We start from the raw sequence: 286,973 nt of genomic DNA, 5'->3' as shown, positions 1-286,973 counted from the left end.
TTAAGTGTGCCATAGCATTATGTCTAAAAATACAATTTTTTGTATTTGTTGCCTGGGTGGCTCAGTCGTTAAGCGTCTACCTTCAGCTCACTGGGATCGATCCCCACATCGGGCTCCCTGCTCGGCGGGAAGACTGCTTCTCCTTCCCCCGCTCCTGCTTGTGTTCCCTCTCTCGCTGTTTCTCTCTGTCAAATAAATAAAATCTTAAAAAAAAATAAAAATACAATGTAAATACCTTAATTAAAAGATATGCTATCGCTAAAAAATGCTAACTATTGTTGCCCTTGGGTGGTGCAGTCGATTAAGCATCCGTCTCTTGGTTTCAGCTCAGGTCATGTTCTCAGGGTTGTGAGGTGGAGCCCTGCATCAGGCTTTGCTCTCAGCGCAGAGTCTGCTTAAGACCCTCTCTACTACTTCCTCTTTTCCTACACCCTGCACGCTTGGGTGTGTGCTCCCACTCTCTCTCAAATAGATAAATCTTTAAGAAAAATGCTAACCATCATTTGAGCTTTCAGTAAGTCCTAATCTTTTTGCTGGTGGAGGGTCTTGCTTCAATGTCAATTACTGAGGTAGTGGTTACTGAAGGTTGATGTGGCTGTGGCAATATCTTAAAATAAGACAACAGTGAAGTTTGCCTCATGTATGGACTCTTTCACAAATGGTTTCTCTGTAGCGTGCAATGAGTAATAATAATATTTTGAAATATTACCAAGCAGTAGATCTCAACAATGGGCTTAAAATATTCAGTAAAGCGTCTTGTAAACAAATGTGCTGTTATCCAGGCTTTGTTGATCCATTTATAGAATAGAGCACAGGCAGAGTAGATTTAGAATAATTCTTAAGTGCCCTGGGATTTTAAGAATGGTAAATGAGCAGTGGCTTCAACAAAGTCACCAGCTCCATTAGTCCCTGACAAGAGAAGAGTCAGCCTGTTCTTTGAAGACTTTTTTTTTTTAATTTAAATTCAAGTTAGTTAACATATAGTATTGTATTGGTTTCAGGAGTAGAATTTAGTGATTCATCACTTACATATAACACCCAGTGCTCATCCCAACAAGTGCCCTCCTTAATGCCTATCACCCATTAAGCTCATCCCCCAAGCCGCCTCCCCTCCTGCAACCCTCAGTTTGTTCTCTATAGTTAAGAGTCTCTTATGATTTGCCTCCCTCTCTGTTTTTATGTTATTTTTCCTTCCCTTTCTCTATGTTCATCTGTTTTGTTTCTTAAATTTCACATATGATTATAATCATATATTTGTCTTTCTCTGACTGACTTATTTCTCTTAGCATAATAACCTCTAATTCCGTCCACATTGTTGCAAATGGCAAGATTTCATTCTTTTGATGGCTGTGTAATGTTCCATTGTACATATATATACTACACCTTCTTTATCCATTCATCAGGTCGCTGGACATTTGGGCTCTTTCCATAAATTGGCTATTGTTGATAGTGCTGCTATAAACATCGGGGTGCATGTACCCCTTTGAATCTGTATTTTTATATCCTTTGGGTAAATATCTAGTAGTGTAATTGTTGAGTCATAGGGTAGTATTATTTTTAACTTTTTGAGGAACCTCCATACTGTCTCACAGAGTGGCTGCACCAGTTTTCATTCCCACCAATAGTGTAAGAGCGTTCCCCTTTCTCCACATCCTAACTAACGTCTGTCATTTCCTGTGCTGATAATTTTAACCATCCTGATTGGTGTGAGGTGGTATCTTATTATGATTTTGATTCGTATTTCCCTGATGAGTGATGTTGAGCATCTTTTCATGTCTGTTAGCCATCTGGATGTCCTCTTTGGAAAAATGTCTATTCATGTCTTCTTCATATTGCTTAACTGGATTATTTGGTTTTTGTGTGTTGAATGTGATAAATTCTTTATAGATTTTGGATACTAACCATTTATCAAACATGTCATTTGCAAATATCCTCTCCTTTTCCACTGGTTGCCTTATAGTTTTGTTGATTGTTTCCTTCCCCGTGCAAAAGCTTTTTATCTTGATGAAGTCCCAGTACATTTTTGCTTTTGTTTCCCTTGCCTCTGGAGACATGTCTGGCAAGAAGTTGCTAGGGCCAAGGTCAAAGAGGTGCTGCCTGTGTTCTCCCCCAGGATTTTGATGGTTTCCTGTCTCACATTTAGGTCTTTCATCCATTTTGATTTTATTTTTGTGTTGGTGTAAGAAAGTTGTCCCTTTTTTTTTTTAAGATTTTGTTTATTGGAGAGAGAGAACGAGTGGGGGGAGGGACTGAGGGAGAGGGAGAAGCAGACTCCCTGCTGAGTAGGGAGCCCCAATGTGGGCTTAATCCCAGGACCCTGAAATCATGACCAAGCTGAAGGCAGCCACTTAACCAGTTGAGCCACCCAGGTGCCCCCAAAGTGGTCCAGTTTCATCCTGCATATTGCTGCCCAGTTATCCCAACACCATTTGTTGAAGAGACTCTCTTTTTTTCCATTGGATATTCTTTCCTGCTTTGTTGAAGATTAGTTGACGATATAGTTGTGGGTCCATTTCTGTGTCCTCTATTCTGTTCCATTGATCTGTGTGTATGTTTTTGTGCCAGTACCATACTGTCTTGATGATTAAAGCTTTGTAATGCAGCTTGAAGTTTGGGATTTTGATGCGTCCCACTTTGCTTTTCTTTATCAACATTACTTTGGCTATTCAGGGTCTTTTCTGGTTCTATACAAATTTTAGGATTGTTTGGTCTAGTTCTGTGAAAAATGCTGGTGTTATTTTGATCAGGATTGCATTGAATGTGTAAATTGCTTTGGGGTAGTATAGACATTTTAACAATATTTGTTCTTCCAATCCATAAGCATGGAATGTTTTTCTATTTCTTTATGTCTTCAATTTCTTTCATAAGTGTTCTATAGTTTTCAGCATACAGATCTTTTACCTTTTTGTTTAGGTTTATTCCTAGGTATCTTATGATTTTTGATGCAATTGTAAATGGGATTGATTCCCTGATTTCTCTTTCTGCTGCTTCATTATTGGTATATAGAAATACAACAGATTTCTGTACGTTGATTTTATATCCTGCAACTTTGCTGAACTCATGTATTAATTGTAGCAATTTTTTGGTGGAGTTTCAGTTTTTCTACATAGAGTATCATGTCATCTGTGAAGAGGGAAAGTTTGACTTCTTCCTTGCTTCCTTCCTTGCTGAATAAAAGGATGCCTTTTATTTCTTTTTTTGTCTGTTTGCTGAGGCTAGGACTTCTGGTACTATGCTGAACAACAGTGGTGAGAGTTGACATCTCTGTTGTGTTCCTCACCTTAGGGGCAAAGCTCTCACTGTTTCCCCATTGAGGATGATATTAGCTGTGGATCTTTCATATATGGCCTTTATGATGTTGAGGTATGTTCCTTCTATCCCTACTTTCTTGAGGGTTTTTATCAAGAAGGGATGTTGTATTTGGTCAAATGCTTTTTCTGCATCTGTTGAGAGGATCATATGGTTCTTACCCTCTTATTAATGTGATGTATCACATTACATTGTATCACATTACATCACATTCAATCACATTGATTGATTTATTCCTGGGCTGTGAATAAATGCAGCCCAGGAATAAATCCCGCTTGATCATCTTGAATAATACTGTTGAATTTGATTAGCTAGTATCTTGTTGAGACATCCATGTTCATCAGGGATATTGGTCCATAATTCTCCTTTTTAGTGGGGTTTTGTCTGGTTTTGGAATCAAGATAATGGTGGCCTTGTAAAATGAGTTTTGAAGTTTTCCTTCTATTTCTGTTTTTTGGAACAGCTTCAGAAGAATAGGTATTTTTTTTTAAAGATTTATTTTTTTTATTTGAGAGAGAGAGTGTACACACACAGGGGGAAGGGGCAGAGGGAGAGGGAGAGAAATCCTCAAGCAGATTCACCACTGAGCTCAGAGCCTGATGTAGGGCTTGATCCCAGGACCCTGACATCATGACCTGAGCCGAAATCAAGAGTTGGATGCTCAACCGACTGAGCCACCCAGGGGCCCTGATATTAATTCTGCTTTAAATGTTTGATAGAATTCCCCTGGGAAGCCATCCGGCCCTGGACTCCTTTTGTTGGGAGATTTTTGATTACTGATTAATTTTCTTTCCTTGTTATAGGTCTGTTCACATTTTCTATCTCTTCCTGTTTCAGATTTGGTAGTTTATGTGTTTGTAGGAATTTATCCATTTCTTCCAGATTGCCCAATTTGTTGGCATATAACTGCTCATAATATTCTCTTAAAATTGTTTGTATTTCTCTGGTGTTGGTTGTGATCTCCCCTCTTTCAGTCGTGATTTTATTTATTTGGGTACTTTCTTTTTTTTTTGATAAGTCTGGCTAGGGGTTTATCAATTTTGTTAATTCTTTCAAAGAACTAGCTCCTAGTTTTCGTTGATCTGTTCTACAGTTTTTTGATTTCTATATCATTTACTTCTGCTCTAATCTTATTTCCCTTCCTCTGCAGGTTTTAGGCTTTATTTATTGTTCTTTTTCTAGCTCCATTAGGTGTAAGGTTAGGTTGTGTAATTGAGACTTTTCTTGCTTCTTGAGGAAAACCTGTATTGCTATATACTCCCCTTTTATGACTGCCTTTGTTGCATCTGAAAAGTTCAGAACTGTTGTGTTTTCATTTTCATTTGTTTCCATGTATTTTTTAATTTCTTCTTTAATTTTTGGTTAATTCATTGTTTAGTAGGGTGTTCTTTAACCTCCATGTATTTGTGGTCTTTCCAAATTTTTTCTTGTGGTTGTCTTCAAGTTTCATAGTGTTGTGTTCTGAAAATCTGCATGGTATGATCTCAGTCTTTTTTTTTTTTAATTTTACTTATTTATTTGACAGAGAGAGACACAGTGAGAGAGGGAACACAAGCAGGGGGAGCAAGAGAGGGAGAAGCAGGCTTCCCGCGGAGCAGGGAGCTGGATGCGGGGCTCGATCCCAGAACCCTGGGATCATGACCTGAGCCGAAGGCAGACGCTTAATGACTGAGCCACCCAGGTGCCCCTGATCTCAATCTTTTGGTCCTGGTTGAGGCCTGATTTGTGACCCAGGATGTGATCTCTTCTGGAGAATGTTCCATGTGTACTTGAAAAGAATGTGTAGTCTGCTGCTTTAGGATGAAATACTCTGAATTTATCTGTTAAGTCCGTGTGGTCCAGTGTGTCATTCAAAGCCATTGTTTCCTTGTTGATCTGCTTAGATGATCTGTCCATTGCTGTGAAAGGGGTGTTAAAGTCCCCTACTATTACGGTATTATTATCATGAGTTTCTTTAAGTTTGTTATTAATTGATTTATATATTTGGCTGCTGCCAAGTTGGGGGCATAAATATTTACAATTGTTAGATCTTCTTGTTGGATAGACTGCTTATTTATGATATAGTGCCCTTCTTCATCTCTTATTAGTATTTGGTTTAAAATCTAGTTTGTCTGATATAAGTATGGCCACTCCAGCTTTCTTTTGATGCCCATTAACATGATAGATAGTTCTCTACCCCCTCACTTTCAATCTGGAGGTGTCTTTGGGTCTAAAATGAATCTCTTGTAAGCAGCAGATTGATGGGTCTTTTTTTTAACCCATTCTGATACCCCTATCTTTTGATTAGAGCATTTAGTCCATTTCCATTGAGAGTAATTGTCGATAGATATGAATTTAGTTCCATTGTATTACCTATAAAGTCACTGTTCCTGTAGATCATCTCTGTTCCTTTCTAGTCTTTGTTGCTTTTGGTCTCTCTTTCCCACTCAAAGTGTCCCCTTTAATAATTATTGCAGAGCTGGTTTAGTGTTCATGAACTCCTTTAGTTTTTGCTTGTTTTGGAAACTCTTTATTTCTCCTATTCTGAATGACAGTCTTGCTGAATATAGTATTCTTGGCTGCATATTTTTCCTATTCAGCATGTTGAATATATCATAATACTTTCTTCTGACCTGCCAAGTTTCTGTGGACAGGTCTGCTGCTAAGCTTATGTGTCTACCCTTGTAGGTTAAGGACCTTTTGTCCCTAGCTGCTTTCAGGATTCTCTCTTTATCTTTGTATTTTGCCAAGTTTCACTATATGATATGTCTTGGTGTTGACCTGTTTTATTGATTTTGAGGGGTGTTCTCTGTGCCTCTTGGGCTTGAATGCCTGTTTCCTTCCCCAGATTAGGGAAGTTCTCAGCTAAAATTTGTTCAAATAAACCTTTTGCCCCTTTTTTCCTGCTCTTCTTCTGGGACTGCTATGATATGGGTATTATTGTGCTTTGTGGAATCACTGAGTTCCCTAAGTCTATATTCGTGATCTAATAGTCTTTCCCTCTTCTTTTTGGCTTATTTTCCATAATTTTATCTTCTACATCATCTGTTAGATCCTCTGATTCTTCCATCCTTGTTGTGATTACATCTAGTTGGTTTTGCACCTTGATTATACCATTTTTTATATTGGTCTGACTAGTTTTTAGGTCTTTTATCTCTGCAGCCAGGGTTTCTCTGGTGTCTTCTATGTTTCTTTCAAGCACAGCTAGTATTCTCATGACTGTTGTTCTAAATTCTTTTTCATATATATTGCTTATATTTGTTTTGAGTAAATCCCTAGCTGTGATTTCTTCTTGATCTTACCTTTGGGGAGATTTCCTCTGTTTTGTCATTGTGTCTAAGTTTCTGTCTCTTGCATGTTTTGAAAGGTTGCTATATTGCCTGCTTCTGAGAGTAATAATATAACTATATTAAGAAAGGGTCATATATTGTCCAGGGCCTCATGCTTTAGGAAGTGTTTCTGGTGTGTGCTGTGTGCACTCTGTTATGTTTTGGCTACTCTTTACCACAAGTCAGTCCTCTGCAGAGTTCCTCTTTGCTTGCAGTGGGGAGTGTTTGGACCTTTCCCTAGGTGTGCTTCTATTTGTTTAAGATAAGTCTGATTAAAAAAAAAAAAAAAAAGCCTGATCCAAGAAAAAAGAGACAAAAAAAGCAAAGAAACAAACAACAGAACCACTGTAAGCCTGATGACAAAGAAAAAGAAGGGGGGGGGAAGCCTGATTTAAAAAATGATAAAAGAAAGCAAACAAACCAAGCAACAAACAAAAAACTATAAGCCTGATTCCAAAACAAGAGAAAAATAATTTAATTTAATAAAATGAAACAAAATAAAAAAAAAAAGAAAGCCAGGTCCTATTCCCACCAGAACAGAAGCTGACACTTTGCAGCACTCTGTGATCAGTAGACTTGGTACATGCCGGGGGCCTGTGTTGGTCTTCTGAGGGAGAGAGGCCTGCTGCACTGGTTCACAGTCAGACTGCCCTTGTAAAGATGCTCCTGTGGGGTGTCGGGGGGCGGGGTTTGGTGTAAGTGACTCCAGCTGCTCCTGGAGGCTCTGTGTTTCTCTCTGAAGTCCAACTGTGCTTGTGGGCAGGGGTTGGAAGATGGCATCACCTTGTCCTCTTATTCTCAGGGAGGGAAACTTGCCACCACCACTGTTCAGGAGGCCCTCACAGAAAAGAACAATCTCCCCTACTGTGTCCCAGGGTTTCATCAGATCCCTACCTTCAACCTGTCTATGCCTGGGCCATCAGCATGCCCAGTGCCACAGTTCTGTGTTTTATCTCTGGCCAGTGGCTGGAGTTCAAAACTCCGAATCTTAAAGGACCCGGCAATGTATGGACCCACTCCCCAACCCTGGAGGAGAGCTTTGCAGTACTGTACCCAGTACTGTTTTGTCCCAGAAAAGCAGTCACATGCCTGCACAGGTGCCAGGAGTCTATAGTGAAGCACAGTGAAAAGCTGTGACCAGGTTATCTGCCCTCTGCATGTGCTTCTGTTCCCTGCTTTGAATGGACACTCAATGGAGACCAGCGTGCCTTTTGTTCTTGGAGAGGCAATATACCCTCTTCCAGATGTCCTCCAGGAAGGGTAACATTTTCTACAGGATGACCCAAGGGATCCCCACCCCATGGCATCTTGCACAAACCCTACACACTGCTCTCTCTCCCACTCTCTCCCTGACTTCTCTCTGTGAAAAGGGCTCTGCAGTGGCACAGCTTTTCTCTCCCCTAATTCATGTCTCCAAACCTCGCATCTGCCACGTTTTCTCCCTCCATTTGTGCAGATTGTTTTCTTAATCCTCAGATTGATTTCCTAGTTGTTCAAAATAATTTGATGTTGGTCTAGTGTGTTTGAGGGACAAGGCAAGCACAGGGTCTCTCTACTACTCTGCCATCTTAACTCCTCCCCTGTCCTTTGAAGCTTTGGAAGCTATGAAAGTTCTAGATGGCATCTTCTCCAATAGAAGGCTGTTTAGTTTACCTTGAAAATCTTGTTTAGGGGAGCCACCTTCATAAATTATCTTAGCTAGATCTTTGGGAGAACTTGCTGCAGCTTCTCTATCAGCATTTGTTACTTCACCTTGCACTTCGGTGTTATGGAGACAGTTTCTTTTCTTAAACTTCATGAACCAACTGCTGCTCGTTTCAAACTTTTTTCCTGCAGCTTCCTCACCTCTCTCAGCCTTTATAGAATTGAAGAGAGTTAGGGCCTTGCTTTGGATTTGGCTTTGGCTTAAAGGAATGTCGTGGCTGCTTTGATGTTCTATCCAGACCACTAAAACTTTCTCCATATCAGCAATAAGGCTGTTTTACTTTCTCATCTTTCGTGTATTTATTGAAGTAGCACTTTTAATTTTCTTCAAAAACTTTTCCTTTGCATTTGTAACTTTGCTAACTGGCACAAGAGGACTAGCTTTGGTCTTTCTCAGCTTTCAACATGCCTTCCATGCTAAGCTTAATAATTTCTAGCTTTTGATATGAAGTGAAAGATGTGTAACTCTTCCTTTCACTTGAACACTTAGAACCCATTGTAGGGTTATTAATTGCCCAATTTAAATATTGTTGTATGTCAGAAAATAGACCCATGTGGAGGAGGACAAATGAGGGGAACAGCCCATCAGTGGTCATACACACACATTTATCGATTAAGTTTGCCATCTTGTATGGGTATGGTTCATGGTACCCCCAAACAATTTCAAGAGTAGCATCAAAGATCACTGATCACAGATGACCATAGCAAATGGAGTAATCATGAAAAAGTTTGAAATATTGTGAGAATTACCAAAATGTGACACAGAGACATGAAGTGAAAAATCTATTGGAACAATGATGCTGATAGACTTGCTTGATGCAGGGTTGCTGCAAATCTCCACTTTGTAAAAAGCACAGTCTCTGTGAAAGCATAGTAACTCGAAGTACAATAAAATGAGGTATGCCTGTAATCTCTTCAATGGTATCATATACTTAGATATCACACACTTTAGTTACCTCCCATTAATTTGATTGTTCTTTTTTTAATTGAAATATAATAGACATTATATTAGTTTTAGGTGTACAACATGATTTGATATTTGGAAACATGACATCATCACTACAGTAAGTCTTGTTGCCATCCGTCACCATACAGAGTCTTAACATTTTTTTTCTTATGATGAGAACTTTGAAGGTCTACTTTCTTAGCAACTTTCAAATATGCAACAATACAATATTATTGACTATGGTTGCCATACTATACATTATATCCCCAAGAGTATTTATAACTGGAATTTTGTACCTCTTTTTTTTTTAAATCTAATCAGTTAAAAACTTATTTTCCCTATCTTTAAAAGTGTTGTTTCATTACCTTCAAAGATTGTTACAATAAGAGATCTGATTCTTTGTAGATGCCTTTTTTTTTTTTCAGTTTGAAAGCTTTATAGAAAACTCTCTTTATCCTTTCTTTGTCTTCTCAGATTTCACCATAATATATTTAGGTGTAAGCATTTCATAATTTATTCTACTTGCACTTGGTGCATTGTTGTAATGTGAAGATTTTGTCCTTTCAAGCTCTGGGAAAATTTTCTTCTTTGATTCCTTTATTTCCTCCCTTCCATTTTCTCTATTCTATCTGGAATTCCTATCAGACAGATACTGAATTCCTGAATCTATATTCCATGTGCTTTTTTTCTTGCCATTTCTAATCCCATGACCTTTCCTCTATGTTCTCAAAGAATTTCACAGCTTGCTCTTACTGCTATTTTGTACTTTGTGTCACTCTGCTGTTTAGCCCAGATATTGTTCTTCATCTTAACAATCACAGGTTTAATATCCAGGATCTGTTTCATAGTCAAGGATGCAACATTCTCAAATCTATAAGAATACAGTTGTTCTAAAATCTTTCTCTGCTTGCTGTATTAACTGAGTTTTTCAGTATTAGTTTTTCTATTTCTTAAAGTTGGTAATTCTTTTTCATGGTGTTGATTTTTCTCAAGTATTTGGTGAAACTTGGTGGCCTGATCACTTCTCTATTTGAAAATTTCTATGCTTTTTTTCCCCTCCCACTCCTTGTATATGTTGAAACTGAACCTGGAATTCCCTACTACAAAAACATCCATCTAGGGCGCCTGGGTGGCTCAGTTGGTTAAGCGACTGCCTCCGGCTCAGGCATGATCCTGGAGTCCCAGGATCAAGTCCCGCATCAGGCTCCCTGCTCAGCAGGGAGTCTGCTTCTCCCTCTCCCTCTGCTTGACACTCTCCTTGCTCGCTCCCTCTCTGTCAAATAAATAAAATCTTAAAAAAAAAATCCATCTATTGTGATTACTGAGCTGTGTTTTTCTACAGATTTATTTGCAGTTGGAACATACGTGCCTAGTCCACCTTCTTTATCTAATCTTCTTCCACCTACAATAAATCTATTAAGATAAAGCCTAAGTGACAACATGGATAAATTTTATATACATAACACTGAGTTAATGAAGACAGAGGTAATATAGTGTGTTCTGTATTATTCCATTTATATAAAGTTCAAACAGACAAAACTAATTTATGCTATTAGACGTTGGGATAGGCGTTATCTTTAGGAGCCTAATGATTGGAAGGGGGAACAAAAATGGCTTCTTGGAACTTGGTGATCTGTTTCTCTGTCTGAGTGCTGGTTACATGGCTATATTAACTTTGTGAAATTCACTGAGGTATATACTTACAACTTTTACATTAGGTGTTATACCTCAATTAAAACTTTCAAAAAACTGAATTTAGATAATTTTGAACTCCCCATTCTCTTTATATAGAGAGCACTTTCACTTACTCTAACCGGAGTTTTAAAAACAGATTAATAAATATGTCAAAATCTGGAAAATTAGATCACATAGTTATATACTGAAAAAATACATGCTAGGGCCTCTACTTCTGGAAATGGCAGCATAGGTTAAATCAGACCAATATTTCTGCTGAGCAACTAGACAAATGGAACAAAAAATTTGAAGATATTGAAGACTCTGAAGACGTAGCAAGCCCCAAACTGAGAAATACAGAAGTTAAGAGAGGTAAGCCCTGCATTTGCCAATTCGGGAAGAAGTGCTTTTGACAGCCTCTCAGGAGTAGGGAGATAGAAACTAGAATCCAGAATCAACCAAGGTAGAGAGAAGAAGAGGAAGGGGGGCACAGAGGAAGCACAAAGGAAAGGAGGGAATCAAGCATATGGGTGAACCTCCCTTGATTTGGGTTGGGCCCTCAAAGAACTGCAACCTACAAGAAAGAGTGGGCCAGAAGTAAACAGGTTCTTGAACAGACTACACCTGTTTTAAGAGTAAGCTGAGGATGTCATAGGAACATGGAGGCTGGACAAGTTTCCCAAAGGGCATATTAAATTTGAGACTTGTGAGAGGAATATAAGTGAGTAATTTTCTAAGCCAAAGTGGGAATTGGACAGGTAAAGAGTAGAAGAAGGAAGAAAGCATTCTAGAGATAGTAGTTATCTGTGTCAAGACTGGAGGCAATCTGAAAACTCATGTATTGGTAGGGTAGAGGCATGAAAACATAAGTATTTGAATATAACTACAGCACAGTTTAGGAGGACAGTTAAGAGATGTTAAGAGGGGAAGCTGAAGCTGGGTGAAAAGAAGTGGTCCGTGTAAGATAAGCTAAAAATGTAGACTCAGTAAGACATTATGAGACTACGGCTATAGTAAGAAAAAGACCATCAAGGACAGTTCCTATATTTATTTCCGGTATAGGCTCCTGAAATAAAAACCATGGTATCTTACTTTTGAGATTCAAGGCAAACATGATTCATGTCTCATTACATTAACTTTAATAAGCTTAAATTACTTGCTCTATATTCCTAAAACCAGATCCTATCACTTCCGTGTTCAAAACCCTTAAAAAGTTCTCTTGTACATATAATAAAAATGTTAAAATCTATAATATGATCCATAAGGCCAGCTATGATTTGGCTCCCACCTACCCCAAATCATCTTCTCACAAACACTTTGTGTTTGTGAGAAGCCTTTGTACTTACCTACAACACTTAGTTATATAGCTTTCTTTAGTTCTATAAAATGTCAAGATCTCGGCCACATAGGGTCTCCTTTATGATGTTCCTTCTGTATAAAATTATAATTTCCTCTCCACCTCTTTATCTTTTAGGTCTCAAATTATATATCATTCTAGCAAACATATCTTCAATGACTCCCCCTCCCCCAACTTCTTTTAGATCTCCTAGTTATTCTTCATATCTTATTTGTGATTATATATTTAAATTTACATGCTTCTCTGTATCCCCCTCTAAACTAAATTAAGGCAATGATGTTCTCTATTTCATTCCTAGTATATATCCAGTACTTAGTACAGTGTACAGTGGTATACAGGAGTTGTTCAAATACTTAATAAATGAATGAATGCATACAGGAAGAGCAGATGTGAGGGGAGAAAGATTTCAGGTTGAATATTTTTAATGTGAAATATCTATGCAATATCCAAGAGGAAATGCTGGGCCAAAAAATGTAACTCTGGATTTCAGGAGAAAGATCTAGGATAGAAAGATTGATTTGGGAGTAATCAACAAGTAGATAGTAATTAAGTCACCAAAGGGATGAGAATATATAGACAGAAGAAAATTTAAACAGAAAGGAAGGGAGGCTAAGACTAACAGAACAATCAAACTTTTATTTGACATAATATTGGAAGTCCTAATCAGAACAATTAGGCAAGGAAAAAATATGAGGCATTCAAAATTGAAAAGAAAAAGTAAAGCTGTTTCTATTTGCAGACACATGATTTTATGTATTGAAAACCCTTAAGGTTCCACACACAAAAAACTATTAGAATAAATGTATTCAGTAAAGTTACAGGGTACAAAATCAACATAAAAAATCTGTTGTATTTGTACATACTAACAACGAACTATTAGAAAGAGAAATTAAGAATAATCCCATTCATAACTGCATTAAAAAGAATAAAGTACCTAGGAATCAATTTAACAAAGGAGGCAAAAGACCTGTACACTGAAAACTGTGAGACATTGATGAAAGAAACTGAAGACATAAATAAATGGAAAGATATTCCTTTCCTATGGATTGGAAGAATTAATATCAAAATGCCCATTCTACCCAAAGCAATCTCTAGTTTCAGTGCAGTCCCTATCAAAATTCCAATGGCACTTTCTACAGAAATAGAACAATCCTAAAATTTGGATTGAGCCAGAAGAGATCTCAAATAGTCAAAGCAATCTTAAAAAAGGATAACAAAGTTAGAGGCATCATGTTCCCTGATTTCAAACTTTATTATAAAGCTTTGGTAATCAAAACACTGTTATTGGCATAAGAACAAACATATAGATCAATGGAACAGAATAGAGATCCCAGAAATAAATCCATGCATATATGACCAATTAACTAAAGACAAAGGAAGCAAGAATATACAATGGAGAAAGGAGTTTTTTTCAATAAATGGTATTGGGAAAACTGGACTGCCACACACAAAAGAATGAAATTAGACCACTACCTTAGAGCAAAAATCAACTCAAAATGGATTAGATTTTAATGTAAGACCTGAAACCATAAAACTCCTAAACTGTTAAAGAAAATATAGGCAGTGAACTCCTTAACATTGGTCTTGGTGATGACTTTTTGGACATGACTCCAAAGACAAGTCAGCAAAAGCAAAAACAAACAAGTGGGACTCTATCAAACTAAAAAGCTTCTGCACAAAGCAAACCATCAGGAAAATGAAAAGCCTACCTACCAAATGGGAGAAGATATTTCAAACAATATGTCCAATAAAGGGTTAATATCCAAAATATATAAAGAACTCATATAACTCAATAACAACAAAAAATCTAATTTAAACAATGGGTGGGGAACCTGAATGAACATTTTTCCAAAGAAGACATACAGGTGGCCAACAGGTACATGAAAGGATTCCTAACATCACTCATCATCAGGGAGAAGCAAATCAAAGCCACAATGAGAAGCAAATCGAAGCCACAATGAGCTCTCTCCTCATACCTGTCAGAATAGCTATGATCAAAAAGACAAGAAGTAGAAGGTGTTGGTGAGGATGTGGAGAAAAGGGAACACTCACGCACTATTGGTGGTATGTAAATTGATGTAGCCACTATGGAAAACAGCATGGAGGTTCCTCAAAAAGTTAAAAATAGAACTATCAGGGCACCTGGGTGACTCCATCGGTTAAGCAACTGACTCTTCATTTCGGTTCAGGTCATGATCTCAGAGTTGTGAGATTGAGCCCCACATGGGGCTCCATGCTCAGTGGGGAGTCTGTTTGGGATACTCTATCCCTCTCCTTCTGCACCGCCCCCTGCTCATGCATGCAGTCTCTCTAAATAAATAAAATCTTTTTTTTTTAAGATTTCATTTATTTACGCTTAATGACTGAGCCACCCAGGTGCCCCATAAATAAGATCTTTTTAATTTTTTTAAATAAAAAATAAATAAAAATAGAAATACCATATGATCCAGCAATTCCACTTGTGGGCACTTATCTGAGGAAAAGGAAAACACTACTTCAAGACATGCAATGGTAAATTTGCACCCCTATGTTTATTACAGCATTATTTACAATGGCTGCATAGATAGGGAAACAACATAAGTGCTGATGGATGAATAAGGAAGATGTAATATATATATATATGAGATGTGGTATACGTACATATATATATGTATATATATATATATATATAAAATGCAATACTACTCAGTCATTAAAAAACAATGAAATTGCCATTTCTGTGTGACAACATGGATGGACTTTGAGGGTTTGAAGGTATTATGATAAGTGAAATAAGTCAGACAAAACCAAATACTGTTTGATTTCACTTATTATGTGGATTATAAAAACAAATAAAACAAGATTCACAAATACAGAAAACAGATTGGTGGTTCCAGGGATGTATGAAGGGGACCAAGAGGTACAAAATTCCAGGTGCCCCTAGGTGGCTCAGTCGGTTAAGTGTCTGCCTTCGGCTCAGGTCATGATCCCGGAGTCCTAGGACCGAGCCCACCATCAGGCTCCCTGCTTAGCAGGGAGTCTGCTTCTCCCTTTCCCTCTGCCCCTCCCCACCTCCACTTGTGCTCTCTCTCAAATAAATAAATAAATAAATAAATAAATAAATAAATAAATAAATAAAATCTTGAATACTATATCTTGTCCTCAAAGCATTTAAGTGGGAGGGAAAAATAAAGAAATTTTTTAGATGTACAAGGCCTCAAAGTTTACCACTTGGGGTATTTCAGTTGGGTTGTGGGTTGTAGAAAATGATCCTTCCCTTTCTTGCTCATGCAAAGATCTTTTTTTAAGTTTCAAATTTAATTAATTAAGGATACACATGATGTTACGAGTGAGGTTGTATAGAGCAGATCAGACGGAATATATCTTAGTGCATCATTTCATGGCCCTCAGCTTCTTAATGGGATGTGCAGCTGTTGGGAGATGATATCCAGGCAGAGAAACGTTCTGTTGGATCTGGGAAAACTCAAGCCTTCGTATATTTTTGACCATTTATTCTTGAGGTTGAGGTCACCCGTCAGAAATAATGTATGTGCTTCCATTAGTGGGAACAAATATTTGGCTGTCTTGATTTTTAACCAAAAGACAGTATTACCAACACACATCCTCCTCTGGGAAAAGGGAGTAGTGGTGTCTATCCAATGTTCCTGAGCCTCTTATCTCATAGAAATTTTCTTTTTTCACAGCCCTGTCCTCTTGACTCTTACTTGGTGGCTTTCATACTGATTTTGATTTGAAGACTATCATAAATCCATTTCTCTACCTTTCTCCTGCAAATGAATCCAAGGAAAAGGAAGAGATGGGTAGATGAAATAGTGTTGAAAAAGACCAAACAAAATAGTTAAGTCTAAGTCATAGTTGATTTGTAAAGAATTTAGTAATCTGGAACTGGATCTCAGATGATTCCCTCAGATAGTAGGGTATGTATTGGAGTAATGGTGGTTGGTGACCAGTGGAGAAGCCTATAGATATTGATAGAGATATGTTGGCCATGGGGCTGATATTTAAATGAAAATGTATTTCTTCAAAATTTAAGGATAGTTATAATAAGAATAAAAATAGTTTATGTTTCAAATTTCTAGAGGAAAAAATGGAAAAGAAAATCTGAATAAAGGCAGGAAAGTGAAAACAGCAAAAATAAAGAATTGTAAATTAGAAAAATGACATAAGAGGGCAGGAATAACTTACAAAATGTTAGTAGTTTCAAGTGTGTTGACTCCCTGTGTTAGTTCCTGGGCAGTGGTAAGGGCAGGCAGACCAATCTAAGCAACAGGCTACACAGTTTGTCCTGGTCAGCTCTTATTCAGGGCAGCAGGAGAGTGACCATTTGTCTTTCTCTAGTCCATGATTTCTCCTAGGGATGGGAATAATGAAAATAGAGAAGTCAGTATGAACATAATAGCTACAATGTAGTCTCACAATGACTCCTGATCAGAGTAAATGTGAGAAGCAGTAGGGACATAGCATCCCTGTGAAACAGGCTTAGATTTACATATTTATGCAAAATCCAAAACTCCTTCCTTCCTTCCTTTCTTCCTGTTTAATACTTTCTCAGAGTGATTCTACTGCACCGCATGCTCTGGAACCACTTTAGGCCCATTTTTCAGTTTTGTTCATTGTGCAGTCATAAATGAGTTAGATATTGCTTTTTCATTATATCTGCATTTTTCTTTGATTATTTTTTATTTGTATTTGGGTTTGGCTCAAGGATAAGTATTTCTGATACACTGAGACTCTTAATTTTACTAGCAATCAAAAATTTAATCAATTTTTTCTATTAGATTCATATTGGTTTTTTTTTTTAAGAAATAATTTATTTATTTATTTATTTGACAGAGAGAGACACAGAGAGGGAACACAAACAGGGGGTGTGGGAGAGGGAGAAGCCAGCTCTCCACTGAGCAGGGAGCCTGATGCAGGGCTTGATCCCAGGACCCTGGGATCATGACCTGAGCCGAAGGCAGACTCTTAACGAGTGAGCCACTCAGGCGCCCCCATATTGTTTTTTTTTTTTAAATCCACCTGTATTACTAGAGACACAACCCCCCAAAAATTGAAAGTAAAGGGCTTGTTCTTATGTGAAAGACAAGAATGCCTACTCTGCTTTTCTTCAACATTGTACTAGAAATGCTTGTCAGTGCAAGAAGCTAAGAAAAGGAATACATATTAAAATGAAGAAATAAACTGTCAGTATTTGCAGATAGTTGTGTACAGGAATATCCAAAAGCATGTACAAGTAAATTATTAGCATTAATAAATAAGCTGAGCAAGGTGTGGGATAGAAGGTCATTAAGCAAAAATCAATCAATTGTAATTCTGTGTATCAGCCAGAAAAGTTGTAAAATGAAGTAAAAAAGCAACCATTTACAGTAGTATAAAAAATGAATACACTGGGAATAGATCAATGAAAAGATGTATAATGTCTTTACACAGAAAAGTATACATTCTTTATTTTATTTATTTTTTAATAAAAGTATACATCCTTTAAAGAAATTAAAGAAGACCTAAATAGAGAGATATACCTTGTTCATAGATTGGAAGACACAATATCCTAAGGATGTCAGATTATCTTCAAATTATCTTCTCAAATTATCTGTAGATTCAAAACAATTCCAAACAGAATCTCAAAAGTGTGTGTGTATGTGTATGTGTACTTGACCAGCTGATTCCAAAGTTTATATGGAAGTACAAAGATGAAGAACAGCTGAAACACTCTTGAAGAAAAGCAGCAAGATGGGATGACTCAAGATATCAAAATATTTTTTTTGTAAAGCCACAGTAATTGTGACTGTGTTATGTGCACAAGACTGTGTTATTTGCACAAGCAGAGTTCAGAAATAGAGCCATCGATGGGGCGCCTGGGTGGCTCAGTTGGTTAAGCGGCTGCCATCGGCTCAGGTCATGATCCTAGGGTCCTGGGATTGAGCCCCACGTTGGGCTCCCTGCTCAGCGGAGAGCCTGTTTCTCCCTCTCCCTCTGCCTGCAGTGCTGCCTACTTGTGCTCTCTATCTCTCTGTCAAATAAGTAAATAAAAATCTTAAAAATAAAAAGAAATAGAGCCATTAATATATAGACACTTGATTAGGCAAAGGTGCCACTACATTGCAGTGCATAGCAGTGGATTAAGGATAGTCTCTTTAGGGGCACCTGGGTGGCTCAGTCGTTGGGTGTCTGCCTTCGGCTCAGGTCATGATCCCGGGGTCCTGGGATCAAGCCCTGCATCAGGCTCCCTGCTCAGCAGGAAGCCTGCTTCTCCCTCTCCCACTCCCCCTGCTTGTGTTCCCTCTCTCGCTGTGTCTCTCTCTGTCAAATAAATAAATAAAATCTTAAAAAAAAAAGGATAGTCTCTGTAATAATTTCTGTGGACAGGTATACACCCATATATATATGTACGAAAGAAACTTCTACTTCGTACCACAGCCAAAAATCAATTCCATATGGATCATAGATATGACTATGCATAGCAAAACAACAAAGCTTATAAGATAAAATAGAAGAATATCATAATGACTCTGAGGTACAGAACAATTTTTTTTATTTTAGAGAGAGAGCATGCATGAGAGAACACATGAGTCGGGGGAGGGGCAGAGGGAGAGAATATCCAAGGCGACTCCCACAGAGCGTGGAGCCCAACCCGGGCTTGATCTCATGACCCTGAGATCATGACCTGAGCTGAAACTAAGAGTAGGACACTTAACCGGTTGAGTCACCCTGAGATAGAGAAAAATTTTAAAAAACAGAATTAAGGGGTGCCTGGGTGGCTCAGTCGGTTAAGCGTCTGCCTTGGGCTCAGGTCATGATCCCAGGGTCCTGGGATCAAGCCCTTCATTGGGCTCCCTGATCAGCGTGAGTCTGCTTCTCCCTCTCCCTCTCCCTCTGTGTGCACGACCTCTCTCTCCCTTTCTCTCAAGTAAATACATAAATCTTAAAAAAAACCCAAAAAACACTAGCAGTATATGAAAAGGTTGACAAATTTGACACTAAAATGAAAATCTTCTCTTCATTAAAAGACAAACTGAAGAGAGTGCAAAAGTAAGCCACAAAATGGTAGAAACTATTTGCAACATGTATAAACAACAAAGGGCTTGCGTGTGATGATATTAATACCCCTACACATTGACAGGAAAAGAAAATCTATAAAAAATGATCAAGGATTTGCATAGGAACTTCACAGAGAGGACATCGAAATGTCCAACAAACATGAAGAAATGTTCAGTGTGCAACTCGTTAGTGACTAGAGAATTGCAAATTAAAAGAGAAACTGCTACACGATTACTTGAATGGCTTAAATTTTAAAAATACTTCACTTCTAGGAAGAGCAAGGACATGGAACCACAAGAGTGGGTGGAAGTAAATTGGTACAACCATTTGGAAAACAGTTTAGTGTGTAGTAAAGATGAAGATGAGGCAGTCCTGTGACCAGCAATTTCCCATTTAGGTATGTACCCAACTGAAATATATCTACATCTATACTGGGAGACCTGAGTTTTAATGTACATAGTATCATTATTTATGTTAGTTTCAAATGTAAATAACTCAAACATCTATCACCAAAAATTGAGAAATAAGGTTTTAGTGTATTTGCACACTGGAATACTATACAGTGATGAAAATTAACAAAAGACAGTTACATTCAGCATTTCAGAAACAATGTTGAGGGATAGAGGCAAGACCAAAAGAATATGTACTTTATGCATTTATATAAGGTTAAAATTCAAGCAAAATGAAAATATCATGTTTAGGGATACATACTTAATGGGAAAGGTACAGGGTGATTAAAAAAGAATTGAATATTTTCAAAACTTATTACACAATAACTATATTATGTATATGGATATGCAACATGCACCAAACTGTAGATTTTTTTCTCCTATGTCTAAATATACACATAATGAGTCTTGAATCCATTCTTTTTTACAGAGAACATAGTGACAGGGATCCCGTATTCAAACAAGGTAAAGAAGTTATTTTTTCCCCCATAGGCACAAGAAGTCTCTAAAAACCTAATTTTTCACCTCATTTCCATCACATGGTCTAGTGGTTTCTTAATAATCATCTTCTGTGAGAAAATGAATAAATAAAAAAATATTAATCATCTTCCATGTATCAGGATTGAGTGTTCTATTTGAAACATTGAATGTGGATGAGTGGCCACTCAAATTTCTCAGGATACACCGAGAACATTGTGTTTGTATCACCTAATACTGACATCCTTGAAGAAAGGAAGCACTGCATCATGGCCACCATTTCATCATTGGTGATAGGCTACAGAGAGTTTGGGCTAAATTGGACCTCAGAATTGATATGTATCATGGGAATAATTTTGAAGATTAGTAAAAGTATAAAGATACTGTGATGATTCTTTAAAATTTAGTTTTGACTTTATGTTCAGATATTTTTATTTAGTGACTAAATAAATTTTTGATAAATTTCTGTTATTTTAAAATCATCCTTATATCTTCTTACAAGGAGAAACATGAAGGTAATTACTCCAAAAGTTAGGTAATTGTGATTTTTGAGGCTAAGGGAGGGTTCTAATTGGGAAGGGCCTGTTAGATGCTTTTGTAAGGTTGACAATATGCTGTTTCTTGACCTGGTTGGTGATTACGTGGGTGTTTGCTTATGTAACAACTCATTAAGCTGCACACTGTGTTTTACATACTTTTCTGTATGTGCAAAAAAAAAATTATTTATTTGTTTGTTTATTTATTTATTTATTTGACAGAGAGAGCACAAGCTGTGGGAGCGGCAGAGGGAGAGGGAGAAGCAAACTCTCCACTAAGCAGGGAGCCCGATGTACGGCTCAATCCCGGGACCCTGGGATCATGACCTGAGCTGAAGGCAGATGTTTAACTGACTGAGCGACCCAAGTGTCCCTGTATGTGCGTTTTTTTCACAATATAAATGGCATTAAAGAACTTGGGAGGAGGGATGCCTGGGTGGCTCATTCGTTAAGCGTCTGCCTTCTGCTCGGGTCATGATCCCAGAGTCCTGGGATCGAGTCCCACATCGGGCTCCTTGCTCAGTGAGGAGCCTGCTTCTCCCTCTCGCTCTGCTGCTCCCCCTGCTTGTGCTCTCTCTCTCTCTCTGACAAATAAATAAATAAAAATCTTAAAAAAAAAAGAACTTGGGAGGAAATAATTATTGTTTATGTGTTTTATAAGTATCTTCTTAAAGATGACAATGTTAGAATGATCCTCTAGACCTTTGGTGAATTTGATTTATTAGAATTCGTTTCATCAAAGATAAAGAGATAGTATGGTTGGTATTCTTGAAATATGAGCATTCTTTGAAGAAAGATAGATAGTAAGTAGCATACCAGTTTGTGATCAGATACCTACATATCCAGTAGCAGATAGAGACTTCGATATTCCAGAGAATGAGGAGCAGAACCTGTTTCACATAGTAAGATTCAGTAAATGTTTCTTGGGCTACCCCTAGGACTCAGTCATTAAATAGGACTCCTTTCAGGAACTGGTCCTTACACTTGATGACTTCAGTTAACATTTTGAGAATAAAGGTTACAGTTCTGCATAATTAACATAGGGAATAAGATTCCCTTCTTTATCAAAGTAAGCCAAATGACATGGGTTTATTTCCAGAATTTTTACCTGTCAAGAATAATTTTGAGATAAAGACATTAAAGTATTACTTAAATGTGCTTGCCATTTTTCTAGGTGAAATTACATTTCAGGAGACTTCAGAGAATCTTTTATTTTAACATTTTCTTTAGAATCTTATTACAGAAACAAATTGAACCAATTTTTAAAAGCCACATCATTATTAGAAATTCAAGAATTCTTTTTCTTTTGGTTGTGTGATTGGTTTATACTAGAAAATGTTTATCCTTTGCCTGGCTTTCCCCCCATTCTTCAGTTTTCTTTAAAGTTCAATTCCTTTTCAAGGACTCTCTTTAATATTTCTTTTTGGGATGATCTGCTAGTGATGAATTCTCTAGGTTTTAATTTATTTTTTAATATCTTCATTTCACTTTCATTTTTTAAAAAAGATTGTATTTATTTGGGGCACGTGGGCCTCAGTCAGTTAAGCATCTGCCTGCATCTCAGGTCATGATCTCAGGGTCCTGGGATTGAGCCCTGTGTCTGCTCAGCAGGGAGCCTGCTTCTCCCTCTCTCTCTGCCCCTCCCCCTGCTTGTACACACACTCTCTCTCTCAAATAAATAAATACAATCTTGAGAGAGAGAGAGAGAGAGTGAGCATAAGCCAGGGGAGGGGCAGAGGTAGAAGGATAAACAGACTTCCCACCACAGGGCTCCATCCCAGGACCTTGAGATTATAACCTGAGCCAAAGTCAGAAGCTTAATTGACTGAGTCACCAAGGCACCCCTTGCCTTCATTTTTGAAGATAGCTTTTCTGGATATAGACTTTTGGTTGACAGGGCTTTTTTTTTTTTTTCTTTCAGTACTTTGAATATATCATCCCACCGTTTCTGGTATACATGGTTTCTGATGAGAAATCAGCTGTTGATATTATTGGGGCTCACATATAAATGATGAGTTGCTTTTCTCTTGCTACTTTCAAGATTCTGTTAATCTTTGGCTTTTGATAGTGTGACTGTGAGGTATATGTTTACGTGTGGATCTTTCTGAATTTATCCCACTAGGCATTTGTTGAATTTCTTGGATGTGCAGATTCATATTTTACATCCTATTTGGGAAGTTTTCAGCCATTATTTTTTCAAATATTTCTGTATCTTTCTCTATTCTCTCTTTGAGACTTCCATTATGCATATTTTGGTATGCTCAATGATATCCCACATGTCTCTGAGGCAGTGTTCAATTTTTAAAATTCCTTTTTTTGTTGTTCCCCATAATGGACACTCTTAATTGAGCTGTCTTCAACCTACCTGATGTTTTTCTTCTGTCTGTTTAAATCTTTTCTTGAGACTGTCTAGTGAATTTTTCATTTGTTACTGTCATTTTCTTTTTTTAAAAAAAGATTTTAGTTATTTATTTAGAGAGAGCACATGAGCAGGGTGAGGGGCAGTGGGAGAGGGAGAGAAAAAAAATCTCAAACAGACTCCCTGCTAATAGTGGAGGCTGACGGGGTGGAGGTGGGGGTGGGGGTCAGGGGTGGGTAGGATGCTAGATCTCACGACCCTGAGATCAGGACCTGAGCTGAAATCAAGAGTCAGACACAACCAAATGAGCCACCCAGGCACCCCTGTTACTCTCATTTTTAACTCCAGAATTTCTCTTTGGCTCTTTAAAAGTTTTTCTTTTTATTGCTATTTTCTAATTAGTGAGATATTGTTCTTATACTTTCCTTTAGTCCTGTAGATGTGGTTTCCTTAGTTCTTTGAACATATTTAAAATAGCTGACTTAAGTCTTTGTCCAGACATTGGGCTTCTCAGGGCCAGTTTCTATTGGTTGCTTTTTTTTTCTTGTGTATAGGTCATACATTCTTGTTTCTTGGCCTGTGTCATAGTTAGTTTGTTGTTGAAAACTGGACATTTAAAATAACATAATGTAGTAACTCTGGAAATCAGATTTTTCTTCTTTTCCAAGGTTTGTTTTTGTTATTGTTTGTTATAGCTTGTTTAGCTAATGAGTTTTCTTGGTTAATTATGTAAAGTCTGTATTCTTTGTTGTGTGTCACCACTGAAGTCTCTGGTTAGCTTCGTGGTCAGCTAATTATTGGATGGAGATTTAACTGTTTGGAACCAATGAATCTCCCAATCTTTGCTGGGATGTGTGTGTGTGTGTGTGTGTGTGTGTGTGTGTGTGTGTGTGTGTGTGTGTGTGTGTGTGTGTGTGTGTGTGTGTGTGTGTGTCAGGGGTATACTTTTAACTCTCAGCCAGGCAGTTGAAAACTCTTTCTTAGCCTTCACTTCTTATATAATGTCTTATGGTCAGCCAGAGATTAGAGATTAGGGCCTTTTCAGGTATTTCCTGAGCATGTGCACACCTGTGAGTATATGCACAGACCTATATGTATGGATGGTGTTCTAGATTCTTAGGAATAGGTTGGAGCTTTTCAAAGCCCCTACAACACTTCATTCTCCATCTTTTCCTTTTAAGCTTTTTGGGTAGTCTGTTGTTTACCCCAAATCCTATACACCCCTTCAGGCAGCTGTGAAGTTAAACAATTGCCAGAGATTGTTTTTGATGAATGCCTCAGGAAAAGTCTTTTTGAATTTGCACTTGGGTAAGCTCCAAGTCAGGTCAGACAACCTTGTAAGTGAGGAGACCATCAGGATAAAATAATGAAAATCAAAATCCTCTTTGAATTGGGCTTTGAAGAAACCCCAAGCTGATTCTGCCCCACCCAGTGGCTGCCAGCTGCTATTTTCATGGCAATTGCAGTCTGTAGTTTTCAAGGCAAGTGGAAGATGGGACCAGGGGAAGTTAAGATGCCATAAAGCTCTGTTCTTACTGAGACTCAGGCTTTTTTGTTTATTTTGTTTTTGTTTTTAAATGCTGCCTGGATTTAGGTAATTTCCAGAGTTTAGAAAATGATCCCGACCATTTTTGCTAGTTTTCTTCTTCTTTTCATGGAGAAGAATTTTCAGAAGTCCTTACTCCCTCTTTTCACTGATGTCTTCTCTATAACTATGAAGAATTTAACTGCTCTGTTTTATATGATGTGGGTATATAGAAGCATAAGATACATATGTTTTCTTTTTTTTTTAAATGTATCAACTTTTTTTTTTTTTAAAGATTTTATTTATTTATTTGACAGAGAGAGACACAGCAAGAGAGGGAACACAAGCAGGGGGAGTGGGAGAGGGAGAAGCAGGCTTCCTGCCGAGCAGGGAGCCCCATGTGGGGCTCGATCCCAGGACCCTGGGATCATGACCTGAGCCGAAGGCAGACGCTTAACGACTGAGCCACCCAGGCGCCCCAAGATACATATGTTTTCATGCCATGGGAATCTTGTGATTTGATCCTATCTACCGGATTGGGATAAATGAGTTAGGTGGGATGTTGCCCCAGGAACAAGATTGAGTGTAACCAGGGGGCTTTAGTAAGCCAAGGGAATTCAAGGTGAGGCATTCAGGATAGTGAAGCAGCAACATTATGGGGAAGAGCCAAAGTTGGGGCCTAGATTATAATAGTGCACATAAATTTTGAAGGGCACATAAGTTTTACACATAAACTTGGAAATGTGGGCAGAAGTAGAAGAACATCTCCTGTAATTGGTAGTGCCTAATCACATAAGCAGGCTCAGTGATTAGTTTAAGTCTGAGACGTTGAGTAGCAGACTGGATTGGAGAGCTCTATGTACCTGATGTCCATTGCAAGTTCCTGGGGCAGTTTCGTACAAGTATTGTGGCTTATAGGAGTTGCACCAGGTTGGTAGTTCAATTTCAAAGCAAAACCATAACAAAGCATCGAATAATGCCAAGACAGCTTAGGATTTCCTGAATTTTTTAGTCTATAAATGTTGAAGGGTTTTAGAGGAGAGGGAAATCAATAATAGCTGCAGTAGTCAGGAGGGTCTTCATGTAGGAGTGAAAACTGCTCTTTGAATAACAGGGTTTAAATAGGCAAGAAGTTAAAGAATTGCTTCATGTACCCACAGACATAAAGGTAGAAATGAATAGGAAATGGAAGGTGCATGTTGGGGTAAACATGGGACTCATTTTGGGTTACATCAAATTTCTTAGTGAAATAGTATTGGAGAATAAGAAAATTTTAAAATGGAAAATTGTCCAGAACAGAACGATGAAAGGCTACTAGGGAATCAAAAAGGAATATGTGAAATGATTGCTAGGCCCTATTCAAATTAGAAAATGTGAATTAATGGTAGGTCTGTTCTGTACAGTAATTTTTTTGCTATTTTTTTCTATTCATCTCTTATAATTTTTGAGGAAAAAAGAGCCCTAATTTTATTAGACACTTAATATATGCCAAGCACCATGCTAAGCACTTTACATGTGTATTTCATTTAATCCTCACATCTTACCTTTTGAGGTAGTCATCATTACCCATTTTATTTTATTTTTATTTTTTAAAGGTTTTATTTATTTATTTGAGAGAGAGAGAGAATGAGAGAGAGAGAGAGAGCATGAGAGCGGGGAGGGTCAGAGGAAGAAGCAGACTTCCCACCCGAGCAGGGATCCCAACGTGGAACTCGATCCTAGGACTCCAGGATCATGACCTGAGCCAAAGGCAGCTGCTTAACCAACTGAGCCACTCAAGCGCCCCACCCATTTTGTAGATATAAGGAATTTGGTGTGTTAGTGTGGCCCCTTTGCTTCATGGAGCCAAGATTTATCACAAGTAGTGGAAGTGTTATTGTGGGGGCAATCCAGATGTTGGTTGGGGTCTTTCTTTGCAGTAGAGATCTGGTTAAATTGGCCAAATTAACCTTTTTTTGGTACTTACTTGTCCTTTTTTTTCATGTTTTATCATGCTTCTCTCAGCTTCTACCCCTACAGCTCTGACATTACATTAGTTTTACCTCATATTATCCTGAACACAAAGCCCAGACTCTTCTTTCCACAAAATATCTGCTGGCACCAAGACTTTTACTTTTTAGCTAACTTTATTGAAGATTCAGGGGAGCACAGAAAGGAGTCAGATCAAGCACAGGACTGACTTTTCTTTTGGACAGACTTCTATCATTTTTCTGTCTCCACCTTTTCCTTCTCTTTATCATGAATAACATAAAAATTCCTTTATCCATGGCAGAATAGTTCTCTCCACACCAAATCTATAAGACTTTCTTTTCCCAAGCACTTGTCAGAGTATTTAGACTAGAGTAATAAAATTGACCTCCTAAGGGGAATTGTAGCTCCACTTTTTAGTATAAAATATAATAATATGTCATGTTAATCGTTTAGTGTAATAATATAATAATATTTGCACACCTATAAGAAGATATGCAAATATTATTATATTAAATAAAGGAAATGTGTGTGTGTGTGTGTGTGTGTGTGTGTGTGTGTGTGTGTGTAGGAAACAGGAATCTTAGTTAATGATGGTCTGGGAAAAGCTAAATTACTAGGCCTCGGGAAGAATGGGAACCATGACAAGCTGAGATGGAGCCTGGAATGAGATGGTCATTCATAATTCTTGGGAGTTTTAGGGGCCTTAGAAGCAGAGTCTGAGGGTCTTTGTGTGGTGGTCTCTCACTGACCTATCTCAGGGATCCCTACTTGCCTATGTTTGTATCTGTGCTTTTTACTTTCCATGACTTACTTGCTGATCTTTTAAACTTTTTTGTTTACCTTTCTGTGAGGGGGTATCTTTTTGAAAACTTTTTTTTTTTTAAGATTTTATTTATTTATTTGACAGAGAGAGAGACAGCGAGAGAGGGAACACAAACAGGAGGAGTGGGAGGGGGAGAAGCAGGCTTCCTGCCGAGCAGGGAGCCTGATGCGGGGCTCGATGTGGGGCTCGATCCCAGGACCCTGGGATCATGACCTGAGCCGAAGGCAGACGCTTAACGACTGAGCCACCCAGGCACCCCGAGGGGGTATCTTTTTGGAAGGAATGTCTTAAACTCTTTCAGCAGAGGCTCTTTTGGGTCAATATACCTAAGAAGCTTCTGGTGTATCAGGCATGGTATTTGACAGATTTAGTACTTAGAGAAATTTAATATGCCCAAGGTCAAGCAGTGGCAGAGCCAGCATTTGAATGATAATTTATCTCAAAAGTTATATTTTTTTTTACTGTTCTTGTGGGTAAGCCTTTTTTCAGGTTTGATTTGGGTATGTAAATGACCCATCCCTGGAACTAACAGTAGGTAGATGGTATAAGTATTTAGAATAAGTTAGCTGATAAGTGCCATATGAATAGCACAGGCAGAGCATTCTGGGAGTTCAGATGAAAGAGAATTTTTTTCTGAGTGAATGCTGAGGATTTATGGCTAAAATAAGCAATTGAACAGTAGAGTTAGGCTTTTAATATGTAAGAATGTACAGAAAAGAACTCCAGGCAAAGGGAATGACATAAATAAGGTCTTAATGACAAGAAGTCAAAAGGATAAATTTGACTGTAGGATAGGGTACTGGAATCTATGGTACATATTACTTTAAGATGATTAGTCTGGGAGCAGCATGAAGAATGGATTAGAGTGCAGTGAGATTAACATTAAGGGAACTACTAAGGAAGAAGTTTCAATGATTCAGATGTGAGATCAAGAAGAAATAGATTAGTGTTATGGCAAAAAATATGGCAAGAAAGAATTGAACTCAGGGATGATTCTGAAGGAGAAATTATGTGACTTAAAGCCTGTATTAGTCTGCTAATAGTATAGAATACCATAGACTGGATGGCTTAAACAATAGGAATTTATTTCTTATAGTTCTGGAGGCTGGAAAATCCAAGATCAAGGTGCTGGGAAACTTAGTTCCCTGATGAAGGTGGCTGGAAATAGTCACTTTCTCATTGTGTCCTCACATGTGAGAGAGAGAAAGAGAGAGTGAAAGAGAGCAAGCTCTGGTCTGTCTCTTCCTGTTATTATAAGAACACTAATATTATCATGAAAGCCCCACCCACATGGCTTCATCTAATCCTAATTACCTCCCAGAGGCTCCACTTCCCAGTGCCATCACATTGGGGGTTATTCGTTTAACATATGAATTTTGGTGGAGACATCATTCAGTCCATAGCAAAACCTGATTAGAGTATATGGATGAGGTATAGTAGAGAATAAGATAACTTGAAAGAGATTTCAAGTCTAGACAACAGTGAGAATAATGGCCCCATTATGATAAATAAAATCTGGAAGAGGTATTGATGGGGGTAGAAAAATAATGCGTGGTTTATGTATTTTGAATTTAAGGTACTAATGGTACATCCAGATATAAATATCTATGAAATAGTTAGAAATATGAGCTTGAATCTTGGCAGACTGGCTGGGGAAAAAGAAAGAGATTTGAGAATATTCACTAGTTGTAGTTGAAGCATGAGAGAAATGATGCAGCCGAAGGAGGGAGAGATTTAGAGGAAAGGTAAGAATTCCAAGGCCGATGATTTGAGAAATGACTCCCATGGGCGGCGGAGGGGGGGCAGGGGGCAGGATGCAGAAGATGAAGGAGTGAATGGAGAAGTAGTCAGATTCTACTTGGCCAACATGGTAGTTTATTTATTAATTGGGCCTTAACTTAGAGTAATAATAGATAAAACATGGCTGAGCTCAAAACAAGATGAATAACAGTTTGTACTGGAAACAACTGAAATACAAATTTGTGAGTAGAGTTGATTTCACAAGCCTGCTGGACTCCAGGCTGAAAGTAGGCAATGGTACATTGCCTGCTCTTGCAGGGTAATGGGAGTTAAAGTGTTTCATGTAAGACAGGAACTAGAACACACTGCTTGAAGTCTCCTGATTTTCCTGGCCATACTCCACTTCAAGAAGAGTCTGGGAAAACAGTTGGCTCCTGCTTGGGATACATACAGCTTAGAGCACACTGTAAGCATAGAGATTCAGGAAGATACTGATATAGCCTTGAGACTTGGACTGAATCAAAACTGCCCAATCACTTGTTGCTGGATTTGTGATACCTCTATTTAATAATCTTATCTGCTGGTATAAGAGCTGGTTCAGGACTGGCTGTCCAGGGAGTCCAGGTAGAAACAAAGTACATATTGCTAGATAGGAAGGGTTGAACACAGAGGAAAAGAGAAAGAAAAATAAAAATAAGAACAAAAGCCTCTTGTATAAGATGCATTGAAACAAAGATTCCACAAATAAATCTAATGGCAGGAAACATGGCCAAGAAAAAGATTATAAGATGAATTCAATATAAATAAAATTATTTTTTATGGAACAAGCTGTCAAAAACCTTAAAACAAGTGTGTGTAGGATTAAATGAAGTACTAAAATTCATAGAAAGGAAAAAATTATAAACAAAAATCAAACATACACGAAATGAGAACAGGTGGATATGAATAATACAATAAATGAATGAAAATGAAAGTTTACATCATTGAAATTAAAATCTCAATTGTTGGGACACACACCAGATTGGACACAAAGAGAATCAGTGAATTAAAAGATAATTCTGAGGAATTCACTCAGAATGCACCATGAGGGGTAAAAACATAAGGAATATGAACCAACAATTAGGTGATATGGATAGAATGAGAGGTTATGAAACATCCCATAGAAGTTCCCCAACAAGGAGGTGCCTGGATGGCTCAGTTGGTTGAGTGTCCAGTGCTTGGTTTCGGCTCAGGTCATGATCTCGGGGTTCTGGGATTGAGCCCTGTGTTGGGCTCCATCCTCAGCAGGGAATCTACTTGAGGATTCTATCCCTCTCCCTCTGCTCCTCCCCCTGTTCACTCTCTCTCTCTCTAAAATGGGTAAATAAATCTTAAAAAAAAAAGTTCCACAAGAAAAGGGAAGAGGCAGTAGAGAAGAAATATTTAAGAGAAAATGGCTGACAGTTTTCCAGAATTAAAAAATCTCATGACTTCTCAAATAGAAAGTGTACTCTCAATACCAAACAGAATGAAATAAATTTGCATGCAGATATATCATAAAGGATCTGCAGAACACTGATGACCAAAATAATGTCTTAAATGCTGCCAAGAGGGAAAAATAGATTATTTAATAAAAGGCAATTAGAGTGACAGCAAATTTCTCATCAATAGAGGATCCCAGAAAGCAATGTAATAATATCTTCAAAACATTGAGAGGAAAATGAATCTTATACCCAGCTAAATACACATGAGAGTGTGGGTCAAAAGAGAAATACTTCAGTCTATGGAAATTCTCTAGCTACATACTTAAAAAAAATAAAGACTGTATGTCGGTGGGGTGCCTGGGTGGTTCAGGCCGTTAAGCATCTGATTCTTTTTTTTTTTTTTTTAATTTTATTTATTTATTTGACAGAGAGAGAGATAGCAAGAGCAGGAACACAAGCAGGGGGAGCCAGAGAGGGAGAAGCAGGCTTCCTGCTGAGCAGGGAGCCCAATGTGGGGCTCGATCCCAGGACCCTGGGATCATGACCTGAGCCCAAGGCAGATGCCCAACGACTGAGCCACCCAGGCGCCCCATAAGCATCTGATTCTTGATTTCAGTTCAGGACACGATCTCAGGGGACTCATGAGATCGAGTCCCCTGTTGGGTGTTAGGCTCCGTGCTCAGCCCAGAGTCTGCTTGGCCCCCCCACCCCTCTTCCTGTTCTCTCTCTCTCATGCTCTTTTTCTCTTTCTCTCTCAAATAAATAATTTTATTATTTTTTAAAAGATTATTTATTTATTTATTTGACAGACAGTGAGAAAGGGAACACAACAGGCTTCCCGCTGAGCAGGGAGCCCATTATGGGACTCAATTCCAGGACCCTGGGATCATGACCTGAGCCAAAGGCAGATGCTTCACCAACTGAGCCACCTAGGCATCCCAAATAAATAAATAAATCTTAAAAAAAAATGTACTTCAGTAAGGAAGAAAAGTGAGGGGCATCTGGGTAGCTCAGTCAGTTAAGCATTCTGCTTTGTGTTCGTTTTGAAGGATATTTCTGTTGGATATAGAATACTGCACTGAGAGTTTACTTTTTCCTTTCAGTACTTTAAAAACGTGATTCATTATTTTCTGATTTCCGTAATTTCTAATTAGAAATCAGTGGCTAATAGAATTGATATTTTCCTGTATGCAATTGTCATTTTTCTCTGGTTGCTTCCAACATTTCATTTTTATCTTTGGTTTTTGTCAGTTGGAATCTGATGTGCCTAGATATGATTTTCTTTGTATTTCTCCTGCTTAGATGTTCAAAAGGCTTCCTGAATCTGTAAACTTTATTTCACTGAATTGGGGATTTTTTGTCAGCCATTCTTATTTTTTTTAATTAAAGATTTTATTTATTTATTTGAGAAAGTGAGAGAGAGAGAGAGAGCATGCGTGCGAGTGAGCAGGGGGAGGGGCAGAGGGAGAAGCAGACTCCCTGTTGAGCAGGGAGCCTGACATTGAACTCCATCCCAGGACCCTGAGATCATGATCTGAGCTGAAGGCAGATACTTAACCAACTGAGCCACACAGGGGCCTCCAGCCATTATTTCTTTAAGTGGTTTTTTTTTTTCCTGCCTGTCCTCTATCCTTTCCTTCTATGACTAATATCACATATATGACTATGACTAATATCACACATATGTTAGACATTTTGCCATTGACTCAAAGGTTCCAAGGCTCTGTTTTGTTCCATCTTTCTCCTCTCTCTGTTCTTCATACTGGATAATTTCCAGAGATTTATATTCAAGTTTACTGACTATTGCATCTATTTTCTGCCATCAAGCCCACCCAGTGAAATTTTAGTTTGAAATACCATATTTTTATGTTCTAAAATTTCCAGCTCGCTCTTAATAAAAAAACAAAACAAACAACTTTCTATTTCTCTGCTGGCATTCCTATCTTTTCACTCATTATGAGCATATTTTCTTTTACCTCACTGAGCAGAATTAGGCTTTCAAAGCTTTGTTTGCTAATTCCAACTCTGGATCTTGTTTTTTTCTGTTGTCTTTTTTTCTTAAGAAAATATCCTATTTCTTTATGTATCAAATAAGTTTGAATTATATTCTGGACACTGTGAATGTTATGTTGTGAAGACTCTGTATTTTGTTATTTTCCTCTAAAAGTTGTTTTTTTGTTTTAGCAGATAATTTAAATAGACTTAAACAACAAACTAACTCTTGGGTTGCAGCTTAAATCTGAATGTAGTTCTTTCATCCCCAGCTGTACTGTTGTTGTGTGCACACAGTCCTGCACATGTATGGTTCAGGGATAAGCTGGAGATTTGGACAGAGAGACATAATTTACATTTCCTCCTCTCTGGCTCTCTCTTTCTAGCGGTTCCCCTTTCCATTTCCACTAGTTATGGTTGTTTTAAACTATGTGCTTTGGTAATTCAGACCAAAAAAATCTGTGAGCAAGCTATTGGAATTTTAACCACACTGTGTTGCACAAACTAAAGCCATCATCCCTCAGGCTAAAAGCCATAAAGTATGGAAACCCATATTCTTGTGCCATTCACTTCTTCCAAGTGTTAACATCTCTCCAGAATCTACCTGCTTTTGGTTAGTCCCCAATTGCTCCAGGTAGATTATGTTTTATTTTGTTTGTTTTTGTATATTATTCAGTTTGTGTAGTTGTTACCTTTGAGAGGAGTCCAGGAATCATTTATTTGACCATACTGGAAGTGGAACAAGGAGGGTGTATATATTGACACATCATTTTAGTAAGCAATTTGGCAATATTGAGTAAAAGCTGAGGTTGAGAATATCCTAGAACAATTTTTGCACATATACAAGAATGATCACTGCAATTTTTTTGGTAATAGGAAAAAATTGCAAATAACCCACATGTTCATCAATAAGACAGGCGGTAAATAAATTGTGGGATACTTATAAAATGAAATGCTATACAGTAGTAAAGATGAATAAATTAGTGTTGTATGTACCAAAGAGATTAAGTAAAAATGTGATGTTGACTAAAAAGTTTAAGAATCAAAAAGATATGTATGGTATAGTATTTATTATATAAAGTTAAAAAATATGTGAAATAATACATATTGTTTGGAATATATATATATATATATATATATATATATATATAGTGTGTGTGTGTGTGTGTGTGTGTGTGTGTGTAGTTACCCTATGCAAAATTTTACCCTATCCAAAATTCCAGTCTCTTTCCACATTTCCTATCTCTTTTCCCTGGTTTAGTATTTTTTTCTTTTATGTAATTATCAGTATTTAATGTACTATATGTTTTACTCATTTAATTTTTTTTGTTTGTCTTCTCTACTAGACTATTAGCTCCATAAAGTCAGAGATTGGTGTTTCTTTGTTCACTATAGTATCCCCAGGGATATATATAATAGGTACTCAATAAGTATTTGCTGAATGAATAAATGAATAGAATAAATATATGAAGGTATGATTAACCACAAATTTAGATAAATTTTATGGGGGCTTCTCATGATTCTAAAATGTTTTATTTCTTAAAAATAAAATATCTAATGAAAATACAACAAAATATTAAGATCTGATGCCACTGGGTGGTGGCAAAATTAGTGGTTATGATATTATTTTTTTATATTTTTATGTGGGAAATACTTCATTAAACAAAAGAACACTAAAAGGTTTGGGGAAGATTTTTCAGAGTCTTGTAGCATAGAACTTAAGGGAAGAGGGAGTTTTAAAAGTGAATAGGGAGATATTTGAAAAGCTGGAATTAGTCACCAAGACATAAGGTAATTGTAATAGACTATTAGGAAATTATTAGTGACTATTGAGAGAAACTGTTTCAGCAAGAATTTGCTAATAGGTGGGATGTTGAGGACATAGAGGCAGTAGGTAGAGAAATGGAGATCACTTATTAAGTATTAAGACAAGTACAGCTTTTCCAGGATTCATGTTTGTGAGCAGAATGGAAGAATCCGTTGAAAAGACAGAGACTTAAAAAGCTGGAAAGAAAGGACATTCATGGGAACACTTTTAATTATAGGTACAGTTTTAGAAGAAAAGGGCATTTCACCTGGTAATGACTCCTTTTGTAATAGAATAAAAGAAAGAAAGGTTGACACAGGTATTTCCTCCCAAGTTCTTTTTTAAAGATTTTATTTATTTATTTGACAGACAGACAGAGACTGGGGGAGAGGGAACACAAGCAGGGGGAGTGGGAGAGGGAGAGAGAAGCAGGCTCCCACTGAGCAGGGAGCCTGATGCAGGGCTCAATCCCAGGACCCTGGGGTCATGACCCGAGCCGAAGGCAGATGCTTAATGACTGAGCCACCCAACCGCCCCAGATTTATTTATTTATTTGAGAGAGAGAGAAGGAGAATAGAGGTGGGGGGCAGAGGGAGAGGGAGAGAGAGAATCCCAAGCAGAGCCCCCCCCCCCCCCCCCCCGCCCATGATCAAGGAGCCCATGTGGGTCTTGATCTCAGGACCAGAGCTGAAATCAAGAGTCAAATGCTCAATTGACTGAGCTATCCAGGCACCCCTGAGCTTTCTTTTAATCACACAGAATATTTGACATCTTCAGAGATTTATGTTATATTCATATTTTCTTTGAGAATGATTCCAACTTTTTGCCCCAAATTAACTCTTCAGCATCATTCTTTACATCATCCCTTATCTTTGACTGAAGAATGAACATTCTCTTTTGGGAATGAACAATGGTATAGGATGATCAGCCTGGTTAGGCAGACCAACCTGTCAATCAGTGAGGTGACTTAATCCAGTTGTGTATACACCCTAAAGAGCTAATTCACTAACATTTTATGAACATTTTTGCCAATATTATGAAGCTTGGCCACTTTGTGTATCATAATGGGCAGTTTCCTTGCTGTCTGAGACTTTTTTAGGTCACTCAGAAACATCTTTTCTTGATATGTGGTCACATATTTTTTTAATTGTCAAAGATTTCTTTTGAATGTGTTGTACATATCATATACAATTTAACATCCTTTCCCTAAAATAAAGATCATTCTTTATTTTATTTTTTTTAAGTTTTATTTATTTAAGTCACCTCTACACCCACTATGGGACTTGAACTCAGGACTGCCAGATTAAGAGTCACATGCTCTTCCTGACTGAGCTAGCCAGGCGCCCCAAGGATTATTATTTTTTTTGGTGAGATGGAAAAACATTGATTTAGTCACCACAGTTTTTAGTAATAAAAACAATTGGTCAACTCTTACAGTATTATTTCCATAGCTTTTGCAAAATCAACTTGCTTTGATCATTGCTCATTAGCTTTCACAAACTATTTAGGTTATTTGAATTAAGAGTGGTCATAACGGTTGGCGAATGTACAGGACTTTAGTTTTAAAAGGACTTTTGCACCCACGATACCATTTGATCTGTCCAATAATTCTTTAAGTGACAAAGCAGGTTTTATTATCATTTTACAGATGAAGAACCCGAGGCTCAGGGAGATTAAAAAGATTGGTCCTAAAATGAGTAAGTAGTAGAACTGGCTCTTGAATCTGGTTCTTCCTGACTCCCAAGTCCAGGCTCAGAACGTCCCTCCACTCTGTAGTTGATTCTTTTAAGCATCTTCCTATTAATATGCATGATGCCCCTTTCCATTGGCTTCATTTTTTTTTTTCAACAGAGGGGCTTCCTAACGTTTCTGTTTCCATCCTGGGTGGTTGCAAGGGAGCATAGCTGGCTTCCTTCTTGTCTCCAATCTTTCATTTTTCTTTTCTGTGGCCCCCTCCAGCTTCACCAGCCGTGGAAATCTCCTCCTTCGCTAGCCCTAACTTCTAAAGTCTTCTCCCAGCCCCCAGGCAGTGGGACCTCCCATTCTAATCATCTGCAGGAGAGCCCATCAGAGAGGGGAGGTGGAGGGCACGGACCGCAGCACGCCGGGAAGCCATGCTGAGGGTTACTTCTGCATTTCCTTCCTCGCGGTCCTCAGTAGCGTCCTCGCCGCCCTCCGGCCCAGGCTGTCTCCAGCCCGCCCCGGATCCGCCTCCCCCTCCTTCCTCCGGGAGGTTGAGACCAAGCGTGGGACGCACCTGTGTCCCTCTCCGGTCGCCCCGTTGAGGCACCGGGGCCTGCTCCCGGAGCAGGATTTACAGCCCCGGAGAACGCCAATGGGAGATCCAAATGGTCGGGGACTCCGGCACTTTAAGAGGCTTTTCTCTGGGAAACACCCGTCCCCTCCGAGCGCCTTATGAATGGAAATACTCCTCCCTCGGTCGAGCCCATTTTCCCATTTCACCAGGAGCCGCAGCTTGCTCTCTCCTTTCGGTCTCCCCGCCCACATCAACGCGGGCAGCTCCAGGAGGGGACGGACAGGAAGCCTTTGGCCGCCTATTAAATCCCACCCATTTCTCCGGGGGCGATTTCCTAACCTTCCGGGACCGAATTCTGCAATTTGATGTGCGTTTTGTCCGAATGGTAGCGACACGGGCCTAAGGGAGGGGGAAAGCGAGGGGGTGGGGGGTGGGGGGTATGCGCTCTTTTCCTCGCAACATCGCTGGCGGAGCGAGGGAGCTCACACGACACAGATTTTGGGGCAAAGCCTTTCCATCTGGACAGCACCATGTCCACCAAAGCGGAGCAGTGTAAGTAGCAGCCGGCCCGGCGTTCCGGCCCGGCCTCCGGCTGGGAGCTATTGCAGTTGCGGCGTTTGCGGCTGCCGGGAGACCTTGGCATCGTGCTGGTGCGGGGGTGGGGGCTGAGGTTGGGGCGGGTGGGGGGTGGGGGGCAGAAGAGAAGGTGGGGGAGGGTGGACGTTAATGGCAACGTGGCGCTGTCCCCGGTGCTGAAAAATAATGCGGTCTTCCTCGAGCTTGTGGTGGGGTTTCGCAAGACTGAAAGACCCTGCGAAATCAAATTAAAATGGGGTCATTCTCGGGAAAAAGAGGCCTCATATCTTTCAGATAAACATTTCAGTAGCTCTTGTTGGAGTGGGGGAAGGGGGGCAGCGGCAAATCAGGGGCGGGGAACTGTCAGTGCAACCAAAGCTGCCTGGCCTTCTGAGCATGCCCAGTTCTAGGTGCTGGAGCCATAGGGGAGTTTGAGTCTGCAGTTTCCACTTCGGGTTGGAGAGGCAAGAAAGGAGAGAAGGGGGAGGGAGCCGGGAGTCAGGCAGAATTCTGGACCAGTGTGAGGAAAATCAACTCCGGAATACCTACACTAATGCAAAAACTAAACACAACCTTAGGTTAAAGCAAGAGTTGGTGCTTTGCATGAAGGTGAAAGGGGCTCTGGGAAAATGATCTAATTATTTTTCCAAAGAGGTTTCCTTTGTAGGGCAGCTCACACAAACAAATAGCGGGAGGATTTTAGTTATCCTAGGAATGATTGCGTGGTTGGAAACAACCTGCTAACTCTTTGTGGACAGAGGAAGTTTCTAATATGCTTCCTATAGCCTCTCTTATTGTAGTGCGCATTTGTAGGCCGTTGGTATGTACTTGGTAGGTTGATTAATGTGAGACCTTTTCCTGAGTGCTCTTGAGGGATTCAGGAACTTAAACTTATGTTTGTAAATAAAAGATGTTTTTATTAAGCAATGAGTTTGAATTTTTAACAAAGATGCCAGAACTTTTCATCTAATTGACTCTTGTTTCTTTCAAAGAAGTACAGTTATGTTGATAATGCTGTCCTGTCACTACTTAAAAGTCTTTGTAATTCTTCTTTGGAATGGCTATTAAAGCCATTTTGTGAGACACCCAAAACAGTAGTCTCATTATTTGGGGCAGTATGTTGTATATGATATGTATAAGCAGTGTGTGTCACTTATTCACCAGATAGGGGAAATGAACTGAAGGCTCATATAATTTCCAGATTGATGGTTCATTAGAGATTGTCTGTGCCCACCTACCATCCAGTGCTTGTGCCTCCTTACAATGTTATTTTTGGAATCTGGAACACCTGAGTTTGAATCCTAGTTCTGCCATTTACTGTTTGACCTTGAGCAAGATAATTGACTTCTCTAAACTTTATTTCCTCATCTGTAAACCTGGGTAATAGTGCAGATGGGGTTGTTGTGATTATAAAGGAGGGAATACACACAAAAGATTGAGTAGTGAGCCTAGCCCATAGCAAGTGTTCAATAAATGATAGTTATTTCCCTCTTAATACTCTATCTCTTCTAAATAGTTAGAAAGTTCTTTTGTGATTTTTTTTGGCCTTTTTCAAAAGTTAAATCTGAACCTCAAAGATAGATTTTGCTTCTACAGAGCTTTCAAAAAAAATTGAATGCATTATATTCTGAGTAATGGTAACATAGTTGGAATCAGTGTGAAGTTCCCACTTGAGGATATCACACCCTTGAAGGTTTTATTATAGTGTGTTGTTAAAAAAAACCCCTACCTGTCATTTAATTTTATAATTATATATTATGTAACTTCAGGTTAAAACCAGTGAGTATTACTGTATTCATTCTGTGTTTTCTCTTCCTTGTTGTATTTTGAGGTACACTGGATGTTTTGTCTTGTCTCTTTCCTGGGCAGTTATTGCCAGGATGAATAAAATCTACAAGTGGATTTGGTTGTGTAGTGCAGGTAATGTGTAGTGAAGAAACTATTTTAGAATTGTTTGTAAAACAGATTTTTTTTTTCCTCTGTAGATGATGGAAAGGACACCAGATTTGAAGCTAAAACATGTGGATTTGAGTTTTGTATGCCTTTCTGATTAATTGTGTGACACTGGGCAATTAACTTAATATTTTTGTGCTTCAGAGTGTCCATCTATGAAATAAGGAATAATAATACTAGCTGTCTTTGTTTAATCCTAAGTGTTGCGGAGGGCAAAGGAGGTAAATGGGAGTAGGCTGTGAAAAGGATAAAGATCCTTTGAGTGTTTTTAGGTGTCTTTATTTAGAGTGAGGGGAAGTTAAGAATTTCTTTTTTTCCCTCTCTTACATGCACTAACATGAATGGATTGTCACTCTAGTGCACATTATATAACTGAAAATAGAGCAAAGACATGAAAAGATGCATGGTTGATGTTCATGAAGGGTGAATGCTTTTTAATAAAGAGAAGTTGCAGATCTGTGATATTTTGTCTTTGGACTTGGTAGGAATATGATTAGGAAGAAGAAGAAAGAGAAGGGAAGGCCACGAGATTTTTCTCCTACTGGATGTGAAGACCACCAAACGGGAGAGAACTAGAGAGTTCATTTATCCTCTGCATTCAGGAGTATGCACAATACCACTTCCCTAAGGACCAAGGGGGGAGAATTAGGTTTAATATAATGTCAAAATATTATTTCTATTATACTTCTTCTTGAGGCCTCTTGATGTAGGTAAAGGTTTCACTGGTGCAGGAAGTGGACATAGTTTGGTTGAACCAGCAAGAGGAAGCACTTGGATTTCAACCCAAACAGATTACGTGATTTACCTTTGAAATGTCAAGTAGCACAGATATGTGAAAAATGATTTTATTTTTATGTAGTGGTATTTTCTTGTATGAAATAAGTAGTCATGATGAAAGAGAGGCTAGTTTTAGCTAAGATATAGTTTGGAGCTGTTTTTATACATTCAATCTGTTTCCTCTGTTAGGTGCAGAACATCATAACAGAAGGTGAAAGCTTCCTAGCAATTTCTTAGGCGATTGCACAGAGATAAAACTTTTCCTCCAAATGTTACAAAGTTCACTGTAGTGAAAATGTTTTTATAGCTGATAAAGAATCTGAAATGATAAGAATAAGAATTTGTCATTCTTTTATTTGGGGTTTTAAGGAGTCCACCTCCTCTCCCTTCCTCTGTCTTCTAAGAGTTAAAATTGAATAACCCGGAGTACTTTCGATGTGCTCTTTCAAAAGAAGCTTGCTTTTAATAACAGCAGAAATTAAGAGTTGGGGTTCTAGAATCAGACTGCTGCTGCCTAGGTATGAATCCTGGCTCTGCTTCTTGCAATTTCTGTGACCTTGGACAAGTTAACTCAACCTCTCTAAGCCTTGACTGCATTATCTATAAAATGGGGATAGTCCTAGCTGTGAAGATTAAATGAGACGATCCATGAAAAGTGCTTCGCACAGAATTCTGGCACATAATGGCGAGTTAATAAATGTTAGCTATTATTATCATCATTATCAAGTATAAAATCTTGTGCTTGCTGCTAAAATGAGAATAATTATAAATTTGGATCTAGCCCCCCAGAGTGTAGCAGAAAAAAAAAGTAACCATGATATTACTTAAATGGGACATGGGCCATTGGACTATTTTTTATTCTCCTTTCCTTGTCTCTGAGTCTCCTCTATAGCAATCAGCCTAACCCATTTTAGGTACAAAGGAATTTCTGCGTGGCAATTCCTTGACTTGGTATATCTAGCAAGGCAAAGGCTAATCACCCAAACAGAACATTTCTAAATCATGACGAGCCTATCCATCACCTTTTGTATTATGATAACACCTCTATGTGGATGGTACCCAAATACAATTTTCTAGTCTAAACATGTCTCTTGAACCAAAGCCTCTATCTCTATCCAGGTATCCTGTAGGCATCTCAAACCTAAACTCGTTGTCTCCCGCCCCAAGCTTGTACTCCTTTATATATTACTCATTTTAATGAATAGCACCACCACCTACCCATTCACCCAAGTCAAAAAATTGGGAGTCTTCTTAAACTTCTCCTACTGTTATTACTATTCAACATATCACTAACCCTTGTTGATTCTAGCCCATGCAACTAAATTGCTGCCCAACTCCTTGATCTAGTTACATTGGATTTTTTTCCTTAGTTCCTCCAATGTATCATGTGTTTTTTGCCTGAAATGCTTTCTTTTCCTCCATGCCCTCTTCTTTGCCTTTCTTTTGTTCAGTATTTAGCTTGGAAGCCCTGCCTGATTGCCAGTCTTCCCTTGTGTGCTCCACTCATGTGCTCACACTGTATTGAATAATTTGTTTTCTTGTCCGGTGTCCTCATTTACTTTGTGTTTAGACTGTATTATGTTCATCTTTGTGTGTCCAGTGTGCAAACACCATCGTCTAGTGCACAGTGTATGTGCAAAAAAACTGTTTCTTGAAAGTAAAAATGATTGAGGGTGAATTAAATGTCTTTTATAAAGAAGGATTACATATCCAGTTTTTGGATATCATTAATTTGAAGATTTCACATTTTTGTTAATGTGAAATTCTGCATTAATACAATATGAACGTAAACTGTATAGAACGCATGCTTTCCAAATGGATTTATGAGTAAATAAAAATACACTTCAAAAGTATATAAAACATTTGCTAAATCAAATTTTATAGTATTCATATAACAAGTTACCCTTTTTCTGAACATTAATTGTGTTTTGTTTCTCAGCTAAAATTTTCTGTTACTATATTCAGAATAATAATTATGATTCCTAATTTGTAGACAATCTTGGCACACAGCCAACTATTTTTCTTATGAAAAAGTGACATTTGAAGTGAGTGACTCTTTATGCTGTGATTTGATGTGGATCCTTTGATAATACATCTGTTCAAGTTTTATGTATTGATTACTCAACCAATAAGTAGGCTTTAAGTTGGGATTTTCATTTTGTAGTATTGTGTTACAAACTCACATTTACTGCTTATATTCTGAAAAGATATGGATAACTGTGCGTAAATGGGCACATATATTGGCTTAGAAATGAAATGTTTATTGCACCAAGAAGTACATTAAGCCAAATGTATTCTTATCAATAAGTTTGCTTTCTATAGTGGAAAACTCAACCATTTTATTTAGAATTTTTAGCTTTTTTCAATTCATATGTTATATTTCTGTCTTGTTTTTCTCTTCTTTTGTGGTACCAAGCAATCTATATTTCATCAACTTGTCCATTCACTTATTCAGCAAATATTTATTGGGTGTTTACAATGTGTCAGGCTCTGTAGTAGGCTCTGGAGGAGCTGACGTTTAAGTACTGAGATGTAGATACTCTATTATCAGCTTTCCTTTGATATGCTGTCTAGGTTCCTAAAGACAATAGGAAATTGAAGTGAATTTGGTATGACTTATTCATAGAAAGCCAATACTTGCTCCTTGTGACCATTAGCTTTTTTTTTTCCTTACTGAAGGTTAAAATTTTTGTAGAGAATCTTGTTAGAATCGCCCTCCCCCAATCAACATTGTTCTTCTTTTCCAGGTTTTTCTGGTTATTCTTTTCATTCTTCCAAATTAATTTTATATTCAAGTTATAAATCTCCATTAAAAAGTCTGATGGCATTTTTACGAGTATCACATTAAAATTAAAAAATAACTTACTTAGGGAGAACTAAAATCTTTAGGATATTGAATCTTACTAGCTAAGAACATGGTATGTTTCCATTTGTTCAAGTCTTTTCATGCCTTTTCAGGGGTACTTTTAGAATTTTTTGTTAAGCTTATATTTAGTATTTTATCTTTTTTTCCTATCATAATTGGGGTCTATCTTCCATCTTTTTATTTTTTTACATGAAAGCTACTGACTTTTGTATGCCAGTTTTATAACCTTACTTTACTAAATTTCTTTCTGTAGTGGTTTACCATTTATTTTTGGGGTTTTCAAGATATATAATTATATAATCTGCAAATAAGAAATAATTTTATCCTTCCTTTTTATCCAATTCTTCCATCTCAGATTGCTTTCTCTTTTCTAATTGCATTGGTGAATATCTCCAACATCATGTTAAATATGGCAAAGTGAGTATTCTTGCTTTGTTTTTCATTTTAGTAGGAGAGTCTCTAGTACTTCTCTATTAAGTAAGGTATTATTTGGGGCTGAGGTAATATTTTAAGGAAGTATCCATCAATTCTGTGTTATTGTGTCTTTAAAAAAATCCGACTGGTGGGGGTGCCTGGGTGGCTGAGTCAGTTAAGTGGCTGCCTTTGGCTCAGGTCATGATCTCAGGGTCCTGGGATCAAGCCCCACATCAAGCTCCCTGCTCAGTGGGGAGTCTCTTTCTCCCTCTCCCTCTGCTTCATGCTCTCTTTCTCTCTCTGTGTCAAATAAATAAAATCTTTAAAAAGAAATAAAAATAAAAAAATCCAACTGGTGCTGAATTTTCTATATCTATGGAAACCATATGATTTCTCTTAATTTTATTAATATGCTGGGTTGGATTTTGTCATATTTAATAATTTTTGCATTGATATTCATGAGTTAGATTGGTCCACAGGTTTTTTTTTTAAATTATCTATCTATCTATCTATCTATCTATCTATCTATCTATCTATCTATCTATCTATCTATCTATCTATGTAGGGGGCAGGGGTTGAGTGTAGTTCTAGTCAGGACCCAAGAACAATGTTATATTCACTATGGAAAATGAGTTTGGAAGTTTTCCTTCTTTTTTATGCTCTGGAGCGATTAAAGTAACACTGTGGTTGTTTGATCTTTAGGTTTGCTTGAGTTCCCCTGTGAAACTGTCTGGCATGGTACTCTTTTGTAGTGGAACTCTTTAACTTCTTTCTGTATTTCTTCTATGACCCTTGTTCTGTTTAGAATGTCTGTTTCTACCGGGGTCAATTTTGGTAAGTTATATTTCTCTAAAACATTATTCATTTGATTTAAGTTTTCAAATTGTTTATATAGAATTATGCAAGAGTCTTTTAGAACCTTAAACATTTTCTCTATTTTGACTTTCTTGTCATTGCTAATATTGTACTTTTAATGCTGTGTATTTATGTTTTCTCACCCCCCGCCCACCCCCACCTCCTTTTTTCTTGATTGAGTTAGCAGTTTGTTTATTGTTGATTTCTTTTCTAAGTAACTAGTTTTTGGATTTATGTATTGATTCTCGGTTTTTTTGGTTTCTTGATGAATTTCTGCCACTTATGATTAATTCTCCTTTTTCTTGATTTCTTTGTTTTATTTTGGTGTTCCCTAGACAGCTTTTGAGTTGGGTGTTTATTTATTTTAATATTTTTGATATAGGCATTTTATGCAATCTATTTTTCTTTGACACTTCCTTTAGCTGTAGCCTACGGATTCTGATAATGTTAGGTGTTTTTTATTATTGTCAAGAAATTCTGCAGTTTAATTTTGTATTTTGCCTTTGATCCAAGGGTTGTTTAAAAGTGGAAGGAAATTTTTGTTTTTTCTTTTTAATTTTGTTATTGATTTCTGTTTTTATTGCATTATAATCTGAGGATGACATTTGCATTATTTCTATTCTTTGGAACACACTGAGGTTTTCTCTGTGGCCTAAGATTTCGTCAGGTTTTGTGAGTGTTCTATGTGTACTTGAAAAGAAGTTGTAATCTCTATTTCTGGGATTCAGAGTTTGATATGGATCTATAAGATCTACATTATTTATGTTGTTTAGGTCTTCTGTACCTTTATTAATTTTTAGTCTGCCTGATCTTGGATTGTGAGAGATTGTTAAAGTCTATTATTAATGTGTTTTTGTCTGTTTCTTCTTGCGTCTCCTGTAGGTTACTGGTTAATGGAGGCTATTGCTGTGTTATTGGGTACATAAATATCAATAACTTTAATATCTTCATTGTGAATTATAGGCTTAAGCGTTATGAAGTGTCCTTCTTTATATATTTTAATGCTCTTGGGTCTCAGTTCCACCGTGTCAGATATCAAGATTATGAACCCTGTTTCCTTTTTATTTGTGTTTGCCTGATATATCTTTCTCCATCCTTTTATTTTTAACTCTTTTGAATCTCTTTGTTTTAGGTGTGTCTCTTGTGTTCTGCATAGTGTTGGATTTTGCTTTATTAGCCAATCTGAAAATCCTTTTCTTTCAGTAGGTGAGTTAAGCCCATTTACATCTATTGATATTATTAATATGTTTGGCCTCAGTTCTATCATATTGTTTTATTTTTATGTCTTTTGTATTTATGCTTTTTCATCATGCAGTGGGTTTTATCTGCTTGTTTCATTGGTTAACTTTTTACTAATAACCTTTATATACCATTAGTCCATTTTTTGGTGGGGGGTGCTTATTGGTTACCTACATTAAACAACTCTAAAGTTATCTGGTAACTTCTTCTTCTCCCTTACTCTTTCTACCCCACGATCTGATCTAAAGTAATATTCTTTTATTTCCAATTAATGTCTATTAGACAATCATATCCATTTGCATTCCTTATTTCCCCACCCCCACTCTTGATAATTATACTATATCTATCTACTATATTCTCTCCTTTATAACCATAGTTTAGCTTTGTTCTACAGGTTTATTTATATCTAATGACCACCACTGATTATTATGTTACTCTCAGTCTTTTTAATTGTCTGCATGTCCTTTTCTAATAGACTCTTTAGGAAGGGCTCACGGAATCAATGTACCCCAAAGTTTGGCAAGTTTATAGTAGTTTGTTTGCAGCTTTGTACTTAGAGATCAGTTTGGTTAGATATAAAATCATTGACTCATATTTCCCTGCTTTGACTATTTTAAATTTGTTACACTGTTTTTTTGGGGGGGAGGTGGGCATTAAGAATTGTTGAAAAGTCTGGTGACAGTCTTGTTTTCTTTCCCTTATGAGTACCTTAGCCTTTTTGCCTGGTTGCCCAAGGTTTTTTTTATTTTCCTTTAAAGTAGGTGTAACTTTAATATGATTCAGTGTTGGCCATGCTGAAATGATTGTGGTGTATTTTTTCAATATGTAATTTCAAGATTTTTTTTGAATTTTAGGAAAGTGTTCTGGTATAGTTTTAGTATTTAGTTTGTTATATTGTTTGACATTTTTTTTTTTTTTTTGCTTATCTTCTATATGGATCACTTTCTGTGGGGTATTTTTAAAATCTCTTTCTTCATTTCTTTTGAGTTTTTTAAGAGTCACCCATACAGTACACTTTCATTACTCTATAAGTGAACCAGCCCATTCATGGTGATTCTGCAGGTATATAGAAATATATTTATTTAACCCTTAATTTGAAATGTCAAATATAAATAAAAAAATGAAACTATTCAGTTGAGTATTCTCTTATTTCTCATAAATTCAAACTTACTCATTATAAGTAAGTACAGGCATCTGACTATGTCAGATGTATATAGTACCCTGTATATAGTACTCTAGTGTAAACATGCCCAAGTACCTGCATATTGGAATACATGTTATTTTGTTCTTTTTGTTTTTCATGGAAATAATTATATGTAAAAATATTCACCCATTTTCAAGGCATAGTTTAATGAATTTTGCTAAGTATATACAATAGTGTAACCACCACCCTAACCAGGATAAACAACAGTCCCCTTATCTTAAAAAGATTCCTTATGTGCCTTTGCTCTTTTTTTTTTTTGAAATTGAATTTTAGTTGACACACAATGTTACATTAGTTTCAGGTATACAACATAGTGATTTCACAAGTTTCTCATTTTGCTCATCTCCCGCATTCCCCTCCCTTCCGGCAACCAACAGTTTGTTCTCTGTATCAATGGTCTATTTGTGCTTTTTCTTTGTTTATTCGTTTTGATTTAAAAATTCCATATATTAGTGAAATAATATGGTATTTTTCTTTCCCAGTCTGACTTATTTCATTTAGCATAATACCCTCTAGGTCCATCCATGATGTCACAGATGGCAGGACCTCATCCTTTTATATGGCTGAGTAATATTCCATTGCATATATATACCACGTCTTCTTTATCCATTCTTCTGTTGATGGACACTTGGGCTGCTTCCATATATTGGCTATTGTAAATAACGCTGCAAAAATATAGGGGTGAATGTATCTTTTTGAATTAGTGTTTTTGTTTTCTTTGGGTAAATACTCAGTAGTGGAATTACTGGATTGTATGATATTTCTATTTTTGATTTTTGAGGAATTTCCGGTATTGTTCTCCACAGTGGCTGCACCAATTTATCTGAACCTTTGCTTTTGATCCCCTTCCTCTATGCCTGGTCCCAGGCAGACACTGATCTACTTTCTCTTGCTGTGGTGCTGGGTTTTCTAGAATGTATATAAATGGAATAATTCAGAACATAGTCTTCTGTTTGACTTATTTTATTTAGCATAATGTTTTTGAGGTTAATTCCTGTATATGTTAATATTTTGCTCCTTTTATTGCTCTGTGGTAGTCCATGGTATGCATATAATATTTGAGTTGTTTTGGCCATTACAAATTATGCTGCTAAAGTACTTGCATACTTATATTCACAGGGGCATATTTTTTTATTTCTCTAGAGTGAATATGTAGGAGTAGAAATTCTTGACAGTATGGTAAATGAATATTTAATGTTATAAGATATTGCCATATTGTTTTTCAAAGTGGCTATAACATTTTGCTTTCCCACCAGTAAAGTAGGTGGGAGTTCCAGTTGTCCCACATCCTCACCAACACTTCGTATTGATTTGGTATTAACTTCAGTTGTTTTAGTGGGTGAAGGTAGTGGTATCTTACTGTGGTCTTAATTAGCATTTATCTGAGGACTAGTGATATTGAATATCTTTTTATGGGCTTTTGGCCATTTGTATATCTTCTCTTTCAGCCTTTTGTCACCTTTTATTAGATTTTTGTCTTTTTATTGAGTTGTAGGAGTTGTTTATATATTCTGTGTACAAGCTCTTTGTCTTGAAAAATTTTGCTTCCAGTTTGTGCCTTACCTTTGTGTGTTCCTAACTATGACTTTTGAGAAGAGAAACTTTCAAATCATGAAGTCCATTTTATCAGGTTTTTTTTCTTTTATGATTTGTGCTTTTGATATCCTGTTTAAGAAATGTTGGCCTCACCTAATGACACAAAGGTTTTCTCCTAAAAATATAATAGTTTAATTTCTAACATTTAGGTCTGTGAACATTTTGAGTCAATCCTTATGTTTGGAAAGAGGTAAGGTTTGAGGTTCATTATTTCCATATACAATATCCAGTTCTAGCACCTCTGTTGTAAAAAACTATCTTGTCTCCATTGAATTATGTTGGTACCTTTGTTGAAAATCAACCAATCATATATGATTGGCTGTATTTCTAGACTTTATTCTGTTTATTCATTTATATGTCTGTCATTATGCCAGTGGCATGCTCTTTATTACTGTAAGTTTATAGCAAGGCTTCAAGTCAAGTAGTATAAGTCTTCTAACTTTATTCTTATTTTTGCAAAGTATTTTAGTTATTTTAGGTCCTTTTCTTTCTATATAACTCTAAAAACCAACATGTCATATTTTTCTAAAGAAACTTGTTTGGATTTTGGCCTGTAGATCAGTTTGAGGGGGATTACTATTTTAGCAACACTGGGTTTTCTGATCCTTGGAATGATATGTATGTGCACTTATTTAGGTGTTGTTTAATTTCCCTTTGTAATGTCTTGGCAATTGTTACATTATTCATTAAATTTATTCCTCAGTATTTTTGTGGAGTTGTTTCATTTTCTAATTATTTGGTGTTAGTACAGAGAAACACAGTTGATTTTTCTATGTTGATCTTATATTCTGCACCGCTGCAATGCTTATTACTTGTAAGTCTAGTAGCTTTTTGGGAGGGTTACTTAAGATTTTCAACACACACCATTATGCTTTTTATTTCTTCTTATTGCCTTATTGCACTGGCTAGGACCTCCAGAATAAATGTAAATGAAAGTTATGTGAGTAGACATCTTTGCTTTGTTATTGGTCTTAGGTAGAAAGCTTTGAGCCTTTCACAATATTAAACCAACCTTGCATTCCTGAAATAAATCACATCTGGTCATCATGTATATCTTTAAAAAATGTTGTATTCCATTTGCTAATATTTTGTTAAGGGTTTTTCTATCTATGTTCATGATAGATACCGGTCTATAGTTTTCTTTTCTTGTAGTATCTTTGTCTGGTTTTGAAATCAGATTAAAATTGTCCTCATAAAATGAATTGGGAAGTGTTCACCTTTTCCGTATATTTTGAAAGAGTTTGTATAGAATTGATATTCATTTTTCCTTAAATTTTTGACAAAATCCACGACTGAAGCCACTGGGCCTGAAAGGTGTTTTTCTTTCCTCTTTTTGTGGGAAAGTTTCAATTTTAAATTCAATTTAATTGATTTGGAGGTGTTCAAGTTTTTTGTAATTGTTGTTTTAATTTCTTCTTTACAGTTTTGTTCTTTGTGTCTCTCAAGGAATATGTCTATCTTGTCCATTTGTCAGATTTGTCCAGTGGTCCGTTTATTGGCATAATGTTATTTGCCTTTCCCAATTGCCTTTGCCAATCCCTTTTATCCCTTTATCCTTTTTTATATCTGTCTTTCATTTCTGATATTGGCAATTTATATGTTTTTTTTTCTTGACTTGTGTGATTAGAGGCTTATCAGTTTTATTGATCTTTTCAAAGAGCCAGCATTCAGCTTTATTTTCTCTAATGTTTTTCTATTTTCTATTTTATTGATTTCTGCACTTATCTATATAGTTTCTTTCCTTTGGTTTGCTTTGGATTTAATTTGCTCTTTTTCTAGTTTCTTAGAATGAAAGCTTATTGATTTGAGACCTTTCTGCTGTTCCTACATAGGCATGTAAAGCCACAGATGTCCTTGTATACCTTACTTTAGCTGCATTCCACAAATTATGAGAGGTTGTATTTTCATAATTGCTGGTTCAGAATATTCTCTAATTTATATTGTAACTTTTCTTTGACCCCCTCCAAGTTTCTTTAGTATTGTGTTAATTTCCAAATATTTGGGCTTTTTCCTGGTTATCTTATTTATTGCTTTTGAGTTCTAAATTCCATTTTTGTCAGAGAACATAATCTATATGATTTCCATCTTTTGGCATTAATTGAGACTTGCTTTTTATGGTCCAAAATGTGGTCTATACTGTAAATAGTCCATGTGTACTTGAGAAGAATGAATATTCTGCAATTGTTGAGTGATGTGTTCAAATCTTTGCCCTTGCAGTTTGTCTGCTTTTTGGCAGTTGCTGATAAAAGCATATTACAGTTTTTAACTATGATTATGAAATTGTCTATTTTTCCCCTTTAAATTTGTCAATTTTTGCTTCATGTATTTTGAAGCTCTATTAATTGGGTTTGTACTTATTTATGATTGTTATATTTTCTGGTTGAATCTTCTATTTTATCATTATGAAGTGTCTTCTTTATTCTTGTTAAGATGTTTTGTTTTGAAATCTATTTATCTGATCTTAATAATGCTACTCCAGCCTACTTTTGTTTACTGTTTGTGTGGCATATATTTCCCATTCCTTTCCTTACAGTATTTAAAAATTTTCCATTAGCTTCTTAGGTATTGTCTTTCACATTTTTAAGTAAAAGTTGCCCTAGCAATTAGAATGCACATCCTGGGGGTGCCTGGCCAGCTCAGTGGGTGGAGCGTGTGACTCTTGATCTCCAGGTTGTAAGTTTAAGCCCCATGTTGTGTGTAGAGATTACTTAAAAATAAAATCTTAAAAAAAAAGTTTAAATGTACGTCCTTAATTTTTCACAGTTAACATACAGTTACGTACAACATTACTTAATATACAGAAATCTTGCAACCTTAGAGGCCTATTATATCATTATTTTATAGTGTATATGTAATACATCTACATATGTTATATACCCCACAAGGCAATGTTATGATTTTATTTTTAAAGTTCTTTGGTTAATAAAGAAATTAAGAAGAAAAAGAACACTTTTGTATTTACCACAGATTTGCTATGTCCAATGCTCTTCATTGTTTTCTGAAGATTCAGATTTCTATTTGGTATCATTTCTCTTCAGCCCCAAAACTTCCTGTAGCCTTTTCTGTAGTACAAGTTTGCTTGTGGCCAAATTTCTCAGATTTTTTTCATCTGAAAATGTCTTTATTTTGCCTTCATTTTTGTATATTATTTTTACTGAATATAAAATTCTGATTTGACAGTTTTTTTTCTTTAAGTGCTTTAAGGATAATATTTCATCTGGCTTTCATGTTTCAGAGGGGAATTTAGCCATCCATCCCAACAGGTTTATATTATATATGTAATATATTGTTTTTCTCTTGCTGCTTTCAAGATACATTGTTTATCTTTGGCTTTCAAAAGTTTGAATATCATATGGGTTTCTACTGGCAAGGGAAATCTTTGGCTGTTATTTCTTCATGTATTTTTTCTGCTGCATTCTTTCTGTCCTCTCCTTCCAATTACACATCCATAATTTCCCTGGGTAATATTATCTAATAGATCTCTGAGGCTCTGTTCATTTTTCCCCCTAGTCTTTTATTTTTCTTTTATTTTCTCTGTTCTTTAACCTTGCGGACTGTCTGTTGGTCTGTTTTCAAGTTCACGTACTCTCCTTTGTCATGTCCATTTGGCTGTGAAGTCTAGCCAGTGAATTTTTTTATTTCAGAAATTGTATTTTTCAGTTCTAGGATTTCCATCTTGTTCTTTTTTTTTTATTATTTTTATATTTCTGCTGAGACTTCTTATTTCTCTGATGAGAGTTTCATGCACTGAAAGCATGTTTTGTTTTACTTTATCTAGGATAGTTATAAAGCAGTTGCATATACCTTGCCTGTTAGTTCCAACATCTGTTTCATTTCATGATGAAGCTAGACTGATTTTCTTCTCAGAATGTGTTTCATTTTCTTGGTTCTTCGTACATTGGATAATTTTGGATTGTATCCTGGACATTACAAATGTTCAGTTGTGGGTACTTTGGATTCTGTCATTTCCCACTGATGAATGGTGTTTTCTTTATTTTAGTGGGTCATTTTCTTGGCTGGGCTTTGACTGCAGACTCTGTTGCGTATGCGTAACTTCTTACTCTGTTCAGGTCTTTTGCCTTTGAGTAGGCTGCTTTGAGTCTGCTTTGTATTTGTGTGGTTCAGGTGTCCGTCAGGGAGGTGAATATTCAGAGTTTGCAGGTCCCCTGTCCAGCTCTTTGTCTGGTGGGGCTCCCCTTCTTGCTTCACCACGATGCACGGTTTACCAGCATTTCTTTTCTTCTCTAGTTCCCCAGGCCAGAAAGATTGTGGGTTTTCTGTGTCTGCTTTCACCACTGTGCATGCTGCGTGGACTGCACTTAGCCCCAGGCTAAAAGCCATGGCGATGGGAACTTACTGGTTTAGCTGCCTGTCTTCTCTTCTTGGCAGCTGGTAATCCCTAGCAGACTGTCTGAGTCTGTCCGTTCTCCTGTACTTTCAGGCAATTTTCTTTTTTCTTTTTTGTCATTATGTCTAAGCTTTGTAGTTGTTTTCTGTGAGAGGAAGAAGGATTGTTGGTAGAGGTTTATTTTATCATAACCCAAAGCCGCTTCATTTCTTTTTACTTTTTAAGAATCTCTCCTTTCCGTGTTTTATTTTTTATGCATTATCCATTGTGCTTAATTATTCCTATGTTTCTACTGGTGTAGTCTTCATTTTAAAACTTTTTTGGGGAGTGCCTGGGTAGCTCAGTCAGTTAAGCATCCAACTCTTGATTTCGGCTCAGGTCATGATCTCAGGGTCGAGAGATTGAGCCCCTCGTGGGACTCCATGCTCAGCGGGGTGTCTGCTTCTCTCCCTCTCTTTCCCTCTGCCCCTATCCCAGATTGTGCGCACGCGCTCTCTCTCTTTAATATAAATAACTAAATCTTAAAAAAAACACACATAAAAAATCTTTTCTTTTATTTCTCTCCAGAGCTCTTTCACATTTTTCAAAATCTCTCTTTTCTCTAATCACCTAATTTCAGTGTGTTCAATAACACAGTTCAATTTCCTTTAGCTTATTTTGAAATATTAGGTTTTAGTTTTCATCTCTTCATGCATATGTCTCTGGTCCTTACTCTCTTTTCCTATGATAAATTCATATGGGATTTTCTGTTGCTCATTTTTTAAGCAAAGTGAGTTTTCCTATAATTTCAGGAGGGAGAGGAGGGGTCAGGATAAATTTAGAGCTCCTCTTCTTTATTTTTGTTTTGTTTTTGCAAAGTTATTAGAAAATATCCTCATGTACTTTCTGGAAACTGTTTTGCTTGGTTCCCATCCCCATGTTTATTTGGACTTTCTTTCTCTTTTGCATCTCTGCATCTCATATCCTTACACTGTTCAGTTGGAGTTCTATTCCCAGCAGTTTCTTCTGAGCATAGGGCTTTATCTTGAAGATAGCCTTAGTTTGTTAGTTTTTAGAGCTGAGACTCTGCTCCATCATCACCATCAGATCTTATTACCTGAAGAACACCCTTGACTTCGGTTTTCAGATTGCGCCACCACAATTTCTAGTGAGTATCTGTGGACAATTTGGGAGTTCTCTTGTCCCGAGGACCATCAGAGTTTCCACTGGGGTCTTCCAGCATGGATGCTGATACCATATGGGCATGTAGCTGTCAGAATTGGTTCATGGGGCCACCTTGCCACCTAATTTTGTTGTAGATATTGTTAGCCAGTCTGTGGGTTTGTCATCCTCATTGATCTGCTTGTTTTTTTTTTTAAAGATTTTATTTATTTGACAGATAGCACAAGCAGGCAGAGCAGATCATTGATCTGCCTGTTTTTAATGGAGAGACTTAGGTTGATTCAAAAACAGTGGACTGTCATTGCACTCTTCCCAGAATCCTCCTCTTTTAGCATACTTAGCCTGATTTTTTTTTTAAAGATTTTATTTATTAATTTGACAGAGAGAGACACAGTGAGAGAAGGAACACAAGCAGGGGGAGTGGGAGAGGGAGAAGCAGGCTTCCTGCGGAGCAGGGAGCCCGACGGGGGGCTCGATCCCAGGACCCTAGGATCATGACCTGAGCCGAAGGCAGACGCTTAATGACTGAACCACGCAGGCGCCCCCTTAGCCTGACTTTTTTAAAAAGATTTTATTTATTTATTTTGAGAGAGAGAGAGAGAGAGCATGCACACAAGTGGGGGGAGGGGCAGAGGCCAAGGGAAAGAGAGGATCTCAAGCAGATGACACACCCAGCACGGAGCCTGATGTGGGGCTCAATCCCTCATCCAAGAGTTGGACACTTAACCGACTGAGCCACCCAGGTGCCCCAACTGACTTTTTTTTTTTAAACCCTATTTTCTGGTATTTAAAATTCCTTGAATAAATGATTGCTGCTTTTAAGAACCAGGCTGTGACTGTTCATCCACTCTCTATGCCTATGTCAAAATGAAGTTTCAAGAGCCCCTTTACTCTTTCTTTTTTCTTGTTGCCATTAAGAGACGACCAAAAACTGTAAATATGGGAATGTCCAAATCAATGGCAATATTGTGCTTTCCTTTTACCACTGGGTTTGTGTTTGCTCTTCAATTTTTTGAAATTAAATAATATAGTGTTTATATACACTATACACATGTTCAGGGGATAAAATTATAACGAAAGCCAAGAGACTGACTAACAGAAGAGTTAGAAAAGTATTGACCTCTATGATGAGTGAGGGGGATGAGATTAGAGCTGGATCAGGTGAGATACAGGGAATGTACTGCCTTTTAATATGGGTGGTAGGTACATGGGTAGGTATTAACTCATTTGAAATTGTATGCAGAACTCTGCACCCTCTCTCATATCATGAAGATAAACCAAGCAGAGTGTGTGGGACACAGTGTAAATTCGGTACCCTTGAGAGCCCCTCATGGGGACATCACTGAGCAAGGTCAGGAGAGAGTCCAAGGAAAGCAAGGCTCCAACCACAGTTGAAGCTTCTGGTGGATATGGCAGTGTATGCCCAGTACTGGACTTTTGGTAAAAATACGGTGAGGGAGTGGGTTACTCTGTATTTTTTACTTAAGCTCAACATGATCTCTCTCTAGCTCTTAGAAGTAGGTTGAGGAAGAACATGTCTTTGGGAGCAAAAGGAGTGTCCTTAGCTGTTTCAGGAGATTGTGGAAGAGAATAGGAACTTTATTGACTGAAGAACAAAGAGAATCTGGGCTCTAGTTCCTCAGACATTCTACTTTGGGTCAAAAATCCAGTATATTGGCTGTGGGGCTCTTGGTGATGACATCTTTCAGCAGTCTGTCTCTTGAACGACATATAGTGCTTTCATACTGACTGATGGCCCTCTGGGCTCATGCACAACCGGGTCTTTCCCAGGAGAAAAGATGCATGGGAAATACATATTTTGAAACCATGAATGTCTAAACATGCTTTATTGTTGATTTATAGTTTGCCTGAGTGTAGAATTCTACTTTTCGAATATTTTTTTCAGAGTTTTAAAGGTACTGCTTCATTATTTGTCTTGCTTCCAGTATTGCTTTTGAGAAATCCAAAACCCTTCTGATTTCTGATGCAAATTAAAAAAAAAAATCTTTAAAAGTCTGTAGAATATTTCCTGTCACCAGTTTCTGACATTTCACTATGATATGCCTTGTTATGAGTCTATTTTTATTTATTGTGATGGGTCTTTTTAATCTGCCGTTTTCTAAAATTTTAACTAATTTTGTTAATGATTTTAAACCCATCTGGTTTTGCTATTGCCTTTTTCTGGAACTCCTTTATTCTGATGTTGGACCTCCTGGATTGATCATTTTTCTCTTAATTTGTCACTTTCTGCTGCACTTTGGGAAAATTTTCTCAACTCTGTCTTTTAGCCCTCTGTTAATTATTATTAATTTCCTAGATCGTGTTTTTTAATTTATGAGAACTCTGTTTTGTTCTGTTCTGTGTATGTTTTTTTTTTTTTTTTTATAACACCTCAACATTCATTCATGGGTATAGTCTCTCATCTTTCTGATAGTAATAGCAGTTTTTTTTTTTTTTTTTAAGTTTTTCTTCTTTGAGCCACCTGGGTAGCTTCAGTGGGTTAAGCATCTGCCTTTGGCTCAGGTCATGATTCCAGGGTCCTGGGATTGAGCCCCACATCTGCCTCCATGCACAGCAGGGAGTCTGCTTCTCCCTTTCCCTCTGGTTCCCATCCCTGCTTGTGCTCTCTCTCTCTTCCTCAAATCAATCAATCAATCAATCCTTAAAAAATAGTCTTTTTTTAAAGAATTTTATTTTTTATTTTTTTTTAAGATTTTATTTATTTCTTTGAGAGAGAGAGAGAATGAGAGACAGAGAGCATGAGAGGGAGGAGTGTCAGAGGGAGAAGCAGACTCCCCGCCGAGCAGGGAGCCCGATGTGGGGCTTGATCCCGGGACTCCAGGATCATGACCTCAGCCAAAGGCAGTCGCTTAACCAACTGAGCCACCCAGGTGCCCCTTAAAAAATAGTCTTAAAGCTTTTCTTCTCTACATAGACTCTTTTTCTGCAAGTTGATTTTCTGTTCCTTCTGGCCTGTCTTCCATGTTAGATGCTTGGGCATTCTTTGCTATTTGCTCATGGTTAAGAGTTGGGGCTACGAAGCTAACCTGTGCATGTCAGTGAGCCATTTATTGGGGAGCCCCTCCTATCACAGTCTATCTTCAGGTCTTTCCTCTTTGATTGGTCAGATTCACAGAAGGAAGGAGAAAAAAAAAGAGGTGAGGGTCTGACTGCTAGGTGTTGGAGGACAGGGGTTGGTTTGGTTCCGTATTCTGTATTCACACTTCATATAGCCACCACACTTCCTTGGTATAGGTCAGTTACTCAGTCTTCAACCGGGTTTAGTTTCTTCCATTCCAGAGGCCCTCTGGTGTAAATTCTTTTTAGACAATACACTTCAGATCCACTGAGCTGGGGAGAGGTACTCTCTCAGAGATGAGGTAGGGGAGAAAATGTAGGGACCCAAGTACTTCTTAAATAGCCTTCAGCCAATCCCTCTTGTTACAGCTCGTACTCCTGCCCCACACCTCTAGCACCTGAGCCATCTGGTACTGCCAGTTCTGTGCCTTTTGGGAATTCTGAGATGCATATCATTGGTTCTCAGCTTTCCCTGCTGCTGGCCTGGGATTCTGCTAAGTCAATTGTTATTTGTCTATTGGCTTTCAAGCTTCCAGAATTATGTTGCTGTGTGTCTTGTTGCCTATTGTTCATTTCTTCTTGTCTTTAAAAAATCCTTTTAGGGGCACTTGGATGATACAGTTGATTAAGCGTCTGACTCTTGGTTTCAGCTCAGGTTATGCATAATCTCAGGGTGGTGAGATTAAGCCCTGTGTCAGGCTCTGTGCTCAGTGCCAAGTCTGCCTCAGGATTCTCTCTCTCCCTCTGCCGCCCCCCCCCCCCGCTTGCTCTCTCTCTCTCTCTCTCATAAATAAATAAATCTTTAAAAAAATCCTTTTACTATAGTTTGGTGGCATTCCAGGTGTTATGAGTGGGATGTTGTGTTCACTTTGTGGTCTTAACCCAGAAACTTTCTCCCACTTTTTCATGTCCAGCATTTTCTTATTCTTATGTCTTAACTTACGTATAATCTCTTCTGAGAAGAGGCCTTCCCAAACCACCCTACATAAAAAAAGAATTCCTGTCGCCTTATTTGTTTTCTATTGTAGCTCCTTGTATTTTTTTTTCTCTTCTTGTGTGTTTCCTTCTAGATGTTTGGAACAATTTTTTGCCCTCCTGATTTATCTTTCATACTTTACCATAAGATTTATGAGATTAGGGGCTGTAGCTGTCTCATGTACTGTTAGATCCCCAGTATTTGCCACATCATTGACTCCCCAAGGAATATTTGCTGAATGAGTGAAGGAACAAATTATATATAGACTGCATGATTTAAAAAAATTGATAATAAATTCTTCATTTTTTTCATATGTAGAAGAAAGAAGGGCAGGGGGAATAAAGTAGCACCTACCTTATAGACTGGCGAGGTTTACAAGAGTTAAAAGGCTAAGATGCTTGAACAGTGCCTGGCACCTAGTAAATACTAAAGAAATGTTATAATTTTAAGAGTTTTAAAAAGAGTCCCTGAAGAGTTATGATTTTGTATTTAACTGTTGCTCAGTTTTAGTCAAGTTAGAGAAAATGTTGTGTGATGGACTGAATTATTCTTGAGTATTGTGTCGTATATTCTGAGTCATAGCATGTCTGGATTTTAACTCCCGATCGGTCATGAATCTCAGCTTGGACTTTGGCGCTGTCACGGAAGACAATGTACTTTAACAGGAAAGCAGGATCCCAGATATTTCCGAGTTTGCCCCACATAACCAGACATTTACATTTCAAGACAGTGCTGTGTATAATTCATCATCTTATTTAGGCAATTCTGAGATATCTGTATCTTCTTAGGCAGTATAATTTATTTTCAGTGTAATCATTTTCTTTTGAAATGGAGCCACATTGATTGGAGAGATGGTTGATAATTCAGATATGTCTTGAGTATTGCACTTAGATGTAGAAACTTAAAGTATGATTCATAGTCATCAGCCTCTGTATATCTCTGAAATTATTTAATTTCTACCAAATAGCTCCTCAGTTCCTGAAAAATATATGATTATAGAGAGCTCAGTACAGTTTAGCAGTGAGAGATTAAAACATTCTCTAGTTTTCATCTGCTAAATCTATGTTTGGATTTATACTTCCTTGAACAAATCGGTAATACTCCTGATCCTACCCACCCTCATCCTGGCAGTTTCAAGTACAGTCTTCGGATGTCTTGTCACACCAGAAGGAAGGTACAAGTTTGTGAGTCACTCTTTGGATCGGGTGGGAGGTACTTAAAATTTGGCCTCTTAGGTTCTTCAGCTTTGAAATCTTGATCTGAGGAGGTTGTCCAATAAACTTTTAAGAACAAACTTTTGTAACCTAACTTGATTGCGTTAAAATAAAATAGAGCTCCATATTCCATGTCAAACCATTGCTAACAGCCACGGAACACTCAATATGAAGAAACTTCACTGCCCTTATCATTTTCCCCATCACACCATGAAATTGGACTTTCATAGTTTCTAGAACAAGCTCTCTTGACAGTAGAAACTGGAACAGCAATATTCTCTTTTGACTCAAATAAATTATTTTCCCCCTTTTCTTTACTACAAATGTCCCATTTCTGGCAAATGAAATATTTTCATGTTAGACTTTTTCCAGATGGGGAAAAAAAAAAAGACTTTCTCCAGTTGGCAAGTGGTTAGGTCTCACTAACTCGTGCATGAAAGCATTAGATGATTTTATGTATCTATTTTTTTTTAAATGTGCTAGAAAATATATGGTGGGCCACAACTAGTTCAGTTGTTTCTCTTTATAGGTGACATGTCAGAAAGTGGCTTTATCATTTATCTCCTATGTGACCTTGGGCAAGTTATTTAACCTCTCCAAAGCCTTGGTTTTCTCATCAGTAATGTGGGAATAATAATAATAATATAACTATTATTTTTGTGTTTATGTCACAAAGTAAACACTCAGAATTTAGAATTATTATTGAGATTATTGTGACCCATGGGATGGGGATTATATCTTTTTTATTTTTTATTTATCCACACCTCAAAGTGCCTGGCACATAGTGAGTGTTAAATCAATATCTGATAAACAAGTGAGAATACTGATACCTTTTCCTTCCCCTTTGCTGCTTAACTTTTACTTGATGTCTGAAATTCCCTACAACTCCTGACATACTGTTTCTTACAAGTTAGCTGCTCAAAAATGTAACTGAATAATGTCTGTGGAAATGCTCTGAAAAATGTAAATGGCTATGCTAAAGGTAATTGATGATGATAATGTGATGATCTACAATGTAATGATGTTGATGGTGTTGGCATCACTTGCCAAAGAATGGGAGTATTCTTCACTGATCTCCCCTGACTGCTGAAAGGTCCAGGTAAAGTTTGCCACCTGGAACCAAAACCGACTAAAGTACATATATGTAAGTATATGAATACTTGGACAAATAGACAATGAAATTTGTGACATCTGACATCTTTTTGCTTTTGAGGGGATATTTGACTGTTTTAGCTCTCTAAATAGGTATATCCTTTCCATCACCCTTCGTTTGTATCTTTATGACGTTTTGCTTTCAGTTGAAGAGGATGACCTTCCTCAAAGAAGAAAGATCATTCTTTTATCAAGGATTTGTGAAGAACTCTGGTTTCTCACTAGACCTCTCAAACAGTTGTTCTGCCCACATCTCCGTTTTGGAATGTCTTTATTATTAGCTAGATTTATTTTTTATTCTTTACAAAATATAAGTCTCTGAATATAAAATTGGATTTTAATACCAAATGTAGTAATAGGTTTTGTGTGTGTGTATGTGTGTGTGTGTGTGTGATTATGCTTGATTTTGTTGATGAAAGATCACTGCTGTGTTTTCTTTACTCCACTGGTTATTCCATTTTAAGGTTCACAGTATTGGTTGGACTGGGAAAGGGAGAGGAGAAGGATCACACATGTAACTGCTAATTACAGTAGCGCTTTATTGTCTGTTATGTGCCAGTCATTGTGATAAGTAGTTTATTTATGTAATATTTAAAAATCCTTATAGCAACCCTGCGAGATAGATATCATTATCCCCATTTTATAGGTTAGGAAATTGAGGCTCAGAGAAGTTCATTACTTTACCTGAGTTTTCATAGGTAGTAAGTAGAAGAGCCCAAATTAAAATGACAGCTGGGTTTTAGTTTTAGTTGACCCTAATTTTCTATATGTTTTAAACCCTTGGTTCCTCCATCTTTCTATATGTAAAATAGAACTTTTTTTCTGTGTGGAAAAACCCCAGTTGTTGGGGGTGAAGTGAGGAAGAGGGTTGAGTTGACTTTTGTAGCTGCAGAAAATTACAGATGTATAATGAATTAATTAATGAAAGGCTTGGAGGAGCTGGGATGTGGGACAGAAATGGAATACAGAGACCACAGGCCCATATTCTCTGTGTTCTCAAGCCTTTCTTAGGAGGCTGGTGACTGCACATTGAAGTTGTGATACCAGAAGCGAATGAGGAAGGGATGCAGATGCAATTTGTGAAATGTCCTTCGCAAATCTTGTTTGGCTTCTGATATTAAGGGATTTATTTGTTAATTTTATTGGATGTGATAGTAATACTGTGATTATAAGTATCTTTTTAATTGGAGATTATACTTAAGTATTTATAAGTGGAATGATCTGATGAATAAACAATTGTGATAGTGAAGTTTAGTGTTGGGTGCATGGCTTCATTTTATTTTTCTCTCTACTTGTATGTGTTTAAAATTTTGGTAGTAAAAAGTAAAGAAATAAAAAGACCAAAACCAAACCCCAACCTCCAACAGCTCCATGTAAAAATAAAGGATAGACAGAAGTTAGATACTAATGAGGACTTTTAAACGTGATGGGCTAAATTTAGGCTCAGTGGGCAGTAGACAAGACTCCAAATTCTAGTATGTTGGTATAGCCTTATCTTACAACCAAAGTTCTCTCAGTTTGAATTCTTTACTAGTATCAGAGGTTCAAATTATGTCTTCAAATGGGGTAGCCTGGGCACCGCTGCCCTTGGGAGTTCTCTGTGGTCCTTATGCAGCAGAGGAAGGGAATCTAACTCATTCTGAATAGAATGGGTCCAATTTTAGCTGTGCTAGGCCCTGTATATTTTCCAGTTCTCCTCCTAAAGTAATTTTTCCCAATTATCCTTCCTAAGGGTGTGCCTGTGTGAAGGGTGTTTCACTTTCTTGCACCTAGAGGTACATAGTTCTAATCTTCAGTTGAAAATGACTCAAAGGTTGAGAACTATTTATATTTCTCGGCCCTGACTCTGTTCCCTGAGCTGGTCAGGTGAGAGCAGGGCATGTTTGTCCCATGATTGTAAGGTCATGCCTGGATTTTCATGCAGTTAATTCTTTAGAGTGGGGCTCTCTGTCTATCCTTCTCACTCTTGGAATAATTATTCTTTTATGCTCTGTCTTTGTAGACACAAGCCCATCCTCAGTCCTTCAGTCAGCTTTCTTTTTTTAAAATTTGTTTTATTTTTATTTAATTTTATTTATTTATTTGACAGAGAGAGACACAGTGAGAGAGGGAACACAAGCAGGGGGAGTGGGAGAGGGAGAAGCAGGCTTCCTGCGGAGCAGGGAGCCCGACGTGGGGCTCGATCCCAGGACCCTGGGATCATGACCTGAGCCGAAGGCAGACACTTAACGACTGAGCCACACAGGCAGCCCCTTCAGTCACCTTTCAACCAGACCCCCAAGTGGCTAGTGGTGGAATTGGGGACTTTGGAAGAAAGTGATACAGTAGTTCTTGAGATACAAATTGTCCTTTTTACAAGAAAAGAAATAGGAAGAAGAGGGGGAGGGAATTACTGTCATAACCAAGATCTAAAACTAGTCTATGAAAGGAGTATAAATTCTAAACAGCTTTGCTGTACCAAGAGTCATGTGATATATGCATTCATTCATTCATTCTCATTCATCAGACATTTATTTAGAACCAGACACTTACTAAATTCTGGATATGTAAAAATAAAAGAGACAGTTTCTGATCCCCAGGACCTGACAGCCTAGTGGAGGAGACGTGAGTGAGTTAATGACTATAGCATATAGTGGTGAGTGCTATGATAGAGGGAAGCCCTGTGTTTTAGGAAAGCACAAAGGAGATGCATCTTGTGGTAGGGTGGGTTAGTTATCTACGGTGGAAATGGTTATAGCTGAACTCTGAAGAATTATTAGGAGTTGGCCAAGCAGTCAAGTATGGATTGCATTCTTGTAGAGAGAATAGTGTGCAAAACCATGGAAGGGTAAGGGCATTATGAATTGGGGTTTTTGCAAGTCATTATGGCTGAAGTGTGATACATATGGAAAAGACAGATGAAGCTTGACAGATGAGCAGGGATCTGTTCATGTTGGACTCTTCTAGCTAATTGTTTGGATTTCAACCAGCAGGAAATGAGGAAGATTTGCATTTTAGAAAGATGACTCTGGAAGATCATGTGAAAAAGGGACCGTAAGGATTTCAGTCTGGATGTCAGAGCAATAATCTAGGAGATTTTGCTGGCTTAAATTAAGGTGATGTCAGCGTAGTTGGAGCAGAGAGTAGATTTTATTTAGGGATGATTTATAGATAGAACCATATGGACCAACAAGTAGAATCTTCTGGACCTGGGAGACAGAAAAATGGTGAAAAAGACATGCAAGATGAATAAGAAGGATATCTGATTCCTTACTGATACTCTAATCAAGAGAAGAAATGAAAAAGGCACAGGCATAATTTTTTACTTTGACCATTGCAGTGGTTTTTTGTAAATTTGTAAAGTATGTCCAGGCCTCTTTATATATGTCTGTCATTTCTCAGTGAAGGCTTAGCTGAAAAGAAGATGAATTGTTTCAAAGGGAGCAATGACAGCAAACCCATAAAGTCTTGCACTTTATGCAGTGGAAGAAGAAATCAATAAAAAATAAGATGGGATTAGGGGGCCTGCTTTCAAATCTAGGATAGTAATCACCAGCTTTTGTAACGAATGTGGGGGAAGTATTATTTTAATTTCTTGTTTGGCAAAACCAGAACAGAACAAATCAAAACAAACAAACAAGAACCCCTGAGGCTCAGAGATATTAAATGATTTGCTTGAGGTCACACCTAGGTATAGGTGAGAACTGACGCTGTGTCCCAGAGCTCTCGGCAGGACATTGTGATAGCTGCATGACAGGTACCCACAGTGTTTAGGGTCCAAGTGAAAAGGAAAATAAGTGGCCTGTTTGAAGAAAAAAATGAGTCAATTCTGCAAATGATAATGAAGAACCTTTAAAAAATTTTGGAATATATCGAGGGAAATGATTATTTGGAGTCCTACTGAATGAGAGACGGGAGGAAAAAGAAATGAGGGGTGCCTGGGTGGCTCAGTTGGCTGGGCGACTGCCTTTAGCTCAGGTCATGATCCTGGAGTCCCGGGATCGAGTCTCGCTTTCGGGCTCCCTGCTCAGCCGGGAGTCTGCTTCTCCCTCTGCCCCTCCCCCTCTCATGTGTGCTCTCTCTCATTCTCTTTCTCTCAAATAAATAAATCTTTTCAAAAAAAATCATGAAAAATTTTCTGCATTATTTACATTCATTTTACACAAACACATTCTATCTAGAAATGACTTATTTGTAGTTGACATTTAAACATGGTTGACATTTAAACTTTTAATCCATTTTAACCACTGTGTTAGGGTTGACCATCTGCTATGCACCTAGCATTGTGACAAATTCTAAGGGAATTTGAAATGATATTTAACACAGTTGTATCCTCAAAGTTCTTTTTTTCTTTTGTATCCTCAAAGTTCTTAAGGTATTGTTAGGGTTACTAAGTTTGCAGACATGAAACTGATTTAGAACCATCTGGAACAGTTTATTATCAGTGACAAATTTATATAATGAAGTGACAGAATTTTTGAGGCAGATAGTGAGTGCTCTGAGCACTCAGAAAAGGGAGTGGTGATAATGGCTGGAGTCAAGCAGAAGGCTTCATGAATGGTGTGACTCTGACGATGGGCCTTGAAGGATTATAGAGATATGATTTTTCAAGGAGAAAACTGTGGGACCAGAGAAGTTAACAAGTTCTGTTTTGTGTGTTTTTTTTAAAAACACATTTAGGTTAATATTTCATCTGTTCACTGTAGTGTTCCTTAATGAAATACTAGGCATAGCACAGTCATCAAACAGTGAAATAGGGGCAGTATTAATATTTCATGCTATACCATAAAATTAAATAATTAAGCTAGTAAAAGTAATTAAAGAAGACCAGGGCCCAGTGGAGAAGCCTGGCTTACAGCCAGTGAAACTAACTGGTCTACCACTTACTAGCTTGTGCCTTCGGTCGAGTCAATTACTCTTAAGCTTTGGTTTATGCAGTGATAAAAACCACTCCAAAAGGTTATTGTGAAGATCAAAAATAATGTGTATGGAGCACTTGATGAATAGTGGACATTCAGCAAACGTTGTTCATTATTATTCATATGTACACAACTGGTGTATAAAAAGAAACAGTCTTTCTGAAGGAAAGTGTCTCTGTTACTACCAACAGCTTTTTAAAATTATTTATTTATTTTTAAAAAGATTTTATTTATTTATTTGAGAGAGAGCAAAAGTGAGAGAGATCACAGAGGGAGAGGGAGAAGCAGGCTCACCTCTGAGTGGAGAGCCTGATGTGGGGCCTGATCCCAGGACCCCGGGATCATGACCTAAGCCGAAGGCAAACACTCAACCGACTGAGCCACCCAGGCGCCCCCAAACAGCTTTAAAAAAATTATTTGAGAGAGAGTGAATGACAGAGGGAGAGAGAATCTCAAGCGGACTCTGTGCTGCTGAACATGGAGCCTGATTCAGGGCTTGATCTCACCACCCTGAGAACAGGACTTGAGCTGAAACCAAGAGTTGGGTGCTTAACCGACTGCGCCACCCAGGGAACCCCCCTATCAAACACTTTACAATGAGTATTTCTTGTTTGACTCAGCAACTCTGTGACTAAAAATGTATTCTGAGGAAATAGCTAAAGATTTGTACATGTGTTTGAAAGGATATTCTGTGCAACATTGACTAGAAGAGTGAAAATAACCCCAAATCTCACAGATAGATGATCAGTGAAAAAAATTACAATTTACTTACATAAATAAAATATACGGACATTAAAACGATCATGTAGCAATGTATTTCTGATATAGAAAGCAAGGAAAGCAGATTCTATAACTATATAGTCTAATCCCAATTTTGTAAATGTGTATTTATGCAGAGAAAATTTCCTAGAAGGATAAACACCAAAATGTTAACTATAGTTCTGAGTAGTGGGTCTTTAGATAATTTTTATTTTTTTTCATTGGACTTACCTGAGTTTTTTACTTTTATGATAATAAGCATAGACTGATACAAATTTAAAAATAGGAATGTCGCTATTAAAAATAGTGACATAGGAAAATGCTTAAGATTTAAAGAAAAAATGATTTAAAACTAATATATGATCCCAGTTTTGTTAAAGTATTTTTATATCCCTGCCCAAAATGAATGACCAAATTTTGCTTTTGTGGCTCTTTCTCTCAACATGTAGCAAAGCTTCTAGGAAATGGAGGGGATGGGATGTAGTGAAGCAGCAGAGCAGAGATTAGATGCATGTATGCCTGGATAAATTTCATCACTTTCTCAGTCTCCTTTTCATGTTTTCTTTATTTTCATCACAGCTTTAACATTTGGTTTTTTGGCTATTTTCATAAAGAAATAAAGTTTGATCACTGGGAAAAGCCACTGTCCCCCTCCTTCCCTTCTTTCCTTTCTAGGACCTAGCGACTTCAACATCCACTGGGCGCTTGGGGGTATATAATGCAGAACAAGAGACATAGTTCTTGGAGCCTACTATCCACTTGGGAGAGACAGTAAAACATCACCCAAATGAGTATTAAAAGTTGTGCTAACTACTGTGGAAGAAAAAAGAATAGGGTGTTACGACAGAACAAAATGAGGTGGAGGAAAGGGAATCCACTTAGGGAAGTCAGCGAAGACCTCCATGAGGAAGCGATATTTTAAGTCAGCCTTGAAGTAGAAGTAGGAGTTAGCCAGATAAACGTAGAGGGAAAAGCATTCTAGGAAGAGGGACAAGCACATATAAAGGTTTTTAGGCAAAAAAGTAGCTTTGACCAGTTCAGAAAACTGGAGCAAGAATCAATGTGTCTGGCTCTTAAGGTATGACATGAAGTTGGAAAGTAGGCAGGGACCTGGTATAATATGTTAAGGATTTTGGATTTTGTTCTGCGGGCAATGGGCAGCCATTGAAGGATTTGCATGCAATAGCTTATATTTTGGAAAGGTCTCTTTGACTGCTCTGAGGAGAAAGAACTGGAGAGAGGCAAGAGAGAACTAGGGAGATGAGTAAGGAGGCTTTCACAATTGATCGGGAGATGACGGTGCCCAATAATAGTGAAGATAAAGAACAGAAAACAGGAGGTTTATTCTGGTGGTAGCATTGACAGGACTTAGTGACAGGTTGGGTTGAGGGTGTCAGGAGAGGGAAGAGGAGCTGTCAGGGATGATTTTCAGAATACTTTGTTGGAGTGACTTGGTAGATTGCATAGATGGTGGGGTAGGTTTTTTGAGGGGTAAGGGATGAGGTAAGAGTTCAGTGTGGAGCATGTTTACCTTGTAATATCTGTAAGATTACTAAGGGGAGACATTGAATAGATGAGGTCTGTTACTCAGAAGAGCTACCTGTCTGGGATGGAGATACACATTTAGGAGTCATTGGCACGGGTCGTGCTGCAGGCACTATGGATGGATGAGATTGGCTGTGGAGAGAATCTGGAAAGAGAGAGGAACAGAGAGTCTAGGACTGAGCCTTGAGGAATTCTGACATTAAACATCAAGCAATGCTCCCTGAGAGGATGCAGTGGAGCAATGAGGGGGAAGACTAGGAGAATGTGGGGTTGCTGGGAAGCCAGTGGGGGTGAGTGTCAAGGAGGAAGGGATTGGCTGTATGGAATGTGCTGAAATGCCTAGTAAAATGATGACTGGAAAGTGCCCATTGGATTTGGCAACATGGAGGCTCCATATGATGGTGGGAGAAGGGGATTCAGTGCAATGGTGGAGGTGCATGACTGCCTGGAGTGAGTAGAAGAATTGGAAGGGATGGAGAATGAGAGTGTACACAACTCATTATAATCTTGGCTCTGAAGAGAGGGGCCAGTGCTGGAGGGGAATGTCAAGTCAAGGGAGAGGTTTTTGTTTCCTTTTAACAAGGGACATTCTAGAGTTTATTTGAATGCTTACGGACATGACTTAGTAGGAGGGAGAGCTCTAGTGGTCCCATTGATGATGTTTGATTGAAAAAGGGAAAAAAGAAAGAAGGAGAGGCGGGTAGGCTTTGCTGTTTGCTCTGTGTTGAGTATGTACTAGGTATTATGCTAAGTGGTTGGCACAGGGACTTAATATTCACAATATTCAACACTGCGAGTTGGTTGGTATGATTATCCCTATTTTACAGATGAGGAAACGGGGGTTAAGTAGAGGTAGAGCCAAAGTCTTGATCCAGAACTGTTTGATTTCAGAGCTTGGACTCAGCTCTGACTTACACTCTTGGAGGATTTCCTTTGTGGTGGTGTATTAGTCAGTTTGCTAGGGCTGCCATCACAGAGCCCCACAAGCTAGGTGGCATAAACAACAGGAATTAATTTTCTCACTGTCCTGGAGGCCAGAAGTCCAAGACCAAGGTGTCGGCAGGTTTGGTTGCTCCTGAGGCCTGTCTCCTTGACCTGCAGATGGCCACCTTCTCCTTGCCCTCACATGGCCTTTTCTCTGTGTACACAGATCCCTGGTGTCTCTCCTGTATCCTCATGTCCTCTTCTTATAAGGGCACCAGTCACACTGGATTAGAGCCTACTCTAAGGGTCTTAATTTTGACTTAATCACCACTTTAAAGGCCTTAGCTTTTGACATTAAGCCTTCAACATATGATTTTGGGGGTGGAGGCCACAACGCAGTCCCTAACAGAGGGCTTCTGTTTTCTTAAGAGTGTAAGGAAAATAGTGGGTGTGGGGGAGTTAGAAGAAGGAGCTTACTAGAGAAATGTAGTCTGGGGGTCAGTTGAGCTTGGAGATCGTTTGCTTATATCTCAATTATCTGAGCTTCTGAAGCAATATTCAGGTATATTGTTGAGTAAAGAATAAGGCCTCTGTGCTGCAGTGAGGCTGCTGGTTGCTCACATGAGCTTAGCAACCAGCCAAATGGCCATTTTGTGTGTGTGTGTGTGTGTGTGTGTGTGTGTGTGTGTGTGTGTGTACAAAGTTGAAAGGTAAATGAGTTCTATTCACATCCTCAGCACAATTACAAATTAGTGTATGTCAGGGACCTTTCTGGATGTTCTCCAATAGTTGAAAACATGAAAGTTAAAGAAATCTACCTAAGATTTTGTTGCATTCGCCAATGTAAAAATTAGCTTGAGCATTTTTCCAACTGGTTCTAGAAGTTTTCTTTCATGATTACTCATCATGATCTTTTTTCTTCTTTCTCTCTTCCCTGTTTCCATCTTCACTCGTCAGTTATTTATTGGCCATCTAGATATCTGGCATAGGAATAAAAAAAGTCAGCAATCTAGTGTGGGAGACAGAAATGTATATAGGCAGAACCCCCTCTCCCCCCCAGCGATAAGGGGTATTATCAAAGTGATAATTCATTTGTTCATTTATCCTGCAAATATATCAAGTACCTACCAAGTGCCAGGCAGTGTGTTAGGCTTGGGATAGAGACAGGAGTCAGATATAGTTTCCGCCTTCAAGAAACTGACAACCTGGTATAGCAAACAAACAGGTAAGTAAATAAGACAATGCAATGTGACATTTGTGAAATATTAAGAGGTCTCAAAGTAGGAAGTGATTCTTATCTCTGCTCTCCCTTGCATGTTTGGATACCTGTTGAAAGGAGCCACTGCTGCATTTTAACAAAAGGAACTTTAAAAAGAACATTCATTTCACACACAGTTTTGAATGCTTGTCGTTGTTGTGTCGTGACAGTTTTGTACCTCTTGAATTATGAGCAAGCATTGAGTTTGGGATCTATGGCTTTTTTCTTCACATGAGTTTATTGTCCACAGCCTGTACCATCGACACCTTTTTTAGGTGGTGGAATGATTAATGGTATTCCTGAAATACTTGACAGAAATCTGCTGAATATTAAAGCTGGAGGAAAGTCATAGTAACAAAGCATTACTGTGATGGTGGGTGAGCAGAAAGCCTATGCTGCTTAGCGCAGATCTCAAATATCTGGGACTTGGAACTATGTATTTTAATATGGGGGTTCCCTGTAATATGATTTTTAAAAAGGTGGTGAACAGCACTGAGATAAAAAACACTGAGAAGAAAATGGGTTTTTATAAATTATGTAATTGAAACAGTTTCAAGTATCACTTCTTTTTACCTTATCTCAGGAAAAAAGTTATTTACAACCAAATACTTTTGGGGTTCGTTGAGACAATGGATATAAACTTGTTGCTTTCTTCAGAGGTGATGTGCTATACAAACTTAAGGTATTATTATCTGGAATCTAGACTTATTTTTGTGGGGAAGTGCTAACCATATTATGGAAATAGTGCAGGTAGTAGGAGGGAGAAAAGGCAGATTTGATCAATGGTATATGTGGGATATAGAATCAATGATTAACTAGTAACAGCTGGGAATTGAGTTGCTTTGATATCAAGCAGCGAACACCCACTATCTGCATATTGACTTCATCTGAGAGTCGTATTCTAGAGTATGTCACAGTGGAAAGAGCACAGGATGGGGGCGAGGGGTATAATTTCTGACCTAGCTCTGCCATTGACAACCTGTGTGCCTCATTTTCCCCATCTTTAAAATGAAATGGTTTTGGGAAAAGGCCCCTAAGTTCCCTCTAGTTCTGATATTTCATCATTCTGTGATTCTACGTCCCACACCTGTCAAAAGCATGTGACTTTTCTTAAGTTGCTTACGCCAGCATTTCAGTTAGAATGCATCCAGGAGCTTGTTTCCATGGGCTGTTGGGAACAGCAAGATCTTGCTTCTCCAGGACTTGATATGTCTTCTGTTAACTGCTGACAGTGAGCCATACCACCTAAAAGGCTCCCTTGGTAGCCGTAAAGATTGAAAGGACAAAATGGACAGTGTTGAGAGCTCTGTGGAAGAGGAGACCTGAGAGACGGTGATCATCATGGCCCCTTGGGATTTGCAAAGAGGAATGACTAGAACTGGGCCATTCACTGCAGCCAGGTCAAAGGTCAGGTCAGGAATGTGGACAATGCTGGTGACTCCAGGTAGGTCTAGGAGGGTAAACAAGCCCATTTAGTCCCTCCTGAATCTTGAAGATCTGAGCAGCCATGCTCAGAAAAGCTATTAGGAAGTCTCCTAATTTATGAAACTCTTGGAAGAAAAATGTGACATGCATTTTTTATATTTTTATTACCACCCAATCATTATATTCTTATTTAATGCTCACCAAGTTACTCTCCTCTTAACATATTCTCACAGTTCAAACATTCATTAAACACGTTACATGCTTTTATGATCACTGATTGAGTTAAAAATCTGGTTTTGACTGATGCCATTGTGCAAGAGATTCTCTATATTTTAGGATTTTTGGAGTGTTGTTGAAAGACCTTTGAGTTTCCACCTTCAGTTTTAGTTCAGCAATCTTAAATATAATTCTCTGGTGGCAGAGATTTATATCTATTATTATTTTGCTAATAATAAGCTAGCTGGGGGGTGATTATAAAATGATTTGGAGTACTGCCTTTCTTAGTGATAAAAAAAGTAATAGATAATTTGTGAATAGGATATTAAGCCAGATAACTCAAAAAGTTTTGTGTGCTTAATACAATGATAAGAAATTAAAGTTCTTTTAAATGGTTTCTATCATGGAATTCCAGTAAAAATTTAACATATTTTCCATAAAATATTAATTAAATTCCTGTATCTAATCATTAAAAAAAAATCAACAAACTGTGTACCTAATACATATTACAAGATGATTTTCCTTTCTTTTTTTTTTTTTGTTTTGTTTTGTTTTGCTTTTATCTAGTTGCTTCCAAGATCCGGTACTTACAGGAATATCATAACCGGGTTCTTCACAACATTTATCCTGTACCTTCAGGGACAGATATTGCAAACACCCTGAAATACTTTTCTCAGACCTTGTTAAGGTAAGCTTTAAAATATCCTCTACTTCGAAAGAATTATTAGGTAGTACTGCTGAATTGATTGGGACCTAAACTTTTATCGAACTCAAAGTTTTGAAGGGCCTTCTGTTTTCTTGTGCTCTGCCAGAAGAGTCTGGACTCAGGTTCTCTGGGTGTATATAGCAGATCAGATCACAGGCCTAACTGGAAAAAAAAACATTGGTTTCATGGCTACAGTCTGCTTTCCCTCATTTTACATCCTCTCAAGAGATTTGTACAGTGATAAAAGGTTCATGTCATGCACTAACGTAGAGTGGGGTGGGAAGGAGAATTTATGTTGCTAAAATTAAGAATAGGAGACAGTCTTCAAGAAAATCAGAATTAAGTAGCGTTTTAGGTTCATCTGTAGTATTGTAGTATTTCCTATTTCTTGAAGTACGATCTATGGGAATAACCATCTGTGCCACTTCAAGTGTTCAACATGCTTGACAATTGATGTGGACACTCTGTGTGGGACAAGGATAGGAAAACACATCCTGGCCGCTTTGACTGTGACACAGAGATGGGAGGCAACTATCTCCTTCACAGTTCTCATTAGGAATAACAAGTGGATGGAGGGGAGCCACTCAGGTGTTTGGGAAATCACAGCGAAGAAGGGAGGGGAGCACTTCCCTTTCCATTAAATTCTAAGGCTCGATCTCTCCATTAGTGACCATGATCTTCGCGCTCCAGATCTGATTTTTGGAAACACAAAAATTGACTTGCTTCTGTTTCTTTTAGCAACATTTTTGTGAGATAGGGATTCAGGACAGAACACCAGTGGGGAATGAGGGGCATGGCCCTGGTGGTCCTGGAGGTCCCAGCGGACTGAGGCTCAGCCTTGGGCTTTGCAGAAAGAAGCTTCATACCATCAAGTCAGCTACTGATCTTCTGCAGCCCTGCTCTTTGTTCTTCTTCTTCTTTGGAATACCTTATATTCTTTAGAACCCTTGGTGTTCCTGTTCTCTTTCAAAGGGATTCTGTTTATCAGATTCATGGATTTCATACTTGCCCACTAAGTCGAGGACCTTGTTAGGGACGATTTCCCTTCTTTTCAAATTGCAGGGGAAAGCATTTGTTCAGTTTTCATAGTGATAATCTGCTTAAGTATATACACCAAGCGTCTGACTCTGCTCTTTTGAATTCTCCTTTTTGTCATTGAGGTCAGGGTTCTCAATGGCAGGTGCTTTCTTTTATCACAAATTCTGGGAGTTTGCAAAGTGAGAGCCATTTTTTAGTAGGAAGCAAAGTCTGACTTCACTTTGCAAAGAAATTGAGGTTCCCATTGGCACTTTGAAGCCTACTGCTTAAGTCTTTGTCATTGTGTCAGAAGGTTGGGAAATTTGGGATACTGAAGTCATGTTTGCAGGACATGAAGTTTCCATTTTCTTGAGTGATGGATCATTAGGATATGATCATGGGTGATAACATTTTAATGGTAACACTGATGTTAAGGTAGTTTGTTCAAGTAGCTGTTGGAGAAGATTCTATGCAATTGAGCCGAGTCTATTTTCAAAGGGAGACCGCATCAGCAGCTACTCCTAATGGTAATAGTAACAAAATAGCTGCCATTATCATCATTGTCATAGCCATAGTGTGTGATAATACCAGTAATTATAGGTGTTAAGCACTGTTCTAAGTGCTTTACATGTCATCTCATATAATCCTTTATAATAATTCTATGAAATGAGTGTAGTCTTACGCCCACTTTACAAATAACGAAACTAAAGCATAGAGTGGTTTAATAAACTGCTCAAAGGTACATATCTAGTAAGTGTTGGAACCAGCATTGGACCCTGGTGGTCCTCATCCACAGAACACACACTCAATAATTACACGACACTGCCTCTCCCTAGTACTACTAGTTATCATGGTTTAGAGACACTTCTCTTCATAAAAACTTGGGTTTGGCCTTTGGGAATACCAGCATCCATTCTGAGTCCATAGCCTAGTTTCGGCTGTCCTTGAGATTGAGGGAGGAAAGGAAGTGCTTCCTGCAAAGACTTGCCAACTTTTTGGAAGTTAAACTGAGCTATACTTGAAGTGATGTGGACAGTATTTCAATTCCCAGATGTTTTAGCTCTTTCTCTCACTTAGCAATTTGTTGTGGATAGCAGCAGGTCAGAGCAGAGTTGACAGCCTATAGGACACACTCACATGTAGTGGGAGGAAGAGTGAAAACCCTAAGCAGGGTAACTTGTCATGGGTTGGACTTTAGTACCTATAGGTTCAACTCTTGGGCTGAACCCAATGCAGTTTCTTTCTTCTCTTTGCCTACCTCAGCATTAACAACAACAACAACAACAACAACAACAACAACAAAAAGCAACTCAAAACTCTTTCGTTTCTTTTGCTTACTGGAAATAATAGAACTTAAAACTCTTGTCCCACATATTGGACCAAGTTATGATAGACTACCTTCACTGGTGGTATATATATCCATACCAGTCATATTTATATTTCTTCATTTTATTTACATTATTAGTTCAAGACAAATGAGATGGTTTGGGTATTTGGTGTAGTAAGATTTTCTACTCACTAACAAGATGGTTCCCTTTGCATTTTTGACGATTTTTACATTCGGAAACACTTCTAGCCTTCAGAATCCAGATTCTTGGAAAGAAACACGAAGAAAGAATTAGAGATGAATTCTCACAGAGTAACTCTGTCTTTCTGTTTGGATAGTCTCAGGGAAGTCAGAATTATTATTATTTTGATTAAAATCTGCAACCCGAAGTACCAGCTGCTTCATTTGAGTCAGGATTGCATTTTTAGAGTAATAGTCCTGTGGTTTTCATGCATGGCACGTAACTCTCACTGATTTCAATAGAGTTTTGTACATATTCCCAAAGGCAGAGATTAGCCTAGGTGTTTAACTTCAATTAATTTAATGCACAGGAGAGGAGAGATTATGTTACCATAATTGATTGTGTCAGCATTGAATAGTCCACATATGTCCACTTAGCTCTTAATTAGACTCATATTAAAGTTCATGGGGTTTAGTTAGGAGAAGGTAAGTCCTGTGCTTTATTCATCTTACTAGCAGAGTTTGGTCCTCAGAAGAGGATCAACAAATGTTTGTTGAACTGAGTTGACTTTGGTCCAAATTTCGTCCATTGTAGCTATCCCTCTAGAGCATTTACTTCACCTACCAGTGACCTGGCCTACAGGGTAAAATTCTGTCTGAGTGCTGAGTTGTACTCATGTTCATTTAGCAGGGACCTAAGTATGGGAACAGACACACACTTTACACACAACTTCAGAGTTTAGTTTTTTGTTTGCTTTTATTATTAGAAGGACCTATGAAGATCGTCTGCTTTAATCCCCCCTCACTACAGAGGAGTCTGTCCATTTTACATTGGAAACATTCTGGGGCCATATTTAAAATCTAAGGTTTTTTTTAAGGATCTTGTCTCTTACCTGGCAGAATATTTGAAGGTTTCCAGTCTTTCTATGTCATACGGTCTTTTGGAATTCCTTCCCCCAGATCTCTCTGCTGCTGCCATTCAAGCTGCTAGCACATAAAATCTTTTTAAAAATCATTAAGTTTGGGGAAAGCTACTTGCCGCTAACTCTTTAGAAAATGTTTCATATGTTTTGAAAAGGGATTCTGGTCTCAGTTCAAAAAATCTTATTGAATGTAATTTTTAATTGCTTAGGAAGAAAACATAGACCTTCCAATTATTGATTTGAGGTCCACAGAGTAGCTTTAGAGCATAGCATGGTCAAGTAAATTTTGCTGACGGTAGAGAGATTCAACTCAAATGTCAAAATTCATAATCTTATAGAAAGTTTATTTGATATATTAATTTTCTGTGCTATAAATACCTCAGGGCAACTTCTCATCTTTCTCCATACCCACAGGGGTCTTCTTCTCTTGGTTCCTCTTGATGTTGGAAGTAAATGTTTGATATAAAGAGGATCTCAGGAGGGAAAAGGAAAGATGAAAAGTTGGTTGCTGGGTCAAACTCTTCTGAGCAGGGCATTCTTCATATTCTTTTTGGTTGGGTGTACAGACCTCTGGGGAAGAACTTTAGTTGGGGTAGATGGTTTTATCATTCCCAAGTTAGACAGTTTGGTTGGGGAAATAAGTTTTTTTTTTTCTGAATAAACTTCACAAAACATCATAAAATCACAATGCATTGTACATTAATTCATGAGCCCTTCTTTAGTTTTTCCACAAATGAAAACATTTCCTTACATTGAAACATGAATGGTAATTTAAAACTGGTTTCATGGATAACTCATCTTCAGCCATTTTTTTCTCAACTTCACCTACTTATTAAATCTAGAGCAGTGAGAGAAGTTTTACTGTTTCAATGCTGACATTCTCCCTCCCTGCATGTATGAACTTGTGCTGCTATCATTTGGGAACCCCACGTATACAGGAAGGGAAAAATACCAAAACAGAGTCTCTGAAGTTTATTTGACGAGTGTCTGTTAAATTATATCAAACTTTGGAACAATACTAAAGTATACTTGAAAAAAAAATAATGTGCTATATTTCCCCCACCAAGGAAAAATCTGATGACAGAACTGTACTTAATTTAAAGGACAGCATTAATATATGATATATAGCTGATTTTATTCTTTAAGGCAAATGTTGTTTTTCTGTATCACTTCTATAAGATCCGCATCTGGTAATTTTGAAATGATGCTGGTAGTAGGCTAACTTAGGGCTGAAGTTCGGGAAGTAATATTTCTGACTTACATCTGTTGTGATTCTAAAGGAATTTTCAGTGGGATAGAATCCTATAGGATTAAAACAGATTTTTGGTGACTGGGCTTATCAAGAATATAACATTTAAAGGTGGTACTTTTAGGAGTAATCAAGTTATATGAGGAAAGTATAAAGTCTGATGGAAAATCTGATGGTACTGGAATGTTGATATTATCCCATTGTAAATTATAAGCTTACTTTAAGTTAAATACATCACACACAAAAAAAGGTAAATTTAATCCCTTTAAAAGTTAAAAAAATTACACTAAATCTTAAGTTATTTCTTGCTAAGAAGTATTACATAACTATTCTGAAATTATCTTTATTATTATTAATTGTTTTTCCCTGGACATTGGGTAACAGAAGACAAAGGAAATCGAGGTAAATTAGGCACATGGAAAATAAAAAGCATGTAGTCATTTTTCTTACAGTTGTAACATATTTTGCACTAAGAGTAAATAGAAATAAATGTAAATTTGAAATAGCAAGCATGCTTGACACTAACCAGTTCTTCACACTACTGTGAAATGGTAAATGTAATACCATTAACTAAGAACTTAGTGATGTTTGATGGACAGAGTTAAATGTAAAACGAGGTTATTTTTATGTAATGAAACATTTATAAATTGTTATCTATTTTGATTAACATATAAGTGTACTATATAAAAGCACTTTGTAAGTGCAGCAGATACTATCATTATAATGTATAGCTATTGTCTTTAATGATAAATAGTATAACTTAACTTAAAAAACCTAAACATCTGGCCAAAGCAGTCATTTCTTCTATTTTTAAATGAACAACTCTTCTGCTTTATTGCTTTTACTAAAAGGTTTTCATTTAAAAAGGAAGGCTAAAAGAAAGCCAGTTTATTTCTAGAGTTTATTTTTATTCCCATTAAACTTTTTTTTAACTTTCTAAATTATCTTTCCTTTAGTGTTTAGTGAGTTTTGTTGAATAATAACGTAAGTAGCAGCAGTAACATGAGATCTTATTGTATGATGTGCAGCTATATGACAGATACTGCTTGCCTAGTCTTTAGAATTTTGAAGGTAACTATTTAATAAACCACTGTTTGTATTCGTAGAATAAAATGTTTCCTCCCCAACATGCAAAATTTAAAAAAAACACACATAAATAACCATTATCATTAGTTCACAAACATATGCTACAGACCATCTACTATATATTATTTTATAGCTTTTCCAATGTAGTTTAGCTAACATTTTAGAAATATGTATTATTTCTAAATTCATATGCCTGTTTAAACTTCATTATCTCAAATGATACTGACAGAATGTCATGAAACAGTATCATAATATACATATAGACATTATTTTGATGCAATAAACATGTGATTTTTAAGACTTTCTTAATAAACACACATGTTTATTCTTTGCTAAAACATGTTTCTGCAAGTGCCATACCTATATTTTGCAGGTTTTTACTTACCCAATTAAGACAGTCTTGCTGAAAACTTCCTTTGCTTTGAAAGTTCGTCTTAATTAGTAATAGAAGCCCTAACTCATTAGATGAAGCCACTGGTTTTCCTTTGAGGAAACCTCTCCTTCACCAAATTGATAAACTGTAAAACATGGGTTTGGCACTGAAACATGCATTTTTATATTTTTGCTCCTTACTAACCAGATAACACATGAGATGCAATGCAACTTCCACAAAAGAAACCTTGCGTTATTGGTTATCTCTGTGAGCATGAAGCTATGTGCCCCATATTCGATTTGTAGACACTGCTGGCGTAGCGATTGCATCTTATGTGGGATATATCTGGAGTTTTATTATTTGTTTTAGAGTGTCATTTCAATGTAATGTGCTGTTCTTTGTGTCTTTGTTGTCTCTTTTTTTTCCTTGTCCCCCCAACAGCATTTTGTCCCGCACAGGGAAGAAGGAAAACCAAGATGCCTCCAATTTGACAGTGCCCATGACCATGTGTCTTTTTCCTGTGCCATTCCCACTCACCCCATCTCTAAGACCGCAGGTCAGTTCCATCAACCCTACTGTTACTCGCTCCCTCCTTTACAGCGTCCTGCGAGATGCTCCCTCTGAACGTGGCCTGCAAAGTCGTGATGCTCACTTGTCAGACTACCCTTCTTTGGACTATCAGGCCTCTACGTGACTTTGGTGACTCTCCTGGATCTAGTTCCTTTACTACAGCATGGCCAACACGGTGAGCATTTAATCAGAACCTTTGAGAATGTCCATGTATGTTTATGGATGCTGGAGACTTGCTATTGGAATAAATTGCTTGAAAGGTCTTTGTGTGGCTAAAGCCTTTCTTACACAGAAACTTAATTATGGTGTTTCCCATCCTGTCATTTCGTTGTTGTTGTTGTTCTTTTATGGCCAGAGGGATGTTATCCAGGTGGGCCTACATTTGGGGGGAATGGGCTGGAGAGAGGAGTCAGGCTCTGACAGAAATTGACCTCTTCTCTCCTGATCTGCTTGTCATGGAGAGTCTTGAAATTATGACCTGTGGGCTAAGATTTAGAAACTTGCCCCCCGCCCACCAAGAAATGTAAGAAGTAGAGTCCGAAGAGCAGGTCAAATCCACTGACAAATTCTATGATTTATGGCGTGGGGCAAATCACAGAATCTCCCTGGGACTTACTTTTCCTGTCTTTTAAACCCAGGATGTTCGATAAGGAGAAATCTCTAAGAATTCTTCCAAATTTCACTAACCATCAATAGTTATTACAAAACATTGGCCATTGGTAGAGTGTGTAGTGATGCTCTAAGCTGTATATGGTATCTACTATACAGTATTAGGGTGTTTCTATTAAGAGCATGCTTCTTTTCTTAATGCTTTCCCTTTTTACAGTGTGTTTTAGTCAATTTCATTATCTTACTTGCTTACCAGATTCTTCTAACCCATAAAAAGGAGTGCAATAATATAATAATATCTCTTGCTTAACTATTCAGTATTATATTTTTGAGAATCACATGGAAAACCCATGCAATAAGAGAAGGGATTTTTGCAGAGAATGAATGTTTAAAACATCAGTTGTTTTAACTTTAAAGCACTGATAATTTGGTCTCTGGAAATATAATAACCAAAGATTCACTGTATAGAAAAATTGGAATTTGGGAAGCGGGTGGGTCATGGCGGTTATTTTACCTTTGAGTTGGGGCTGACTCTTCTAAGAGAATACTTAGTGCTTTATTTAGTAAGATGTGTTCCTAATGAAAAAATTAAAAAAAAATCTACTTCCATAAAAATGATGAAATAATGAATATTGAATTTGTTTCTTCTTATATTTACAGTTCTGTAATTGTAGTGAATATTAAAAAATGGAGATTTGTAAATTTGCCTGTTGTATCATTTTGTAGCCGTTTAAGCCTGGTCACTTTTACTGGGATCCCATTCCCACTCAGAACTTAAAGGAGACGACTCTTTGAATATAAGACTGGCATAGCCTACCGTGGTGGTGCTGATGGTGGGCTCGTCAGTACCTTTCCTTTGTGACAATCAGTCCTGAGGTTACTGTAGACTTGCCAGGTCCTGGGATGAGCCACTGTGTGAGAGCCCCTGGATTAAGATAAAAGTATTCGGTTTGGTAACTCACAACCCATTTAACTGCGATTAATATGTTAAATTATGACGATTTCAGGGGGCGTGATTTATATATTTGCTTTTTAAAAAAATTTTATTTTATTATGTTAATCGCCATACATTACATCATTAGTTTTTGATGTAGTATTCCACGATTCATTGTTTGCGTATAACACCCAGTGCTCCATTCAATACGTGCCTTTTTTAATACGCATCACCAGGCTGACCCATCCTCCCACCTCCCTCCCCTCTAGAACCCTCAGTTTGTTTCTCAGAGTCCATAGTCTCTCATGGTTCATCTCCCCCTCCGATTTCCCCCTCTTCATTTTTCCCTTCCTACTATCTTCTTTTTTTTAACATAAAATATTTGTATATTTGCTTTTATTCCCACAACTATGTTGTGACTTTACTCTTCACTCTTATCTATACACTGTGTTCTTGTTCTGCATAACAGAGCTTAGAAGAGAGGAAAAACATCATTAGACTACTCCTTAGGGGTTAAAAAGCAGTATAGCAGTGTTTCTCGACCAAGTCAGAATCCCTGAGGGAGATTGAGATTTTCAGTGAGCTCTCTGGGTGATTCTTTTGTATCCTGACTTTGAGAACCACTGCCCTAGGGCTGGAGGCTGTGTCCTCGGGGGTGGGGTGGTGGTGTGGTGGTGGGGGGGTGGGGGGAATGTGGGGCACTGGCGAGGGCTGCATTCTTGTCACAGTTCAGGTACCACCTGTCAGGTGATCTTGGGCAATCACTTTCCTTCTCCGGGCCTTGGTTTCTTCATTTGAAAAATATTCCAGGTTGGCTCTCAGGCCCCTTTCAGCACTAATGTCCTGTAATGAGACTGCAGTGCGGCCGGGGTGTCTTTGATGCACAGCCTCAGTTCATTCTTAGTAAAACACCTGTGAAGTTTACGTCTCATCACCTTGAGCCCAAGGTTGACTGACCCTCACTCGCCAGGGTGCCCTGTGGCCTCATCCTCTCTGTTGTCAGTCGATGTGCTTGTTGAGATGGCATATTAATTCTAATCAGAAATAACATCCGGCATCAGAATTGCACGAAGAAGGTAAAGCTGCTGCAAAAACAACAAATCTAGTAATTTTCTTTTAGAATGGATAAGAAGGTGATCAAAGTCTTCATTGTCAAGTCTTGACTGATTACCCATCTACTGGGAGGTCCAGAAATATCAAACGATATATTCAGTATAATGGGATTTGGTATACATGCATTCTAAAGCTAACTAGTTATGCTTTTTTTTTTTTTTTTGGTGAATGTCCTCTATGTTTACTCCTTGTGCAGGTAATAACAGTAACATTATTCATGTTAATAATAACGGCTAATATTTGTGAAGCACACATTATGTGCTGTGTTAAAACACTCTATATTAATCTCATTTAAGCCTCCTAACAGTCCTTCTAGAAGTGAGGTAGGTACTGTTCTTATCCCCCTTTAAAAGTGTTGGTGGGAAGATTATCATTAGGTGGCACATCCTTCCATGATAATTCGTAACAAAATGCACAGGGTCACGGAGCGTCATTTACAGCTTCCTTTCGGCTGCTCTGCTGGAAGACACACGTTACCCCATTGCCCAAGACTCCAGATGTAGGAAGATTGTGTTTTGGTTGATGGAGCAGAGATAGCCTGGTTTCATTTCCAGTCTTGCCCTTGACTTTCATAAACTTCCAGTGGGAAAAAATTTAATGGCTTTTTGCCACAGTTATCTTGTGTAAAATGTAATGGAGGTAAGAACGCTAGAGGATATTTCAGGATTCATGATCACATGGAAAGTGCCTTTAGTTTTTGAAAGCCAGGAATAATATGAATACCAAGTATTACTGAAGATTGATAAAGGGGTGAGGTAAAGCTCATGAAATAGGTATTTATCTTTCTTAATGCAGTCATCCATCAGCCATTTATTGAATAAACCCTGTGTATGTACTTTACAGAACATTATGTTTCAGAGGTCTTAATAGGAAGGGAGCAATAGCTGGTTATAATTTAAGCCAGTTCGTAAGATCTTAAAATGTAGAATTAACATATTTTGTTAAGTGGCAAAATATTCAGTGACTGATTACTCATTTTTGTTTTGTAGATCTTGGACAGTCGATATTTTATACAACTACATGTTTGCTACCCTTTCTCAATGATGATATTCTGAGTACTTTGCCCTACACGATGATATCAACATTAGCTACCTTTCCTCCATTTCTGCACAAGGATATTATTGAATATCTTAGCACATCTTTTCTACCAATGGCTATATGTAAGTTCAATCTTACCTAATACTAGATTCTTTTAATGCATTGTACGAATGGAAATTGCTTTTGCTGTTTTAGGCTGTAGATTTTCAAGATTATAATGGAATCACTTGCTGGTATCCAGGTGCTATGATTTAAATTGTCATTTCAGCATGATTATTATGGTGAGAATCAAAGAAATGAATGATGATTATACCTTGGAATTGTTTTATTTGCATAATTTGGTCTTATAGAAGAGGAAGAAAACATATCAAGGCACAGTCTCTATTACCTACATCGAAATTATGGTATTTTTTGTTACTTAAGAAAAAAAGGTGGAGAGAGTGTTGCCTCAAGTATAGAAATTCTCATCTTTTGCATCTGAAGGCAGAAAAGTGTGATAGGAAGAGGAACAGACCGAGTGAGGATATACAGATCCCAGTTTCAGCTCTGCTCCATCCATAAATGAGCTGTGTGGTGTCAGGCATCTCACATGGGTGAGTGGAATGATGCCAGCATTAGCTTCCCCTCACAGGGATGTTGTGATGATGAAGTGAGTCAAAATGTATGAAAACACTTTGAAAGAAGCTAAGGCTTGTGACCCATGTACTAGGGTTTTGTTATAAATGTTGAGCTGATTTGAATTATATTTCACTTTTATAGACTTAAGTCTTATAGGCTTTCTGGACATGAGCAAAGAGAAAAAACAGGTTGGGTCGTGGTCTTTGTGACCAAAATCCTTCTAAAGTATTTTTTAAAGAAATCGATTATGAATCCCTCTATGTTTCAGTGGGTAACCCGAAAAGATGGTGGATTTAGGAGTCAAACAGATCTAGATTCACATCAACAGCTCTGCTACCAAACCAGCTGTGTGGCCCTAGGCAAGTTACCCAACAGTTCTGTTTCTTCCCTGTAAAATGAGAAGAATAATCCTAGCTGCCTGGGTGGTTGGGATACCTGAGCTGATTCACCCGGAGCACAGTGCCAGGTGTTGACCAAGTGTTAGTTTACATCTCTCCTTCCCTCAGCTCTTGTTTCCTTTAAATAACTTTATTGGTCACATTCCATTCCTAATGATCATTTCTCACCATTTTAATGTTATGTCCTTCTGATCTTATTTAAGTTGTTGCTTGTTGCTTGGAATAATAATTGGTAAACATATGTACCTTTAAGCTCCATTACTTGCTTTATAGTTAAGCTTAATTTTAGCTCTGGAATTGTAATTTTCATGTCTTTTCAGCAAAGAGTCTGACTGCTACCTAAATTATATAGCAATTCAAAAGAATTAGCAGACTGATTATATGGTTCAAGTAATAGAATATTTGATCATTCTCTCTTTTTTTTGTTCTGTGTAACCTGACAAGCACTTTGTTTATGGATACGGATCTCAGAATTGTATAGTTGTGTTTGCTGTTAAATTTAGGCATAGGAATCCTTGTTTTTATTTATTTATTCATTCATTCATTTATTTTAAATTATGTTAGTCACCATACAGTACATCATTAGTTTTTGATGTAGAGTTCCATGATTCATTAAAGAATTACGTGTGAGGTGCATCTTTGTCATCATAAATCTAATTCACTGTACCCTCCTTCTTAGGAATAAGTTAATAGTTTAGGGAGAGGCGTTGAATATATCAGGCCCCTGCAGTTATGCCTCACACTGATCAAGCATTGTGATCGCTGGTTAGTTGTTTCTTCATTCTTTTTTTTTTTTTTTAGTATTTTTTATTTATTTTTGACAGAAAGAGACAAAGTGAGAGAGGAAACACAGGCGGGGGGAGTGGGAAAGGGAGAAGCAGGCTTCCCGCTGAGCAGGGAGCCTGATGCTGGACTTGATCCCAGGACCCTGAGATCATGACCTGAGCTGAAGGCAGATGCTTAACGACTGAGCCACGTAGGCGTCCCTGTTTCTTCATCCTTAATCCTCATCAATTTCTACTTAATTAGAAGCACAGACCCCCAAAACATGCCTTATAGTCACATTAGAATCCTTATTACATCTGTGTGAATTTTAATACTTAATTAGTAGAGTTACTTGGTGCTCATTTAAATTATGAACAAGCTGTTTATGTCTCTGGGACTCCATTGTTTTGTCAGCTGTAAAGGAGGGGTTTGGAAAACATGTTCCATCTTGAAGATTATTTCTGGCTTAATAATTCTAGGTGAAAAAACATCAGTCTTATTTTATGTAAGAGGCACATACCTTCCTCTAACCCAGTTGTTGATCCAGTTCATTTATCTCGTCGCTCTGGTTTCAGTTTCTTTTTTTTAAGATTTTATTTATTTGAGAGAGAGAGAGAGAGAGAGAGAGAGAGTACGAGGGGGGGAGGGTCAGAGGGAGAAGCAGACTCGCCCCCCCACCCCGAGACCACCCTCCCCCCGAATGTGGGACTTGATCCCGGGACTCCAGGATCATGACCTGAGCCGGAGGCAGTCGCTTAACCAACTGAGCCACCCAGGCGCCCTGGTTTCAGTTTCTTACTCCCGACTTCCGCTTCTTGTTACCATGCCCGTGGGTTGGGGAGTAGCCAGTTTTTGTCACCTTTAAATCTCTGAAAGTAAATGGTAGTAATACCCTTTAAAGGCACATTCTATTAAACGATTCAGGTGTTTCTCTTGTATTTGTTTTTTTGCAAAGACACAGATCCAAAGAGAGAGGGGAGTGGGTTCCAGATTAATCACGTGAAAACGAACAGACGTGAGAATGTGTCTGTTGCCTGCATCCATGTTGTTTCTGTCTTTGGAAGTTGCTTCAGTGTCTAGAAATTCTGACCCAAATGAGAGAGAGGGGAGCATTTAACTTCTTCCAGGATGTTTTTATTTCAGGACTGAGAGGTTAGGATGAAGGAGGTTGCTTTTTCCAAGTACTTGACAAAAGTCGTCAAGACAAGAAGGCTTTTCTCTCCTTGGTGTGGTGTTTGCAAGGTGAAATGTAAAATGTGGACAGTTTTTAAATGTTTGTATCATTAAGAATCTAGAATATGAAGCTCTGAGCTCTGAAGTGGATCAAATGAAGCATCCCAGCTCTGTCAGTGTAAGGGCTCTCTGCATGTTTATCACTTAGACCTTTCCCGTCATTGTTGTCAATAAACCAAGGGGCGCCTGGATGGCTCAGTTGGTTAAGCAACTGCCTTCGGCTCAGGTCATCATCCTGGAATCCCAGGATTGAGCCCCACATCGAGCCCCACATTGGGCTCCCTGCTCAGCAGGGAGTCTGCTTCTCCCTCTGACCCTCCCCCTTCTTGAGTTCTCTCTCTCATTCTCTCTCTCTCTCAAATAAATAAATAAAAAATCTTTAAAAAAAAATAAAAAATAAACCGAGTACCGTGCCTTTATTTTAAATAACTCCTTTTGAGGTGTTGCAGAGAAAACTGCAATTTATTATCAAAATTTCCTTTGACATAACCTTTGCTTTTTAACTCCTTCCATAAATAAGATACACTTCTTTGTATTCCAAGTGTGTGCAGTAGGCTTTGTTTATTAAAAAAAAACATATATGAAAGAATTACTAAGAATTGAAAAAATCATTAGTATTTCACCATGGAAACCTTTTTTTTCCAATAGGGGATTTGTGATTTGTGGACCAAATTAAAATATGGATGTTGGGCAGATGATAGGGATGTTGGCAGAGAAGAGAAAAGCAGATCCCAAATTAACATTAATTGATGTAGGCTATATTATTTCAGTGATATCAATGAGCAATGATATCAGTAAAAGACCCTTCTAGTGCATCTTGGTAGCCCAGACTGTGCAGTCTCATGCAACTTAAATTTCCTCAAAAAGTCATTTGCCCTTAGGAAAAATAAATGTTCATTCAGATCTTTGCATTGGACTTCAAAGCAATCCTGTGGTTTAATTGAATATCTGGTTCTAGACCATTGGCCCTGGATCATTTTTGTTCTACTACTACTACTATAGAGGATGCGTGTGATGTTTCTATGATCCTCCAAAAACTAATAAATATATAGGAAAAAAGACAGAACCCAACACAACCTATTGATGACATTTTAATAGTCTTCTATATATGAAACCTGTTTTATTAGATAATGATCCTTTTTATAAAGTAGGTCTTATTATGCTGTAAGAACTTTGTTGTTTGTATTGGTGAAAATGTTTTGGAATAGAAATAGAAGAGCTGAATTTTAGTCCTTTGATTCTTGGCAGATCTCTTAACCTCATCAAACTTCAGTTTCTTTAGCTGTGGAATTGTGAATAATCATGATCTCCCCTGCCTACACCCCATGTTTGTTGTGAAGACCATGAGATAACATACAGGAATGGCCTTTGGATATTGTATCACGTTAGACAAATGTGTAACAGACCAAACCCGTAGACATATGACAGACATGTCAAATCTCATTGCGACTAATTCCAATATTCTGCTCATACTCACATGTTGTCCTGAAGTTTTATTGTCTTAAATATTGCTGGAGAAAAGGGGCCAGCCTCTGGGGCTTGGGATTTTTTTCCCCCTAGAGTTTGTTGTATAATAAACAAAAATGGCTATAATAGGCTTTGATCTCATAGAATCTGACAGAACCTCTGCATTTTCTTTTAAACTAATCTTTTCACCCATCATGGGTCTCGAACTTATAACCCCGAGATCAAGAGTTGCATGCTCTGCCAACTGAGCCAGCCAGGTGCCCCCACCTCTGCGTTGTTGATGGGCAATCTTATCTCTGTGATTTTCATTTATTTAGCAGTCTGCACATCTTTTAATGCTGCACTGACTTTCGGGTCATGGTGTCTCAGTCTTCCCATTATGTTGAACTGATATGCCCTTCTGAAGGCACAGGTATCTTGTACTCAAACCCTTTCTCAAATACCTCTGCTTACACAAACAAAACACTTGCTAATGTGGGCAGTGCAATCTGGCAAAGCACAGGAAATGGTTTTGTTGTATGGCACCAGAAAGTGTTTCTTCTTTCCAGATGACTCTTATACCTTTACCCCTTACAAAAGTATAAGGCTAGTAGGGTTTATTTAAATATATTCCAATTCAGACTACTCCTTACTGCCATCTCTCACCCAGACCTGTCTAGTAGTTTCTGAACTGGTCTCCCTGCTTCTACTCTTAGCAACCCTACAGTTGTTTTCCACCCAACAGCCAGAGCTAAGCTCCGAACACGTAAACCAGACCACGTCACTTCCTACATCACATTCCGTCACTCTGACCAATCAAATTCAGCGTCCTTCCTTAGCCCACAAGGCCCTCTGTGCTCTGGCTACTGCTGCGACTTTGTTACTTCATTACTGCCCCGTCAGTGTTCACTCCGTGCAGTCTGCATTGGCCATTCTGCAATTCCGTAAAGACACGAGGATTTTCCTCTGTCTCAGGAGGCCTTCTCCCAAATGGTCCTATCATTCTTCCTCACTCTCTTTAGGTCTCAGCTCAAATGTCTTATCTTTTGAGATGCCCTTCCCTACCCTCAAACTGAAACAGAACCTTCCATCACTTTCCACCTATCCCTTTGCCCTGCTTTGTATTTCTTCACGGTTGTTTGCCTGTTCCTCTAGAATGGCATTGTCTGTAGAAATTTCCGCAACGATGGAAATGTTTTATAAATTTCTGTGCTAATACACTAGCCACACAGGGCACCTGAGCACTTGAAATGTATCTAATGAGACTGAAGAACTGACTTTGTAATTTAATTGAAGTTTAATTCACTTAAATTTAAATAGCTACATGTGGCTAGTGGCTACCATATTGGATGGCATAGCTTGAGCATTTAAGCTCCATAAGGACAACGGCTTGCCTGTCTTGTTTATGGCTGTCTCTAGAGACAATGCCTGGTACGTAGGAGGTATGGAAAAAATATTGAATTTTTAAGTGAATTTTGAACATTGCCTGTGAAGTCAAGTGACTTGGGCTGTAGTTCTAATAATTAAGTTGGTGCTCTCATGCAAATAGTCTGATTCCTTTTTATAAAATGGCTTTCCCCATATATTTATTTATTTAAGCTTTATTTATTTATTTATTTGAGAGAGAGACAGTACAAGCGGTGGCAGCGTGGGGGGAAGGGAGAGGGAGAGAGAGAGAGAATCTTAAGCAGCTCCACACCCAGCATGGAGCCTGACACGGGCTGGATCTCACAACCGTGAGATCATGACCTGAGTGAAATCAAGAGTTGGACATGTAATCGACTGAGTCACCCAGGCACCCCTACTTATTTATTTCTTTTGGTGAGAATCATATAAGAGCTATACATGATAGTACAATAGGAACTATAAAATGCAGGAACAGATTAAGGAATTGTTATTGCTCATAGAGGAAAGGGATGCTGATAATGGTTATTCTGGTGGTGCCAGGAGAATCAAGAAATAGGTCTTAAAACTTGTAATTATATTTCCTGAGCACAATATTAAGTGTAAAATTTTCTTATTTTGATTAATTCTCTTCTTCCTTCCATTGTATGTAGCTTTGGCTTTATATACCCTCATGGGGACAAGCTGCACATCTGTTTACATCATGCATGCCTTTTTACCAAGATTCAATAAATCATGTGTGCCTGTGCATGTTTATTAATTAGAATTGCAGTGATTTTATTCAGTCTGTTAGAAGGCTAAGCAACTGCAAGGCACTGTCTGTTTATAGAGGTGCTGGAGCCAGTTTCCTAGGGCTTGAGCCAGGGGAATGCTTTTGGCTTTGTGGTTGACCACACTTGAGGGAGAGCATGGATTTGTAGGGGTAAAAGAGACAGCCAAAGGTCACTGAGCCATTTGGGCTCTTCTCCAAATAGACCTCACCTAAATCATTGAGACATTTTGGGCATTTCTCCCATTTTTAAAGGCCTCCAGGCACAGGGATTCTCAGGCTCCCTTTATAGTTTTTATTTTTTTTTTTTAGAAACGTTTGTTATTAAAAAGTTTCAGATGAATTTCAACAAAGGTAAAAACCCTTGTCCCAAGAGGATCATATATATGTATATGTATATAATTATTTAAATATATGTAATTATTTTTCCTCCAGTATGTCAGAGATAAGAGTTTCCTTCCCCAACCCCCACACCCCCTTAAACAAAGGGCAAAGGGCCACGCAGTTCTCCCTCCCACACCTGGATACCTTTCTTATTTCCCCTCTGGTGATGCTCCTGCCACCAGGCTCAGGGCCCACCTGCGTCAACACCACTTGATGTGGGGTGCCTGGGTGGCTCAGTTGGTTAAGTGACTGCCTTTGGCTCAGTTCATGATCCCAGGGTCCTGGGATGGAGCCTCATGGGGCTCTCGGCTCAGCAGGGAGGCAGCCTGCTTCTCCCTCTGCTGCTCCCCCTGCTTCTGCTTTCTTTCTCTCTCTGTGTCAAATAAATTAAAAAAACAAAACAAAATAAAAAAAAACCCAACCACTTGATGTGCTTATTAAAGCTTTTCTGCTTCCAAACTGACAGAGTTAGATTCTAGATATGAGCCCTAAAGCTGAATTTGAACAAGCTCCCTGGCTAAAGTCTGAGAACAACTGCATCTTGTTCTTTAGGATTTGACTCAAAGTTCTCTTTACTTGATTAATCACACTTGATTGACCAACTTTACCATCTAAGAGCATTGACCTGATCTGCATATCTTTGTATAATTATTAATACTCATTTATATTGCACAGCCAAACTAGTTTATCTACCCGACTCTCGCCTGCTTGGTGGGGTAGAAGCAGCCCAGCTGCAAGTGATTAATAAAAGCAAATTCAGGGAAATGGAACCTGAATAAAACTAATGATACCTCTGTTTTAGTTTTTTGCTTGCTTATTTCTGTTGTGGCGCTCAAAGTCTTTCATGCGAAGAAAAGAATAGAATCATGTTAAATTTTCTGTGTTTTCCCTCTTATTATATGACAAATCTTATATTCATGTTTTAATGGTTCTTTCATACATGTGTTTTATTATAAGTTGCCTTATTCTTTATGGATGGAGGTGAGATATTATTTCCATGTACTGCACTTTAATGTAAAATAAAATAAAATAAAGCAGATTTGTGGGTCATCTGCTTTTTTGTTGTTGCCCACATTAAGTGGTTTTCTCCATTGTGTGTAGGACATTGAGAGTTGGCTAATGGAGGGTGTCATACTCACGGGACACCATTCTGTTCATGCTTTCTTGACAATTTGTCACACAAGCCTAACTATAAGAAGAGGTTTCTCCTACTTCTGCAATTATCCCTGAGAAAAGGAATTCATTTTATATTTGAGTAATTTTAAAGCTTCTCCCATGTGGACCCTCTCTCAATTACTGGTTAGAATAATAAAGTACTCTTTGGAGACAACAACTTTCTGGAGTATGATCTTGAATGACCTCCATCGGTGTTAGTTTTGAATGCTACTTGGAGTTACCTGATATGCCACTAAAAAGGAGAGAGAAAGAAATATAATATAGTGTTGGATGTCATTGTAAACAAGCCACTTAAGGATGTCTTAAAAGCAGGATGTAAGTGGTTATCATGTGGAGACCATGGATACACAGCTGTAAGATGAGTTTGGAAGAAACCAGCTTGCTTTGTAACTGAATACTTGTGGCACAGGATAAAATGTTCAGTGACAGTGTTATTCACAGATTCAAAAAGTGCTTTCTTTCAAACAACTCAGTTGGATATGGAGATGGTAAGCTCTGGAAAGCTAAAAAAGTTATTCTCATGGTGATGGAGATGCTGCTGATGACTTACATGTGAAGGTTTGAATAAAACTGTTTCATGATCTGTGAGAGTTGAAAATAATTTTTAAGTTAATATATAATTTTTTATAATAACGTGATTTGAAATTTCTATGTGTGACTGAATTAATAAGGTCCCCATTATAAGCAGACTATTATTTCATCTGCCTTTCTAAAAGTTAACACATTCAAGTTAGGTTCAAAATAAATACACCTTTTATTTTTACGTTTTTTTAAATTTAATTTAATTTTATTATGTTATTTATGTTAGTCATCATACAGTCATCATTAGTTTTTGATGTAGTGTTCCATGATTCATTGCGTATTTTTACTTTTATTGGGATAACCTTCGACATTCCTTTAGGGCACGTGGAAGATTTTGTTTTTCCTTTCTTTTCCACCTAGGTATAAACATCTTGGGAGCAGAGATCACATCTAAGTACATCTCTGATAAAGCCGTTACATCACCTCTGGCACTGTTTCTGCTTCTTGTAGATTCTCACAAAATGTTTGCCATTGATGATGACAGTTGCGGCATTTCTATGCTAGGCCAGATTTTTGTGGTTTTATTTGTGCAAAACAGCCATTGAATTGGTTGAGACTTTTTTTTAAAAAAGTATCTTCCCAGCTCTCACACTATGTGCAAAATAAGCATTATATATATAGATTAATTGTATCTAATGAAATAATGTTTTGTTTCAGTGGGTTCTTCAAGGAGAGAAGGCGTTCCTGCCCACGTTAATCTGTCTGCATCATCCATGCTAATGATTGCAATGCAATACACATCCAACCCAGGTCAGTGGAAATTCGAGTGGCTTGATTAATTTCAAAAACAATTATTAAAGAAGATATGAAGTGAGTAGGCTAGAAATTCTCATGTGAGAAGACCTCCTCTTGGTGGATAGACCAAAGGAGATGTGTTACAAGACAGACTTTTGAGTTGAAATAACGTCCCCTTGTCTTTGTTATTAGCAGTAATCTTACTGGCTAGTGATATTTTTAGAATGTTTGGGGACATAATTTTAGGACATTGATTAGAAATTGAGTACAAGTGTATAGGAATAAGTTAAATTAGAACTATAAAAATCACTGGGATTCTAATGATTAAAGATAACCACTGTTAATATTTTGTGAATTTGCTACTCTAATGTCACACAGGTATCCTTGAGCATAATTTTTTTTACTATTTTTCTGATTATTTCCTTAGAATAAATTCATAAAAGAGGGATTAATGAATTAAGGGACTTGAAAAAATTTTAGTAGTGTCACTAATTATATATGAGAGTACATTGTAACCTGTCATCAAGTACTGTAAAATTTATATTCTGTTAGACAGACAAAAAATAATATATTGTTTTGACTTGTATTTCTTCAATAAGTAGTGATTTGGACAGGTTTCATTTCCGTTCATCAGTATAATTACATAGGAACTTTGGGAAACTGACCTAAAAAGGGGTTGACTGTTGGCATCACATGCTAAGATGTGAACTCAGTTTTAATTTTCATTTATTGTTGATTTGGAAAGTGAACAAATTTGGTGGCACTGTTTTCAGCCTTCTACTTAATTACATTATAAATAATAATTAAGTTTTTGACACAGGGTGAGGAAAAATGTTTCATTTTTTAAAAAAAGATTATTTGTTTGAGAGAGAGTGAGAGTAAGAGGGTAGGAGGGACAGATGGAGAGGGAGAGAGAATCTCAAGCAGACTCTGTGCTGAACGCAGAGCCTGAGGGCAGGGCTTGATCCCATGACCCCGATATCATGACCTGAGTCGAAACCAAGAGTCTGAGCCACTCAGGTGCCCCAGAAAGAATGTTTCATGTTTAAATCTTAATGCTTTTTTGTTTGGAGTGTTACCCTTTAAATATGAAGTGCCTTGAGTAATTGAGTCATTGTATGAGTAATTCAAATATATAATTTTTGGAAGTTCTATCTCATATCTCACTCTGGCTTAGAGGACCCTCAAAATGTCATTTATATTTCTTATATATTGTATTTCCAAAACACCCTTCATTTGGAGTCTAGTAAGTTGAAGTTTCCTCCTGAGGCTTTGGTCCTAGTTTCTAAGTTGGGAGGCAGTAAAGCAGGGGGCCTAAAATCATGTGCTTTGAGGTTAGAGGTCTGTGGGTTCATGTCTGAGCTCACCAGAAAATTGCCAGTTAGTGTTAACTGTCAACTTCCCTAAGATCAAGTTTCCTCATTTCTGAAGTGGGAATAACTATTCCTATAGTGCCTAACATGTCATGAGCGTTTGATGAGTTTGGTGTATGTCAGGTGCTTGCCTTGCATAGGGACGGGCATATTGTAAATGCTCAATAAAGAGCAATGCAAATCGCTATGATCTGCCATTTTCTTCTTGGATTCGAGTGTTTTGCTGGGAACCACTATGATCAGACTGCATTACTTCTTTTATTTCCAAATCTGTATCTTCATCTGTTCATGGAGAATGTTGGTAGCCAGCTCTTCCATGCTAAAAATGACATTTGGGACCCACAACTAGTGTTGTGTTGTGGGAAAGTGTCAAGAGTGAGGTGATACCCACCAGGGGGGTCTCAGGGACCCAGTGGTAGGGCTCCATTTTCTTTGAATTTTTGTGGGGAGGCAGCAAGTAGCATCTTGGTCCTTGTAGCCCATGGCATATCAAGGGTGGTGCACAGACCTTGTTCAACTAACTAAGTCCTTTGTTCACGGCTCTGAGCTAGACATTGTGAAAAACCACCCAGAAGCGTAAGGCATAGTGCTTGCTATGGAGCTTATGTCTCTTTGGAAGTATTAAGCATATTCACATAAATCATTAATTTACAATGTAAGGTAGTATGTGAAAAGTACAAAATAAATACTATAGGTAGTATTAATTCATCAGATGGAGAGAACTCTATGGATTGAAATGATCAGAGAAATCTTTGTGCCCCTTGAGCAAAGTATGGGTCTTAAAATATGGATAACGTTTTGATTGATAGGGTAAGTGGGGGGTGGCAATCTGGGAGGGCAAGCAGTTTACACAAAGGGACTCTCCAGGTCTGTTCATGGGGCAGTCAGGGGACTGCTCTGAACTGGGTTTGTGTGACAGACATATGGAGAAAGAGAAAGTGGCCTGGAACATCTGTACTGTCTTACTGGCCAGAACTGAGTCACACAGCCATCGCTAGCTCCATGGGGGTCTGAGGAAGTATCTTGCTTTGTGGTCTGTGCATTGGGGGATGGACAAGGAAGAAGGGTTGTTGATAGCAGTTGAGTAGCAACAACAGTGTCTGCCACAAGTAATAGGAGAGTGTTAGTCATGAAGTCGAAGGAAGAGAGTGTTTTGAAAAGGAGACAGGAGTCCGCAGCACTGAATGCTGCTGAAGGTCAAGTAAAAGGCAGACTGAAGTATGTCTGCTGAGTTGAATGACATAGAGGTCATCAGTGACTAAAGTGAAACCTGCTTCAGGGCTATGACAGGGTTGGATGACAGATTCGGGAAGATATAAAACAGGTGTCTAACTTGGTGGAGGTATCTTTTTTCCCCAAGTAAACATGAGCAAATGAAAGAAGCTTGCTGTTTCGTAGCTTCTAAGAATTCCTCAACGAGGTCGACTTGGTGCCTGAGTGATGAAAGACTCCCGTGCTAATCCATCAGTCTTTCATTTGCTATCTGTCTAAACTTGAGCAAGATAGGAAACTAAGCTAAGTAGGTTTCCTCACTGCAACATGGTGGTTATGAGATAATATGTGTAAGGCTTTTAGCACAATACCTGACACATAATGAACACTCAGTAAATGTTGCTATTAGGCATTTTTTCCCCCCCTGTGTAGTTCTTGATTACATTGATGTAAGTTTATATTATATAATTATTATTACTAGGGATTGTCCTTAATATTTCTTTTGTTAAAAAGATGAAGGATCTTAGTAAAAAGCTTGATAAAGTCAAGGGCTTACATGATTTTTGAAATGTATGAATACTATAAGGAAATAAGTCATTTTTAATTTTATTGACAATTTTTATTATTAAAAAATTTTATTATTGAAGTATAGCTGACATACAATTATATTAGTTTGAGGTGTATGAGTTAGTGATTTGACAATTCTGTACATTATTCAGTGCTCACCGTAATAAGTGTGGTCACCATCTGTCACATACAGTATTATTACCATATTATTGACTGTATTCTCTGTGCTGTACTTTTCATTTCTGTGACTTATTTATTTTATAACTGGAAGTTTCTGCCTCTTAATCCACTTCACCTGTTTTGCCCATCCTCCCACCCACCTTCCCTCTGCCAACCACTAGTTTGTTCTCTGTATTTATGAGTCTGTTTCTGTTTGTTCGTTTGTTTTGATTTTTAGATTCCACATGTAAATGAAATCATAAGGTATTTGTCTTTCCCTGTCTGACTTATTTCACTTAGTGTAATATCCTCTGGGTCTATCCATGTTGTCACAAATGGCCAGATTACATTCTTTTTTATGGCTGAGTAATGTTCCACTTTATATATGATATACCACCTTTTCTTTATCCATTCAGCTCTTGATGGACACGTAGACTGCTTCCATACTTTGGCTATTGTAAATACTGTTGCAATAAACATAGGGTTGCACATATCTTTTTGAATTAGTGTTTTTGTTTTCTTTGGGTAAATACCCATAGTGGAATTACTGGATTATATGGTATTTTTCTATTTTTAATTTTTTGAGGAAACTCCATATTGTTTTCCACAGGGGTTGTACCAATTTACATTCTTGCCGACAGTACAGAAGTGTTCCTTTTTCTCTACATTCTTTTTTTTTTAAAGATTTTATTCATTTATTTGTCAGAAAAAGAGAGAGAGAGCACAAGCAGGGGGAGTGGCAGGCAGGGGGAGAAGCAGACTCCCTGCTAAGCAAGGAGCCCGATGTGGGACTCGATCCCAGAACCCTGGGATCACAACCTGAGCCAAAGGCAGATGCTTAATCAGCTGAGCCACCCAGGCATCGCTTTCTCTACATTCAACACTTGTCATTTCCTGTCTTTTTGACATTAGCCATTCTGACTGATAAGAGGTCGTACGTATCTCACTGTGGTTTTGATTTGCATTTCCCTGATGATTAGTGCTGTTGAGCATCTTTTCATGTGTCTCTTGGCTGTTTGTATGTCTGTTCAGGTCCTGTGTCCATGTTTTAATCAGATTATTTGTTTTTTTTTTTTTTGGTGTTGAATTGTGTAAATTCTTTATATGTTCTGGATATTAACTCCTTATCAGATATATTACTTGCAAATATCTTCTCCTATTTGGTAGATTGCCTTTTTGTTTTGTTGATGGTTTCCTTTGCTGTGCAAAAAAAGCTTTTTATTTTGGTGTGGTCCCAATAGATTATTTTTGCTTTTGTTTTCTTCCCTGAGGAGACCTTTCCATAAATATGTGGCATAGGCCCATGTGCAAGAGATGACTGCTTATGTTTTCTTTTAAAAGTTTTATGGTTTTAGGTCTCACATTTAATCCATTTTGAGTTTATTCTTATGTACGGGTAAAGATAGTGGTCCAGTTTCATTCTTTCGGAAATAAGTCACTTCTAATTTGATGATTAGATAAAAAGTCTTACTAATATATTATTATATCTCAAAGGATATTTTATCTGATGTTTATAATTTGTGTTCAAATTATATTTTCTTCCTTACAGTGTATCATTGTCAATTATTGGAATGCCTCATGAAATATAAGCAAGAAGTCTGGAAAGTAAGTTTTGGGCCAAATTTAACTCATAGCCACAAACCCATTTTATATAATGGAGTGAAAATATTTTGCCTATTAAAACAGGTCGAATTTATTGATGTCTTTTTATTTTGATGTGGCAGGACCTGGAATTGTTTCCTTCCTGGTTAATTTATTATTTAAAGCAGAAATGATACTTGAAGAACACAGTGGCCTGACAGAAAAAGTAATTGGATAGCTCTTATTCTTAGAATTTAGCAAATACTATATTACATGGCAATTTTATTTCATTCGAAATGTTGCTCGAGAACCTGTCTTCTTTCAAATAGGAGATGTGGATTGTTAAGAAATGGGTTTTAGGAAAATATGTGAAAAATGCAGTGTTTGGCAAACTGGTTCATGCTATTCTAAAGTTCTCTTTTAACATTAACCTGGAGTAGAGAAGAATTTGTTAAAAGACAGTGTAGTTTGATCTTTACTTGGAAGGGAGGGGAGGTGCTTATTTACAGGACCCATAAATAAATAATAAAAAATGATATTTTAATATGATCTCATCTGAGAAGCACACCTGGATGATGAGATGCCGGGGGCGGGGTGGGGGGTGGGGAAGGAACCACTCAACGCTTCTATTGGATTTTACACTGCTTTGGTAATGTTGAATGAACGATTTTCATCTTTATTTGATGATGCTAAGTCAAAGTACGCTTCCTGCTTCCTCTAGGATCTTTTGTATGTAATAGCCTACGGGCCTTCACAGGTGAAACCTCCAGCTGTGCAAATGTTGTTCCATTACTGGCCCAATTTAAAGCCTCCTGGGGCAATAAGTGAATACAGGGGCTTGCAGTACACAGGTAAGGAGGAAATAACCCTGTCATGCCCCATTTTTATTTATCTTATGCCACATTTACCTTACCGATTTCTTATTTTTTTTAAAATCTGGCTGGATTTTTATTTATATGCCTTTAGATATTGTCATTAACCCTTTCTGAAACTGGGTGGTATAAAATACATGGATGAAAATTGATTTCAAGAGCCTCTATGACACCATAGCAAATTGCCCAAGTCTCAGTCTTGCTTGCGATACACCTGGACTGGGGTTCTAACTATTGCTAACCTTAATCAGACGTGTGAACAGTGGGTGTTGCTGCAGATTTGCCCACCATTTGGCAAAACCCCAACTGGCTAATTCTGCTTGGATAAGAAGACTTGCATATTTGACATTACCAGTTCATATGCTAAATAAAAATTAAGTGACCCTTCCTGTCTAGTTGGACAGGAAGAGTCAACAATCAGTGCATATTTGTATAACTAATAACTAAGAAATAGACATTGAATTCGAATGTAAAGGCTTACACGTACCAAAAAACAAACAAGTGTCAGGTCCTATGTGTTGTTTATGTTTACATATTGTAAAATCAAAGAGGGAACCTATGGCTGACGGAGTTTCTGATGCCCCTGACTACCCTCTCCCCCCATTTAGTTGTCTATATATTTTTATGAAAATAGGCGAGGGGGATATTTTGGCAAGGTTAGCTTTTATTTGAGTTATTGTGAGATTCTGCACTGATGCTCTGAGAATCTCCTTTCTTGGTATTGTCTTTCCAAAGGTGATTTGAGCTGGTTCAAAGGGGATTTAATTTAATTCAGGTGTCTGATTTATGTTCCTGATTAAAGCAAAATGTTAGAGATATTAACACCTGTTTTTTGGGCTTTATTGGTCTTTGGTGGGCTTATTCTAAATTCAGAACAAATAATATTGGCTTTACTGGTAGCAATAATGTTAATTAAAACAATGAAGGTAAATAGTACCTTTTTAACAAATGGAAATTGGTATCACTGGCATTTTAAATCATGGATAGTAGGGAATGCTTAAGTGTTGCTAAGTGGATAATTTGTAAAAGCAGGAAAAAAGTTGGAAGATTAATAACATAGATGAAATGACTGAAATATTCAACTTCTTCTCAGTAGATCCCTGAAATAAGCATTTACATGATATATGAATGGAGAACTGGTATCAAATGAAATTTACTTACTTGATAAATATTTGAAGAGTTTCTTTTATGAGCCAGGCCTATTTCTTGATGATGTAAGAACCAATTCAGAACCAGACCCCATGGAGCTTAATGCAATTTGGAGATGGAAATTGAGTCACTTACTCAACAAATATTTATGAACTGTCTACTATTAGCCAGGTGTTATTCTAGCCACTGAGTGGTAAAGCAATGAAAAAAAGCAGACCCAAATCACTAATATCTTGGCATGTACATTCCAGTTTTCTGGAAAAGACCAGGAAACCATTTTATAGTGTAGTAAGTACTAAGGTAGAACAAATACAGAGACCTGTGGAAATATGCAGCAGGGGCCTCTGAACTCCCATGATGGTGGGCAGGTTTGGGGAGGGTTAAGTTGTCAAGGAAGGTTTTCAAGTGAGTGACAGGTAAGCCGATACCTGAAAGATAATGCACACTCTGGATGTCAAAGGGAGAGTGAATCATGAGTGGATAAAATGTAGATTTGAGGCAGAAGGAATAGCATGGGTTCAGACTTGGAGGCCAGAGATAGCATGATCCCATTTAGGAACTGGAAAATGTTATGTGTAGCCAGACAATGGAGTGACAGGAGGAGAGCAGCTAGAGATAAGCAGAAAGCCTGGCAGGGCCTGTGAAGGAATTGGGAAACCACCGACAGGTTTTAAAGGGAGAAACCAACACAGTGAGATTTGTCTGTTCAGAATATCCCAGAAGCCTCGCAAACTGACAGTGGCTTCCGTTTACTCCTGTGACAGTACCCTCTGGGAAGAGCCAGCCGAACCTCTCTCCCCAGAATAGCTCAGTCTATGCCTACAAAGATCAGAGCGACTCTTTCTTCTTCTCTTGGCCTACCTGAACAAGATGTCTCTGTCTACTGGCATCCATCCTTCTGTCCATTCCTGTGATCATACCTCCACCCACTTCCATTCTTTCAACCGTGTGGCATTATGTCCTGCTACCTGCCAGGTACTGTCCAAGGTCCTGGGGAAGCAACTCTCTTGGAATCCCCATTTTAGTGGATCATGGCATTCTGTACAGGAAACAAGAGATCATTGGAAAAAAATCAATCGTTCTGGTCCATATATTACTATTTATCTAGCACTGGCTGTTTGTCAGACATTGTTCTAGTTGCTTCTATCTCAATATTTTAGCCTTTTCCCATCTGAACACAGTTATGGACCAAGCATCCTATTGGGTCTTATAGACATTTTCTCAGTCCTCAAAAAAAAAAAAAAATCTTGAGAGGTAGATTTTCTTGTTTTAATGTTGCAGGTGATGAGTGGGACACAGAATTTGAGTGACATCCCTAAATTCACACAGATAATAAAGGAACACAGCTTGAATTTGAACTTAGATTATCTTCATTGAAAAGCCATATTTTCCTGTTCTAACAGTATGACATCACTTCTGTCAATTCAGTTCTTTTGTTAAACTTTAGCTGGAGCATTAGAAATTTTCTACAATGTCTGCCACAGTGAAATATGCACTGAAGGGTATCATCAGTATTTAGATGTCACTCCAACTCTAAATATACATTATTCTTAATGATAAAAATTATATGGATACAGAATTTTATGGGCTTGGAAACTCAAAGATAAAATACTTTCTTAGGGACCAGCAACTTTTATATACTTTCTGAATGATTTATTTCTTTTTTAAAAAGTAAAATTAATTTTTTTAAAAGGAAACTTTACTTTTAGAAAAATTATAGAAATATATAATAAGGAAAAAAATATTGCTACCTAGAAATGACCAGTGTTAACATTTTGGTATATTTCTCTCTAGTTTTTTTGATGCATATTTTAAAACAAAAGGAGTTCATATTGTATATAATTATACAAGGTTTCCATCCCAAGCTTCTATTGTGACATTTTTAAAATACAGAAAAGTTTAAAGAATAATACTATGAACACACTTAATAGCCATGTAGATTTAATAATTGTTAGTAATTGACCATTAGTTTAACTGTACATGTATGTGTATATAAGTTATTTGTTGCTTTTTAAGCATAGTAACATAGGAATAATTAGAGCTTATATGAAGAAGATCAAACACTGAGGATTTGGTAATCTACAGTGTTTGCCTCTTTTGGGCTTATTGCTATTTATCAAGAACAAAAACTACTTCAGTTATTTTGGTCATTAAGTATGAGTCTTAAAGATGCAAAAATTACAGGAAGTTTCTTGGCAATGGAAATAGCCATTATGTTGTTCTATAAAGCTCTGCTTCTGTGGGGGGAGAAAGAAATTATTTAGCCTTTTTTTGGTGACTGTGTCTCAACTAGTAAATAATTTAGATCAGCACCAGTTGTTGTATAGTTTCTGTCTGAACTATGAACCAAAAGATGTGGCACAAGATACATTTCCAAGACAGTTTGTTGCAAACGTGGTAAAGAATAACTAAAGATAAGCACTACAAGGTTAGACTTTGGTCTAGGCTACCAGATACCTAACTTTATATTAGTACTGTTGGATTCTTGAGTTGTATACATGTGCCAGAAGTTCTACCTTTTATGTTGCAACTTCTCCATTATTGAGTTCTTGTTTATCTTTTTGTTATTTTATTTCCACAAGCTTTAAAAAGTGTTTTAAACCTTTTAAATTTGTACGTTATACGCATGTGGAAAAACACACAAATTACGGGGAACATCCTCCACCATGTTTACCACCATGATTACCTTCTCCTTCTATCCCAAAAGTAACCACTAAGTTGACTTCCAACATCAAAGATTAGTTTTGCCTATTGTTGAATTGTATATAAATGGAATCATATATTATTTATTTGTATGTTTGTGCGCACACACATGTGCATGTGCGTGCGTGCGTGTGTGTGTGTGTGTGTGTGTGTGTGTGTGATTTGTCTATGGGTTGAGCATAACTGTGTTTCATTCATTTTTATTGCTATATATATATTCTACAAAATGAATGTACCTCAGTGGATGTATTGATTTTACTATTAATAGATATTTGGGTTCCTGCGTTTTGGCTGTTACAAGTAATTCTGCTGTGAACATCCTTCTATGGATGTTCGTCCTTCTATGCACGCATGCGCACACCTCTGTTAGGTATATGCAGAGGGTGGAATTGTTGAATCAGAGGGTATGCATATATCTAATTTTTTTCATCTCCCCCTCCCCTGCATATATCTAATTTTGTTTGCAAACAGTTTTCCAAAAAGGGTTGTACTAATCTATACTCCCATTACCAGTATATGAGAGTTCTTTTTGTCTATATTCCACATTTTGGGCAATACTTTATTTTGTTTTCAGAATTTTAGCAATTTTCAAGGGATGTTGAAGTATCTTACTGTGGCTATAATTTGCATTTCCCTGATTACTAATGAAGTTGGGCAATTTTTCATGTATTTATTGGCTATTTGGGTATCTTTATATAGTCTTTGTCAATAACATATGTTGCAAAATATCTTTTCTTATTTTTTTTACTCTGTAAATGATGACTTTCGAAGAGCTGAAGTTCTTATTTTAATGTAATCACATTAGCAATCTTTTTCTTTATATCCTAAGAAAATCTTTCCCTATACCAAAGTTATGATATTATTCTTTGTTATCTTCTAGAATATTTGTTTTTTACCTTGTACATTTAGATGTATCTAAAATTAATTTTTCTGTATGGTGTGAGGTAAGGGTCAATATTTTTCTTCTATGGATAATCAGTAGACTCAACATCATTTATTGAAAAGATTTCCCTTTTCTTACTGCTAGTACCATTTTTGTCATAAATCAGGTGTCTATTTAAGGATGGTTCTCTTTCTGGATTCTTTACTTAGTTTAATTGGTATATTTTTCCTTTTCCCAAAACCACACTGTCTGAATTAATATAGTTTAATAATAAAACTTTATATCCTTCAGTGCGGGTCTTTCTACCTTGTTGTAATTGCTGTTCTCTTCATTGTCTCTCTCTGCTTTCTCTCTTCCTGTTCTTTCTCCTCCTCCTTATTTTCTTCTTCCTCTTTCATGATTATTCCTAGCTATTTGCTAAATTAAACACACAGAAACACACATCTAAACTATTAGAATTTTTATGGAGATTGCCTTGAATCTATAGATCAGTTTGGGGAACTGACATCATTATAGTATTGAATCTTCCAGTCCATGTGCTAGAAGTATATCTCATTTATTTAGGCTTTCTTTAGTTTCCTTCAGTGCTGCTTTATAGTTTTCTGTAGATGACTTGCCTATATCTCATGTAGTGTGTTCCTAGGTATTTATTTTTTGATGTTATTGTCAATGATGTATCTTTAATAAATTACTTATTCTAACTCTTCATTGCTAGTATGTAGACATGCAATTAATTCTTGTATATTGATCTTGTATCCAGCAACCTTGCTAAATCACTTTTTAATTCTAATAATTTATTTGAAGTTTAAAAAAAATTTCATGTGTGCAGTTATATTATTGCTGAATAATAGCAGTTTAATGTCTCCTCTTCAGTCCTTAAGTCTTTATGTCTATTGACTTAACTGCACTGGCTAAAACCTGCTGTGCTATGCTGAGTTTTAAGTTCCTTCATGGTTTCTTCTTTGACCCGTTTAGAAGGATGATGATTAATTTCTAAACATATGGGGATTTTCCTTGTGAAGTTTTGTATTGATTTATAGCTTGATGTCTCTGTGGCCAGACAACATACTTTGAATTATTTCATTCCTTTAACACTTTTTACACTTTTTTTAGGGTTGAGCCTGTGGTCATTTTTTAATGTTCTGTGTACTTAAAAAAAAAAAAACCTTTGTATTTGGCAGTTGTTTGATATTGTGTTCTATATATGTAAAATAAAATTTCTTAATTGTGTAGTTAAATCTTCTATATCTTTACGTATTTTTGTCTTTTTCTTCTCCTGGTTACTAAGAATAGAATTTAAACATCTCCTACTATGATTGTGGATTTGTGTATTCCTCCCTGTAGTTCTATCAGTATTTGCTGTATAAGTTTGAAGACTGCATACAAATTTAGAATGCAACATCTTTCTGGTGAATTGAAACCTTTACCATTATGAAATGCATGTTTTTATCTCTAGTAATGTTTATTTGTGTTAAAATCTACTTTGTCTTAGACTAATATAGATATGCCAGCTTTCATGAGTGTTTGCATAGTTTAACTGTCCACCCTTTTTTTTTCAACTATTTTATATTCTTATATTTTCATGTGTCTTGTAAGCAGCATGCAGTTCTATATTTTAAACTCAATTTTTATGATTTTTGCCTTTTATTTGGAGCACTTAGTTCATATCTGTCTGTCTGTCTATCTATCTATCTATCTAATTACTGGCATATTTGATTTTAAATCCACCATTTTTCTGTTTGCTTTTTATTTCTCCTGCCTCTTTTGTGTTTCCTTTTTTCTCTTTTTTGCCTCTTTTGCACTGAATGAGCATATTTAAGCATTCTGTCTTACTGAGTTACTCAGTCTTCTGTATTCTCTTAATCTTTACCCTAGAGATTATACCAGGCATTCTGGACTTATCAATGTCTAGTATAAAATAGTACTTTTAGCCTTTTCCTGTAAAATGATAGAAGACTTTAACATTTTTTTTGCCCCCTCCAAACTTCCATCTATACTTTTATGCTCTATTTTTTATAATTTTAAAACATGTAATTATTGTTCTTTGAAGTCATTATTCATTCAATTTTCTTTTTTCTGGTGCTTTTTTTCTTTTTATATTTCTAAGCTCCCATCTGGGCTTTATTTATTTTTTCCTTAATAATAACTTTTCTGTATTTCCTTTAGTGCCCTTCTGCTGGGGATAAATTTTCTCGGTGTTTGTTTGAAATATCTTTGTTTTGACTTGATTTTTTAAAGCTATTTTCTCAGTATATAGAATTCTATGACAGTGATTTTATTTTCACAGTTTGAAGGTATTTCATGATCTTTTCATTTTCATTGATTCTTTTGAGAAGTCAGCTATCATTGTTGCTCTTTTGAAAGTAAACTGCCTTTTTTTTTTTTTAAGATTTTATTTATTTATTTGACAGAGAGAGCGAGAGAGAGTGAGTGAGCACACAAGCAGGGGGAGCACCAGAGGGAGAGACAGAAGCGGGCTTTCCGCGGAGCAGGGAGCCCAATGTGGGGCTTGATCCCAGGACCCTGGGATCATGACCTGAGCCGAAGGCAGATGCTTAACTGACTGAGCCACCCAGGTGCCCCAAACTGCCTTTCTTTATTTAGAAAAATTTTCTTTTTTTCTACTTGGTTGAAATTTTAAAAAAATATCTTTTTCCAGTTTTATTGAGAAATAATTGATGTATCACTGTATAAGTTTAAGGCATACAGCATGATGATTTGATTTACATATATTGCGATTATCATGACAGCTTCAGCTAACATCCCGCATTTCATAATAGATACAATATAAAGAAAAGAAAGATGAAAAGAAAAAAATTTCTCCTTGTGATGAGAATGCTTAGGATTTACTTTCTTAACAACTTTCCTATATATCATATGGCTGTGTTAACTGTAGTCATCATGTTGTACATCACATCCCTAGTACTTATTTGTCTTATAACTGAAAATTTATACCTTTTGACCACCCTCCTCCAATTCCCCCTTCCTCCACCTTTCACCTCTGGTAACCACATCTGACTTCTTTTTCTGAGTTTTTTTTTTTTTTTTAAGTAAGATCATACAGTATTTGTCTTTCTCTGTCTGACCTATTTCATTTAGCATAATGCCTTCAAGGTCCATCCATGTTGTTGTAAATGATAGGATTTCCTCATTTTTCATGGCTAAATAATATTCCATTGTGTGTGCATATCACAACTTCTTTATTCATTCATCCATGATGTACACTTAAGTTGTTTCCATGTCTTGCCTATTGTAAATAATGCTGCAATAAACATGGGGGATGCAGCTATCTTTTTGAGTTAGTGCTTTCATTTCCTTTGGATATATTCCCAGAGGTGGAATTGCTGGATCATATGGTAGTTTTATTTTAATTTTTCAAGGTTACTACATATTGTTTTCCTTAATGGCTGTACCAATTTACAGTCCCCCCAACACTGTACAAGGAATCCCTTTTCTCCACATCCATCCTAGTGTTTGTTATCTCTTGTCTGTTTGATCATGGCCATTCTAACAGGTGTGAGATGAGATAATTTGCATTTCCCCAACGACTAGCGATGTTGAACAAATTTTCCTGTGCCTGTTGGCCTTTTGTATATCTGCTTTTAAAAAATGTCCATTCAGCTATTCAAGTCCTTTGCCCGTTTTAAAAATTGGGTTATTTGTGTTTTTGCTAATGAGTTCTATGAACTCTTTATATATTTTATATAATATATATATAATATATATAAGATATATATATTATATATATATATCAGATATATGGTTTGTAAGTAAATACTTTTTCCATTCTGTACGTTGTTTTCTCGCTTTGTTGTTTCTTTTGCCATACAGAAGCTTTTTAGTTTGATGTAGTCCCACTTGTTTATTTTTGATTTTGTTGTTTATGCTTTAGGTGTTGTATCCAAAAACATCATTACCAAGACCCATGTTAAGGAGTTTATTCCTGCGTCTTCTAATAAGAGTTTCATGGTTTCAGGTCTTACATTTAAGTCCTTAATAAATTTTGAGTTAATTTTTTGTGAGTGGTATAAGATAGTGGTTCAGTTTCATTCTTTTATATGTGAATATCAAATTATACCAGCACCATTTATTGAAGAAACTGTCTTTTATCCATTGAAGTATTATTGACCCCTTGTGAAATATTTACTTGGCTATATATACTTCAGTTTATTTCTTGGCTTTTGATTCTGTTTCATTGGTCTATTTGTCTGTTTCTATGCAATACCATACTGTTTTGTGTACTATAGTACACAAAAAAAACACAGCTTTATAGTATAGTTTGAAATCAGGACGTGTGATGCCTTCTGTTTTGTTCTCCTTTCTTAGGATTTCTTTGGTTATTTGGGGTCTTTTATGGTTCCATATACATTTTAGGACTGTTTTTTCTACTTCTGTAGAAAATGCCATTGAAATCTTGATAGGGGTTGCATTGAATCTATAGGTGGCTTTTGGTAGTATTGACATTTTAATAATATTAATTCTTCTACTCTATGAACATGCAATACCTTTCTATTTATTTGTGTCTTTGATTTCTTTCATTAATGTCTTGCAGTTTTCTGGATAGAGATTTTTCACCTCTCTGGTTAAATTTATTCCTAAGTATTTTATTGTTTTTGATGCTATTGTAGATGGGATCAATGTTTTTATTTCTTTTTCAGAAAATTCATTGTTAGTGTATAGAAATAATACTGATTGTTGTATGTTAATTTTGCATCCTGCAATTTTATTGAATCATTGATTAGATCTAACAGATTTTTGGTTACATCTTTAGGATTTTCTATATAATATCATGTTATCTGCAAATAGAGATAATTTTACCTCTTCCTTTCCAGTTCTGATACCTTTTATTTCTTTTTCTTGCCTGATTGCTCTAGCTAGGACTTCCAGTACTGAGTTTAATAGGAGTGGTGAGAATGGCCACTCTTGTCTTGTTCCTGATCTTAGAGGAAAGGTTTTCAACCTTTGATTATTGAGTATGTGGTTAACTATAGGCTTGTCATATATGGCCTTTAGTATGTTGAGATCTGTTCCTTGTATGCCTTGTTTGAGTTTTTATCATAAATAGATGTTGAATTTTGTCAAGAACTTTTTCTGTGCCTATTGAAATGAATATGTGATTTTTTTCTTTCATTCTATTAATGTGATATATTACATTAATTGATTTGCATATGCTGAGTGATCCTTGTATCCCAGGGACAAATCCCAATCGATCATGGAAAATAATACTTTTATGTGCTGCTGAATTTGGTTTGCTAGTATTTTACTGAGAATTTTTGCATCTATGTTAATCAAGGATATTGGCCTGTAGTTTTCTTTTCTAATAGTGTCTTTTTCTGGTTTTGGTATCAGGATAATGCTGGCATCATAAAATGAGTTTGGGAGTGTTCCAACCTCTCTGATTTTTTGGAAGTGTTTGAGAAGGATTGGTGTTTTCTTTTTTAAGTGTTCGGTAAAAGTCATCAATGAAGCTATTTGGTTCTGGGCTTTTGTTCATGGGGAGGTTTTTGATTACTGATTCAATCTCCTTACTAGTAATCAGTCTATTCAGATTTTCTATTTCTTTCTGATTGAGTCTTGGTAAGTTGTATGTTTCTAAAAATTAATTCCATTTCTTCTAGTTTGTCCAGTTTGTTGGCATATGGTTGTTCACAGTAGCCTCTTATGCTCCTTTTTATTTCTGTGGTATCAGTTGTAATGTCTCCTTTTTCACTTATAATTTTGTTGATTTGGGTCTTCCCTCTTTTTTCCTTTGGTTAGTATAGCTAAGGATTTGCCAGTTTTGTTTATCTTTTCAAAGAAGCAATTCTTAGTTTGGTTAATCTTTTTTATTATTTTTCTGTTCTTTATTTCACTTATTCTGCTCTACTCTTAATTATTTCCTTTCTTTTGCTGACTTTGGGCTCATTTTGTTCTTTTTAGTTCCTTATGGTGTGAAGTTAGGTTGTTTATTTGGGATTTTTCTTGCTTCTTAATGTAGTCATTTATTGCTATGATTTTCCCTCCTTGAACTGCTTTTACCACATCCCATAGGTATGTTTCCATTTTTGTTTGTCTCAGGAAACTTTTTTATTTCCTCTTCAATTTCTTCTGTGATCCATTGATTGTTCAAGAGAGTGTTGTTTAATTTCTATGTGTTTGTGAATTTTCCACTTTTCTTCTTTTTATTGACTTCTAGTTTTGTGCCATTGTGGTTAGAGGAGATATGTGGTATGATTTCAGTCTTCTTGAATTTGCTAAGACTTGTTTTGTGGTCTATCTATGTATGTGTGCCCTATATATATATGGTCTATCTTAGAAAATGTTCCACGTGTGCTTGAGAAGAATGTGTATTATACTGTTGTTGGATAGAATGTTCTGTGTATGTTTATCATGTCCATTTGGTCTGTAGCGTTCAAATCTGCTGTTCCTTTATTGATTCTGTCTGGGTGATCTATCCATTGGTGAGAGTAGGTTTTCTTTATTTTTTGATTTTTCAGCAGCTTTACTATCTAGTTGTGGTATTATTATGTTTGTCTTTTTGGGGGATTCATAGGACTTCATGGCTTGGTGTCTCTTGAGTTTTGGGAAATTGTCAGGCATTATCTCTCTTTTGTTAGTGATAATAGTACTTTATTAAGGCATATTTTATATATAGCAAGATGCACAAGTATCAAGTATATGGCTGGATCAATTTTGACAAATGTATAATGCTCATTTAATCATCACCCAGATAAAGATGTTAGCATGTTTCCATCACCCCCAGAAAGTAACAGCATGACTCTTTCTAATCAGTGCCCTCTCTTCCACCTTGATGTAGTCTTTGCTCCTGTTTATATATATTTCCTATATTCATATAATTCAGGGATTCATATAAGTGGAGATCAAAGTATGTTTGTGTCTGATCAAAGATTTCGTGTCTGACTTCTTCACTCACAGACTGTTGCTCAGATTAATCTACGTCGTTGAGGATATTAGTAGTTCTTTTAATTGCTAAGTAAGTATTCCACTCCATGAATATACCAGTTTTTATTTTTCAACTCTGATATTCATGTACATTGGGTTTGTTTCAAGTTTATGGCCAATATATATGAAGCTGCTATGAACATTTTATACAAACCTTGTGTGGGCATATGCAGTCATTTCTCTTGGGTATATACCTAGAAGTATAATTGGTGGGTCATAGGGTTTATAAGAAAATTCTAAATAGCTCTGTAAAGTGTTTATGCCATTTTACATTTCATCCAATAATGTATGAAAGTTTCAGTTGCTGTACACCCTTGCTAACACTTGCAACTCTCAGTGTTTTGAATTTTAGCTATTCTGGTGGGTGTGTAACTCATTGTAGTTTTAATTTGCATTTCCTGGATGACTGATGTTGAGTATCTCTTCAAATTTTTGTTGGTCATTCAGATATCTTATTTTATGAAGTACCTGATGAAATCTTTCACATAAGCATTAATTAGATTGTTTGCCTTTTTTAAAAAATTTAAATTCAATTACCCAACATATAGTACATCATTAGTTTTTGGTGTAGTGTTCAATGATTCATTAATTGCATATAACACCCAGTGCTCATCAAATTGTGCCCTCCTTCATGGCCATCACCCAATTACCCCATCCCCCCATCTCCCTCCCTTCTGCAACCCTTAGTTTGTTTCCTAGAGTCAAGAGTCTCTCATGGTTTGTCTCCCTCTCTGATTTCTTCCCTCAGTTTTCCCTCCCTTCCCCTATGGTCCTCTGCACTATTTCTTATATTCCACATATGAGTGAAACCAAATGACAATTGTCTTTCTCTGATTGACTTATTTCACTTAGTATAATACCCTCCAGTTCCATCCATGTCGATGTAAATGGTAGGTATTCATCCTTTCTGATGACTGAGTAATATTCCATTGTATATATGAACCACATCTTTATCCATTCATCTGTTGAAGGACATCTTGGCTTCTTCCACACTTTGGCTATTATGGACATTGCTTCTATGAACATTGGGGTGCATGTGCCCCTTATTTTCACTACATCTGTATCTTTGGGGTAAATACTCAGTAGTGCAATTGCTGGGTCACAGATAACTGCATTTTAAACTTCTTGATTATTGTTTTACAGTTGTTTTTATGTAGTCTGGTAGGAGTCATTTGTTAGATTTATATATTGCAAATATTTTCTTTCAATATAGGATTGCTGTTTTACTTTACTAACAGTCTTTTGATGAGCATGAGTTTTTAATTTTGATAAACTAAAATTTATTATTTTTTCATTTATGGTTAGTGCCTTTTATGTCCTAAGAAATATTTGCCTTCTCCAAAATAGTCTTCCTTGTTTTCTTTTGGAAGCTTTATAGTTTAGCTCACACATTTAAGTGTTTAATTTAATTTTTGTGTGTGGTAGGTATGGCTCATTTATTTCTTTATGGTTTGTTCCAGCACCCTTTGTTGAAAAGTTTATCCTCTGACTTGTATTGGCCTCTTGGTCAAATATATGTGAGCATATTTCTGGACTGTATTTTGTTTCATTGATCTGAATACCAGTACAAATATCTTAAATACTTTGGCTTTATAGTCTTAAAGCCAGATAGTACAAGTCTGACTGTTTTTCTTTGCCTAGTTTAGGTCTAATGCATTTCCATATAAACTCAGTATCAGGCTTCATTTCTACAAAAATAATTCTGCTGGGATTTGATCTGGATTGTGTTAAATCTATGGTTCCATTTGGAAATGATTGATATTGTAAAAATATTGTTTTCTAATCCATGAACATGATATATCTCTTCATTATATAGGTCTTTTAAAATTTCTCTCAACAGTGTTCTGTTGTTTTCAATATAGCATTTTTGTATTTCTTTTGTTAAATTGGTTCATAGATATTTGATTTTTTTTGATGCTCTTGTAAATGGCATTGTTTAAAAATTTAATTTCCAATTGTTTATTGATAGTATGCAGATATTCAGTTGGTTTTTGCATATCCATGTTTAGCCCATGATTTTGCTAAATTCAGTTAGTACTAGTAGTTGGTTAATTCCTTGGATTTTCTATATAAACAATGGTGTCATCTGTAGATAAAGACAAATTGCTACTTTCTTTCCAATTTTTATACCTTTGTTGTTGTTTGTTTACTTGTTTGTTTCATTGCCTAGGACTTTCAGAACAATGCTGAATAGAAGTGGTGTAAGAATGGCCACCACTGCGTTGTTCCTGACTTTAGGGAATATTTCACCATTAAGTGGTCTTTAGCTTTAGGATTTTGCAGATATCCTTTATGGTCAGTTTGAGGACGTTTTGGTTTCATTTCCAATTGACTGAGAGCTTTTATCCTGAATAGATGTTAAACTTTTTCAAATACTTGGATAAAATAACAACAGATGAGAAAACAATAAAAGTTATGTATTTCATTGTTTTCTGCCCTTATCTTTACTATTTTCCTCCTTTTCTTTTCTTGAGTTTAATTTTCGCTCCTTTTCCCCCTAGGTTCTTGAAGTGAAGGCTTAGATTGTTGACGTTCAGCACTAAAATTTTTTCTAATTATCCATTTTTTTTCCTTCAGATTTTTATTTTAATTCTAGTTAGTTAACATATAGTGTAATATTGGCTTCAGGAGTAGAATTTAGTGATACATCACTTACATATAACACCTAGTGCTCATCATAACAAGTGCCCTCCTTAATGCCCGTCACCCATTTGGCCCATCCCCACCCACCTCCCTCCGTGAACCCTCAGCTTGTTCTCTATCATTAAGAGTCTTATGGTTTGCTTCCCTCTCTCTCTTTTTTCCTCCCCATATGTTCATCTGTTTTGTTTCTTAAATTCCACATATGAGTGAAATTGTATGGTATTTGTCTTTCTCTGACTTATTTTGCTTAGCATAATAAACTCTAGCTCCATCCATGTCATTGCAAATGGCAAGATTTCATTCATTTTGATGGCTGAGTAATATTCCACACGCACACCACACCACAACTTCTTTATCCATTCATCTGTTGATGGACATTGGGACTCTTTCCATAAATTGGCTATTGTTGATAGTGCTGCTATAAACATTGGAGTGCCCCCCTTTGAATCTGTATTTTTATATCCTTTGGGTAAATATCTAGTAGTGTATTTGCTGAATCATAGGGTAGTATTATTTTTAACTTTTTGTGGAACCTCCATACTGTTTCCTAGAGTGGCTGCACCAGTTTGCATTCCCACCAACAGTGTAAGAGGGTTCCCCTTTCTCCACATCCTCGCTAACATCTGTCATTTCCTGTGTTGATAATTATAACCATTCTGACCAGTGTGAGGTGGTATCTCATTGTGGTTTAGATTTGTGTTTCCCTGATGATGAGTGATGTTGAGCATCTTTTCATGTCTGTTAGCCATCTGGATGTCTTTTTTGGAAAAATGTCTATTCATGTCTTCTTCCCATTTCTTAACTGGATTATTTGGTTTTGGGGTGTTGAGTTTGATAAATTCTTTATAGATTTTGGATACTAACCATTTATCAGATACATCATTTGCAAATATCTTCTCCCTTTCCATCAGTTGCCTTTTAGTTTTGTTGATTGTTTCCTTCCCTGTGCAGAAGCTTTTTATCTTGATGAAGTCCAATAGTTCGTTTTTGCTTTTGTTTCCCTTGCCGCTGGAGACCTGTCTAGCAAGATGTTGCTAGGGCCAAGTTCAGAGAGGTTGCTGCCTGTGTTCTCCAGGATTTTGACCGTTTCCTGTTTCACATTTAGGTCTTCCATCCATTTGGATTTTATTTTTGTCTTGGTGTAAGAAAGTGGTCCAGTTTCATTCTACTACATGTTGCCGTCCAGTTTTCCCAACACCATTTGTTGAAGAGACCGTCTTTTTTCCATTGGATATTCTTTCCTGCTTTGTTGAGGATTAGTTGACCATATAGCTGTGGGTCCATTCATGGGTTTTCTGTTCTGTTCCATTGATCTGTGTGTCTGTTTTTGTGCCAGTACTATACTGTCTTGATGACTACAGCTTTGTAACATAGCTTGAAGTCTGGAATCATGATGCCTCCAGCTTTACTATTCTTTTTCAAAATTACTTTGGCTATTCAGGGTCTTTTCTGGTTCCATACAAATCTTGGGATTGTTTGTTCTAGCTCTGTGAAAAACGCTGGTGGTAATTATCTATTTAAGGTTACCAGTTTCCCTCTAAGTTCTACATTAGCTGTATCCCATGAATTTTGATTTGTTGGGTTTTCACTCTCATTCATTTAAAAATATTAAAAATTTTTTAGTGCTAGATCTTCTTTTGCCTGTGTTATTTAGGAGAATGTTGTTTAATTTCCAAATATTTGGGTTCTAGTAATTTTTTGTTTTGATTTCTACTGTAATTCATTGTAATCAGTGAATTTTTTTAATACTTTAAGGATGTCATACCATTTTTTTCTGATAATGAAATAAATTATCAGACAGAAATTTGACATCATTCTTGTAATTTTATCCCTAAATGTAATATGATATTTTTTCTCTGCCTCTTTTAAAGATTTTCTCCTTATCTTTGGTATTTAGTAGTAGTAATGTAGTTTCATTATGATCTGCTTAAGTGTAGTGGTCTTTGTATTTATTCTGCTTCAGGTTTGTCAAGCTTCTTGAATTTGTGGTTTCATGTTCGTCGTCAATGTTGGGAAAATGTTGGGTGTTATCCTTTCCAGGTATTTATTCTGCCCCTTTCTTTTTCTCCTCTCCTCTTGGGATTTAAAAAAAATATTTGTTATTGTTTCAGAGGTCTCAGGTACTCATCCCCCACCTATGTATTTTGGAAAAAAAAAAAAAGTTTATCTGTGCTTTAGTTAGGTTTATATTAACCGGTCTTTAAGTTTACTAATCCTTTCTTCTGCTGTGTCCAGTATTTTTTATTTTATTTTTTGTATTTATTTTATTCATATGATTTTATATTATTTTTTATATTTATTTATTTTTAGTTTATTTTATTATTTGTCCAGTCTATTTAATTATATATATGTATATTTTTGTTTGTTTGTTTGTTTGTTTTTGTTTTTCATATCCCTCTTTCTGGAACTCCAGTGACACATATGGTAGACCTTTCTTCCGTGTATCCTATGAATAATTTTTGTATTCTCCTCCCCCATTTCATCTTTCTGTGCTTCATGCTGAATCTTTTTTCCAAATTATCTTCCTTTTCACTAATTCTCTAACCTCCCAATTGTATTCTTTAGTTTTGTTAATTGTATTTTTAAGCTCTAGAATTCCATTTAGTGCTTTAAAAAAGAAATCCCAATTCCTTTATGATATCTTCTAACTTGTATTTTACTTTATAGAACATATTAGGCATAGTTATTTTAAAGTTTCTTTCTGTTAATTCAATTTTCTGAATCTCTGGAAATTCTGATTTTACTGTCATTTCTTTTGTTTACTTGTCTTGTATGTATATATATTTTTAATTGTGTGCAAAACAATACATAGAAAAACTGTAGAGCTAATTTGAAGGTTAGAATGTTATATTTCTTTAGATAGGGTTTGCTTTTGCCTCTGGAAATTTTGAGACTATGGACGTTAGTAATCCACCTCACCTTAATGCACCTCAAAAAAAAAAAAAAAAGACGTATGGTACATTCTTGAGATGATTTGAGGCTGGTCTCAGTCCCTTTGAGGGTTGGTTTGATTCTGGTTCCCTTTACTCTATGGTATGGCCTTTTGGGACCTCTGCCCACAATCTAGGGAGATTTTTAGGTCTCCCATTCCTTGATTGTCCCCAAATTTCAATTTTTGTTCTCCTACTTCAAAGAGTTTGTTGAAGTCTGCTCATCTTGTGGAATTGACAGATAGAGAAATAGGCAAAGGAGGAAGCGTGGCCTTAAATGCCAATTTCACCTTTTGATGATTTTTTTTTTTTTTTTGGATCATGGCCCCATAATTCTCCCATTCTGTTCTCTGTTTTTGTTTGTTTGTTTGGTTTTGCTTTTAATCTTGTCCAGTTTTCTAATTGTTCTCAGTAAGACAATCAGCTTAAATTAATTTTTCTGTCATTTTTTGGGAAATGGAACCTAAAGTCATTCTGTAATATTTTCAAGAGTGGAATGTCAGTCATATATATTTTTTGAGTTCAGCTATATAAGAATATCTTTCTATTTCTTCACACATGAAACAAAACTTCTTCAGTGTGAAAAATATGTAAATATTGCTTTATTGTCTTCTGGCATTTAGAATTATAGAAGACAAATCTTAGACCAGTGTGATTTGTCTATTATAGAAATACTTTTGGTTGCTCTTAATTCTTGGAGATTTACTTATTAAAAAAACTTTTCTTAAATATATATATTTTTAAGGATTTATTTATTTATTTGAGAGAGAGAGAAAGAGAGAGAGAATGACCAGAAGGGGCAGAAGGAGTGGGAGAGAGAATCTCAAGCCGACTTCACGCTAAGGAAGGAGCCCAACTCAGGGCCCGATCTTATGGCCCTGAGATCATGACCTGAGCTGAAGCCAAGCATTGAAGGCTCAATCGACTGCACCACCCAGGTGCCCCTTTCTTAAATATTTTTTATATATGAGTATCTTTTTTTACTTTTGCCTATGTTAAGAGTGTTTTCAGTCTGGAAATTCAGGTCCTTTTTCAATCTTTTAAAGGAAATTTCTCATTAATGAAATTTTAAATTATTGCTTTCTTCAAATTGTTTTGGTATGTTCCTCAGGAATATCTACAATTCATAGGTCAGATTTTCATTTTCTGTGCTATGTAGCTATTCTAACCACTATTTTCCATATTTTTATCTTCTATCTTCCTTGCTTCTCAGTTTGGTTTACTGTATAACTTACTTGACTTTTCCCCCAAATCAGCTCTATTTATTGCTTTGAATTAGGGTTTCTAATTTTTCTTTTATTTTTACTTTAATTATACTTACCATATCTCTCGTCCAAATTCATTTTTATCTCATTCTGTTAGCTTCCCATCTCACCATGAATTTCTGTGACTTTCTACTCCTGTTTTTATAGAGGCCATGTGTTCTCATATCAAGTTGCAGATGCTATAATACCTTTCTAAAATATTTTGATTCCTAGACTAGATAGTTTTTGGACATGTTTTCTCTCAGGCATCAGTATGATATTCTTTCCTTTGAAGTATCTATTTGGTTGGCCCTTTGTTTTTTTCTTTTTAAAATCAATTTTGCTGGTCCTCTCAGTGGCCAAATGAGTCTGGACCATGCCCCATGGTGATGCTGTCCTGGACCATGTAGCAGCCAGGTGAGTCTGAACCAGGATTGAAGTCCCATCATTGGGGACCATCTTGTATCTGGCTTCCGTCTCTTCATCCTGAGGGTGCAGAGGTCTGAGCCAGGCCAGGAGTATTGGGCCTCTTTGACCAGATGCACATGTGTGTTCACCTAAGGGAACCTCATCTGTGTGAATGAGGAGGCTGTGGCCAGGCGACTGGGCCACTGGCCACGCCTGCAGTATCAATTAGATTGTTGTGTGGCCTGATTGCTATGTTCATTCCTTATATGTACAAAGACTTGAGCCCGGCTGCATGGATTCCATCCTGCCTCCAGCATGACCTTGTCAAGTTACTTAAGCATTCTGTGCTGGATCTGTGACCTTTGAGGATATGGCCATGGACAACTCTGGAAGAGTGGCAGCAGCTTGATTCTGCTTAGAGGACTGTCTTCAGGGACATGATGCTAGAAAAAATAGGAACCACACATCAGTGGGATGCCCTGTTTCCATGTCAGATGTGATCTTCAAATTGGAGCCAGGAGAAGAACTGTGGATGATGGCAGAAGGAACACCACCTCCAGGCTAGTCTAGGAGATGACTGGGGAATTGATAATCAAATAGGAATACACCAAGTATATAAGGAGAGACTTCTGAATCAAGTGAACTGCATCTATGATAAAACACCTACTGAGCAGAAAGGCTATGAATACGAAGGTTTTGCAAACATATTTCATCTCATCTCATTTGCAAAGATATTTTATCCCATCAAGACAAAAAACTCCATAAGCATGTCTTGGGTGGAAGGAGTTTAAAAGATAACTTAGATTTACTTAGTTTAGAAGAAAGAACCTTTATGAACTTAGTGGAGATGAAAAATCATTCAGTTATAATTAATTTCAAATGAAGCATGACAAAATTCATACAGGTAAGAAAACCTATGAATGTGGGAACATGTTTAGTCGGAAGTCATACCTGATTGGACACCAGAATGTCCATCCGGGAGTCAGAATATAATGAGTGTGGGAAAGTCCTTACTGATCAGTCACCTTTACTAGACACATGAGATCTCATTCAGGTAAGAGACACTATGAATGCAAATTCTGCCAGAAAGCCTTTAGTAGAAAAATGTACCTCATTATACACCAGAGAATTCAAACTAGAGAGAAACTATGAAAGTGGAAATGCCTTCAATAGTAGTTTTTATCTTAATCAGCATGAGAAAAGTACGTACTGGTAAGAAAACCTATAAATATTATGAATGTGGGAAGCTATCCAGTCTGTGGTGGGTTGTTACAGCAGCCCTGACAGACTAAGACATCATTACTGCATATAAACTTCAAATCATAAATTACTCTGAAATTTTTTTCTCTTCTGAACTTGTGTCAGAATTCCTTTGTGTTGAAAATGACACAACATTTAAAACTGATTTAACAAAAGGAAGTTTATTGGTACATATCACGGGAAAGTCCAATATAGCTACTTAAAAGGAAGAAAAAGAGATAATTTGACATCTTGTGAAAAGACTCAATATTGAGTCTTCTGATCTATGACCATGGAGTATCTAACCATTTATTTAGGCCTTGTTTAATTTCTCTCAGCAATGTTTGCTAGTTTTCAGTGTATAGGTCTTATAGGTATTTTGTTAAAGGTATTTGTAAATACTTTATGGGTTTGGATGCTATTGTAAACAGTATTTAAAAATTTAATATTCTACTTGTTTATTGCCATTACATAAAAATGTAATTAATTTTTAAAAATTATTTTATTATGTTATGTTAATCACTATACATTACATCATTAGTTTTTGATGTAGTGTTCCATGATTCATTGTTTGTGTATAACACCCAGTGCTCCATTCAGTACATGCCCTCTTTAATACCCATCACCAGGCTGACCCATCCTCCCACCCCCTCCCCTCTAGAACCCTCAGTTTGTTTCTCAGAGTCCATAGTCTTTCATGGTTCCTCTCCCCCTCCGATTCCCCCCTTCATTTCTCCCTTCCTACTATCTTCTTCTTTTTTTTTTTTTAACATATAATGTATTATTTGTTTCAGAGGTACAGGTCTGTGATTCAACAGTCTTACACAATTCACAGTGCTCACCATGTGCTATGGTGAGTGCTGAAAATGTAATTGATTTTTGTATTTTGACTTTATATCCAGTGACCTTGCTAAACTCACTTATTAGTTTTTGTAGCTTATTTGTAAGTTTCTTAAGATATTCTGTGTACATGATTATACTATCTTGCAAATAAATATAATTAAAATTTTTTCTTCTTCCTTACTAATTTGTATGTCTTCCTAATTTGCCTGCCTGCCTTCTTTCCTCCCTCCCTCTCTCCCTTCTTTTCTTCTTTCCTACCTATCCTTCTTTTCTCTCTTTCCTTTTCTCATTGCAGTGGTTCATATTTCCAGTTCAATGTTGAATAGAAGTGCTACAAGTGGATATCTTTGTTTTCTCCCGTGGTCTCTGGGGGGCATGTATTCAGACTTTCAGCATTAAATCTGATGTTGGTTGTAGGCTTTCCACAGATGCTTTTTATCAGAGTGAGGAAGTTCGTCTCCATTCTTAGTTTACTGAGAGTTTTTATCATGAGTGAATGTCAATTTTAGTCAAATACATTTTCTTCTATTAAGATGATCATATGACTTCTTTCCTTTATTTTGTTAATATGGTAAATTACATTGATTTGCTTTGCATTGTGAATCCAACCTTATATTACCTGGGATAAGTTCCATATTGTCAGCTTTATTATGTTGCCAGACTCCGTTTGCTAGTTTTTGTAAAGTTTTCTTGCTCCTACATTTATGAGGGACATTGACCTAGTTTTCTTTTATTATAATTGTTGTCTGGTTTTGTTTACAGAGTGATGCTGACCTCATAAAATGAGTTGGGAAGAGTTTCCTCCTGTTCTATTTTCTGAAAGAGTTTTTGTAAAATTTGTATTATTTATTCCTTAAATGTTAATAGGATTCACTGGTAAATCCATCTGGACTTGGGGTTTTCTCTTTAAGAAGGTTTCACATTATCAATTCAATTTAATGTTATGGGGCATTTAAGTTTTCAACTTTTTATTCAGTCATATTTGTAATTTTGTAATGTTTTTTGAGGAATAAAGGATTTATGCATTTTCTCGAACTTACCAAATTTATTGGCATATCTGTAGGATCTGTGGTGATGCCCTACCCTTCACTCTTGATACTGGTAATTTGTTTTTTTCTCTATTTTTTTTTTTAATTCATCAGGCTAGCTAGGTAGCTTATCAATTTTATTGAACTTTCCAAAGATCCAGCACTTGGTTTTATGATTTTTCTCTATTGGTTTCTTGTTTTCAGTTTCATTGATTTCTGCTTCTATCTTTATTATTCCTTCTATTAACATTGAATTTAACATGTTCTTTTTCTGTCTTATTAAGATAGAAGAATAAATTGTTTATTTTGGACTTTTTATATTATCTAATTTAAGAATTTAAAGCCATAAATTTACCTTTAAGCATAGTTTAGTTTCATCCCACAAATTTGATATGCTGTGATTTCATTGTATTTCAATACAGAATATTTTCTAATATTCCTTATGATTTTTCCTTTGATTTGTGAGTTGTTTAGAAGTGTGTTTGTTTAAGTGCACAAATATTTTTTATTTTCAAGATATATCTTTTTATTTATTTCTAGTTTAATTTCACTGTGGTCAGGAAATTTACTCTATGATTTCATTCCATCTAAATTTTTGAACCTTATTTTATGGACCATAATATTGTCTCAAGACTGAGAGGATAGGATTGTTGAAATTTATGACACTAATTATGGGTTTATTTCTCTTTCAGTTCTGTCAGTTTTGCTTCATTTAATTTGAAACTCTATCATTAGATATTTATGATTGATATGTCATTTTGATGAATTGACTCATTGTGAAATATTCTTTATTACTGGTAATATTCTTTGTTCTGGAGTCTACTTGTCTCATATTTATGTAGACACTTCAGCTTTCTTGTAATTAGCATTATATTAGTGTGATGTAACTTTTTCTGTTTACTCTTTTAAAAAATATTTATTTATTTGAGTAATCTCTACACCCAGTGTGGGGCTCACAACCCCAAGATCAAGAGTTGCATACTCTTCTGACTGAGCCAGCCAGGTGCCCCTCTGTTTACTTTTAACTTATCTATCTTTATATTTCAAGTGTGTTTCTCACAAGCAGCACATATTTTGGTAATGGTTTTTGAAAAAGTTAAGTCCTTTTTGACAATCTCTGCCTTTTAGAACATTACATGCCATGTAATTATTGTTTAGGCCACTTACATTTAATGTAATTACAGATATGGTTGGGCTTATGTCTGTCATCTTACACTTGTTTTCTATTTGTCCCAATTATTCTTTGTTCCTTTTCTTTTTATTACCTTGTCTTCTTTTTGGTTAATTGTTTTTAGTATTCCACTTTATCTCCATATTGAATTATTAGCTATACCATTTTTAAGAAGAATTGCTCTAGGGTTTACGATATGTACCTTTAACATAGTCTATCTTCAAATAATATTATACTAGTTTACATGTAATATAAGAACCCTGTGCACTTTCATTTCCTTCCTCCCATCCTTTTTTGTTCTTGTTATCAAATATTGACTTCTATATATATTATTAGTCTCACAATACATGGCTGTTCTTGTTTTAAACAGAAAATAATTTTTAACAATACACAAATATAGGTAGAAAGTCTTTTGTGGTTATTCACATGTGCATAACTGCCATGTGCAGAACTCTTTATGCCTTTGTGTAGGTCCTAGCTTCCATCTGGTATCATTTTCCTTCAGTCTTCCTTTAACGTTTCTTGTTGTGGAGCTCAGCTGGCAATGAATTCTCTTATCTTGTGTTTGTCTTCAAATAGTCTTTATTTCATATTCATTTTTGAAGGATATTTTCACTGGGTATAGAATTCTAGGTTGACAGTTTTTTTCTTTCAGCCTATTAAAGATGTCGTTCCATTGTCTTCTGGCTTGCATTGTTTGTGACGAGAAATCAACGATCATTCTTATCTTTGTTCCCCTGTAAGTAATGTGTCTTTTTTTCCTGGTTGCTTTTAAGATTTTCTCTTTATCATGGTTTTTCATCAATTTGATTATAATGAGTCTTAGTGTGATTTTCTTTGCTTTTATTTTGCCTAAGATTCATTGAGCTTCTTGGATCTGTGGGCTTATAGTTTTTAATCAAATTTGAAAATTTTGGTCATTGTTTTTTCAAATATCTCCCTCCTCCCCCTTTCGCTCCTTTTGGACTTTTAACCAGGTGTGCTTTATACTGCCTGATATTTTCCCACAGCTCACTGAAGCTCTTTGTTTTTCTTCCAGTACTTCAGTTTTGGTAGTTTCTGCTGTTATGTCTTCTAATTCACTGATCTTTCCCTATGCATTGTCTAATCTGCCATTAAGCCCATTCAGTGAATTTTCCGTGTTCTATATTATATTTTTAATTTTAGAAATTCCATTTGGTTCTTTTATTATATCTTTCATCTCTATTCTTATTGTGTAATGTTTTCTTTGAATATGTTTATAATAGCTGTTTTTAAGTCCTTGTTTGCTAATCACCTCACCTCATCTCTATAATTTCTGGATTTATTTCTATTGGTTAGTTTTCTTTTTTTCCCTGATTATGGGTAACATTTTCCTCCTTTTTCAAATATCGAATAATTTTTTACCGGATGCTGGACTTCATGAGTATTACATTATTGAGTATCTGGATTTTGTTGTCTTCCATTATAGTGTTTCAGGGTTTGTTTTGGCCATCAAGTTACTGGTGGATCAGCTTGACCCTTTTAGGGCTTGATCTTATCCTTTGTTAGGGTGAGCCTGGAATAGCCTTTTCCCTAATGTTAGTTTAGCCTGACTACTAAGGTATGAATTCCTAGAGTCTCTGTTGAATGTCCCAGGTTTTCACTGAGTTCCCTTCACTCTGGTTGGTTGGAACTTGAATATCTCTCAGACCTGTATGAAATATTGGAATTATTCTGCTTACAGATCCTCCATAGTTGTTCTCTATGCAGCCTATGGAATTTTGTCTTACACATGTTCTGCTTATTATAAAGCCAAAGACCTAAAAGGATTCTTTCTCAGATTTCTGGAGCTCTTTCTTTGCCTAACTCCCTCTTCTTTGCTATAGTACCCAGCGAACATAAGCCACCTTGCCTCTTTAAACTCCAGTTTTTGTCCCCTTAATTCAATGAAACCACCCTACTGTGCTTATCTTTCTCCTTCCACGTCCAAGGTCTGGAAATTGCTTCCAGGAAGAAAGCCAGGGTGATGATAGGACTGACTGTATTGTTTCTCTTCTCTCAAGGATCATTGTCCTACAGTATGTAGTCCAATTTCTGAAAACAGTTGTTTTGTATATATTTTCCAGTTTTCTAGTTGTTTATGATGGGAGGGCAAGTCTAATACCAGTTACCTTGTAGTTGGAAGCAGATTTATTGTCTGCCATGTTTTTACATTATATATTTTTTTGTTTTTATTTTTAAATGAAGGGAGCTCTATCATGACTATATTTGCCATATGGTAAGATATGTAGATTGGTCCTATATCAGAATCAATTGTAGTGATTTTCCCAATTACAAATACCTGTTCTCTACCCTTGAAGATTTTGATTTAGCAGATTTAACATGAGTTTCAGGTATCATATTTTGACAAGTGATTTTTTGATACACAAGAAAAGCTAAAACCCCTCTTCTGGTAAGTTTAAATCTAGTGTGACTTTGGTGAACTTAATGACATATCCTACAATCTATTCTTAATTCAGTGACACTCTATAAAAATGAAGTAAAATATTAGAGGACTAGGACCTCCTGGATATCTCCATCATCTACATATAAAGCATTAATTTCTGGCAAAGCAGGAGCCTTTAGAGCCCTGATCAAGTGGTATGGCTGTTGTACATTCTTATTTCCTTGTGCCTTTGCCATAGCAGTTGTTATATATCTTGAATATTACTTCTATCTATAAGTGTCAAGACTTCTTAATATTTATAAAGTGATCTGCAAATATTCTCATAATACAGGGATTCAGTAATGGTTAGCAGATTTTATCTTGTGTGCCAACTCTGTTTTATTCGTGGTAACTTTCTGGAGTTCTGTGTTAAGAAAGATTCTAAGGTCAGTTCTGGACTCAGCAGGAAGGAATGCTCTTATGTATTAGTGATCTCTGTCGTGAGTTTGGGATTGGAGGAATGAGACACATGTCCTATGTATTTGCAACTCCTGGTTAAAGGCAGTCTTTTTTTCTAGGTTTCTCTAATTACACAAGAAAACTTGTTGCTACTCTCTATATTCATCTTGACTTTTCCACATATAAGAAACATTTTATAGTTATGGAATGCCTGTATTCAAATTATTTCCTCATTTATCCATTCCTTACTGATTTCTCTAAAAATATAATCTCTAAAAGTATAATCAATATGATACTGTGTTTTTAGAGTAGTGGTTTTTGGTCTGTACTTCTCATCTTTTATTTTATTATTTTTAAAAAATATTTTATTTATTTATTTGACAGAGAGAGAGAGAATGCAAGAGAGAGGACACAAGCAGGGGGAGCGGGAGAGGGAGAAGCAGGCTTCCCGCTGAGCAGGGAGCCCAATGTGGGGCTTGATCCCAGGACCCTGAGATCATGACCTGAGCCAAAGGCAGGCGCTTAACGACTGAGCCACCCAGGCGCCCCTTCTCGTCTTCTTTTAAAATAAATTGACCCATTGTGTATTTTTTAAAGTCAATGGCTCTATTGACCTTATTTTCCTAAATTTCAAATCAGACACATAATCTTATATGTGGTCTAACCATAGGCTAAAAGTTTTAAAGTTGGAACACCCCTGGACAGAAAACTTTATATGGTCTAGAATATTAATAATAAATGTTTTTGAATTATTATTGGACATATAACTAAGTAAGAATATCTTCTCATCTGCAAATTCTAGTATATTAGGCCAATCATAGTCCTATAAGATTAGAATTTGGCAATTTAGAAAAATTTCCTACTTTCAAACATGCAATTTTATTGCACTTTTAAATGATGAAGTATGGTTAGTTAAGTGCTTTGGACTACCAAATCATCTAGATGAGGATAATTACTTGTGTGACTTTCATTCTGATCTATCCCAGACCCCTTGGTCTTATCCTCATTCTGTGTGCATACTGTGTTAAGGAGTGGGTATTAGCAAACTAGCAGAGGTTAGTCTGTGGGTCATAGTCTGTGATGTGAGAGAGAGATATATTTCATTTGGGCAAGAAATTCATCTTTCCAGTCTCCACATTTCATGAGAATGGGGTGGGACATGGAATAGTGGCAGTTGCCTTACCATTCATTTCAGTTATTATGAGTTTGAAATACTTCTTGGTTCCAGAAATCTAGGATGTTCAGCTTAGTAGGTACTACAATGAAAAGAGCAGTGTTGAGAACCAAGAGATAGAGGTTCTTGTCTCGGCTTGTCATTTACTAACTCTGTGACCATAGGGGGCTACTTAACCTTTGTAACTTTCACTTACTCGTATATGAAATGAGATTAATAATCTGCTGTACCTATTCTGCAGAGTTGTTGGCAGGATGAAGTGAAACCATAGATACATAAAAACCTTGGAGAACTTTCTAATAGTATCTCATTGCAAGGTAATATTATGATACTGTGTATGCCACCTTATACTAGCTTATCTCTGCCCATAGGAAAATAGATGGAGTTGTGATATCTTTGTTCAATTTTTAAATTTGTCATAGATTTAAAAAATGATTATCTTAGGAAGCCTGATGATGGTTCTAACTTAGGAAGAAGAAACCTAGTGTAATATCTGCTATACTTTTAGTAGGACACTAATAACTTCAATGAGGAGTATTCATCAACTATGCTTTGTTTTACAGCTTGGAATCCAATCCACTGCCAGCACACTGAATGCCACAACGCAATTAACAAGCCAGCTGTGAAGGTACTGTTTTATTAGACCTGGTGCCATATTGTATTGTCAGTGGTCAGATTATCAGGAACAAATTGTTGAATGTAATGGAGAAGATTTCATCCTTCTCTAAAGCAGAGGCCTGTGCTCTGTAGTAAACTCAAGGACCTCCATGTTCAATCTGATTGTACTTTGGTGGATTGATTCAGGACAGAGAAATGAATAGTGGTGACTGAAGGTTTGGCTGTGAGTTCATGGTCAAGTGCTGTGTAGCAATGAGAATTATCAGAATAATCCTGGTAAAACACATAGTCCTTACTTGGCTTCTATCTGAAGGAAATGTATTTTCCCTCTGTTTCACTCATTTCAAATTATGAGTGTTTAGTGTATGACTGCGAATTCAAGAGTCATATGACCAAAATAGATAAAATTGTTAAGTCTTGGCTCAGATCACAGATATCACTTAGTCAAGATGGCAGAGGTAGTTGGGCAGCAAACACATGGAAAGGTATGTTAGAGGTAAGGGAACAGTGGTGTAGAGAGGCCAAGACACTTTCCTAAGTCAGAACCAGGTACCTTGACTCTCAGCCTTATTCTTTTTCTACCGTCACAAATTTCCTTGTCTTGTTAAAACCCTGGATCTTTAAATTTGAATGTTAAGAAAAATAATCACACCTTTTAACAAGATTACTTATGGTATATTTGTTGGATACAATACTTGGCTGGAGAGACCTGTGTCTGGATTTGCAAAGATTAATTTTTTATACTGTGAAGAGTGAGAGTTACACCAAGTCATTAGAGTTCACAGATACTTTTTAGAACCTAGTGTCCTGGGAGTTTGCCTCCTTTCTTCTATAGACAGGAAGACTGTAAAGATTACCAAATAACAGATACATAATAGTAACATTTTATAGAATCCAAGTAGAAGAGGTAAAATGAGATATAAGAAATATAAATATAAATGGAACCAAAAATCCCAAAATATGTTTCATATACCAGAAATGTCAGAGGAGTGCCAATAATAACATTGTCATCCAGATGTATCTTACTAGCAGAGGACCTTTTTGTATTATTATGTTTCATCTCTGCTTTTGATAAAGGCAAATTGAATGAATTTATGTTGAGAAAGAGCGTGTGAGGGTAACCCACCAGGGGAGGCACAGTCTTACGCATTCAGCTCTGAGCACCCCTCTGAACTTCCACAGACATTTGGGATTCAAAGGTACTTTTCTTTGGTGCGAGGACATTTTGAGCTATACACATGTTGCGTTCATATGTCATCGTGGATTTCAGCTTAATTCTTCAGCTGGTGAGAATTGTGCGGCTCTCTTTAGTTTCTTTCGCTGTCCTTTCCTCTTTCTGCTTGTGTTACAATGCCCTCTTTTGGTTCACTCAGACATCAACCGAAAAGGGAGGTACTTTTTGTTTGATTTTTCCACTTATTTTTTTCTTTGATCTTATGTCAGGCTGCATTCTCAGGAGTCCTCTGACTTCATGATTAGTAATGATTTTTGGTTTTCCACTCCCAAAAGTCATCACAAATTAGATTTTCTCCCTCTCTTCTAGGCAAACAGCTTAGTCCACCCCTCTGACTGGGCTTTGCTCTGCTTATAGGCTGTTCCCTGTAGCCAGTCCTGCAGGACAGGCCAAACCATCCTACTTTCTGTCTCATTTTTAGGTGAGGTCAAATTCACAATAACATAAGTTTAATCATTTTAAAGTGAATGATTCAGTGGCATTTAGCGTATTCACAATGCTGTGCGACCACCACCTCTATCTAGTTCCTAAACATTTTTATCAGCACCCCCACAAATTTTATTTTCTGAACTCCAGCGTTCCTAAAGAGTTTTCTTTTGTATTTTTACTCTGCTTCCCTGGAAAGGTAACATTCTTGTTAGTGCTTCCTGTGCTGGGCCTGTTTTTACAGGACAACAGATCTGGCTCGGTATTGTTTTTTCATTGCAATATGAGCACTCCCCAAACCCAGGTAGGTATGACCATGTAACATATAGGTCGAGGGCACCCAACATCCAGATACTTACAGAATAATGTTAAATGAAAAGGAAGTCATCCTTTATAAAAGTATGATGCCAATTTAATTTAAAAGTCACATATATGTATATTTATATTCGTATTCATGCTCATCAGAATGTTATTAGTGGTTGCATTGAGACAGCAGGTTAATAAGTTTCTCCATTTTCCTAAGCCTCTACATTGGGCATAATTGTATTTATAAATGGAAAATAACTTTTTTTAATGCAGCAGTCAGATATGAACATGTTAATATAGATGTAAACTGACGTGTTCAGAGTAAAGACAATTGACCCTAATGTCCACAAATGTTATGGGTCATGTGAACTAAATCATTTAACATGTCAGAGGTCACCAGCTAATCTATAATGATTATAGTGCAGACATCATAGAAGTTTTTCCCTTTGAGTGGAATGAAAAAAATATCTTTACCTGACAGGAGTATCAATAACTCATTAGAAATGAAAGTGAAGTAACTATATTGAAGAACAGGTCTATATTGGACACATGGGAAAGCCTCAGGGAAAATGGATTTATCCTCACAAAAAGAGTACTGTCTCCATATTTGTGAACTTTACCACTAGGCAGTGATGATTTGCCAAATAGAAAAGTATTATCTATGTTTGTTGCAATACACTGCAAAAATGTACTTTTTTAGGCAAGAGCCAAGAGCTGCGACAGGATTCAAAGTGAAAAGGTGTTGGAACTTAAGAGTTCATTATGTCACACTCTGCTTTTGGTTTTACTTGGTTCTGTTTGCAGATCATTTTATGAAATACTTTAGAGCTCAGATAATTATCTAACACAGGAGTCAGCAGACTATGGCCCACAGCCAGATCTGGCCTGCTGACTGTTTTGTAAATAAAGTTTTATAGGAACACAGCCATGCTCATTTGTTTACGTATTGTCTATGGCTGCTTTCGTGGTACAACAGCAGAGTTGAGTAGCTGTGACAGGGAACATATGGTCCACAAAGCCTGAACTATTTACTTTCTGGTCACTTACAGAAAGTTTGCTAACCCCTCATGTAACACACCAAAAAGTAGTTATTTATTGCATCAAAGGAAGCATGAAACTCTTCAGGGTTGTCCTCGCTTCAGCAGCACATATACTAAAATTGGAATGATACAGAGAAGATCCGTAGGGCCCCTGCACAAGGTTGACACGTGAAACTCTTCAGGGTTTTAACTTTAAATGACAGGCTGTTTGGGTTATAAGTTTGGTTCATTTTTCCTCCCTAATCAGTAAAAACAACTAAAGAAAAGGCAGAGTGGAGTTCTAGAAGAATCTGTGTCCTAGGCATATTAACTGCACAATCAGCTATAGTGTAGATTGATTATTTCTTGAAGGATGGGAACAGAAATCAGAATGACTTTGGTAACTCACTGAAATTTAACCTGATGCATTGTACAAGAGTCAGCTAGTTGTGTTCACTTGATTTTAAACATCCAGATATTTGAAGTATCCTGATGATCGACAGCAAAGCGAACACTTTTCATCTCTGTGCCTTGGCTAATGAAAACTCCGCCAGAAATAATCCAAAATGGAATAGGGCATGACAGGGTTAAATGAACCACAGGTCATATGTGGAAGGAAAAAATGCCTGAAAAATGTGACATTGGATGATTGATATAGAACTTAGATTCCAGAGTAAGAAAAGCAAATCACTTAGTGTTAGATTTCACGTGAAATTTTTTGAATTGAGGTTTCTTTTAAGAAGGAAAATTCTCTACTGCCAGAATTTTGGTAACAGTTATGATTTTTCAATTTTAATATATTTTCCTCTTCCTAAAGAGAGATTGCTGTATTTACCACTTTCAAGCAGGAATGAATGTATGAGGCATATAGAGGCAATTCCAGCCGCTGTTGAACAAGACTTTTTCTCTTTGTGGAATGAGGGTGGATTTGTTGACACTATTTGTGACTTAATTGCAGATAACAGGAGAAATGAAAAACCACAGGAGGCACACTTAAGTCTAGTGTGGACTCATCAGCCAGTTCAGGAAAAGCAGCTATAGGTTAAGTGGGTTTTACTAAAAATATTTATTCCACTTTGCTTTTGAAAATTTGTCACAATCAAAACCTTTGCGTTCTCGATACAGGGGTTGTGAGAAACAGGACAGGGGAGTTCATTCTACCTTTTCGTGTGTTTCAGATGTGTATAGATCCTTCCCTGTCAGTAGCTCTGGGGGATAAACCACCCCCATTGTATCTCTGTGAAGAATGCAGCCAGAGGATCGCAGGGTAGGTATATGAGTCCTCCAAGAAAGGGAAATAGGGCAACAAGAGAAGATAAGAACAATCCGTTGTACTTAAATTGGTCACATTACTCACCTTTCCCACTAGCCCTTTTGGTTTTGAAAGGTTACTTTGTCAGATATTTGACATATAGCAAACTTTCATTTGGGAGATTTCAGCTTTGAGAATTTGCAATATTTCTCCCCATGTGATAAGAGAAAGCAATTCCATGTAATAAAACAGCTCCAATTTTCAAATGACCCTGTTAAAAAAGGCCACAGTGAAAAAATAAAACCATGGCTTTCAAACATGACGTGTAATTCAAATGGGTTCTCTCTGCTTGTTAGTTTCCTAGAATCACACTCAGCATTGTACAAATCATGCTGTACTTTGGTTCACTTAATTAGCATCTGGAAAGTATCATTTAAAGATAACTGAATATGATGAAATGCCTATAATTTATAATTTAGCTGAAATGCATTAGACATTTAAAAAGTTTATTATGATAGTGCTCTTAATTACGTTTCCTTTCTATTGAAAGCCTTCTAGCAATAGCGTGCAGCTTATAAACATTCATGTGGAAGGGTAACATTGCAAAGAAGCTCAAAAATGAATTTTGTTTTTCTTTATAGGGACCACAGTGAATGGTTGATTGATGTTCTTCTGCCACAAGGTATGGTTTGTGTCAGAAAGGATGAATAATAAGTAATCATGACTAACTGTGTGGTTGGTTTGTCTCCTTTTGTACTGTATTATTTTACAAAGATAGTAACCAAAGTATTATATTCTATGAATAGTCATTGATATGAAGCATTATATCAATGTTTTGCTTATACCCACACATTTGGAAGGAAGAGGTATCATCTCAACCAAAATTAAGAGTAGATGTTGGAATTAGGATTCCGTATGATGGAAACCTTGCTGAATTATGTCTTAAGAGATTTTCTGTATATATCACAGGCATTGCCAATGGTGCTTGCTGTGCCAGGTCAGAAAGAGAATAGGGAACATGAGCGGGAAGAACACTGAATAATAGGTCTTTCTCCTACCACTATTTATAGCTCTGCGTTTTAGGGAAAATCATTTAATTCTTTGGAGACTTAGTCTCTCCAGTAAAATGGGGATAAAGTATATGGGACTCATCTTAATGAAAAGATGGGATGGTGTGATGTGCATAGTTTTATTAGAGTTCTGAAAGCTATGTCAGATAAGTTGGCAGGTCCCAGACAGAGCATTCTTTTACCCATCTGGAAGCAGATATTCTAGCCGCTTAATTGGAGGCTGAAGTGACCAGGGGAAGTATTCAGGAAAGCAGAGGAAGGATGAAAAGTGAGGGAAGCTGGGGACATACTGAGCACAGTTCAGGCACACAGGAGGAAACCGATGTATGACTTCAGAGATAGATAAGAAAAGAAGACTTTCTACGAAAGGCCATATTTAAAAAGAAAGGTAAAAACCTTATGTTAACTAAATTCTGTGAACATTAAAAAATGTAAGGCAATTTTCTTGATGATAATTACACTATTCCTTTGTAGTCCTAACTTTTTAAAAAAAGATTTTATTTATTTATTTGAGAAAGAGAGAGAGAGAGAGCACATGAGCGGGGAGGAGGGGCAGAGGGAGAGGGAGAAGCAGACTCCCCACTGAGCAGGGAGCCCTATGACTCGGGGCTGGATCCCAGGACCCCGAGATCATGACTTGAGCTGGAGGCAGACACTTAACCACCTGAGCCACCCAGGCCTCCCCAGTGGTCTAACTTGTAGTATTAGGTCATCTCAACCTTAAGATATAAATTAGTGAGTGCTTTCCATCTGTAAAATGGATCAGTAATGTCAGCCTCTAGATCCTTCAAAGAGACATTCTGAAAAATTTCGTAAGAATATCTGTAAAAAGATCTGGGCTTGTATGGGTAAAGGTAAATTTTTCCCCCTTAAATTAGGCTACCCTGTTAATGAACTTCCAGTGTTATGAGGTGAAGCCCATAGTCAGGTTCTAAACTACATTTTATTTTATTTTATTTTTTTAAAAGATTTTATTTATTTATGTGAGAAAGAGAGAATGAGAGAGAGAGAGAGAGCATGAGAGGGGGGAGGGTCAGAGGGAGAAGCAGACTCCTGCTGAGCGGGGAGCCCGATGCCGGACTCGATCCTGGGACCCCGGGATCATGACCTGAGCCGAAGGCAGTCGCTTAACCAACTGAGCCACCCAGGCACCCCTAAACTACACTTTAAAATATCAGATATGTTGCTGAATTCTGGTCACCTTTTCCAGATGATGTTCATCTCTGGAAGAAAACTTACAATAACTTTTAATTATTTCTCTAGAGATGTGACACTAACCTCAGGTTAAGACAAACTCTAAGATATCAAACTGTTAAATGACCATTAATTATACAAAACCGGAGTTTTAAATTTCTTTGATTTGGCATCCACTAATTCATAATTTCCAGACGCTTTGGGAGACCTTTACCTTTGACCTTTTTAATAAATTGTAACGTAGACTATACTGTAAGTAATGTGTTAGTTCATTTTTTGAACACTTACTATTTCAGGGGGAATGTTAACATATTCTTGGAAAAATTATTTTCAGGTACTCTCCAGCGTCCCGTTTTCATGGAAATACTTGGTATGCCCACTAAAAAGAGTATGTATCCATTTGTTAAGGTCAATCCTGAAGTAGACCATAGTTTGACAGCCTTACTCCAACTGGCCAGTTGGGTTTGAAAATTGCTTTCTCTGAAATGAGCTTGCAGCTGGTTTTACACTAGTTAAGGACTGATATAAATCAATAGTTCAAGTCTGAGTAATCCAAATTAGTAAGTTTTTTCTACAGTTTTGAAATAGCAAATCATCTCCATGGTGAAGCTCTAAATATATCACATCAACTCAGTGTCATGGTGTAACAGAAGAGCAATAAACAGGGAATCCAGAGGCATTATCTCGAAATCTGCCTTTGATAGCCTGTGTGATGCTCGAGAAGTCATGCAAAGGGGCGCCTGGGTGGCTTAGTTGGTTAAGTGTCTGCCTTAGGCTCAGGTCATGATCCCAGGGTCCTGGGCTCAAAGAGTCCTGCAGCAGACTCCTTGCTCAGCAGGGACCCTGCTTCTCCCTCTGCCTGCAGCTCTTCCTGCTTGTGCTCTCCCTCTCTCTCTCTCGGGCAAATAAATAAATAAAATCTTTAAAAAAAAAGAGTCATGCAAATCTCAATTTTGTTCTGTCAAACGAGGAGATGAGATTAATGTTATTTTGCTTTGGTTTTGACATGATCTGAATTCTGTCATGTCCCAGGAGGTTGAATTGCTTTTAAGAACAGGTGAAGTATTTGTAGCATGCAGGTGTTCCTGACCTCATCAAACACAGGTAGATGACCATTAATAAGACAAGAGAGAAGCTATTTGGGCTAAGTCTAGAGGTTGTGTTACTAAGCTTGTTTTTACCCCCTTTGTGGCTGCCCTTATTTAAAATGGGCTGTCTTTCTTTGTTGATATGTTGTATACCTTCCCCTTACAGCTGAAATATCTGCTATATGTCAGAAGAAGGTAAGAGCAAACCATCTGTGTGGTGGGGCATGATTTGCTGTGTGTATGTAAATTTATTCATCGACATCTGCCTCATTTCTGCCCCCTGGTTTCCCAGTATGTACATGTCACTGTATTTGCGAGGGGGAAAAGAGGTAATTTAGCATGCAAGATTGCTATGTCCGAATGGTCTCTGTTTTCATTTCTGCTTTTGCTCACCCACCTTATGCACAGTGTTTTTGATAAGTAATCTGCAATGAAAGCATGTGTGACTCTAATTACAAAAAGCTTTGAATGACCATGCAGGGCATGCAACATAACTTTGGTAAAGGATGTATCTTGTGTGCTCAAAAATCTTTCTTGTTTGAAGTAGAGTACAAATCGTTCAATACATGTGTGTCAAACATACACTGACTACGTATGGCAAATATTCATTTATATGTAAGCTGAAATGTATCTCTAGTTAAAGATTCTACCTTCAGATTTCCTTTAGCCACTTTTCATGACAGTTTCCCTAAGCCATTTCCATCCTCTTTTCTTGTTCTAGTTGTTGAAAAGTACTAGACAAGGTAGTGTGGTGTCATACAAAGAACTTTGGATTAGTTGGTTGAAACATTTGGTTTCTGGCCCTCGCTGTCCCCATCTACCTATGAGACCATGTACAAGTCATTTAAACGTTTTAGGACTTGGTTGTGAGTGCGTACAGTCAACTGGTGGGTAGTCTAGGGATTGGCTGGTCCAGATGACCTCACTCCCATGTCTGGGGCCATAGCTGGGACAGCTGGAATGACACCCGGATGACAGGGGTGTCTGGCTCCCCCTTCTTGCCATTAGGGGTCTCATCCTCCAGGGAGCGAGGCTGGATTTGTTCACAAGGCTGGATTTGTTCACAAGGCAGCAGTGTTTGGAGTGAATGAGATTTACTGAATTGCAAGGCCTTTTGAGACTGAAGCTCCTAAGTCACATGACTTCTGCTGCATTCCACAGGTCAAAGCTAGTCCCCAGGCCAGCCCAGATTCAAGGAGAGGGGAAGTAGACTTCTCCCCTGTATAGAAGGAGTGACAAGAATTCTGTGGTCACATTTAATCTATCATCATCCACCCTCTGGCCATAATTACTTACATTTCTTCCACATGTAAAATACTTCCACCACCTTAAAAGACTTCCTACAGTCTTAAATCCATTTATGGCTTCAGTTCATCATCCTGTGACCTGCATATGGTCTGGTCCCTGATGAAACTCCTTGGGTGCAAATTCTCTTGATCCAGAGACATGTGAACTAAAAAGGCAAGTTATCTGCCCCCTTCCCCGCCACACCCTACACATGATGGTCAGATAGGGACAGGGTAAGAGCCGTGGACCTCCGTTCAGAAGAAAGGGAAGCACATTGCTGTCAGCACATGATAGCAGTTCCAGCCATGAGCACGTCAATGGTTCTTCGTGTCCAGGGATGGTGAATGTACTTTGACTGGGATCTGGTTCTACTTCCTGGGCGTAGTTCCCTAGTCCATTGTTGTCCTCCTGAATTCTTTGCTCTACTCTCGGAGACATCTTTCTTTTCCAAGAAGAAATGGTCCATGTTCCAGCTGAGGCCCTATCTTAGCTTGTCCCCTGCATGTAGTCCCATAGACTTCCTTTCATGCTGGACCGTGTCTGTCCCCTTTAGTCTAAGTTGGTGGCCCTTTTGCTAGTAAGACTTACTGTAAAACTCTGGGTTTTCAGTAAATCTCATTGGAGTTCAGGGCCCCCAAAGCCACATCTGTAATTCTTTTGGGGACAGTCCTTTCTATACTTTGGGCATTTTGGTCTACCCTTAAAATTATTAGAAGCTCTGTTCTAGCTGAAAGGCTCAACGAGGCATCACCTTATATCCTTCTGAAGTTTTAGCAAAGGATCGTGCAGCCAGTCTGCATACTTTTCATTTTTATCCTGAGGCTATTTCCTACTATGAAAATCTTTTATAAGCCAGAGAGACAAGGATGAGAAAGAGTTTTATATTCTAAATGAGCATGTCTTGGCTCTGGTGGTGTAATCTAACATATTTGACACCATAGTGGATCCTTTTTTTTAACACTGCTCCCCTTTTTACGGTAAAAATATTTTTAGTAATGAGCTTCGAATTAGCATGTTTTTATTATCCTTTAATAAATGTTGTATTTTATATTTGGAGAACATTCATTAAGTTCACAGTGGTTCAGAATTGTTTGAGCTTGCTTTGGGTACAGTTTGTGTCAGCCTCTTTTGAAGGACATATTCCTATATTCGAACAGTGGGTTTGAAATAAGCATCAAAATTGTAACGGCAAAGAGACAGACTTTGATTTATTTCAATTCTGTCATTCTATGAGCCAGGTTGGAGTTATTTTTTTATGTTTAAAATTCAAAGCAGTAAAACAGAGTGGCTGGGGAAAACCATGCTCAGTGAAATCTGAATCTAAGGGAAGTCTCTCTAGTTTGCTTTTCAAAGGAATGCATATAGCTGAGTCCGCATGGATTGAGGACTGACTGTGGCTTGGAAATACATTTTTAAAACTTAGTGGGAACCACAACAATGGTTTAGAACTTGAATCAACCAAAGGTTATTTTGGGGCAAAGTATTTTATTGCTGATATTACTTGGAATTGATGGTACATGGTGATAAAGCAGGCTGACTCTTAGTTGGTGTTCCTGATGGTAGTATATGCAATATATCTAGATAACTGCATAAGAAATCACTCAAAATGTGGCAACATTAAACAACAACAACTTAATGATGCTCATAGATTCTGTTGGTCAGGGATTTGGACAGGGCACAGTCCATAGCCTGTCTCTGCTTGATGATGTTTGAGCCCTCATCTGGGAAGACTCGAATAACTGGGCGCTGGAATTATCTAGAGGCCTCCAGATCATATATTTGGGCTCTGGGATGGGGTGGCTTGAAGGCTCCCCTGAGCCAGCACTGTTGACAAGAGACTTACGTACACATTGTCTCTCTGCATGGCTTGGCCATGGCAGAGTTCTGAGTATCCCAATGAGGAACTGTCTGAGGAGAGAACATTTCAAGATGGCCAGTGAAAGTTGCATGTCTTTTGAAATCTGGCCTCAGGAGTCATATAGGTATCACTTCTGCCGTATTTTATTGGTTGAAGCAGCCCATCTAGATTCAAGGCAAATGAATGCATACCTGAGGAAGCCAACCCGAAGAGCCTCATCCACAGTTAGACTTGATTTAGATGACAAGACCTTGAACCTCCAACTAAGAATTTGCATGTGGGAAGAAAGTAAATAATTTGTGACCAGAAAAGGGGATGGTAAATTGCAGGCCTTAAACTTCAGGACTGTATTATAGTGAATAACTACCTGCTAAACCCATATCCTCATCTTACTGTTTATAGCATAGTGGGAATCCCAGAGGAACAAAGACTAAGTATAACCAAGAGGAAGAAATGAAACACTAAGAATATATCTGATATACACCACACTGCTAGTGGTGTGGTATTGATTTGGTGGGGAGCAGAAGCCCCAAACCAATAAGGATTCATGTGCTTCCAGAATAAAAGTTAGTGTTTGAGAAAGAAAGAAAGGACATAGCGGGGAAAATATACCACTTGGTGAAGTCAGAACTGACTTGGATGCTCACAAGACTTGGGCCTCAGTTGCGGAAGAAACACACTGTATTTTAACAAAGAATTAAAAAAAAAACCCATATTAATAAAAGAAAGATTACAGAAATTTTAAACTTGCTTTTATCATTCATTGGCCTGCGTCCTGTTCAGAAGATGAGATTTCTCAGCACTAGGACTCAGAGCCTCGTACTAAAATCGAAGTGGAAGAACCTTCCTTTGAAACAGTCATTCCAATAGCCAGTTCAATATGTTGTCAGTGGTTTGATGTAGGTTTTGTGCTTGCCTCCTTCCTTCTCCTATCTCCTCAAAAGATCTGTCATGGGGGTGGGGTACGGTCTCAAATCTCCACCAAGCTCTGTATTCATAATGGCTTAGGGTATGACATCCCCTAGAGGTGTTCACATCTTTATAAACTCTACTGAAAGACTGAAAAGCTCTCAGGACACAAGACATTGAGTATGTACTGTGGCATCTCTGACAAGCTCAGGACACATATTTTTATGGAGGCCAGGAATGTTTCCTGACAGCTTCTCAGATGGCTTCATGTGGATGGTGCCTCTCTCCTTTGCCTCTTGTCAGGGTAGCTCTGAGTAGCCCCTCTGAACTCCGGATTCACTCTGTACCCCTACTTTTCTCTTTGGCATCCCTTCCTCTGTGGATTCCTTTCCTGTAGTTGATGTCAGCAGCTGATTCTATGAATGGTTCTTGCTGTGTTTTGCTATGTTCCCATGGTGTCAGTTAACATGTTTGACATATTCTTTAGGTCTTGAGGGAAAGAGTGCTGGAGGGAGTGGGCACCTTGCTTGGGGCCATGAGCTCAGTGCAGCCTGGTCCCCTACCTGTCACACAGCAAGGACAGAGGAGCTGTAGTGGAAATCTGCTCTTTTAGGGGTGGATCAAATAATTTTGAAAGTTTAATCTGGGGGTTTAATCCTTTCCTCTTCTGATGTGCTGTGATGTACTCTTTCTGGACCACGGTTTCAGGGTTTTTTCCTCCATATTTCTGCTGAAAACTCTTGAAACACTAACTTGAAATAATCCAGAAAGCATTCCACCCCAACCCCATGACTAATGCAATTTTACAGAGGGCTTTCCATCACAGTTCCACTCACATTTAGGACGTTTCTGCCACTCACAGTACTAGAACCCACTTGTTACCTTTTTTTTAACTATGCCTGAGATCTGTTTAGAGACCACCTGTCTTGTAGAAATTTTAGAAATGTGCGGCCACTTCCAGTGGCCCCTTAGCTTTCCATTTGTTTCAATTCTTAGCCACCTTTACCTCATTGATCATTGTTAGCTTATTTCGCTATTTTTTTTTTCCTCTAGAATTGCAGTTCTCACGTAAGAAGAGCGGTGGTCACCTGCTTTTCAGCAGGGTGCTGCGGCCGTCACGGAAACCGGCCTGTTCGGTATTGCAAAAGATGCCACTCGAATCATCATAGCAACGAAGTGGGGGCTGCCTCGGAGACCCACCTCTATCAGACCTCCCCTCCACCCATCAACACTCGGGAATGCGGCGCCGAGGAGCTGGTCTGCTCTGTGGAGGCCGTGATCAGGTAAGAGGCAGCTTGTTTCTGGGCCCGCCCAGAAACACCGCCTTGGCTTGGAGGCACCCTGCGCGCCCCGAGATGTGTAAAGTTAATTCAGCTTCAGGGGCCCCCAGCCTAGCCTCTCACCTTCCACCATGCAGTGACGATGCTTTCATGCAATCATTCACCCAATATTTTTTATCGATTGTACCAGGCATGTGTTAGGAACTTGAGAGAAAGGAGAGAATAAAATGGAGTCTCCGCCTTCAGGTTACCCCTGGAGGGACCATAACAACAGAAGCACACAATTCCATCCCCTGTGGGAAGCCCTGTGGGAGCACAGAGCTGAGGGTCTCGGGGGAATGAAGTGCAGGCGCCCATCAGAGTGAGGGGTGGGAAGAGAGGTGCCCCAGCCTAACTGCCCACAGTGAAGTGCGGGAGAACTCTCGGTAATTCGGTACTGGGGTAAATCAGCAGGCTCTGCAGTAAGCCGGGGGTGGGGGTGGGATGTCCAATCCTGCAGGCTGCAGGCTTTCTGTCCTATCACATGACCGTAAAAGAAGCTTTGGAAATGATAACTTCCACACTCGTTCTCTTTTTGTACAATATTCATTGAGGCAAGATTTTTAAACATTAAAGAAATAATATTAGAATGTAAGTTTTCTCAGGATAGGGACTCTTCTGTGTCTCTTACTCCAGTGGCTGAACAGGTGTAGAAATGCAATAAATGTTTGTCAAATGAAACATTACAGAAAGTTTGGAAATTGAAAAAAAAATCACCCATACTGCTATCATCATGGTCAGCTTTGCACCGGTTCTTCTAGTTGTATTCAAATGCACTTCTTATTTATGTAACTGTAATCATAGTGTATCCACAATTCTTTTTGATGTAACATTATACCACTAGCTCTTTTGCATGTTGTCATATGGTTTCTGTATTTACCATTTTTAGTGGAAACATAATTTTTATCTAGATTATTTGCCTACACCTTTAGATTTCTAGATTTCTTCCATTCTTTACTATTACAAATTACTCTGATAAATACTTTTGTGAATTGTGTTGTTTTGTATTTTTTATTTCTTAGGGTAGATGACAGATATGGTTGGCTGGGTCAAAGGGTATGAATATTTTCATGGCTATTGATATATTACCAAACTGATTTTCAGAGTGCGTGTATGAATTTATAATGCCAACAGCAGTCTGAAATGGCTAGTTTTTGATACACCCTTGCCAACGTTGGGTTTTATTTTTTAATTTTTTAAATTTTTATTCTTTTTAAAAGATTTTATTTATTTATTTGAGAGAGTGCGCACAAGCAGGGAGAGGGGCAGAGAGACAAGCAGACTCCCTGCCGAGTGGAGAGCCTGACGCAGGGTTCTATCCCAGGACCCCTGAGATCATGACCTGAGTGGAAGTCAGATGCTTCACCTGCTGAGCCACCCAGGTGCCCCACTGGGTTTTATTTTAAAAAATTATGACTTCTTTTAGCAGATTGAGAAAGGAGTCTTTGTTGCTCATTTTCAGATCTTTGAATATTAGGTATTGAATATTTTTCCATTTGTGTATACATTCCCCAGTCTCTCTCCTTGTACCATGCATTTGATGTCCACATAACTTCAGATTAGATACAGGGGAAGTATTAACGTCTAGTGGGATGGTTGGTGAACTGGAAGCCAGAATGCATCAGTTCTGCTTGATTTTAATTGATTGGAGGAAGCAGCCTCTTTGTGCCTCAGTTTGTTCATTTTTGAAATGGGGATGGAGTATAGGAAGGAAACAAAATTAGGCCTGTTGGAGTAACTCCTACTGATTGAAAGGAGAGCAGTCAGGAATGCTTGAGTGAGTACTCATGAAGTAGTTACTCTGAACAGGTTATCACCTAGAATGTGTTTTTTGGTAGTCTGACTTGACGTTGCTCATCTTTGGCAGCTTGTTGAAAGAAGCTGAGTTCCATGCTGAGCAGCGGGAATATGAACTGAACCGCCGGCGGCAGCTGGGCCTTTCCTCTTCCCACCATTCCCTGGATAACACTGACTTTGACAACAAGGACGATGATAAACACGACCAGAGGCTACTCAGTCAATTCGGAATATGGTTTTTAGTAAGAAAATGATTCTCCGCTTTCTTATTTCTCACGACAACATTGCAGCAATGAGGAGTATTTCCTGTTCTTTTTAAAGAAGCAAATAGTAACTAGTGAAAAGTTAACCTTATCAGTGGAACTCTATGTTCTAGGACAGTGACTCTCAACTGGGTTGTACGGTAGATTTCCCCGGGAAGGCTTTTAAAGAATGGCAATGCCAAGATCCCACCCCAGACTCTTGGGAACTTTTAAAAAAGTACCCCAGTTGATTCTAATGAATAGCCAGGTGTTGAAACCTACTGGCCAGACCCTGGACTGTTTGAAATGCTCATTTGACAGAAAATGAGTGGGGAGGTTGCTAGGGTATGTTTTGAAATCTTGGAGTCAATATAATTGTATAATTTGCAGATCATTCACATCCCATCTCTACACACGACATTTTTCTTGAAAGTTTAGTCTCTGTGGCACTTTTTGTGTATTTATATTTATGGCACGTCTGCATACAGCCAGAAAAATTAGAGCCATATTAACATGAGGAAGTTGACTGTTTTTAACTGATTCACTGGCAACATTCATTCAGCAAAGATCAAACATTCTGGTCCTAAATTCTTCACAAGTTGAACTTGCCAGTTGTTTAGAGAAGCAGACTCTTGTTTTTGCCCATCAGAGACAGACGAAGTCTCCATAGGAATACATCTCTTTTATGCTTTTATATGGTTATCTGAAAAAGTTGCATCTTGTTTTGTCTTACCAAATTGGTATTTAATTGTTAATTTCACATATTTTGCTCCTAGAAATTATTGTCTAGTGACATAATGACTGCTATTGTGAACTCTTTGAAGGCAAGGGTAGCATTTTCTTTATTTTGTACATTCCTGACCCCTACTATAGTGCTTAATAAAAGATTATTACAGAATGAATAATGAATAAACGATGAGCTGTTTTTAAAAGTCTATTTATAATGTGGTGAATTAGGGAACCCTAAGCTTTCAGAATTATTACTGGTAGAAAATCCTTAGCTAAATCTGATACTTTTAGAACGGAAATGTGGGTAGATTATTTTTTCACTTAAGATATTTGTGAAATTTCACTTTGCAGACTTAACTTTTTATTTTTTCAAAAGATTTTATTTATTTATTTGACAGAGAGAGAGAGAGAGAGACAGCAAGAGAGGGAACACAAGCAGGGGGAGTGGGAGAGGGAGAAGCAGGCTTTCCACTGAGCAGGGAGCCCGGGCTCGATCCCAGGACCCTAAGATCACGACCTGAGCCGAAGGCAGACACTTAACGACTGAGCCACCGAGGCGCCCCAAGACTTAACTTTTTAAAAAAGCATTTATCTAGTGTAGATTAAAAAATAGTTTTGTTTCTTTTTTTACAAAATAGATTTCTTATAAGGGAAAAGGCTTATGGAAAGGTGCAGTCTCGAGGGGAAATTATTGTTGCAATCCATCTCTCCTGCGAGGAACGCAGTTTCTAGGTTAACTGATCCTCCATCAATTATAAAACTTCCTATTTCAAATGGATTATTGGGAACTTTTTTTTTTTGGCTTTTAAACGAATATGTAATAATTATGTAGAGATAGATGGAGGCTGAAGCAGAGTCTAATCTGCCCATTTGCAGGTGAGCCTCTGCACACCCAGTGAGAACACGCCTACGGAAAGCTTGGCCAGGCTGGTGGCTATGGTGTTTCAGTGGTTTCACTCCACAGCCTATATGATGGATGATGAAGTTGGGAGTTTGGTGGAAAAACTGAAGCCTCAGTTTGTCACCAAGTGGTTGAAGACAGTATGTGATGTTCGCTTTGATGTCATGGTCATGTGCCTTCTTCCCAAACCGATGGAATTCGCCAGGGTAAGTGGAGGCCAACGGCTCGAACCTTGTTGGAGAGGCATTGGGAGAAGCTCTGCCCTAGCCATTAGCGTGTTATCAGTGTCTGTAGAAGAGGGAGTATCTTTTAGTTAATACAGCTGAATGAGGTTAGTTGAGTAACTACATTTTAGGGGATGTGCTGCTTTGATGTTGGTTTGGGATGGGGAAGAATGGCAAGATGAATATATGAATTATCTTTAAGAATTTAAGGGAGGATTCTTCCCTGACATTGCTGAAGATGTTTTTTAATTAAGATATAGAAAAAAAATTTTTTTCTCCCTGAGATTGCTAGAGCTCAGTCCTTTTCTGATCTACTGTCTTATGAAAGGCTAACATTGGACTAGGAGCAATTTCTGTGGTTTCACATATATTTCTAGAGATGAATGGTAGAAATCCCTGCCCTCCCATTTGGAATGCCAAAAAAGGCTTATTAGGAAGTGCCAAAATGCTCCTTTTCCTCTGGCTTAGAGGACAAGTTTCTCTGAGCTCATCCTTTTGCTTCTACCTCAGTGGATTATAGGCTCCAGATTTATAGCTAGTAAGACCCCATATTTTTTGAATCCAATATAGTTTGTGTCTAACCTAGCAAGGTAGATGTCCAGAATTAGTTTTTGGCAGGAATATATGAAACTTTTTCAAGGTGTTTTCTGAATTTTATTTTATTTGTGATTTTTTTTTTGGTTGCTTTCATTGAGATACTGAGGCATTTTTCAGTCTGAATAAGACATTTCAGGATACAATAGACCACAGACCATCTAAATGAGTAGATTATTAGATTAGTAGAATATTAGATTTCGGGGACACAGAGCCGTTCTATGTGTTTGTCAAGATACTCTTCTTTCTTCTTTGCTGCCACCTGCTGACTCACATATAAAATTGAATTTTTGCATGCTGGAAATTCCTTATTTCATGGCATTCTTTGAGTGTGTTGGTATGTTTTCTGTTGTTTCCTTTGGAAAAGTAAAGGATTGGTCTGCTCTGATTTTGGAAGATAAGAAGAATTGGGAGGAAAATTTTTTCCCTTCCAACATGGGCCCAATGGCTGAGGGCCTTCATATTAACCAGCAACAGACCTAGTCGGGAGAGAAAACACAAAGTGCGTTTACACTTATGCTCAGTACTCAGTCCATCACTGAATAGTCGGTGATGGGTAACTCCCTCAGTAGCCAGAGATAAAAGGTGTGTGTGGGGAGGGTAGCACTGGAATGGGAAGATATGGAAGGTTCTCTCGGGCCTTTTGATGCGAGTGGCACTCCATAGTCTGTCTCAACTCAATTCCAGAGTTGAATTCACAGGCAGCTCCCTTTAATGGAAGTGATATTTTCCTGAAGCTCTGCTTTAGTCAGACAAGGGAAGTTGGGGTAAGGTTTCTCTCTGCATCTTCTTTAGCTCAAATGTTTTCATTAAAATAATCTTTATACCAAGTCTGGGGGTCTGAGTGATTTCCCCCCATTTCTCCCAACTGAAACTTCTGGAGAAGTTTCACACAAAAATGAAGCACGGTTGATTGCTGTGGATTTGGGTTAGGCGCTTCCAGGTGAGAGGTCCTCAAAGGAGGAAGAGGGCGGAGATTAGGACAAACAAAACTAAGGTTGATGGTGAGAGTAGACTATAAACCTAGTTTCTGAGGCCACAGGGCAGCCAGTCGAGATTTGTAGATGTTGGGCTCAACGCGTCTTTAGATGATGGAGTGAGGACATCAGTGCCCGGTCGTGGTTATTCCCTGGAGCAGAGCATGGTGGACGCGAGTGTTCCGTGAGCTTCCTGACTGGCCGAGGCTGTTGCCCCGGTAAGTCCTTTGAAGTTCTTAGCAAGTCATCTTGCTCTTGCTTGTAGGGCTTTTGGGACAAGACAACCTAGAGTCTCAGGAAGGATTTGGGCAGTCCGGTTTTAGTTTTCAGTGACACCAAATCAGCAGCCTGGGAGAAAAATTGGCAACATTAGTTACTGAAAAAATGTGCAAGACAAATACCATATGATTTTACTCCTATGGGGAATTTAAGAAACAAAACAGAGGAACAAAGGGGAAGGGAGGGCAAAATAAAATAAGATGAAATCAGAGAGGGAGACAAACCATAAGAGACTCTTAATTATAGGGAACAAACCGAGGGTTGGAGGGGAGTTGGCATAACTGGGTGACAGGCATTAAGGAGGGCACGTGATGCAATGAGCACTGGGTGTTGTATGCAACTGACGAATCACTAAATTCTACCTCTGAAACTAATTAATGCACTATATGTTAATTATTTAAATTTAAATAAAAAAAATTTTAAATGTACAAGAGAGCAGGATTCAGTTTATGAAGAGGCAAAAAAATAGCTCAAAGGCAATGAACAGGACTAGAATCTGATAACTCACAAGGGTGGGTTATAGTTTTCCATTGAAACACAAAATCTCTCTCTCCAATCACCCCCATTTTGATCAAAGATAATCAAAGTAAGATTACTCTTATTCACAAAATAAGTCTAGTCTCATTAAATTTAACTTACTTATTTCTGTAAATGCAGTGAGAATGGTAGTTGACCAAATAGACCTTTTTAATGTTTGCTTTGCTGGAGTTTTTATGGAGAATCTCAGCTTGGGCTTTTATAAACCTCTAGAGGCTAGAATGCCAAGCCAGTAACTTGTCATCATACTTCATCTGCAGTACCTATAGATTTGGGTAAATTTCTCTCTTTTTGAGGTCACCAAAATATTCTAAGCTTCCTGGGCCGACCAGGAAGTGGTATTTCTTACTTTCTTTTAGGCTGGGATTTCCATAAGCCAGGTACCAGGCTGGTTCTTTCAAGAGGGCTTTGTAAGCATTGACTCCTTCATGTCAACCTTAGTTCCTTAAAACTGTCTAGCCATATCTGATTCTATGCACATACTTCTAAAATATGACACTCCAGTCAAAGCCTTGGTGATATAACCAGTTTTTCCAATTATGTTTTAATACAAGGAGAACAGATCCTTCTTAAACTTCTGCATGAAAATAAAAATACTCACTAAGAGTTTCTGAACCCTGGAGGGACTTGATGGGGGGAGAAAAAAGGCAAATATTTCATTGTTGTTTACAAAGATGTAATCTACTAAATTGTTGTGAATTATAGATAGCTTAAGAAAAACCTTATATCCAGAAAATAGAACAGTAAAGAGCCAGCAATGCTCCAAACTAAAAAACAAAAACAAAAACAAAAACATAAAAATGATCATCATTCTTCATCAGTTCATTCAGCCCCATGCAATTTTCCTTCCGTTTGATCTTGGGTTAGCAGTTGTATGAACCCATCAGCTTCTCTATCAGAGTTCTGCAATCCTTTCTCAAGCCAGTGGCATGCAATGCCCTCAGAAGCCTGTACCCCATATTGCCTGTCATAGTCCTTTCCGTGGGTCTCAGAGACAGTCTTTTTGCTGAAGTCAAAGCGTTCTGTCTCGTGGCTGATTGCAAGAGCTTTCAGGAAAGCATCAGAATAAAACAGTAACAATCTGATAACTCAGAAGAGACAGCTGTTTTTCTTAGACCAACAATATTAACGTAGTCTTATTTATCAAAATTTTACCCAAATTGCATGAACTTGATAAACATTTGGGTTACTCTACTCTCTATATTTCAGAGAGTTTTGGGCATATTTAATTTATATAAGCTCTTATGTTTTTAAAGCTCATTTGGAATAGAGATCTTTTAATGGATTTTATAAATTGATTTGTGAGTACCATTCAGAGGTAAGAAAATATCACATATATGTAATATACCTAGGCAAACATATAGGCAGATACAAATACAAATGGTCCCCAACTTATGATGATTTGACTTATGATTTTTTTACTTAATGGTGGTGCAAAAGCGATACACGTTCAGTAGAAACCGTACTTCAGAATTTGAATTTTGATCTTTTCCTGGGCTAGGGATATGCAGTATGATCCTCTCTCTTTTGATGCTGGGTAAGGGCAGTGAGCCTGAGCTCCCAGCCAGACACGTGATCATGGGGTAAACAACTGCTACACAGACAACCATTGCACACCCATACAACCATTCTCTTTTTCATTTGCAGTCCACTATTCAACAGATTACATGAGATATTTAGCACTTTATTATAAAACAGACTTTGTGTTAGATGATTTTGCCCAACTTACAATGGGCTTATTGAGCTGTAATGAAATTATGAGTTGAGGAAGAACTGTTGACCTTAACAGCAGAGCCTGTCATGGTAAAAACAAAACTTGCTAGTTTATATAAGGGTTGGCATTCATATGCACTCTTCATCCTCACTTTTATTCAAATTGTGTCTCTAACAGATAGAACAAGTGGTTAACTTGTTCAGTGTAAAGGCTAACGCTTTTTATCAGTATGTGTGGGGGAGACCTTCAAGATCTTTTTATTGGCCTTGATATGTAATCTCATGAAGGCTGTGTTTCATCCTCAGGTAGTTACTTATTTCAGTCAGTTAAGAAGTTAGCTTTTTTTTTTTTACGATTTTATTTAATTATTTGAGAGAGAGAAAGAGAGCACAGAGGGAGAGGGAGAAGCAGACTCCCTGCTGAGCAGGGAGCCCATTATGGGGCTCCATCCCAGGACCCTGAGATCATGACCTGAGCCAAAGGCAGACGCTGAACCGACTGAGCCAGCCGGGCGTCCCAAGAAGTTAACTTCTTGAAGACTGGGATATGCTAAGGACAACGGCAGTGGAGGTTTGCTAAGGGGGTTGTTAATTGGAACTTCTCAGAAGGAGGAATAAATGTGCCCTGTTTTAGAATAGGAGGCAATAGTACGAGTAAAAGCAAGGCACTCGTGGGGCGGAGCCAGAGTTATTTCCATGGATGTTTGCCTCTCGGAGAGATGGTTCTCAGGTCCTTGAGAAGATAGTTCTGGGTGGTAGGAGATTTACATCTCAAAGAGGGAGGGAGAGGATGCAAGCTTTTAAAGTCACTTGCCGGAGAGGGTTTTCAGGGGTTTTATTTGTCTATTAGGTTTTGACTGGGACAAATAATAATGTTCTCCTGGTAGCATGGAGCTTTTATGAGCAGGCATTTCAAGGCAGGAGGGGCGTGGGAGGTGGACAACATTATTTATGCTGAGTCTGAAGTCTTTTTTTTTCCTTTAAAATTTTTTATTGTTATGTTAATCACCCTACATTACATCATTAGTTTTTGATGGAGTGTTCCATGATTCACTGTTTGTGCATAACACCCAGTGCTCCACGCAGAACGTGCCCTCTTTAATACCCATCACCAGGCTAACCCATCCCCCCACCCGAGGCTGAAGTCTTGAGCCGGTCCTGGTGGAGGTCTGAGTGGAGAGCAGGGCTCAGAGGAGTGGGCCTGAGGAGGTGGAGGCCTGAGACGGTTACTACTGAAGTGTTTCTTCAGTGCAGGAAGCCTCTTTTCCAATGTCCTAACTGTTTATGGTATCTGCAGGCATCTCGTGATGAACAGGGGAGGCTTTGGGATTGTTAAGAAGCATGGGTGGGCTTTGGGATACTTCTAGAAACACAATTATGTTTTCGCAAAAATCCAGTTACTAAGGTGAGGACGGTTATTTTTAATTCTTCAAAGAACGAGATGGCAGTCTTGATACTAACATTAATTAAGGAGCTGGCCTGCCTGCTCAACTGCATTCATTTTAATTCTTTGTATCGATGAGAGAAGATTTCCAGCTAAGGGGGAAAGCAGATTCCTATGTTCTAAGATGCATAGATTTGGAGCTGTGTACCTTTGCAATATTTTTATAAATTGTTTGGCAAAGGCTTTAGGATGTTTTCCTTCTGAGTACATCATTCCACTTTAGCCCAATTAAACTTCAGAGGGAAGACCTCTATAATAGCTCCTATCAGGCTCTGAATATGGGCCTCCAGCTGGGTCATTCACAAGAGGAGGTGGTGGAGGGGGGTAGTTCATGGTGGGGGCAAATTTTAATTTTTGTTCTAAATCTGATTTCCGTTCTAAATTTTGCTAGGCGAGTCTTTTAGTGCTAGTTGTGATCTTTTGTGTGTGTGTATCTTATCAATTTGATCCTCCCATATTGGTAATAGGACATTTGTTTAGGGTGAGAAAACTCTAGAAATCCTTTTAAATATAATACTTTTCCAAATCAAAGGATCCATTGTCTGGCTGTTGACAATTGAGGAACACCACAGAGATACTTGTTCCAAAATGTGACTCAAAACCAGTAGGCCTTTATGTGGCTCAACCATAAATTACATGGCCAAAGGCACCTCAGTCAGCAAGGATACATGCCACCTTGTCAACATTATCAGTGTTAGCTCTTCTGAGTCTATGTAACTGGCAACAACAGTGACAATCCCAGAAATGTAGTCGCTTCCTGAAAATATCCAGTCAGTCATCTAGGATTTTGGACAATATGATACCAAATAGATATTTAAGCTTTAAATGGAATTGATTTAATAGTTTTGAATAACCTAGAATTCTAGGTATAGTGATTAAACATTAAAATTGGATTCATTTAAAATAAGGTGGTTTCCCACAAAACTTGTGTTACATGGTAAAGATTCAGGACCAATTGAGCCTTTGTTACTTTGATATGCTTAATAAGAATATAAGATCTTCATCTAAAATTAGAATTATAAACAGAACCCAAATTTGTGATTTGAATTTTTTTCTGCACTAGAAAATTAATATATTATCTTAATTAGTAGAAAGTATGTCTTTTTTTGTTCATGAATTCAACCCGCCTTAGAGCATTTTTAGGAAAAAAATTGTGGCACAATATGCAGCAGAGGGAAAAAGAGTGCTCTCTGCTTTATTTTCCATGATGAAAAATATTCAATGCTAGTGTACAGTAGTGGAAATCTATATTCCTCTGATGCACAGGTGTAACTACATGTTTTTGTAATGGGTTTGTCCAACTTTAGAAATAATAATGCTTCAGTGGTATGCTTCTCCTGTTAGGAATAAATCTTGGGAATTTTAATTCATGTGTTTTCTGGAAAGACTGCAGTAGAATAGTTCAAATTCAGTCTGTGTTGATATTTGGACCTACTTATAACTATGATTTCATTTTTGGTAATTAATGGATCCTGGTGGTTTACAGATTCTTACAAATCTCACTCTGAAGATACTTGGCCCAGGACTTAGATGTAATGGATTGTGGTCTTTCTCTGTACCCATTTCCTTTAGGAAGTCCTTAGAGTATAATCTTAACAGGTGCATTTTGCTCTTTCCTCCTGTGGCTGTGGAAATGCCATCAGGTTGGTGGATACTGGGATAAATCCTGCAGCACAGTGACTCAGTTGAAGGAAGGTCTCAACCGAATCCTCTGCCTGATCCCCTACAATGTGATCAGTCAGTCTGTGTGGGAGTGTATTATGCCAGAGTGGCTGGAAGCCATCAGAACAGAAGTCCCAGATAACCAGTTAAAAGAATTCAGGGAAGTATTAAGGTGGGTAAGTAGTTTAATGAAGTCACCGTAATTATGATGATGTCTAACATTTATTGAGCATGTAATGTGTGCCAGGCACTGTGTTAAGCATTTTATGTAATCTTGTTTACTTTTTAACAACCCTATAGAGAAATCTGAAGGTGCAAAACGAAGTAGTTGTTATAAATTGTTCTGTGGAATAATAAATACACCATATTGTTTGCTTATTTTCAAATATAGTATGATTTGGATAAAGTGGGGAAAGTGCAAAGGGAAAATGTTCTTAGATGCTGGGAAGCAACTCTAATTCCTTAGAAATACAGTTCCTTCTGTTGAGCCTGGTAGGAGTATAAACACTAATGTTATTAACTGTGTGAATTCTTCATATCTGTTCTAATGACATAAACTATTACAGCAAAGTGAGATATGATAATAACATTGAGAACACAGACCAGTCAAAAGTGTTTGGCTCCCCCAAATAAGGTATAGTTAAGAATGCAACAGGAGACCCTAATCTATGCCCATTGATCATTTACTTCTGTTGGCTCTGCTTTCCAGCAAAATGTTTGACATTGAGCTCTGTCCTCTACCTTTTTCATTGGAAGAAATGTTTGGCTTTATTAGTTGTCGGTTCACAGGATACCCTTCCTCTGTTCAGGAACAAGCTTTACTGTGGCTTCATGTAAGTAAATGATACTTTTAATCATTTGGGGGCAATAGTTCTTAGCCTGGAAACTTGAGATCCCTGGGTCGAGGAGTGGGAAGCTACTGGAAAGAGCCCATAAATTTGCATGTTTGCTGAGGACCGTCTACAGACTAATAACTCACCACACGGATGGATACCTATATTTCAAATATATGTGGCTATAGTTATGGTTAATAAAATACAGATTTATGCAATACTGTTACTGAATTCATAATAGCTTTGGTCCTTATGTATTTTTCCATCAATAGATTCTAAAGGTGTAATAGCTGTCTTTGTGGACATTCTGATCAATCTTTTCATATTAAATAGGTCCTTTACTTGGAAAGGTTGAAAGCTCCTGACTGAGGGAGGAGCTCCTGCTGCCCCCCGCCCGAGCTTGGAATACTTCTCTCTCCGGTCTGCATTTGTAATCCAGTTTATCCTTAAAGCCCAATCTCAAGTTTGCCGCTGTTTCACACCCCCATTTTCCCTTCAGAATTCATTATTCCTTCCCCCCAGTATCCATACGGGCTCTTTGTGCAAATGTTATTCTGTCTAATATTTAGTTCATTTTTGTCTCTTCTCCTGATTGCAAATGCCTGGAGGGCAGGGACGAGGCAGGCCTTTTTCATGTTTGAATTCATGCCTCCCTTCATCCCCTTTCCTCTCAGCATCTGGCACATGCCTTGTATTTATTTAGCGGATGTTCCTAAATATTTATTTAATTGAGTTGAATGCTCGGCAAAAAGTTCGGGCAGTTTCAAAACAGGAGGACAGAGCCCACGTTTAGTTTAGCCATGGGTGCTGTTACATTGCTGAATCACAGACGGAGGTGATAACAAAAGCTTTTCAAGTCGTGCGGCTGCCTTTCTGGGTTCTACACTGAGGGAACAATATTTTTCACAACTGACAAAGAGTAAAGGGACCATTTTTTAAAAAAAGTCCCCTTTTGGGCACTTTTCATACCCTGGTAGTTATCAGTAAGAAAATTTCTCATTTTAGGAAAACCAGGCCTTCCACAGATGGCTAGGTGTTGTCACTCAGTTACACACCCTTGAGGCTGAGTTAGGTCGGGGTGAGCACACAGGGCCGTCAACCTCGGGTCTCACCATGGCGAGAGCAATTACAGCTGCATGATTTATGGACGGGGATTTCCCAGAGTGCTGGTTTGAAGACAGGGTGCCTCAGCTGAAGTTTCTAAACCACTCGTCTAACCATTTGGGGAACAGTGTGAACAGCATAGTGATTGGAGTTGACTCATTTATTGATTGACTGTGGAAACATTTGTAGAGTTCCTCTGTGCCAGGTGCTGTCACTGGCACTGGGATGAAAATGGGATAAGAAATGGTCTTCTCTTCATACTTCCTTTCTTCAGGGAGCTCACAGTGGGAGAGAGAGTATGAAACAATCACATATAACGAAAAGCGATAGTTGCTCTAATAAATGTATGTACAGTGTTCTAACTAAGGAAGCAGAGAAGAGGGATGGATTAGTTCTGTTTGAAGGAAGGAGGCATCTATTTCCAAAAATTCATTACAGATACTTGATTTTGGCAGGATATCTGAACCTGCATCAGAAAGCAAGATCAGATGGGGCAGTCAGATCAGAGGGGGGAATGGACTGGGGGAGGATTGCATGCAGGTTACACTACTCCAGAAGGAAGGTGGTGAACTAAGGCACTAGTCTATGGAAAGGAGGAGACAGTGTCAAGAGATACTTCTAAGTTTTAGTAGAAATAACATGGCGATTTATGGGATGTGGGGAGTGGGGAAGATGGAAGGTTCAATAATAACTTTGATTTTTTAGTATGAAAAATCGAGGGTGGCTGTGCTGATAGAATATACATAAGGTTAAGTATCCTTATGTTCAATAGTTTGCTTTGGGAAAAAATGTGAAATGCAGTTTTTTTTTTCAGTTTTAAAGTTTATATTTTTTGGGGGGGGATATATGCCTTTTTTTCCCCAGGTGTTATCGGAGTTAGACATCATGGTTCCACTTCAACTATTGATAAGTATGTTTTCTGATGGAGTTAATTCTGTTAAAGAACTGGCAAATCAAAGAAAATCAAGAGTCAGTGAACTGGCAGGGAACCTTGCAGCTCGAAGGGTAATTATTGCCACAACTGTTTTTGTCTTACTTGTTAAGCTTTTGTCAATTCTGCCAGCTCCAAAAGTAGCATCATAATAAACTTCTCTGAAAATGCTCTTTCATCCCATCTCACTCTGTTAATCTTTTAAACACATTAAATCATAGAAAACATTGATCTAATATACGTTTCATATCATCTATGGTCAATAAATTGTTGAGTTTTTCCCTGCACATACCTATTAGCTGTCTCTCACCCTTGATGAAAACAAAAAGAGTTAGCTTTGAGGTATTATTTCTTTTTTTCTTTTTTTTTTTTTTTTTTTGGTCACCTGGTGAAAAAGAATTCTTTACCAGCCATTTGGTAGATGAGTGCTTCACTTTGGGGATGAGAAGTTGGGATGTTTTGTTCTATCGTGTTTCGAGGAGATGTGATCAATTGTCTGATGGTGACTGTGAATGATGCTGTCATTATGGACCAACTGAGCTCAGTTTTTGGGACCACTTTTTACCTTTGTGAATGAGAAAAGTCAACATAGTCTGGCCCAAAGTGTAGGAAAACTATTGAGACTGTGATCATTTTTCTGTGGAGCACCTGGTAGAGCTTCTGTTGATGTGCTGACTTTCCCAAATAAGGATCAGTTCTGGACAGGTTCACTGTCCTGTGATGGTAGGCAGGGACTATTCTCAACTTGCCCTTGTCAGCCTCTCCATACCATTTTTCCTACTGTCATTCCTACCTGATATCTATGGATTAGGAAATATGTCAAAATCATGGGATCATAGTTTGCATCCAGTGCTTTCTTTTGATTTTAATCATTACTTCTTTTCTCATCTGCCTCATAGGAACCAGCTGGCAAGCATTTATATTTTGTTTCTTTCTTCTCTCACCTTTAATATTATGTGACTTAGTTGGTGCCTTCTACTGTGCAGTGTGTTCACAATGAACAGTATCACAGAATGGTGTGAGGCAGTTGGAGAAGAACTCATTATCCTCATTTTTATCAATACTTAACCTGAGGTTCAGTGGGCTGAAGTGATTTGCCATAGAGAACACTGTCAATATCCAGGTATTCTGGTTCTTGATGGGGTACTCTTTTTTTTTTTTTTAACTTAAATATGGTGTTCAAGGAACTTGCTGGTTGTTAGAGATACTTTTAAGAGAGAAAATATGATTTCAGAGTGATATACAGTACAGCTATGTCAGTCATTGTCCTGCTACAGAATTTATCCCACATGGTTCAAATGGAGAGACATTCCTGGAGATTCTGTCTATAGAGTTATGGGGAAGGTTAAGGGAGCAGTAAGTGTTGGTGAGGCACCTAGACGCCAGTAAGAGCTCAGTAGGAAGCCATTATACCCCCAGGGTTGAAGGAACCAGGGAAAGAGTTCCTGGAGCCCATTGAGAGCTGAAATATTAAGGAAGGGCTGGCTGGAAGAGTGATGGAGAGACTGCCAAGGATGTAGCATCAAAGCAGGCAGGGGGTGGGACATATACTTCCACCTTTCTCTTCTTCAACTGCAGGGCTTCTGCTGGTGCCTCCCATTGACCCTACCCAACTGGAAGCCAACTAGCAAGAAAGCCAGGAGAGACTCTATCCTCGGCATCCTTGGGCATAGAGCAGGGCAGAGTAGGGCAGTGAGGGACTTGAATTAGGCAATTGGACAATAACCAGTTCCATAGGTTTGACATATATTGTTTTCCCATGGTAGTTTAATAATTATAATATCCAGATGCTGTTCTTCTTTAACCAGTCACATTAAACAGATTTTGTGCTTATGAATCTAAAACTGATCTTGTAATATTTTATTTTTGTAAGGTCTCATTTTTCAGGTTATGGTTTTTAGGTAGTTTAGTTTAATTGGAAATGTGGATGGGATGAACAATATAATGTCAAAGACAGCTGCCTTTATTCTTCAGTGTGCTGATGTTTCATTCACCTGACAATTAGTCACAAAGTTTGGATGATTTTATTTTATTTATTTATTTATTTTTTAGACATGAGCCCTAATGTCAGTGATTTTATTTCTTATTTTTGTGTTTTGAGAAGATCAAAACTATTTGGAAGTACTAATGCTACTCACTAAGGAAGGAAATCAGTGTGACAGCTGGAAATACCTTCCATGAGACCCAGATATTTTATCTAGCCATTTTGGCTTCTGTGAGTTCACTTATGTGTGTTGATGTTCTTTCTTCTAGGTGAGTGTTGCCTCTGATCCTGGCCGGCGAGTTCAGCACAATATGCTGAGTCCATTTCATAGTCCTTTCCAGAGTCCATTTCGGAGTCCTATGCGTAGTCCATTTCGTAGCCCTTTCAAGAATTTTGGACACCCAGGAGGAAGGACTATTGACTTTGATTGTGAAGATGATGAAATGAATCTAAATTGTTTCATCCTCATGTTTGATCTTCTCCTGAAGCAGGTAGCTGAAGCATGAGCTTTCTTTAGTTCTGAGGTGAAGAATAAGGGAAAGCGTTGTATAGTGATTCTTGCTATGTGTTGGACATCTTCATACTCATGAAATGATGCAGCATCACTCAAGACATTTTGCAAACTCCTTTCAGGATTCCCTAAAGAGTCTGAAAAATACTGTATGAATATCTGCAATGATGTTGACATATGAGAGTGGATGTGAATTTTAGAAACACTCTAGCATCATTAGAATTGATTCTGTTGAACAAATTTGGTGAGCTAACTGAGTAATGCTATTGTTGGGAAGAGCAAGGTACAGCTCTGTAGTGATGGGCTGATTTAAATATATTCCATGAATTGATTTTTTTAAGGTAGTTTCAGAAGAGAAATATAAAAGTCTTTGATCAGGAGAACATTTCTTAACTTTTTATTCTGAAATAATTTCAGACTTGTGGATAAGTTGCAAGATATGTACAAAGAATTCCCAAATACTCCTCCCTTAGATTGTCCAGATAATAACACTTATCATATTTCTTTCTCTATCTGTATATGTATCTATGAATTATAGAATTTTAAAAATAAACATGAGGGTAAGTTGCAAATATGATGCCCCTTTGTCCTTAAACACTTCAGAATGTATTCCCTGAAAAATAAGGACATTCTCTTATATGACCAAGGACAAAATCAGGAAATCAATCAAAATCAGGAAATTAATATTGTTGTAATACTATTACCTATTGTCTGACCCACAGAAATTAATCACTTTTTAAATTGACATAATAATTATATTTTTATAGTATAGTATAGTATATAGTATATAGTATACATCTATATAGTATAGGATTGTATAGTATAGTATAGTATAGTATAGATCTAGGACACAATCTAGCATCACTCGTTGCAAATATTTGTCCTGTCTCATTAGTCTTCTTTAATCCAGAGCAGTTCTTCAGGCTTTGTTCATCTTTCATGTTCTTGACGTTTTTGAAGAATGCAGTCCAATTATTTTGTAGAATGTCTCTCAATTTGAGTTTGTCGTATGTTACGGATCTATTTGGGTTAAGCATTTTTTGTCAGTAACGCCCCTGATGTGATGTTATATCCTTTTCAGTGCATCATATCAGGAGGCACGTGACATGATAATGTTGCCTTATTGGTGATGATAACTTGATTAAGGTGATTTCTACTAGATTTCTCTACTCTAAGATCACTATTTCCCCCTTTGTAATTAATAAGTAACTGGCAGGCTGAGATTTCCTATTCTCGTTAGACTTTTACCTACTAGTTTTAGCATCCACGGCTGATTCATGCCTGGATCAATTATTGTGATGATGGTTATCAAATGATAATTTCCTAATTCCATTATCTTTTAATTTATTAGCTGGTATTCTACTGAAGGAACAGTTTCCCTTCTCTCCCGTCTCTATATTTATTTGTTTATCTTCTTGTACCTGCATGTACTGATGAATTCCTATTTTATTCAGTGAGTTAAAATCTATTACTATGATTATTTTTATTCTGATGCTCATATTTGTCCCATATTTGACCAGTGGGAGTCCCTTCAGGCTGGCTTCTGTGTTCTTTTGATATAATCCGTGTCATTTTTTGAACACTTCCTTAATTTCTGGCATGACAAGATGTTCCAGGATCATTTTATATTTTCCTAGCCCCAACCTTGAAATCAGCCATTTCTCCAAGGAGCCCTGGTTCCTCTTAGAGGATAATGGATAATGGTATTTAGAAACCAAGATCTGGACACTGGGTGAGGAGTAGCATTTTTTAAATGTGTAAAAATCTCACAAAGTGATAAGTTTATAACAAACAACTCTCTTTTAAATGTCCTATGTGATTTTAAATATAATTCCCATTGTTTGTCTTGTGTTTATATTCTTTAAAAAAATCTGTGGAAAATAATATATATTCATGGTCTATAATCCTTATTATCTTTAAATAACTTAATATTGTTGTCAGATAGTAAAATTATCCCCAATTAGAATACCAATGGAATATTGGAAAAAGGACCAAATTCCTTCTTCTTTTCTTTTCTCTCTCTCTCTCTCTCTCTCTCTTTTTTTTTTTGGCCTTCATTTTGATGTCTTTCAGATGGAGTTACAAGATGATGGGATCACGATGGGTTTAGAGCACAGCTTATCAAAGGACATTATTTCCATTATAAACAATGTCTTCCAAGCCCCCTGGGGGGGCTCCCACACCTGCCAGAAGGACGAAAAAGCAATTGAGTGTAACTTATGCCAATCTAGTATTCTCTGCTATCAGCTTGCTTGTGAACTCCTGGAGAGACTGGCTCCTAAAGAAGAAAGCCGGCTGGTGGTAAGAAGTCAAAGAAATGAGATGAACCATATCTGATAGTGATAATGACTGTAGTACCTGGTATAATGGGGTCTTCCTCCAATATCACTGTATGCTCCATGCTGGGTTATATGTGAGACTGTTAGAAAGTTTTCCTGTTCCTTCTACCAGCTAATGCTCCTAGAAAGGGATATGAGCTGGAGCTACATTATACAGAATTCTTGAGTCTTGAGTTAGGGTTGTGGCACATCCATTCATATAATTTTCATAAATATAAAGCATTGATGGTATTCTTTCTTTTAAATGGCTTTTTATTTTTTAAATTAACATATAATGTATTATTTGTTTCATGGGTACAGGTCTGTGATTCATCAGTCTTATGCAATTCACAGCGCTCACCATAGTACATACCCTTCCCAATGTCCATCACCCAGCCTCCCCATCCCTCCCATCCCCCTCCACTCCAGCAACACTCAGTTTGTTTCCTGAGATTAAAAGTCTGTTATGGTTTGTCTCCCTGTCTGGTTTTGTCTTGTTTCATTTTTCCTTCCCTTCCCCTATGATCCTCTGTCTTATTTCTCAAATTCCTCATATCAGTGAGATCATATGATATTTGTCTTTCTCTGATTGACTTATTTCACTTAGCATAATACCCTCTAGTTCCATCCACGTCGTTGCAAATGGCAAGATTTCATTTTTTTATGGCTCCATTGGATATATATACCACATCTTCTTTATCCATTCATCTGTTGATGGACATCTAGGCTCTTTCCATAGTTTGACTATTGCGGACATTGCTGCTATAAACATTGGGGTGCATGTGCCATTGATGGTATTCTTGAAATAACTTTTATTACAAAGTTCAGATAGCAGTGAATACTATAAAATATACATATCAAACATCAAGTAAGTAGATTGGATACAGATATCAAGAATTTCTAGGTAACTCCAGTTTGTAAAACCCATTGACTTCATCAACAACAAGTAAAGGCTTCATTTTATTTTCTGCTTTCCAAGAAAATGGTTTCAGTAGGGATCAACTACTATATACCACATATTAGCTGCTCCGTACATTAGTCATTCCCTAATGTTCCATACATTTAGCCAGTTTTCATTTAAGACACATAACACATATCACCAAAAGCCCTCATGCCATCAAAGGGAGGTGAATCTGAATTATTTGGGCCAGTGTTTGCTACCTTCTCTATTTCTTCCTTTCCTCTAATGTTTATCTAAGTAGAAAGTGACTTTTTTTTTTTTCAAGATTTTGTTTATTTGAGAGAGGGAGTATGAGTAGGGGGAGAAGGGCAGAGGGAGAGGGAGAAACAGAATCCTGCAGAGCCCGACACAGGGCTCAATCCCAGGACCTGGAGATCATGACCTGAGCCAAAGTTAGCTGCTTACCCGACCGAACCACCCAGGCACCCCATAAGTAGAAAGTGACTTCTTAAAAAAATTTTTTTGAGGTATAACATACATGCAGTAAAGTGTTTCTTCAGTTTTTAAATACCTTTCTGCCTACTAAACTCGCTTGTCCTATATATTGCAAGGTAACCTCCCTGGACTGTGGTCTTTCAGCATTGGGTAACTTCACTACAAAACAGTCATAGTCCTAGATGATGTAAAAACAAATTAAAATCAAGATGCTTAGAGTCTAATCAGGGAGATGTTTAAGTAAATGAAAAACTGTTAACGTGATGAGTGTGATGGGAGAGATCTGGGCAAGGGAGCAATGAGGGCAGAATAGGGACTGCAGATCCAGCTTGGAGGTATGATGGGAAGGAGAGAGCTCCTGGGCTCATATTTGAAGGAATGGAGTTAATGAAATGAAGGCGGAGGAGAGAATAACTTTGGAGACCCAGAAAACTCTCTGTGTAAGTGATCCAGGGGAAAGCAGGGAATGATACGCTCAGGAAACTGGAAGCAGTTGAATGTTGCTAGCGCAGTGAGCAGGATGTGAAGACAGTGAAAGCTGGGTCAAGCAAGACAGACTCCATCTTATTTTCCCATTCATTAAGGGCTCTGTCTGCCAGACTCAGAAGTTTGGGTTTTGTCTCAGTGAATGGGGAATCCTGAAGAATTTAATCAGGGTGGTGATGCCATTTGATGAATTGGAGAAAAGAGGATTTGGAGGATTTGGACCCTGGGGACAGGCATCTAGTCAAGAAGGCTAATAGGTCACTCAGGGAGGAAGTGGGGAAGTCTGAATTAAAGCAATGGTGGTGGGGATCAGAGAAGGGACAGGCCTGGCGGATTTTTAGGCAAGACGGTCAGCTGTGGTTGGTGTTTAGCTGGCGTTGAGGTATGGAAAAGTGGGGGGCAAACCCATGTTTCCTGGCTTGGGAGCTGATAACATTGCCATTTATAGAAGAGCATTACAGTGGTAGAAGTGATTTTTTTGGTAGGAGTGGGTATGATGCAGGCACAGTCAGACATAGCGGGTTGAGATGCCTTTTAGATATCCAGGTGGGGGTTGTCATGTCCCATCAGCTATGTGGATCTGGTCTTTTGGAGGAAGGTCAGAAGTAGATGAAAGTTTGGAACTGCCAGCATATTGTGCTGGGATGTGTGGAATGAGAAGAGAAATGCTCGCTAGCCATGGCTAGTATTCTGGGAAGGACCAGCTCTTAAGAAGGAAAACAGGGAAACTGAAGACTTAGAAATGAATTGAGAAGAAGCCAGAGACACAGGGGAAAAACCGAGGGAGAGCAAGAACTCCAAAACCAAGGGAGGAGGCAGTTTAGAAAAGGAAGGAATAGCTGATCATGTCAGGAGAAGAGAGGAAAAATATAAGACCGAAATGTGCCCAGGGGAATCCTGGGATGGAGCGTCCTCTGTGCCATTGGGGATGAGAGTAACCATGGATTCCAGTAGCGTGTGGCTTAAGAACAGAATCAGCTGAGGATGTGGCTGCGCCCAGTACAGACTTCTATTTCAGGGAGGGCGTGAGAGGGTGAAAAGGATGGAGGCAGATGCTCTGATCCCTGCCCTGTCCCCGGGCTTTCTGTATTGTGTCCGTTTTCCCAGCACCATCCCGGGAAACAGGGGGAAGCATAAGTATAGATAGAGAAACTGAGCCATCAAAACAATCTCCCGTGTGCATGATGCTTTGGACACTTGTCATGGGCTAAAAATAACACATTTGGAAATGAAGCTGAAGGATTCTGTTTTCCTCTCCCAAAGGTTTTATGGGAGGGATGCTCATCAGTAAAAGAGGGCTATGCCGTAGAACACTCCAAAATTCCGGGTGGTCTCCACTGTGTGGGTCAGCCCTCTTTGCTCTTCAGTTCTTTTCCTGGGACAGGCTGGGGACAGGATGGGCGACACCAGTCCCTGCCACCTGGGAGGATGATTCTAGCCCTGTGGGTTATCAAAGAGTCGGTACACAGCAGGGAACTCTTTATCATAGCGAATTTCATGAAACTCACTTTAGAATTTGATTTAGTGCCTTGCTCATGAGTGACCTAGGGACAGAGTCTGGCTTTGCAAAACTGTGAAGTTGGCAGAGATATTCTTCAGGGCCCTCGCATCCTCCATGCTAAGCGCTGGTTTTCTTGTGGGTGTCCCTCTGGCACTCCATCAATCTTGAGCTGGCTGTCAAATAATTCTTGAAAAAAAACGTGTACTGGCTAAAGTGTTAGCTAAAAGAGTATGGGTTTTAGAAGAGGATATTTGAAGTGGTACTCGAAGGAAAGAAAAAGGCTGGAATTGGAGCTTAACTGGAGATGGATATTTTAAATGGCAGCCATAACCAGTGCTTCCCAATTTCACCTATTTCTGAGGCTGGTTTTATACATATGTATTATATCTGACATGCACTGTCTATAAATGTATCATGTTTAGTATAGTCACGTGGTGCAGCCCATCTCCAGAACTTTGTCATCTTGCAAAACTGAAATTCTATACCCACTAAACAAGAGCCTCCTGGATCCCCCCTCTCCTGAGCTGCTGGACAGCTCCATTCTACTTTCTGCATCTTTGAATTTGACTACGGTAGTGACCTCATATATCTGGAATCATGCAATAATTGTCCTTTTTATGACTGGCTTGTTTCACTTAGCACCGTGTTCTAAAGGTTCACTCACATAGCAGGTGTCAGACTTCCTTCCTTTGTAAGGCTGACTAATGTTTTACTGCATGTATATAACACATTTTGTCTCTCTGTTCATGTGTCGATGGACACTTGGCTTGCCATACCTAGCTCTCTTTAACGCATATGTTATAGCGATTTCTTGCTCCTAAAAATTTGACGTCTCCAGGACTACCAGTGTATGTATCCTAAGATATTGCTGTGAACCCCGTATTATTCCCTGCCAGTTAAGTACTGTTACTGAACAAAATGTGCACGGATTGGAATCACTTGGTGAGTGGGACATGATCACAGGGAAAGTGGGCCTAGGACGATTTAATGTTTTCGAGATTTTTCCATATTTGTTTCAAGGGAATGAAATTGTTTTAGTAACAGCTGATCCAAAGTCCCTTTAATTATGGAAGTGAGCTCACATTTCTTCTGAGGCAGGTGTCTTTGTCCTTCGGGGCTCAGCACAGGGCTTGGACACAGCAGGCACTCAATGGATCTTTGTGGAACTAAGCAAAACCATTCTTTACATCCCCAGCGGGCTGCTCACCTGGCTGCTTGTTCTCTTCGTTTCAGGAGCCCACAGACAGCCTTGAGGATAGTCTCCTTTCTTCCAGACCAGAGTTTATTATAGGCCCTGAAGGTGAGGAGGAGGAGAATCCAGCAACCAAGCATGGGGAGAACCCAGGTGATTGCACTGAGCCCACGGAACATGCTGGTAGGTGAACTCTGGCATACCCCAGTTAGCACAGTTCTGATGTTCAGAACCCTGTTTTTTTTAGATTACTGTCGACTTAGGCAAGTTTAGGCTTGGCTTCTCTAGTGGAGACTGGTGCAAATGAACCATTTCCTCTCAGATCATGAAGTGAACAGATCCAGGATGTGTTTCTAGTAGAGCAAAGGTCACTGAGCTGCTTTCTAGGCAGCAGGTGCTTCTTATCAACAGAACCCACCATGTGAGCAGTACCTTCCTACTTATGGTGTAGCAGGAGAAGCAGCTATGAACCAAGGCTGGACGACTGAGTGGAGGGTGCTTTCACTCTCGACAGCCACTGAGGGCATTTGGCCACGGCAGAGTGTTTTGGGATAGAGCCGATGGAACTTGAGCTCATGCAGCTTCTGTGGCCCAGGGGCTTGATCAGGACTCTGGACAGGCTCACAGTGTATAGCTGCACAGTTTGTGCTCCAAGGCTGGTTGGCTTTGCACAGAGCTAGAGGAAGGATGGCCTCTTTCTAGTTTGCTTGCAGGCTATGTGCGAGCTAATTGGGGACTGCAGAATGGTAGGCAGGCTTGGAATCATACTCTAGCTCTTCACAGTCTGAAGGAGTTTGGGGAATTTGACATGTGACCCCATGTGCCTTTGGGAAAGCTTGATTTCCAGATCTGCACTGTGGCACTTTGGGAATTTGTACAGGACCTGGAGTAAATATGACTCATTTTTCATCTTCCTGCTTCCACGACCCTGAACCAGGCGGCCCACCCCCAGAACCAAATTTTGGGAATCATGGGCTTTCTGTCATTCCTTCAGGGAACAGCAAACATTGTTAAGTGACTTTTGTGTGAGGTCCATTATAGCCCTGGGGGTGTCTTATTCAGACCAAGGTCTGAATAAGACATTAGTCTCATTAGTATGGAATGCTTGGTCGGAACTAACTGCTTCTGCGTGAATTGTACACATGATCCGCTGAGTATGAATATCTCAGATCACTCTGTTTAGAACCACGAGAACCTAGAAATTGAAAGAACACCTAAGATGACCTACTTCATTGGTTCTCAGCATGTCCTTGGAGTTGTACGCACTCTATGTTGTTTCCTTTGGACCTTCCTTGTTTGGAGTGGCAAATGGTGGGGAGACAGGGGCAAGTCCTAATGAGCAGCCCAGGCTACCCACCCTGCTTTACCCCGAGTGTGCTGACCTGCTCTATTTCATACGCTGGTGTTCTACGTGAGTTTCTTTAAGCAAAATCGTCCATAGGAAAAAACTTGGAAACCTGCTGATCTAATTCAGCCTTCTCACTTTGCAGATGAGGAAAATACATCCCAGGTGGTGTGAAACATGCCCGTGGTCATACAGCTTGTAGTCCTCATTCCTAATTTATGCTTTAGGCTTACGTGCGGCCCTGATGGAGCATCAGGATCGTCTGAGGAGTTGAAACACAGAATGAATGAGCACCACCCACCACCCCCAATTCTGGGTACATCTGGGGCAGAGATCTGGGAGTTAGAAATCCAGATATCAAACAACCAGTTAGTGGCAGGATTGAGACTAGAACCCGGGTGTCCTGAGATCCAGGCCTCGGGCTTCTTTCTGTCAGGCATTAATGCCTAAAGGAAGCAAGGATGTCACTTAGGATCCAATAACCTGTACTCTTTATATACCAATATATCTTTTAAACCTAAGATGCACATAGATCAGTTAACTGCCACTTTTATTTATTTAATTCTTTTTTTTATTATGTTATGTTAATCACCATACATTACATCATTAGTTTTAGATGTAGTGCTCTATGATTCACTGTTTGCGTATAACACCCAGTGCTCCATGCAGTACGTGCCCTCCTTAATACCCATCACCAGGCTAACCCATCCCCCCACGCCCCTCCCCTCTAGAACCCTCAGTTTGTTTCTCAGAGTCCATAGTCTCTCATGGTTCGTCTCCCCCTCCGATTTCCCCCCTTTCATTTTTCCCTTCCTGCTATCTTCTTCTTCTTTTATTTATTCATAACATTTTATATGAACAATGGTTAAAATTAAGCAATTTCTTATTATGAATGACTCTTTTTCTTGCTTAAACATTTGCTCTGTTCGTCTCCCTCAAACACTTCTTCGGGCTCCTGTCACAGCCTCTGGTCTACTTTCCTGCTTTTATTCCCCACTGTCTTGCAGGTCACAGTTATAAATTGTCTCCTCAGGGAAGCCTCCCTTAATTTTCCTCCAAGACCAGCCTTCCCTGCTGCTCTGAGCCCAGTCCAGCTTCTGTTCTGTGGGCCTTCAGGCCGTGGTCTTGAACTCCTCTGTCAGAGCAAACATGTTCAATCGACACGTGTTCTGTGATTCCTCCTTCCTTTCAGACTATTTCCTGTTTCTGCATTTTGTGGCCTGGTACCTATTTCTTGATAGCTGTCAGATATATCCTCCACTAAAAATACTTTTAAAACTCTCACACTAGAAAAAATAGATTCGAGGGTTGGTAACAAGTGTTTAAAATAAATGAAAGCGGAAGATCACCAATGAACTGTTTAGTATATACACCAGGAGAGTTTGACTCCCATTGTCTCTGGCTCCAGGGATTGCCAAAACTTAGAACGGTGATTTGAAAACGTTTTACACTAGTGTCTACATCTGGCTAACTTGTGAATTCTTTTCTCTAGCGTGCCTCAGGTACCATATACTGCCATCCCACATGTAGAGGCACAGGTATTAGAGAGACTCACAAGAAGATTAAAACCGAGTAATTGTTCTGATTTGAATATGCCTAACTTCTTTCAGACTCATTGGCATGAGTCCATGGGGTAAATTTCTCCTTAGGTGCTAATACAACTTGAATATCTCTCCTTAAAACCTTCTTCCCTCCCTTTCAGTAAGGAAGGCGTACCTAGCTGGGCACCAGGCCAGGTGGCAGCAGAACTCACTGCCCTTGGGAGCATAGGGTTTGCTTCAGGGAGCCAAGGACATCTGAATATATATGGTGGGCTACATGAAATTTGAGAGCCCTGAATCTAGAAGGTTTCCTGCATGGGTATCATAGAAGGGATATATGCCACCTTGGAGAGCAAATAAAAACATTACACAAAATGCCTTTTATTTTATTTTTTAATTTTTTATTGTTATGTTAATCACCATACATTACATCATTAGTTTTTAATATAGTGTTCCATGATTCATTGTTTGTGCATAATACCCAGTGCTCCATGCAGAACGTGCCCTCTTTAATACCCATCACCAGGCTAACCCATCCCCCCACCCCCTTCCCCTCTAGAACCCTCAGTTTGTTTTTCAGAGTCCATCATCTCTCATGGTTCATCTCTCCCTCTGATTTCCCCCCCTTCATTCTTCCCCTCCTGCTATCTTCTTCTTTTTTTTTCTTAACATATATTACATTATTTGTTTCAGAGGTACAGATCTGTGACTCAACAGTCTTGCACAATTCACAGCGCTCACCATAGCACATACCCTCCCCAATGTCTATCACCCAGCCACCCCCTCCCTCCCACCCCCCACCACTCCAGCAAACCTCAGTTTGTTTCCTGAGATTAAGAATTCCTCATGTCAGTGAGGTCATATGATACATGTCTTTCTCTGATTGACTTATTTTACTCAGCATAACACCCTCCAGTTCTATCCACGTCGCTGCAAATGGCAAGATCTCATTTTTTTGATGGCTGCATAATATTCCATTGTGTATATATACCACATCTTCTTTATCCATTCATCCATCGATGGACAACTTGGCTCTTTCCACAGTTTGGCTATTGTGGACATTGCTGCTATAAACATTGGGGTGCATGTACCCCTTCGGAGCCCTACATTTGTATCTTTGTGGTAAATACCCAGTAGTGCAATTGCTGGATCGTATGGTAGCTCTATTTTCAACTTTTTGAGGAACCTCCATACTGTTTTCCAGAGTGGTTGCACCAGCTTGCATTCCCACCAACAGGGTAGGAGGGTTCCCCTTTCTCCACATCCCCACCAACATCTGTCATTTCCTGACTTGTTAATTTTAGCCATTCTGACTGGTGTGAGGTGGTATCTCACTGAGGTTTTGATTTGGATTTCCCCGATGCCGAGCGATGTGGAGCAATTTTTCATGTGTCTGTTGGCCATTTGGATGTCTTCTTTGGAAAAATGTCTGCTCATGTCTTCTGCCCATTTCTTGATTGGATTATTTGTTCTTTGGGTGTTGAGTTTGATAAGTTCTTTATAGATTTTGGATACTAGTCCTTTATCTGATATGTCATTTGCAAATATTTTCTCCCATTCTGTCGGTTGTCTTTTGGTTTTGTGGACTGTTTCTTTTGCTGTGCAAAAGCTTTTTATCTTGATGAAATTCCAATAGTTCATTTTTGCCCTTGCTTCCCTTGCCTTTGGCGATGTTTCTAGGAAGAAGTTGCTGCGGCTGGGGTCGAAGAGGTTGCTGCCTGTGTTCTCCTTTAGGATTTTGATGGACCCCGGTCTCACATCTAGGTCTTTCAACCATTTGGAGTCTATTTTTGTGTGTGGTGTAAGGAAATGGTCCAGTTTCATTTTTCTGCATGTGGCTGTCCAATTTTCCCAACACCATTTGTTGAAGAGACTGTCTTTTTTCCATTGGATATTCTTTCCTGCTTTGTCAAAGATTAGTTGACCATAGAGTTGAGGGTCTATTTCTGGGCTCTCTATTCTGTTCCATTGATCTACGTGTCTGCTTTTGTGCCAGTACCATACTGTCTTGATGATGACCGCTTTGTAATAGAGCTGGAAGTCCGGGATTGTGATGCTGCCCGCTTTGCTTTTCTTTTTCAACATTCCTCTGGCTATTCGGGGTCTTTTCTGGTTCCATACAAATTTTAGGATTATTTGTTCCATTTCTTTGAAAAAAGTGGATGGTATTTTGATGGGGATTGCTTTGAATGTGTAGATTGCTCTAGGTAGCATTGACATCTTCACAATATTTGTTCTTCCAATCCATGAGCATGGAACGTTTTTCCATTTCTTTGTGTCTTCCTCAATTTCTTTCATGAGTATTTTATAGTTTTCTGAGTACAGATTCTTTGCCTCTTTGGTTAGATTTATTCCTAGGTATCTTATGGTTTTGGGTGCAATTGTAAATGGGATCGACTCCTTAATTTGTCTCTCTTCTGTCTTGTTGTTGGTGTATAGGAATGCCACTGATTTCTGTGCATTGATTTTATATCCTGCCACTTTATTGAATTCCTGTATGAGTTCTAGCAATTTTGGGTTGGAGTCTTTTGGATTTTCCACGTAAAATATCATATCATCTGCAAAGAGTGAGAGTTTGACTTCCTCCTTGCCGATTTGGATGCCTTTGATTTCTTTTTGTTGTCTGATTGCTGTGGCTAGGACTTCTGATACAGTGTTGAATAGCAGTGGTGATACTGGACATCCCTGCTGCGTCCCTGACCTTAAGGGGGTTAGCTCTCAGTTTTTCCCCATTGAGAATGATATTTGCTGTAGGTTTTTCATAGATGGCTTTTATGATATTGAGGTAGGTACCCTCTATCCCTATACTCTGAAGAGTTTTGATCAAGAAAGGATGCTGTACTTTGTCAAATGCTTTTTCTGCATCTATTGAGAGGATCATATGATTCTTGTTCTTTCTTTTGTTAATATATTGTATCATGTTGATTGATTTGCGGATGTTGAACCAACCTTGCAGCCCAGGGATAAATCCTACTTGGTCGTGGTGAATAATCCTTTTAATGTACTGTTGGATCCTATTGGCTAGTATTTTGGTGAGAATTTTTGCATCCATGTTCATCAAGGATATTGGTCTGTAATTCTCCTTTTTGTTGGGGTCTTTGTCTGGTTTGGGGATCAAGGTAATGGTGGCCTCATAAAACGAGTTTGGAAGTTTTCCTTCCATTTCTATTTTTTGGAACAGTTTCAGGAGAATAGGTATTAATTCTTCTTTAAATGTTTGGTAGAATTCCCCTGGGAAGCCATCTGGCCCTGGGCTTTTGTTTCTTGGGAGATTTTTGATGACTGCCTCAATTTCCTTAGTGTTATAGGTCTGTTCAGGTTTTCTATTTCTTCCTGGTTCAATTTTGATAGTTGATACATCTCTAGGAATGCACCCATTTCTTCCAGGTTATCTAATTTGCTGGCATAGAGTTGCTCATAATATGTTCTTATAATTGTTTGTATTTCTTTGGTGGTGGTTGTGATCTCTCCTCTTTCATTCATGATTGTGTTGATTTGGGTCATTTCTCTTTTCTTTTTGATCAGTCTGGCCAGGGGTTTATCAATCTTGTTAATTCTTTCAAAGAACCAGCTCCTAGTTTCGTTGACCTGTTCTACTGTTCTTTTGGTTTCTATTTCATTGATTTCTGCTCTGATCTTTATTATTTCTCTTCTCCTGCTGGGTTTAGGCTTTATTTGCTGTTTTTTTCTCCAGCTCCTTTAGGTGTAGGGTTAGGTTGTGTATTTGAGACCTTTCTTGTTTCTTGAGAAAGGCTTGTATTGCTATATACTTTCCTCTCAGGACTGCCTTTGCTGTATCCCAAAGATTTTGAACAGTTGTGTTTTCATTTTCATTGGTTTCCATGAATTTTTTTAATTCTTTAATTTCCTGGTTGACCCATTCATTCTTTAGTAGGATGCTCTTTAGCCTCCATGTATTTGGGTTCTTTCTGACTTTCCTCTTGTGATTGAGTTCTAGTTTCAAAGCATTGTGGTCTGAAAATATGCAGGGAATAATCCCAATCTTTTGGTACCGGTTGAGACCTGATTTGTGACCTAGGATGTGATAAATTCTGGAGAATGTTCCATGGGCACTAGAGAAGAATGTGTATTCCGTTGCTTTGGGATAGAATGTTCTGAATATGTCTATAAAGTCCATTTGGTCCAGTGTGTCATTTAAAGTCTTTATTTCCTTGTTGATCTTTTGCTTAGATGATCTGTCCATTTCAGTCAGGGGGGTGTTAAAGTCCCCCACTATTATTGTATTATTGTCAATGTGTTTCTTTGCTTTTGTTATTAATTGCCTTATATAATTGGCTGCTCCCATGTTCGGGGCATAGATATTTACAATTGTTAGATCTTCTTGTTGGATAGACCCTTAAAGTAGGATATAGTGTCCTTCCTCATCTCTTATTACAGTCTTTGTTTTAAAATCTAATTTGTCTGACATAAGGATTGCCACCCCAGCTTTCTTTTGGTGTCCGTTAGCATGGTAAATGGTTTTCCACCCCTTCACTTTCAATGTGGAGGTGTCTTTGGGTCTAAAATGAGTCTCTTGCAGACAGCATATTGATGGGTCTTGTTTTTTAATCCAATCTGATAGCGTGTGTCTTTTGATTGGGGCATTTAGCCCATTTACATTCAGCGTAACTATTGAAAGATATGAATTTAGGGCCATTGTATTGCCTGTAAGGTGACTGTTACTGTATATTGTCTGTATTCCTTTCTGGTCCATGCTGCTTTTAGGCTCTCTCTTTGCTTAGAGGACCCCTTTCAATATTTCTTGGAGGGCTGGTTTCGTGTTTGCAAATTCCTTTAGTTTTTGTTTGTCCTGGAAGCTTTTTATCTCTCTTTCTCTTTTCAATGACAGCCTAGCTGGATATAGTATTCTTGGCTGCGTATTTTTCTCGTTTAGTGCTCTGAATATATCATGCCAGTCCTTTCTGGCCTGCCAGGTCTCTGTGGATAGGTCTGTTGCCAATCTAATGTTTCTACCATTTTAGGTTACAGATCTCTTCTCCCGAGCTGCTTTCAGGATTTTCTTTGTCTCTGAGACTTGTAAGTTTTACTATTAGATGTTGGGGTGTTGACCTAATTTTATTGATTCTGAGAGGGGTTCTCTGTGCCTCCTGGGTTTTGATGCCTGTTTCCTTCCCCACATTAGGGAAGTTCTCTGCTATAATTTGCTCCAGTATACCTTCTGCGCCTCTCTCTTTCTTCTTCTTCTGGGATCCCAATTATTCTAATGTTGTTTCGTCTTATCGTATCACTTATCTCTCGAATTCTGCCCTCATGATCCAGTAGTTGTTTATCTCTCTTTTTCTCAGCTTCTTTATTTTCCATCATTTGGTCTTCTATATCGCTGATTCTCTCTTCTGCCTCATTTATCCTAGCAGTTAGTGCCCCCATTTTTGATTGCACCTCATTAATAGCCTTTTTGATTTCGACTTGGTTAAATTTTTGTTCTTTTATTTCTCCAGAAAGCATTTCTCTAATAACTTCCCTGCTTTTTTTCAAGCCCAGCTAGTATCTTTAAAGTCATGATTCTGAACTCTAGGTCCTACATCGCACTAATGTCCGTATTGAGTAGGTCCCTGGCAGAGGGTACTACCTCTTGTTCTTTTTGTTGAGGTGATTTTTTTCGTCTTGTCATTTTGTCCAGAGGAGAATAGATGAATGAGAGAACAAAATGCTAACAGGTTAACAACGTCCCCAGAAAATATACTCTAATCAAATCAGAAAAGCCTGAAACCAGGGGGAAAAAAAGGAAAGAAAGAGAAAAAAAAAGAAAAAGAAAAAGATAAAAACAAACAAAAACAGAACAAAACAAAACAAAACAGAATATGATCAGATATGACCAGGCTGGTGCATAGATCAGTGCCACACACTAGATTTTGGGTGTATTTTAGTCTGTTAGAAGGAAGTGCCTCCTAAAATTTTAAAGAAAGAAAGACTTATATATGTGCAAAATAAGGGTTGATACAATGAAGGGATGGAATATGACTATAAAGATGAAAATTATAAAAAATTTTTAAAAAGGAATTGATAAGATGTTTGAAAAAAGAAAGAAGAGGGTTAAAAAAAGGAAAGAAAGAAAGAGAGAAAAAAAGGGAGGAGAGAATGTGATCAGGCAGGAGACTAGAACAAGGCCATACACTAGAGATTTAGGGTATATTTTGATATGTTAGAAGAAACTGTACCTCAAAATTTTAAAGAGAGAACAACATATATATATCTGCCAAAAATAAGGGTAACTACTCTGAAGGGATAGAATATGACTCTAAAAATGAAAAATAAAAAATGTTTTTTTAAAAAAGGGATTGATAAGATGGTTGAAAAAGGGAAAAAGAAAAATTTAAAAAAAGTTAAAAAAACTAACTTTGAAAGACTAATGAATCATGACACATGATGCATTAGTCACATGAATTAGACACATGAATTCTTTTTTTTTAAAAGATTTTATTTATTTATTTGAGAGAGAGAGAATGAGAGATAGAAAGCACGAGAGGGAAGAGGGTCAGAGGGAGAAGGAGAGTCCCTGCTGAGCAGCTAGCCCGATGTGGGACTCAATCCCGGGACTCCAGGATCATGACCTGAGCCGAAAGCAGTCGCTTAACCAAGTGAGCCACCCAGGCGCCCAGACACATGAATTCTATGTGCAGTATTCCCCTAGCGCTGGAGTTCTGCCGTTCTCATTGATTGGTAAACTTGGTCTTGGCGGGCTGTTAGTGCTGATCTTCTGGGGGAGGGGCCTGTTGCCGTGGTTCCCAAATGTCTTTGCCGGCCGCGGAAGTGTCCCGCCCTTGCCTGTCCGGGCTAAACAATCTGCTCGGGTTTGCTCTAAGGAGCTTTTGTTCCGTGCACGCTCTCCGTGCAGCTTTGGAGGACGAGAGTGAAAATGGCGGCCTCCCAATCTCTGTCCCGGAGGAGCCGAGAACTCAGGGCCCCTCTCCTCAGTGCGCCCCCAGAGAAAAGCAGTCACTCCCGTGTCCCTGGTCTCCGGCCGCACTCCGTGCTCACCCGGCCTGTGACCGAGCGTTGCTATCTCTGGCACCTGACCCCGTGTGGAGTCTCCAAACCCAGCAGATCCCTGCGGTGCGCTCCTGCGCCGCTCCTCCTGGGGGAGGAAGGGGGGTCTCCCCGGATCTGCCACTTGTTGGGTCCCTGCTGGAGGAGCAGTGGCCCGACTGTGCCATGGATCACAGTTTATGGCAACCCTGAGCTGAGAGCGTGCCCCTTGGCTCCGTCTCTGCAGCCGGCTTCCCTGCTCCGATACCTGGGAGCTCTGCTGCACTCAGGCACCCCCGGTCTTTCTGTGACCCCGAGAGTCCTGAGACCACACTGTCCCGCGAGGGTTCCACCCCCCGCTTAGCCACTGGAGCGACGTCCCTCAGCAGGGCCGACTTCTCAAGGTTGTGATTTTGTGCTCCGCGGCTCTATCACTTGCCAGAAGTGGCCGACAGAGGCCCTGTCCCCCGCCGTCTGTCCTCCCGAATATCGCCTTGGATTCACTTCTCCGCACGTCCTACCTTCCAGAAAGTGGTCGCTTTTCTGTTCAGAGAGTTGTTGCTATTCTTCTCTTCGATATCCTGTTGAGTTTATAGGTGTTCAGAATGGTTTGATCCCTATCCAGCTGAATTCCTGAGACCAGACGAAATTCAGGTCTCCTACTCCTCTGCCATCTTGCTCCGCCCCCCGCACAAAATGCCTTTTAATATATCATATATTTATTTTCAGTCCTCTTGGTTTTATGGTCTTGATCAGGTCATGAGTGGTGGGAAAAAGGAGGAGCTATGCTAACCTTCATGTAATTATTTCTTCCCAGCAATAAAGAATGACACTGAGAGAAAGTTTTGCTACCAACAGCTTCCAGTAACTTTGAGACTAATATACACCATTTTCCAGGTATATTTTTTGAGATATTTAAATGTTTGATGTGTTAGCATTGCTATATTAGATAACTCAGTAGTAACCATGTGGTTCTTTGTGTAGGAAATGGCGAAGTTTGAAGAGCCAGACATTCTTTTTAATATGCTCAATTGCCTGAAGATTCTCTGTCTACATGGAGAGTGTTTATACATTGCTAGAAAAGACCATCCTCAATTTTTAGCCTACATTCAGGATCATATGTTGATTGCAAGGTATGTCTTCCTAGCAGCTTTTTGTTGCTGTTGTTGTTGTTGTTTATATTTTAGGCTTTAGCTGTGAAAATCAAAGTTAGGACAAGATTTACCAACTCATTTGGGCCATTTCTCTTAGCCAGGACAGGCTAATTGCCTATGGGAATAACTTTTATTTCTTTTACTGAGTCTAATGTTTAAGTATGTCAACATGAGGAATAGTAATTTTCTTTGCTAGACACTGTAGAAATAGAAAAAGCAAAAATAAGGATTATTTGGTCATCAGTTGTTGGGTGGCTTAAGAGTATAGTGTCCCCTAGGAAAATGTCAACAGGTACTAAGTCATTATTTACATAGTATCATCTAGTACAATATTAATACGAAAGACTTGCTCAATTTCTTTCTTGAAATAAAACTGCTAATAGACATTAAAAAATCTCTCCACATTTTTGTCTGATAAAGTATTTTTAGAGACTGCTGAAGTATTTTGAGAAAAATAGTAAAATATCGCCCTGGATATATATAGAGTTTTTCTTCCTGAGAAGACAATGACTTAAAATAGCTGTTAGAGTCTTCCTAGAAGTAAGTCAGAAAAATATTATCCTCGTTTAACTGTAAGAGAATGAGGTGATGAGAAGAAAGAAGAGGTTGGCTTAGGTTAACTTGGTGACAAAACCAACTTGAGGCTCTATCTGTCTTTGCACTCATTTTGTTCCTTTGTTCATTCATTCATTCAACAGATATTATTGGGGGTTTGCTATAAATGTTATTATTCTAGGCACTTTGGGAATTTGCAATCTAGTTTGGAAGGGGGTGAATGCTATTTATACAGAAGGTGACCACATAATTTATTCTTCACATTGTTAACTTTTGAGAGTGAAGAAGGGGTGATCTTCATAATAACCTTAAACAATTAGTATTAATGTAGACCAAGATCTTGGATAAACTAAGATACTTGGTCACCCTGTGTATACGTGAGTCACTGTCAATCCGAGGGATGTGTGATGGATGACTGTTTTGTATAGTTCGGAGGTGGGAGAGGTCATTTCTGGAGGACTAGAGAAGGTCTCAGGAGCGGATACCATTTGGACGGGCATTGAGAGGATGATAAAATTTTAACAGGTGGACATTTGAGATGGGCAGGACATTTTGTTGAAAGTGAGAATGTCAAGAGTAAACATGGCAGAGTTGGAGGGACAAGAAGTAAGTAGGGCATACTTAGGTGATAGCAAGGTTTTATTTTTTGCCACATGGGATGATCTTAGGGGAGTAATGGAAAATGTAGCTGGAGAAGTAGGTTGGGGCCCAAGTGTAAAGGGCCTCAAAGATAGGGACTTCTCTTAATGATGTTTGGAGACCTATGGAAGATCTTGTAACAATAAACAGGGTCAAAGTTGTACTTTAATAGCATGAGTAAGGAGAAAGAGAGACCCTTAGGGACCACCCACATTTAAGGGAGCGCAAAGAACATGTTGTAAGGGCTTTGGGAATGTCAAGGTGTAACACAGAAGTTTCTTCTGAAAAGTTTATTAGAAAAGTAAGGGAGAGATCAGATATTTAGAGGGGAAAAGGAGTGGATGTCAAGGATTTTTAGGATAAAGATCTGAAAATATTTATGGTCAGTGCAAGGGATCAGAGGAAGGGGAGTAGCTGGTAGAGCCAGGTCCTGGAAGGCAAGACTGTGTGATCAGGAACAAAGGGTGGGTGGAAGAGAGGAGGGATGCTCTTTTCTTTGAAAGGAGATATATTTTGGGGAAAAGAGAAATTAAGTGTCAAGGGGAACTCATTACTGAACCTTAAGAGTAGTGTGTCCTGATGTCTTTTCCTGAGAGGTAGGAGGATAGAGATTAGGTTGGGAGCTCAAGGAACATGGAAAAAAGTATGGGATAAGCTCATGGAGGAAAGCAGTAGGGTGTTGACAAGAAGTAATTGAAGAATGGCCAGCTTCAGCATCAAGCTGAACTTAGCTAGTACCAGTTTGTGGTGGACCAAGTTAGTAGGAATTAGTAGGACCAAGTTGGTTCCGGGGTCTGGGAGTGGAGGGGCAATGTGGGTTTATTCAGGAGTAGGGATTTGTGATTTGATTATGGTGGAAGTCAAGGGGATGAGAAATTTTGGAGTGAGGAAATGGTTGACTCTGAGATCCAGTCTAAGATGGGAGGCAAATGAAATCAGAAGAGGATTGATGTTTGGGAGAAGAGTATGAAAAGGAGGGAAAAGAAGTCTTAGTCATGATTGGGAATATTTTGGATGGGGACACTGTTCAACCCAGTACAGAAGCATAGAATGGGAAAAGTGGGAGTCTCCAGAAGTTTCCTCATGATAAAATGGGAATTCTACATGTGGAACGGGAGGAGCTGGTGGAAGGGTAGACCTAGCTGACCTGGATGTGGGGCAGAGTAGGACTGATCTGAACAGATGGATGACCAAGTCCAGGCAAAAACCATGAAGGAGTAGGCTTGGGAGTTAGGCAGAAGCTCTGTTCATTCCGTGAGAGTGGGACTACTAAGTAGGCCAACTTTTGTTGTTAAAACAGCCCCTACAGGGGGCGCCAGGGTGGCCTAGTTGGTTGAGTGTCCGACTCTTGATTTCGGCTCAGGTCATGATCTCAGGGTCTTGAGATCGAGCCCCGAGTCTGGCTCCTCACTGAGCATAGAGCCTGCTTGACATTCTCTCTCTCTGTTCCTCTGCCCTTCCCCCCACTCTCTAAACAAACAAACAAAATAACAAACAAATGCAGTCTCTACAGGACAGTTACCCAGGCCAAAGGGATTACTGGTGCTGTGGGATCTCTGGCTCAGCCTTTGGGCTACATAGCCCAGGTTTTTCCTCAAAGTACCACTCTGACACAAAAGCCATGATGAACAATGTAGAGATCTGTGGAAAAGGACACTATCTTCCTGATTTCTTCCTGATTTCAAACAACGCTGCTGTAGAGCAAGCAGCGTTGTTTGAAATCAGGAAGAAATCAGGAAGATAGTGGGAAAGATATGGGAAAGCCATAGGGGACTGGGGAGATCCAGGCTTTTTTGTCACCGGGGTGGTTTTCTAGCAGTGCTGCATATGGTTTCCTTCCTTCAACTACCTTGATCAGCCTGGGTTTTGTGTTCACTCTTATGATAAGGAAGGGGAGGACCTTGACTGACAGCCCTGCTAGTTGGTGGAGAGGCTGTTCTTAATAGAAATAGAGTTGTTCTTTGCTAGAATAAAGAGGAAAGGCTGCTGGGCAGGCAAAGCTCTCAGATATTTACTAAAAGAAAAATTAAAAAAAATTACTCTTCACCCCACCATCTTAACAGAACTAATATCAATTTTGTATATTTTTAAGTCATTGCTCATTTATATATGGGAATTTCTAATATATAATTTTTATTTTTATGTTAAAATGTAGTATTAAGTATTGTTTTTCTGTGCTGTTACATAAAAGTAATTTCTTTAAAAAAAATGAACAGAACAGATTTAGGAAAGTTTTATCAGAGGTTTATAGGCTTGTGGATGACTAATTTCACCAAAAGCATCCTTACCAGCTGCCTGTTAACTACATTTCCCATAAACTGAGGTAATTGTGTTTGTTTTCTAGAAAGGTTATCTTAACTGTAACCACTTTGCTTATTGCTCTCTCAGCCTGTGGAGAGTCGTCAAATCTGAGTTCTCCCAACTATCTTCATTGGCGGTTCCTCTGCTTCTCCATGCTTTGTCACTTCCTCATGGTGCTGACATCTTCTGGACAATCATAAATGGCAATTTCAACAGCAAAGACTGGAAGATGAGGTTTGAAGCAGGTACCTCTGTATTAGCTTAAAAATTCTCGGGGGGGGGGGCGGGGTCACAAGGTAAACCAGATGTCCAGCCATGATGTCTCTTGTTGACCTTCCTTTCTTTTTAAATTTTCTTTTAAAGATTTTATTTATATATTTATTTATTCATTTAGAGGGAGAGAAGGAGAGCATGCATGCAAGTGGGGAGACACAGGGAGGAAGAGAGAGAATCTCAAGCAGACTCTTCCCTGAGCACAGAGCCTGATGCAGGGCTTGATCTCATGACCCTGAGATCATGACCTGAGCCAAAATCAAGAGTTGGACCCTCAACCAACTGAGCCAACCAGGTGGCCCTCCTCCTTTCTTTTTAAAGAGTACTGCCTTCCTTGATGGTGTTCTTTAGTGATTCTGCTTAACTGAGCTTCCTTTATAATAACATTGTGCTGAGTGGTCCTCAGGTAGGATGACCCTGTTCAGGTTTGCCTAGGATAGTCCTAGTTTATGCCTGTTGTCCAGGTGTATTTATTAATTGTCCGCTTGTTTACTCTCAAATGGATTCTGGCTTGAATGATAAATTATACAGTCAACATGATACATGATATTATGTAGTCAATATAATATATAATACGACATGATACACTAGGTTACTTGTGTCAAAGTAACTGGGAATGTTCCTTAAACAGGCAGATGGTTGGGCCCCATTCCTAGACCTACTGAATTAGAATCTTAGGGGGTAGGGTCAGGAATGGACATTTTTAACAAGGTCTCCAGGTAATTCAGTGAAGTTTGAGGATCTCTGCTGTTAGCCCCTTTCCACTGAAGTATCAGGGTTGAAGTGTGGGGCAGTGATTGGTATGATTTCCTGGTGCTGAGAATGGCAAGTTCTCAGAGGAATATGGTAAGGAAGGAACTTGGACATGTTCTCTTAGCCTCACATTGGCTGCCTTCACTGTCACCCGAGTCTGCTAGGACTCCCATTCTTGGGAGCAGCAAGCAGGGCCCTCAATGCCATGGTGTGCCTTATCAGAATGGTTCTGTGTGTTTCAGTGTCTCCAAAATTTGGCAAAGAAATGGAAATTCCATTAGGTCAGTTAACTACTACACATTCACTAATATGTAGCCCCCTCAAAGAGTTCTTACTTTTTAATGCCCCGGGAACCCCTGGGGCTGGTTTATAGGATAACAGCTGACATTGTAGACAATTAGAGTAACATTTCCTGGCCCTGGGCCACCTGGTATTAGCAACATTTTACAACTATTTAAATACAAATAAAGCAGATAAATATTTGTGCTCTTTCATTCCAGTTTAAGGATTAGATTTTTCTGAATTCCAGCTCTGATGATGTCACTTTTCCATTCAAAAAGGCATGGAGAATAAAGTTCAAAGTTCTTACACAGACAGTCAAAGCCTTTCCCGGTCTGACTGCGAGTGTTTGCAGCCTCATTTCCCGCTCTTCTTTCTGACATTCCGTCGCAACTTCCCCGTTGTTTCCTGCCTCCCTCAGCCTTGTCTTGGCCACTCTGCTCTCCATCTGAAATCCTCTTTTCTTCAAGGTCCATTCACAGACCCCCTCCATCCGATCTACCTTCCAATGCCACCAGTGAGTTCCACATTTGTGGTTCCCTCAATGGAAAATTATTTCTTTGTCCCTTGGTCTCCTTGGCATTTTATTTGCACCTCATTAGTGGTATCTATAGCTCTTTAGATTGTTTGTTATAGTCGTATCTGTCTTATTTCTTTAGTCGACTTGCCTTTTAAGCCAAGACTTGGGGATGATTCATATATTCGTGTGCGTAGGTTGCTCAGGTTGTAACAGAATACTACAGGCTGGGGGGGCTTAAACAACAGACATTTATTTTTTTCACAGTTCTGGATTCTGGGAAGTCTAAGATCAAGGTGCCAGGAACATCTGGTTCCTCAGTGAGGGTGTTCTTCCTGTCTTGTACATGACTGCCTCCTCTCTGTGTCCCCGCATGGCAGAGAGAAAGTTAGAGAGCTCTGGTGCCCTTCCTCTTCTTATAAGGATACAAATCCCATCATGGGGGGTCCTACCTCATGACTTCATTTAAACCTGATTATCTCCCAAAGTCCCCACCTCTGAATGCCATCACATTGGGGGTCAGGGCTTCAACATACGGATTTTGGCAGAGGGGAGAGGAACACAAACACGGAGTCCTTAACAATTCATTTTTCCACTTACTTCCATCCTCCTTCAAGTATCTAGGATAGTTTCTTAGTTTTATTTACACACACACACACACACACACACACACACACACATATGTGTATTATATACATATATATCTTAAGTATGTATTTTCAATATCTATAAATATATTTTTAAGTATGTATTTTTAAAATAAGTGAATTGGTGAATAAGTGAAAATAAGTGCAATATTATATGTACTAGGCACCATGGGACCAATAAAAGGAAGTATAAGAGCAGGGGCCCGCTCTCAAGAAGATACTCATTTAATTGATGAAACCAAATATAAACATGTAAGAGGTTAAGAAATTAAAACTATAAATATGATTCAAGACCACAAAAGAAGATATGTCATATAGCTATATATGAGCATACAAATGTCTTACGTAAATGAACAGGATGTAAATGAGAGTATTTTTGCAGGAGTGCATGGGACCGAAAGGCCGCTCTAGGTCAGAGTAGACTTTTACAGAACAGGTAGAATTTCAGCAGCAGATTCTTTAAGGATGATAGAAAATCAATAAGCAGAGAGGAACAGAAAGAATATTCTAGGCTGCTGGAATAGCTTAAGCGAAGTACTGAAATGTTTTATTTTCATGGCTCTGTATTTCTTCACTAGCTACTTTAACTTTTTATAAAGCCATGTTTTAAGAGTACCTGGAATCATTTAACAGAGATTTGCAGAATAATTACAAATCCCTCCCTGACTGACTTACAGAGTTGGGTGGGGGATGGGTGAAATAGGTGATGGGGATTAATGCACACACCTGCATGATGAGCACTGAGTAATGTATGGAATTGTTGAATCACTGTATTATACACATCAATCTAATATAACACTGCATGTTAACTATACTGGAATTAAAATAAATAACTTAATTAGGGACACCTAGGTGGTTCAGTCAGTTAAGCATCTGCTTTCAGCTCAGGTCATAATCCCAGAGTCCTGGGATCCAGCCCTGAGTTGGGCTCCCTGCTTAGCAGGGAGTCTGCTCTTCCCTCTGCCCCTCTCCCTGCTCTCATGCTTTTTCTCTCTCTCGCTCACTCTCTGTCAAATAAATAAGTAAAATCTTTTTTAAAAATTTAACTATGGGGCACCTGGGTGACTCAGTTAAGAATCTGCTTTTGGCTCAGGTCATGATCTCAAGGTCCTGGGATTGAGCCCCACATTGAGCTCCCTGCTTGGTGGGGAGTCTGCTTCTCTCTCTCCCTCCACCCGTTCCCACGCTTGTGCTCTTTCTCTCACTTGCTCTCTCTCTCAAATAAATAAATAAAATCTTTAAAAAATTAATAAAAAAGAAATCCTATCAAGTAAGCATGCATCTATTGCATATAAAAAATATGTGGCTGCCCTAGCCCTAGGAAGTCTGTTTGTTGTCACTTCACATCATGACATACTAAGAGTGCAGTAGGGGGTCCAGAATCTAAAGCCAGGTCTGGTGGGCACCTCCTGTCTCCCTGTGTGGTCCACAGAAGGGCCTATGGAATGGACAAAGAAATGAGCATGGAGGCATTTTGAATAGTTTGAAGTGTGATTTGAATTAAACAATGAGGAAGAACATAAAACAAAAAAAAAGACAACCCACTGTTAAATCAAGGCTGCCCAGCAGAAAAGTACTGCCCTAGGTAGAAACGGTCTCTGTCACACAGATGAAATGGAACATTCAAGAAGGTGGCATTAGAATTTCCTTTTGGTTTCTCAAAACAGGGTGTGGGAGCCCCAGAGTTGACTTTTTCTTTGTGGGTTCAGTTCTTGCCTAAGTAAGTGTCCATTTTTTTGTTCTCTGCCTTTTACGCTGCAGTGGAAAAAGTGGCTGTAATTTGTAGATTTTTGGATATTCACTCAGTGACCAAAAACCACCTGCTGAAGTACTCCCTGGCGCATGCCTTTTGCTGCTTTCTGACAGCTGTGGAGGACGTCAACCCAGCAGTGGCTACCAGGGCCGGTCTCCTGCTTGACACCATAAAGAGGCCAGCATTGCAGGTGACGTCCCTCAGATGTGTGTTGTCTGTTCCGCGGATGGTGTTCTGCTCTACTAAACACATATAGTACTGATGATGAGGACAGCAAGAACAGTGGGAACTTTTAAATGGGGGAAAACATCCCAGAAGCACACCTTATTAAAGACCTGTTTTTATTTCTTAGTACTTTCTTTTCAGTCTTTGTCCATATGGTGATACCGGTTATGACAGAGACAGTAATTGTATACCTCTCTTTTTGTGTGGCAGATTTTTGAGCTAGGCTGGTTTAATTTATAATATTTTGTTGGCTCCTAGGCTGGGAGCTTTTGTCATTAGAGGCTAGATACTAAGAGAAATCATCTCTGCGATGAATTATAGTATAAATCAAAGCAAGACCTGAGAAGGCAAATATGCCTACCAAAATGGAAGTCAAAGGAACATGAAATACGAGACCTAGAGAGAGTTGCTTATTTATTTTATTTGTCACCTTTATTTTATAATTGAAGAAACCAAGTCTCGGAGAGGTAATGTGACTCTTCAAAGGACACAGAGTGAGTTATTGGAAGAACCGAGAGGCTAGAACCTCCAAAGTACTTATCTCTTGATTTCCCACATTGGCACCCTGTTTATTACTATATCATTATAATTAAAACTAATAATAATGGCAAGAGCTAAAATTTGTCAAACAGATACTGCCTGTCCAGGACAGTGTATTAAGTGTCTCATCATCCACTGTCTCATTTAATCCCCATGATAACCTTGTGGGTTCCCATTTTATAGATAGAGAAGCCGAGGGTTGGAAAGGGTAGGTGACTTTCCCAGGGTCACGTGGCTAGTACATGGCAGAGCAGACTCAGGTTCTGAGTCATAATGAAGTCCACGTTCTTAATTGTATCTGTGTCTATTCACTGCTTCCTGTAAAAGAGACCAAGAAGAAAGTGCAGGATCTGAAAAATTCAGAGGTTATCCTGACTGTGGACCCACACCCTCCCTTATAAAAATTCCCAGTTGTCTTCTGGGATGCTCCTTCTCTGTTGGTCTTAAGAAGACTAGGTAGTCTTCCAGGCCAGGGCCTGGGATGTCGGAGGACCTCAGGAGAGGAGAATTGAATGAGTTGATAGAATGCTTGGATGAATTATGGTTTTTAAGTTTCATTCAGTTTAGGAAAGGGGGAATGGTAAGCAGAGTCATATACTGGAGAAATGGATGCTCAATCTAGTCCAACTTGATTTTTTAAGATTCTGTGTGCCACTCACATTCCAAGAAGACAAAATGAGTTTACTTTCTTTTAGAACCATGGCATTTAGCATTGAAAGGGAATTAGAAAACCATATTGTGTATTCTAAAATGTAGCTTTGGAAGTATGCTTCTTTTAATAGAAACTACAGATGGTGAAAAAAGAAACATTGGTTTGAGAGCATTTGGATTAAGTGGTTATTAATGAATGCATCTGAAAACCAATAACATACATTTAGTTTAGATTTCTGAACTAAAATTCAAGATATATTGTACAATTGGGAGAAGTTCCTCTCCTGCATTTTATTTCTACCAAACTTGCAATCAAAGAAGATTTCAGTTGGATTCTTCTACATTATATGTATGGATTGAGGAAGTTTTGTCTTGTTTCACTGACTTTGCTTAGTGTATTTGCTTTGAGGTAACTTAGATGTTTACTTCTGACTTAAACTTTCTTCCCCCCTTTGCTCCAGGGTCTGTGTCTCTGTCTCGATTTCCAGTTCGATACTGTGGTTAAAGACAGACCCACAATACTGAGCAAACTTTTACTTCTGCATTTTCTTAAGCAAGATATTCCTGCCTTGAGCTGGGAGTTCTTTGTCAACAGATTTGAGACACTTTCTTTGGAAGCTCAGCTACATTTGGATTGTAACAAAGAATTTCCCTTTCCTACAAGTAAGCAAAACAAAGAACTTGCTTTAAACAGTCATAGTTCCTATTCTTATATCTGCTATAAGCAGACCATACTCTACATGTAGCTTAATTTCCCTTTATGGAGGATGCTCTGACTTCATGAACTCAGCTTATTAAATATTTATTGAGTAACTCTGTAGTAATCCATAGATCAACTAGTTTCTGGCATTCCAAAAGCAAAACTCTTCGCAGTTCCTTGAGGACCTATGATAACCATTTGTACTGTGTGTTCCTTAAATATGATTCAGTTCTCATGTTTACAGTGTTTGTGAGCAATTTTGTGAGATATATCTGCACCTTGCAAATTCATTCTTGCATGCTTATTAGTTACCTACAGCTCTAAATAGATGGGAAAAGTGGGTCACTCAACTATGTATTCAGTGATAATAAAAAAAAAATTAGACATTAATCTTATGGTCTAAGCAGAAAATCAGAGGCAATAGTCATGACAGGCGGTAGCTACAACTTTTTATATAAGACTCACCATGAATGAGAGGTGAATGATTCCTGTGTCCATGAAAGATGTGTTTTAATCCTGAAAATATACACAGATGGATTATTTCAAACTTGTGCTACACAGCCCCTTAAAGAAAATAATGTCTGATTCCTTTTGCAAAGCTATCACTGCCGTAAGGACCAACGTCGCTAACCTCAGTGACGCAGCACTGTGGAAGATCAAGAGGGCTCGTTTTGCAAGGAACCGCCAGAAGAGTGTGCGTTCTCTGAGAGACAGCGTGAAGGGGCCCGTGGAATCCAAGAGGGCGCTCTCCCTCCCCGAGACCTTGACCTCCAAAATTCGTTGAGTATCTTCTTCCCTCCTTCCTTTAAATCTGTTTAATGTCTTTCTGAGGCTGCCTTGTCTTGTTGAATGTTCATAGAGAGTAGCATATTTAGCCAACTGAGCTCCTTCAATAGGTTTGGGCTTCAGATTCCCTAGAGGGTCACCCCAAGAACGTCAGTGCTCTGTGGGGGCTTCTTCCAGTTTGTGGGTGAAGCAAAGCCCTGGTCCAGCAGTAGATTGTTTTGCAACGCAGAAGGCAGCAAATCCACTGATGCTTGGCCAGAAACATAGAAGCAGCATCTGCTCCCGGGTCCTAGGAGAGGAAGGTGTGCACCACCAGCCTTGTAACCTAAGAGCTTCCTGAAAAAGACTGGGACAGGTCAGACCCATGGCAGCTGAGGTGGTAGAGTGGAAGTTTGGAGTGCATTTGCTTTTCATGTATGATGGAGACAGCCAAACAAGCTCCCAGACAAACCAAAAATAATGGTTGCTTTTGAAAAGGAAAAACCGGGCTGAGGAGAAGTTGAATTTCTGTGCAGCTTCACTGGATAATTTATAAATAAAAATAAACTTCATCACCAATTTAAAAAAAAGACCATATATACTTGTTTTATAAAGGTCTTTCTTTATATTGCACTTTGAAAGAGAACGCAATTTTCCCTAAATTACCAGATGACTAAATGAACTCTAATGATTAGCAATGGCTCATGAATGACAAATAATTAAATATTCATAACTAAATCACCATACTAGTGAATGAGTATATTTAAATATGGTACTAACGTTTGTAAAATTTATCTAGTGATTTAATTTTTAAATAACTGCTGTGAAATTCATAACATAACACCCTAAAACATACTTCTTACCCTGTTGGAAGTGGAAAGTTTTCCTTTTTTTCATTGACATTTATTAAAAGACAGCCTTATATAACATAATCATTTTTAATCACAAGTATGATTTGATTTTTTTTAATCACATTTTTCTCTATTTTATGATAAGCAATGAAAATGTGGTATTGTGAACTTTGGAAGAAGTCAATGAAAGCCCTTCAAGGAATCAATAGCTCAGTTTTTCAGGGAGCAAAGATTATAGCAGGTGGCCATTTAAGAATAACCTGTAGGAGCCTAGGCCCCAGGGAAGCCTGAATCAGATCCTAGAAACCAATATCTAGATTAAATAAATTACAATTTCTATGGATTTCCCAGCTCTTTTATAACTTAACCAGCCACTTTGGGATATCAAGTTTACTTATTGTTCCTTCTTGTTAAATGATTCACATGACAATTTTGAAGATTAAGAATTGAAGTAACACTGAAGGATGTTCTTGAGATTCACATAAAAACCACAAAGCTTTTGTGATGCAAACATCTTTTGTGCCATGTTAATTACAAGGAGGAAAACTAAACTTAAACCTGCCCCTACTATCCAGTGAGTTAGCACTGAGTGTATTTTCTAGGCTCAAGTTGTTTTTAATGCTTATTTAAATAGAGTTGTTGTTGATTTTTAAGCTATGAGGTTGACCAGGCATGAGCAGTCTGCTCCAGCTCTCGGTGGGACACCCGAACAGACACCAGGTGGGTACTTCTGACGTGGAAGGGCTGTGTGCAAGTGTCTATCCCAGGTGGACAAGGTAAAGAATGCAGTGTCTCTCACTGGACCAGAGTGCTATATTTAGGATTTGCAAACTTGAAGGGTCTTACCCCAGATGCTCAAGCGTTTGAGCCCCTGACCTAGCAATTCTTTCGATCTTAATATGGGCAGATGACTTTTGATCCCATTAACTTTTGGTCCAGTAAGAGGTATCATGTTACCTGAATATGCACTTTTCCCCAGAGAGCCAATATGACTAGAACTATACATAGTACTTATATTTGTATGTGTATTTACACATAGAAATATTATGTTCATATATATCCGCTATAGGAAAAACATACATTTCATTGATATTTTCAAAGGTTATACATTTGAGCCACCGTCATTCACTCATCCCCGTAGCCATTCTTGATTCTTTGCAACTCTATATGCATTTCTGTCTCTCAGAGAAAGGAGGATTTCGATTGCTTGGAGGACCGTAGGATCATATTTGGCTCGGTACAGTGTAACTACTGTTCGATGTCCCATGAGAGAATGTAGTTTATCAGGAAGGATCCTAAGGGTTGAAGGGACACTGGCAAGGTTATTACAGCCTGAATGTTATCTGCACAAATGGTGCTGTGTGAAGGGTCTGAATAGCTGTTTATTTGTCAAAAACAAACTTGGTAACTGCCACCTGTGTATCATGATATAGAACATTTGGTTTTTCATCTAAGAAGAGTTTTAAGAATGGCCTCAGAAGGAGAATTTCAACTAAGGAGGCTTTCAAGGCCATGTATGCTAAGTGTTACAAACATGACACCAGAAAGACAGGCAGTTTGGGGTGGGAGTGGGGGGAAGAGAGAGCCCCAAAGATTATGAATGCCAATGGCGGGTGTTGGTCAAAATGTATTTTCTGTTTTAAAATTGTCAAGAAAGAAGGAAAGCAAACCCTCGGCCAAGGCCCCCTGCCTTGTTTTCTGCATCACTCGGGGCCTCAACTGTACTGGGATTAAAAAAAGAGTAAAAGTAAGAACTTCTGATCCTGAGCTCCATTACAATGTGAAATCCATCCAGGTCCCCTTCAGTGAAGTCTTTTTGAGATGAATCTTAAGCAATTTCATAAATTATTTTTATTTTACCCCATCTTTTCTTTTTGTCTTAAGGCTTAGTTGAATTAATTATTCAATTAAAGTCTTTAATTATTCTTATTACCCATTTTCACAATCCAAAAGAGTCCTCTCACATCTCTTTGGGAAAACAGATACATATGTTTCCTGATGTTAAAAAAAAAAAAAAGCTTTTAGGCTCTACTTGTCCCACCAAAGGTGACCAGATAGAAACGGGGCAGATAATAGCATTGTTTATATTAAATATAATGCTAAAGCTTCTGGAAAGATAATTTACACAACACCACTATAATAAAAACTTGCTTAGATTTGGAAACAGCTGGCTAAGCTTATAAGGCCCTTTTGAACCAGTTTCTCATTTTTGCATTATTATTTACTAGACAGTATATTTTTAAACTTGTGAACAAAGACATGCCAGGGTAATCCTAAGATTGTACAGGATGGCATGGAAGCTGAAGGACTTGCTATTTACCGAACATACTTTTTTTTGGTGCAAGTCTTGAGCTTCTCTGTGCAAGACCTCTTATTGATTGGGCCCAAAATAAAGCCTGTGCCCTGTAATTATGCCACAAGAGTTCATTTTAATTGCTGTTTAGGCTGAGCTTTTTTTGGCATTGGATTTACAACGGCTGGCTTTCTGTTCTTAGCTTTTGCCTATTACCTATAGCAAATTTTGTATCAAAAATACACTTGGAGAGAAGGTATATTCCACAAGGCTAGGGAAGAGCTGCATTCCTTTATGACTTTCATGAGTCAATCAAAGACCTTTGCTCGTGTGAATGAAATTCATAGGACATTACAGCTGGAATATTAGAGATGTGTTAACATTCTCATTTTACAGAAGAGGAACCTGAAGTTCCCAGAAAGGAACATGTTTCACAAGCTTGTTGGTGACAGATCTGGGTCTCAAGCCCAGGCATCTTGATCTCTTGTGCAAAGCATGCGTGGTGAATGCCAATAAGAGCTCAGCATCTTTATTTAATCCTAATTGATGAAATAGACAGCTTCACCTGCTAATTTGAAATTGGTATAATTATAATTATTTATAAGGTATCTTTTCACCAATTTTCTGAAAACTAGGAATTATGTTTGGTGATTCAGAATACCTGTTGAATATTAATTGAGTATAAAATAGCAGTTTTGATAGGTTTTCATAGCACAACACTGAAAAACTGGTATCCATCCCACGTGGTCACAGGGAACTTAATTGTGTCTTGTTCCTCATCCCCTGGAATGAATAATTAAACAATGGTAGGTATATGATAATAAGAATAACAACACTTCATGTATGTATAGTACCTCTCTGTCTATTAAGAATATTTTTAATACAAATAATCTAATTTTGATTTCACAATGACTCTGGATATATATAAAGTATTATTATGATTTTTTTTGCTTTACATATGGACAGGAAAACTGAGGTCCTGAGGGATTAATTAATTCTGCTTAGATACTTTGCTCAAGATCACTTAAAACTAACTAGTTGGGGACTAATGCTTGAGCCCAGCAGACTTGATTTCCACTATAACTACCTCCTGATGCATTGGTATTAGGGGGTTCCTGCTCTGTGGCACATGAAGACACCAGTCTGGTTATAGAGCTAACCTGGGCATTCATGTCTGCTATAGTGTGCCTTAAGGTCATGAGCATCCATACCAAGAGACTTCCCATTTAAGACCCACAGATGGATCTAGAAGTGTCCTAATCCCTAAAGCAACATGGATACCCTCAATTCTACTCCAGCCTGCAGAGAAATCTTGAGATCTCTTGGTCTGAATTTGTATCAAGAGAAGGTGTCCAGTGCTAGGGAGCATTGGTAAAACTTTCTTGTATGGCCCTCTCCCATCACCCCCATACCCCCTGTTAGTGTCCCAGCATAAAACCCCAAATTACTTCTCTTTGGGCTCTCTCTTTCTTTCTAGAGGTGGTTAACAACTCACATCCTTCACTGACTTGCAAAATGCCCGTTGATCATTAAGACCCCGTAACTCAAAGAGAACAGTTACTTAATGGGAGTGCCCTTGTTGGAAAGAATAGTTTCGGGAAATGGCAGTTTCTATTGAACTAACATTTACTGGGCACCTTCAATACTAGGAAATATGAAGAATGCAAAGATACATCGGAAATTTTTATATTCTCCACTTGCTTATATATAGTCAAGGAAGGAAAATAAAGCGTGAACTCTCATCTCGAGTGATTGCGCCTGTGCCACGGGATGGTTCCCATCAGGTGCAGCGGGAGGAGAGTTGGGGGCAAGAGACAGTCTGGTGGAGAGGCGACTTTCCAGCCAGGCCTTGACTGGTGGGTAGGATGGAAAGGCCTGGATGTGGGATAGGAAGAGGCAAAGGCAGGGCTGGGGAGCATAGGACAGTATGGAGTTAGTCACTGGCCCCAACTTTGCAGCCCTTCTGCTGTGTGCACACACAACACACCTGCTGTGAAGTTGGGTTAATGGGCTAGGGAGATCAGTGAGGTGGTGTAATTAGAACTAGCAACGTAAGGCGAACTCATTTATAGTGCTTGATCATTGGCTTCTCTGGAACAAATGCAGAGGAAGCTCATGGAAGGGGTGCTTCCTCCCTCTACCTGATTGTCACTTGTTGGTTTGACAGAGGGCTCAGGGAGTCAGCTTACACAGAGGAATATACCCTATTTCCTTGCTGTTTGGGGACCTCATCACTTTTTCCTCCTGTATAGAAGAAATATTTACCTGAGATATTTATTTGAATTCAGTGTACTTAGACACTTATGAATAATAAGCATCAAGTATATGTCAAACACTGCCCCATATTCGTGAGGGATATAAAAATGGGTAAAACATAGCATTCACCTTCAAGCAGCCTTTGTTCTCCTAGGGGAAATCGGCAAGTGAGTAAATAAATTCTGCCTTGCAATTTGCCCCATTTTAGGAAACGGTAAAGGAAATTTTCCTCCATTCTTCCCTCCCGTCCTTCCTCTCTTCATGTCTTTGGGGATTTGCAGTGGTTAGAGATCACACCCAGTCGCTGAGAGGAGAGTGGGCGTAGGTAGGAAGAATGGCTTCTGGGAACCAGATTCACAGGATGAGATTGGCTGGGGGTGGGGATGCTGGGAAGATGTATCACTCTGAGCAAGACACAAAGGTGGGAAAGTGTTAGCTATGTTCTGAGAGTTAAGAGTAGCCCAGCTTGTAAGAATGTTGAGCATCTGGGGTAAAATAATAAGAGAAAAGTCTGGAAAAGCAGATCCTGATCCTGCCTGGTTTCCAATCATCAAATAAATAAAATTGTATGACACTTTGGAGTTTCAATCAGTTGACCCCTGTGGGTACCGATTGTGATGTACAATCACAGTGTGATGTACACTGTACCTCCCTGTGGACAGATGGTGATGGACCCATTCCATGATTACGTTAGGGTAGGAATCACTCTGCCTCATGATTCTAAAGATGCTTACAGTTTTCTTTAGAGAAATGATAAAATCAAAAATTTTAACAAGTTAAATATCTGTGGTTAAAACATAGAGGAATTTCATAGGCTAGAATTCAAAACTAGAATTCAAAAGTGTTTTAATTGGCACATCTTAGAGAAAATATCATAGGCATTCAGTTTTAAAATGGAAATTTCATACCCTTTGTAGATAACTAAAACAGTAATATTGTCTTTATTAATAAAGAAAATTCTCATTTTTCTAAGCTAATTTTTCTTAGGGATTTGAAAGAAAGAAAATAGACAAGGCATAGACTTGCAAAGCCCACAACTGGAGGAGTAAATTTTTGGAATGAAGTTGTTTTTCACTTTATGCAAAAGGTCTCATCAGCTAGTTCTTTTTTTTCCAGTACATTTAATGTTTTGTTAAAGATCACTCATTATTGCCCATTCAGGGAAAACAAAGAAAGGAACAGCAAACTTAAAGCTATGTTAACAGTGAAGATCAGCGAAGATGTATTTCAAATGAAAATAGGGCATTCGCGAAATGGTACTTAATCATTAGGAAACTATGATTTGTTGGGAAAAGTTAGGTTACACACTTTATCTTATTTTATTTATTTATTTTTTTGAGAGTGGGGGGCAAACAGAGGGAGAGAGAGAGAGAATCTCAAGTAGGCTCCACGCTCAGTGCAGAGCCTGATACAGGACTCAATCTCAGGACACTGAGGTTATGACCTGAGCCGAAATCAAGAGTCGGATGCTTAGCTGACTGAGCCACGTAGATGCCCCAGGTTATACACTTTTTAAATGAACATCTACTTGCATTGGGAAGAGGAATTTTGAAATATTTAAAGATGAAGTCTGATGATTTATTTTCTAGACCTGAACTAGGATAGAATGAAATGGGGAGCCAGTGTCTTAGTTGGGCCTTGTTTGGAGCTCCCTTTGTTCTGTATTGAGGCCCCCGGATTCTCCGGGCTATAAAATAAAGGTGCAGCTCCTTCCCAAATGCTCCCCATTTTTAACATGGGGACTTTGGAGTTGAGCCTGTCTGAACTTGGAGGTGGTTGAGCAGGACGGTGCTGCAAGGTGTGTTAAACCTTGCCCCTCAGAGTGGAAACAAATTGAGGAATGAAGCTATATTTTAACAGCCATCCCTTGCTGCTGCAGTAACTTTGAATCCTGCAAGGAGCCTGCATTCTCACACGTGTCACATTCTCGGCCCAGGCTTGCCCAAAGCAATAACTCCTTCTACTTGTAAAATAATACTCTGGAGAAGAAAGACATCAAGAATAAGTATTTCTCAGTACTGGAAAGATAGTTCTCTAAACTGTTTTTTTTTTTTAAGATTTTATTTATTTATTTGACAGAGAGAGACACAGTGAGAGAAGGAACATAAGCAGGGAGAGTGGGAGAGGGAGAAGCAGGCTTCCCACTGAGCAAGGAGCCTGATGTGGGGCTCGATCCCATTAACTGTTTTTTAATTTTATTTTATGAGAATTTACGTAGCTATTGCTTTTAGCCTGATCTTCTATTCCAAACATTTAATTTAATTATAATATACAGCAGGGCTTCACATTTCTGGCCTCTTGGTGAAATAGGGTGTTCCACATAAATTGACTTTTCTCCTGGTGGCTGATGCATGCCTCATAAGTGACGATATTAACAATTTATTGATCACTGTCATCGATGCATGTAAGACACTGTAATAAACAAGTCCTTAGCTTTTATTTGAATGATTTTGGGTGAAAGCTTCTCTAGAGTACATTGCACACATTTACTCTTCATACACAGACTCCAGGAGACAGAAAATGTTAATGTCCTAGCATCATATTGAAATTTATTGGACGATTTCCCCTAAATGAGAGACTGTTAGACTTAGTTGACTCTGTTGCTCTTCACCCATGGTCAGTGATCCCTTCTGAGTATATCACTTTTGAACAGACGAATGTTATTCTGAGCATCTGGGGTGAACTAGACAGCCAAGCTGGTTACCTCACATGCCGTTCGAAACTAGTAAGTTCTGAATTTGACATTACCTTCATGCCACCTCTCCAGAGTTGCCCTTGAGACAGCTAATTTCCACAGTCCCCTAGAAGCATTTCTTCTATCCCGCTTCTCTTGGCTCTGTCCTGAAAGATTGGGATTTTGCCAAATTAGTTGAGTTAATGGATATAAATTACTATGTATCTCCTCCTGTATCCTTCATGCCATAATTATATGACATTATATGATATAGGCTATGACATTATATGATACAGGACATGACATGATCACGGTTTGGTTTATAATGTTTGGTAAGCAAAGCCTGTCATTGTTTAGCAGAAATTTTCCTTGCAGGGTGAGAGATGAGAACCCTGAGTGTGTCATCTAAACCACCAAACAAAAACCTTGCTTTCCATTTAGAAATGCTGATGTTGCTTGTCCAAGAAGGGACAAAGATGCAAAGGGTATTTTGAATAAGCCCCCAAACATAAACATAGAAGAGCAAATCTCGCCCTTCCTTCACCAAAAGTCCTAAACTAAACCAGATCAGAAGAGGCAGAAAAACAAGCAGAGACAAGGTATAGTTTCTGACTTTGACAAATAACAGAAAGTCAAAGTCAGGGAGCTGCTCCAATACAATTATTTGTTAGGTTACGAGTAAGTCAAGGGCTAAGGTATTTTTTTTCTTTCAATGTAAACTTTCAGCTCACCTTCATGTGGTATTTTTCTGTTTTTTAAAAGCTCATGCTTCTTTCTTTCTGTCTGTCCCCTCCCTTACATGTTTCTCATTACATACAGCAGGACTTGATGTGCTATTTATAATTTTGACTATATCCTTCATAGAGTACCCACTGCTAATATCTCAGGATTTGGAAAAGAAAACTTTACATTTTTTTTCCACCAGTTGATTTATGAACATAACGGAATTGAGATAATAATTTTTTTAAAGATTTTATTTATTTATTTGAGAGAGAGAGAGTGAGAGCACAAGCAGGGGGAGTGGCAGGCAGAGGGAGAGGGAGAAGCAAGCTCCCTGCTGAGTGGGGAGCCCAGTGCGGGGCTCGATCCCAGGACCCTGGGATCATGACCTGAGCCGAAGGCAGATGCTTAACCGACTGAGCCACCCAGATGCCCCCAAATTGAGATAATAATTTAAGCAAAAGAACTTAGTAGATGCTTTTGTGCTCAGTGGATGTTAGAATATTATTTTTTGTGGTTATTTTTATGTGCTTATTTGACAAAGCTGGAAGAGAAACTTCTCTTTATCATTGAAGATAAAACTTTGCCAAGATATTTAAAAAAATCGCGAAATATAGTTTATTTAGGTATTTTTCTTGCCGTTCAAAGAGAACCTTGCTTTATAGTGCCTTATTTTTATTTCTATTCCCTTATTCCTCCAAAATTACCTGGTTGTTGATGAACACAATAACTTTCACCCCTGGACTAATGCTTTGCTGAATAGGCCATATTTTGCCTTTATGTTGGTCCAGAACAGACCCTTTAAATATTTAGTGGAAGCAGAAGGCATGGTGCTTTATCAATAAGTGATATTTCCTTGTGAACGTCCTTGTGAGGGAGCCACCCAGTGATGGCCTTTCTTGTACTGACAGGACAACAATCTCCTGAGAATGACAACACCATCAAGGACCTGCTCCCAGAAGATGCTGGGATCGACCACCAGACCGTTCACCAGCTGATTACAGTGCTCATGAAGTTCATGGCCAAGGATGAGAGCAGCGCTGAGTCAGACATCAGCAGCGCGAAGGCCTTCAACACGGTCAAGCGGCACCTGTACGTCTTACTCGGCTATGACCAACAGGAAGGCTGTTTCATGATTGCACCTCAAAAAATGCGCCTGTCAACTTGCTTTAATGCATTTATTGCAGGAATTGCCCAAGTAAGTGTAAGCTTTCAAGAGTCATACCGTTAAGGTTTTAGTAGAAGCAAGTCATTAAATTCCATTTAGCCAACATCGGATCTGTGTAGAGGTTTGTGCGAGTGGCTTTATTAGGCAGGGGTATGTGGAAGGGAATATAAGATGAGTAAGACTAATAGGGAGTATAGGATTTTTGGGGTAGGAGGTGGGAGTAAAATATACCTAACATAAAGTTTACCATTTTAACCAATTTTTTAAAACTTTTTATTTATTCATGAGAGTCAGAGAGAGAGAGAGAGAGAGAGAGGCAGAGGCAGAGGCAGAGGGAGAAGCAGGCTCCCTGCCTAGCAGGGAGCCCGATGCGGGACTCGATCCCAGGACTCCGGGATCATGACCTGAGCCGAAGGCAGACGCTTAACCATCTGAGCCACCCAGGCGCCCCATTTTAACCATTTTTAAGTATGTAATTCAGTAGCATTAAGTATATCCACATTATTATGTAATCGGAAGCATTTTCCATCTCTAGAACTTTTTCATTATCCTAAACTGAAACTCTATCCATTAAACAATAAGGGAGTGTAGAATTTTTGTTTATGGGTTTTTAAAAAAATCTCTTATCCTTTTTGACTTCAAGTGGAGAGTTGAGTTAATTGTACAACTTTCTTCCTGTCACATTATCATCATTGGCTTTTTCCATGTTTGTCTGCTACTCCCAACTACTGTAGTTTATACCATGGCGTACATTTACCATGCTTTAACTATCCATTGCCCCAGTGATGAACACTCATATTGGTTGCTTCCAGCTTCTTACCACTCCAGACAGCTCAGCAATGAACATCCTGCATATGCACTTTATCTACCACTATGAGAATTCCTTTGAGATATATATGCAAGAGGAGAATTAATGGATTATTGGGTTTCTGTATGTCTAACTTTACCCGTCTGTAAAGGGTGTAGAACTTGGGGCTACAGAGAAATTGATATGAATTTCAACTCTGCCAGTGTTATTATCTGTTGTGGGCTTAAGTATCCTCTGCTTCTTTGCTTATTGGTAACAGATTTTTGTTTTGAAAGATTAGAGATAACATATTACTGAGCACTTAATCAGTGCCTGTCTCGTGGGAGGAGCTCAGTGATGGTTACTGTTATCAATTTGCTGAAGTAGATTGTAATATAATGAACACAGATTAGCAAAGTAGGAGCAATATGTACATAGTAGTCTTTTTTTTTTTAGATTTTTATTTATTTATTTGACAGAGCGAGAGACACAGCGAGAGAGAGAACACAAGCAGGGGGAGTGGGCGAGGGAGAAGCAGGCCTCCTGCGGAGCAGGGAGCCCGATGCAGGGCTCGATCCCAGGACCCTGGGACCATGACCCGAGCCAAAGGCAGACGCTTAACGACTGAGCCACCCAGGCGCCCCTACATAGTAGTCTTTTGCTGATGCTGGTAACTAGATGGAGCACCACTAATACTCAGTTGCTTGTGATGAAGAGAGGACGCACCATTTCAGATACCAAACTTCCCTCCTTCCTCCTTTCTTTCCTCACTTCTCTCTTTCTGTATTTACATTATGCATATTTATTTAATAAAGCCAGAAATTAAATACAAATCTCCACGAAACCCACAAAATAAGTGACTAACATTTCGGTGTTTGTATGTTATTGCTGGCTCCAAATTTATTACATTCATATATACATATATATAGGTATATGTGTGTGCACACATTTTCTGTAGTAATGGGATCATATTATACATATTGATAAATACGTGTAACCTTTTTTAAACCTAAAATTGATTATGAAGTCGATATCTTGTAAATAAATTTGTATCATATCCCATTTAATGGCTACATAGTATCCTACTGTCATACAAATAATCTTTCATTTAACTTATATTGTTGAACATGGAGGCTATTTTCAATTTGGGGTGACGATAAGGCTGGATATTTTTATGTATACATCTTGGAACAGGTGTCTGATTTTTTCCTTAGGATACATTTAATTTCTTTACTGTAGGCTAAGTACTTTTCCTTACTTCTGAATAGATATTGCTAAATTGCCCTCCCAAAAGGCTGTGTTGAGTAATACTCTTGCCAGTAGCGTCTGAGAATGCCCATTTTCCTCAGTGATTACCAATAGTAGGTGTTTTCATTGATTCTAGTTTAATTCTAGTTAATAGTTTAGTTGAACATTTTAATAAATAAGGCATTATTCTCCATAGATAATTTAGCAGATACATCAAATAATTAGATAATTAAGTGGATAAAGTGATTTTAATTTGCAAGTTTCTTCTATTTCTTGTAAGGTTTAACTTCCCCCTTTAGGGTCACTGGCCATTACTGTTAACATTTTGTGAGATGCCTTTTTAAATATTTTGCCTGTTGTTTTGATGGGTCACATATTCCTTTAGGCTTTTGGGTGTTCTTTATAGTTTTCCTTCAGTTATTAATATTTTTCCTCTTTCAGGTTATGGACTATAACATTAACTTGGGAAAACACCTTCTCCCCTTGGTGGTTCAGGTGCTCAAATACTGCTCTTGTCCTCAACTACGGCATTATTTCCAACAGCCACCTCGTTGCTCCCTCTGGTCCCTAAAACCTCACATCCGGCAGATGTGGTTGAAGGCGTTGCTTGTCATCCTTTACAAGGTGAGTTGCGACGGTCACTCCTTTTTAGGCTAGAATGATTCTCTTAGAGAGGAGAACGCTTGAGGGATTTAAATTGAGAATTTCGTAGGATAGTAATTTGACCTTCAGGGGACAAATCATATGTTCAACTCGTGTTTAGAAATAAAGAGCCATTGGAATATCGACGGCAAGGGAGACCATACCAGCATATATGCTACAAATGTTTAAAACAAAAAACGATGAGTTGTAGGAGATTGAGATCAACAATCTGTTTGTGCTCAGCATCTCCTATTTTATCTGTGTATGAATTATTATCTCAGAAAGCGAGGAAGATATTTAAAATTGTATTCATCTGCCAGATTTTTATGCCAGGTAATTTTCTTGAAAGGAATTGTAACTGTGATCTGGCACGCCTTGCCATCCATGGTTTGGTGCAAGAGGAAGGGACTAGGGTCCCTTGTCCCGATAATGCCACGATAAAAATTTCTGGTTTTGCTTCTCTGTATATTTCTCTTTATCTCCCAGAAATACTGAGAAAAGCATCTAGCAAGATCACGTGGAAAAACTTACCCTTTTAAATAACCGTTTATATTTTTCTCCCTCCATTTTATTGAGCAGTATCCATATCGGGACTGTGATATCAGCAAGGTCCTGCTGCATCTGATTCACATAACAGTCAATACACTCAATGCACAGTATCATAGCTGCAAGCCCCAGGCCACGGCAGGACCTTTGTACAGTGACAACAGTAACATAAGCAGATACAGCGAAAAAGAAAAAGGTACTTTACATATCTCAATTCTATCCCGACCTTAGCTTAAGTATGTAATACATTTCTGGACAGTGTTTTCCTTAGGAGATAGTGGAGTGCCCCTGGATACCATTCTGGAATCAAAAAATCACCTACTGCTTCATTAATGTTCCAACTTTCCCATGAATGTCGCCGCTTTAATTCTTTAAATGAACATTCGAGAGAAATAGTTGATATGCTTCTGAAGCCCATTTCATAAGAAATGTTTTATAAAAAAAATGGTCTGCTGTTTGGTTAAGGAGCCTTTGTAGGCTTTTCCCCATGTGTTGGAAGCATCTTGCTTTGGGCGATGAAGTAAATCTTTACTCGCTGGAGCCATGATTTTGTCGTCTCTAGTTTGCTCCCGAACTTTGTGCTCACAGATTTGAATGGAGTCTAAATTTGCTGAAGTGCTTCTTCCTAGCTTCCTTGTTCAATGAGAAAATGATTTAAGGCAACCAAGATGACTTTTTTTCTCTGTGTAGGTTTAAATTATTTACAGTAGCAACACTTTTTATATTGAGAGCTTTTCTGCAAAGGAGGCAGGCAAATGAAATTTTAGATAGAGTAAAATCCCAGCCTGGATGTTTTCAGGTGAGAGCTGAAGAGCCAAGATGTATGTCTTTAGTGTATCTCACAAGTCTAGATTTGTAAAAGGTGACATCATCTAATCCAATCCTGGGAGAAAGCCAAGTGCCCCCCATGACGCTTTGTGGTGTTAGTAGATTCTGACTTGGTAGGACTGCTCTGGAAATATCTCACTAGGATGGATGGGAACTAATGTTCATTTAGTTCTAAAAGGTCCAAGAATCTGGGTTGGCCATAGATGGAACTGTAAGTTCTAGTACCATTCAGATCCTTCCTGAAGAGTATCTTGTCTCCCAGCTTAGGTCCCAGTTTCTGGAAAAATGGGATAGATCCTGTTAAACTATATATGTCCTCAATCCAGGCTCAGTGTTTGGGCCAATCTCAAATGAGCCTTCCTGAATGGGAGGAGCCATCTTGAAGTCCTTCCATCTCTCATTCAGGACATTTTGAGAATTATTTCAAAATCATGGAATTGGAAGTCACATTAACTCTTTCTTTGAAAAACTGTTTTTCAAAAGGGACTATATTTTTTAGAGGACATAAAAAAAACAGATCATTGTGTTGCATCTCCCTGGGAACATGGGAACTTGATAGGCTTTGTCATCTTTGCAGAAGTTCACTGGGGGTTTTGTATCATTTTGATCATTAACACTCATTTTTTTTATTTGACTAAAGAAAGATTAATAGGATCACTATATCTGTCATCTGCTGCTTCAGATTTCACTTAGTTGTAGAGTCTTGTGTTGTAGGATGGGATCATTCCTCCAAGTTTGGCTCCCTCCTTGTACTCCCTGAATACTCAAGAAATCTTAAGTAGTCATCATCACACCTGAGCCTCATTTTGTCAAATAGGTAGATATAAAATAGGCCAAATACTATGATTTCAGTGATATTCACCTTGAATTATAGGTTAATTCCATTTAGTGTGGTATGAAGTGCATTTTTGTAGCCTTTTTTTTTTTTTTTTTTTTTTTTGCTGCTTTGTACAGGGCTTTGGCCTTTCCAAAGGATGAAAGAAAAGCATTTATTAAGTGACCTCTGTGGGTTGCAACATAGCAACCCTTTCCTCATGAATGTGTTTTTGGGTTTATCTTTGATTTAAAAGTGGCCCAAATAGGGATAAAAGAGTACACAGAACTAATCTTTCTAGGCACTCTAAGTGACAGGTTTGTTTACGGAGCCTCAGGGTCCTCAGAGTCAGAGAGTCTTTCTGGGATGCATAATAGTTGCACATGGCAAACTCCACAGAGAAGGGTCTTAACTTTAATAAGGGGGGATGTTATTTTCTGTTTTCTTTTTCCTTCGTTTACTCTTTCAGTCCATAATCATTTGTGGAGCTTTTGAAATGACCAGTGGCTTTTCTAAGCTTTTTCTGTGTGTTGTGTGTTTCATTACCCAATGTAGAGTACAGTATTTTGCATTCACAAAGTATAAGGTGCATGTACTCTTAGGCTGTGTCTATGCCAGCTCTCACATCCCAGGAAGGCATATGTATATTTTTGGAAAGGGTGAGAGCTACTCATTTTGTTTAATTTTCTCTTGCCAAATTAGCCTGAAAATTCACCCAAAGCAGGCATGTTCAAGGAGTGTCACAGACCCCAAAGTGGGTGTGTTACCCGATTTTTGAGAGCATTGGAAAAAATTTCCGCACGAAGGCCCTCTTGGAATATTGAGATGCCTCTCTTGAAAATGCTGCCAGTTGTCACATGGAAAATGAGAGGCAGCCTTGTAACATGTTGCTCTGTCAACATTTGGATAATTTGACATCGGGATGAAATACCAAAGCTATGGCCAGATCTTGAGCTGGTGTAGAAACCAGCCCACACTGTGTTCCCTCATGCTTTCATTGAAATGCTTGTGTAGACACAGCCTAAGAGAGAGTAACCTCCCAAGTGTAATTTTGAACTTTCTCTCCCCAATTAGAAGAAGATAGTGTTTTTGATGAATCTGATATTCATGATACACCTACTGGACCCTGCAATAAAGAGTCTCAAACTTTTTTTGCAAGATTGAAAAGGATAGGCGGCAGCAAAATGGTGAAATATCAGCCGGTTGAGATGAATGTTCAGAGAAGTATGAATTTTTTCCTCTTAGTAATTTTATGCAGAAATGTTGTACTCTACCGTTTGTTTGGGGTGAAATCTTAATTTTATTATGTTACTACACATTTTAATACCGTTGATTTTATATATATGTATGCACAAACAGTATATATATATCCACACTTATATATATACGTGACTTGACAGATACATCATTGACGTCATGATCGTCTGAGAGGGCCATTGCTTGATTTGATTTGTTGCAAAATGTTTGCTTTTCTTCCACACGATTTAAATACAGTTTTCTAGATCTGCCTCAGCCCCAAAGTGGTCCCATTTCCTGTGCACAAATGAATAGAGCTGAGGAATTATCCCAAAGCCTGATTTTGGAAATCAGATCTTAAACTGCCATTTCGGGTTCTCTCATTCCAGAGTTTTCTGGGTTTTGAAATTAGAAAGAACTTTCCAAAAACTTGGCCAGAGAGTCAGTGTTCCCTCCTGTTGGAGCTGGGATTGTGATTATGATTTATGCCAGTTGTATGCCCAAGTATGAGGGGGAAAAAAGTGGTAGCATCTCCAAGTAAAATAGTACTAGCTCTTTCTGTTTCAATCAGGTGAAATAGAACTGGCCGAATATAGAGAAACGGGTGCATTACAAGACAGCATTCTACACTGTGTGAGAGAAGAAAGCATTCAGAAAAAAAAGCTGCGCTCTTTAAAACAAAAATCTCTTGATATAGGGAATGCAGACTCCCTCTTGTTTACATTAGACGAGCACCGGAGGAAGTCCTGCATAGACCGGTGTGACCTAGATAAGCCTCCCGCCCATGCTGCTTATGTCATGCAGAGACATGACCACGGACGGCCCAGACAGAATTCAGCTACAAGGCCCGACGACCCCGAGGGCCCCGAGAACCCAGCAACGGAAAGTTTCCAAGAAACCCGCAGGCCTGTGATACCTGAAGTCAGGTTAAACTGCATGGAGACATTTGAGGTCAAAGTGGATTCTCCTCTCAAGCCTGCTCCTAAGGAGGATTTAGATCTGATAGATTTGTCCTCCGACTCCACATCCGGGCCTGAAAAGTGCTCGGTGCTCTCCACGTCTGACAGCGACTCCCTTGTGTTCGAGCCTCTCCCCCCTCTCCGCATCGTAGAGAGTGATGAGGAAGAGGAGACCATGGACCAAGGAAATGATGGTGCCTCTGGTAAAAACGCTGCCTCCCCCCATGCCCTCCCCAGCCCCCCTTCCGTCCTCAGCCTCAGCACAACTCCTCTTGTGCAAGTAAGTGTGGAGGATTGTTCCAAAGACTTCTCTTCCAAGGACTCAGGAAATAACCAGTCAACAGGTGCCACGGACTCTGCCCGCGTCGCTCTGGAAGACCCCGCAGACTCCGAAGAACATTCGAAGCCCGAGGAGTCGCAGGACTTTTCCTGTGGCAGCCCGCTCACACTTAAGCAAAAGCGAGACCTCCTCCAGAAGTCCTATGCCCTCCCTGAGGTGTCACTGGACGACAGCCCCGAGCCCAGCATCGAGGAGGAGAAGCCTGGTGGCCCGGTGCCAAGTTCAGGGGCAAAAACTGTCCTCCTCAAAGTCCCCGAGGATGCCGAGAACCCAACGGAAAGTGAGAAGCCCGACACCAGCGCCGAGTCGGACACAGAACAGAATCCCGAGAGAAAGGCAGAAGAGGAGGGAGCGGAGGAATCCGAATTCAAGATCCAGATTGTTCCCCGGCAGAGGAAACAGCGCAAGATCGCTGTCAGTGCCATCCAGAGAGAGTACCTGGATATCTCCTTCAACATTCTAGACAAGCTGGGAGAACAGAAAGACCCAGGTAAGCTCATCTCTCTTCTTCCTCCCGGCCTGACACGCCGGTTTGTGCATCTTTCTCGTTCCGGTCTCGGCACTGAGTATGCATCCAACTCTCAATCTTATGATGTCAGAGAGTGACATTATAATTGTTTCAGAGTCCACTCCGAATCCTTCCTGCTTACCACAGCATGTTGGATTCAGATGTGGTTTTACTGGCTCCATAAATATTTCCGTATTTGTTGTTTCTCAACTTCTAACAGTCCATTCTTGACCATCCTTGGCAAGAAGAGGCCGTGGTTAATTCATATCAAGGTATCCCGGACATCATCTCAGCCTTCCTCAAACAGCAAAAGTCATTAATTTGAACTCTTTTTGCCTTCTTTGTTTTTCCGTGCCTTAGCCAGCTTTGATAGATAGTCCAAAGAAGGAATAAACATGAAGTGCTAAAATAAAGCAAAGAGTGCTTGAAATGGTCAAGAATTGACTATAGTCCGGTAGGATCCACAGCGGATTATATACTCAGACCAAATGTCAGCAGTCTGGTGGACACTGTGTGTCTGAAAAACCCCCTAGTTGCAACCTAGACCCTCATCCATGGGCACCGCTTGATGGTGAGGTTGTCACAGCTCATGGATTTCCTGCCTCAGGTGTCATTTCTCGCCTTTCCTTGGAGGCACAGTTTTTAAGAAAGAGCATTTGAAAAAGCAGCAAGCCGATAGTCCATCTCATCCTAAAACACAGCCTATTGCAGTATTCCCATAACTCAACACTTTGTGTCTCAGCTCAGATCTAAAGAAAAAAAAGAATGTGACTCTTTAGAAAAAATGAAATTGTCCAGGAATGGTCATTGTAGTAGATTCCTAGCCTGTGGACCGCTGAGGACTGGCAAAGATCTTGGAGACTTGGAGACTTGTAGTGGAAAATCTGTCTTTTTCTGTAAGAAGAGACGGACACTCTAAGGAAGTGATGTGCCCGGGGCCCACAGATAGGCAGTCGCGGGACCAGGACGATTGTCCTGATTCTAATCCTTCCTCTCCCACTGCTTCATACAAAAGCCAACTCCTAAGACAAGAGATTCAGATCTTTTATTTGCCCCGGGCATTCCCTGAGAGTTCTAGCTGCTCTCCCTCCCAGCACAGAGCTGTGTACCTTGAAGGTGCTCTGTGAAAATCTGTTGAATGAACGTTAGTATATTTGGAAAGGGTCGTGCTCCAGCCAGGCAGGTGGAAGAATAAGATCCTGGTGATTACAAAGTTTAAGGTTTCTGGGGAAACTGGAATACCTCTTTATTGTCTGGAGCCAGGAAAGTGGCTACATAGAAATGGAGGAGAGCATTGACCTAGAGACTCTAGAGGTCTGTAGGGTGGATATATAAGAAACCATCCAAGGTCTATAGAGTGGGTATATAAGAAACGCTATGTAAGTCTACACAATGGGTGTGTGTGATGTATAGGTTGTAGTGTGTGTGTGTGCCTATGTGTATGTGTGTGTGTTGCCTCCTTTATCCATCCTATATCATATTGTTCCCCAGGCTACCAGGGAGGAGATGGATTTCATATTAATACACTTGCTATCAGAACAAGAGGAAAGCATCTGACAATTATGATAATATGTCTTTAAAATGTATGTAATATATGTATACTGTCATAATAGTTTTATATCTGTATAGTGTCCAACCTCCCATGGACACCCTGATCTATCTTCCCTCCCTTATTGGTGTTGGAAGGAGGCCTGGGCTCAGAGTAAGACACAGGCTTCTCTAGACCTTTTTGCCTCTATCAGCCAGAGTAAAGGGAAGCCCAGACAGCTACGCTTCTGGTCCTTCCAAACTCAGAGCCTCGCCACTGCTGATCACCTTGAGCCACCAGGTCCAACTTCATCATGCACTTTCCCTGTGTTCATGTCAGTCCCTGCAGGAAGGCCCAGGTCACTCCTCTAATATCCATGAGGTTCTGGACATCTTCTGTTCTGAACTTTTGTCCTGCCTTATGCTAACTACTGGAAACCTTCCTCCATCCTTCATGAGCAAAATCCCATGTATGCTCTCTCATCTGACGACTCCCTTCATGCGTAGTCTAGTGGAAACCTGGCTCTGCCCCAAGGACACTGCTTTCCTCACTGCCTTGTGCCCTTGGGATTGGGTGAGGGGTAGGCCCCTTCCTTGCTCACCGCTGCCCCTTTCAGACCATTCCCACCTTGTCTCTAAACTCTGAACCTCATACTACTGACCCCTGATGACAATTATCTGGTGACAGTTTGACTCCTGGCTCTTTTTTCATTCTCGTCTAAGCTGTTTCTGCCTGAATTCTTATTGATTCCAGGATTAAAGCAGAGACCATACTCTCTTGGTTTTCTGCTTCGTCAGTGGTCACTCCTTCTCAAACTCTTGTTGGTTCCTCCTTCTCTCCCTAAGGAGGGAGTGCCCGAGGGTCTCGGTCCTCTGTCTGCACTCACTGTCTGGGTGATCTCATCTAGTTTTATGATTTTCCATATTGTCTGTATGCTGAGACAGTTCACTCAGTTGCCTATTGCTGGAATAATGCCATGTAACAAATGAGCACAAAATCTCAGCAACATGTAATGCTAAGTCTGTAGGTCACTGTGGATCGGCTAATCTAGGCTGAGCTGGGCTGGGTGGCCAACCTCCTCCTGGGACCCTTGAAGCCTGGGAATGTTTTCTCATGGTGATGGCAGAGGCACAAGAGAGCAAGTCTAATTGCACAGGCACTTTTCAAGCCTTTGGTCATGTTATGCCTGCCAGCATTTCATTGGCCAAAACAAATCACCAAAGTCAAGAAGGAAATATACCCTGCCTCTTATGAGGGGGGACCTTCTAAGTCACTCGGCATAGGGCATGGATTCAGGGAGGAGTGAAGAATTGGAGCCGTGTCTATCACGTATTACATGGGATGTCCTCATAGTAAAAAGTTATCCGTTGTTTATCTGAAACTAAGTTTTAACTGGGCATCCTCCATTTTGTCTGGTCATCTTAATCTACCTTCAGAATATATCCAGAATCTGGTCCCCTCCCCCACTATGTACCCTGCTTCTACTCTGCTCTGAGCCCCACACCTCTCACCTGGGTCAGTGACTGTAACCTCCTAACTGGTCCCCTGCCTTCGACGCTTATTGCCTTCATATCTTCCCAACACAGCAGCTAGAGTGATACTTTAAGACATGAGATGATACCATTCCTCTGATTAAAACCCCCAACTGGCTCCCCATTTCTTTCATAGTAAAAGCTCAGGTCCTTGATATTTCTGGAGTGCTCTGTGGTCTTGATTCTCATGATTTCTCGGACCTCATTTTGTGCTGCTCTCACCTCATTGCTTCTACACAGCTGCAGTGGCCCCTGCCATTTCTTAAACGCTCCTGGCATAGTTCCACCTGAGGGCCTTTGTGCTGGCTGCTCCCTCAGCCTGTCTTCCTCACATGTCTGCCTGGCTCCCTCTCTCCCTTCCGTTGATCCTTTGATCAAACACCAGGAGGTGTTTGGACCCACACCCCACCTTTCCACCCCTGTCTGGCATCTTGGAATCCCTTCTTCTCAGTCTCTCTTCTACAGAGAATTACTCTTCTAACATACAATTTTACCTTTATGTATGTTATTGTCTGTCTCTCCCCACTGAAATGAAAGTTCCTGAAGGCAAGGATTCTTGCCTAGTTTGTTCACTGATTGTATCCCAAGTGCCTAGTAGAGTTTTGGCAAATATTTGATGAATGAATGAATGAATGAATGAATAAATAGTTATGACATTTTCTGCACATCACTATAAAAACTGAATAAAAATACTTTAAGCTAAGCATATAGGTCTGTTCCAATGTTTGTTGTCTTAAACTGTATACAAATGGAAGGTTTCATAAAATGATTTAGGACTGAGCAAAAATTGCCTGGCTTGTGGAATCTTTGTACACTAATGATTATTACCAAGTACCTTATCGTAATGACATTTCTTTAAAATTAAAGATAACAGCAAAGATTTTAGTAAGCCTAGCAAAACTCTAAAAGTCTCAATGATCTTCAAAGAATTCTTGAAGATGAGCTTTAAGCTTTCTCATTCTACGTTATTGGTGGGAGTATTATGCTCTAGGAGCAGCATACGTGAAACAGAGGCAGATGAGGGTGAAGAGACGAGATTTGTGCATGTTTTTATTTATTTATTTAATCTTAAATTTTTTTGACTGTTCATGTTTTGAACTAGTGGTTTGGGGAGAATACCTAAGAGAAAAATAATAGCCTAACCTCTAATATCTTAGTGACTAAGGTAATTTAAAACATGTTGCTATTTTGTGCCTACTCAAGAGGGTTCAGGAAACAGTTATACTTTTTTTTTTCATCAAGAAATGATTAATCTGGCAACCATATCTATTCAGAAAGACCTCTGAGAATCAAAACAGCATCAGTGCTCGACAACTTTCCTCCCAGCTTCTCACTTAAGATTGATTTTACTTTTATTTCTGACAAATTTAGTCATCATCCAAAGATAGAATAGCATCTGCATACTTCAATTGTATGTATGCATGAATGTGTGGTGACTTGCTCTAGGACAAGAAAAAAATTGACAATATGAAAAGAATGAGACAAAATCATCATGAAGCTTGAGAACTTGAAGTCATTTAGGGAGGCATCCCCAAATTATAGCATGGGACATTCGTGGACACCTATAGGGTAACTCCAGGCTGCTCACTCTGTTCATTTTATAGTATTGCTTAAGATGGCAAGGAGATTTGTAAAGAATTTGGGGGGCAGGGATTGCTATGATAAACCATTAAACTTTTCTTCTCTTTTTTTTTAAAGATTTTATTTATTTATTCATGAGAGACAGACAGAGAGAGAGAGAGAGAGAGGCAGAGGGAGAAGCAGTCTCCCAAGGAGCAGGGAGCCCGATGCGGGACCCGATCCCAGGACTCTCGGATCATGACCTGAGCTGAAGGCAGACGCTTAACCATCTGAGCCACCCAGGCGCCCCCATTAAACTTTTCAAAAGTTTTAAAGGATAACCTACCTAGAATAGTGTGGGACAGCTTGTTTCCCATTACTGATGGATAGTGTATGCAGAAAATATTTCCTCTTAGATACATTTGCCAAATAGAAGGAGCAAATGATACAGTCTGTTTCTTGCTCACCTAATAAAATAGAAAATCTGCATTCATAGTATTTATTCCAAGTTAGATACAGTCAGTGCTCCTAAATTACTTACGGTTTAGCAAAGGTTGTAGACAAGTCAATAGACAATTACATTATAGTGTGTTAAATTTGAGAAAGGTTAAGGACAGGGTGTCCTGGGATTACATAAGAGGATCACATGATCCATTTTTTCATTTGTATTTTTGGGGGGAGGGGTTTCCTTGAAGACCTTCTGGTGGAGGAACTGTCTGTATACTTGAGATGTAATTAATGAGTAACATATTGCCAGGAAGAGGTAGAGTGGTAGAATGATGTAGGTGGAAGGAACTGTAAGCATCTTTAGGTAGTAGATGAAAAGAATTCACTTCTGGAAAGGTGAAGTGACCTGCTCAAGGCCATGCCGTGGGGACATGCTGAGCTTTAGCTTTGTAACTGTGCTTTTGTTAATCTCTGAGAGGCATAGCCACAGATGCAGAATGTAATGTGAAAGCATCTCTGCATGGAATTTGGAAACCAGCGTGTATATAATTCCGTTAAAGTAATCGGTAGGGCCAGAACACATAGAATGTTTTGAAAGGGTGTATTAGGCAGGAAGGAAAAGATATGGAGAAGGTTCTTGAACTTGCTTTTTTTAATTTATTTTTTAATCAACGTCCTGAGCTTTAAATAATATTTCTGTTTGTAGATCCCACTACTAAAGGACTTTCAACTTTGGAAATGCCACGAGAATCCTCATCTGCCCCCACATTAGAAGCAGGTGTGCCAGAAACAAGCAGCCATTCCTCAATATCAAGTAAGATTTCCTTTGGTGATCATTTCACCTGTATATTGATTTTGGGATAATATCTGCTGCATTGTTTTCAATGTTCACACTCCCAGTGTTGGGGTTTTTTCTTTATACACGTCGTGTTGGCTTCCTGGGGGATACTCGGCGGTAAGATTTCAGAGATCCTGAGGCACAGGCTCAGTTTTGTCAACATCTCAAGTGTTTGATAAATCAGTGCCATTACTGATTGGCCAAGAATCCCAATCTGTGAAGGAATAATCACTGAATTTCATAATTCAAAAAAATAAAAATTGTTGATGACTAGTCTAAACATAAGGCCTAGAACTAGTTTTGGGACAAGTGAAAAGCATGGTTCACGACAGAATTTTACATTGGACCCCTTTGTTTCATTTGAATCACTTCCATCAGTGACAAAATTTTATCTAGGTTATCACAAAATAAATGTAACAGATAGATCATGATCCCAGAGTCATGACTGAATCCAGCCCTTTTGGATCTGAAAATAAAAATGGCATGAAATTCTATAAGATCTGTAGGGGGCAACTATTTTGAAACTGCCTTCTGTGGTTGGGTCCTAGATTTTGTCCTTGAGGAGCATGAGTTCCGTTGAGGTGAAGGTAGGGGGGCCTACCTACCTCGGTGGAGCCCAGTTGAGAGACTTTAGCTTGGGAGGTTCCCAGCAGGAGTCAGTGATACGGAGGTGCAGCTCCTGCAAGCCCTCGTCCCAGCTGCTGGTCTATTTTGTGCTCCATGTAGATGCTGCATGAGGAGCTAGTTAATTTTCATTTGACCATCTTTTGAAATGAGGATGATCCTGAAAACCAGATAAAGATCATAACTCAAATGCTGGACTGGTAGTACGGAACAACATCGTCATCTTCATGATTCATTCATTCATGCATTCATTCATTCAGCAACTATTTATTAAGTGTCTGCTGGGTGCCAGGCACTGTGCTTGCCACTGGGGACCCAAGGTGAATAAATAAGAGACACCCCTTGTTCGAGGAGTTCATAGTCATAATAGTTAATAATAGTTCCCATTTATTTGACACTTAACCACGTGCTGGGCACTGTGCCAAATGGTTACACACATGGTTGTTTTACTCAATCCTGACATCAGCCCTACATGGCAAATATTACTGACCCCATTTTATAGACTAGGAAGCAGAGGTCAGAGAGGCTAAATAAATGACTTGCCTAAAGTCAGGTAGCTACTGTGTGATAGAGACAGGGGATTGATGCCAGATCTGTTTGACTGGCAAATCTTTGCTCTTTTTTGGTATCACACACTGCCTTAGAATAACTCAACTTCACTTATAATAGAGATTACAGAAATTCTAAGAAAGTGTTTTCAAGTAACAGTTATTTGCCCTTTTGGTAGCAAAGAAGAACAGCTAGTTCTGGATTTAATTGTTCTTTTATCATAAAAATCTATTTGATAATGTGATAGAATGCCCATTGGTAAGCCCACATACTAGAATCATAAAAGTATATTTTCTCCTCCTAATTTACGTGAATCATTCAAAAAAAAAAAGGAAGATAGTGAATTTTAATCAGAATTCCAAGTTGGGTGAAATTTGAGATAGGGTGACTAAGTCAGCTTGACTTCAGTGCTAGTTAAATGTGTCATAAAATAAGCATATCCAGTGTCTCATGATCCTAGAGTCATAACTGACTCTAGCTTTTCTGGAGTCAGCAGAGTGCATCAGTAGATTTCCACCTTCCTCCTTCTCTCCATTAAAAGCATGTCTTGGATGGCTGTTGGTGGTGTGTTCTTGGAGGCATCATGCCAGGCACCTCACACACTGAGCTGAACATTAAGGGTTTTTACTCTCAGGGAATTCTGTCTACACACAACTGAGAATCGGAGAACTTATGAAATCACTAGAGGTTTTAAGTCCTCCTTTGAGCATCCTCATTTTTAAATTGGTTAAGTCTTCTACAAGATTTCTGCTTTTGCATTTGACTTGAAGTTGCATGTTTCAAGTGAGTCGTAACACTGAATTTCACCAATCAACAAGAATCGGAGATTTTCCGTGTTGGTTGGTGTAGTCATTATCGTGAATTTAGTCAACATGGGCTCCAAAACACAAGAATTCCCATCACACTCCCTTCTTTGGATCAGTTTGCCGGCTGACCATTTTGTAGCTAACCATGCCATGACTACCATGAATCAAACAGCATGCCAATTACATTAAAAATGTTATAACTGATTTCACATCTCACGAAGTCACCGTCTTGGTACAGTGATTGTGAAACCTGTGTATAACATTTAAGGCTTTCCAGGGGCCATACAATCATCCCGGTTTCTACCATCCCCTCTTAGAGCATGTACTTAAAGAGCTTCAGTTTCTGAAATTGTCCTCCTAAGAGAGTGAATACCACACGCTCTCCAGTGTCCAGGAGTTTGGGATCATGTAGAAAAGGCACATCAGTGATTCTCTGCTTTTCTCACTGGGCTGGGGGCAGGGACTGATGGGACCCCTGGCAGAGGAATAGGAGGGTATAGGAGGCAGATTGCTTTTTTTAGTCAAAAGTCTACTGGCAGGAATTTTTTTTTTTTTAATTATTTTTCTGGTTTGGAAATGCTCGTAACTTGACATTTCATTGGTGGGATATTTGTCAGTGCCTAATTGAAGGATAAAAATGTTACCACTACTCCCTAAAACAAAGATTTGTACTAGAATACACTTGTGGAAGGTGATTCGATTCGCATTTCCCAAACAGTAGGCGGCGGCTCATACAAAGATTAAAAATAGTATTGACTTTGGAGTCAACATGTTTCGGTTTCTACGACTACCTCATTTGATAGTTGGTTCCCAAGTAACGTGGCATCATTTGCTTCAGTTTCTCTCTCAAAAAACTGGGGTTGATATGTGTCATTTTACTCCAAAATACACACACACACACACACACACACACACACACACGGACTCATGGGGATATAATGGAGCCTGAAACTATGTATGAACAAGCTCCATTAAAAAAAGTTAAGCTATAAATTCAAAGTAGTATTATCTGCCTTAAATCCTTTTTGGAACAAAGTGGAGTATATAAATAAAAAAGTAAATGAAAGTAATCATATTGTGGTAACTGGAGTAAATATTTACAGGGTACAGATAAATGCTCATAGGCACTCTTTCATTCTTTACGAGGGAAGAAAGGCACCCGGAACAGCAACGTGCCTTAGGTTTTTTCCTTTGGATAGGAGCATACAATTTACCGAGCAATCACAAATAGCCAATGAAAGTTCAATTAAGATTCTCTATGGATTTGTAGAGCCGTTGTGTGCGGTGGAAATTTATTCCCCCTCGTAATCATGTCCTAATTTCCTCCATATAGCTCAGGATAGGCAGACGAAAAGGGGATCCCTGGGAGCTCTGACAATGAGCCAGTTAATGAGGCGACAGCTGGAACATCAGTCTAGCGCCCCCCATAACATCAGCAACTGGGACACTGGTGGGTCAAGCTTTTTCTTCTTGTTTTACCTCTCAGATTAGCTAAATGCCACTTTCTTTGTGTCCCCTCTGCTCTCTTGTGAAGGATTAGATTTTCTCTTGTGTTCTGTGATTCAAGTAATTTTTTTTAAAAAAACCTGAAGGTAATGAACAAGTCTGTTTAAACTTTCCAAGTGTTCTAGAGCCACCTGTTTGTCCATTTAGGCTGGTCCAACTCTTTTTCCTCTAAGACCCAGATTCCAGATACTAGGTTATCTATCTGGGGGTTAAGTGATGTCAATGTGTAAAGGAGGGAATGGAACTGTGATTTCATGATGTCAATTAAAAAAACAAACAGAAACACCAGATTATCAATAGTGTCTATTTTGTAAAGTTTCCCCCAAATAAGGGCATATTAACAGTAATACTAATAATAACGAATGTAGCTTAGTGACGTCATGATCTGCCAGTAGGCTTGGGAATATGAGCTCTGTGTTTTAGTCAGCAGGGTCACCAGCTTGCAGCCGCACACCCTCATGCTCATATGGTGGAACCGCATCTAACCTCAATTTTAAAGTAAGAATCGATCGCCATGACATGTCTATTTCAAACATGATCACTCTGCATTTTCTGAACTTTGTTCCCACGTTCTGCACACGTACTCCTTTCCAAGCCGGTAGTATTGCCACGATCCTGCTCTTTGGAGTGCCTGCTTTTCGTGTTTTTTTTTTTCCTTTTTTTAATTAAATGGGTCATTTGAGTTACAAGATTATACATGTGGAAGCACTTTGCAACATGCATGCACTACGAAAATGTCATGGTTTGTTACTGTGACAGGCTCTGGGGGTCAACACTTAGACCTACTTCAGTATCGTGGTTAGTCCTTTCTGGCCATAGTTATGTGAGATTGTTATTTTAATATCCTTCTTTATGACCAGGAATTATGACGTCCACAAAACCAAAATATCGACAGACTTATTTTTTCAAAACCACAATATTGACATACATTTTATCTTATCTCCCCCACCCCCATCCGTTGTTTTTCCAAAAAAGGAGAGCTAGATAATTAAGTCCCATAAAAAAATACCCAATCCTACTTTTGACAGTTTCAACTCTCCAGCCTTTATAAGGGTTCTTAACGTTTTAAAGGTTTCATGTTTTGTCTTCCTTTTGGTGATAAGTGATAGTGAATAATGTAATGGCCAAAAGCCAACAGGCAAGAGAGTCAAGGAGAAAGACAGGATAACCAGCCTCAACAGCCGACTGGGTTTGGGTGGAGTCGTTGCGTCCACACCAAAGAGGACTGCCTCTGTTTCTCTCTTTACGGAGGAAGCTATGTGAGGAACTGAGAATGGGAGCCTTGGTTTGGTTAGTTCTCTGATAATTAAATGCCCACCTTTTGTTAGGTTGACATGCTTCTATTTTCTGTAGCAAGTAGCTCAGCCTAAGCTAACCATTTTAGATTTAGATTACGATTCCAACCGAGTTTGATTGCTTCAGTAGAGTAATAAAAAGGCAACTAGATCTCAATTTCCAATCCAAATTTTAATCTAAAAATAGAATCTACATGATGCCAAATAACCCATTTAACTGAATTTTTCACATTCACCAGACTTCAGTCTCGTTCATGTCACTCTGGTTTCTCACTTAATACTTACCATTTACATGCTGTCTGAATTTCTTTCACCCATTTTCCTGGACTTGTTTTCCATTCTCCAAATTGGTTCTCTAGTCACCAAGTCCTACTAGAGTTTCATCTCAATACCCTTGTTTTGATTAGTGCCATGAAAAGTTCTCCCCAAATCTAAGACCACAGGAGAGTCAATGAATACATAGGTCACTGTTAGGTGGCATGCCACTTTATAGCACATATGTCGATTCAGTGACTCACTGGTCTCCAAAGGGACAAATCTAATCATGTCAACACTGAGAGAGGCAGTCTAAGACATGGGTTATGATCGATTCACCTCAGCATGCACCTGCTTGCTCAGTGAATACCTGCCTCTTCTCCACCCGTGCTCATCCGATGGCTGCTTCTTCGTCTCATCTTTCATAGGAAACACATGTTCCAGAAGCCACACTCCTCTGTGTCTTCCCCTGTTCCTCACCCCTGTTCCTCAGCCCTCAGTGGCTGACCTCACCCCTGGTCCTGAGCCCTAAGGGAGACACCTGCCATTTCCTTGCTACCAGTTCCACATGTTTTCTGTATGACCTTTCTGGCCATTACCCCAAACGATCGCTTATGTATTTACTGATTTGCATAAAACATTTATTTCATGGCTGTGACATTAGCCTTTCAGTTTTACATTTCATATCAGAAGATAATGGTATTTGAGCTTTCTCGGTGGGGAGGAAGAGAATCCAGACTTTTTTTGGGGGGGGCGGTTTTAGATGCTCTCCTGCTTTTAATTACATTGCATATACCTGAATGGCAGTTTTGTAGTAAAACCCCAGACAGCCCTACCCAAAAATCTAGGATGTTTCCTGTACATATTAATAACCAACAATAACAATGACCCCAAAAAATGGCCCATGAGGTTATTGGTTAAATTCTTTGTATTGTGACTTGTGCTAAATTGACTGCATTGAAGACTGAAATGTTCTATTTATCCACAGAACAGATACAGCCTGGGAAACGCCAGTGCAATGTGCCAATGTGCCTAAACCCTGACCTGGAGGGACAGCCGTTGAGAATGAGAGGTTAGTTGAGTTGTGGAATCTCAGACTGTACGAGCTGAAAGACACTGTATATGTCAATCATCTGGTCACCCAGCGGGTGCTGAAATCTCTTCTTCAGAAGCTCCATGAAGTGGATCCAGTCTCTGTTCAAACACCTCCAGGGACTGGGAATGCCTGACATCTCCTCTTTGAACCTTATCAACAGAAAGTTCTTCCTTATCGTGACTTTCTGTTTGGGGCCACCTAAAATGAGTCTGGTTGCTCACATAATTTTTTAGATGTTTGAAAATAGCTACACATCACTTACTTCCTCAATCTTCTCTAGACCACATGTCCCTGGGTCCTTTGATATTCCTCTTAATACATATCAGCCGTCCATATTATTGTGTATCTTCTCTGAACATGGTCCAGCTTATCTGTGTTCATTCTAGAATGTTGAGATCACAGACGAATAGCTTCTTTGAAATCTGAAATCGCATAAAATATACTTGTGGCATTATGCTGCCCATTGGAGTAAGCTGAGAATAAATCTGTGCCAAGATCATCAGAATATGTATTTTCAAAATTCATCTCATGGCTAGTTAATCATTACTTTTATTCTTTTTTAATTCAGAAAGCAGCTTAATTATCATTTGTAAAAAAATAAAACAAACCAAAAACCAAAAAATGAACTATGACTGCATCTCTTAGCTACTTCCCTCAATTAAGCAGACTTATTATTTAGGACCATATCACTCTTCTGATTTTCCTTAGGAATGAAGAGATCTTTATCTTCAGCTTTTGCTAACATTTATTGGGTAATGAGTAGCCATTTTAACTCCTGTAGATGATGAGACTCTTCTCACTTATGGGTCTGGGAAAAACTTTTATGAGCAGAAGTCAGTGGTCAGACAACTCTGGTGCTTGCTCATCCACGATCCAGTGACTAAGTTAGTAGCTGCAAAAATGGAATAAGGTAAAGAGAACAAAGACAGAAAGATAAAGTCTCTTTCACAGTAAACTGAAGAAGTCCACTGATGCAGCTAAGGGACTGATGGGTGGTTGCATCCTTTGAACAAACCAAAACCTTTACAATGCCTCCTATCTCTAAGAGTCCCAAAGGGGCTTTGGTCAAAATCTCCAGCTTTGGAGTTGGACTTTGGGGGAGGTTCCCTCTTTATCCAAGCTTCTAAGAACCTTCTATTTCTGTTCCTAGTTCCATACAGAGTACACTTTGGGTAGTGGTGCCATCAGAAGTATTGCCCACAACTGGGGGATGATGGGACTGCCTTTAATGTTGCAGACTTCTTTGTAACTCAACTAGAACAAAAGGTAGCTGAGGTCCGTAGCTTCCTTTGCATTTCCCACCTTCTTCGTCTATGTTACTCTGCTCCCAAATGATTAGCCATATTCAGAAATCCAGTTTTAGCTAATATTGCCATAGGGGAGCCAGCACCCAATAACTTTTATAGATGATTGCCATAGATAATGCATGACACCTTTTGTGTTGTCGTGTGAATAAACAACTTCACAGAGCTATTATAGTCAGAAATACCTATTTCTTGGCATTTGTATTGGGTAATTATTGGCTTGAAACCACCCAAATGACTTTGATTTCTACTCTTTTCTTGACTTGAATTGTGAATTCTATTTAATAGTAATTGGTAATTCTATTTAATAGTAATTGAGTCTTCTGAAAGACTTGACTCAATAATTTTTTCTCCTTTCAGTGTTTGTTTCCAGTAAGACTGTATATGTATCACCATCTTATGGGATGACTTCTTCCACTTTTAGCATAGACATTTTGGCATCTGGTAGACATGGTCTATCAATGTTCAAGAAATGCGGAATATTAGATTTAAACTTTCTGTGTTTTGGTTGCTTGAAGCAACTTCATGCTGTTTACCTTAGTGTTTAACAATTAAGCATGTCTCCTTTTATCTTGGGCCCAGTTCTTGCCTTTTCTGTTGTTAATCAAAATATAGTTATGCTTGTAATAAATACTGTTGCTTTCCCTCAAAGCACTATCTTTTTTTTTTAAAGATTTTATTTATTTATTTGAGAGAGAGAGAATGAGAGATAGCACGAGAGGGAGGAGGGTCAGAGGGAGAAGCAGACTCTCTGTTGAGCAGGGAGCCTGATGTGGGACTCGATCCTGGGACTCCAGGATCATGACCTGAGCCGAAGGCAGTCGCTTAACCAACTAAGCCACCCAGGCGCCCTCAAAGCACTATCTTGATGAAACAATTGGAGATCCTTGTTAGTGATATACTGAGGTACAGGTAGAAAAGAGTGTTACTCAGAGATAGCTGGTAAATATTGTAGTAAAATTTAGATACCCATTTGGGATCTTTGGAAGTGACATAAAGATATTTTTAGATACTTTCCTTTGCCATTTGAGTCTGCAGGTCTCCTGCTTCTCATAAACACACTTTGTAGCCTTTGATCAGTCAAGGGAATATAGTCTGGCAGCATCTTCATTCTTTAAAGGGTTCAATACCCTTTTTTTCTCCCTCAGATTGAAACACATTGCCCACTTTGCTAGGTTTCTAAAATTTTTATGTTACTTCTTTTAAAAACTGGTTCTCTGAATCATTATTTTTCTCCTATTTAAGGAAAGATCATACAATTTTGTTTTGTTTTCCAGCACTAAATTTCTAGTTTCTTGATGAGAAACAAACTCTTTAATGACCCCTGAGTTTTTCTGCCTTCTTTCCTGACTCTGTCTGGCACTGGTTGTTTTCTTAGTAGAGAACAATTTGCTCATTGCTAGAGCATGTCGCCAAGATTCCTGCCTTAGATTTCTCTGAAGGCATCAAAACCCAAAGTTTTAAACTCTGTGATGTTGATTGGCCGAAGTCACTAGATGATTCCTTCAAAACACTTGATCTTTCATTCGTAAATATTTCAGTTTGAAAAATGAAGTCTTTTGCTTTGGGGCTTATGATATTAATTTCCAAGGCAAAAAGCTGTTCTGATATTTCTTAGCTCAAACCCCTCCCCTTGCTTATGTGTGTAGAGTTCTGGGATCTTATTCCCTTCTCAAATTAGTAGCATTTTAGGGTCGGTAGGCATTGGTGATTTTAGAAACGTAGGATTGTAAGGGCAGCTTCCATGTATGCTTAGCAAATAAGGACTGTGTAAACTCACTTAAAGGTGCTCTTGAATAGATTTCCCCCTTTGTCTATTTTGTCTTCCTGACAAAATCCCCTGTTGGCACACTGAACTCTTTCTGATTTTTTCGAAGTCAAGAAGCAAAGGGAGTCTAGCTCTTAAAAGTCACACAAACAGAAACAAATCACAGTCCTTCTTGAATTCATTTTACCCTTGAAACAAATCAGCCTTTCTTGAACTCATTTGACCCCTGAGGGGTTTTCACAATGCGTTGAGCTGATCCCATCACATTCCGTGAGTGTGATCTTGGGAGGATTTATGAGAGGAGGATGGGGCTTTCCTGGCCCCCAGAAACAGACCTTTATTCACCAGGTGTCTCTTTGCTGCTTCCCCAGGCGCTACGAAATCCAGCCTGCTGTCGGCCCCCAGCATCGTCAGTATGTTTGTGCCGGCCCCGGAAGAATTCACAGATGAGCAGCCGACGGTGATGACAGACAAGTAAGCTCACGCTGTTCTTTTCTTCACCAGATTTACCGAATCTGAGCGTTTGCTCACCACGGTTGTGAGAAAGGATCAGAGGAGGCGTGTTATGCTTTAAGTCATAACTTGTTCGTCAAGGGGCTGTGGCGCTAAGCGTGGGTGGGCATTGTTATTTTATTATTTTTTTTAAAGATTTATTTATTTGAGAGAGCGAGAATGAGAGAGAGAGAGAATGAAAATTAGAGGGCGGGGGTCAGAGGGAGAAGCAGGCTACTCGCCGAGCAGGGAGCCCAATGCGGGACTTGATCCCGGGACTCCGGGATCATGACCTGAGCTGAAGGCAGTCGCCTAACCAACTGAGCCACCCAGGCGCCCCCTGGGTGGGCATTGTTATTTTAGAAATGTCCTATCATTGTATGGCCACCATCTGTTTATGCCAAGGCATGTTCCTTTCTCAGTTCGGACAAATGCAAATCAGAGCCACTTACTGATTATTATAAGCTTCAAATTGTGAGGATGGGACTAAGTATGGAGACTTGATTCTTACTCCCATCCTGCCAGCAGAATCCTTTCTCTGAGTTTCAAACTGGTACGTCACCTCGCGGTTTGTCAACCTTCAGTATCCCCAGATTTCTTAGAGGATAAAGTCCAAATACCTTTGCTTATGACAAAAGACCCTTTAGACTGTGAAGGTATGGCCTTACTGCTCCTCACCTGGAGCTTTTGCCCCAGCCCCCTCACCTTCTCCAGAGCATGCCTGATGTGTTCTCTCTTCTGTGATTTCATAGGTGTCCTGCTCTTTGTACTTTCTCTGCCTGGTGAACTCCTAGTCATGCTTCAGGACCCAGCTGAAGGCAGAGTTTCCCCCTACACACAAGGCAGAATTAGTCATACCATTCTCCAAGTTTCCGTAGTATCTATGACATCTTTCTGTTCTACCACTTACCACATTGTGTTTTAATTGTGTCATTGTGTATACATACAGGTTGTGAGTTCCTCAGGGACTGTGACCCTTTCTTCTGTCTTTTATACTCTAAGCTCCCTATACATTGTCTGGCACACAAATCGTTGTGTACTGAATATGCTAAAGAATAAGACTTGCAGGATTTCAAGTTTGGAGAGATCCCTTTGGGCTAGGGAAACTTCCTGGTGATGCAGTGGGTAGGCTTGTGATAAAGGGAGAAGAATATGAGGCACGAGGGGCTGGCGTGAGGATCTGTGCAGCTGGCCCCAGCCAACAGTCATTCCTGAAGAAGCGAAGGTGCCCGCCTTGGAGAGCTGCCTTAGAATGTCCATGTGGGGAGCACCTTGCTGTGTTTGGAGGCCTGTCCTTGGCGCCTCCTTTGGTACAATGTCCCCGTTTTGTGTCCTCCCCCAAGTCCCAGTCTTTGTGTGCACTCCATTTCTCTTCTTTTTTAGTTGCAGATATGAATCCTTTATTTTTCAAAAAGGTCAATTTGTCAGGGATTTCATAGATAGAGTTTGTATTTAGGAAGTCTCCAGACGGAAAGTTCTCAATAGTGATCTTAGCTCTAGTTCCCTCGCTATTCCCAGTAGACTTTCCCTTCACTTTACAAAGCTGTCTGGCTGTGGTTGAATAGAAGGGCTGTGGCTTTGGCTGAGATGAATTAAGTTGGACCCATATTAGATACTATCAAGATCAGTAAGTTGGAAGTTACTTAGGAGCAGGTGCCACTGTGTCTTTACCTATTACACTCAGTAGGCGTGGTGCGTTCTTAAGACTGATTTGAGTGAGTGGTAGAGAAGAGACTGTGATCCAGACTCCCCAGGCTTTCTGGAGTGTTCTCTTGGCTTAACTACCCCATGTCTCACCCACAAATAGGACATTTTTCAATCCGAGAGCACAGGAAAGCTTCCATTTGCATCTAGGCATTTTTCATGTTTAATTTCAACAAATGAAAAAAATATCTAGTTACTGACTATCCCTAGCAATAATTTTACATGCCTAAAATCCCTCAACCAGAAGCTTCAAACTGTTAGTCTGCCTGGCGCTTGCTGTAAAAAGAACCAATAATTCATGTCCATAGAGGCCAGACAATTGTGAGTTGAACGTTTTCAGTGACTTAAAGAACCTTCCTGATCTCTGTCATGTGTGTTGTTTCTGTGTCTAGGAGGAGGGTAGTATTGCAGTCCACTATGTATCATGAGAGTGGGGCCACTGACCTCCTTTTGGGGACTTTTCCAAGACTCCTGAGAAATGGCTTTATATACTTTGTTATATCTTGAAACCATTGCTGGCTCTCGTGGACAGCATTCCTCTGTTTTCTTCACAGATGCCATGACTGTGGGGCCATTCTTGAAGAATATGACGAGGAAACCCTTGGGCTGGCCATTGTGGTCCTCTCCACATTCATTCACTTAAGCCCAGATCTGGCAGCCCCACTGTTGCTGGATATAATGCAGTCCGTGGGAAGGTGAATATTGCTTCGGTTCTGTTGGGAAGGAAGGAGGAGCCTTATTCACTCTATACCTTGACATAAAAACTATCAGTTCAAAAGTAAAACGTTCAGTAACCTTTTAGATGTTTGATATTTGTGGGATGAACTCAGACTAATTTTAAAACTGGAATGTACCAAACTTCGGATTGAATTCCCAAGCTGTGTTGGGTCATGGGTCACCATGTCATGGTGTCAGAATGATGCTAGAGGAAATTGCACTAAGAAAAATCTCCTATTTGTTGCTCTTAATTACTACTTGGGCTAATAATGTATGGGGCAGTACCCAGAACTGTGCACAGTTCATAGTTCAACAGCTTACAAGTTTTAGATATTATTATCTATAAGATTTAGATATTATTACCTCTCCTTACCTGTTTTAAGATGGGTTCTCTAGGCACCTTGCCGTCTTGAGGCATTGTCCTGGGAGGGGAAGATGGAGTATAGTTTTACCCTTCTGACTCAGAAAAGGGAAGGATGGACATTTTTTGGGAACAGGGCTTTCAGCTGGAATAAGGGGAGATTAAACTTAGCTACTTTGGGAATTTTCATGTTGAGAACATTCCATTTAGTGGATAGGACATTAGATAGAAGGTGATGTATTTCATGGGTATATGTAAAGTTCAAATTCAGTAACAAATTGTAGTCCTGGTATGCCTAATTTATAGAAGACTGGATGAAATTCCACATGAATGTACTATGTTCCCAGTCTGTTCTCGCACAGAACCAGGGGCTTTTGGCTGTGGGCTTTAGACTGAGCTCTTGCTCTTTAGCGATTTGTGGCTTAGTTGAAGAGCTCAGTGGCTCAGTATGGAATAACTGAGGAGCCATACAAGGTAGGATGTGATTGAGAGCTGTAACAAGTAGTGTGAGTGATCAGTGCTGTAGAAGTTCAGGATGGAAACAATTTCTTAGGGAAGATCTCTATGGAGGAGGTAGGGAAAAAAACAGAATTCCGCAAATTCCTGGTATTTGAGGGAGGGAAAGAGAATGAATTGTAATGGAGCTAAAGTTGATCTTTTTTTTTTTTTATAGAAGAAATACTGATTTCCAATTAAACAGGAAAGCATTAAAAACCTCTCAACCCTTAACACCCTTGCCCCACATTTTTCTGTAGTGTCCTTAAGAGTGTATATCCTTAGGAGATGGTATAACTATTCCACCTCTAGTACCTAGAAATAGCCAGTGTGCAGTGATGAACAGTGGGGATGGAGAGATAAGAAAAGATGAAATATTTTATTTAAGTCCTTGATTTTAACCTAATCATAGCAATCCTGGAGTAAATTTACCAGCTTGTGGAATTGAGAGTTTTTATTAATGCAAGGCCACAATTCTTACCATCAGTACTTTTCAGATTCAGGACAGATAGAATTATTGTTCTCATCTGTTACCATCTCCTTGAAAAAGCTGATCTAAGTTGTAGTCGATACAGAGAGGGGGTTTTATTTTGGTTTTGTTTAACAAAAGCTGGAAGAAACTGTGTTCAAGCATTGCTGGCTGTTAGGATGAAAAGATGTGAGCTTTGAAGATAAGTAAAGGCAGAACAGTAGCAGATACGTTTTTACCTGCTTACATATACGTATATTTAAATCTCTACTGCCTTTGGCTAGACTGGTGAGAGAAGGGGGGTGGAGAGGTACATTTAAAGTAGCTGCCACAGCCCTTAGCAACCTAAGCCTGATCACCAAACCTACCAGGAAATGGATTCAGCCCTCACCCGATTCGGGGCTCCCTTGCATGCCTCAGTTCCAGATGAGGTAATGTGGATTTATGACCACTTAGTTTATTTGTGTTAGTCCCACAGGAACTATTTCCAGGGTGTTCTAAGCATATGTAAGCTCAGTATTTATCACCCAAGCCTTTCTGTGATTTTGAGGTTTGTTCTCTACTTAGATCCCTCTTAAAATTTACCCACCCCTTTTTGTAGATACAGCCATCAAGACTGCATTTGCTGCACCCTTAATGACTGTTTATCTCATTTGCCACTGCTTATTGATTCATTGTAGTGTCATTAACCAAAGCAACTGGGAATGGTATCTTGTGTTAGTGGTTGCCGGACCCCCCATTCCTCTCCAAATGCATTGTTGGCTGGGCGCACTCTTGTGGTCTTAAGTAAATGAAGTTGAGCATTCCCCTTATTTGTTTCATCAATATCTTATTGATCAAGACATGTTTTTCTAAACCCACCAATTTAGCGGGTTTAGACATTCTCTTTCTTAGTATACATATAGAATATTTCCATGTGTATGAACGATATAATTATTAAAAATTACCTGTTATATAATGATTACTTAATACATTTCTCTTCGCAATATGTCATCCCAATTTGTTGACAGATTAGTTGACAAATACCCTTATTACCTATTTTACTGTCTTGCAGAGGCTTTTGCTGTTTGTGGTTACGTTTCAGAGGTGGAATACAAAGAAATGAATTTGAGTTGAGTTCACACGTAAAGAGACAGACTGGGTCAAATGCTGTTCAGCTCTCTGTCTAAACTGGCTGCTGTGGCCAGTTCATAGCTTGGCCGGGTTATATATTAAACCAACTTAACTGTGTGTGTCTCTGTGGAAGCATCTGATTTGATGCAGAAAGCAGATCTCAGGAACTGGGCTAAGTTGAACCCTGGAGACTGACCACTGAGTTCGCCCACTGTCCCTAATCAGGGGAATGGTCAATGGTTTTCCTTGTCTCCCTATCTGAACTGGGGCCACAAGTGGTCTTACCGCAGTACTCGTGCATTTCTTCGTGAAAACTTAAGAAACTCATATAACTCTGTTTACTTTTCCTAGATTGGCATCCAGCACGACTTTTTCTAATCAAGCAGAAAGGTAAGGTCCTAAAGTGGGCCCAAATCTTTCTTTTTGTCCCCTGTGCATGTTCATCCTGTTTCTAAAACACCAGAGTGTGTACCGTGCAAGGAATGTTAGGTTCAGTTGCAGCTCCAGAGAGCATCCGATCATTTTCTGTTCATTCATTCATTCATCCCTACATTCACTCATTTCTTTTTATTCTTTCATGCATTCACTCATTTTAGTCAACACTTATTTTAGGCCCACTCTGTAGCAGGCACTGTGCTAGGTACTTAGGTTTCGGTTGGGGGCAAAAGTGACATGATTCCTGCCCTTGTGGGGCCTACCGTCTATCTGTGAGGCCAACACGAAGAAAATGTTTGCACAAATTTATAATTGTAAACAGCGCTTAATGCGATGAACACAATGTGTAGGGAGACTGAATAACATTCATTTATTCAACAAGTATTTATGGAATGACCACTAGGGACTGAGGATACTTGTTAACAAAACAGCTGGTCTGGGCTCCCCTGGAGCATATATTCCAGTTGAGGAGGCAAGACAATAAGCAAATTAACAAACAAGAAAACCCATAATGTCATTTAATATCATTCAGTGCTAAATGCTATGCAAAATAATCAGGTAAGTCCAAATACAGAACAGCCGGAGGTGGTATTTTGGATGTAATAATGGTAAAGGACAGCCTCACTGAGGAAGTGGTATTTGGACAAAACCTGAAAAGGGGGGAAAGTGATCCATGTGGCAATTTATAGAAAGAACGTTCCAGCCAGAGGAAACAGCAGATGCAAAGGCGCAAGTCAGGAAAGTGCCCAGGATATTTGGGGAATAAGACTAAGGCAGGCTGGGGCAGAAGGAGCAGGGGAAAGGGTAAGAGAGGAGTGGGCAAGGTGAGGGTGAGGCAGGCCAGGTAGGGCCCAGGAGGCCATTGTAAGGAGTTGGGCTTTTACCGAGGGACGCAGGAAGTGAGGAGCGCCATGACTTCCCTTGTGTTTTGGAAAGATCCTTCGCCTTCTGTGTTGGAAATAGGTCATGCAGGAAAACAGGTCAGGGGTGGAAGCAGGGAAGCCAGCGTGGAGACGGTTTCAGTGGCAGGCATAAATTAATAAAGACTTGGTTTAAGGGAGTGAGAAGTGGTCCTATTAGGGATATATTCAGGAAGTGTTGTTAAAGCTGAGCCAACAATTTGCGGATAGATTGGATGCTGGGTGTGAGAGAAAGAAGGCAAGAATGACTCCCAGGTTTTGGTCTGAGCAGCTGGGTGGACGGACGGCTGTGCCATTTACTGGGATGGGCGAGCCCAAGAGGGCTGGTAGATCTGGTGTCATCTGGGTAGTGGGAGCAAGGAGGAAGGACAAAAGGGCTTCCCTTAAGAAACGGTGTTTACACTAAGATCTGAAAGAAATGCCTTGGGTTTAATGGTGCAAATAGCTCTGGAAAAAGCGTCTGCCCAGGTCTCCAGGTGGTAAAGAACAGACTGTGTAGGAAGAACGACCAAAAGGCCAGTGTGGCTAGAGCACAGAGATGTGAGGTTGGCTTGCCAGATGATACAGGGCCCATAATTCATATTAAACCTTTTGGGCTTTCTAGCAGCAGTGGGAAACTGCTGAAGGCTGTTTAAAGTGGCAAGGGGTGTGTGTGTAGCATGTAGAAAGGTTACTCTGGCTGCAGTGGGGAGAAGGGACCAGACGAGAGTAGGAATGGGTAGTGGGTGAGACGTCGGGCACATTTATCTCTCTGCTTTAGTTTTCTCATTTATAAAAGAGGGATACTGTGTATAGCCTTCTTGTGCCACAGCGGTACTTGCTGGGAGGTCCAAGGGATCGGGTATCTGGGGCTGCGTAACTGCAGTAGCTCCTACAAACATAAGATGGCGCTGTTGTTACTGCGCTTCTGTAACTTTTGGTTTTAGGGATATTTGCTCCTCTTTTTAATGCTCATTTAGTTAATAGAAATTTTTTTAGACTTTTTTTCCCTTTTATTATAAAAGATTAAATATACTGCAAAGTTGGAAGGACGTTATAGTGAACACTTGTATACCTATCACCTAGATTCTACAATGAACATTTTACTTGCTTTATCACATATCCAACTGTCTCTCCATCCTTCTGCCTCCCCGACAATCCATTTTAGTTTTGGATGCATTTCAAAGTAAATTTCAGATATTAGCGTATTTCATATATTCTTCGGCAAAGTTATCATTCACTACAATTTGATTTTGTTTAAGGCTTTTTTTCTTTTGGGGCACAGTTTCCATACTAGAGAGTACACATACCTTATGTGTATGTTCACTGATTATTGACAGATGTGGACCCCTGCATGACCTAAACCCCTGTCAAGATTTAGAACATTACCATCGCCCCCAGAAAGTTCCCTGGTGCGTCTTCCCAAGCTCAACCCACATAGGCAAATACTAGCCTGATTTTTTTCTTTCTACCATAGAGCTTTATATAAATGGAATGATACTGTATGTGCTCCTTGGTGTCTGACCTCTTTTACTCAGCATGATGTTTTTGAAATTCATCCATGTTGTTGCGTGTTACCAATAGTTTGTTTCCTTTTTAGAGCTCAGTACTATTCCATAGTTTATTTTATTCCCCTATTGATGGACATTTGCATTGTTTCCAGTTTGGGACTATTATAGATAAGGCTGTTGTTAGGACCATTCTTATACAAGCCTATTTGTAAACCAGTGTTTTTATTTTTCTTAGATAAACAGCTAGGGATGGGATTGTATGTTTGATTTTGTAAAACACTATCAGAACTTCTCTTTAAAGTGCTTGTGCCACGTGACATTCCCACCAATACCGCATGAGACTTTGGTTGTTCCACATTCTTGCCAAAATTTGGTGGTGTTGGTCTCTTTAATTTTAACCATTCTGGTGGGTATCTCATGATAGTTTAAATTTGCATTTCCCTGGTGACTAATGCTGTCGAGTATTTTTTCATGTGCTCTTTAAGACCCTCTGTAAATCTTCTCTTGTGAAGTGTCTGTTCAGACCTTTTGCACATTTTTAACTGGGTTGAGTTGCAGAACTTTATATAGCCTAAATACCAGTCCTTTATTAAATATATCCTGAGAATATTTTCACCCACTCTGGGGCTTACCTGTTCCTTTTATTAATATATATTTTGATAAGATATTTTTAATTTAGATGAAATCTAATGTTTTAAAAAAATTTTAAAGGTTTTATTTATTTGAGAGAGGGAGTGAGAGAGAGAGAAAACACGAGCGGGGGTGGGGCAGAGGGAGAGGGAGAGGCAGGCTTCCTGCTGAGCAGGGAGCCTGACTCGGGGCTCCATCCTAGGACCCTAAGATCATGACCTGAGCCAAAGGCAGCCGTTTAACCAACTGAGCCACCCAGGCGCCCCATAATGTTTTAAAATTTTTAAATAGTTTATGACTATTTCTTCTTGTTGTTGTCACCCATCCTCAAATCAAGAATATATTCTCCAGTGTTGTCCTCTAAAAGTTTATTTATATTTAGCATGTATATGATCCATTTCAAATTAATTTTTATGTACGGTATGAGGGTAGGGGTTGAAGTTCCTTTTTACCCATGTAGAGACCTAGTTATTTCAGCACCATTAAGAAAAAAGTGACTTTCCCTTTCCCCACTGGATCACTCTGTTGTCTGTTAAAATCAAATAACACTATAAGGGTCGATCTACTTCTAGCTCTCTATCCTGTTCTGTTGATCTACATGTTGATCCTTAAGCCAGCACCACACTCTTTTTTTTTTTATGTTATGTTAATCACCGTACATTACATCATCAGTTTTTGATGTAGTGTTCCACGATTCATTGTTTGCGTGTAACACCCAGTGCTCCATTCAGTACGTGCCCTCAATACCCATCACCGGGCTAACCCCCTCCTCCCACCTCCCTCCCCTCTAGAACCCTCAGTTTGTTTCTCAGAGTCCATAGTCTCTCTTGGTTCGTTCTCCCCCTCCGATTTCGCCCCCTTCATTTTTCCCTTCCTACTCGCACTGTCTTGATTACTGTAGCTGTATAATAAATCTTGAGGTCTGAGATTATGAATCTTCCAACTTTGCTCATTTTTTCCAAGAAGATTGATTTGGATATTCTAGATTTACCAAATTTCCATATACATTTTAGAATAAGCGTCTCAGTTGGGGTGGGGGGAAAGCCTGTTGGGATTGTACTGAGACAATAAATCAATTTGAGGATAACTGACAGCATAAAAATACTGAATCTTTCAATTCATGAATATGGTATATATTCTAATTTCATTCAGTCTTTTTTGTTTCTCCCAGCAGTGTTTTGTGGCTTTTAGTGTAGAGGTCTTGAACATCTTTTGTTAAATTTATTCCCAAGAATTTTTGGGTGTTTTAATGCCAATGTAAGTGGAATTTAAAAAAATTTCATTTTCCAACTTTTGCTGCTGGTATATAAATATGCAATTAAATTGCTATATTAACCCTGCAATGTAATAAACTGGGCTCACTTACTAGTTGTAGTAGTTGCTTTTAAAGATTTCTTAGGATCTAAAAGCATTCGTATATAAAAAAAAAAGTCATTTCTGTAAATAGTGACAGTGTCCCTTCTCTCTGATTTTTATGCCTTTTGTTTTTTATTGTCATATTTCAATGAGTAGGACCTCCAGTACAATAATAAAGATGTTAGTGAGACTCCTTGCCTTGTTCTTGCTTTTACAGAAAACTCTTTTGTATCTCACCAATAATTATATATTCATAGATGCTCTTTACTGGATTGAGGACGTTTTCTTTTGTTTCTAGTTTGCCGAGAGTTTTTATTATGAACGGATGTTAAATTTGTCAGATGCGTTTTCTGTATCTATTGAAATAACTGTGGTTTTTCCCTTTATTATTTAATATATTGAATTCCATTGATGGGATTTTGAATATTAAGTCCTTCTTATGTTACTGGGATAAACTCCATTTGGTCACTGACCATCCTTTTTATCTATAGCTGGATTCAGTGTCCATGAGGACTGCTGGTTTGTCTTCCTTTTGTTTTCATTTCTTTTTTGTTCCCTCTTGCTTTGGTTTTGTTTGCTTTTTTGTAATGACTTTATCTGATGTTAGTTTTAGGGCTATGTTAGCCTCATGAAATAAGGTGGGCAGGATTCCTTCCTTCCCTAATTTTTGAAAGAATTTGGATGAGTTTGGTGTCATTGCTGCATGAAGAGTGTTTTTGACCAAGTTTGAATCAGCATTTCAGGGTAGACATAGCATAATGGAACAGCTTAGGTGAGAGGGACTTTTTACCACTTACCTATTTGGGGCTCTTTGATTTCTACTTTCTTCCTGTTAATTCACCCCCTGATCACCTCTGGGAACGTCCTTCCTGATACTTTGGTCTCAGGGGGCATAATCATCTCTTGGCTCCCTCTTTTGATGGGCAGAGGTCCTGTAGAACCGCACAGATCAAAGCCCTCTCCTTTCTACAAGTACCGGCTCAAGGTGCTCCAAGGAAAGTTCTATTTCCCAATAGCTATGAACATCTCCCTCCCTGCATTTCCCCTCAGATCAGCTCTCTCTTAGCTAATGACACTTTCCGGGAGGGTCTTGCTGATAATCTCATCCGGGTTTTGTCCTGACTCTGCCATGTTCCGGACTTGGAGCCTTTGCAGGTCACGTTTTCTTTCTGGGCCTCAGAAGCCTCTTCTGTACTCTGGGGGTGGCTGGAATTCATTAGTCTGGGACCACTCCGACATGTCCTGGTTCTCTCTTTCTAGAAACTTATTGTTAACAAGGACTGCACGTAACTACAATATTTCATCTCACTGATGAAAATGACAGGGAGACCTTCCATAAGAGGATTGATGTGTCAATGCCTGACCTCTAAATAAGGAGGTTCAGAAATACCTAAACTCATGCTGGGTGCTCCATGAGTCCCTGTCTTTTCTCTCTCTGTGCAACCCCAGCATGATGGTTCCTGGCAACGCTGCGGGGGTGGCCAAGCAGTTCCTGCGCTGCATCTTCCATCAGCTGGCCCCCAACGGCATCTTCCCGCAGCTGTTCCAGAGCACTATCAAAGGTAATTCCTCCACGGGGAATTCAGCCACCACAAACGTGCCTTGTCGCCAAAACCCAAACACTACTAAATCTGATTGTTGACTTTCCAGATGGGACTTTTTTACGGACCTTAGCCACGTCTCTGATGGACTTCAATGAACTGAGCTCTATAGCTGCTCTCAGTCAGCTCCTGGAGGTAGGTTTGCTTTAATGACACCTCTAAGCCCCGCCCCTCCTGAAATCGCGGCTGAGGAATTAATTCAGTCATTTAATTTAAAAATTAAATTTATGTTAAATACAAAAATGTCAAATTCATCTTAAGTAATTTAAATGTTTAAAATTAATTAAAAGTAAAAATTGCCAATGCACGGAAGCATGTCAGTTGGACATTGCTGTTTTGTGCGGATTTACTATTCATTTAAAGCGTCTGGACACCCTCAACTCAGCGGTGGATAGGCAACTGTTAAGCACACTCCCCTCTTGAGCATTCAGGCTTTCAGAAGGTGCGTTGGGTAGAGCAGTGCGCACTGTATCGCGAGACTTGGATTCAAGTCTCAGCTTCCCTACTTATTTGTTGTATCGCGAGGTTTGGATTCAAGTCCTGCATCTTTGCTCCATCGCGAGGCTTGAATTCAATTCTCGGCTTCATTGCTTATTCGTTTTTGTCTCACAGCGGCTGAGTTTTTGTGTTCGGTGCCCTGCTTATTAGCTCTCTCAGTTAGCTTGGAGGGTTGGCAGGTGGCTCTAGAAACTGCTTCTGTAGCCGTTATGCTCAGGCTTTGGCCAGCGGAGTTTACAGCAAGCATTGTTCGTTGTGTTTTCTTAGCACCTAACGACGCTCACTGCAGATCCTTAAAAGATGTTTCTTATTTCTTGCTCACATTTTACCTTCTCTCACTGAATTAAAGGTCTCAGTTTTTCCCGTTTGTCTGAATTTGTTGATTCTTTGTACTCTTCCTGCCAATTACAATGAATGACCTATATAGTAGGCACACAACACATGTTTAAACCGTAAATATGTGATTTTTTAAAACTGATCTTAGACAAATAGCTATCTGAATCCCCACGTTGTTTCAGCAGTTGATTGCCTATGCTTTTGTGTTTTTAGGGTCTAAATAACAAAAAGAATTTACCAGCAGGGGGTGCTATGATACGCTGTTTGGAAAACATTGCTACCTTCATGGAAGCTTTGCCCATGGATTCTCCTAGCAGCCTTTGGACCACAATCAGCAACCAGTTTCAGACATTTTTTGCCAAGCTGCCTTGTGTTTTGCCTCTGAAGGTAAGTCCAGGATTTCCTTTTCAATTATGATCTTACGGTTTGCCAACCATCTGCTTAGATATAATGTTTAATAAAAGGCTGTACAGAATCTCTGTTAGGCACCAAGTGCAGAGTATAATTAGGTTGTGCTCTCCAAATGTTACAAACTTAGGGCAGTATGCAATAGGTATTTTGACATAGTGATTTCCTGTTTCCAGTTGATTTTTAAAAATTAGAAAGATACTAGATTATGTTTATACAGAATTTTTTCTCAATAAATGTGTAAGTAAATAAATACATAGTTTTGTCTAAAAGGAGACTAGATATACACTGTAGAGCTAAGTTTCAGAGAACTATCTAAAGGGAAGTGATTGTTTATGTGTTTGTGAATAAAGTATTTGCAAAACCAAGACGATATTATATTTCTGTTTGGCTGCTTTGCCATCAACATCACCGCCCCCTCCCTGTATCCACCATACTATCCTCCAAGAATACACACAAATTACCTAGCTGTGAATCTGGTGACCTAAGGAACATTTTCAACACAAGCCCATTAAATGCAGAAGCAGAACTCTATACTGTAAAAGCTGGAAGAGATCTATAAAAACCATCCCTTTCCAATGCCCCCATTTTCCAGATGGCAGACCCCAAATTCAGAGAGGTGATGGCAGTGTGAGGATTAGAACTCCAGTCTCTTGACTCCTGGTCCAGTATCTTTTCCACTAACGGACTCCTACAGTGCTTCTAAAGCAGGGGTGAATTGAAGGCATTCAGTCTAGTAGTAGGCAGAAAGGAGGTGGCTGGTAGTGGCCATTTCTATGTCTCTGAACGTCATTTCCTTCACAAGCTTTTTGTGCTTTATGCAAATTGCAGAAATATTCAACTCACAAGAAAACCAATCACTTGTTGATCTGACAAGTGAAGTTACATGTTGGCAGCACCGTTTCTGAAATGAGTATTACATGTATGAAAAATGTTTTATAAAGACGAACCACCCCTGATAATGCCCTTTTTCAAATTAGCAGATTTGGAATATATGACCCCAAAATGAGGTCTGTAAGGATAATTCAGGGACCCTTAGCTTGGTGTATTCTGTTTTCTTGGAGTTTGAAGTTCCCACAAGAAGCGGGAATACTGAGATCTTTACCATCTCTTACATCCCACGATCCTGTCTGCTCACAAATCTGGAGTCACTGAATAAATCCAAAGAGGTTTAGCATTGTACTGGGAAACCATGTCTGTATATAGATACTGTACATGCACATGTATGAAATCAAGTGATGCATTTTAACATGGCCCCATAGAACCTCCCCATTCAGGACTATTCATTGCTTAACACCATACACTTGAAGAGAAGGGGTGGCTCAGGCATGGCAAATTCATATGCTTGTAAATGGATGCTAGAAGCAAAATATTTAACTTGATCACTGACCAGTTGGAACTCTTGCTACCTGCAAACAACTGGTAAGCCTAATTTGTGACAATCAGCCCTGCTCGTTTGGACCCTGACTGTAAGATTAATGAGTGGAGTGATTTAAGATAATAGAACAGAGACCCTTGAGAAATGGAAAGCACCACTCCCTTCTAACGACTCCAGCTCCTACAGCACACCGGCCAATTGTGTGGGAATGCGGGCCTACTATTGTTGGTCTTCCCATGGTTTTGAAGATGATATTTCCTGATTTTTAAAACACCATGGGGACCTGAGGAACAACCAGTCTTCAGCCCCTGGTTTAAAGTAATGTAAATGTCACATGAACTCCGGTGGGTATTGAGCAGATTAAATAGACCAATAGTTCACTTAGAAGGTACCAGTAAAACGCTTTCAGAATTTATGTAAAAGCTTGCCCTGCTAGATCAGGTCTGGGCACTGCCTCTGATCATCTTCTGCTTTGTTTTTACTATCTGGGGAAAACATTAAGCCGTTGAAAAACCTTCCGTGGCTTGTTCTCATCAGTTTAGAGAAGTGGCTCTCAGACTTCAGGGTGGATCATTGTTCCTGCAGGACTTGCTAAAAGCAGATTTTTGGACCTGATACTGAGAGTTTCTGATTCATTGGAGGTACAGCCTGAAGATTTGCATTCTGACAAATTTCTAAGTAATTCAAGGTGCCGGTTCAGGGGTTCTACTTGGAGGACCACTGGCTTAATTTGTTATCTTCAAAAGTTAGTATGGTACACAGCTGCAGGGATTGAACTATAACCTACTATTGTGATATGTTTACTATGTTAAATAATATTGCTTATTTTTGTTGTAACATCCCCCCCACCAGTAAATTCAATTTAAAAAGTACATTTGATGTAGAATCTTGCCAGAATACAACTCTAACAGATTTGGGAGGCATACTTTTTTTCTTGTAGAAATTTTACTGCTTTTTCACAGGTGTTTGTCATGTCTTTCAGTAGCAAAGGCAGGGCAGACGAAAGTGGTTCTTATTTGGACTAATAAGCCTAATGGTTTTAAATAGATCTGAGTAGTTTTGTTTTGTTTTTTTCCCAACATGGCCTTTGACAAATTAGTGTACCTTTTTAGAGTTGAACACGTTTGATATCTACCTCCCCATCTATCTGTCAGTCTGTCTGTCCATTCATCCATCTATCCATCATCCATCCATCCATCCATCCATCATCCATGCATCCATCCATTCAGTTCTTTATCCAACTCTCTGTCTGATTTAATTTTTTTTATTTTTTTTAAATTTTTTATTGTTATGTTAATCACCATATATTACATCATTAGTTTTTTCTGTCTGATTTAATTTTAAGAATATATCTGAGAAGTAGTTTAGGAGCTATGCTTAACTATTTAGTTGTTTAATATTATTTAATTAATATTTTAAATTTTTTACACCTGAGAATGATTTTTTCAACATGAATATATGGCATAGAAAACTAAGGAGGCAGCTATATTTGAGATTTTTTCCTCCCAAAATAAACACTTATAAAAAATACATGAAGCAAAAGATATATTAAGAAGGGTACTGACGTTTATTTTTTTCGTATTTGTTCACAGTGTTCTTTAGATTCCAGTTTGAGAATCATGATTTGCCTCTTGAAGATACCCTCTACCAATGCCACAAGGGTATGTATTGTATGTTCCAGAAAAACAACCCATTGGTTATTCGGTTATTTTGTAATCTAAAAAGACAGGCAGGTAGTAATACTGAAGAAATAGTTAATCGCATACTGAATGTTTCACTTTCAAACACGGTGAAAGTTTCTAGTGTGAAAAGTTCTAATACATCACAAAATCGTTTTTTACAATTGGCCCTCTTTGTCCTGGGCATGGCCAGTCCGTCCTCTACACTATGATCTAGGTGATCCCTCCAAACACAGACCTTACTGCCCTGGTTCCTTACTTTAACATCTTTGATCACTTCTCATTTCTTTTAGGAGAGTGTCCACATTCCTTAATGTGGCATACAAGAAGGTACTTCATTAATTTGCCGGCCTACCTTTCTAATTTCGGCTTTGGCTACTTGTCCCATCCCCCATGCCTCCTGCCTACTTCCAGAATCCTCATCATTATCATCAAAACAACAACCACTGTTTGTTGAGCACTTACCATATGGCAGGCATTATGCTAACTGCTTTATGTTTATAATCTTATTTAATTTCATACTTCCTTGCCTTGGCTTCGGCCATTTCCTCTGCCTGAAATGCTTTATGCTCCTGTTGGTGAGGTGAACTTCTCATTCTTCAAGATGAGAATCTGAATCCCATTTAAATTAAAAAAGTGAATTGGGATGCTCTGTAGCAACTTTCTCCTATATCAGATCCCACAATACTTGATAGAGCTCTCTGTAGTAACACTTAAATTGTATGAAAGTCTCCCCAGTGAGACTGTGAGCTTCATGAAGTCCAGCACTGTGTCTCATTTACCTTTGTATTCCTGGGCTGCATTATATACAATGATGCAATAGTTTGTACAGCAATGGCTTATGACTACTAGTTAAATACCAAGAAGCCACATACCCGGTAACTTTATACCTTGACTGTGCTTTCATAAACTACTAGTTTATGCAGGAAAGTTGCAAAGAGATCATTTGGTCGAATCTGATCATTTAAAGCTAAGGAAACAGGCTCAGAGAGATGAATTGTCTTGGCCAAGGTTACGTAGCTGGTTAGTGGAAGGTTTGAGACTTGAACCTAGATCCTTTGATTCCAAGTTCCTTGATTTTTCTGTTGTGCCTTATTTCCCCATCTCTTTGCTGCTTTGCTGGGTAAAAAAACAAGTTTCTATATAGGTTTGAATTCAGGTTCCTTTTTTTGATGAATAAAGATGCATTATGTATTCACTGGAGCTATAGTCCTGTCACCATTCATCCATCATCAGTATTTCAAGTCAACAACGTTTATATAGAGCAAATACCGAATCAGCAGTACTATTTCAAAGGGTTCCTTTAAGATTTTCTATATGGAAAGCACTACACAGGTTTCTATGGGGAATAGAAACAAATGAAGGACAGAATTCTTATCCTCAGGTGCAACTAATATGTAACAGATTTATTTTTGTATCAATAAGGAGAAAGGATCTCAAAAATTTTCATATCCTCTGATTGAATCATTCCTTTTCCAGGATCTCTTCTAAAGAAGAAAATGAGAATGTAAATTTCACACAAAACATTTATTGGGATGTTATTTATAATAAGATGTGACATTTTGGCCACAAAAATGGATGATTATGAAGAATTAAATAGCATTGGAAATTTCTTATGTTATTGTGGTAACAAAATGAAATTAACAAAATATAGGATTGTGTATGTGTAAGATTTCAACCAAGTAAACTGGAGTGCAGCAGGAAGGGAGATATGTAAAATGTTATCACGAGGTGGTGGGATGATGGACTTTTATTTCCTCCTCTGTACTTTCCTGCAGATCCTACCTTTGCACATTGAGCATGTTTGCTTTTATAATCCAGACCATTAGGACTACGGACATTGAGAAGTAGTGGAAATCATGGTGTGGAAATCTTTTGGAGCCCAATTAGAATTCTGTCTTCCCTAAAGAGCAGTTCTGCCTCTGGAAAATTGCCCTGGAATTTGGACTTGAATTCCATTCAATAGCTGTATGGCCTTAGGCAAGCTCCTTGCCTGCTTAAGCCTCAGCTGCAGAATAGGCAGCTCTGGACACCAGAGCTCCAGAGTTCTGAAGCAGGTCACAGCGAACAGTGACCTAGGGCTCACTGCTGCCAAGCCCTTTACCTACATTACCTCCCCAATTTCTCATAGCAACACTAATGAGGTGGAGGCCCTGATTATCCCTATTTTACCTCCAGGAAGGTTAAATCATTTATTCCAGGTCACAGAGTGCTAGAGTTTTGAAAATAATTGTGTGAGACTCTATAGCTTATGTCATTAACTATTATAACACACTGTCTATCCAGGATTGTTATAAGAAATTTGAACAAGATAAACTATATAAAAGCACCCAACTCTGCCTAATACTTAGTAGGTGCTCAATAAATGTTTCTAAATGACTTCAGAGAGCAGATGGATCTAAAACTGACCCTTTATGGGTGGGATTCAGATGGAGAAACCAAAACTGTGCCTTCCTGATAAACACTGTCAGGAAGCTGGGTCGTGATGAGTTTTTATCTAAGCTAATAGTGCTTTGTACTTAACATGCAGGGTGGTTTGTGCTATTTAACTGAGATGTCAGGTTTCAAAGGAGCGGGATGGATGAGCCCATAGATGCCTACAGATTCTGAGAAAAAGAATGGAAAATCCTCATCCAAACCTCATAGAGCCTTGATTCCTGGGAGTGGGCATGAGGACGGGATTGGAGTTGATAAGGTTTATAAATGATGCCACTTGGAAAAATGGATTGTTTTTGGAGCAGTAAGATGATTAAATCATGCCCTTTAAGGCATTCATTGAAGGTCCAGTTCTGTTCTTGTTAGACCAACAGAGTTGCTCTAGTAGCCACCTGGCACCAGATTTTAAATAAAGGAAGGATCCCATTAGTTAAAGTATCAGAAGACTTTAAGACTTTTTCTTTTTTAATGGAAGAATCAGCAATTGATTTTATTTGGTCCCAATCTCATTGCAGAGTCTGTTGGAGCCATTTTCAAAACTGCTCAGCTTTGTAATTCAGAATGCTGTCTTTACTCTGGCCTACCTGGTGGAGGTGTGTGGTCTGTGTTACCGAGCTTTCACGAAGGTAAGTTTGCCTCCGTGTTTGTTCCCAGGAAACTGAAAACTGGCAGGAACATTCTTTCTAACCAGTGTCGATGCTTGTTAGGTTAGTTGCTTCAGTATAGTTAAACATGAGCAGTTCTACTGAGGTCAAATAAATATCATTGGAAGGAAACACTTTATGCAAATATATATATATATATATACTGTATCTTAAATATACACATTTGGAGAAATGAGGGTCATATGGTTTAGAAGAGAAGAGATATTGTAAATGAAATGAGCCAGTGGTCTAAATGACCTCTTTAGGTCTTTTTCAAGTTCACCATCCCGTGATTAGTGGGCAAGCCATCACAGCATGTCGTTTTTATACCCAAAGTAGAAAAATATCAGCTAGGGGCGCCTGGGTGGCTCAGTTGGTTGGGCAGCTGCCTTCGGCTCAGGTCATGATCCTGGAGTCCTGGGATCGAGTCCCGCATCGGGCTCCCTGCTCGGCGGGGGATCTGCTTCTCCCTCTGACCCTCTTCCCTCTCATGCTCTCTGTCTCTCATTCTCTCTCTCTCAAATAAAAAAAAAAAAAAAAAAAAAAAAATCAGCTTGTCATTTGTAAAATCCCGTAGAGTGCTCCTTAATTCTCATCACTTGTCTATCTCCCCAGTTCTGGGTTCTTGTCCTCTGAGATTGTAATCTCATCTTTTGTCATCTTGCCCTCAAAATGGTTTCTGTATTGCATTGTCTTTAGTCTCCCCTGGCCCACTACTGAGGAATTGGAAAAGTACTGCTTGCCCAGGGCACACAGCAGCCTCGTTGGAGCTGGGAGACGCCATTCTAACGGAAAGGCAGGGCCAACTGGGAGCGTCTCTGTCTTTAAGAACAATGTGCAATGTTAACTCTTCCAATTTCCAAATGTTCCAAGTTTATTTTCGATGGGGTCTGTTTCTGTTGTTCCTTCTTGAACATTCAGAATATTCCTTTATTCATGTTGTCCATTTCTACAAGCCTTTTATTTTCCCTATTTAAAAAAATCCAATTTTATATCAAGGCTTTCATTCTATTTAAAATACTCTTGTCTTTTTTCATACCATCTTGTGTCCATTCTACCATGTTAAGTGTTCCGTGAGAATCTTCTCTTTAGTCTTTCTGATTATAAACTATTACTCTGCCTGGAACAATATGTTTTCTAACTATCCAAATAATCAGCATTTTTTTCTTCTTTCAAATCCTTCCTGAAAAATAACTTAACTCCTTTTTTTTTTGGTCACTTAAAACAATAGAGCCTCTGGTAGGGCACAGTACCAGAGACAATGAAAAGATATATGAATACAATGAAAATAAGTCATTTTATTTCTTAATTTTCTTTATGCTTGGTTTGTTTAAATTATACATTCTTTAAGAGGAAGAAGCATAATGAGTTTGTGCTTTCAATGCTGTGCACTATAGAGATTGATTACAGAGGACCTTCCATTATTTTGAAGTCAGGATATTCCTAGTTTTGAACATTCATTATACATTAAATGCCCTCCTAACCAATCATCACTTTAGTGGCCTCCCACTTCCTGTTGTCATGTACCCATTCCCAGTTGTCCAACTCAACATGACTATTTCTTGTGGAAAGCTTCAGTCTTAGGGTGTTCCCACTTTCTTCATGGGTAATGGGAAGCTTTTGGAAATAGTTTAAGAAAGAGCACTGTCTTATTGAAACTTCTCCCCTGTTTAGTCAAGAGAAAAGGCATGGAAAGGTAAGGGCTTTGGAGACTTATCTTCCTGGCAATCTGGCAGTCTAGATAATTGAAAATTGTCCCACTTAATAGAAGTGCTGGACAAAATGTAATGAACATGATTTTAAATGTTTAGGTAATTTTGTAAAACTGAAAGGGGCAAAATTGGAGAAGAAATTGAGAACCAGAGTGGTAAGCATATAAGCTGATATTGTTGTAGCAGTTCCTGAGGTAGGGGAGTTACTTGTCTTAGGAGCTTAGTGGCTCGAGTTTTGTTTTTTAGATTTGCATATATCTAATTTTATTTTATTTTATTTATTTATTTTTAGTTGATGTATAGTCAACATACAATGTTAGGTTAATTTCAGGTATACACTGTATTGATTCGATAATTCTATAGATTACTTAATGCTCACCACAATAAATGTATCTGTCATCATACAACATTATTACTATTATTGACTATATTCCCAATACTGTACTTTTCATCTCCATGAATTATTTATTTTTATAACTGGAAGTTTGTATCTTTTAATCCCCTTTATCTGTTTCATGCATCCCCTCACCCTTTTCCCCTCTGGCAACCACCAGTTTTGTTCTCTGTATTTAAGAGTCTGTTTTTTGATTGTTTTGTTTTTCAGATTCCACATATAAGAGAAATTATGTGGCCCTTTCTTTCTGTCTGACATATTTCACTTAGCCTAATACTCTATAGGTCTATCTGTGTTGTCTCAAATGGCAAGAGTTCATTCTTTTTCATTGCTAAGTAATATTCCTGTGTGTGTGTGTGTGTGTGTGTGTGTGTGTGTGTACACATCTTCTTTATCCACTCATCTATCAGTGGACACTTGCCTAATGTAGATAATACAGCAGTAAATATAAGGGTACATAAATCTTTTTGAATTAATATTTTCATTTTCTTTGGGTAAATACCCAATAGTGGAATTACTGGATCATATGGTATTTATGTTTTTAATTTTTAGAGGAAGCTCCATACTCTTTTCCACAGTGGCTGTACCATTTATCATTAGTGACGTGTGTTTTAAATCCCACACAGAGAAGGTCTTGGGACTGTTTCAGGCTTGGAATTGGCTCTGAGTCATCCCTAGCAGAAAGTCAGAACCATTGAAAGCCTATACATTTAGTAAAAGGGTGATTTGGAAAGAATATATTCTTATATAGAGGTGAAAAAGAATGGGATCTGAGCCTAGGAACTGAGAAAGAGTTATAGTTTCCCTTGAGAATTAGTAAACATGAGCGTATCTTTGAACATATTTGGAGTGTGCATTTAAAATACCTACATGCTCTGTGAGTCCCCAGAATGAAAAGTCAAGTAACACTGATATAGAGCAGGTAATAGCATTGGAGTGTTTGGGAGAAATAAGCTCAAGATCAATCCTCAAACCTCTCTGCATGGGTAGGACTTCAATCTAGGCCCAACAGAATTTCCAGAATTACAATCCTGATGAACATGAGTTTACAAACTAAAATTACAAAGCATGTAAAGAAATAATCCACCATGAGGTACAGCAGCAGAGTCCAAAAGCAGCAAGATTATTCCCCATAAGAATTTCCAATATTAGGGGCTCCTGGGTGGCTCAGTCGTTAAGCGTCTGCCTTCGGCTCAGGTCATGATCCCAGGGTCCTGGGATCGAGCCCCACATCAGGCTCCCTGCTCGGCAGGAAGCCTGCTTCTCCCTCTCCCACTCCCCCTGCTTGTGCTCTCTCTCTTGCCGTGTCTCTCTCTGTCAAATACATAAATAAAATCTTTAAAAAAAAGAAAAGAAAAAGCATATACATAACATTTGTAAACATAGGACAGGTAATAGACCACAAATAAAGTCTTTTATTTTGTTTAATTTTAACAAAATTAAACAAAACAAGCTGGGGTCTTGGGATCGAGACCCACATCAGGCTCCCTGCTCGGCAGAGAGTCTGCCCCCTCCCTGTTCCTGTTCTCTCTCTCTACTTCTCTCTCTCAAATAAATAAATAAATCTTAAAAAAAATAAGAGTGATGGCTAAATAAATCAACTATTAGGAAAATACGAAATTTTCTAATATATTCTCAACAGAAACAAGTACTAAAAGATATATTACAATAAGAACAAAATTGAACCAAGAAGGAGTGAAATGTATGAAGGACTGATGCTCTAAGAAATTGGTCAAGTAGAGAACTCTTAAGTGATCATTGACAGTATAAAGCAGTAATAATTAAAATAATGACTGGGTGGATACACAAACAAGATGACACTAAAATACTGAATAACTACAAGATGAGAGGACTATGTGTAGTTGGGGTTTAGAGTTAAAGCATTCAACATATAAATCTTAAAAAAATGAATCCAGTATTCCAATAATCATAATGAATATAAGGAATTTATGGATTTTTAAAAAATTATTTTAGAGAGAGAGAGAGGCAGGGAGAGAGGGGCAGAGGAGAGAGTCTTAAGCAGATCCCAAGCTGAGCACAGAGCCCGTCTCAGGGCTCAATCTCAAGACACTGAGATCACAACCTGAGCTGACACCAAGAGTCAAAGGCTTAACCGACTGAGCCATCCAGACGCCCCAGCAATTTTTGGATTTGATTTTTAAAATCCAGCTATGTGTTATTTATAAGAGATATATCTAAAACACATCTAAAGACACTGTTGAAAATGTGAAAGAAAAATAGTTTAAAAATATACCAGGAAATACTAACTAAAATAAAGCTGAAACCAGTAAACGAAATTTAAGTTAAAACGTATGATTATAAAGAAGGTTGCCCTGTATTGATAAAAGGAACAATTCACTAGGAAAATGTGACAGTTCTAAAACTTGTGCAGTTAATAATACAGCCTTAATACATGTAAACCAAAAATGAATAGAATTACAAAGTTGCCAAATTCATACTCATAATGGGAGATTTTGACACCTCTCTTTCAGTAATTAATAGATCAAGCAGATAAAAAATGAATAAGACTTACTAGATTTGAACAATATAATTTAAATATATTTAAAAATGTCATTTATTGTGTCAACAAAGAATAAATCTAACAGAAATGTGCAAGAACTTTATGGAGATAACCAGAAAGTTTTATTCGACAACGTTAAATAAATGGAGACAGATCTCATTGTTCATGGATGAGGATCCAGCATAATAAAGAAAGTTAATTCTCACAAAATAACCTATAAATTTAGTGTAATTTTAATAAAAATTTTAGACTTCTCTCCTGATAATAATGGGCTAGATCATTTGAACCTATCTTCCCACTTAAAAGTTAAAAAAGAAGCGAACAGAATATTTTCTGAAAACTTCAGTGCATCAAAATGCTAACCAGATACAGATGAATCACCAGGCTAAGATCTGGGAGAGCACAGAAATGCAGAGATGTGACTGAGAGGCTGAGTTTCATTTCTGGAAGATCCAGGAAGGGAACAAGAGTCAGAATCCAGGACCTTTCAATAGCAGGGACTCGGTCTGATTCTGCACAGGACCACAAAGTAAAGGTAACCCAGAGATGAAATGTCCTCACACCAATTGAGCTCAGTGTCACACCCTCTGGTGGCCCAAGATAAGATATTACAAGGCTTGTGTGTTTATTAAGGTAACCCTGGACCAGGCTAGTGCTTCCAGGAACCTGGCAAAAAGCAAACAGAGCTCTTTGGATGAAGAGAACATTTCAGGCCTCGAATGATTTCTAGAAATAATTTTTTAATAAAACTTTCAGCACGCAAAGATCATTGGACATAGAAGAGGACAGTATACCATGAGTAAAAATGAGAAAGAAAAGAAAGTAGATCCGGTTACTTGGTTATGATCGGGAAAGGGCACACAGCGGGCTTCTGAGGTGCTTGCGATGTGCTTGCTCTTTGACCTTGACGTTCAGACTATACGAATCCATTTTATCTGCACATTTGTGTCTTATGTACTTTTCTGCATGTGTGTTGTAGTTGGCAATAAAAAAAACTTACAAAATTGAAAATGATCTCGTGTTCTATTAACAGGAGAACAGATCAGTGAATTCTGGTGTGTTCATATAATAAAATATAATTAAACCGTTTAGTTGAAAGAACTAGAGCTACATGTATCAATAGGGACTCATTTAAAAAATATAATGTAGTGAGAAGTTATAAGTTGCAGAAAGATGCACAGTATGATACTGTAATAGAAAGTTACAAAGACATGCAAAAATAATATTATACCTTGTAATGAAGGCATGCATATGTAGTAAAAACATAAGCACCAGATTCAGAATAGTGGCTACTTCAAGGAAGGGAGAAAGAAAAGAGAGCACCATATAGGTAGTTGCAGCTGTTTCTGTGATTTTTTTTTTTTTTTTTTTTTTGAGCTAGCAAGCACATGAGTTGTAGGGGGAGGGGCAGAAGGAGAGGGAGGGAGAGAATCTTAAGCAGGCTCCAAAGTGTGGAGCCTGATGTGAGGCTTGGTCTCATGACCCTGAGATCATGACCTGAGTGGAAACCAAGAGTCAGACGCTTAGCCAGCTGAGCCACCCAGGCGCCCCTCTGGGATGTTTTATTTATTGTGAAAAATGTTAAATAAAGCAACATGTTGCGATTTGACAAAGATGGGGGTAGTACATAATATACTCCATCTCTCTATTTTTTTGCATGCTTAAGCAGCACATTTGAAAAGTGGGTTCTTTAGAGAGGATACGAGACCCTGAAAATAGCTGTATATATTTTTCTCTAAATCATTTTCTTTTGGAAATAATGCTTTTCGATTTGTTTAATTTCTGCATTTCTTGGAACTTACCATTTCCTGTGAACAAGAACCCAATCCAGTGGTTTCAGTATTTAAGAGATATCCTATCTTTTTTTTATCCATTGAATGATGTGTTCTCAGTGCTTCTATAAACTCATTACGCACACAAAAATGCCCTTTAAATTTTTTTCTTTTTCGTTTGAGTTTTATTTCTTAAGGACAGTTCATTATGCATTTTCAAATACTGGTTTTCATTTCCAACCTGTGAATCTTTTGGAAGCTCTTTTGACATAGATCTGTTCTAACCGAGTTTTTAGACATAGCTTACCTTCTTCTCTTTTGTTCTGTTTAGGAGCGGGATAAATTCTACTTGTCTCGTAGTGTTGTTCTGGAGCTCCTGCAGGCCCTGAAGCTCAAATCCCCTTTACCAGATACAAACCTCCTCCTGCTTGTCCAGGTGGGCTTCTGTGTTGTTTGTAATACTTTCCACAAGATCCACCATGTTTGGAAAAATTAAGAAAGGTGTGGGGCATATGCATCAATCGAATAACTCCTCCCAGAAATGAGAACTAATCTATCTTACATGAGCCATGACCGAAGTAATATTACGCGCTTGGCACTTCCACTGGCTAAGCAAGACAGAAAGGGAGCATTTATTTTGTTCCTACGATGGAACTAGTGCTGTGAGGGGCCAAAGAAGAAGGGGACACTAATTTCTGCCCTCAAGAAATTTACACCTGGATAGGTCGGAGGGCAACTCATGAATGGCTACCGGAGCTGGTAGGGGACTGATGGAGCCACAAATGGGGGACTAGGCTGAGGTCTGGTTGTAGAGTCATGTCCATATGGGTGGATCACCACATCTCCATGAAGCAGAATTGAAGGTGAGGGTGGGCCCAACCACAGACAATCAAGTGGCAGGACGTACGGAGTCCAGCCAGGGTGGCAGGTGGAGGTGAAAAGTACCAGCACCCATAGGAGCCCCGAGGCAGAAGGGCTTGAATTCATACAAAGAAGGTTCTAGAGAACTTACCGAGTTAATGCTCTTGGCTGTAGGGTTGCTGATGAGGGGCTGAAGCCCTCCATCCCTGGCATCCTTAGCTCAGCATCTTAGACAAGTGTGCAGGTTTTTATCACACGTGATAGGCTCTGACTAGTGCTGTGAGAGAGAGATATATAAACAAAGTCCTGGTGGGGAGTTAAGAGCAGGAGGCATCCCATCTCATCTGATGTGAAATCAGGGAAGATTTCATGAAAGCGGTGGCATTTGAGCTAGGCCACCAAGGACTGGTGGGTGTCTTTTATGAGGTTGGGGTTCAGCACCAGGGGCTGACTGGCTTCAAGCAATGGGGGGAGGCTTTAACAGGAAGGTGGAATAAATTTAGGGATAATGACCTGAGGATGAAGTTGAGAAAAGCAGACTGGTACACTAGAGAAGTTAGCAGGGGGTCAGGTAGACTGGGACCCCGCCTCATACTCCAAGGCTAGACTTAAAGACGTGGCCATGCACTATGCCTGGGACCAGGGTATCATTCAGACTGCCTTTGTGCAAAGTGCGCAGGAAATGAGTCATAACTGTTTTATTTCTTCCGGATGAGCACGAAGACCAGTCTCAGAGTCTGGGCCTATAAGGTTGAGGTTAAATGACCAGGGGACAATGGGAGCTTGATATCAAAGAACTAGGCAAGTGTTCCTAAAATCTTAGGTACCTGGGGTGCCATTGGGAGAGATGAGGGAGAAGGACAGTTCATAAGCATGGTGTGCCAGACAGCATACTGGGTGCTTTAATCCTCCCTTCACTTACTCCTTACAACCATGGGAGGTATTAGTTCTGTGTCGCAGGTGAGAGACTGGGGCTCAGGGGGGTTCAGTGACTTGCCCCACACCACACAGCTGACATAAGTGGTGTCCGCATCCACCAGGGTCTATTCAGTGTGGAGCACAGCCTTGTCAGGCTCCTGGCCCTTCTCACCTTAACAGTTCCTAGCTGTTTGCACTTCCTTCCCCTCTCTCCACACAAATGCAGGCTTCTGGCCTCTGGCTGACTAAAGGAATTTTGCTCAAACTCTGCTTTTTATCAGATCACTCCCTACACCGAAAACCTGCACTGACCTGAGCTATGGGGTCTTCCATCATCTGGTCCCGTTGACCATTGACAAATAGCCACATTGACTATTCAGTAGTATCTCCCACTACAAATATTTACCAACCACCTGTCTCGGGCTAGGTTCTGGGGATATGGCGGTATAAAAGACATAAACCCTATCCCAATAACGTGCTAACCACTCTACCGGAAGTGTGCACAGTATGGAAAGTACTAGAGCAGAGTGGGTGGCCGGCTCAGCCTGGGAGATGGAAGAAGGCTCAGTAAGCCAGTCGGAGCCCTGAACCTGGCCCAGGTGCTGGGGAAATGATTAAGCCATGGTCCCTTCCTCCCGGGAGTTTACAATCCAGTGGGCGAAGCTGACACGTAAGCAGACATTTCCAACACAGGGTGATGGGTACAGTTGCAGAGGTGCACACTGAGTAAGGAAGTGGTGTGGAAGAGGGACCATGTGGGCATTGAGGTATGTGCAGAAGTTCAGTTTCCCTGGGAGACGAGGAGGAACAACAGCTGTCCCTTAGCATTTAATATCTACTACTGGTCTCCCTCCTCCCCCACCATAGACTCCTAATCCTTAGAACCAGAATTGAACGTTTCTCAAAGGCATGAGATTTAGTGAGAAGTTGGTGTACTCTCAGTGAGCCCTGGTCTGGCTTTCTGGGGCGCCCTGAAGCCCTCTGAGAGCACTGATCGCTGGCCAATGCCAGCAATGAATGTCAGGCATGATGTAGTCAAAACAAAATGGCTCGCATTGTACCAGGACACTAGACAACCTAAAAGGAAGACGGAAGACAAATCACAGCCAGGAAGTACCCATATTCCTAAGGAAGGACTGACTTTGGAGCTCTTCTGGGGGATTGCCACTGGCCAGCCCCTCCTACTTCCGCTGCAGCAGCTTCACTGCTTTTGAGTACAAGCACCTTGGACACAAACCGACCATAAAGGTGAAAGGGATCCACGCTAGTTTGGAGAAGAGGGCAAGTGGACTGGGCTTAAGGGGAAAGGCCCATGAGGGATTTAAGCTAGCAGGCTGACAGTGAATGGGAGTCACTGGCTTCTGATAGTGTTCCAGATGGACACCTGCAAACAGCCTAGGTTTCCAGCCCTAACAGTGCTTTCCTGCTTCCCTCAGAGAACATTCCCTTTATTGCCCTCAGTCTTGAGCAGAGCTGATCCGTGTGGCTGATCTTCTTGGGGTCTAGCACCCCATGCTGTGACTGCTGCCAGGGGCTGGTTTTCTGTGAAGTACGTTAGTCAACCCTAATAAGCACTTGTCACAAGACAGCAAAAGAACACTGACAGTTTAAATTGCCCATTGCTTAAGGAGACCATGAAAACAGTGATTAGTGCATCACCACTAGGTGAATAAATAACAAAAACAAATTAGCTTTAGGAATAAAGAAGCCCCAAAGAGTAGATTGCTCTGAATGTGTTTTTTGGATTCTCATATACCATTTCAAATAAATACCATCTTCATCTTTTTAGAACAAGTGTGTATTTGTCATGGAATCATTAAATGTTAAGAATCAAGTTGTAAAATTATTTAACTTGGAGAGGTATTTCGGAGACACTTTGGGGTCATGCCCATGAGAAACGACTTTATGAATAATGTTTCAATCTTCCCGATGAAAAAAATGTTAAACAGTACACCATTTTGAAGTAATACATTTTTGTTCTATATACTCTTAGAATAAACCATTTTCATTACTGAGAGAAATAAAAGTTAAGCACACTTGAAAAACAGAGGTAGTTTCCTCATCTGCCCAGTGGTTCCTCCTTAGCCAAGGAGAGAGGTCCCCCATGGGGCCCCTCATGGACTGAGGGAGAAGCATCTTTTATCTCTCTTCATGAATAGGACATCTTTCTGTAATTTTTTCCAGTTCCTTTATTTCTTGCCCTTGACTGCAGGGTTCCTGCAGGTGTTCTCTGGACGAAGGTGGAGGTGATAGGCTGTTGTCTGGTAGCTTCTCTTAGACCAGAGAATCTAGTCTGGAGTCTGAGAGAAGCTTTTGTCCTTACCGATGAAATATCAGTTCCTGGCACCTGAAAGACCAGGCTCACAGTGTGGACAGATAATCTGTCTGGGGCCAACAGTGACTTCCTCTACAGATATCAGCAACCATCATCTGATGGCAGTGGGGGTGGTTTTGTTTAACTGAAAATGCAACTTGGAAACAGAAAGGAAAGCATCCATTGGAATGAAAAACTCCCCCAGGGATCCATCATGAATGACCCCTGGCTGCATTAGTGACAGAGTCAGTTGCTCAGGCCTTGGGTTTTTCCTTCATTCTTTCCTCCCACAGGGACCACTAGGGTATTTCCATTACTGTTTCTCTAATCATGGACTGGGTAGATGAGTTCACAGACATGGAGCCTTTAACATTCTTCTCATAGATAGATGATATCTTTGTTGTTTACCACATACTCTGTCCTTAACAATGGAACATTTACCCAAGGGATGTGGGGCCACCCAAGTTTTTAAATGGTTCAAGGTAGGTTAGGTACCAATTTGTTTTTTAATTCTTAGAAATTCCTTCTGGAGGCCTGGTATCATGGGAAATCTCCCACCTGCTCACTGTGTCGTCTAGCCATGGCTCCTAGTACTTATTTTGACTTGTGTGTCAGGTCAGGAGTCCTTAGATGTGCAAGTGGACTCTTTTTTTTTTTTTTAAAGATTTTATTTATTTATTTGGCAGAGAGAGACACAGCGAGAGAGGGAACACAAACAGGAGGAGTGGGAGAGGGAGAAACAGGCCTCCTGCGGAGCAGGGAGCCCGATTTGGGGCTCGATCCCAGGACCCTGGGATCATGACCTGAGCCTAAGGCAGATGCTTAACGACTGAGCCACCCAGGCACCATCCACCCGCAAGTGGATTCTTTACTTTTTCAAGAAAAGAGGCTTGGAGCTAGGAAAGAATTTGCCAAATTGAAAAAGATACGTGTGTTCTTCAGAATCTAGATCTTCGACCAGCAGGACATAGTCCTTCAGCACTTTGGACAGATGCCCTATCTTGTTTTCATTCAGACCTGTGGACATTTTTGCTTTCACCAGCGACCTCTTCTTTTCAGCTGGTCAGCTGTAGATTGCTTATGTGTAATAGGTTATTATAAGTGTTCTCTCGCTGGGATTAAAGCAGAGTCTTCATAATAGAGTGGTAACTCATTAAAAGCCTCTGTAAAGGCTATATAAGCCCAAATCAAAAAGCATTTCCTCAACTCCTATTATGTGTCAAGAGTAGACATTCTACTAATTTGCATGTGGCTCTCCCACTGTGTGGGATATACCTGCACAGTCTAGTGTGAGAAACCGTGTGGGTGAAACATTTGCTTTTAAAGATAGGTTCGTGGTGGGCTGGAGGACAAAGACATGCAGAGCGATGGCTGTTGTCTTTAAGTCACAGATTACTATTGACGTGGGGTTGTTATTATTAGTTGAGTTACTAATAATCTGATCACTCTCTGGGTGAGCGGTGGAGATATTATTTTGAGTCTCATTTTGATAATTTAACAATGACACATAATGGACGTCGTGTTTCTTTTGTATTCTTTTGTGTTCGTGCAGGAATGCATGTTTCATTAGGCATATTTCTGTCTCAAAGTATGGAACTCTTCCCTCTGTTACAAACATCCTTTCCCTCTCTGGTTTTAGTTATATCTTTATATTGTGAACAATTCTGTACAATCAGAATGGGGTATTGCAGTTCATGGTTGGCAACTGTGTAAAAAGACAGAAGTGTTTATTAAGGTTTTAGTTGTACATATTATGTGAAAATTACACTGGATTTATTTATTTTTATTTTTTAAAAAATGTTTTTTAAATTTTACGTAAACTCCACACCACACATGGGGCTTGAACTCACAACCCCGAGATCAAGAGTTGCATGCTCTATCGACTGAGCCAGCCGGGTGCCCCCTAAATTACACTGGGTTTAAATGCATTGATAGAAAACAAATGGTAGATGGGTGATTTTTGATTAATTTTGACTTCTAAGAGTTAACACAAAACAGACATTTTAATTTGGCCTCCCACCGATGACGTGATATGCCTGACAACATACTTCCATGATGCTAGTCGTTCAGCTTTGCTGAGCATGGGAGGCGAGAAGGGGTACTTCTGAGGGGAGATAGAGACATGGAAGTTTTGCTTCTCCACTGATCTTCTCTTGCTGTCAAGGGCACAGCCAGGCCATGGAAGCACACATTAGGGGGCCGTAGGCCTGAAACTACAGCAGAGCATCCTCTCTGTCTGAGCTTCCCTTCCCTAACACTTGTATGTACTTCTGTCCTCCCCTGGGATCTTGGCTCTCATTTCTGCTGTAAAGAAATTAATTAAAATGTTGGTATCCTGACAGAGGTTTTGAAACTCAGTTCTAAGTAGTTTGTCTTAGATTGCAGACTCAGATAGCTTTTGAAAATACATTTTATGGGAGAACATGCAGTATCTGCCAGGAGGTTGGAACTGTTTCTTCTTTTGACCATGTACCTCCATCCAATATTTTACTTTTTTACTGACAGGTTCTGGCCAAAGTTATAGGCTTTCCTTTTTTTTTTTTTTTTTTTAAATCCTGATTTATTTCCTTTTACTTATATTAGGAATAAGTCCAAGTGGTAAGCATTCCTGAATAAAATAATGGAAAATTTTAAGTGTTCCCTGGTTATTACTAGCTGGTACTTTCTTTGCCAGAGTCAGAGTTCATGGCCAAAGAGATTCTTCAGCTTTCTGTAACTGTATTTGAGGCAAATGGAGATGATTGTGTGTGAATGAGGAGTGGAGATACGCATCTACTCCTGCCATGCGGCTGTCAGAGACAGCTGTGCTCGCTCTCCTCTGGCCCCCAGCTCAGTTCTGTTGATGAAATACTCCTCCCGGAGGATCGCACTTGAAGACCAGCTCTTGAACAAGGCCTTGAACAAGAAGTCTCAGGGCGCCTCAGAAGGTCTTTGGCTGAAATCTCTGCGTTGTTAGCCAAAACCCGCTACCTATTAATGCTCTGATTCTGAGCCCTGATTAGCCTGACAGTATGCTGGTTTCTGTTTTTTATCAGGCCCCCTTGAGCTTTTATCTATGACCCGAACCCGTATTACTTCTCCCCAGTTTGCCAGGGACCTAACCTGCCTCACAGGACCCATCATCTTGACCTACATAACTTTTCTTTCAGTGTGAAAGTGGAATGGGTAGGAAGAACTGTCAGTGTCAAAACTTCTTCCAGAGCCGCTGAACTATGCGTAACAGCACCTTTGGATCCCCGAGTTGTTGGGGCCACTGGCCAGAGGCCAGGCAAGAGAAATTAAGCAGGACTTAATCGTTCATAGCAAACTCTGCAGACTTCATGTTTAACTTTTTTTCCTGAAACCATTAATACACAGTTGGGTGTTGTATTAAGTGGGAAACACCTATAAACATCTGTAATGAAGCAAATTAAATTGTAACCTGGCAAATCCATCCCCATCATGATCTTGTCATAATTGATTCATTGATTCATTTCACACAGTTTTGCTGAGCCCCTCTATGATGTCAAGCAGGAAGGTAGTTCTGCGGGGCAGGTGAATGGAGTCTGTGCCCTCGGAGAGCTCGTAGGGGGTTGCAACATAGACTCCTAGGTCACTACAGTCTAGTGTCGTTACTGTTACAGAGGAAGTGTGTGAAAAGTCCCATGAGTCAAGGACAGGGGTGAGGGTCATTATCAGCACAGAGGATGGGTGTGGGTGACGTGAGAGAGGCAAGACCAGCAACTGAGGGGCCTCGGATGGGAAGAAACAGGTAGAATACTCAAAATGAGGTTGATTGTTTTTCTGTCTTCGTTTTAAATGTGTAATATAATGATGAAGTCTGGAAAAAATCTATGTGAATTCAGGAACTGTCAAGAAGTACTAAAGAATAGGGCGCCTGGGTGGCTCAGATGGTTAAGCGTCTGCCTTCGGCTCAGGTCATGATCCCAGGGTCCTGGGATCGAGTCCCGCATCGGGCTCCCTGCTCCTTGGGAGCCTGCTTCTCCCTCTGCCTCTCTCTCTCTCTCTCTGTCTCTCATGAATAAATAAATAAAATCTTAAAAAAAAAAAAGACAAAGTCTTTATTAAAAAAAAAAGAAGTACTAAAGAATAAATAGAATAATGTCAGAATAAATCTGATAGTGTTGACGTCTTTCCTTTCTCCCTTGATTGAATGTACCATTCCAGTGCCACTTAGCTGTCTGGGTAAAGTAAGAATCTGTGTGTTAATCTCAGTACCACTCAACTGAATTTCTGATAGGAACAAACTGTCATGATTAGCAAGCCCCATATATCCAGGGCAGATTGTCATGAGAGTAAACACTAATGAATTTAAGCCGAGTTAATAAAACTATAAATAACTTATTACTGTCCAAGTGCTCTTAAAAGTAATTATGCTTTCAATTTCTTATTAGTTTATTTGTGCAGATGCTGGAACCAAACTAGCTGAGTCAACAATCCTGAGCAAGCAGATGATTGCCTCCGTACCTGGAGTAAGTCCTGACTGAATTAATTGTCTACATTTTATATTTCCTCTCATTTCCCCATTTAGTGAATATGTATTTTTGGGTCTGTGTCCTGGTTCACTCTTGATAGAAAAAAACACTATAAAATTGAGAACATATTAGCATTTTTTTAAAAAAAAAGAGCACTAGTGAAAATTTCAATTAATCCCAGCCGCTGGAAACTTTTAATTCCAGGAGACATGAGGAAAGAAATTACATACAAAATACATTTGATTACAGTTCAGTTTTTCTAGAATCAGTTTTCTTAGACTGGCTCCTGTTAAACAATTCAATTTAACTACTGCCGGAAAGAAATAAACGTTGTGATACATTGGTTTCCTTTGTACTATTTCCTCTGAAAATTAAAAAAAAATTCCCATTATTATCAACTAGTGAATTATTTGGAAAAATAGGTTAAGATTGTCTCTGACAGGGCTGAAGATGAGAAACCACAATAACACTGAGAGCAAGTTGCAACGAAACTCAGAAACTTTAGAGATATTCATTGTTAATTGAAAAAAAAATTAAATTTTCAGTAGAGTAAATTTTAAAGTAAAAAGATCACCTATAATCCCTCTGCTTTATAATTAGAACTCTGTTTTAGAAAATTTTTTCATATTTTGATCTATTCAGTATGCTAATTTGCTTATTTCCATATTGTTGGAAATTTATTTACTTTCCACTTTCATTGCTAGTATATATATGTTCCTATAAAGACCATCCTCATGTTTATTTGAATTATATCCTTGGCATAAATTCCTTAGTCAGCGAGTAGGAATGTCTTAATGGTATATATTCTCATATTGTTTTCTAAAAGGGTTTTATTAATTTACAAGTATACCAGTTTTACCCCCAATGCTAAACATTATTTTTTTAAAATACTGGTTATTTAATTTTTTTTTGACGTGCAAAAATTTTATGACAGAGGTAGAGTAACAATCACTCAGCCCAGAGGTAGTTTTATTGCCAACATATTAACGTATTTTCTTTCACTTTTTCTATGCATGTTTTTTAAACCTAGTGAAATTATAATATAGATGTGGCTTTGGCTTCATATGTCCTAAGCATTATCCCCAAAGTTTGATGGATGCAGCGTTTTTACCTCATGTGAACGCACCATAGAATAGTGGTTAAGTGCATGTGGGTTAGACTCAAAGCAGAGTCTGAGGTCTGCCATTTACTAGCTGTGTGATCAGGAAAGTTATTTAATCTATGATTCTTTGATTTGTGTTATCTATAGAATGGGATATAATAGGGCCCAGTGTCTAGTTTGGGGATGGAGTGAGATAATGCATGGAAAGCCTATTAGCATGATGCCAGACCTCGAGTCATGCTAAGTAAACATTACCTAGTGTGTATATTAGCAAACATTAATTATTTTGGGGTATTTTCTTTATTTTCAATATTCTGCAATTGTAACTAATATGTGAGAAACATCTTTGTGCTTAAATCTTTGTCCATATTTGAGACTATTTCTTTATAATATATTTTTGGGAGTAGAATTACTAGACTATTGCTTTTTTAAAGAGTTCTTAATAGCAGTTAGGGTGATGGAGGATGCCATGAGATGAATTTCCAGCCACCTAACACACAAAAAGTTGATTGTTTGCTCATATAAAGTTTAAATGGGTGTCCAGATTAGAAGGAGGAGGATTTCCACATGAAAGTTGGGGGTCAGGTTCCTTCTGTGATGGGCAGTCCTCTGCAATCAACTGGTGGGTGGGAAGGAGAAGAGAATATGGTACGTGGAAGTTTTCACGGGCCAGGTCTGAATGATGCATATTTCTTCTACTCACACTCCGTTGGCTAGAACTGTCATATGGCCATTCCTGACTGCAAGGGATGGTGGGAAATTTGGTCTAGTTGCATGTGAGGGAAGAAGAGAAGCAGTTCTGTGAGGACTTAGCCAGTTTCTGCTGCATACCCACTGGTTTCCTTATTGTTTAATTCTTTAAAACTCAGTATTTACTACCTACATGATAGCTTAAAAAATAATATCCCTAATAAATAAAAATTTTGTTGAAATCAACAAGTAAAAGACAGACATTCCAATAACAACAGAAAAGCAAAAACAGTTATAGGATCCATATGTAGAACCTTTTCCAGTGTCCAATAAGCCATTCAGAATATGCCTTTTGCCCTCACTAGCAATCAGTGTACTATAAATTAATACAAAGTATTAAAATATTTAAAAACATAAAAATTAAAATCAGCTAGCAAATCGGCGGGTCTTTCTTAATGATTAAACTTGCTGATGATATGAAACAAGCATTTTTATAAGCTGCTGGTGGTAGTGAAAAATGGTACAACCTTGCCAAAGAACAGTTTGACAGTTTACTTCTAGTACAATATTGGAAAAAATAATTTAATATACACATAAGGAATATATTTATTAGAGTAGCATTTAAAATAGTAAAAATATGGAAACAAAATTAAGACCTAACATGAGTGTATTGTTTTTTTAAAAACTTTCATTTTGAGTATCATTGACATACAATGTTCCATTAATTTCTGGTGGACAGCATGATGATCCCACCAGTTTGTATGTTATCCTCTGCTCGGTGTTAGCATTGCTCAGCTGTCCATCACCACACAAGGCTATTACAGTATCATTTACGACTATGCTGTGCCTTTTATTTCTGTGACTTACTCATTTCCTAACTGGAACCCTGTGTCTTGCACTCCTCTTCACTCATTTTGCCCACCCCCACCCCCCCCTCCTCTGGCTACCATCAGTTTGTTCTCTGTGTTTATAGGTCTGCTTCTGCTTTTTGTTTGTTTGTTTACTCACTGCTTTTTTTAGATTCCACATATGAATGGAATCAGATGGTATTTGTCTTTCTCAGTCTGCCTTATTTCACTTAGCATAATATCTCTAGGTCTATCTGTGTTGTCTCAAATGGCACAATCTCATCCTTTTCATGGCTCAGTAGTATTCCTGTGTGTGTGTGTGTGTGTGTGTGTGTGTGTGTGTGTGTGTGTGTGTGTGTACAGACCACATCTTCCTTATCCATTCATCCATTGGCAGACATTTAAATTGCTTTCACATCTTGGCTACTATAAATAATGCTGCTATAAACATAGGGGTGAATGTGTCTTTTAGAATTAGTGTTTTTGTTTTCTTTGCATAAATAGCCAGTAGTGGAATTTTGGGATCATGTAGCATTTCTATTTTTAATTTTTTGATCACCCTCCATACTGTTTCCCAGTGGCTGTACCAGTTTACATTCTCACCAACACTGTACAAGGATTCCTTTTCCTCCACATCCTTGCCAACACTTGTTATTTCTTGTTTTTTTTTTTTTTTTTCTAGCCATTCTGACAGGTGTAAGGTGATATCTCATTGTAGTTTTGATTTGCATTTCCCTGATGATGAGCGATGTTGGGGCATCTTGTCATATGTCTGTTGGCTAACTGGATGTCTTCTTTGGAAAAATGTCTATTCATGTCTTCTGCCCATTTTTTAATCAGAGTGTTTTTTTTTTTTTGGTGTTGACTAATATTAGTGTATGTTTAAATAAAGTAAGGTGCCTCTATAAAATAGGCTATTATGTGGCTACCAAATCACGTTTTCAAAGAATAATTAATTGGAAAATGCTTATGATGGATTTAATTTAAAAGCAGGCTAGAAAAAATGATCCCAGCCTTTTGAAAATTATATGTATATGTGTATGTTGTATGTGTTAAAAAAAAACGGAAGGTAATATCCATAGTGACCATCTCACAAGTGGAGGACAGGAGTTAGGACTGTGTGATTCTTCTCCTTTTTGTTAATTTCTATTTCCCAAGTTTTCCACATTGAACATGTGTTACTTTTATAATCTAAGAAACATAACTTTGAAATGAGATATGAGTTTCAAGGAAGAATTGGGTATGATTCACTTTCATTCATGTTTTTGAGTTTCGGCTGCTTTTTCAGTACCTTATCATCAGTTTCCCTATTGAAATAAATATGGGCCTTCTGAAACAAGTAGAACTTGACTCGTTATGTTTTTCGCTTTTTTAAAAAAAAAAACACACCTAAGGTTATGCTTACGTCTTGCAAAGTAATTATAAAAAAAAAGGTGGGTGGGGGGATTGGAAATGATACGCTTTGTTTTATAAGTGTAGATGGATAAGATGATCCTGTATTTTAAAGCTTTTATTAGATGTAGGTGCTGTCTCTGGAGCAAAAGTAACTGGATATTAGTAAATTCTTCGCTCTCATTTTTTGAAATTCAAAGTGAGGAGACAAATACTGAATAATGCTCCTCGTAATTATTTTCTTTGACATTTACCTCGTTGAAATGGTATAAAATATTGCCTATGAAAGAAACAAGTCCTTTTCAAGAAATTAAAGAACAGAGTATATGCTCCTATTTGCATGACATGTGAAAGGTCAGAGAAAATGGAATAAATCGGGGGGAAATCCTTTCTTGCACTGAAGGATTAATATTCCAAAAGCAGGAACACAATAACCTTTTATAATTCCTTCCCTTGATTTAAATTAAAAGAAGAAAACCGTAGAACGTATGAGATGCTGGGAAAACACTCTGACAGCGCTGCCAATGACCTTATTTTACTGTTTGTTATCGTGTCAGAGGAACTGACAGGCGTAACATTCTAGAAGAGATAGAAGGTGAGATAGTTCAGGGCTGTGCAAATTTACATGCATATGGGAAAATGAGCGCCACTGGGGGAGCTAGTTAAGTCTCTGATGTTCCAGATTTTCCAAAAGAAAGCCAAGAAAGGCCTTAGCATAGTATTCAGATGGCTTCAAAGACGGCCTGCTTTTGATCCACATTATACCCGGCCCGATGTGTGGGCTCGCTCATAGAGCTTTGATGGAGCAGCTTGTCTGTTCATTTGCCTTTTCTTTGTTTATAATCCTAAATGCACTGCATCGCCCCGGGCAGGTTTATGCCCCCCGTTTAATAACGGGGGACACAAGTGTGCTTTCTTTCCCTTGAAAACTTCCCAAACAGGCTGCTGGTGCGGAGGGAAGAGGATCATTTCACTTCTGTCTCTCTCGTTTATCCCTAGCAAGAACACAGCAAGCGTAAAGCACACATTTATCTATTTCATTGTACACCTACTGTGCATAAGACATTAAATAGCAAGTGACTTGAATATAAGAATTTTGGACTCTTTCAGCACCACATGATGTTTGTTTCTATCCTTTTCATTTTTTGATGGGAAAGGTTCGAGCTTCTGGTGTCAGAATTAGGTGGCATGTATTGAGTATCTAAGGCTTTGGTGCGTGTCTAAGGCTCCCCAGAGTGATAAGGGTTAGTGTAGTTTCAGGGTTGATTCATGTCATAAGGACTCTGATCCTAATGGCTTTTACAAAGGCTTAATCTGTGTGTCCAGGCCAGTGTAAAAACAAGCACACAAAATCCAGTTCGATCCCCCAGTGGAGAAAAAGCAGGTTAACTCCTGTCTCGCCGAGGCTGCCCCTGTTTCTTAGCGCTTTGCCACCAACCTTTTATCAATTTTTGTCCAAACTGTGGGCAGACAATCACAGATTCTGGAGAGTAACGGAGTGAGTCAGAGCTCCAGAAACTGAAACAGCTCATTAGTAAACAGCGTGAAGCCAGAACAAGACAGTGACTGCAGTCAGGGCCACGGTGAAGGCACCCCCAGCGTTGTCCTTGTGTTTCAGTGTGGGACTGCCGCGATGGAGTGTGTGCGGCAGTACATCAGCGAGGTGCTGGACTTCATGGCCGACATGCACACGCTCACCAAACTCAAGGTAAGAGGCTTCCACCGGCAGCCGCGACCCTAACAAACCCAGACTCTTGGGGGTCTGAAGCACTGGGTTTTCAGCCTGTGCAAAGAGGGAAAAGAGAACAGAAAGGCTGTTTCCATGGCAGGAGTGATGTGCACAGCTTTCATTTTGCCATTGATTCAGTTCTTACGATGCCCCTGGTGAAGCGTGGTCCCCATTTTACAGATGTAGAGACTGAGGCCCGGGGTGATACAGTAATTTGCTCAAGGTGGTCCTGCTGCTAAGCGGTGGAGTCAGGGTTGACCCAAGACTCCTGTGGCTCCCGGTCATTCTCTTTTCGCTACGCCATGTAGTGTCACTTAACTAACTTGAGCCTCCGCTCCCTCCTTTGCAAGACAAGCCTAACATCTACCTTTGCCAATGGTTACGAGGTTTGACATGGCGTTGTGCGCGTAAAGAGACTTTTGTGAACTATAACACATTGTGCAAACTCAAGCCTTTCATGGTTATCTGCATCAAAGCTCTCTTCTTCAAGGAAATAATTAAAGACAAGGGATAGAACAAAATCTGATTTGCATATGGACAGAATCCCAGTGAAGTTGTTGAGGTTCCTGACTAATTGCTTTGCAGGGTCGGGTGAATGGCTGATACAAGTCAACTTCCCCGCCATGAGTCAACTAGGGAGCTAAAAGATTGATAGTCTCAGAGATTTGGGGAAGGCCCTGGACAGAGGGCAGAAGGGGATCCAAACACTGTCCAAGGAGCAGCCAGATTGCAAGCTTGCAGTAAATGGTTCCTTCTTGATAAACAGGATCTAGTCATCCCAGAAGGTCATCAGCTACAAATGCGGTTCCTCCATCGCCCAACCCAGTTTCCAGACTCTGCTCAGATGATCCAAGTGTTTCTTGGGATAGGGATGGATTTGCAAATGCTAGGTGGAAAGAACCAGAATTTAAACAGCTGACTTCTCATGGTATCTGAACCCCCAGGCATTCCTAAGCAGGTTCCCCTGGTGCTTGACCATGCACTGGTCACTGACCGCTGAGTCTGGTTGTCCACACTCAAATTACTTTGATATCAAGTGTAAATAAGAGGAAACATTGTTCCCTAAACATTTTAGCTAGTTTTATAGCCACTTTCAATATACAGAGAAAAACAATAAGAAGGATCCATGATGATCAAAAGGTTGGGGACTAGAGATATAATTCAACCGTCCGATTTGACATAGATTAATTAGGACGCAGATCAGAAAGGGCAAGTAGCTTGACTAAGGCCATGTGACTCAGTAGGGCAAAACTGGAGCTAGGTCTCAATTTCCGGTTCAGTGGTCTTTCCACTAAGTCACACTGTGAAAAGGAGTTTTTCTACATTAACTCAACAAATATGTATTGAGCACCTGTCACATGCCTGGCATTGTTCTAGGCATGTAGGGATGTGGCAATGAGCAAAAAGACACAGTAGCCGTGCTCATTTATAGTCTGGTAGTGGGGGCCAATTTTAATGAAAATTTCATACAAGATAAAGTAAAAGTGTGACTTTTATAACTGCTATGAAGGAGGGTAAAACAGTGGTATAGAAACTTCCCATAGGACGATATGACCTAGCCAGGGAAGTCAAGGAAGGCTTCCCGGAGGAAGGGACATTTGAGCTAAAATCTGAACAATGAATAGCAGTTAATTGGGTGAAGAGAGGCAGGGACAGTATTTTGGGCAGAGAGACCAGCATGAGCAAAGGCCAGGAGTGGGAGGGAGCCAGGGTAGCTGGGATGAAGGGGTAAGATGCAGAGGTCTGCAGTAGCTAGATCATCCCAGGCTTTTTAGTCCATGCTAAGGAATTTTTGCCCCCTTTATCCTAAGAACAATGGGAAGCCATTGAAGAAGTTTAAATGGGTTGTATGCTTGGGAGTGGTGGTTTAGAAGGTGAGGGAATGACAACCTGATCTTTTTAACAAGTGGCCTAGAAGATTTCCAGGTACTCTGCCAAAGTCATGAAACACCATTTGCTTTTGCAGAGCCACATGAAGACATGTTCCCAGCCTCTGCATGAAGATACCTTTGGTGGACATCTCAAAGTTGGGCTGGCTCAGATTGCAGCCATGGAAATCTCACGGGGCAACCACAGAGATAACAAAGCTGTGATTCGCTATCTGCCTTGGCTCTATCATCCCCCTTCTGCGATGCAACAAGGGTAAGGCCCTTATTAGTACTGTGGCGAGGGCTAATGGATGCATCGAAGATTTATGGGAGTGGGATGTGATCGGTTGGGAAGATGGGAACCGAGCCTCATCTCCATACTTGCTGACCTGGCAGCATTTTTGAACACGAGCACTTCCTGATACACTGCCAATAAAAGGAACTTGCCCTCAAACAAGAACCTCAGCCATATCCTGATGGATGAGGAAAACTTGGAGCTTAGAAGTGCAGTTTTAACTCTTAATTCGAACTGGTTAAATAAATCGATAGGTATTTATTGAGCACTTACATAGCATCTGCCTTCCAGGAGCATGTTGGATTGCAGCTAGAACAAAATCCATAGCGGAGAGGAGATGGAGCGCAAGGAGACACAGGAGAGAGAGGGACACGTGGGCTGGTTTGTGGCTGCCATTTTGCACAGTCAGCTTCCTGGCTGGAGGAAAGGCGGGCAGTTGGGGTAAGGAGGGCAGGAGGGCAGCGGAAGGAAATGACCAGGAAGGCAGGAAAATGGGTGGCTGTGTGTTAGGTGTCTGCCTCGATTCCTTCCCCTCTAGTGGGGATGTCAAACCTTCCAATGGGAAGAAAGAGTTTAAGAAAAAGAAGCTAGTCGGAAAGGCAGTCAGGTTGGTGGAAGAATGATTTTTAATTCCGTGTCCCCAGAAGCTGCTCTTTTCTCAAGCAGCTAGGTAGGGTCCGGGATCAGAGCAGGAAACCAGAAAAACAGATACATCATTTTGTTGGCACTCTGTGACCTTGGTGTTTTATTGTATGTAATTGCCTATAAAACTGCACTTTTAATGCCCTCCATCAATAAGCATTTGGTGAGCGCCCAACAAAACAGCAACCATAAAATCGCCTTTAACACTTCCTTCTACCTGCTAGACCGAAAGAATTCATCGAGTGTGTCTCCCGCATCCGTCTGCTGTCCTGGCTACTCCTGGGCTCCCTCACTCATAATGCAGTGTGTCCCAATGCCTCCTCTCCCTGCCTGCCCATACCTCTGGATGCAGGCTCTCATATCGCAGACCATCTTATTGTTATCCTGATTGGATTTCCAGAGCAATCAAAGGTAAGTGATTTCTGCAAGCTTAAGACCATAGGCATCGAAATTGCTAATGGAAACTCTTATCAGCCAATTATGTTTCTTCTGAGAAGAGAATGCATCTTATCAGTGGCCCTCCCGTGGATGTTAGGAGAGCAACTTTGTGCTAATGACTTATTTAAAGTGGTTTAAATTCCCGCACTATCTTTGCTTCCTCCTTAAATTGTCTTTCGGTTTCCTTTTATGAAGATAAATTATGGAGGCAAGCAAGAGTTAGCTTCCTAGGCATTTCTGTCTCAAAGTAATGAAGAGAAATAAGAGGCTAGCAACATAATAAAAATCCTATGATCAGTTGTTGGAACTGAATATGAATTGGAGGCAAATTCATGCTCTAATTTCTCATGCACCATCTTTTCAACTCGCATCTCTAGAGATAGATATATAAAGATACAAAATGAAAACAAGAAGGCCAATGGGGAACTCACTAGAGTGCACGCTGGAATCACCTACACAGGGGAACTTTGTAAACTGTAGAGACAGATGATGTGCTTAAGGGAATAAAGTGAACCCAAGGCAGGTATCAGTCATGAGCCAGTGTAGGCAAACCAGACGTACTGGTACTAATCAGCTAAGAGAAGCCAAGGGCCCTTCGCAAGCTTAGGCCAGTTCTGGTAAGTCACGATGGGTTTGGGAGCCTCTGGGATCTCGGCCAGGGCAAGCCGACGCTGTGATAAAATAGAGCACCATCCAAACGGCCCAAGTGATGTTTACAGAAAGAATCGGGCAGTCAGTTCCTAGTATTTCGAGCCAGATCTGTGTTTGATTCCTAACGACGGTACTTTGTAATTTTGACTCGAGAAAGTTACTTAGCCTCTCTGAGCTCCAGTTTTTTGTGGGTAAAATAGGTGAAGGAATGGTTTGAGAATTATGGAAGTGATCTTTGAAAAGTCTTTATTTAGCCCGGCGTCTGGGAAGTTGTAGGTGCTCAGTCAGTCAGTGCTTACCCCTGGGAGGACTACTGTCTTTGCTGCTGCCCTTTCTCCTACTGGCAGTCACATCATGTTAAGTGCTGGGCCATGGGATCAGATGCACCATCTTATTCCTCCTAACTATAGCTCTTTGAGGAAGGAGAGTCCTATTATCCCCATGTTACAGATGAGGAAACCCCTGAAGGTGGTAGAATGGTTATTCTTCCCAATCTAGTTTAGACAGGAGAATGTCAGTGTCATTAATGGGCAAGGGGGTGGGTAGACGTGTTCTGCAAACCGAGGTGCCTTCTCTTTGAAAAGATGCTCCGTTCTCTCTGTGCACTCCCACTGACAGAGCAAAAAGAGAAAAAAATCTTTTTTTTTTTTGAAAGATTTTATTTATTTGATAGAGAGAGCACAAGCAGGGGAAGCAGCAGGGGCCGAGGGAGAGGGAGAAGCAGGCTCCCCGCGGAGCAGGGAGCCCGATGTGGGACTCGATCCCAGGACCCCGGGATCATGACCTGAGCCGAAGGCAGATGCTTCACTGACTGAGCCCCCCAGGCGCCCCAAATCAGACTGTCTTAAGGTGGTGGGTCACAAGTTTTGTAACAGGCTCGGATCACTGGAGGTCACTGTGCTTGGGCTGTGCTCCGCAGGAGGCCGAGGCTGTGCAGGGCAGGCCCCGGGGAGCACTGCAGCCCACGGAGAGGTAACGGCTCCTGTCTCCTCCTTTTCAGACCTCCGTGCTGCACATGTGCTCTCTCTTCCACGCGTTTATCTTTGCTCAGCTCTGGACCGTGTATTGCGAACAAAGTGCCGTAGCAACAAACATCCAAAGTCAGAATGAATTCAGCTTCACGGCGATACTGACCGCACTAGAGTTTTGGAGCAGGGTGACGCCCAGCATCCTGCAGCTGATGGCCCATAACAAAGTGGTGAGTCCACCAATAAGTTTCCCTCTCGGATGAAAAGGCGTGGTCTGTACCCAGTCCTCGCATTCCCTGTTCTTTAAGGATCTCAGTTGTGATATTAGATCAATGGATGGCTGGATTTCTTTGTTATAAACCTAACATTCTGCTTGCGTAATAATTTTGCTGGGGAGACAAAGCAAACGAGTCAATCTAGTAAAAACAACTTTTGTTCACTCTGCCGAGCGCCGAAGAAAATTTCTGTGAAACGTCGACATTGAAAGGGCTGTTTCGTGCTATAAAGTCAGAAGGAGATTCGTATTATTTTTGGATTCCAAGGCAATTGGAAAAACCCTAGCCCATTGTGTCCTCCTTTTGTGGTATTTAAGAGCAGACCAACCACACATGTTCATTCCACTCAGCGCTCAAAACCTGAAAGAGCCTCCCCTTTTCTGAGTTGCCCTAGGAGGACCTAAGCCCCCCAATCTTTCAAATCCAGTTCAGGTTTAACTCCAGTGGCCCACCAAGAGAGGGGCTGCTCAGAACCTCACTGGAAAATATCTGAGGTATTTTTAGCATGAGCCCACTTCGTTGAACAAGCTTAGATTAGTCCTATGAAGTTAAGATCGGAGGTAGATGGAAGGAATGGACAAGGAAGTCCTTTGGTTCAGTTTGCTACTTTGGAGGAGGAGTCTCAGCTGGGCAAGCAGTAATTAGTACCTCGGTTACGGGGGCTTTATCAGCCGAATTCTCATCTGTGAGGGGCAGGGGATCTGGAAGAATATCCTAATGATGATTCCAGTGTGCCCAGAAACCCAACAATGCGCTGTCCACAAAAGGCATTCCGGAAATGACTTTTGATTGATTGATACTAGTCTAAGAAACATTTTCTCTCAGCTGTAATTGGAAAGGGGATTATATATTTCCTTCAGTGAAGCACTTCCTTGTCTTTAGAGAAGCAGATGTTATAAAGCAATTCTGTATGGAGAGAGGTATTTTAGTTCAATTTAAAGGAAATTTATGTGACAATTTTAGGGTGCACAAACAGTTCTGAGGTAAACATTTCTCGGATCACAGAGTCTGAGACTGAAGAAGAACTTAGAGATCAAGCATTCTGTTCTGTTACTTTACAGACAATAAAACTGGGACCTTAAATAGAGATTTGGTGTCCTTCTAATGTCATTATACCTCTCCTCCAAATCTCTTTGATATACAGGTGTTAGAAATGAATCTGTTACACATGAGTTTTGTACAAAAAAATGCTACGAATGAGTTTGAATTAACTTTATCCTGAAAAATTTGTTAAACTCTATATGCCAGTTCGGTAAGATCCCCTTGGAGTGTTCAAAAATCCAGCCTTAGGAATTTCTGAGGAGGGGCGTCCACTGCATTGTATTTTTGAACTGTCATCAACATGGCCACCTTGTTCTGTAGAGAACAAACCACAAAGACAGGTGTGTAATAAGTGAAACAGCCACTTCAGATGAAGAAACTGGGGAGAAAGGGTCAAGATGGAGAAAAGGGCCCAAGGCCAAGTTCTGTAGCTGGAAGGAGGGGAGGAGAAGGCATGTATCCTCTGGTATGAATCACGTGCAGTACAGATCAGGGAGATCGAGCCCCAAATTCCATTGGCAGCCCTGAGTCAGATAAGGAGGCCATGACAATTATAAAACCTCTAGAGCTTTTTAAAGTCAGTTTCTAGTTGAAGTTCTGGAGGTGAATGAACACCACTCCTTGTGGTCCCCTTCGGTCATTGTGCCCAAAAGCTTCATGGGCACAGGATGGGGGTCCTCTGTGGCTGTAGACTAGCTTTCAAGGTTTCTGGATCACGGGGAGTGGAATTGATTTTCATATTTGTTGTTTCAGATGGTAGAAATGGTGTGTCTCCATGTGATTAGTTTAATGGAGGCATTGCAAGAATGCAATTCAACAATTTTTGTCAAGGTAGGAAAATCTTATGATTTTTATAGACCGTTTCTTGCTGCTAAAAACAAAGGTGGATTTACTTTGAATGTGCCTTCGAAAAGGAAAATAAAACTGATTTGATTTTGACTTTCAGAGTTGGGGGTTGGAGGGTTCAGGCTCATGTAACCACCCTTCCCCAAATGGTTATCATGTTATTTTTGTTCTTGCTCGACCACTGGGACCGACTCTAGCTGGGTTAGAGATATTGGACCATGATTATTGCATGTTAAGACAAGTAATGAAAGTATTAAGGTCTGAAAACGACCTTATATAAATTGGTTGGTGGTATCTCACCTTGCAAGATATCCAGAAAACCAAGGAAAATAGTCTTTCATTGTTGAACTTCGTGGCTAGTATTTTTCTCTAGGGTAAATTAATTTCATTTCTAATATTACTGTTCTAAATCACTGTTTAGTGTATGAAAGTAATTTAAGTATTTGTCATCTGCCCAAGGACATCAGAGGCATACTAACATGATAAAAAATTAGAGTAAAGAAGAACTTGGTTGCTCACTCACACTCCAGTTCCCCTCTTCCTTTCCTTCCTGTCCTTCCACTTCTTCGTCTCACTGATTCTTTGCCCTTCCCCTACCTGTTCCACCTGCTGTTTACCTGTCGCGTGTATATTCTATTGTCTCCGCCACCACCACCGACCGCCACCACACAGAACGCATCAGTCTGGGACCTTATAACTTGCTGTTTCACTCCTTGGTTGACCCTATTCTTCGATAAAATTCACTTGTCAAGTTAACATGACGCTGAAGAAAAGCAACCCATTTTCAGGGAAAACTTGACTGCCATCAGAACACTGCAAGGTAGCTGGTTCAAATGGGTTAGATAGAGCTTGATGGTCAACAGCAAAAGGCAACACCATGAGAGAAACTGTATGACATTTGGATGACCATACATGATTTTATTTTTTATAGCTTTATTAGGGTATAATTTAGATGCAGTGAACTATATGTATTTAAAATGTATAATTTGATAAGTCTTCACATATATTATACCCATGAAAACATCACCATAATCAAGATAATGAACACATCCCTCGCACCCCTAAAGTTTTTCTGTATCCTTTGTAGTCTCTTTTTGCCACCACTCCTGTATCCTACCTCCCCATATCCAGGCAACCACTGGTCTGTTTTCTGTCACTACTAGCTAGTTTGCATTTTCTAGAATTTTATAAAAACGTATTTATATAATACTTAAGCTTTTTTCCTGCCTTCTCTCATTCAAAATTCTATTGAGATTAATCCATTTGGTTGCTGAGATCAGTAGATCATTTCTTTTTCTCTCTGACTAGTATTCCATTATGTAGCTATATCACATTTTGTTTATCCATTCATCGGTCAATGGACATCTGGGCTCTTTTCAGTTTGGCGCTATTACAAATAAAGCTGCTATGAATATTCGTGTACAAGTGTTTATGTAGATACATGCTTTCATGTATCTTGGATGAACACCGAGGAGCAGACTGGCCAGGCCATATGATGTGTGTATAACTGTTCAAGAAATTGACAAACTGTTTTCCAAAGTGATTGTGCCCTGTTACGTTCACAGCAGCAGTGTGTGAGCATTTCGGTTGCTACACATTTTTGTCAACACTTCGTATAGTCAGTCTTTCATTTTAGTCACCCTACAAATTGTGCCCTGGTATCTCATCATGGTTTTAAATTGCATGTCCCTGTTAACAGGTGACATTAAACATCTTTTCATGTGCTTATTTGCCATCTACTTATCTGCTTGGTGAAGTGTCTGTTAAAATTATTTGCCCATTTTTTTAATCGGGATGGATTTTTTCTTATAATTGAATTTTAAGGCATAAGTCCCTTATCAAGATGGGATTCACAAAGATTTTTCTCTTCAGTTGTCTTTTCATTATCTTAACAGTGTCTTGTGAAGAGCAGAAGGTCTTAATTTTTGATGAAGTACCATTTATCAAATTTTTCTTTTATGGATCATGCTTTAATGTTGTATTTTTAAAAATCTTTGCCTAATCCAAGGAGAATTGAGATCTTAACAATATTGAGTCTTCCAATCCATGAACACGGTATATCTATTTTTAAAATGCTTTTGTTAACTTTTTTCCAGCAATATTTTATAGTTTTCCATATATAAGACTAGCATATTTTTGTCAAATTCATCCCTGTGTATATCATAGTTTTAGTGTATTGTAAGTGGTATGGTTTTTTTATATCTAAATTTCTGATTGTTTGTTGCTAGTATTTAGAAATACAGCTGATTTTATATTAATCTTTTACCCTGCTAGCTGTTAAACTCATTTATTAGTGCTAGTAGCTTTTTTTGTAGATTTCATCAGCTTTTCTGTATAGACAGTTGTGTCATGTGCAAATAAAGGCAGTTCGGTTTCTTCCTTTCCAGTCTTTATGCCTTTTGTTTCTTTGTCTTGTCACATTGCTCTGGCTAGATCCTCTAGTACAAGTTAAATAGAAGTCGTTAGAGTGGGAAACCGTGCCTTGTTCCTGATCTTAGGAAGAAAGCATCCGTCTTTCCTCATTAAATGTTAGCTGACAGTTTTTCATAGGTACTCTTTGTCAAACGGAGCAAGGTTCCCTTTTATTCGTGGTTGGCTATGAATTTTTGTCAGGAGTAAATGTAGGACTTTTCAAATACTTTTCTTACATTTAATGAGATGGTTATTTGATTCTATCTTGGCTGTTAACAAGGTAAATTTTATGGATTGATTTTTGCATGTTAAGCCAATCTTGTATTCCTGGGACAAACCATACTTGGTTGTGATGTGTATTATCTATCCTTTTTATATCTTGCTGAATTCTATTTGCTAACATTTTAAAATAATTTTTTGCCTTGATGTTCATGAGGGGTGTTGGACTGTAATTTTCTTTTCTTGTGATAAATATTTTTGGTTTTGGTATCGGGGTAATGATGGCCTCATAGAATGATTTGGGAAGTATACCTTCCTCTTCTGTTTCTTGAAAAAGTTTGTATAGATTTGGTGTTATTTTTCACTTAAATATTTGATAGAATACACCAGTAGAAATGTCTGGGCTTAAAATTTTCTTTGCAGAAGGGTTTCAAATTTACAGATTCAATTTCTTTAATAGATATAGAGCTATTTAAGTTTTCTGCTTATTCTTGAGTGATCTTTGGGGTAGTGTATGTCCTTCAGAGAATTCGTCCATTTCATCAAAGTAGTCAATTTTATTGGCATGAAGATGTTCATAATATACTTTTAATAGCTGTAGGATCAGTAGTTACGCCACCTCTTTAGTTCCTGACATTGGTGATTTGTGACTTTTTTTTTTTCTGGTCAATCTGTATAGAGGCATATCAATTTTAGTGAGTTTTTTATTTATAAACAATAACAAGCTTTTGAGTTGTTTTCATTGATTTTCCGTGTTTTGTCTCATTGATTTCTGTTTATTATATTCTTTCTTCTGATTACTTTAGCTTTAACTCACTCTCATCTCTTATAAATTTCCCTCTAAGCACTGGTTTAGTGGTATCCCACAATGCGATATATTGTGTTCTCATTTACATTCAGTTCAAAATACTTTCTAACTTCACTTTTGCTTTCTTTTTGTACTCATTTTTTGGTCATTTAGAAATGTATTACTTAGTTTCCAAATATTTGGGGATTTTCTAGTTATGGGTTTTTAGTTCCTATTTGTGGTCAGAGACCATACTGTATATAATTTCAATCATTTTAAATTTATTGAGACTTATTTTTTGGCCCAGAACATAGTCTATGTTGGTAAATGCCCTGTGTGCACTGGAAAGAATGTGTCTTTCCAGTGCTTTGTTGGGTGTAGTTTCCTACTCTGCTTTGCTCGAGCTTATTGGTAGTGTTGTCCAAGTCTTCCATGTCCTTCCTTCTGTCTACTTACTCTATCAGTTATTGAGAAAGGGGTATTGAAATATCTCTATTGAAAGGGGTATCTGAAAATCTCTTGTGGATTTATTTATTCATCTTTTCAGGTTTACCAGTTTTTGCTTCATGTATTGTGAATCTCTGTTTTTAGGTACATAAGTGTTTAAGATTATTAGGTCTTATTGATGAAATGAATTCAGGGGCTGTCTTCGTCCTCGGTAATCTTCTCTGCTGTGAACAGTACTTTGATATTAATAAAGGCAGTGGGGAGTCTGCTTCTCCCTCTGACCCTCTTCCCTCTCGTGCTACCTCTCATTCTCTCTCTCTCTCAAATAAATAAATAAAATCTTAAAAAAAAAAAGGCAGTCCGGTTTTCCTTTGACTAGTGTTAGAATGGTATATCTTTTTCTTTTTTTTTTTTAAAGATTTTATTTATTTATTTGAGAGAGCGAGAATGAGAGGGAGAGAGCACATGAGAGGGGGGAGGGTCAGAGGGAGAAGCAAACTCCCCGCTGAGCAGGGAGCCCAATGCGGGACTCGATCCCAGGACTCCAGGATCATGACCTGAGCCGAAGGCAGTTGCTTAACCAGCTGAGCCACCCAGGCGCCCAGGATGGTATATCTTTTTCTGTCCTTTGGTTTTTAACTTATTTGTGTCTTTATGTTTACAGTATATTTCTTATAGGCAGCATGTAGGTAGGTGTTGCATTTCTTTTAAATCCAGTCTGACAGTCCCTTCCTTTTAATTGGGAGTCTTTAAACCATCTTTATTTAATGTGTTTTGTGCCATTGTTGGGTCTAAATCTATCATCTTGCAATTTGTTGTCTATATTTGCCATCTGTTCTTTGTCTCTTGTTCTTTTTTTTTTTTTTTTCATTTGCCTTCTGTTGCACTGAGTTTTTAAGGATTAAATTTTGGCTATAATTTCCTCTTCTAAGGAAGAGGAAGCTAAGTGTGTTATTTTGAGAAACTTCTGGACTATTATCGGTGTTTAGTGCTCTAAATTTCTTCCTTTAGCTGCGTTCTTCCAAATATTCTCATTTCCATTCAATTCAAAATATTTACTAATTTCCCTTTTAGTTTCTTCTTTTCCCATGAGTTATTTAGAAGTAGAAGTGTGCTCTATAGTTATCTTATTAGCTGTATGTTTTAGTTGTGGTTTTTTTTGTGTGTGTGGCTGATTTGGAGTTTATGGTATACATTTTTAACTTATCACTGTCTACCTTCAAGTAATATACCACTTTGTGTGTATAGGTGCATTTCCAGCCTTGGCTTTGTGCTCTTACTGTCATCCATTTTACTTCCACATATGTTATAAACCAAACCACACGTTCTTATTATTTTTGCTTTAAGCAGTCAATTATCTCTTAAAGAGACTTAACACTTTTTCAGTATTTATTTATATTTCCTATTATTGCCATATTTATAGTTGCCATTTTCAGTGTTTTTCACTCCTTTTATAGATCTAAACTTCTTTCTTCTGCCCAAAGGACTTCCTTTACTATTTCTTACACAGGTCTGCTGGTGATTGATTCCTTTGCTTTTGTACATGAGAAAGTATGTCCTTTGCCTTGGTTTTTGGAAGATATTTTCCCTGGGTATTGAATTCTAGATTCAAAGGTTTGATTTTTTTCTTCAGTGCTTTAAAGATGTTGCTCCTCTACAGTCTTCTTGCTTTCATTGTTTCCAACAAGAAATCTCTATTCTAATTTTTTTCTTCTGTATGTAATATGTCCTTTTTTTCTCTCTCTTTTTTTTTTTTTTTTTTTTTTTTTTGGCTTCTTCTAAGATTTTTTCTTTACCATTATTAACCAATTTGATGATGAAACACCTTGGTGTAGTTTTCTTCATGTTTCTTATGGCTTGGGTTTGTTGAGCTTCTTGGATCTGTGGACTTATAGTTTTCTTTATATTTGGAAAAGTATCAACTATTGTTTCTTCAAATATTTCTTTCTATGCCTCTACTTGATATACTAAGTATTTCCTTTACCTTATTGACCATATTGAATATAGTTATAATAACTATACTAATGTCCTTCTCTACTAATTCTGTTATCTGTATCATTTTGGGGTCTTTTCCAATTGATTGATTTTTTTTGTTTTTTCTTTTTCTTTTTTTTGGGAGGGGAGGATTGGCAGAGGGAGAAGAAGAGAGAGATCTTAAGTAGGCTCCATGTCCAGTGCGGAGCCCAAAGTGTGGCTTGATCTCACAACCCTGAGATCATGACCTGAGCAGAAATCAAGAGTTGGATGCTTAACCAACTGAGCCACCCAGGTGCCCCTCCAATAGATTGATTTTTATTCTCATAGGTCACTTTTTCCTGCTGCTTTGCATGCCTGGTAATTTTTTATTACATTCTTGACATTTTGAATTTGACTTTCTTGGGTGCTGGATATTTTCGTATCCCTAGAAGTATTTTTTGAGCTGTATTCTGTGATATAGTTAAATTACTTAGAGCAGTTTTTTCCTTTTGAGACTTGCTTTTAAGCCTTGTCAGGTGATCAGAGCTGCATTTTGTCTAGAGCTAATGTTTCTTCACTACTAAGGTAATAGCCTTCTGAGTATTCTACTTAATATTCTGTTAGTTAAAGAATTTAAATTGAAAAAAAAGAATTGTCCACTCTGACTAGTTTGTGGGAACACAACTTATTGCAGGCACTGTGTGATCGGCACTCTAATCTTTTTGGGTTGTTTTTCTTTAGCCTCGGGTAGTTTTCTCACATGTGTGCACTGGTCAGGATGTAGCTGATGACTCAAGGGGGACCCTTTATGGATCTTCAGAGTTCTCTCTTGCTGTCTCTCTTTTTCTCTTTCTGAGCAGCTCTCTCCTCTCCAGCACTCTGCCTGACAAACTACACACCTCAGCCTCCCTGGGCTCCCAGATCCATTTCCTCAACTCAGGAAGACAGTCAGGCTCTGCCCAGGTGCTGCAAGCTTTCTAGGCAGTGAGCTGGGATAATTGCAGGGCTTACCTTGTTTCCTTTCCCTCAGGGATTGCTGTGCTGCCCTGCTGATGCCCAGGGTCTGAAGCCATTATTTCATATACTCTATTTGAAATTTTAGTTGTTCCAGGCAGGAGGGTAAATCTGGTCTTTGTTACTCCATCTTTGTTGAAAGAGAAAATTTCACACCTAATTTTAGTTTTGAGGACTGGAACAAGCATGGAGTGAGATGAATATAATCTAACTGAGCAGAAAATCCTTATCCTGAGCATAAACCAAGATAAGACGAAAGGTATCACTTTTATTTTGGTGAAAAACAAAAATTTTTTTTAATGTCCTTCTGTTTTCTGGATATCATTTCTGGAGAGGAAAAAAAAAAAAACCCAACCAACTTTATTATAACATTACAGAACCCGGAATAAATTACAGCTAATTCTTACTGACAGCTTTTGTAGGGGCTTCTAGCAAAAGGGAACTGAAATGAATGTCATTCACTAAGTCAAATTAGTATTCCTGAAATAGGACGACTGTTGGATTATATAATGCTATCAATAATTATGAGATTTAACTTGAAGACTTCAGTCATGAGATTCATAAGTCACAAACCTGATATATATTAGAATGATATGGTCACATGTTTCATAAATGGGCTAATAGCAAAAACCCTTCTAAAACGAACCTCACTAATCCCCTTGATTGCCTCAAACAGGCCTTTAGCCCCAAAAATAGCTCTGGGAAATGTGTCCACCCAGGGTCAGAGTACTCAGTGCTTCCTGGCTCTTAACCTGCTTGGTCCTTCAGGATCTTAACAGGAGGTTAGTTTGGGTCTTTCCTAAATACCAAGAGGCATATGGGCATGTTCCTTATTCAATAGGTCAAAAGTCAACAAAAGTTTGTAGACATTAGGACCCTTAGAGTTGTTTTTTTTTTTTTTTTTGCTGTATAGACATTGGAGAAGAAGTGGTTAGACTAGTTTATTTTTTCCCAATCAGAATGTTTACATGAAGCCAGTCCTGCTAATGGCCAGAGAGCATAGCCTTATCTTTCACTGACCTTTGTAATCCCAGTTTGTTGTAAGGGTTGGTGGTTGGAGGAAGCAGGGAGAAAAATGTCATTTTCTGATTTAAAAAAAATTTTTTTATATTTTCTGCTATTTTGAGTTTTAGTCCAATTACACCACGCGCTATTCCAAACACAGTATTCATGCTAGAGATAGAGTATTGCTTGGCTCCAAGATGAGCACTGTGTTTAGGAACGAGCATCAGTGGAAGTCAATTTAGCAAGTTGTGTATCTCAACAGAATGCTCAAAGCAAAACAGCAGCCAGATTGAGTCTTGGGAACAAAAACAGAGAGAGGAATGTACTTTCTCACTTCACCAAGTTGTATGTGCATGTGCGTGCGTGTATGCGCGCGCGCGCGCGTGTGTGTGTGTGTGTGTGTGTGTGTGTGTGTGTGTGTTTATGTGTATTGATGAGTTAAATGAGCCCAGCAGCCAGTGGCCATGACTAGTGAACAGAGAGGTCATCAGTAAACCGTCCCCCATCCTAGCAGGACTCCTGCTAGTTCTTTCATTTTCTTCATGGCCCACCTCCTCCAGTTTGCCCAGCATGGAAACCTCAGCTTCTGCTCTGAACTTTTCCTCGTTCCAAAGAGCAGACCGGTCCTCAGACCCTCTCAGCTTGTGTCTGCAGGCACCACCCTTCGCCCTCTCCGAAGACCTCCTCGTCCTACCTGGACCATCAAGGCAGTCTCCCCAAGACCCCTGACCTCCATTCTCCACGCCCTTCCTCACCCTAGTCTGCAGATCGCTGCTGGGATGATCTTTCTGGAGCCCAGTTCCACTCGCAGTGAACAGGGCTCCCGTCTTCAGAAGTTACCTTGGATTTGGAAACAATCCCAGGTCATTATGGGTGGATGGTGAGGGGCCTCCCCTCTGTTTTCTAAACTTGTTTCTTGTGACCCCCTGCTGAGAACCTCACGCTTCAGCATCACCCAAATCCCTCCCACCTCCTCCCTCCTCCAACACTGCCACCTGTGGGCTTTGCTTCCTGGAGTGTGCCCTTGTATTCTTGGCTGGGGCTGCTGGGACAGTACCATGGCCCAGGTGGCTAAAACACAGAGACTTCTCATCCCACAGTTCTAGAAGCCAGAAGTCCGAGGTTAAGGGGTCAGCAGAGTTGTTCCTTCTGAGGGCTGTGAGGGAGAATCTGTTCCATCCTCCCCCCCTTGCTTAGGGGTGTTGGTTGGCAATCTTTGGTGTTCTCTAGCTTGTAGACCTCTGCCTTCATCTTTGCGTGGGGCTCTCCCTGTGGACGGACCTGTGTTCACATTTTACGCTTTTTCTAAGAGCATCAGTCATCTTGGATGAGGGGCCTACCCTACTGTAGAATGACCTCATCTTAACTCATTACATCTGCATCGATCCCTCTTCCAAATAAGGTCACATTCTGAAGCAGTGTGGGTAGGGACTACAGTGTCTGTTTTGAGGGGACACAGTTGAGCCCATGACAACTGTACTCCTCTGTTGAACAGGAGTAGAGGGCTGGAAGGAACGCAGAGCGAAGAGATATAATGCGTATTCATGTGTTAAAGATCTGAGCAGTGCTGTAATTAGGAACCTAGCGTTTCCAAACTTACTGGACCAGCACCCCCTTCCCCTATTTAAACCCCCAAACAAGAGAGCTGTGGAACACACTCTGGGCAACACTGTTCTGTCCTGGACTTCCGGATTTATGAGGCCTTATGGTCCAGAAGGCTGAACCATGGCTGAGAGACCAGAGCAGGAGAGGAGAGCTATCCATCCCTTGGGCCGGACACCCTGTGACCTTGAGGGAAGGGCACAGCAGTGGGGCTCTGGTGGGCCAGAGGGGCAGCAGAAGGGCGAGGCCCCCACATGCCTGCAGTTTGAGCGCCTTGCTCTCTGCCGGGGACCCTCTGCTCGCCTGCGCACTGCTCAGACCTCTGGCCCAAGCCCCTCTTGCTGTGCCCCACCTTCCAGATCACGGCCCGGCGACCTCGGGGTATGCCTTTTTCTATCACTGAAGCATTTCAACCACTTCCTGGCGAGATTTTCTTAACAACTACGGGCAAATAGAGTCGCCATCCTACTCGGGGGACTCAATTTGAGAGATCCCCGTGGAGGAAATTCTATTTCAAGAAAGTGAAGATTTAATTAAATAAATACACATTTCATTTCCTGTGTGTGGTGGCTTTCAAGAGACAATCAGTCATTTACTCTAGAGTGTGTGTTCCGGGCACTCATTAACCTCCCAGTGCCACCAGCTCAGCAGGGGTTGGCCTCAGAAAGATGTTTTTCCGATAATGGATAACTCCGCAGCAGGGTCCCATCCTTTAGTGATGTTACAGGGGTTCTGTGTGCCCAGCCTTCCCGAGCGGTAGCCGAAGCTTATGGGGGCGGGGATGGAGAACGTAAGTAACACGGCTTCTGTGTTTCTCCACACAGCTGATACCCATGTGGTTGCCAATGATTCAGTCAAACATCAAGGTAAGTCATCGCTGGGTGGACCGGAAGCTCAGTCCCCTCCAGAGAACTCGGTCTTAACTTTAACAGGGCCCCCTGACACGCCACTTGCTGTGGAGAAAGGTGACTTCACCCTCCTCCTGGCCTCGTGGGGGCTGACACAGGGGGAGAGGCTGTGGGCCACGGATGGGGCCTGCAAGCTGAGGCGACGGCAGGAGCCACGGTTGTGCTGTTCGCGATGGATGAGGATGTGAGTGGAGGGGGGAGTCCGAGTCTGAGCGAGGCTCGGTTCCTGACTAGAATATAGGCCTGCTCCACCTTCTGAGGACGCCCGTGGCATCCGAGCCCAGGCACGTTCAGTGCTCTTTCCTGGCCACTAAAAGAGACTTTCTCTGGGGCACCTGGCTGGCTCGGTCAATAGATTATGTGACCTGATCTCAAGGTTGTGAGTTCAAGCCCCACACTGGGGGCAGACATGACTTCCAATAAATAAAATAAATAAACTTTAAAGAACAATAAAATGGACTTTTTGTGACAGGAAGAATTCTATTAAGAAAGGCTAACATTGAATATATGGCAGAACAGCCAGAAAAGAAGGGGCCTGCCCCCTTGTTCTACCTATGAGGAAACATGGGACCAGAAAGAAGAGTCACTTGGCCAGGGCCCCACAGCTGGGAAGGGAAAGACCCTATCCGTGTGTCTTTCCCATCACCAGGCCCTACCTTGAGGGACGCATCGTCATCGTTGAGCCAGACATACTCCATGACTAGTCAAGGTTCCTGGGGCTTGACATGATGATGGCAGAACTAGCCACCTGCTCTACCCAAAACTGGGCTCTGTCTACGGCCCTCGGAGCGCAGGGCAAGCAGTGGGGGGAGAAGGTGGACACCTTCTTGCTGATTTTCTTCTCAGAGTCAGGGAGGGATGTTAGTGGATAGAAGGGGACCGACCTCAAGGGCCCCAGACACCAAGAGAGAAATGGAGCCGTCAACAGTGACTTTTAGGCTTTGAGTCCGGGGTCATGGTGTCGGTGCCATTTGTGGCCACATGTGGGGGCGCTGCTGCTGAAAACCTTCTCTCATACTTTTCCTGTGAAAACAGTTGCTTGTTCCAGATTGCCCCTCCCCCTGCTTTCCGGAAATCTGGAAATCTGAGGCCAACAGAGAGCTTACAACCTAGCCTCTTCATGTGCATTACCATGAGAACAGAGAGACTCTAATCATGATTAAAATGTAACGAGCAACTATTATGTGCCAGCTTCTGGTCCAAACCCTCCATTAAACTCACCCTTAAAAGAAAACCCCATGAGGTGTTACTATGCCCAGTTCGCCCATGAGAAAATCCAAACACAGACGGAAAAGCCTTGTTCCCAGAGTTGTCCCCAGAGGAGCTAGGATCTGGACCCAGGGAACTGGCAGCAGAGCGCAGGCCCCAGGCCCATGTGGTGACCGGCTCCTGGGGGACACGTATGTGTGTCCGCCCCTCCCCAGCGTGTCACCTTTATGTTCCCCTTGCAGCAAATGAGTCAGGATGGGAATGGCGTTACTTGCATGGATCTGGGCCAGAGTGACTTTAGAATCCCGGTCACTGGCCCGCGTCCCCCACCCTGCCCACCACCAAACGTGAGAGTTGGCCTTCCTGTTCAGGCACGACGGCCCTTGAGCCACGTAGGAGAGTCCTGCCCTTGAGCCACGTAGGAGGGTCCTCCCTGTAGGAGAAGCCCGGGCTGGCGCTCCCTTGGGTGGACCGCGGACACTGGAAGGAAAGAAACTAAACTCGCTGTCTCTCCCTTCCTCATCAGCACTTATCGGCCGGACTCCAGCTTCGCCTCCAGGCCATTCAGAACAACGTGAACCACCACAGCCTAAGGACGCTGCCCGGCTCGGCCCCGAGCAGCGCCGGCCTCGTGGCCCTCCGCAAGTGGCTGCAGTGTACGCAGTTCAAAATGGCCCAGGTGGAGATCCAGTCCTCAGATGCGGCCTCGCAATTTTACCCTCTATGAGCGGCCCCCTCGGCTCTCAGTGTCAACACTCTGGTTTAGCAATAATGGGTTTCAAAACAAAACAATTTGATCCAAGCAGGTTGGGGAACATATTGGTACTGTACATTCTCTTTCTAGTTTAGTAAAAAAAAAAAAAAAAAAAGACGTGCAAAGGCCGGAGAGGGCCAAAAAATGAAGCTTTCTTGCTACACATCTTTCTGATGACTCCTTGGGCTATCTGATTAAGTGTTTCCTTACATTATTTTTTAAAAAAACCAAATCATTTTTCTTTAACTAACTTCTATTTTTTTTAAGAAAAAAAAAACAATAGACTGGTGGGTACTCACAGAAAAGTTGTATAAGTCCCCCTGTTGCTATTTTTGATGATAGAGAATAAATAGGGTTTTTGAAACCTTTGTAGTGTTTTTTCTTAAAATCCACTCTTGGCAATGCAATAAAAAAAAAACCCCGTCACCATAAGCCAGTGACACTTGACTGAAGCTTTTTGTCATTATCCTGGGAAAAGTGGCAGCTTGCAAGGACCATTACAAAGTGCACTTAGAAATTAGGTGGTTAAACTGTGCCAATTGTTTTTCTTTGTTTTATAATATCATTTTCCAAAACTGTCCAGTAAGTTTTATTATTTTTAAAACTAATTTTTCAACTCATTAGTTCTAGGCTGTACTTTCTTGTAAGCTTTATGAGAACCACTTTAGTTTTGTGAATAATAAATTTTATTCTTTTGTTAATCCTTGTATACAATTCAATTTAAAACTGTAGATTGCGTACTGGACCAGATGACCCTCCACACTGGCACAGAGCACTGCACCTGGAGTTATGTTTCATAAAATGGGATTTTAATAGTGTAAGAGCACCAAGATTTATCAGCACTTCTCCTTAGCATTTGACTGTGCATTCACAAATGATATTTCTCTTCTCTATCCCTGTAATGCACTGACTACAAGAAGACTTACTATACATTTAAGCTGTATATTGACATGCTATTAAATGCATTTTTTTATTATCTTTGTGAGCCTGGGGTTTTTTAAAAATCAGTTTATACATTGCTTGTAAACTTTTAAAACTTCTAACTTCCCTTAAAACTAGAGGACAGCTATTGAGAGGAAAAGGCTTTCTTTCTTTCTGGGAAGAGAGAGACACAATTTATTTGAGGTCTGTTCTCCAGGAAGGACCTTGAGGGCATGAGGCAATGTTATTTATGTATTTATTTTTTTTTAAGTGTTGGTTGTTATTAAGAGGTCTCTCTTTTCTGCTGGGAAGTCAGAGGCCTTCATGCTTCTCCGGGAAACAGGTCCTCAAATGTTGAAGTGTTTCATGTGAGTTCTGGAAAGACAATGTGGCAGAGCTTCATCCCTATGAGGACTTGCAGGGAACCAGGCGGTCCCTAGATTAAGAATGTAGAAATGATCATTCTTCCCATTTTACAAAGTTGCTCTTCTGAAAGGCCTCCCCCCTCAGCGAGAATGCTCCTCGTTGTGCTTGGTTATGCCTCCGTCACCGTTCTGACTTCTATAGAAAGTTGTGCATGTATTTATCTCACTTGTGAACTGTGACAGCTTAGAGGGTATGTCCTGTCTCTGTATCCCCGGGGTCTGGCCCGTACCGCCAGTGTAGTTAATGTCTCTTGAACAGAATGGATTTGATTAAGCAACAGGTCTTTCTTGAGCTCCCCAGTGGGCTCAGCAAGGGCTGAACTGTGACATTTTCTTTTTGATCAGCGATTCCTGGAGGGGGTAATGGAAACAGGCCCGCGGAGTTGACCTTGGCTCCTTCCCATGTGGGGGGTTTGACTGACACCCCCATGATGCCTTAGCTACAGCCCGACTCTTCGCTCGTCCTGAGTCCACCCCGCTGCAGGCAGCCCCATTCCTACCAGTAGACGAGGTCCAGAGTCCTCCACAGGCTCTTCTCCAGCCCCGGTTCTTTCAGTGGACTGCTGCCTTGGTTTCTCTTTATATTTGCACCCCCCTCCCCCAAGGGCTGGAGAGGAGCCCTCAACCCAGCCCTCTTGACTGCGCCCCCATCTAAATCTTTCTACCGTCCAGGATGTTTCCTTTACCCCAGTTACAATCTGGGGTCTTGGCCCCACCCAGGCAGGTCTCCCTCCTTGCCCCTAAGAACCGTGACCCGCTGTCCTGGCAAGCTGACCCAAATACTGCCCCTGCTGGGACCCTGCCCCTTCCCTGGTTTATCAAGACCAGTTAACTTCTTTCCTGGCTACGCTGTCCTCGGCCCCATCCCCCACTGTTGTCGTGGTCTTCTGGCCTTGGGTCAGCCACCCTCCCCCACCCCCCAGCAAGTCAGGAATTTGAAATTTCGTTACTAATATTTCCTCATCGGTACAAGGGGGACAATGACACATTCTACTTCATAGGGTTGTTGAGGTGAGAAAAGAATGCAAGGAAAGAGAGCAGTGCCGGGCACATGGTAAGCACTCAATAAAAGTTATGACTTCCTATTCTTTCTTTCGCATGTTAAGGCCTAGGGAAGGAAAGCTACTCACCCAAGGTCACACGGCTAGTAAGAGGCAGAGTTGGAACTTGACCACAGGGTGTCTAATGCCAATGACCGTGCTCTCACCCACTGCCCACCACACCCCAGCCGCACGTGGCAGCCTGGCAGCAACAGAGGGCACAGAGATTCCAACAAATTTTACCTGAGCCAGAGTTGGCCAATACTGATCATTGGCTTGGAAAAGGGCCAAGGCGTAGACTCAATGTTCCCTCCGCTGTGGAATCCTGCTGGCTTCAGAGTGTGAACAGAACATTCTGAGATGCCCAAGGGGAGACCAAGCCCAGATCTGCAAATGTGTAGATTCCATGATTGTGGGCAATGGACATGCCTCTTACTAGCTGGGTGACCTCGGACAAGTTATTAAACCTCTGTGGACCTCTGTTTTTCCTTACCTGTAAATGGAGCCATCTCCCCATCTCCCGGGGTGTTGGAAAGCTCACGTGGGTGGAGGACCGCGATGGCACTTGGGAGACTGCCAGAATCTATAGACTGCCAGGAAGACCAGTGCTGCCTTAGGAAGACCACGCAAGGGGATGGCTCACAGCTGCAGACTCACCTGGTTTTTCCTCCAGCTAGAGCTAGTCCCTCAGAAGCAAGACCTACTAGGCCATGAGAGCCAAATGTGATCAACAGCCGAGGATGTCCAGTCTCCACTGTGCAGGAATCCTTTCTTTGCAAGCATGTCGTTCTGCCTGTCGTCGGGATGTTTTCAGCAAATCTCTTCCCAGAGGGTCTCATCTGAGGTCAAGTGCTTGCAGCAACTGCTCCATTTCCAAGCTACAACAGGCCAAATAAGGACTGGATTGGATTGGAGAAGATGGGTTATCCACCAAGACTCTTTCCTGAGCTGGGAAGGAAGGGTGATAACTGGACCATGCAGATCATTTCATATTACTTCTTTAGTAGAATTAATTTGCAAATATGTGTATCGGGCAGATGGGAGTGTTCTGACCAGTAATGGAAGTGGTTGGAATGCAGTGGAATGGTACCAGACCATGTTTTTGTGAGAGCTGATCGCTTTGGGAGATGGCTGAAGTCTTATTCAGAAAAGGTTGGCCAGTTCATTCCACTGACAGGAGCGACACGCAGGAAGCCTCTTGAACAGGGTTTGAGAGAAACCCCAAGAGCCATCATGGACTGAGTGTCTACTAAGTCTTGAGCACTTTACATATGTTACCTTTTCTCCTCTTAGTGCCCCCCACACTAAGATTCCCATTTTGCAGGTGGGGTCCCTGAGGCTCAGAGGTCACATGACTTCTCCAAGGTCATGCAGCTGGCTGTAATAGCATTAGGACCAGACAGTGTCTGACTTCATGTCAGAGCTCCACTCAGTAAAGGTTAATGTCTCTTCCATTTTCTGGGCTTTTTGGGCTAACATGTGCCAAGAGCATGGGGTGAAGTCTGAGGGCTTTCTTGGGAGCAGCTCCACCTTGGTGTTTCTGTTTATTGATCATTTATCATAAATTCCCATCAAGCCAGTGTCAACTTCATCTGACAAGGGCATTTTCCCCTTTGCTTTGGGGAATTCATTTATTTCGAAAAAGAAAATCATAGCTCACACATTAAATTGCAATTAGTTTTCCACTTAATATAATAGTTTTATGGAAAAGAATAAAAATTTATGAATTGAAGAGTATGATGATGAACCCTTAGATTGGGGGCCTGCTGAGAGTTGGCTCAGCCCTGCAGACACTTGCCCGCAGTTAATGATAACCCTCGCTGCCATGTAGGAGGGCTTACTGCGTGTCAGGCGCTGCAGATAAGGCACCTCATCTAATCTTCACAAAGTGATGTGAGGAAGGCACTGCCATTATCATTCCCATATTGCAGATGAGAAAACTGAGGCACAGAGAGACAATACTCGCAGAAATCACTCAGTAAAAGGTAGAACCAAATTTCAATCCAGATCTGTCTGCCTCCAAAAACCCTGGTCCCTTCTAATATATAATCGGAGAGTTAATGATGGGTAGAGTCCTTCGCTACTCACCTGACTGACAAGGTAGAATACTGTGCACCCAAAGTCACCACCCAGCAGACTACTGGTTGACCTTGGCCCACAGCATGTTTTGTTGGACGAGCTTCAACTTTTCATTTCTCCTTTTGGTTTGAAATCTCTTTGTTGGCTCACACAGGCCCCAGTTTTATACAGGTCCCACTACTGGCCTCTGCCTTCCAAGCAGAAAGACCCCAAAAGCTTCTCAGCAAAATCCTGTTGCCTCTACGTTGATCTGCAAGGTGTGGCTTGCTTCCCACGTTCGCCTGCCCAGCCGGGGTGTGAGTTTGCCAGCCGGTTAGGACTGGCCTTACGTTTTAGGGGCTCCTTCTGCCAGCCAGTGGCGAAGTAGGATTTGGGGCTGTTCTCTCAGCCCCTAGTGGCCTCGCCACCCCCCCGCCCCACACACACACCCTGGCGTCATCCCTCTGCCCCCACCTGCATGGCCGCTGGCTGGGGCCCCTGCCCCTCCACGTGCCCACACATCCGTTTGACCTCATCTCGGGTCGGGGCTGGGCTCCCGCATCTGCCGCCTTCCCAGTTTCTCCCGCCCCCGAGAATCGGAGGTCAGCGGGTGGTGCCAGGTGAGCCCTTGGCACCAGCTCTTCGCTGCAGGGTGTGCAGAACATTGGCAGAAGCCACGGATTTGGTTGAACAAAGAGCTGGCTTTTTAATTATGCAGCCCAGACAGACCCCCACCAGCAGGCCGGTGGAGAGGGGAGCCTCCCGGGGCTGCCTGGCAGACGCCCTGATTTCCGCTCCTTCAAGTGGCCACTTGGAAAAGAAAGGAACCAGCAAGTAATCAAGCGTGAAGGACAGAAACTCTCCAGGTGAGGACAATCACGCCGCTGAGCCGGGGGTGCGGGGGTGGGGGGGTGCTCTGCAGAGGGGGATCGGGCCAGTTCCAGACTGCAGGGTGTACCCAGAGCCTGCAGCTCAGAGTGCTCACCGCGGGGCTGAGGGATGGGGTGAGGACGGGGACACAGGACAGGCTCGGCAGCTGGGTCGGCTGGACACTGGGCCACAGACCCGTCCTCTGCCCGCGGGCACGTCACTTGACCTTGCTAAGCCTGGGTTGCATCAATAGCCAAACGGAGATGGTAATTCCTCTCTTCCAGCCTGTTTGTAGAGAGCAAGCGAGAGGATGTGTGTCGGGTACCTAGCGCAGGAGCGAGCCGTAAACGAGGAAGACAGCTAACCTTTAAGGAACGCTCGCTCCTCCTAGGTATGCCAGGCTCTGTGCTCCGCACGCAACATTCACGCAGCCGCGTAGGCTTCCAACTGTAATGCCATGTGAACAGCTGCTGTTTTGCTGAAACGAAATCACAGCTTGCAATGGGACTTTGGCTCCCGTCCTGAGTGCGGGCGTTCCTGCGCTGCTGGGCTTCGCATGGTGACTCAAGGCTTCCTCCTCGCTTCTCTGTTTGAATGAGCAACTGGGAAATCCTCCCCACAGCAGGTTCTGTCATCCTTTGGACTTCTAGTGGTAGGAACACCTCCTTGTGTTTGTAAGGGGGATCATATTTTGAAAATAGTAAGTGGTTATGTTCTTTCTTCTTCTCTAGGAAGCCACATTCCACAGCCTGGCCCCATGGACGGCGTGGGCCAGGAGGAGATTCAGCTGTAGAGAAAGTTCTGGTCAGACGGGATGAGGAAGTGGGGAGCCCACCTCTTCTGGACCCTACTGGATCACTGGCAAAAGAAAAAGGGAGACAAATGTAGGGCAGGGCTCAGAGGCCAGGGGGGCATGTCTGCACCTTCTCTCGTGGGGCTGAGGGTGTTGTAAAAAATACCCAGGTTGGAAGTGTGAGGGGACCCCGGCAACACGGGGACACACAAACCTCAGGAGAAGTGCCTGTAGCTGCAGGCAGCTTTGGCGGCGGCGGCAGCAAGAGAAATAGCTGTGGACAGGAGCCTGCACCCCAGCCCCCTGGCCCCTTCACCCCCTGCATGCGGGTGCAGACTCTGGAGTCCCCATGGCTGGCACTGAGAGCAGGAAGCCGGGCTGAGCCCGTGGTCAGGAGAAGAGATTGCTGCGGTCCAGACATTTGCCTCTGGAGACGTGGGGACAGACTGCTCACCCCCAGAGACCAGAAGGGCCCAGGCACAGCCCTGCGGTCACCTGTCAGGGAAGCAGCCCAGGCTGGCCCCCAGACCTGCCAGGACCTCTGAATTGGCTCCCTGTGCACCAGAGACCCCAGACACCTGCTCAGGGGTCCGCCCGGGTGCCTTCTAGTGGGGAGCAGGCCTGGGAAGATGGCTGGAAGACTGAGCATCCACCCAAGAGACAGAGTCATCTCGAAGAGACTAGTTAAATGAGAAGAGGCCCGAATGCCATCAGTTTGCAAATCTGGGTTTTTCTACCTCTCCCACCCCCACCTCCAATGAGGTGGGGACTCAGAAGAGTTATGTGCAATAAAGTGCTATATTTTCTCTTTATGCTGTGTGTATGGTGTTAATTTCATAACCCACAGTTACTCAGTTAATTAATTCTACAAATATTTCTTGTGCCGGGCAATGTTTGAGGGGCTGGAGATTTGTCCATGAGTAAGACCAAACACCAGCGTGGGCCCCTGTTCAGGCCCCTTCTATTCTAATGGGAGGAGAAAGGCAGTGAAGGCATGTAGGGGTCAACACGGGCCCCTGGGCGAAGTTCTATAGGGAAATGAACGGAGGGGCAGTAGAAGAGACAATGAGCAGGGGCCCAAGAATGCCGCCGGGTGACCACTGGGGAAAGAGTGACTGTAAGGACATCAGCTGACACTTGAGGAACAGCAGGAAGGCCAGAGTGGCTGAGGGGAGGGGCAGGGGGGCGGGGGGGGGGGTTGGGCATGCGGGAGAAGCCGGGGGCCAGGTCAGGAAGGGGAGCCAGGGGAGGAAGCCAGGGGAGGAAGCCAGGGGAGGGAGTGTGGCTTTTATTACAATTGTGGAAGAAATCTTGGCAGGTTTTTAACTCTTGTATGATGTGACTTGCGTTTTGTAAAGATCTCCCAGCTTTTGTGGGAGGCAATGGTGGGGACCGCAGAGGTAGAGGGAGGGAGCTAAGGCCGGGACTCTCCCTGGAGTCCAGGCACGGGGTGGTGGGGGCTTGGCCTGGGGTGGGGGGAGCTGAGTTAAACAGGTGGACTTCAGAGCTTCGGAGATGGACATGGTAGGACTCGCTGGTTTATCGGCCCCTGGTCCAAGGCCCAGAAGCGGAAAGCGTGACCATCACAGTTTGCACTGAGAAGCAGAGGTGGTCGATGAGACCACGGGTGGAGACAGAGAAGGGAGACGGCTCGAGGCAGACTTCAGGGACGATGGGTGCCGAGGCCTGGCAGAGGGGAGCCAAGCCAGCCATGCCGCCCGGCGCCGCCTTGTCTCATCACCCGAGATGATGGCAATAGTGCCATTTGTCATCAAAGGGCTGCGACCCCAAATGTGGGCTCTGAAACTCCCAGTATGTATTCCCAGGATCCAGACATGCTCTTTTTTTTGAAGTTTGACATAAAAGGTGAAATAGAAAATTAAGTTCTTCTAAAGAACATGCGAGCCCCTAAGAGTATGTCCTGCTTGAAAGGTTAAGGGCAAACCTCCAGGCATAAGGCAGCGGCATTTAAGCGGGCCTCACCTGGAATTTCACAGAACACGTGCCCCATGCACCTGCTCTTGGAGGACAGCTTCTGAGCAGCCTCACTGATGGCTGGCTGTGCGGTGGGCTGTGTTGTCACCACCCCTAGGACCCGTCCCTGTCCCTGGGCAGGAAGTGCCCTTCCTTGGGCTGGGCTCGCTTCTGGGCTGCAGCCTCAGGTGAGCAGAATATCTGCCTGCCTGCAAGGCCTCCATCGGAGCGCCTCTGTCTCTCTGGGGCAGGGCCTTGCCCCTCTAGGAATCCCTGTTCGGAATGTTGTGATCCCTGTGTGTCAGAGAGTTGGGAAAGGAGGACATTTGTTTTTAAATTAAGGGGTGTAGGGTGGGGATGCAAGGAGCAACGTAGAAAAGGTCCCAGGTGATTCTAGTTTTGATGGTAGAGGCAGCAGGTCACCTCAGAGCAGATCTTGGCTCCAGGAAGAATTCCCGAGTGTCCTTCTTAGCTGTGAGTTAGGTAGATACTTAATGCCTTAGGGAAAGAATGGAACAAGGTTTTTGTGTTTGCCTTGGCAAAGAAAGGAGGATGCTTTCACTCAAGAAGTTCTTGCTAGAAGAGAGATGAAGCCTAGACCTCATTCCTTTTGGGGTTCATCATTGGAAGAACCTCTCTGTTGGCCAGAGATGATCCTTGGCTGAGGTTAGTTGATAGGAAAGGCCCTGTGAGGACACTTGCTGGAAGAAATAGGGGTGTGGCATGGGGGCAGGAAGTCAGAGACTTGTGTCAAGGGAATGACTCTGAACGCCCAACCATTGTAGCCAACGCAACAGAGACAGTGCCCAACAGGTGGCTGGAATGATGAGAGCCCAGTGCAACCTTAGGGGTGCAGGATTCTGCTTCCGGTCCCCACCCTGGAGAAGCCATTCCAGGAAGACACTCTTGATGCCAGATGGCCACCCACGACAGAAGGATGATCTGGTGATGCTGGGGTCATTCCAGTCCCTTCTGTGTGCACATCATAGGGAGGAAGCTGGCCAGGGCTTATCATGCCCATTTTATAGGAGTAAAAACCAAGGCTCTCAGAGGGGAAGGCACTCACCAGAAGCCACATATGAATTGACTCCTGTCAGATCCATGAATCCTTGACTCCAGCTTCCAGGCGCGGGGGAGGCTGAGTGTCCTGTTTACTTCCCGTGGGCGGAGAAAATAATTGGGTGTATACTGAGATGGAAAGGACCATTTGAAATCTGAGGGCCTGTCTGGGTTGGAAAGGCCTAGAACTTGTAGCTACGGAGAATTGGATCTGAATATCAGCTCTGCCCCAGACTGCTTTTTTTGACCCTTGGTAAGTCACTTAACCCTCTGAACCTCAGTTTACTTACCTGTAAAATGGGGACAACCTACATGCCTCCTAGGCCTGCAGGGCAGGTTAAAAGAGGTAACGTACACAAAGCGCTGAGAAGGTGGCCCGGGGTGTCCCTCTAACTCCACATTAGAGTGGAGTTGTGCATGCACATCTCGGGTCCATCCGTACCGCCAAATTGCTTCCGTAGGGCAGGGTCCTGTCTTGTTTCTGAGTCCCCAAGACATGGCATCGTCAACCCCGAGGGTCGGAGGGGACACAGGCTCTCCGGGGGCTCGTGGGCTCAGACAACAGAGGAGAAAGCAACTGGAAGTCTCCGTAGAGACTCCGTAGAAGAGGGTAGGTAGTCGGAGCTACGCATGCAGGGCTGTGGGCACTGAGCCGAGAAGGCGAAGTCACCCAGCTCTGCCCACGTGTGGCTTGTGTTCCAGGTGTTCAAGGAAGAGGCGGCCTCTGAGAGAGAGCTGCTAAGATGTGGCCACACAGGAAGAGTAGCGGCGGTGTCTGGAAGCCGGGGCCGGGTGGCCCTGTGGTGCTGGGGGTGGGGAGCCTGTCTCAGACCTGCATCAGGGAATTTGTCCGCACTTTCTTCAGGGCTGATGATGGCATTTGTGCCTGGGCAGGGGATGGGGGCGGTGCGGGAAGGGAGTGGTCCAGTGGGGTGTCACTAGTCAGGTGGGCCAGTGAGGGTGCCCAAAGGTGCGGCCACCACTTGGAACCGAGCGCAGCTGCTTACCCCTCCTCACGAGACTGTGTTCTAGGTGTTTCTCTCATGCAGGCTGTGGGGAGGGAAGGAGGAGGAGCCTTTCCTCCACCCACCGGCCAGGGGCAGTGACTCCAGCCCAGGGACACAGGCAGGCGGGTCCCACCGCCTCGGTGGCAGTGGCAGGACACAGGGGGAGGCGGTGGGAGGGTGGCAGGCGTCTGGGCCGGATACCAGAGCCAGAACAAGCGGCCAGAAGCCCCGGAGATCTGAGCTGGGCTGGGAGGCGGCCCCCAGCAGGGGTTGGTGCTGCTGCCCTGCCCCGCCAGCTCCCCAAGGCCTGCCCCCGCTCCCCCTTCCCCTCCGCCCCCTCGCAGGCTGGCCCTGCTCTGTCCCCAGGGTGCCTGCTGGGGTCAGAGCCTGGCCTGTGGCTCCTCGCCTCGTGCCTCGGGGCCTCGGGCTTGCTGCTGTGGCTAGAGTGCACAGCAGTGTGTCCCGGACCCGAGGTGTCCCTCCGAACCTTCACCGGCCTCCCAGAGGGGACCCAGGCAGGCGGCCGGTGGGCAGAAGAGTTTCTCTAGGGCCTGATGGCAGCCTTTTCGGAATGACAGCAGTGATGGTAGGAGCCGTCCGTGGTGGCCGCCACCTGCTGTGTGCCAGGACCCGTGTCAAGTTTTGGCAAACGGGCAGCTCAGGGAGGCCCTGCCCCCAGAGCCCTGCCCAGAGCTGACTACATCCCCCACCCCGGGCTGTGGGCCGGGGTGGGGAGACGCCTGGCCCCCAGCTCTGGGCACACCGGGCTCCCCCAGTTGCTGCCACTGAGTGAAGCCTGGGGAACCCAGCGGAGGGGGCGGGGCCCAGCACCATCCCAACCAAGGGGAATGGCTGATGGCTCAAGACGCCTGTCTGGGCTCAAACTCCAGCCCACCCCCGCCGTGTCCATGTTCCCTTGGCTGTCACTCTCCACCTCCAGCCTGTCTCCTCACCCCCCCCATGGGGAAGGCATTGCTGCAGGGGCAACGCTCTCTCGTGGCTTCAGGCCCATCGGACTGGAACCTCTTTGTCCCAAAAGCGCTGGGAAGAAGGGTTGCCTTTGGCGCGGCTGGAAGAGGGGCCTGGAGACCCCACAGGCAGCTCACACTCCACTCCGTCGGGGGAGCAGGTGAGCCTGGGGCCGGCCTGCGCTCTGGGCCCTTGGGCTCCCTCTGCTTGGAGGTGCAGGGCAGGCTGACCACGGTGCTCCCAGCCGCTGGTCGGGTGAGGGGGGTGCTGCCAACCTGCCAGCCGACTCTGGGGGCGGGGGGCTGAAGTCTGGACACGGGGA

At 39.6% G+C, this 286,973-nt stretch overlaps 2 protein-coding genes and 1 non-coding gene across 5 annotated transcripts; all 3 read left to right on the top strand.

Moving 5' to 3' along the window:
- The first annotated feature begins 70,734 nt into the window (after positions 1 to 70,734).
- Positions 70,735 to 78,769, top strand: LOC118357113 (protein unc-79 homolog). Of its 2 annotated transcripts, none has more exons than XM_035728285.1 (3): positions 70,735 to 70,972; positions 71,737 to 71,857; positions 78,631 to 78,769. In XM_035728285.1, exons 1-3 carry the CDS (start codon positions 70,870 to 70,872, stop codon positions 78,722 to 78,724), a joined length of 318 nt encoding a protein of 105 aa, XP_035584178.1. In that variant the 5' UTR covers positions 70,735 to 70,869; the 3' UTR covers positions 78,725 to 78,769. The 2 variants fall into 2 exon arrangements, with proteins under 2 accessions (XP_035584178.1, XP_035584177.1); XM_035728284.1 differs by having other exon boundaries at positions 78,472 to 78,769.
- A 3,476-nt stretch (positions 78,770 to 82,245) lies between these two features.
- On the top strand, positions 82,246 to 276,479 carry UNC79 (unc-79 homolog, NALCN channel complex subunit). 2 transcript variants are annotated; one of them, XM_035728282.1, is made up of 48 exons: positions 82,246 to 82,416; positions 91,727 to 91,819; positions 96,665 to 96,720; positions 97,418 to 97,547; positions 125,334 to 125,398; positions 129,552 to 129,640; positions 130,267 to 130,307; positions 133,144 to 133,172; positions 138,085 to 138,314; positions 140,218 to 140,389; positions 141,995 to 142,225; positions 149,431 to 149,621; positions 150,159 to 150,282; positions 152,251 to 152,391; positions 154,571 to 154,792; positions 156,886 to 157,113; positions 161,747 to 161,888; positions 172,396 to 172,475; positions 172,563 to 172,711; positions 176,315 to 176,472; positions 180,458 to 180,639; positions 182,327 to 182,528; positions 183,165 to 183,344; positions 193,036 to 193,322; positions 195,769 to 195,951; positions 196,549 to 196,711; positions 199,232 to 199,381; positions 199,965 to 201,182; positions 206,974 to 207,081; positions 210,418 to 210,534; positions 213,129 to 213,212; positions 216,680 to 216,782; positions 219,059 to 219,199; positions 222,011 to 222,049; positions 227,940 to 228,052; positions 228,141 to 228,226; positions 229,139 to 229,312; positions 232,304 to 232,372; positions 235,342 to 235,452; positions 242,201 to 242,305; positions 250,357 to 250,434; positions 256,088 to 256,177; positions 258,165 to 258,340; positions 259,228 to 259,414; positions 261,093 to 261,290; positions 263,130 to 263,207; positions 273,489 to 273,530; positions 275,308 to 276,479. In XM_035728282.1, exons 1-48 carry the CDS (start codon positions 82,329 to 82,331, stop codon positions 275,506 to 275,508), a joined length of 7,524 nt encoding a protein of 2,507 aa, XP_035584175.1. In that variant the 5' UTR covers positions 82,246 to 82,328; the 3' UTR covers positions 275,509 to 276,479. The 2 variants fall into 2 exon arrangements, with proteins under 2 accessions (XP_035584175.1, XP_035584176.1); XM_035728283.1 differs by lacking the exons at positions 199,232 to 199,381; positions 210,418 to 210,534.
- LOC113910632 lies at positions 128,484 to 128,591 on the top strand. Its single transcript, XR_003516142.1, has one exon. It is a non-coding gene; the product is annotated as a U6 spliceosomal RNA (small nuclear RNA).
- Positions 276,480 to 286,973: the final 10,494 nt, after the last annotated feature.

This window comes from Zalophus californianus, chromosome 6, assembly GCF_009762305.2.
Source record: "Zalophus californianus isolate mZalCal1 chromosome 6, mZalCal1.pri.v2, whole genome shotgun sequence".
NCBI lineage: Eukaryota > Metazoa > Chordata > Mammalia > Carnivora > Otariidae > Zalophus > Zalophus californianus.
The sequence above is the reverse complement of the archived record's forward strand: the minus strand, read 5'-3'. Positions and strand labels throughout refer to the sequence as shown.

Coding starts and splice junctions, on each gene's coding strand:
- LOC118357113 (XM_035728284.1), top strand. CDS start 70,870: ATGGCCCCTTGGGATTTGCAAAGAGGAATGACTAGAACTGGGCCATTC. Junction 70,973..71,736: donor GACAATGCTGGTGACTCCAG/GTAGGTCTAGGA, acceptor GCTTTTATCTAG/TTGCTTCCAAGATCCGGTAC. Junction 71,858..78,471: donor TTTTCTCAGACCTTGTTAAG/GTAAGCTTTAAA, acceptor TCCCCCCAACAG/CATTTTGTCCCGCACAGGGA.
- UNC79 (XM_035728282.1), top strand. CDS start 82,329: ATGATATCAACATTAGCTACCTTTCCTCCATTTCTGCACAAGGATATT. Junction 82,417..91,726: donor TTTTCTACCAATGGCTATAT/GTAAGTTCAATC, acceptor GTTTTGTTTCAG/TGGGTTCTTCAAGGAGAGAA. Junction 235,453..242,200: donor GTTACCGAGCTTTCACGAAG/GTAAGTTTGCCT, acceptor TGTTCTGTTTAG/GAGCGGGATAAATTCTACTT.